At 39.5% G+C, this 288,358-nt stretch overlaps 4 protein-coding genes across 9 annotated transcripts in view; all 4 read left to right on the forward strand.

Moving 5' to 3' along the window:
• Nucleotides 1–277: 277 nt before the first annotated feature.
• SHROOM2 (shroom family member 2) lies at nt 278–159,444 on the forward strand. 5 transcript variants are annotated; one of them, XM_089511592.1, is made up of 11 exons: nt 278–724; nt 73,441–73,592; nt 110,753–110,884; nt 112,519–115,165; nt 115,981–116,081; nt 140,560–140,637; nt 143,433–144,194; nt 147,217–147,765; nt 150,465–150,636; nt 154,208–154,480; nt 155,781–159,444. In XM_089511592.1, exons 1-11 carry the CDS (start codon nt 497–499, stop codon nt 156,045–156,047), a joined length of 5,361 nt encoding a protein of 1,786 aa, XP_089367718.1. In that variant the 5' UTR covers nt 278–496; the 3' UTR covers nt 156,048–159,444. The 5 variants fall into 5 exon arrangements, with proteins under 5 accessions (XP_089367718.1, XP_089367719.1, XP_089367716.1 ...); XM_089511593.1 differs by lacking the exon at nt 140,560–140,637; XM_089511590.1 differs by lacking the exons at nt 278–724; nt 73,441–73,592; nt 110,753–110,884; nt 112,519–115,165; nt 115,981–116,081 and adding an exon at nt 123,739–123,752.
• Nucleotides 159,445–167,827: 8,383 nt separating this feature from the next.
• CLDN34 (claudin 34) lies at nt 167,828–169,435 on the forward strand. Its single transcript, XM_089508418.1, has 2 exons — nt 167,828–167,977; nt 168,607–169,435. Exon 2 carries the CDS (start codon nt 168,620–168,622, stop codon nt 169,433–169,435), a length of 816 nt encoding a protein of 271 aa, XP_089364544.1. The 5' UTR covers nt 167,828–167,977; nt 168,607–168,619.
• Nucleotides 169,436–195,129: 25,694 nt separating this feature from the next.
• Nucleotides 195,130–277,088, forward strand: WWC3 (WWC family member 3). The gene is made up of 24 exons (XM_089511594.1): nt 195,130–195,642; nt 222,656–222,765; nt 227,839–228,042; nt 231,723–231,799; nt 232,922–233,001; nt 233,595–233,724; nt 238,256–238,405; nt 240,653–240,676; nt 241,409–241,482; nt 245,152–245,394; nt 245,685–245,774; nt 247,879–248,456; nt 254,435–254,555; nt 256,244–256,318; nt 257,371–257,457; nt 257,835–258,027; nt 261,360–261,527; nt 262,072–262,223; nt 263,149–263,305; nt 263,787–263,951; nt 267,207–267,299; nt 267,929–268,159; nt 270,171–270,298; nt 273,107–277,088. Exons 1-24 carry the CDS (start codon nt 195,326–195,328, stop codon nt 273,171–273,173), a joined length of 3,714 nt encoding a protein of 1,237 aa, XP_089367720.1. The 5' UTR covers nt 195,130–195,325; the 3' UTR covers nt 273,174–277,088.
• Nucleotides 277,089–283,616: 6,528 nt separating this feature from the next.
• The window catches only part of CLCN4 (Cl-/H+ antiporter 4), a 55,922-nt gene continuing 51,180 nt past the window's right edge, over nt 283,617–288,358 (forward strand). The window contains exon 1 of one of the 2 annotated variants that reach the window (XM_089511595.1): nt 283,617–283,683. The gene's annotated coding sequence lies outside the window, so the exon portion shown is untranslated. The remainder of the gene's footprint in view (nt 283,684–288,358) is intronic. The other variant, XM_089511596.1, reaches the window with a different exon arrangement.

The following is a 288,358-nucleotide window of genomic DNA, read 5'->3' on the forward strand; positions in this document are numbered from 1 at the left end:
GGGGGAAGGGGGCTCCTCTTTGTTTGGCACAGCATTCCCACTCATTGCCTCTTTGGACCCAGCCCCTTTCCTCGGTGGGGAAACTCCCTCTGCTCCACCCACAGCATAGATCCGAAACCAAACTCCCAGCCCTTTGGGGGGGGGGGGGAGGAAAGGATTGCAACACACTCCCCCTCTGCCTACATTTTGTGCCTCCCCCTTTCCTAGGGTCCTTTTGCCTAGTCCACAGTCCCTTTTGCAAGGAGCCACAACAACTCTTGCAAAGACTGTCTCCAAAGCCACCTCTCTCCAATTCCCCTCCTCCTGGGTGCAAAAAATAACAAAAACTAGGAGGAGGAGGAGCCCTGCTGAGGAAGGGGCTTGACCCCTTTCCCTGCCCTCCCCTCCCCAGATGGGAAGAGCAGCCTGGAAAGTGGGGCTGGACTGGTTTGGCTTTTAGAACCCTGGCTCCAACTTAAGAAGAACAGGAGGAAGAGGTGAGCAGTTTCTCTCCACCATGGAGAAGCTGGAGGTGAGGTTTCCCGACCCAGGATCCGGGATGAACCCGGGTTTTTTGGAGCCTGGGCAGCAGCAGCAGCAGCAGCAGCCCCTCTTGGTGCTTCTGGGGGAGCCTGGCCAAGGGGAGCCCCCCAACCTGGTGGAGGTGCAGCTGAGCGGAGGGGCGCCCTGGGGCTTCACCTTGAAAGGAGGACGCGAGCATGGGGAGCCCCTCATCATCACCAAGGTGAGCCTGTCCACACGGGCACTTAACGCGCATTTAAGTTGGGGGTATCACTGGGGAACTGGGTGGGTAGGGGCTTCAGCTGCTTTTGCTGATATTATATTGCTCATATTTTGTTATGTGACCAGGTAATAAATATTGAGATAACCATGGATTTCAGAAGGTGCTTGTTTTCTTTTCTCTTCTCTTTTTCCTATCCCGCGTTGAAACTGGGCTAAACTCTTATTTTTTTTCTCCTTCAGTCTTGTCTTTTGCTTCAAGTCTCCTTAAGAGGAACCAATGGCAAAGTTGATATTATATTGCTTACATTTTGTTATGTGACCAGGTAATAAAGATTGAGAGAACCAAGGATTTCAGAGAGTGCTTTTTTTCTCTTCTCTTCTCTTATTTCCTATCCATTGCTTGAAAATGTCCCTTCCTCTGCCTCGGTTTTTTTTTTCCTGAATGTGGTGGTTTAGGTTTAGGAGTGGACTGTGCAGTCAGAAAGAGAGCCCTTGGTTGGACACCTGGACTGCAGCATTAGAGCATAACTTGGGCTGGTTCAGATGTTCAGTTTACATTTTATTTTTGTGCCATTGCATTTGATCAGGTTTTCTGTTTTTTTTTTAATTGAGCGCCTTATCTTGGTATGCTGTGTTTTCCTTCTTGGTGGGTGTGCTTTGCTGGTTCACGCACATACAATCCTTCCCGAATCCTTGTGAGGTCGGTGAAGCTGAGAAATAGTGACAGGCCAGGCCCTACCTTTAGGCTGGGTGAGGTAGCCACCCCAGGCAGCAAATTTTGAGCACCATGTTAACCACTTTGTTGATGTTATTGTGTGCCTTCGAGTTGTTTCCAATTTATAGCAACCCTGCAGCAAACCTGTGAATTTTCTGGGGCTGAGAGTATGTGACTCACCCAAGGTGGGCTTCCATGGCCGAGTAGGGAATCAAACCGTGGTCTCCAGAATCATAGTCTGATGCTCAAACCACTACACCTCGCTGGCTCTGTTAACCACTTACATTGTTATATTTTTATTGTCTGGGATGGGAAGTGGTGCCTCTCTGATTCCCACTCCCCTCATGCTCTAAATAATTTGGCTGGTTTTGGGTACTATGTGCTTTGGTCAGTTGACAGGGGTGCAGACTACTGTTCTGCCTCAGGTGGTAAAATGTCTTGGGCTACTAGTCGAGAAAGGATTGGCCCAAGGGCAACCAGTGAGCATTGTAGATGGGCTGGAATTTGAACCTGGGTTTCCTAAAATAATGCAGTTTGGCACCATGTTAACTGTCATGGCTCCATCCTACAGAATCCTGGGACTTGTAGTTTTGTGCAGCACCAGTACTCATGGGCAGAGAAGGCTAAAGACCTTGTAAAAATACAAATCCCAGGATTCTATGGGACGGAGCTTCATCTCTTAAAATGGTGTCAAACTGCATTATTTCTACAGTGTAGATGCACCCTTAGTCTTAATCTGACACTCTTGACATTATGCTTGCTAGCTGTCATATATACCCATTTGTACACCTGCTACTGTACTACTGATTTCTAGGTAAATCGACTACGCGTGGATGGCAGCTTCAGATTGCAGTCCTGGAAATGCTTACTTGGGAGTAAGCCTCATTCAGTACTAGGGTTAAACAGGTGTATTGTTACATTTGCATGCACAAAATTAATTCAGATCAACACACCAAGTTAATCCATCCATGATCCTACAGTGACCAAGATGGAAACAGCCATTACACTAACTGGGAGAGTCCACCATTTGCTACTTGTTAACTCCTAGATTAATTATGAATGCAAAATATGATCCGAGTGTGCTGGAGAACAGCAGTTAACAGATCGTACTTGCCTTTTTAGATTTCCTAAATAGTCACAGAGTGGTGCTCTATTTTTTAAATGACCCTTTGTGCCTTGTAGAAGAGGTACAGTGTGCCTCTTCACTGTTTCTTCTGTCTTCCTCTTGCACCTGTGTTGAATGAACAACATTTCATAGTGGGTTGGACTCTAGGGAAGACCTACCACTACTAGAGATAAATACATATTTTTAGTATTGCTGTGGCTGCTTTCCTAACTGAAAGTAAAGCCAGAAAAGCAGGAGCTTTATACAACTCTCTGTTGACCCCTTTTGTTGTTTATTTCATTCTTGTAGTTGCATTATTGCTTAGATTATACTGTACAGTTGTATTTAGTCAGAAAGATCTTTCTCCTTACCCCAGATTCCAAAAGCTATGCACAAGGGCTTGTGTGATAGTAGTCTGTAGCTGCTTGTGTAAGTTACATTTATCTGAATGGTAATGAAATATTGAACTGTCAGAAGAAAACTTACCTTGCTTAATTCTTATTATTCCTAGTGTGTTCCACAAGTTTGTATGTTTTATACAATGCTTGGAAATGTTATTTGTTTGGGCTGCATTTATTAGAACCCTCCATCCAGTCTGTCCTTAAGGTAGAGAAGGGTAGAAGGTGTATCTGGATCTGTTGATGGATGCCTATTTTCTGAATTTTCTGTAATACTACTACTAATTATTATTATTATTATTATTATTATTATTATTTCTTACCCACCTCTTCCCATGGATCAAGCCAGGGAACAAAAACAGACCAACAAATGCACAACATGCATTTCTGGCTCATGATATTTGCTGCCTTAACCAAAGAACACTTATTCTTATCTCCTAGTGTATGTTCAGAAGCTGTTTGGACTAGCAGCTGAACAGTTTGTTATGACTGATGATGGGATGGGATCCTCCACTACCATGGAGGGCAACAGGCTAATTCAGGGGGATGGAGATCAAGGAAATGTCAGTGGGACCTGCCTCCTCCACAGCATCTGCTGCCTGAGGAAGTTGCTCCACTCTTATGGTAGGTTTGTCCTTGATTTCTGAATGGCTTGAGTAACAAAAATAGTGTCTGCCCTGACTGATGGCCCTCTCTCAACCATTGTTGTTGTTATGTGTGTTCAACTCATTTCCAACTCATTTCCTACTAATGGATGGTAAAAATACCTTTCCTTTGGGTGGTTATTTGTCTTCGCCCCTATGGGTTTTTCTAGGTCTGGCAGCCCTTTTGATGTCTAAGCTGGAGTAACCATTAGCCTGTAGAGCCCAGTCTAGGTGCTTCAATTCATCTTCCAGGAAATGGGGTTCACAGATCCTTTTGGCTTGGTCTACCAGTATTATTATTGTGCTTCCTTTTTTGTCCTGAGTGATGGTTGGAATTCTTGTGTAGATATCTGTCCATGTGTGGAGGTATTCGTATACTGTGTGGCCCAAACATTGGTTTGGTTTGCAGATGATCAGGACATCCAACAATGGCAATGTTTCTTCCTTTTCTTTTTTAATTGTGAACTGGATATTCAGGTGGATGTTGTTCAGATGGTTCAGAAACATGGTTTACCATATATCAAAGAAGTCAGAGACAGAATAGGGAAACCGGTGAGGAAACTCAACCTCCAAACCGACCAAGAAAATCCAGCAAATGCTGCATTCAGCAAAGGACAGGAGAGACTCTCTCATAGCCGCAGGAGAAGAGTCTACATAGGGACCACCAAACGCAGTGTTCAAACACGAATCAAGGAACATGAGAGACACTGTTGACTGGGTCAGCGAGAAAAATCAGTGGTAGCAGAACACATTATAAACCATCCCAGGCATAAAATGCTATTTGAAAACACTGAAATTCTGGACTATGCCAACAACTGTCAGGTCATAATGGACAGGGAAGCCATTGAAATCCACAAACACCTAGTCAACTTCAACAGGAAAGAAGAAATCCTTAAAGTAAACAAAGGTTGGCTACCAATCCTGAAAAATCCACCACCCAGGATTGGGGTTTTTCCCCAGTAGATAATGGATCTAATTAAATGGACACCCTGAGGCCTTGCCATTCAAAAACAGACCAACACAAAGGTTGACATGTAAATCACTTCCTCTCAGTCAAGGGTCACACAGGATATATACCCCACTTACCTCCATGCCAGCATTCTCTGATGATGCCAGCCACAGATCCTGGGGAAATGTCAGGAATAAACTGTTCCAGAACTTGGCCACATAACCCCAAAAACCCACAAAGACTATGCATGCCGGCCATGAAAGCCTTCAGCTTCACCTTGCAACATATTTATAAGATGAATAGGCACTCCTGGAGATTCCAAGAAAGAAAATTCACATCCCCCCTCTTTTTCCCCCTCTTTTTGGTGACAAAAAGGGTGTTCCTTGGACTCTGAAAGGGTTAAGGACCTCAAAAACAGCCTTGTTATTTTTCTGTTCCCCACCCCACTCCCTTGGTTGGCAGTCATACTCCCCTTCTTGTATTCTACGGCCAATATTCTACATCATGGTCAATGGTTTGCAACTTTACACATCTATAACTAAGTAGCAGAGGACCAGTGAAAACCTGTTCGCGAATTGAAAAAATGCATAATACATCATCATCCAGAGAGCCCTGACAAGCAAGAGTCATAGATATAGCTCACGGAGTGATGGCTGTCAGCCACCCTCCAAGGTACTGTTGCACAATGGACACCATTACGTAGTAACATTACAATGGTTCCTTAGTGAAGATGGACATTTTGCAACTGCTCAGTGCTCTTTCCTACTCACATAAGGCCACTTACCTTGATATTAGGACCCAACAGAATACCAGCCATCCGATATACCAGACAGTACTTTGTACATGTGATGAGGTGAGCTATACTCCATAAAGAGATGTGCAGTAATATGCTTGTTCGTCTTTAAAGTGTCACGGAATTCTTTTTTGAATTTTCACTTGCCATATGATTTAATAAATGGCTTAATGCTGTTGTTCCATGAAATCAAAAGCCTGGTAAGATTCCCCCCCCCCCCCCATCTGAATGCAGATAGTCTTTTACTAGTGGTAACTCAATACATTGTCAAGCAAAACATGTACTGAGTCACAGTTTTTCCAAATCTCACTAGGTGTGGAAGTGTACTAACATTTCTTCCTCATTCTTTCACAGGAGACAGCCAGTCAGTTACCACTTGATAAATGGCAGGGTTCAACCATGTGTCCTGATCACTATACTGTTGAGATAATCAAATTGGACAAAAGAGCAGTACCCCCTGCTTGGTGCTATGTCATGTTACTGGAATCAATAAGTTGTATTAAATATATGCCAGGAGAACTCAGAAGATGAACCCAGGTGTTGTGTAGCTCCATGTTTTTTCATCATCTGGGCTTTTGCCTGTGTTCAGTTAACAGTTATTGAGGACAGAAGCAGCGAACACATACACAAACACATTTCTTACAATAGGAAACCAAATATATGGTGTTATGATAAAAAGCTGTCAGGGAAAGATGTCTGGGAAAGATGTGTATGTTGCTTGAGGAATTAAAAATATTTTGTTTAGGCAATTGTCATGTGTGTGCTGAAAGTTGTAAGGATTAACCTTCCACAGCACACTATAGTTTAGATTTTATCACCTGCCTCTAATGCCCAGGAACATAACATTGCTGGCTCACTTATGACATAAGGTTGGATTCAAACTAACTTAGGGACTGAACAGATAGTCCAAAAAAAAGCTGCTTCGGGTCACTTTGGAGGTATGCTGTTTAAATGACACACGGATCTTAAGAGGCCAGAAGCTGCACTCCAGTCCTTAGGACTGGAGCATGGCTTTGGTGCAGCTTCTGGCCTTTTAGGCGGTGTATAGTATGCTCCTTTGGGGCGGCCTGCACCTGCCCCTTTCCCCGACGGATTGGGGCCTCAGCTGCCACAATGGCAGCCCTGAGGCCCCAATCTGCCACTTTTCCAGGTTGCGGAGAAGTGGCAAAAGGCTGCTTCCCTGCGGTCTAGAAAGGGGTGTCCTTGGGGCTTCAAGCCCCAAGGACACCCTGACAGCAGTGGGGAAAGGGAGAAAGGGGCCACTTGGCCCCTTTCTCTTTTGTGTCGCTGGCGCAGCCGTGTAAAGGCTACGCCAGCGACACAAAACAAAGGAAGGAGCTCCGTTTTGGAGCTCCTTCCGGTGCCGCTGAAAGAGCGCCACAGGCACCCTTCTGCGGCACCAAGACATCACGTCCATGCTGCCCCATTTGGAGGCAGCACAGCCGTGACGTCGTAATGACGTCGCCCATGTAGAATGGGCACCGCCATTACAATGTACTAGGGTTGCGGGGCACCTGGAAAGGACACCCCGAGGCAACCCTAGTACGCATGTAGGCCAGCGCAAAGTGCCGGTCTGTACAGCACCTTAGGACACATGCATCATTTAAACAGCATACCTCCAAAGTGACCCAAAGCAGTTTTACTTTAGCCTATCTGTTCAGGCCCTTAGTTACACTTAATTCTAATGGATATCAGTGGGAGTTACGTCGTGACTAAACTTTTTTCAGTGATTTTGGTGGAACTTTAGGGCAAAGAACTTGAACTGGAATCCTATATTCACTTACCTGAAATTAAGCTTCATTGAATTCAGTGGGACCTGTGTCTTATTGGGACATATGTCTCACCTAGGCCTGCAAAAGATTGGACTGCTGGCTGACATCCATTTCAACTACTGTTGCCTGTTCCATCTGGAAAAATGTTGCATCTGTTCTTCTCACACTATTTCCACATGAATATGGATGTAATATGGTCTGTGTGCATATTTGTGAGAGTTTGAAGGCAGCTTTTAGTGCTAGTTTTTTTTTAATGGCTGTCTTTAACAAAACTACCCTCTCCTTTGCAACAACCTTGCTCTTGCAAATGTTTGCATAGACAATCAGTGTTGTTGTTTTTTTTACCATCAGAAGCCAGCGGTGAACAGAAACAGAAATGGACAGATCTAAAATATTGGCAAAGGATGTCATCTATTTTCCTCACTGACCTGCAGGACAGCAGCTTGCATTGATCTTAGAAATCAGGCTGGGAGGAACCTTGTTCTTTTCTTCCTATGGAAAGAATTTTGTTGTGAAGTTTATTTTTTCCTAGTATAGCTCATGAGGGAAAAGTTCATACCTGTAGTTCTGTCTTGAAGACATTGTCTAATGTTGCTGTAAGAATAATATATTGCATTGTACTTTTATCCTTTGTGAATTCTCTTCTTGTCCAGCCAGTTTGGGATAAAGTCTTGCAGGTTTTGATATATTTTGGTAGTGAGCGGAGTTGGGAGAGTGGGACACTTATTCTTTTTCAAACTCCTGAAGTCTTTTTCTGGTATGCTGAGAGAGTGATGTGAAATATTTTTATCTGCTACTCTGGAGAACTGCTGTGAATAAAAGTAGATAATATTAAACAAAATGGACAGATAATCTGACCTGATATAAGGGAGCTAAATATGTTCCTTTACCACTGAGGAATCCATTTTGGAGGCATACTGTCCTCAAACCTGATCATTTTTAGCTATATAGAGGTTGGGTATTCGATAGTAAGAAGGGGACACTTAGTGACTTGTACATGGTATTTTACACATTGTATACCTGTGAAGACACCACTGCCTTTAAAAAACCTTACCATGTTTTGCTTCCAAATGAATGGGCATATTTTGAACTAGTGATGATGGAAAGGAGAAAGATTTTGTTTGCTTTGTGTATTTAATTACACCGCATACTGCACTTTTGCTTGATCAAGGAGAAGATAGTAGGGGATATAATGTTAACATCACAGAAAAAGTCTGGAATGTGGCAAGCAGGCTGTGTGATAACCATACTTAAGCTTCATGTTTTTTGAGTCCTAGAAGGAAAAAAGTCATGTGTTTTGGCTAGAATGATGGTTGCAGAAAATGTTACAGTGGTTTGGTGGAAGGTCAAACCAGAGTCATACTGTCCAAACCCAGTAATAATAGGGTAGTGTAGTCACATATAACTGGCTGACTAAGCTGGCTCATTTCTGTTGTTTCTTGTAGACGCTAAGAGCCTTTTCACATACTCTTTCTAATTATAAAGAACATTGGTAACTATTTGATGTATGCAAGCAACACTTAACTACAGTTCACACTTTTATCTTTCCAGTATCACACTTTCACAGTACTATATATGCTACACTTTGTTCTTTGGAATAATGTTGCTTCCATCCCTGAAAATATATCTCCTACTGTTGTGACTACTGCAGTGTTGAATGTAGCTGTCAAGGCCACCAGGTTAATATTGTGTGGTGATAAGTGATGCAAATACACCTGAAGCTGCCAGCACAGTCTTGTTATTCATAAAAGGTTAGATTTTTAGAACAGTCCTGTTGCAATCATGTGTGGAGTTACTTGTGAAGAAACCATGGTAGATCATCGAGACTGGCTTCTACGTAAATGTTCTTAGGAATTGGTTTAAGTTTTCAGATACTAGAGTAACAGAGGAGATGAGTGTTTTCTTTAAAAAGCCACAGACATGAACAAGGTTTTATCTTTTCCTGGCAGCAGTGTTCTGCGATTTTGTTTTCTAAAAAAAGGTTTTGGTGCCATGTTTTACACATTGTATTATTTAGTTCTCAAGAACTGTCTGTTCCTCCTATTTAGTGCTGGAGTGCATGCCACAAATTACTTCTTTTAAAGAGCTTTGCAGCAATAGAGTAATATCTTATTTCTTCTTCTAATGCAACAGTGTGGACCTGGAATGTACCTATACTGTTGCCTAAGAATGAAAACTTGGAGGAACTATAGATTTACTAATCATATGAATATACAGTGTGGCCACATCATATGCGGGTGCATTATATGCTGCTTTCAGCATATGCTGAAAACAACACCGCTGCCATGCACCAGAAGAAACAATGGTGTGCGCGCCCATGTCACACATGCGCTGCCACCGCTGGGTGCCACTGTGAGCACGAGCCCCATTACTTGTAATTGGGCTTCGAGCACATGGATTTTTTTTTCCGGGGGGGGGGGGGACGAATCCCCCACGTAAAACAAGGTCAGAAGAACTTCCTGTTCTCATTGAGTTTTTGTGCCCAGTGTTAGGGAATACAAAGAAAAATACATGTACGCTCCTCCCTCCATATTTGCGGCTTTGACATTTGTGGCTTTGATTATTATGTTCTCTCTGGGAATCTCTAGGTCATCTGTGGTCATCTTTAACCAAACGTCGCACTGAAAGACTTTGAGATTCCTAGAGAGGACACTCCACTAGGCATTTGTAGCTCCTCAAGCTCAATTCTATGGTCAATGTCTGGCAGATGTTGACCACAGAGTTGCACTGGAGGACCTAGAGATTTCTAGAGAGGTGTTCTCTCAGGTAAAAACATAGTGTTTTTGTTATTTGTGGTTTTTCCACGCTCACAGACATCCTGTGCCCCTAAGTCTAGCAAATGTTGAGGGATGAGTACATTTCAATTATTTTAGACTTCTCCAGCCTCAAAGTTACATGATTATACAGTATTTCTTTACAAAAGATAATCAGGTTGTTGTGTAAATAGTCAAACAATAAACAATTGATTTTACATTGGAAACTCAAGTTGTTCAAGCAAAGTAGGTGGTCTGAGAAAAAAAGAAGCTGCTGCTTCCCATGTAGATAGTGAAAATATGAGAAGTTGCTACTTTTAAATTTAGCTTTGCAGGTATACTTTCAGCAATTAGAATAATGATGTTAATCTAATCAATGTACTTTGTTTGATGAAGCTGCAATACAGCACACTTACTTGAACAAGCAACAAAGGGGAGGATGCTGAACAGTGCAATCTTACGCATGTCTATTCACAAGTAAGCCCCACAGAGTTTAGTGACACTTGCAAGTAAGTGTATGTGGAGTTTCAGTCTAATTGTACTACAGAAGTGACAGGTTTGTGTGCCTTCACGTTCCCTGTTGACTTAGGGCAACCCCATGAATTTCATAGGGTTTTCTTAGGCAAGAAATACTCAGAGGTGATTTTACCTGTTCCTTCCTCTGAAAGATAGCTTACAGCATCTGATATTAATTGGCTATCTCCCATCTAAGTACTATCCAGCACTGAATCTGCTTAGCTTCCAAGATCAAATGGGATCTTGTGCCTTTACAGTATTTAGGACTTATATAACTTTACATAGAACATAATGTAACAACAAAATTTCCTGCCTCAAGCTGTGTTGATGGTCACCAACTTCGGCTGCATCTGCGCTGTAGTAATAATGCAGTTTGACATCACCTTAACTGCTAAGGAATGCTAAGATCTGTAATTTTGTGAGACAGTTAGCCTTCTCTGTCAGAGAGCTCTGATGCCACAACAAACTGCAGACCACAAGATTCCGTAGCATTGAGCCACAGCAGTTAACGTGGTATCAAACTGGATTATTTCTGCAGTGCAGATGCAGCCTTTGGTGGCTTTAGGGGGAAATGAGAACAGGTAATGATGATCATTTATCATTGGCTACTGGTCACGATGGCTGTGTTTTACTTCCAGTATGAAAGAGCCATCTGAATATCAGTCTCTGGAAAGCAACTGCTGAAGGGAGCTATTGTGCGCATGCCTTTATTATGGGCTTACCAGAAAGCATGTGGCTGGCCATTGTGGAAAAGTGGATGCTGGATCTAATGAGCCTTTGTTCCAGTTCAGGGAGGCTCTTGCTAAAGTGTTTGTCTAAAGTCAGACAATGCCTTCCCCTTTTTGTTTCTTTCCTCTTGTTTCCTTTTCTATGCTCCTGTATAGGTCTTAAAAGTTATGTATGAGACAAATGTAAGATTTATAATATAAGGCTTCATATGTACTAACTGGCTTGGCATGAGGAACAGATCTAGAGATCGTATGACTCAACAATAATACTATCAGACCTTCTGTCTTGATACTGTGCATTTAATAACTTGGCAATTTTCTGAAGAAGATGGTGGTACTTTCTGTTACTAAGTACTTGGAAGTTAGCTCTTAGAATGCCAAGGTCCCAGACTTACCCGCAGGACCATTTCTGGATTGTGGAGTGATGCAAATCAGGAGAGTTGCCATCTCGTTGCATTATCTTATTCCCAGGAGGCTGTGTCCCATTTTATGCACCCAGGAAGATGTTGGCCATCTTCCCAGCATCAGGGTCTTGATCACTGGACACCCATTATTTAACTTACCTTACCTTTGCTGTAGCAAAATTTGGATAGGTGACATGAGGCAGAATCCAGTTTCTGGGTAGAAATGGAGATGATTTCCACTCCTTTGAGTCTTTTAGAAGTCTCCTTAAAGGACTTTGGGGTGCAGGTAGGCTTGCTCAGTCCAACTCCCGGACCCAGAGAAGTACCTCACCCCCAGTGGCAGGGAAATCACACAGAAGCAGTACACCCACATGGGTTCCTTGATCACCTATCCTCAGTTGCCCCTGACAGTCAATTGTCACTGCAGATAGCTTGATTGTATGATAGTAAGGACAACCAGTCTGTGCCTCATGCCCAGCCAACTGTATACAGCTGTAACAATAAAAATGATGGCATTTTTATCTGCAGGCAGACAGGTTCAAATCCCTGCTTGGCCATGGAAACTCATTGAGTGACTCTGGGCAAATCACACTCCCTCAGCCTCAGAGGATAGCAGTGGCAAACCTCCTCTGAAGAAACTTGTCAAGAAAACTCTGTGATAGGATCACCTTAGGGTCATCATAAGTTGGAAACGACTTGAAGGCATATAACAACAACATGTGATGTGTATTACTTATGTGTGCTCCCACTGTTGTTGCCACAAGTCTTCTTTAGTGTTTAGCAAGCCCTCTGCATTTAGGACTACATAGTAAGATTGTTGAGCTTGTCAGTCACTGATTGTTTGGGTGTATGAGCTGGTTACTTGCAACAGGTTCTTTGTTTACAGTAGCTTAGTCCCTGTTGCATGCAGAGCCAGGCTGGGAGAAGAGTCAATACATCCATCTCGAGGCAGAGAACATGGGTGACTCAGTTGCCACAGGGGTAGACACTTATGATTTCAGCAGCTAAGTAGCACAGGGCAACATGAGCTCCTAAAGAATCTTTTATTTATACTTCACCAGTTTCCTGAAATGTTCCACACCCATTTAGTCAAAGTTGCTGACTGATGATGAAAAAAACGAGTCTTTTGGAGTTGCAGAAGAAGTTAATGATTGCCCTTTCTGAACTCCAGTTTTTATCAAGAAATTTTAATTCATTCATGCAGGTCTGTGCATTAAAATGAAATAGTATTACTGCTTGTTCTTTTTTACTTCTAGATATAAAGGTGTGATTATCTACAGTGGATTTTTTTTTTAAAAAAATCTGTTTCCTACAGCCAACCTGTTCTTGTCTAATCTGACAGCTCTGATCTCTGCCCTTCCCTAGGGTTGAAAGTGAAGCCTGTTTAAGTATGTATTTCTCCTATATTTTCACACTCTTTATCAATTAGACTTAACTGTTATACGTACAAGATAGATCACAGAAGTTCAATATATAATTGGCAGAGGATGATAAACTTGGAAGTTTAAATGTTAATTTATTATTAGGTGATTAATTAAAGGAGAAAAAAGTTGCCACATCCTCACTTTACCTTTCCCAGACATTATTCAGTTTCACAACTATAAATGACACTGAAAGTTTTGGAGATAATTAACCTCTTCCCTCCCATTTATGTTTGAGGACATAAAGAAAATCTTAATCAAAATTCAGATCATCACATTATGTGCAAACATCTTGAAGCAGCAGGCAAGATAGACTTGATTAAGATAACAATGTGATAACATAATGTTGAAACATTCACAGTACATATTTGGAGCATTCTGACACATGGTCCATAGATTCCCTTCAGTGGAACCGCATGGTGAAAGTGCCTGAAGCATGAATTGCAAATGAGTCATGTTGAGTCTGGGTGAGGAACTTCCCAGTGAAACCTGATTTTGTTGCAATAAATTAGGTTTGCTAATTCAATAGGAAGCCCTTTGGGTCCCATGCTTATGTGTACCTGTCCATTTATTTATTTATTTATTTATTTATTTCTATGTCACCCAGTATCTGAAGCGCTCTGTTTGGTTCATAAAATAAAGCTTGAAACTGTACAATATATAAACAATAAACAATGTAAAAGCTTGGAAACACTTAACAGGAAAAGTAAAAGCATTAGCTGTGTAAGATCTATTAAGCACAAACATGGCTAAAAAAACCTAAACATCTGAAAAAGGGAGAATGAACAGGTTTTTACCTGGTACTAAAGGGCATGTTGTATATGTTACACATATTTTTGTGTTGTGGAGGACAGCCCACATCCTAGGTGCCAGCACTGAAGAGACCCTCTGCTTAATAGCCACACGTCTTCTGTTGTTTGACAAGGGAACTTGGAGCAGAACCCCTTAACATTATATTAGAGCCTGGGCAGCCCTGAAGCGAACCTATTAAGGGGGTTCTTGGCAAGATTTGTTCAGAGCTGGTTTGCCTTTGCCTTCCTCTGAGGCTTAGAGAGTCTGACCTGTCCAAGGTTACCCAGTAGGTTTCCATGACTGAGTGGGGATTTGAACCCTAAATCTAAACTAGAAAGAACATATTTTGGTTGCATATAGGGCAGCAGAGGCAGCAGCTAGTACAGTAACAGGTGATACACCAAATATATGGGTGTTTAACCAGCAAATGTGGAGGGACAACTGTACAGTACTTTGTGAATATTCAGAAAAGAGCTGTAAATGATGTCCATGCGGGATGGGGGTGGGTGGGGGGAGGTGCGAATGAGATAAGCTAGAGTTTCCAAGTCCCATCTAAGCCAAATAAAATCAGTTAGGAAATGTCTACACTTTGCTGGTGGGGCTGTGGTGAGGTTGTATCATTAGAAAACCTTTGATAAAAATACCCACATGGCAACAAATGTTGAGATTAATTTTAGGCTTGGTTATCAAATGTGAGTAAACAGACTCTTCAGCATAAAGACACTATTGTTGTCATTGTTTAATGGAAAAAATACATATAAAACCCACATCAGAATATTGCTGGGTGCACCTAGAACAGTAGTTGCAGAGGTAGGCGAAACCTTCAAAGCATCTCACTCCACAGCTAGCTTGACAAAGTGTGGGCATTTGCACTGACTGAGAAGTTATAAAATTAGACTAGATGGGGGTGGGAGATAAAAGATAAAGATATTTGTTTTTTATTTCATTTACCTTAATTCCTCACTGGATCTTCTAGAACAACAAGTAAAATTCTGACAAAACAGATTCTGATGCGATTTATTGTGTTGTATCCTATGGTAGCGAAATAACAAAGAACATCTGTTCAATTAAGATAAAAGGCTGAACAATACCTTACCATTTGATAGATGACAACTAAAATGTCAGGCGAGGAAGGGATGGGACAGGAATTTTTGTTGTTGATTGTAGGTTATATATGCTTACTACTGAAAAACAACATTTTTAAAAAGTAGGGGACCGCTAAATAAATTGTACACAAATTATTTAATGCACTTCAAGTCTGAGAAAAACTAATGCAATCCCTAGGGTAAAAGGGATGAGCCACCACTAGCAGCTGCTACATGCCACTATTGTGACCATTTCTGTTTTTGCATTCCAAGCAGGCAAAAGCATGAATGCATACTAATGTTTGACTAGCATATAATTTTCTGTCATTTTTTTAAAAACTGTACCATAGCTACATTTACAAATATATAAGCTTGAGTCAGTGGCAGCTGGTGGCTTCCATGTTGGTGGGATGGTGAATTTGCTCCAGATTTTAGACTAAATTCCAAAGGAGCTGTCCCAACAATGGATCTAATTTTGGGTACTGGGTTCAGCAACTTAGGTAGTTTGAATTAAAACCCCAAAGTAGATCCACTAACTTTCTGGTATGGGAGCCACCAGCTTTTGATCAGTATTTGATGGAGCAGAACTGGCAATTTGATGCCTGATTCATATGGTGTTGATATTTCTGGGCATCTACTCAGAAAATGTCTAGGAAAGGGGCATTTGGCCTTTCAGCCATCTTGGACAGTCAATTGCAAAAGAGTTGAAAGGCCAAATGCCCTTTTGCAAAATGTCTAGGAAAGGGGCATTTGGCCTTTCAGCCCTTTTACAATTGCCTGTCCAAGTCACTTCTTGTTGTTATTGTTGTTGTGTGCCTTCAAGTAATTTCTAGTTTATGGTGACCCTTAAGGCGAACCCTATCATGGGACTTTCATGGCAAATTTCTTCACAGGGAGTTTGCTTTGCCATGTTCCAGGGCTGAGAGAGTGTGACTTGTCCAAGGTCACCCAGTGGGTTTACATGGCCAAATGAGGATTCAGACTCAGAGTTATAGTTCAGTGTTCAAGCCACTACCCCATGCTGGCTCTAGACATTTTAAAAACTCACCTTTAAAAACTCACCTTGAAACTTTCTCCATAAAATGATGGTGTTGTTACTTTTTCATTAGTTATAAGTAGGATATAATTGTACTGTAATGTGGTTTGTTAAGAGAAATGTACTTACTTATGACAGGTGTTAAGGAAGCAGAACACAGGCTTCATTTGCAGTGGCATAAGGGAACAGCATTTGAAGCTTCTGTAGGGGTTATTCAGAAGGATATGTTTTACTTTCATGGTTTTAAAGTAACTTTAAGCATAGACATCTCTAACACCATGCCCCACAGGTATTACCTGCCATTAATACTAACAGGAAGTGAGAATGTGTGTACAAGTTGATGCATTTTTTAGTCAAGGCAGTTTAGTGCAGCCAGTGCTTTGTGTTCTGTGTTTCCTAAACAAAGAGAGTTGGATAATTGTGTGTCACGGCCTACAATACTAGTAAAACTTCCAGCACAAACCTGTAGTTATTTAGTACTGTAGTTAGTAGATATTTTCTTTCTTATTTGCATACCTGCGTTCATCTATTTTTACCTGAAGAATGCTTGCTCTGTTATAAGTAAGAGAAAATGAGTGTGTGGCACTTTACGGCTTTTTCTCCTTTTGAATTGTGAAAGATAGCTGAGAGCTATTTGGTTTACAACTGGAAACAAACACGCTGGTGTTTGGCATCACAGATCTGATGAAAATATGTTGATAGCAAATGGAGGAATATATAATAATATGCACTATAAATCTTTGGCCTGTGCAAAAAGTCTAACAGGGTGGTCAGTGTTATAAGCAAATGCTGTTATGAAAGTCACTTCCATGGAAAATTTCTCCCTTCCCAGGTTACGGAGTAGTTGTGTCCCTGAACAAGGTGACATATCATTTTGTAATTGTTGTGTGAGTAATATGAAGACATTACACACAGGATATTTTGTTATTTTGGGGTGGAGTAGAAAATAAAGATTATTACTAACCTCTTAATATGAAGTTGAGAACTTTCAGTCTTATTCTTTCAAAAGTACACACAAGATTAATTGAAAATCACATTTAAAACCACCTGGATATTTCAGAGTGGGCTAGAAAACGTGAGTCTCATTTTGATAAGGATGGTGTGAATAGGATGCCTGTTGGCTGGAACAGGTATTAGAGAAATTGTGGTAATTTTACTCATTTATACTGACTATGTGTAAACAAAGTTGTTATTTATTTGCCACTGCTGTGAAATTGAGTTTGGGGCAGGAGTGCTGACCAGTAACCAAGGCTGACAATTTCCAAGTTTGAAGGAAACAGCATCCTTGTTATTTCTGCTCTCTGCTTGTGCCTCCTTGTCTTTTTGTTTTCCAATTGAAATTGCTAAGTATGTTTCATGGGGAGCATGCTACATGTAAACACAACATCTTAGATGCAGTACTATAATCATATATATATATATTTAAATATGAACTGTGTATTGAAATTACACTTATGAGAAATTCTTGCTTGAATTTGGTTCTATGATGTGCAGAGCCTCCGTTTCAGTTCTGTGTGCAACGTAGGTGGGGTTGACATGATAGGAGGATAAAAGAAAAGATAAATGGAATAAATTGTATAGATTTTCTTTACCCTTTCTCTCAAACACTCAGGATGAAATATGTGAAAGTTTCCAGGTATGGCCATAGGCAAACCTGTTTAAGCTTAAAGACTGGATCAAAAACAAAAACAAACAGGCAACAACAAAACCCACAATACAATCATTTTCCTAAGGTATTCATTTTATTGCATGGCTTGCATAATATGTTAAGGGAAAAACATTATTGTAAATCCATTTCTTGGCAATTACTTGACAGCTGTACATCTTTGACACACAAATCTGTATATTGGAAAATGTGTCTTATATCTGTGAGTGTTTACTGAATTATGATACACCCAAAAATTCTAATGTATCCCTAGTAGGATGTGTGATGGTGAAAACAATACAGTTAGGGATTTGCAGCTTGTGCAGTTCCGTAAGTTACTGGGCTGTGGCTCCTGTAATCTCCCGGGTCATTGGCTGTGCTAGAGACTGTTTATATATTAAGAAGTTGTAGTCCAGGAGTGACATATTCCGCACCACAGCCCTGCTAGAGATGCTTTAATAATGAAGTTTTATTTGTTCTTTACATTAGGTGTGATACTCCTTGTTTCTTAGGGATCACAGTTTGTGAAACTGACACTCTATTTCTAACTGCAAGATTAGATCTTTATCTGCAGGCAAATAATTAATTCACTGGTAGAGATGGTACCAAAAGTAGGGAGCACACATGGCTCTGAGAGGAAAGCCAAACAGCTTGTAACTGGGTGGATAGCTGGTAGGCAGATAGAGAATGAGTTGTCTTACAAAAGCTGAAAGAAGCCTTTACAAACATTTATAACTATAGCAGATCTTAGCAGGAAATTCTGGAATTCAGCATTCTGGTATTCTGGCTTTATATATTTTGTAGTGAGAACTACTATGTTGTTACCTGTTCAGAAATAATGCTGCTATCCCTTAACTATAATGAGTCATGCGTGAGGTTTAGAACCCTCTCTGTAGCCCTTTTTTCCCCAAGCAGTGCACTAATATCTTAATATGAGAGAAACATGGTTATGGGACATGGTTAAACCAGAAGCTTGGTCAACCGCAGTTACATCTGTACCCAACAAGTGGCTTGAGTTGACTGTGAGTGAGGAAGAACTGGGTCAAGGGAAGGAAGTATTTATTTTTGAGACTAGCTCTCGATTTGTTTAATCTGCACCCAGTCCTTTCAGACCAAGAAGGAAAGAGGGTCCTGAGAATACAAGAGATAAGACTGCTCTAGGTAAAACAAGAAATGACACCCACAGCACAGTATGAAAAATTTGAAAAAGCCAAGCATCCAATGCCAGCCATGTTATTTTGGTGTACCAAATCCTGCAACCATTTCTACCCATTTCTGGCAGTAAAATAAAATAAAATAAAATAATAAATTAAAAGACAATTTGCTGCCCTTTGATGACACTTCACTCTGCCTAATGATAGGACTGGCCTTGCTGAATTATTATCATAATTTCTGCTTTGGGAGGTTCAAGAACATATTGACCATACTGGTAGAGATAGTATATAAAATTGAAGGTATGACTCATTCCAAAACCTAATTCTTACATTTTATTGTCTCCAACATTTGGGATTGCTTGTGTCATGGAATCATACTGTATTTTATTTAACTAGGTTTAGGGCAACTATTCTATGAATGGGAAGTGGAAACAACAAAACAATTTGTTCTTAGATACATCTATAGATGGAAGACCTGGAAAATTGAGGGGAATTATTTGCCAAGGGCTTGTTTGAAATTTTTCCAGTGGGGAAAAAGGAAAGGTAGACTGACATACCAAAGTAAAATAAATAAAATAAAAAAACTTTAACAATTATCAGACAAAACATTTTATTTTACACATGAGACAAAAATGCTTTTTAAGACAAGGCTTGAGATTTAAGACAAAATGTGGGGAACTGCACATTATAAAAATTTATGTAAGAAAGACTACAGAATTAGAGAACAGTATGTTCTGTGTATATTTTGGACATCTCCAACTCTGAAATCCAAGATACATTTCCATGTCTAGTGGGTGCTACTATCTTCATGAAAGAAGCTTACAGGGAGCTTTCTTTGCTTTTATAAAACATTGTTGAAGCATTCAGTATTTTCATTGTGAAGTTAAAGTTTATATCCAAATGTTCCACTAGACTAGTCCTTATGAGATGGTTTCTTTCCAAATGGTATACTTTTTTTCTTGTGGCATATGTGGTTTTCAGGGGGAAGAAAAGGAAATGTTTCTTTCCAAGGCTTCACAAAATTTCCATAATTTCTGGGTCTGTTTTTACCCTTCATATTTCCTGCTCCTTTTGTCTGTCTCTTTGTTGAAATCTAAATATTTATTAAAACACAATTTTCTGTTATGGAGTAAATATAAATATTCTTATATTGTTTTAAATTCACAAATGCTTTTGTATACTCGTCTATGTGTGACAATCTGCCCATCATAGCAAACATTTTGGTAAGTGTACACTATCTCCCAACTCTCCCATTCCGTCAAGGCAGCAGAATATTAGGAATTTATTCTGCAGAACACATATACCCAGAAATAAGTCTGGCTGAATGCAGTGAAGTGTACTTCTGAGATAACAAGTAGGTTCACTTTACTGCCTTTACTGTTACTGTTCCTTTAATTTTCTTGTAGAATTGGCTGAGTGAACACGTATGCTTGTATCTTGTCTGTGAAAAACACTTTGGATAGCTACTTCTAACATTGGTTATTAAAATGCTGAAAACATTTCTAAAGCTACATTTTCAAGCTCACACATGGATTTTTAAGGAGTACTAATGAAAAGAGCATCTGCCTTAGGTATGGCCTGCACTAAACTCTAAATGTTAGGGCATGTTATCTGTATCATGCCTATACCTAATTTGTTTCTGTTTATAGCGGATATGATGTCAACTGTAGAGAAATAATTCACATGGAAAACTGAAGGCTAGGATCAGCTCCTTAAATTAAGAAATGTTTCTAGTCACTTTACAGTATTTCTCTCTCTCTGAAGATGCCAGCCACAGATGCTGGTGAAATGTCAGGAATAAACTCTTCTAGCCTGAAAAACTCACAAAAAACTATGGATGCCAGCCATGAAAGCCTTCGACTTCACGTTACAGCAACTTGATATGTTTTCAAGGTAGTAGATGAACACTCAGATACTAATTTGTAGAGAAGGCAGTAGGCCAAGTGGAGTGGCCTTCTTCTGAATTTTCATTTGATCTGTGCCTGTGGTCTAAAATGGGAGCACGTGTGACTAAATGCATGCTGCCCATCTCTCTGAAGTAACCAACAAATTTCACACAAATGTGATGACAATCTCTTGCTATGAATGATAGAGATATGTATTTTAAGCATGGGAGCCAGTATGGTGTAGTGGTTTGAACACTGGATTATAACTCTGGAAACCAGGGTATGAATTCCTGCTCAGCCTTGGAAACCCACTGGTTAACTTGGGAAGTCATACTTTTTCAGCCTGAGAGGAGGGCAAAGGCAAATACCTCTGAACAAATCTTGCCAAGAGGACCCTATGATATGTTTGCCTTAGGGTTGCCATTAGTCAGAAAAGACTCCAAGGCACACAACGACAATTTTATTTACAGGAAATAAATAGAAATAATTGATGAACTCTATTGTCATGTCACAACTTAATTCTCTTTCATCTGTTGCTTCATCTCCTCTTGGGTGGCATAGAAAAAGGTGTGGGTGGATGTGTTTTAGTTGCTTCAGACTTGTTGATATAGCATGAAAATCATTGCAAAAATGAATCTGACAGAGCTTCTCAAGGAAGAGGGCAGAGTGAAGTTGGGACAGAGGTGATGATATTTGAGGTTGCTGGCAGATGTTCAGCTGAGTATATAGGCTGAATTATAAAGGGAGTTTAGTAGGCTTCTCTTGTTTTTATATATTGTGTACTGTGTGCTCTCAACTTTCTGTTAATCGTGGTGTTTGTTTACTGCTTATTGCACTATGTTTGAAGTTTTTCATCTTGGAAAAAGAGAAAAGTGCAAAGTGCCTTCGAGATAGAGAGACTTTGGGTATATACACACTATGCACTTACAGCAGTCATGGTTCCATCTTCAGGAATCTTGGGATTTGTAGTTTGAGGAGGCACTTACAAGTTTTCTGTTAACTCTAATGTGCTATGGTTCCTAAACTACAAATCCTAGGAAACCCTAAAATGAAAGCACATGGTTTAAAGTGGGATCAAACTGCTATGCTATATAGTATAGATGTACCTTTTGTTGCTGTTCTGAAGAAGAGGCTGCACAAGAGATGGAGCCCCTAGACCAGGGTGGGCAACTTGGCACCTTCTGATCTTCTTTCTCTACACCTCCATCATCCCCATTAGCTATCCCATACAGGACTGACAGAAGGTGTAGTCTAACAACATCTAGAGGGCCACAAATTGTCCAACTTTGCCTACCTCTTAAATGCAGTCCATGATCACGTTATTATTTATACCAGGAAAATATACAAATGGGCAGAACAGAACTTTTATGTAGAGAGACTAACAGAAAGAAGGAAAGAAATGGGCAGTGTGAGCTTTCGTAGACTTCACTCTGTACTTCCTCAGATGCTAACACGACTATATCTTTGAATTCTACCAGAACAGAACTTGTAATAGACAGTACTGCTGGTGAAAATTCTGCCCTGTTTTGCTTGGCTTTTTAAATTACTTCTTTGTGCTGTATTAAAAGTTAGCTTTCAACCACTGATTGGGCCATAAAAATCTCTTCCCACAGGGCATAAGGCACTGCTTTAATGTGTACTCATGCTCAGTCATCTTTGTAAAAGGAATTTTTAGGGGGAGGATCAGGGTGTAGGATGCTGACAGAGGTTACTAAGTATGTGACATAAGATGATGTAACATGTTGACCTTCAGCCGGATAAGCAGTATATGTTTGAATCTTGAGGATTCAGTACAGTAAGCAACATTTCTATACAAACTTGGCTGAGAATGTCTCCTTTAAATCATATACCGTGCAGTAAACATGTATGATTGCCGTGTTTGACTGGAAATCTGATGGTGCTCCAGAGCAGAGGTTGCACATTTTCCAGAGTCATTCAGTGATAACAAAGAAAGGCTGACTTATTTCTCTAATGCCTCGCTTTCTTCATGAACTTTTCACCTGGTGCCTTTTTCTTCCTGTTGATGCTGCCTATGTTAGTGGAGTTATGCTGGCAAAGTGCCACCAACAAGATTCTGGCCATTATGTCCTTGTCTTTCCTATATTCTCAGCTGGATCTCAATATTTTGCACCTTTGTTGTAGTGACAAGACCCTTTCAGCCTTTCAGCAAACTACTGTAAACATGATTTGATTATTTTCATGGTCACTTACTATAGAAGCTACAATCTATAGCCTTGCTTTTCATATTTAAAAGATTCATAAAGAAATGGAGTTCAATACATAGTGCTGAAGGCATCAAATGTTTGGAAAACATTTGGTGCAACTTAATATTTTGTTATTTTAGCCTATACGAGGAGTGCATGTAGGATAATTTAAGCAGGATCTTATCCAAAGTAAACTAGTTCCTTGAAAGAATGAAGCATTGTTCTACAAATATGAGACACAAAATGCAAACACTAGCTTTATGCTCTGTGCAGAAGCCAACAAGAATTTAACAAGCATGTGGGATAGCGGGAGATGAGCTAGTCTCATTCTGGTTACTTGAAGCAAGTTAAAGCAGATAGAAATGGAGGCCTTCCTAAGATATTGTTGCATGTAAACTCCACACAAATGTCATTGAAATATACCTGTGCATCCCTCATATTTGATTATGTAATATGGAATGCCTGCTCTATTCTGTCTGGAAAATTATATTTCAAGCAGCTGTCCTTCAATTTTACTTTAATATAGTCTCACTTTCTCTTTGCTTCATGAAACGCCTGACTTCAGATGTCTGTTTTGATAGTCATAACCGAGGCGGTATGTTGGTTACATTTTGAGAGTTCTTTAATGTTCTTTTTTCTGGCTGTTTTCAAACATTGTTCCAGCTCTTTTGTATGTTTCACTCATCTTGTGTCCTTTGGAGTTTTTGGAAAGATTTGAGTCATGGACCTATCATAATCCGAACCACATAATCAGTGCTCTTCATTTGTGACTGTTCTTTTTATATCTGAGGATCTCAAATGTCTTGACTACTTACTTTCACTGTTGAATTGTCCTGAAACTCTAGCTGCCTTGAGTTCTTTGGATAAACATGATGATTTGTTTGGTTTCTTTGTGCACATATCTTTTGAAACTGATAAAAATCTGGAAATTTGAAGTTCTTCCATCTGAAAAGGAGGGCAGGACTGTTGTCCACATGTTAATGCAGTCTTTATAGTTCACATATACCTATACTGGTCAGATAGTCTAAAAGGTTTAACCTCTAGAAACCTTCATTAAGCACTAAATAAAGTGCACAACAAATGTCAGGAAATTTAATTGCTTTCCCAAATAAGGATTTATTACATATCTGTAATGACTGAAAGGGCATGATTTGGGGAAGCAGGAGGATATTCCAGTAATCAAACAAAAACAACAGTGTTTGTTTATAATACCCTTTCTACCACAAAGTAGAACATTAAACACATATAATAAGACAGAGACAATATAACACTATAAATATACATAAAATCCCCAACATTGCATTAATCTCTACCCATCTCAACAACCTCAGGCACAACTCAACAGCTTAATCTAGTGAATTAAAAAGGAAGACCTTCAACTCCTTTTGAAAATGGATGAAATCCTCCTTCAGCCAGAGGTCCAAAGACATTGATCCAAATATTGAAAGGAGTACAACTTTGACAGAGCTTTGTGTGTCTGTAGATCTTAAATAAGACCAAAATACATCTTGTATCACCTTGAGACTAACGGAAAGAAAGAAACTGGTAGCATGAGCTTTCATAGACTCGAGTTTATTTCCTCAGATACATTGGGTGGAAATATATAAGATGGAATGGTAGTCCAGAAACAGATGTATGTAGGCCAGTTGTGTGTGAGAAGGTCAAATGAAATTCAAAACCTCTCGGGTACGGCCTGCCTTTATTCCCCAATGACCATATGTGATGTCCTGCCAGGACTGATTGAATTTCCCCCTGCATTTTCTTTCACATTGGTTCAGGCCATAGTATGTTTAGTGTAGAAAAGTTCTTTGTATTAGTTGTGGGAGGAGCTGTAGGATTCCCCTGCATTATTTCCAGGTTTGGTTTGCCCTTTCCCAGCATGCTCTGTTGTAGCTGGAAGCCTTTAGTTGGGAGCTGTCTTTTGGTGGCAAACAGGCCCAGACAGCCGGAAAGGGCATTTCTTACAAGTTAGCCAAATTAGTTACCAATTTAGCCATTTTAGTTACCAACTCAGCCAAATTAGTTACCAACAACAAGTGAATAATGAATTCAGGAGCTGAAAGACCCTGCACCAGCTCCATTGAGTGAGGAGAGCAAACCATCAGACCCAGAAAGATGACATCCAGAAGATTGCTGAAACTGTAAAGTACCTTTTGTTTAGAGCTGGGGAGGAGAAAACTCTTTATTTTGTCCTTTAAATTAAATTTCCCCCCTTTTGAACTTTACATTCAGCTTCAGAGCCTTTTTTGGGTAGAAGAGTTTGATCTCACCAGGGTACCGGCGTTGCACACCCAAACCTGCCACCACCTTTAGTTGGGTGTGTCTTCACACCATAGTTAAAACTGAACCTGTCACCCCATCTCCATACCCACAAGGTTTTGAATTTCAGTTGACATGCTTACACGCAGTTGGCTTATATAACTGTGTTTCTGGACTCTGCACTTCATTCCACCTCATGCATCTGAGGAAGTAGGCTCAAGTCTACAAAAGCTCATTCTACCAGCTTCTTTCTTTCAGCCAGTCTCAAAGGTGCTACAAGATGCATATCAAACTAACATGGGTGTTTTTATAGACAACTTTGGGTTATCTGTCTTAATGTACTGCCTTTAACTGCACATTTTTATTGAGTTCACATAAATAAAAACACACCATAGAAGATAACAACACCTCTCACTCATACAATTCTAAATAAACTGATATATCTATCAAACCACACTAGACAAATATTTCTAAAACATTAATTAAAGATGATATTTTAATTAATTTCTTCTAAATATTTAAGGATGCTTTTTGACAGTGTGTAGTCTAGCATGTGAGCCAGCATTTAGATGTTACACATTTAACACGCAGGTTTACTTTCTAATCTAATGTATGTAATAAGAGAGACTCAAAGGCCTTTCCTTGCCCTGAACCAGTTAGCTCTGCTGTCCACTGAGTTGTTCAATGGTTGTGCCTCCCACAGTCTTTATATTCAGTAATTGTTGGAAGAGACCCAGGGACACCCTTCTTTGCACAGAGTGCATCATGTATTTTTGATATACACATAGGCCAGAATGCTATTGTTACTCCTGACTAAAGTAAACTTGTTGAATCAACTGGATTTAGCTATGTGTTGGTTCACTCACCAATTGGTTCAATAAGTCTGTTGTACTTAGGTCTAGCCAACAGGATTCTAGTCATAGATGGCTATTTTCTATGGATTCCTAAGTGTTCAGATTAGGAAATGAACACAGGTACAACCTTGTTATGAGTGAATCATAACAAATGACAGATGTTTTGGGGAATACCCCATTAGTCTGTGTTTATGTGGACAAAAATAATTTTGTACATGATTTTTTTTTACATTGCATTCTCCTTCTATGCATAGGAATTAAATCAATAGTTTATTCAAGGTATGTCTTAGTGATGTTAGACTCCTAATCTTTATGGAAAGGAGTTACTTTCTTAATTATCAACATGCAATGCTTTTAGAGGGATTGAGTCTGAGAGGCTCAACAGACAGCCTCGAAGGGCTGGCCTCCAGCTGCCCCAATCTGGCCTTTCGAGGGTGCAAAAAGGATCGGCAAAAAGCAGCTCCTTTTTGCACCCTCAAAAGGGCACCATAACCACAGCAGCGCAGCTATATGGTGCTTCTTCAGTGTTGCATCATCTGGACTCAATGCCGGAGGCATGCCGTGACATCACGCACCATCTGGAGCAGCGTGCAGCATCAGGGCGCCCGGGGGGCAGAGTCGGGCGTGGGTCGAGAGACACTACGCCCCAACTCTGCCCCCATGCCGGCCTTTCAGGCTGATCTGTAAAGGCCCCAAGTCACCCTTTTTCCTCCAGTTTGAATAAGAGGTGTATTTATGTGTATAGCAAGTGGATTCTCAGGTTCCACAGAGTTTTTTTTTTAATGGAACAGATTATCTAGAATCACTCCTATTGCTTTTGGACCCGATTTGGAGTTAAGTCAACTTTGTGTAGAGAAATCTTTCTTGGAGACTGAACAATGGACAGTTTTTCCTGCAGGGAATAATACATAGTTTTTGGTTCTGTTAGAATATTTTAGTAGCATCCGCTACCACTGACAGTATCCTTTTGGTCCTTTGGTTGTAGTTTTAGGAGGAAAAAAACACGCTCTGCAAGGGTGGTGCTGTGGGATTCATCTTCAATTAGTATTATTATTACTGCATTTATATACTGCCTTTCTCCCAAAGTGGCTTCCAAAAATAGCAAATTAAAAAGGCTTACATTAAGAAAAAAATAAAATCAAAATCTCAACATTAAACACTATAAAATAAATTAAAAACCATGCAGAAGTTTAACACTTTGACCATTGGTTTATAGTGTCCCATACACATGTATCATGTCCCTCATGTTATTGAGTACAGTGGACCCTTGGTATTGCATCCTTGGATGCTAAAGTCCCATTAAATATAATGATGTAGTGAAATGGTGTCCCTTATATAAAATGGCAAAATCAAGGATTGATTTTGGAATTTATATATTTATTATTATTATTATTATTATTATTATTATTTATAGAATGCTGTAAAGTTTGCACAGCACTTTACATAGTAGGGATCAAATAAATTAAGAAAAAGAATAAAAACCTGCCAAGCAGTGTACAATCTAAAACAGCATTACATGATTAAAACATCTCTAAAATAATACTAACTAGTATACAATGAAGACAGATATTTGGAAGCTTTTCAATCCTTGGATCGTGGAATCAGTGGATAAAGAAACGGGATATGGAGGACTAAGTGTATTTACAGAAGCTTCTGGGGGATAACTTCCTGGGATCTGAGATCATTATCTTCAATATGTTGTTGATCATGGAAATGTGTTTTTCACTGAATACCAAGGGAAGAGCTGACATTCTGAATCAGTGCCTGGAGGCAGCAGTGGTATAGATCATAGCTAACAAGTTAAGGCTTAATCCAGAAATACAGAGATGCACCTGGTCAGGAAGGAAATAGACTCTGACTGTAACAGAGCTGAAACCTATTTGAAATGGGTTGGTACTACTGTTGAAGAACTAGTTCATAGTCAGGGAGTGCTCCTGCATTCAGCTTACATGTAGGCATTCAGGTGACAGAAGGGGCCAGGAGTCACCTCAGCTACCAGAGAGTGATTTGCTATCTGCACATTTTGCTAAGGCAGTCAGACCTGTCCATGGAAACACACCTAGACTGACCTTGCTTGGTGAGTTGGAAACTGTTTTTCATCAGATAACAAGGACCATATTATTCTAGCAGGTACTTGTATGCAGAAGATAATCTTTTTAAATGTTTTGGTTTTAACTGCTGATCCTGACTCCTTGGTTGATTAGTTTATATTGCTACATTTACACAAAGCAGTCAGTTCTAAATGTTTAAGCCATTCTGAATAGGGTTTTTACACCGAAAGGGCAGAATATAAATATGTTAACGTGGCATATGTTATGTGCCACTTTAATGTGTTATATGTTATATCGGGCTGGGCAAACAGTGGCTTGTGGGCTTTGTACAACCCCCAGTGTGCCCCAAGGATCAAAAATCAATTTTTCCCCAAATGCCCCTCCCAGTCTCTCTGTGGAGTGTAGAAGGCAGTTCAAACATATTTTGGGTGGGGGGAGGAGTTTGGGTCATTGGTGTTATGTGCCTTCAAATCACTTCTGACCTATGGTGACTCTAAGGCAAACCTATCATCGGATTTTCTTGGCAAGATTTGTTCAGATTTATTTGTCATTGCCTTCCCCGGAGGCTGAGAGCATGTGACTTGCCCAAGGTGACCCAATGGGTTTCATTCTAGGAGTTTAAAATGTTGTATACATTTTTAAAAAAAAAATGCCCTGGTGGGCATTTTTACTTTGTTGTGATGCTGCCCTGGGCAAAAACAGAGGTCTTTAAATAAAACAAAAAACCAACAATCAGTAACTGACCTTTGCTCACATCCTGTTTAAAAAGGCCTTGCTTGGGCATAAAATGGCCCAGAAAAACCTAAAAATGTAAGAATGCTCCCAGAGGGTGCTTGGAGCCCTTAGAGGAGCTGTTTGGGGGAAGATAGGTTGGGCATATTTGGCCTTCCAAGATTTTGTGGAGATTAATGTGGCGCTAGCTTTCCACAGATGTGCACCCTTTTATGTGGACAGAGGCTGGGTTTGAACAAAAGTTTAAGGTTTGGCCCTGATTTATTTAATGTTACCAAAGTGCTTCTGGCTCTTCTGGTCCACTTTTTCTGTGCATTTGTATGACTCTTTAAGCATGATGATTACTGCTTGTAAACAGTTAGAATCAATGGATACTTTTGGGCTCCAATCCTACATGTTTTACATATGTATTTTCCTATCAAGCTAAATGGTGCTTACTTATGAATAGATGCATAAATGATTGCGCTGTTGATGTTCCCTATAACACAGCAGAAAATTGCTAAATAAGGCAATTTATGTTTTATTGAATTTGTGTTTATTTAGAAAACAGTATGCCTTTTAAAACCCTGCTAAAGCGTTAATTTGGTTTGAGAAACAAATGTCTTTGTACAGTAAATCTAATTTAGATAAATATAATTCCATTTTATCATTTTGCCAACAGAAAAAAAAATAGCTGATGGCATGTGAGAAGTATGAATGGAGGCACTGTAATTTGAAGGCCATCAGTAGATTTGTTTATTTGCTAGAAATTCGCTTACGAGCTAATTCAGTTATCAACATTTTAAAAAAGGTCACAGCCCCATTCCCCTTCTCTTTTCCTACCTTCATGACCAACCTGACCTGAATTTTTGTGAAGCCTCAGTCCTGCCTGCTTTGACCTCTGACTGCCATTCTGAACATCTTCCCCAGGGTAGTCTTTTCTTTTCTATCTTAATGTTTCTGTTTACTTTCAGCCTTTCACCCCTATCTCTTAAGAGGCATAGTGGTGTGGCAGCTTCAGCTTTTGGCCACAAAAAAAGATCAGATAGACAGTTGAGATAGTCTGGAGCTCCTCTTCTTAACCAAGGCAGAAGAACTACATCAGCAGCATCATAGCTGTTGTGCTGCTGTCATCTTCCTCTCAGCTCTGCTTCTCAGTGCTTTCCTTCTCTTCTTCATTCTCACTCTTCTTCCCACTGTTAACTCTGCTATTTCTAACTGCTATAAGGACATGAGGAAGGCATAGTAAAACAGCTAGACAGTGTCATCTGACAGATGCACTTATACCTGCATTGCTCAGTTACTGCTCACTTTATACCAGAAAACAAATGACAGATTGGCAGTGTTGCCAACCAGCCTCAAAGATATTCCCTGGAATGTTTAACCAAAATCCAAAACCCCCAGAATTCCCCAATATTTACCAGGATATTCAGTTAAAATCCCTGGAAATATAATAATTATACAGATTAGACCTTTGGCAAAGCTAAAATCCATTTTTGACCATGCTGGCTGGAGAGACTGGGAGCTGTAGTACCTCTTTTCCAAATTTGGATCTTTTATAGGGATCAACTTTGTTTTGAATTTAATAAAACTATCATCTGGAAATCCTGTTTGCTCTTGGGAAGGGGAACTTGGTCTATAATGAATATTTATTTATCTAGGTTTAATGATAACACCGTCCTCTTCATTTCCTGTTGTCTTTTACTCATGATAGTTGACTTCCTTTGTCCCTGACAAACTTTCTGGAAGTGGCTTTAAAGAGGAAAAGTGTCAATGTAGGCAAAGTGTGTGAGCGAGCAGCAATTCCATCCAATAGTATTTGAAAGAAAGCTTAACAGTACACAGAGGCAGTTAATCATTACTGTGTGAAATTCCGCTTGGTGAATTCAGCTTAGTCAAAACAGGCATTTCTAATCTGGAGATCTGCAGAGCTTTCTCTCAGACCTGAATTTTTGAGATATCCTAGCCAGGGGTACATAGAATTTAAACAAAATGTAGACAAGGGGTCTAAGGTGATTGAAACTGTTTTCAAGGAAAATAATGCCTGAAGATAAGTGATTCAACTATTGATTTATGCTGGATAAAGATCACACGCTGGGTGACTTTGGGTGAGTCACACACTCTCAGCCTCAGGGCAAGGCAGTGGCAAACCTCTGAAGAAATCTTGCCAAGAAAACCCCATGATACTCCCTTTAGGATATCTTAGGGCTGCCTTAGGGTCTTCAGGCTGCCATAAGTTGGAAATGACTTGAAGACAAACAACAGCAACATCTAATAGATGCGCTGGTCAGGGTTTTGTTTTTTTTTTAGAAATAAATTCTACACAATACATGAAATTCAGTACTGCAACAATACAAAAATACAAAATAAAGAACTGACAAAGACAGACAAAGAATACAAGAGTTAGGATCCCTAACTAATTATTTAACATAAAAAGACAAAGTTTTTTTGTTGTTGTTGTTAGAGAATGCATGCCATATTAATACTTCCAGGGTAATCCTGCTCAACCTGTTCAAAAAAGAAATATTACATTATCTTATAAAATACTTAAAGTTTATAAAACATTTAGACTGTGATTTTCATAAATTTAATATAGTCCAAGCTAAATTCAGCTTATTGGTCAGTTTGTTTGTTGTTCTGTGTTTTCAAGTCATTTCAGACTTAGTGCAACCTTTAAGTGAATCTGTCATGGGGTTTTCTTGACTGAATTTGTTTGGAGTGTGTTTATCCTTGCCTTTCTCTGCAGCTGAGAGAGTGTGACTTGCCCAAGGTTCACCCAGTGGGTTTCTCTGGCTTAAAGGAGATTCAAACCCTGCTCTGAGTCCTAGTCCAGTTCTCAGACTATTATACTATGCTGGCAATGTTGATGTGTTAATCAGTTTAGGATGGAAAAGGATGATTTTGTAATAAACTGTGAATTAGAAACACTGGCCTAAATCCATTTAGGCCAGTGAAGGTGAATTAGAAATATTGATCTAAATATTGCCTCCAGTAAAGAAGGAGTTTCTTCCAATCCTCTTTACCCTCCACACTCCACGGAAACCTGCTCCTCAGGGTTCCCCCCTACAAGGTTTTAAGATTCCACAGAGGAAAGCAATTGTCAGGAGAATGACCCGTCGGGATCCCATTCATTGTTCTGTTTTGCATAAAAAATGTGTTTAAATCCTATTTCATATTTTAGCCCTTCAGAATCCTGGGAGGGGGGACAACAACCTCATGACATCCCCTCCCCCCCCACACACACACACACTTCAGACCCCCACACACTCTGTCTCCCACAGAGGTTATGGAATTCAAAGAAATAGCCATGTTAGTCTGGAAAATCAGTATGCGGGCGGCTATTATCACACCTTTGAAAACAACTGCAAGAAAGAAGCTGGGAGCTTGAGCATCTGAGGAAGTAGACTCAAGTTTAGAAAAAGTCATGCTATCAGCTTCTTTCTGTTAGTCTCAAAGGTGCTACAAGATCGCTTTGCATACAGGTTATAGACTGTGAATGAGAATCCCAGAGGAACAGGACATATGGGTTTCTAAGGTAGTAGAAGTTGATGCAATTTTGATATCAAAGAAGTCAGCTATGGATTTCTTCTGTATCTGTTGGAACCCTAAGGAACCCCAGTCAGTTTTCAGTGATATAAGAATATGTATAGTGTGGAAATTTGAACCAATTTGTGAGCTCTACAATAAGATTTGGAGTTATGTTACAATTTGGATATGAGTTGCAAGGAAGTTTTTCTCTGTCACAAGATAACAGGAAAATGGCTGCTTTTGGAGCAGGTGGCAGATGCTGTGGGTTCCCAGGTGAATATATCCAAGAGTGGTAGAAAAAGAGAGATCTCTTAGGATTAAGTAAATCAACTAAGATCTCTTAAGACTAAGGTAAATTGGTACCAGATGTGTTCGGGATGCCAATGGCTTATACTGTAAAATAACATAAGATAGTTATGTTAAATAACACATCAGTCAATATACTATGTGCTTGTTAACCAGTTTAATTTCTAAAGGGTTTGCATTGACCTTTGAGGTTGTTTCTGAGTTTGGTTCTGTTTTGAATATGCTTGACTATTGCTATTGCTGTTCTTGAGCAATAGAAATTTTCCAGTGGATTATTTATTGTAAATATTGAAATGTCAAAATCATAAACATTGATTTTTTTTTTAAAAAACTGAAAAACTATAATAGATTTCCTGAATTGTATCATGTATACTGTGGAATAAGATCATTTCTCTCTTCTATTGAATTACATATTACAGTATCAGAATTATATTACAAGGGTTTAATAACATGACTCGCTTATAAAATTACTAAAAGTATCTGAGGCTTGAATGGAACTATTTTGAGTAGCTGTGTATGTTGTAGGAAGGGACTTACCATGACTCATTTTCTGTTTCATATAGTGAGGTAAAACACTTTGTTATGTTTTAAAATAATGTATGTCTAAGAAGAAGAGGAAATTGAAATAGTCAGGCCTCTGTATCCATGGAGTCTTTATCCATGGATTCAGCCATGCACAGCTTGAAAATTTTCATTAAATCCTATTAGCTTCCGGGCTCAGTACAAGGTGTTGGTTATTACCTATAAAGCCCTACATGGCTTGGGTTCAGCATACTTGAGGGAACGCCTCCTCCCATACAATCCTTCCCGCACACTCAGGTCCTCTGGGAGGAACCTACTCCAGCCAAAGGAAAGCAGGCTGGTGGTTACTTTCCAGAGGGTCTTTTCAGCTGCCGCTCCTAAAATATAGAATTTTAATTTTGCCATTTTATATCAAGGCCACAGTTTTACAATGCCACTGTATTTAATGGGACTTGAACATCCATGGATTTGGGTATCCACGGGGTGTTGGTGGTCCTGGAACCAAATCCCAGTGGATACCAAGGACCCACTGTAATTAAAAAAATTCCCATCATTGATCAGAATGGAGATTGCAGTAAAAACATGAGAACAAGACTAGGACTGGGAAGGACAGCTACGAAAGAGCTAGGCAGGGCCATAAAATGCAAAGATATAACACTGAACATTAAAGTAAGGTTTGTCCAGAACATTGTATTTCCCATCACTATGTAGGTATTTGAGAGCTGGACCGTGAAAAACCTGATAAAATGAAAATCAACTCATTTGAGATTTGATACTCAAGAAGAGTGCTGAGAATATTGTAGATGGCCAAAAAGACAAATGGGTCATAGAACAGATCAAGGATGAACTCTCCCTAGAAGCCAAGATGATTAAATTGAGGCTGTTGTACTTTGGCCGCATCATGAGAAGGCAAGACTCATTAGAAGACCATAAAGTTGGGAAAGGTGGAGGGCAGTAGAAGAAGAAAGGCCACATCAATCTTCAATTGATCCAAAACGCTGCAGCCAGATTGGTCACAGGAACATCAAGATCTGACCATATTTCTCCAATATTAAGATCTCTTCATTGCCTGCCGATCAGCTTCCAGGCGTAATACAAAGTGTTGGTTATTACCTTTAAAGCCCTACATGGCTTGGGCCCAAGTTACATAAGGGAATGCCTCTCCCTACACAATCCGCCCGCACTCTTAGAACATCAGGGAAGAAACTATTGGAACATATGAAAACTAGACTAACTACAACTTCCCATAAAGCATTTACAGCCGCAGCCCCTAAATTATGGAACTTAGTGGAAGAGAGCCATTTCATTTCCACCATAGAAGCCTTTAAAAAGGCATGGATCTCTTCCGGCGGGCCTAGCCACCTGACCTTTTATAGCTGATTTTATGGAACATTCCCACTCTAATTTGATAGCACAGAAAATTGATGACGATTTGGCCTTTTTAGTGATTGACAGTAATATTGTTGTTTTACTGACTGTATTTTTAGATAATATTGTATTTTGTATTGTATTGCGGTTTTTATTCTTTGCTGCAATCCCGCCTCAATCCGCAGGGAGAGGTGGGAAATACAAATAAAATTATTATTATTATTATTATTATTCTGGATAGACACAATCAAGGAAGCCACAGACCTGAGCCTGCAGGACCTGAGCAGTTGAGGATAAGGGAGTTTGGTGGTGTCTTATTCATGGGGCCACCATGGGCCAAAATCTATTCAAAGGCAGTTAACAATAACAACAATTTATATGGCTGCAATGATTAGACTGAAGACTCAATACTGTCTGTGTTTTGCTTGTTTGACTGGGAGAGCAAATAAACAATAATTTTACAAATACAATTAAACCAAATGCTTTAGGTTAACATGGGGCAAACAGCAAGAAAAGGAACTTTGCATGTAAAAATAACCATTTTGCACCAAAGAACTTACCTCCAGAAAACCTTTAAGAATTGCAACACGTTCTTTCCCTAGAACCCTAATAGGCAATTCACAATCACAATCTGGAGTCAGGCTTCTACATGCCAACTCCCTAAATACATAAGTTTTTGAAAGCAGAGAGGACATAGCATACTATTTAATTTGTGTAATAAAATATGTAAGAAAACTTGCACAAAGAAGTCTGAAATAAGAACATTTTTTATGAATGAAGGAAATTTTCTTATATATGCTTATTCATATTTTTAAAATATGAAATTATGGTGGACTAAATTACTTGAAGAGCATTTGCCTTAATTTGAATAAGGATGCAGGTATTAGAATATTACTTCATTGCGTTTTGTTCTTAGTTAGATACTTCAAGCTATTCGTTTACAATGCCACTTTTCTTACCACAAACAGCCCTGGATGAAGATTAACCTTCCATTTTGAAGCCAAGCCCTCCCTCCAGTCCATCTGCCTTGGTCCAGGCCTCGGAGGTAGAGAGGAACTGCTGGACCTCTTACCCTTTCCCTCCACCACTCCCTTCTCCTTCTGTGTCATGTCTTTTTAGATTGTAAGCCCGAGGGCAGGGAACCGTCTAACTAAAAGTTTGCATGTACAGCGCTGTGTAAATTTACAGCGCTTCATAAATAAAGGTTAATAATAATAATAATAATAATAACAAGAGAGTAAGCGTGAAATATTTTATTGCACAAATTAAATAGTATGCTATGTCCTCTCTGCTTTCAAAAACTTATAATAAAAAAATGAGAATTGCATGAGACCCAAATAATTAACTCCTAGAAGGGTAACTTAATTTTGTAGTATATTATGACAGGGTGAAGAGTGTTGCTTTTGAGTAATAGTGATTCTTTTTTCTAAGAAAGCTTTCTGGTTTCCAATTTCATTGGTGTTTTTGAGCTACAGCTCACACAATTTTGTAAATTGTTACATGTAGCTAAAAATGCATGCCTGGTCTTCATCTTTTCTCCAAATAGAACAAACTGTTAAGTATGTATGTGCGAAGGGGGGAATTTAGTAAAAAGCAGATCTGAGAACAAAAGATAGAATTACTGGAGGAGGGAGTAAATTGGCAGAAACTGTCTCCTTTCACTTGTGCCCTCTGAAATCTGTTTGCATTTAGTTCTTCATTTTCTTGCTCTGTGGGGTTCTGTATAAAATGATACCTCTGTTAGCAAATAATGTGTGTATAGTTTGGATATCCTCTGTTGCAGCCAAATACTATAAACAGAACACTTTCTGTGAATTTGAATTAGTAATGTTCTGAGAGCATGAAACAGGAGTACAAACCGGCCCTGTTGCCATGGTCGTGTTACTGGGGGAAGGATTTGTCTTTTCTCCTGGCTATTTTGTAGTGCAAAATACTGCAGCTCTTGGAAATGATTGGCCAGTATGATATGCACCCCAACCCCCATTCTGAGACTGGAACAGCAGAAGGTCAAGAATCTGGCTGTTAAGAGAACCTGTTTTGTTTTGCAGGACTGCATTAAGATTAATGGAGCTTAAAGTAACCAGGATGTTTGCTGAGGTTGTTAAGTGTGTGTGAAACCATTTACACCTTTCAGTAATTGTGGAGATTCAGAAACCCATCAGTTAGGGTGTATCTTAGAATATTCTGTATTGGGGAAAATTTGTATTCGGTTTCCACAGAGAAAAGGAGACATTACTTGAAGCCAGAACATTATATCCATACATGTTCAGCTTTTGGTATGATGAGTGTTTTACATGTTTTGGGGAACCTCTTAGATTTGGTGAGTTCATATAAATTCTTCCTTGGATTGAACTGCATGATATCTCAAAGTAAAGAAGCTCCACTATGCAGTGATAAACTTTGATTCATATTTTAACAGTACTCTATTTTATGACTAGTGGGCTAAGTATGTGCACACTTAATTCAGTTCTTTTAAAAAGTGTTATTTACAGTTCACTGTAATTTGCCTTGTTACAAGTTGTAGAGAAGGTAGCAAGCAAGGCATGGTCCCCGATTTATTCTGCTTTACAGTGCAAATTTACTTATGCTGCTCAATAAAATGAAGATGGTACATTTTAACTAGTATATCTGCCCCTTAATTTTTTAATAGATTAGGTATGGCACAAATCACTTTCTGTGGTCATTTCCTGACAGTGATAATACTGTACTTTGTATTTGAAGTGTGTTCAATTCTCTGGTACTGGCTCAGGTTAGGTCAACTATAGGTAGCAGTAAATGTGTGGCTTAATGCAGATTAGATGCAGGTGGTGGGTAAAATGACAGTAGCTTTTCTGTGTTTCCGTTGTTCATGATATCTTTATCCATTCTCTCATGTGTGTGTGTGTGAACATAATAATAATAATAATAATAATAATTTTTATATACCGCTATTCCATATATTGTTTGTACAACATACAACATGTGTAAATTGGAAGGATGCTAACATGGTGGGAAAAGGGGTGGGCTCTGTTGGGGTATTTTTAGATCTTATTGGTACATACAATGAAAGAGCTCAGTCAAGTGAAGGGTGGTAGGAAAAGAAGGAGGGGAACACTACAGGTAGATCCAAGCAGAGCAGTTGATGACCAGCTGTTGAAGGTCTCTCATTCATGGGCTCCCCATAAGTCAACATTCTTGATGGCAAATAACAACAGTGTGAAAGATAGGAAATGGGAACCCTGAGTATATTGCTCAGATTGATCTTGAACTACTTCTCTTCAGCTGGGGGGGGATAAATATTGAAGTAAATATTAGTTTTCTTAGGTTGCTGCTGCAGAGTTACAGTTGGAATGTTTGTGCTAACTTGTTTTAGAAGATGCTAGTTCTACAAATGTAAAGACGTGAATATTCAAATGATATTCCTGGCCCCTAAAAATCCAGGTCATTGAAATTCAAAAAAGGCTTCTAAGGTTATAGCTGTTGTTGTTTAAATTGCCCTTGAGTTGACTCTGAGTCATGGTGACACTGTGGATAAGACATCTCCAATATTCCCTATATTCCACTGCTTTACTTAGGTCCTGCAAACTCAGACCCATGACTTCCCTGATTGAGTCTATCCATCTGGCACACAGTGTTCCTCTCTTTCTCCTACCCTCAATTGCTCCTAGCATTAGTGACTTTTTTGGTGATCTCTGATTTCTTATTACGTGGCCAAAGTGTCACAACCTCAATTTGATCATCTTAGCTTCCAAGGAAATTTCAGGCTTGATCTGTTCAAGGACCCATTTGTTTGCCTTTTTGGCTGTCCATGGTATTCTCAGATCCATGCTATTTTCTCCAGCACCACATCCAAAATAAATTGATTGCACTTTATTTTTTAAAATATACCTTTTTTCCCTTTCCTGCTTGCATACAGGCAAATTACGCAGTTGGAGACAGAAATCAACATGGATGTTATATTCCTGTGAGGTTAGCATGTGAAATCCTGCACACAGACGCCCAAGCCATATGTTGATTAGCCTTAGCAAAAGTTTTAAAGCAGCTGAATGTTTCAAACATTCAACTTTTCAAATGTAGACCATCAGCAAACAGGATGTCCATGTATGAATAGCCATGAGCCTGGAGACAGGACAAGAATGCTTATGCATGTCATCTTCTACTGCACTTAACCTATAAGGTTGTCCCAGACATCTCAAAAGGTAGATATCAAATTTTAAAGTGATAGAAAGTTCATTTTTGTGCGAAAACATGTTATTTATACTTGTTAATGTTGGCGGTGAAATTGAAAAAATTAAATGAACTGCAAATAAATAACCCTGCTTGTTTAGAAAACTTAGTTTCATGCTAATGAATAGGGGACTTTCAGAAGCAAGCAAGATGTATTTTCAGCATTTGGTCACTTTCCCCACAGCTCTGTGATGAATCCTGGTTTTGTGCCTTCCCTTAACGAAGCTGCTATTTCTCCCCTTACAGCAGACAATGATAAGGAATGGGGAACAGTGTGCATGGCGGGTCTGAGGCAAAACCAATGCTGCATTCAAGGTCTCTTCCCGCTTCCCCCAACCCTAAACAAGCTGTAGGCACCAAAATAAATGAAGCCTTTGAATTTATACAGGAATGTTCTCCTGCATTCCACATGCTGAGTCACTTTTATCACAGGGGGTCAGGAATGTGCTTTCTTTAACATTTTTTAATGTCTTGGGAGAGGGAAAGGGGGTATAATTCTGTGATTTTTGTTGTTGTTGAAGCAATGGTGTTAGGAATTGCTGGATGATACTGAAGCAGAACATCTTGTGACACAATGGAATCTGTTTAGCAGCCTCTTCTCTGTGGCTTTGTTTTGAACTTAATTGGAATGAATGTCCCTATTTTTAAAAGGAGTCTCAATTTGTTTCTGGTTGGTTGTGAACCCCTGGGATCTGAGTTTTGGATAGGAAACTCTGTCCACCTTGCTTTATGTGATCTTCAACTGTTTTGTTAAAACATCAGAAATAAAAGAAGTGGCCAAGAATCTATTTCTTATTTGCAAAAATCTGGTATTTTAAAAATGTTAAACAGCACACAGGAGCTGGGCAACCTGTTTAAAGGTTGAATTGTTACACATGGAAGCTTCCACAATACTCTATGTATCCCTGCTCTTTTTGCCAGGAAGAGAAAAGTCTGGGGTTCTGGAAGGGCCACAGGTCACCCCCCCCCCAAAAAAAGCGTTAGGAGCCCCATGTAGCCATAGCCCCAGGACCTTATTTCTTCTTTTAATTTTTGTTGTTGTTTCTGACTTACATATCAGTTCAGAAAACTGGTTCATCTAGTTTTCATGGGGTTTTCCTGGCACAGTTTGCTCAGAGGGGATTTGCTATAGCCTTCCTCTGAGGCTGAGGGAATTTGACTTGCACAAGGTCATCCAAGGGTTTTCATAACCAAGTGAGGATTTGGACCTTGTCTCTAGAGTCATTGTCCACTGCTCAAACCATTACACACACCACCTCTGTACTTACCTATCCCATCTTCTGTTAGTCTACTTTGAAGTAAGCCCCACAGAGTTAATTAGAGTTTACTATAAAGCTGCCTATGGTGTGGGCATGCTGTAGAAACCACCAACAGCATTGGACTGTTACTCTAGAGACCAAGGTCCAAATCCCCACTTGGCTATCTGCATGCTTATTTAGGGACACTGTCAGTTTATTTCTCCCACAGTTACCTTTGTAACAATTTATACACAGGATATAGCTATAAAATTTTAAATAGGATGTCTGTGTAATTCTAAATTATGATGGCCCACTGCCAAAGTATTTTTTACATTAAACTACATTAAATATATTTACACAGTCCAATAGCTTAGTTACATGAACTGATAAGGACCTCACCCTGTTTGGTCAGAAAATAGGCAAATTTCTATCCTCTTTTAGCTGCTTTGTGTATTATTGAACAAGGCACTAAGCTTTACCATCAAATGGATAGTCAAGAGGGATCTACCATAAATCCTCATTTCTGATTTGTATGATGCGTATACAGTAGTCCCACTACATTCGTAAGACCTCCGCGAATGTGGAAAAAGTGCAAATAACTCCCTTCCACCCACCTCCCAGAAGCCAGTTAAAGGGACAGGTGGCTGAAGCAAGAGCAGCAGGAACATACACACTGTCCCCTTCTTCCCCTGCCCCCCCCCCCTGTCTCTTCACTGGTCCCCTGCCCCTTTCCAGGACAGATAGCTGCTATCTGTCCTGGAAAAGGGCGTGGGAAGGGTCGATCGTCTTCCCCCTTTCCAGCGTGGATAGCTGCCTGGGCAAAGACATCTATCTGTCCTTGGAAAGGGTGGGGTTAGCATGTTTCCCTTCCTGGCTTCTCGTTCCTGGGCTTTTTCCTTCCCCAGGGGAAATGTCCAGGAGGAAGGAGGAGGGGTGCATGAGCAGCGACTTTAACCTCACGAATGTCAAAGCCATGAATGTCAAGCGATGACTGTATTTTTAAATACCTGTTCATTGCATTTGGACTTTTACATCTGTAGGTGTCCACGTAAAAATACTGTGATAGGCAGGGCTAGCATCCATCCAGTTAGCTGATGTCATCAGGAAGAGGTGTATTGTTAGTTGAAATAAGGAAAACATTCAACCTGTTTCAGAGCTTTCACTTCAAATGTAATGTGGGAAATAAACTTCTAAATTAGTTTGCCATACCATTCTTTTTTGTAATTGTCTTGACAGATTTTGTGCTACTTGGTGTACTTAAAAATATGAGTGGATTTGTTAGAGGCAAATTTATAACACTACCTTCTGTTATATATACATTCTAGAGCTAAATATATTTTATATTGTATATTTCTAAATGGGAGTGCATGCTGTTTAATTCTGATGGACTTCATGAATCTGTTTGCCCACTGAACCATAATATACTAGCTAGACCTTCCTATTTCATAGTGCCAAATAGATAATATCAGTAATAGCTTGAATAGTAATATATAGGTCCAGAGGTCCAGAATTTTCTTGGTAGTTCCTTATTTACCCAAGCACAAGATCCAGCACTACAGACAAACTGATACTACATAAATTCATTTTCTGCTACAGCTAGGGCAGATAATTGTTGGACTGAAACAATAATTGCCTATGCTGGGTAGGGCTGATGGAAGTTACAATCCAACAACTTCAGGGGACACAAATTGCCCATCCTAGTCCTATTGTACAGTCAGCCCTTAGTATCCGTGGGGTTTCTGTTCCAGCCCCTCCCACTGATGTCAAAAATATCAGGACCTCAAATCCTGTGATTTTTAATAAATGTAGATATGTATACACTATCATTAGGACCAATGGGGTGTGCCATCCATGGATGTTCAAATCCACACCGGGGGGGGGGGGGGGGGGAAGGTAGGGCTGGAACCAAACTCCAGCAGATACTAAGGTCCCATTGTATATTATTCATGTAAATAATCAGGAAATGGTAAATACACATGATAACATCATAATTACCATGATGTAGCATGAAAATAACTTATTGAATTTTGTAAAGCCAACAGTTTCTTCATTGCAAACACATACTTCAGGCAACCAAGAGGCAACTGTGTACATAGACATCATCAGATGGCCAATGTAGAAATCAGATACATAATTGGAAGCTGAAAACAGAGAAGCCCCATTCTTTCTGCCAAAACAAGACCAGAAGTAGATTGTGGCACAGAGCATGAACTACTAATATCAAAATTAGAGTAAAGCTAAAAAAGAATATTACACCAACCATTGTCCCACAATACAACCTGAAGGACATCATCGTAGAATTTAAAGATAATATAAAAATAGTTTTCCACTATTAAGCCTAAAGGATCAGGAGCCAGAAGAACATGAGACTGAAGCCAGGGACATTGTCAGGGTGGAATGCAAAACAAAACTACTTGCAGCCAAAAAGAAAGAGAAGGCTCCCTGACAGATGAAACTTCAAGCAGTTAAGGATAGATGAGAAGCAAATATAAAGGTGAAAGGAAATGCAAAAGAACCCTGAATACGAACAGCCGATGTGTAGTGCTCCCACAAGAGGGAAATTTAAACCAAGGCTAGCAGGGGAACACTGCATGGTCAATAAGAAATCAAAAGCCAATGTCAATAATACACAGAATAAATATGAAAAAGAGATGTAAGGATGGAAGATTTATTCAGGGAAGAACCATTTGAAGATGAACTAACAATTTGAGAAAGTGATGTGGACGCTGCACTCATAATACTTGGAAGAAGAAAAAAATCACCAGGAACAGATGACATACCAGTTGAGAAGCTTCAAGCAACAGAGACAGAATGCTGAAGTAAGTAAAATGAGACCTTTTATTTTTTGCTTTTATTTTTATTTTTTGCTTAAAATCAGAACATTAAAGTTTACCTCTCATAAGACCATTCAGTAGCCATAAATCTTCCATCCTTCCATCTTTTTTTATATTTCTTCTGTGTATTATTAGCATTGGCTTTTTATTTCTTCTTGATCATGCAGTGTTTCCTACACTTTTCAGAACTGAGAGTATTTCTTTTCATGAATTTAATATTGGAAGTGTACTTGACGTTTACACCCTGGGGTACTAATTATCAGAACTGAGTGATCCATTTGGACCCAGCTGAAAGAGATTACAGAATTCCTTACCCAGCAGCATAGACTAATGTCATGGAAGCAAAACCAAAGTAGGGATTCGCAGATGCAGTGCCTCCTTTTTCTTTGGCTTTTCCAGAGCCCTTTAGTTACACATTGAAATCATTTCTCACAGTGTGAGTTTGTGTCTTTACACACTGTTTAGGAAATGACTGTTCAGTTTGTTCTTTCAAAGTGATGATTAGGACTCATATGTTTAGGGTGGCCACTTGCACATGGTAAAAAAAGAAAAGGAAAAGGAAATGCATCACCAAAAAGATTATGTAGAGATCATTATAAAGTATACTTATGCTAATATCTATGTATGAATGAACAGAAATTTATAAATAATGACTCCAGTTTAAATGGAAATGGAACACATCTCATCACAGTGACACGGAAGGCTGTAACCAGATGCCTGTTCACTTCCGAGCACAATACAAGGTGTTGGTTATAACCTATAAAGCCCTAAATGGCTTGGGCCTAGGGTACTTGGAGGACCGCCTCTCCCCATATAATCCGCTCTGCACACTCAGGTCATCTGGGAAGAGTTTGTTGAGGATCCCAACAACGAGATATGTGTCAACCTCACAAAGGGCCTTTTCCATCTCGGCCCCTGGGATCTGGAACACCCTTCCCGAGGAACTCCGCACCGCCACCTCCCTGGACCTCTTCAAAAAGAGACTTAAGGCCTTCCTGTTTCAGCAAGCCTTCCCTGATGTCCCTTGATATTGGGACTCCCCCCCTATATGTACAACATTATCGAGCGTATCAGCTGGCCTGGTTTTGATGTATGGGTTTAATGTGTATTTTTGGAATGTTGTTATAAGTTTTATTTATGTATTGCAATTTTTATCCTGTATTTTGTATTTGTCATTGCAATTTTTACTGTACACCGCTATGATCAACACGGAATAGTGGTCTATAAATAAAACTTATTATTATAGGCTGCTGATCTAGTGCTAAGAGTTGGTAAGCAACTTCAAACACCCTGAGCTCCCTTCTTACTGCTTTTTATATGGAAACTGCTGAACATATCTTCAAATGATGCAGAGAAGAGGCTATATAAGATTGGGAACCAATTCCAACCCCAAGCAGGCCATGCTGGGACATATTTGGCTGAAGATAATGTATCCTGGAACCAACAAAAAGATATTTCTGGTTTTCACTTTCTTCACTTTCAGCCAAGTTTTAGCTCTTAAAAAATAAAAGTGGGATATTAACCTGTGATGTAACATTTTAGGAGATTTTTGGCTCATCTCATACCCTCCAGATTTTGGAATTATGGGGACTTGGAGCTTTTGGGGGACTTGGTGAGATACAGGGACCTAGAGAAAAGTTCTTGGGGGGTTGCATGTAATCCACATGCTGCACTACCCACCACCAATAAAGAATGCCTTCAACTAAGTGCAGTCCTCATTAAAGTAGGTCACACTATTATTGTTATTTACCTTCTTACTCTAAAGATCTTGGGTTGGCTGCTAAAGACCTTGGGTCTTGCACAGACTCATGCTAAATGTAGGTAGGCTTCTGATCATTCTGCTTTGAATAGTCAACTATTACAGATTTAGCTGCAATACCAGTTTTGCTGTTTACACTTTTGAAGTGTTCTTCATTTGGGACAAAATGATCCTTCTTGTGATAACTAACCCTTTTCAGAGGATAGCATGAAACCATCACACTTTCAGGATTACATCTAGATACAAATACTATCAAGTCAATTAACCTAAAAATAATATGTCTGTGTATTTTCTTATCAATACATCCATAGGTCTACCAGTATGCAATATCTATTATTAATTATTCTATTTCTATAAAATATCAATAACAGCTGCGAAAAAAGATGAGAATACTTGAAATCCATTTTATAGGCATGAACATTTTAAACAGCTTTAGTGTTTGCAGGATCACCGTACTGATGTATCAGAGAATTGTGTCCTATGATAATGTTTCTTTAAAATAAAATAGTTTTAAGGTGTGAAGATGGCATTTTGTTAGGTCCTCTCTCTTTGTTGTTACTCCAGCAAAAAACAGCATCCTCACTGCATGGAGACCCTCCAATTGTGAACCCTGGGTTTTGATAATCTCTGCATTCCGTGGAGAACCTCTAAATGTAAGATAAAGTCCTCCTCTTCAGACTTTAAAGGGAAAATGGTGCTAAGTAAATAAATGTACTACTTAGAATTTAACTTCAATATTGGCCGAGACATTAATGATAGATTATGCTATCCAGAATTAAAATCTGAGAACATTGGCAAAGCTGCATGTTTTCATAACAGGGGAGGACATCCCGGTTGGCTTGAGAACAGAAGAAACAGAACTAGAGTAGAGGAAGTTGGTTGGAGCCTTTTTAAATAGACAGTGCCCCCCCCCCCCCCCGCCCAAATCATTATACCATGGTGTGATTTGAGTGTTATATGTTTTTGAGACCGCATTGTTTGACTCTTTTATTCTAAAGAAATGAGGACTTAATTTCTGCATTGGGAAGTACTGTGAAGATATAAGCACTTAAGAAAAAACCCTCCAGGATTAAACCATAGCTCTTTTTTTTTCTTTTTTTCTTTTGCATTGCAGTTCACACAGTGGGCAACTATGGGAGTCCTGTAACAAATCATGAAATGCAGTAGCATTCTTATGCTTCTGTTTTCTACAAGTACTATTTAGACTAGAGCAAGGTGGGCCCCTGTCAAGAAACTACCAAAACACGTTCTCCACCAGCAGCCTAGGAAGGCCACATCATGCCACACTCCTCACCTGCAACCTCACCACACATGCCTTTTTGCCCCGAAATGGGGAACATTTCCTAAGAGGTGTGGGGAACATTTCCTCCCGTGTTTTATATTTCCTATTATTATTATTATTATTATTATTATTATTATTTAAATGGCTTCTCACCTAAGAAGCCCCCTTCCAAATGCCCACATCTCGGAGGATATTTGGGGCAAATTAGGGCAAAAAAGGAAAAAAATGAGACTGGGAGGGTATGAAAAGACTTTGTAAAATGGAATTTCATTAAGTACTCGTGGACTCAGCTTTGAACCTGAAGACCCAGGTCTCTGCAGTGACCAGGAGTGCTTTTGTACAGTTAAAACTTGCACACCAGCTCCACCCATTCCTTGAGATGTTAGATTTGGCCTCAATGGTACATGCCATGGTTACATCCCATTTGGACTACTGTAACAGGCTCTGCATGGGGTTACCTTTGTCGAGTGTTTGGAAACTTCAGCTCATCCAAAGAGCTGCAGCCAAGCTGTTAACTGGAGCAGGTTACAGAGACCACACAATGCCCCTGTTGAAACAGCTCCATTGGCTTCCAGTTTATTTCTGGGCACAATTAAAAGTGCTGGTTATAAGCTATAAAGCCCTATATGGCTCAGGTCCACACTATTTGGCAGACCGTATCTCCCAGTATGAACCGGCTTGGAGTCTGAGATCCTCTGGAGAGGTCCTTCTCTCCATCCCACCAACATCATGGTTGGTGGGGATGCGAGAGAGGGCCTTCTCGTTGGCTGCCCCTAGACTCTGGAACTCCTTTCCAAGGGAGGCCAGAATGGCTATCTCCTTGTTGGCCTTCTGCCAGCAGGTTAAGACCTACCTGTTCAGGTAACCTTTTAAAATGGAATGTTTGTAAAGGACCAGTTTGGCATATTGTTTCATTTTAAAATGTGTTACACAGTTTTAACTTTTAATATATATTTTATTCTTTTAATATCTATCTATTTTAACATTGTAATAATTTTATTCCTTTTAATGCACCTCTTGTCTATGTTTTTAATTGTATTGTTCTTTTAATATTGTGAAGCTGCTCTTAGTCCCAATTCTGGGAAAAGAGCAGGATACTACTACTACTACCAATAATAATAATGGCTTTGTTAACTACCTCATTCACAAAAACATTTTGCCCTTGATACCATAGGCCCTTTTATTTAACCAAGAAAAATGCAACAGCTGGATGTGAACACTATGAATGAACCATAGGAATCTCCTGTTGTTTCCCTGCCAAGATGGTAGGAGTGCAACTGATGTCATGACTTGCTTCAAAACGTAGTCCTTAGAAATGAATTGTTCAAGGCATACACAGAATGTGGTACCTCATAAACAGGATGCTAAGAGAGGGACCTGTGGGTTCACTAAAGACAGAGACAGGCTGGATCCTGAGAGAAGTTAAATGCTGCTAATGGCATTTAAATTTTTAAAATCCTTTGTCTCAATCCTCACATGACCAAGAAGGGCAGTGCCCCCTCCTTTCTTTGGGGTCCTTCCAGAACAGTTAAACTACAACATTAACCACTTATACAAAATATAGGCCTGGACCTCTAACATCATTACTTTCCTTCTCCTGCATGATTTTTTTAATTATTATTTTGCCTGATGAAGAAGCCAATGGAACTTGATAGCTTGCATTATGTGTTTTGTGCCTTTTAGTTGGCCCATTAAAGTAATCGCTCTTTTTGTGAATTTCCGATTTTGTTGTACAGTTGCCCCTCCTTTTTTGCGGGGGATCTGTTCCAGACCCCTTCGCGAAAAAGGAGTTTTTCTTATATTCAAACCCCATTGGCTTGAATATATGTGTGGGCACGTGGGGGCCTGTGTTGCGCGCCACATTCTTTCCTCCTCCTTTTGTCCCTTGTGCATAAGTGAGGGACATGAGTCCAAAGACTGCAAGAATGGAGGGAGGATTGTATTTTGCTAAATAGCCAACACATTTATCCTTGAATAAATTTCCAGAATGTATTACAGTTGCATATTAAAGTTGGCAATACCACGGGTTTCAATATTATTCTAAATAAAAGTAGGAATTTTTGTAGTTGGAAAAAAAGATAGAATATCAGACATTTTGTAAGCCATTTTATGAACATCTTTCTTGTTTTCTGGGAAATAGTTTTATCATAGATACCAGTTAGCAACAAGAGAAAAGTGTGTCCTAGATTATCTTAAAATAGATGAGGTAAATGAAACTTTTCTAAAAGTGTATTTTAATTTTTGTATATAATGTGATATGCTCTGTGTATCCATATGCCTTTATAAGAATAGCTGACTATAACTTTGTTTTTCTTGATTCCCTTAATCAATCTGTAATGTCTGTAATCATATTATGCACACCTTTTTGGAGTTTTTGATGTGAAGTAATTATGAAATATACAAAAAAGTATTCTTCTTGGAGCATGAAACTGGATAGCTTATGAGTCATTCCTTCTGTGTATATGAATGACTCCACATGGGGCCCTTACACACAGTAACCTTGACTTTAAGGTAGACTCGCACATAAATTACAGGTAGTTTTCTTGATTCACATATTTGGACATGTACAACCCAGTCAAGAAAAGCCCATCCACATTGCTCAAGCTGTCTGTTATAGTCTTGTCACTTTGTTGTGAAACCCAGGATGTCTGTAAATTATCATGAATTCTTCTGCAGTCTGCATAGAGATATGTAATATACTTCTGTTTTCTGTCTCTTTGTTGGGGGGGGGGGGGAGAGAATAGATGTAGTTTTAGATAGTTTCCTCAGTTAAAAAAGAGAGAGAGAATGAGAGAGGCACTTTCTATACTTTTTAAAAGGTAGCTTGAGTATTATCCCTAAGGACTAAATGGTTTTAAGACTGAGTTAGGCTGCTTTTGCAAATGGCATATTTATCATTGTAGGGCTTAGTGTTGTAAAATTTTCATGAAAAACACTGAACAACGTTTTTAAGTGAGTTTTTAATTTCCCCCTGCTTAACAATTGTTAAATCATGTATACTCATTTTAATGTGTTCATTCAATACAACTTAAACATCCCTCTCCCTCCCTCTCTCCTTCCATCTATTCCTTTATTTATCTCCTGCCTTTCTCCCAGGCTGGGACCCAAGGTGGCTTACAAAAAGACTTAAAATACAATACAATAAAACACCTATAGTTAAAAACATACAAATTAAGATTAAAACAGTATTAAGTAACAACAGAATTAAAACCATATAAAATCTTTCTTTGATTAAAAACAATATAGCACCGTAAAAATTCCTTTTGTTAAAAATTGATTTGCAAAAAGTTGCTTGAAAAAGAAAGGTCTGAACCTGTTGTTGAAACATTGGCCTGTTACAGACAGGCCAAAATAAAGCTGCTTCGAGTCACTTTGGAGGTATGGTATTTCAATGATGCATGCGACCTAAGAGTCCAAAAGCTGCACAAAAGCCACACTCCAGTTCTAAGGACTGGAGTGCAGCTTTGGTGCGGCTTTTGGACTCTTAGGACGCATGCATCATTGAAATACCATATCTCCAAAGTGACTCGAAGCAGCTTTATTTTGGCCTGTCTGTAACAGGCCATTGAGAACGAAGGAGCCATCCTAGCTTCCCTAGGGAGAGAGTTGCAAAGTGTGGGAGCAACCACAGAGAAGGCCTTCTTCCACATTCCCAATAACCATGCCTGTGACTGCAGATCTTAAAGCTTGGGCAGGCTCATATGGAAAGCTATGGTCCTTCAAGTAACCTTGGCTGAAGCCATATAGGACTGAAGGTCAAAACTACTTTGCATTGTGTTTGGAAATTTAAAAAATGTTGCTGTTGAAACAAGGGAGTTGTGTGCTCCCGGTAACCAGCATCCATTAGCAATCTGGCTGCAGCTCTTTGGACCAGATGAAATTTCTGAATATTCTTCAAAGGCAGTCCCATGTAGTGTGTATTACAGAGGTCTAGTCAGGATGTAACTAAGGCATGTGTCATCATGGCCAAGTCAGACATCCCAAGGGATGGCACACTAACTTTAACTGTATAAATGCACCCCTGGCTACTGCAGAATCTGAACATCCAGGAACAGGGCTGAAATCAGGAGTACATGTGGACACATGTGGACATGAGTCAGGTGGTGTGTAACTCCATCCAGCACAAGCTGAACTCCTGTTTGCCTGACCAGAAGCTCTTCTGTTTTGTCTGGATTGAGTTGCAACTTGTTTGCCTTCCAGCATTCCATCTCTGGTGATGCAAATAAAGTTTCCTTGGATTGTGGTGGAAAGGAGAGCTAGAGCTAGATGTTATCTGCATATTGGTGACATCTGACCTCCAAACCCTAGATAGCATTTCCTAGCAGCCTCATGTATATATTAAACAGGATGAGGGGTAAGCTCTGTAGGGATCACAGGCCATTGGCCAAGGAGTCAAACAGAATCCCCTCCCCTGTCACCACTTTCTGGGTTTGCCCCTCTCAGAAGGAATGGAGTCACTGCAAAACAGTGCTTCCAAGTCCCATCCCAGTCAAGTGGCCCAGAAGGATACCATGGTTGAAGGTATCAAATGCTGGTGAGAGGTCCAGCAGAACTAACAGGGACACACTCTCCTGACTAGTTTCCATTGACGGTCGCCCACCAAGGCAACCAAAGTTGTCGTCATCCCGTAGCCAGGTCTGAAGCCAGATTGAAGTGAATGCAGATAATCAGTCTCATCCATGTGGGAGGCCACCACACATTTTAGAAGGTGGCCAAAAGTGGGATATTGGAGTCTGATAATTATCCCATAGAGTGGGATCCAAGGAGGCCCTTTTTTAAAAAACAAAACAAAACAAGGGCCTTAAAACTGCTTCCTTTAGGCAGGCTGGGAGAGAGACATTAGACACCCCATTAGTCATCCAGCCAGTTCTCCTTTGGCCTCTTGATAAGTCAGGAAGAACATGGATCTGGCATACTTGAAAATTTCCAGTTGTTAAAATTAAAAGATGGAGGAACGCTAGGTGATTTCCCAAGTCACCCCATACTGGACCTGAAGCAGGAAGTAGCATGTGTTGTAGAGAGTATTGTGTGATGGTGGCAACAAGAAGTCTTTTTTTTGTTGTTATTTTCCTTCCTTTGTCTTCTGAGGGGAAAGGGGGGAGAGATGGAAAAGGGCAGCTGAAGCATGAAGGAGTATGGTAAATGAGTGTGAGAGGAGGAAGATGTATTATAAAGTGGAAGCAAAAGTTCAATAATATTTTGTAATAGTTTATAAAGTCCCCTAAGTATCTGGAATGCCCAAGAAAACTGTTAAGATTCAAGTGGAAGAGGTTTGCCTCTAAGGCTCAGAGAGTGCAACTTGCCCAAAGTCACCCAGACAGTTTTCATCTCTGAGTGGGAATTTGAATTCTTGTCCCACAGAGACCTAATCCAACATTCAAACCACAACACCATACTGACTTTTCTGTATTTGCTTGCAAGTTATTCAGCCAAGGTAGGAAAACACCAGAGCTGCAAAATCATAAGTGGAACATTATTTGATGTTCAAGCTTTTAAGTATGTAGAACAGGGGAAGGAATTATGCAGCCCTCCAGATGTTGTTGAACTGCAATCTCCAGCATTCCTCACCATTACCTGAACTGGTTAGGACTCTTGGAAATTGCAGTTCCTCAAAAACTGTTAGGTTGCATAATTTTCATCCCTTACCTAGGGTTTGTTTTCTGCTTACTTTGGGAAGTGCCCAGCTGAATATATTAGCTTGTTAGATTTTAACCTCTAAAGCCTTTGACCAAGCATAAACAGTCTAGATGTGTGTTTTTTAATCAGATTGACATTTTTACTGTCTACAATTGCCTTGCTAAATTTTGCTGCAATGAGGTGTAGCAGTAGCCTCTGATTTTGATGGTTTTTGGAAAGCTTTGATTACTCTAAAAAGTCAACTTCTATTGACAACATAAGCTAAATGGAATATCCAGACTGAGAAGCAATATGACTTGGAATGTCAGTTGTTGGAAAAAGAAACAATAAGGTAGGATTACTTTCATACCTTGTTTGTGGGCTATCCAGAAACATCTGGTTGGACTTCATTGGCCACAATTTGGCTAAAATACTAATCTGACTCAGCAGGGGTCTCCTTGTGTTCTTACCAGATGTAACATAAGACCCAATAGTTACATGACCTCCAGATGATTTTTAACCAATGTTAACAAGAACAAGAACAACTTTATTGGGCTGATAGTCCCATCACAGCTTGAAAGTTCACCAATGTAATGACGCATGGTAGTGACTTTCTCCACTCAATCTGCTTCCCAGACTTTCCTTAACCATTTTCCAATTGTATGGCTGTTGCAAAAGGTCATTTCTGTCAAGAGAGCTAATTTGACATGGCTGCTCCTACGGTTTGACAAGTTGTTTTTATAAGGAGATGCCATAAGTGTAATTAACTTTCAGCTGTTTTTAGTAGGGGAAAATAAAACAGCTTGTGTTTTTATATTTTGTGAAGCTATTTGTTTTCAAGCTGGTACAGAAAACATAGTGCTCTGGTATGCAATGTTGTACATATTTTCCTGAGAGTAAATCCCGGTTGCATTCAGTGGGGCTTGCTTTTGAGTAGTCGTAGATGGGGCTTTACTGTTTAGGCATTAAATAAGACATTGTTTTGTAAGGCTGGTGCCAAACCAAATATTTACATTGTGTTAGTCTTTGGTATAAAGTTCTGCACTACAGCACTTCTCTGTTAGAGTGTTAGTCCTGTTCTTTTATAGACATCTAACTAATAATATTTTCTTGCTCCAAGCACTTCTTTAGATCAGTGCTATAAATATTTTTCTCCATGTTTAGATTGTTACGGAAATAATGTTCTAAAGTGGCATCAAATGGCCAGGGTTCATATTTCTAAAGCAAATAGAAGCATTTGCATGGTTGCTGATAAGGTCCCCCCCATTAATAGTGTTAATTGTATTACACCTGATCTTGAGTATCTTACTTTGGACTGCAGCATGTCCATTTGCCATTCTGGCTAGAAATTCTGGGAGTTGTATACAGAGTAACTTTTCCTCGTTCTGAAAAACATCAGTTTATCGGTATGCTTAATCTTCTGAACTTGGCAGAGTGGGGGGAGACTTCATATCTCAGTACCTACAGTTGTTTTGAGCAAAACAAACTTCAAAAGATAACCCTCACAGAATTTTGTTGAAATTTTTACAGATTGAGTCAGACCCAGACTCAGTTCAGATATAAAAAAGAGACCATTGTTTGTCATTGTGAGAGCAAGACTGAACAAGCCTATGTGCACCTTCCCCAGCTTTCATAAGTGAGAGGATGAGATCAAAGGTTTTATGTTTTCTTTGGGAACTACCGTGTATACTCAACTACAAGTCAACAACAAGGCATGTATTTTGGGGCCAGAATTATGAATGTTTCCATGACCCGAGAGTAAAACTTGGAGAATCCTTCAGTGTGTGTGTGTGCATATGGCAAGAGAGACTCTCAGTGAGGCTTTTCTCCATCGTTTCAGCCAGATGCGCGGGTGGGAGGGGGACTGTTAAACAAACAAACAACAATATCAATCAATCACCCAGGACTATTTCTGCTTGACTCTTTCTTGCCAAACCCCTCTCCGCACTTTATGGGGAAATCTGAAAGAGCTGCTATCACGTTTCTGTAGTGACTCATAAATAAGTCGAGCTGGGATTTTGAGGTCAAATTTTGGTTATAAATTTTTAGACTTATAGATGAGTATATATGGTAACCATAATTTCCCTACTTCCGATAAGATGCCAATAAAAAGCAATTCTGATAACACATATTAATACATAGAAAGGACAACCATACATTGCATACAGTGACATTCTAAGTTTACGACCAAAATCTGGTACACTTTTAATTTGAATCCCTGCTCGGTCAGTGAAACCCACTGAATGACCTTGGACAAATCACACTCATTCAGCTTCACAGGAAGGCAATGGCAAACCCCCTCTGAACAAATCTTGCCAAGAAAACTGTGATAAGAATGCCCTTAGCAAGAAGCGACATGAAGGCATACAACAGCAACAAAAGATTATGGGTGCTGTATCAATGGTTATTACTTGGGTGGGAGACTGCCAATGAATACCAAGTGCTATAAGCTATGTTTCAGAGGAAGCAACTGGAAAAAAATCCACCTCTGGGTATTCCTTGCGTAAGAAAATCCTATGAAAATTATGGGGTTGAGATGAGTTGAAGAACATACACACACAAATATACACCAGCATAGTTAAATTAGATCCCTCAGTTGTGCATTTGATTTTTCAATGGATGCCACAGCCTTGAGCTCGCACTTGGTAAAAAAAATCAACTACCAGTAGATCTCTATTTAATTAAAAAAACAGGAAGGGAGCTGTGTCTATGCTTGCAAAATTATCAGCTGTGCTAGGAACAGCACTTACAAAAACTTGATAAAACACAACTGCATGCACTGGATTTTTTATCCTAGTGTAATGCCTCAACAAAATTCCAGGCTTTGATTTTAATTAATTATTATCCTCAAAAAGTTTGTCTTTATTAATCAACTGTAGTACATAATCAGAAAGAAGAAACAAGTGCTATCCATATTTGAAATGTACTAGCAGAAACATGTTCTTTTTAGGAGAGAGAATAGAATAATAAATAATAATAAATACAAGTCTCAATGTACTGTTCTTGGTTACAAGAGGTTGCACATGTCTGAGTGGCTCTTCTAATGAAATATGCTCAGGGTTTGTTTTCTACAAGTAAGGTGAAGCTATTTTCTTCTACTATTTCGCTGGGAGATACATTTGGTTAGTTAAATCACTTGGTGTCAGATAAATCCCTCAGCAAACCAAATAATGTACTCTTAACCACATATATAATTGAAGAGCTTCATCTATTAGTTTCTGATCTAATTAATTATCCTGAAGACAAAGAAAAGGAAAGGGTCCTATTTCCTGTCAGAAAAGAATATAAGGCTGAAATGCAACACTATGTTAGCAATAGAGGATTAGAGTTACCAAGTAATGAGTGTTGGAAAGAAGGTTGTATTAATACAAAGGAGTGTAACCGAGTGTCTGGATCATACACATATTCTACTAGGCAAAATTGCCATCTCCAGGGGACGGGTTGCTATCTCTCGAAAAACGTTGGCATGGAGCAAGAGCCAGATAGACAAAATGCTCTGTTCTGGCAGTATGAACAAGAAAGATGCTTACTATCAAATAGATTATCCATACAGGGTATTAAGGCTCCCTCGTCCAAAGGACAAAGTATAAATTTCATGGATAAATATAAATATAATAGAACTATAAATTAATTCATAGGAAAGAGAAAGAAAATGAGCTTTGCCATCTTTCATCCAGCAAGTTGTGCTTGGATAAATACTTCCTCCCAAAATAACAGAACTTTTGTTGTTGTTGTTGTTGTTCTTTTGTGAGCCGGATTCAAGAGATTCTGTAGTTTCTGATATAGTAAGAGGGCAGAGCAATCATGGTTATTCCTGTATATTGGAAAGAATTAGAAGTTCATGTTTTAAATGGCACCTTGGTTGCACAGGCTAAGAATATTAAAGGGCAAAGTCTGCTTAGTAAGTAGCAAATGTAAAATATGGATGAATAAAACTGGATGACCAAAATGAAGAAGTTTATGAATTAAGAAGGCAAGACAAAAGTGTTAAGTGATTTCCTCCATGGTTTGAACTGAAATGAAAGTGTGCAGTTGCTATACGAATAAAATGTCATGCAAAATGGTAATCTTTTCCAATATTTTAAAACTATAGTTCTACATACAGATGTGAAATTTCTGGATATTTTGAAGTGGATGGGGTGGGGAGAATGTTTTGCTACAATAAATTATTTTTTTGGGATTGTGGTTGGAAAAAATGCAGTATTAGCACCTTTACAGCTTCAAGGTCACTTTGTTATATAGGATCATAAAGTACGTTATTTATAACTTGCTTTGGCATAAAATTACAGTGTTTGATATATTAAATACTGCTTATTCAGAAAATATAGTTGGCCCTTGGTATCTGCGGAGGATCCGTTTCAGATTCCAAAACATACCAAAATCTGTGCATGCTCAAATTCCATTGTCCTCAATGGCAGCATGTGCATTCAGCCGCACCGCCATTTGGGAAAACGAGACTTAATGGCAGCGCATGCACGTTGCCATGCTGCCATTAGGGATAGCCCCCGTTGTCCCCAGTGACTGCATACACATGCCACCAACGGGGACAACAGGAGCTTTCCCTAATGGTGGCGCAGCCGGGTGCACGCCCTGCCAATGGAGACAACATGGGCTTGCCGTCCACAGATGCTTGAAGGCAAGTCGGAGGATACCAAGGACTGACTGTAATTAAATATTGAATTTACCTTTTAAAATGTTATTTGTCATTAAAATGGGGCTACAAAGTCTGTAAGGAATACCTGAAGTGTAAAGAATGTAGAAGAAACCTTCAGTATTAGTAAATAAAACAAAGAAAATTATTTGTCTTCTTTAGTCTTTTATAATGCTAGACAGACATAAAGCCTTCATCCTTACAAAAAGAACTTAAGAAAAAGAAACAAAGACTAAGAATTGCAGTGACTACATAGTCTTACCTAAAAGTTTAACAAATGAATGAGTCATTTTTAAAATATAGCATCGGTTTGCTTTCCTGGCACATTCCCATATTATATATTGTCAGTGTGATGAAATCATTGGAATTGCTTGGAAGTTGATTTGTTTGCTGGATAGTGTCTGTTTCTATGTATTACATCGGTTGCCCAATAGCTACCATTCTTGGGGCAACATACAAAGCAGCTGAAGATAAAATGCACGTAAATAGAATTCTATGTTACTGGAGTCACCAGAACAATGATCTTGGCTGAATTCTTACATCATACTTTCAGTCTACAGTCATATAGTCACACAGTGTTACACTACTCTTCTTCGGAATATTGACATTGTGTAACCAGTTGTGTATCTGCCGGTGTTCCAGTTTTTTGTCCCATTATGCAATGGGGAGTGCAGAATGGCTGTTGCTGCAATCACAGTGAATAAAACGGAATATTTGAAGGCACTGTCAGATAGTTATGCACCATACAAGAATTTGCAACTCCATTTAGTCCAACTACATTAGACTCATTGAATCAGAATCATTATGTAGGAAAAGCCAGTGGTTCTGATTTAGTTGGGACTAACAATTGGATTTAGGCCTTATGAAGCCATTACATTTATGGAACACTGTTTATCTTAAGCACAAACTGAATTTGTCTGTTGCACAATAGCCAAAAAATACAGTATATGTGTAAGGGAATTTGCCCCTCCGTATGACATAGTTGGTTCCTGACCCTTAAATCAGAGCATCTTGAAATCATAACAAGCACCAACAATCTAACTTCCATAGAGTTAAACAGCAACATCAACATACTTCCTATTCCACCTGTATCGAAAGAAAAAGACATAAGAGAAGTATGGGGAGTTGTTTCATATATTGCTTGCTGCTACAGCAATTCCAAAGAACAGGATCAGAATCCTTTAGTTACTGATGAACCACTTTGACAACTAAAATTTATAGTGATTTTGCAAACATTATAAATTTTCCTGGCAGAATGACTACTGATGCAATTCTATGGACACTGCCGCAAGTAATTCCAGTTGAATTCCACATACTGAATTCAAAGCTTCTATTCCCTTGCCAGAAGAATTCCTTAAGAGCTCCCAACTCCATAAAAGATGGAGATACACATCAAGTTAAAAGTTAATTCAACATTTAAATATTTGTGAAAAGTACCAATATTTGACCAGTATTCCTGGGTTACTTTATATTGAAAAATAATAGTTTTACAGTGCCAGTTTTACATCACAGCCAGTGCCAATTTACTCCACAAACATGGTCACTAGATTAAGTAAAAAAGATAGCAATGAAAAGATATATTGTTGAAGAAACATGTCATGTTTCTGGAGTTTGATTTGCTAGGATGTCTGTGCAGTTTCATTCTTCTCCAGTTCCCATTTATACTCCTGATTAAAACCATGTTATTTGTTGAACACATAGTCACTGAGACATACACCATTCAAAATGCTGTACTTCTAGAGTGAGAGAATGAAAATGCTTGTTCTCAAAAGATGTCCTCCCCTATTTATGTTCCACCGTGTCATTTCTTCTCTTTTAGACTCTTGGTTTGCAGTCCTTTAGTGATTCATGCAGAGATGCTGTAGATACTGTCCTCTGTTGATGTGTGTCTGAAGCTCACTCAGAACTCTTTAATTACTTAATATTACTTAATATTTCCTCATAGTGTGGGAATAGTGAATTAAAGGATTAATGTTTCCTTGTAGCTTAATTGTCAATGAAAGCAATTTACCTCCCTTGTTAAGCCTGGATTTCAGCAGTAACAGGTTTTATCTACCTTAAACCTCACCTTAAAATTATTAACACTGTTAACTCTTGTTAGAGGTCCACCCTTAACAATAAGCAGAAAAGACTATTCTTAAAAACTAGTTATCCACCACTTTACATTTTTTTTAGTTTAGAAATTGGTTTCTATGGGGGTTTTTAGGGGGGGAAATCCCACAATATCTCTCATTAAAGCTACAGACATAAGCATATAATTTGGCATCAGTCGTTCATGTTGAGTGATGTTAATGTATTATTGTTAGAACTGAGGAGATCCCATAAAAATGCATTGTTTTCACAGAGGCTTTGGGAGAAATTGGGTGGATGGGTACTGCAAGGGGGGAGGGCAATGGTTAAAGCCCCTCTGCCTCCCATGTTAGGTTCTTGATTCTGATTGTGTCCCTGTGCTCACTTTTGAGTTAAAAAAATAGAGATGGATTTGCTATATTGTATTCTATATTGTAGTTACAAATCTGTAACTGCTCTGTATTCAGTAAGATTGCACAATCTTACTGTTAGATTAGATCAGTGCTCCCCAGCTCACCTTAAGAGCCAAATCAAAGTGAGGGAGGTCCATTCAGCTTCTGAATCAGTCAGTCAAAACCCTGTTGCAAGTCCTCACTCTCAAGAGGAGAGTGGAAACATCATCTTCCTTTCACCCTGAATGGAAGCTGAATAGACTTCCATCACCCAATCTGACCTTTGGCTTGTAAGGTGAGCTGTGGAGATCAGGCCAGGAGACATTTCTTAGTTATACATGTGAAACTAAGGAGCCAATGTATCCGCAAATGTCTCTATGCATTACTAGCTTGACCTCCACCCTGTGGGGTGGAGAGGGCCAAGTTCAAATTCCCATTTTTGCCAAGTTCTGTACATGGCCTTGGCCCAAACACAGCTTCACAGGACCTACCGCACAGCTGGTATTGTTACGATAAAAGTGGATGGTGGGGAGAGAGGCCACCATTTGTAGAATCATTAAGCTCAAAGAGATTCCAAGGGATTTTTTGAATGTTCCCAGATTTGCTTGAACAACAGGCAGGATAAAAATGAAATAACGTTATTAGATAAAACAGAATCAAATAGTTGGAAGGTGCCTTGAAGTGTATGAAATCTAACCCACTGCCTAACGCAGTATAAGATGTGACTACATCACTGATAGATGTCTGTCCATCCCCTCTTTGCTTAAATAATAGCATTTCTTGTGGTAGGTTCATCTACTGTCTTCTCTACAATTTCTACCCATTATTTCTAGTCCTGTCACATTTCAGATGTTTGAAGGCTGCTATCATGTCTCCGCCCTTAATATTTCCTTCTCCAGGTTACGCATACCCAACTCTTTCAGCCGTTACTCCAGGGACTTGGTTTACAGACTGTTCACCATCTTGGTCTGTTTGTTTGTCTGTCTGTTGTATTGATGTCCTCCATTTCTCCTGACATGGGATCTTAAGAATGCTTAGAATGAAATTAAAACAAGAGAGAGTTAAAAAAAGTTATCATATCAACACACCATGCATTTTTAAAAGGAGAAAGCCATTAGAAAATAACAACGACGATAAAAATACAGCACCCACCCCTTCCTCTTTAGAATGGAGAAAATAATACAATTGAAATGTTGGGTCTCTGTAACTGAAATTGGAAGAACAACCCACTTGCCTTTATAAAAGTGGCTTTCTTTCTTTTCTCTCCCCCCCCCCCCCCCCCGGTTTACAAGTAATGCACCCTAAGTCACTTCATCTATTTGTAATATTTTTCTCAATAACATGTTTCTGCTTCATTTAACTGTCATAGTATGGTAACAGTGGTTTTCCTGAGGTGACTCGAAAGGAACACCAATCTGTATGATTTATGAACTAGCTAGCACAAGTGAAAATGCTGTGGTTAAAATAACTACTTGTTCAAATCACAGACATTGACCACAATAATAAACCATGTTTGGTCCAGTTTTTTCAAGATTAAAGACTAACAGAAAGCATTGGAAAAGAAATTAAACATTGGGTTTCATGCATGATTTTCAGAAAGTATAAATTTTCACAACCTGGGTGGCAAACTTGAACTTTATTTGAAATATTTTATTGTTTGTTGGAAAGGCAGTTAGTGAGCGTTCTTTAAAACCTTGGAGGATCAGAAAACTAGGCAGTTCAGAAGGGGCAGGGATAGCTTCCCAGAAGTGCTATCAAACAATAAATACCTTCAGAATGAACATGTACATTTTGTTATAGTAAAGGTCAAACAGGTAACATTCCAGATGGAGAAATGTAACTAATATAAAATAGTATTTTTATCATGCTTGTTTTCTGAGTTGCACCTTCAGTATCCAGATTCATCAAGGAACCCTCATTCATGAATTAAAATAAACTGAAAACCAGAAAGTCCTGCACTATTCCTCTGATATGTAACATTTTCCAAGCATTTTTATTATTAATATAATTTTTGGTTAGTACAAACACATAACAAAAATATAGAAGCTACATTTCGGAATTTGAGCCTCTTAATATTGATTGAGAATAAAGTGTTAGTGTATTTGCTTGCTTCACATTAACATAGTTCCCACCCTTTAAAACATGTGTAAAAAGTTTGAGAAATTCTGGAGGGAGAGGGAAGTTTTCATCTGGGAGGTCGGTTTTTATAAAAATTATTAACAAGCATGGGAATCAAAGTTGTGATAGAAAGAAAGATGATGATCTGTGTGTGAAACCATACTCCCCCAAGCACTCTAATTATTCAAGATATATATATATATATATATATGTAAATCCTGTTATATAAAAATATAAGGCTTCCTTCCCTTCTTAGACCTTCCATTGATACTGACTATATCGGTCCTATGGACCCCATGAAAAACATGGGTTACAAGGGAAGAACATATCATGGGATATTATTAAGTATCGTACCCTAAGTAAAACAAAAAACACACTTTGTCCAGGAAAACAATGCATTGTTGATTCTTTTGAAGAAAGTCAGTGACATTGTGTCTAGGAAGTAGTAAGGGTAACCCTCAACAACTATTTTAATAAATAAAGATGTTTTCATTAACAGGGAAAATTAGCTGCTTTAAGGATGTTAGTGTTATCTATGCTGAGAAGAAGGTGAAAGTTGCTTTGAAAATTATTCACTAGTGCCTTTGGGTCTTAGTGACCATCTCAAAGTAAGAATGCTTCCTCCCCAAAAATATTAGTTAGTAATAGCTATGAAGAAAAGTTGTTCGATCACAAGGAATTTGTTAGATCACAAGGAACCATAAACATAAAAATGTTTTTTAAATTAGGTTTGTAAAGGGTTTTTGTAACTGATAGTATTGCTACCTCATGCTAGTTGTAAATATTAAGGGAAACAAATAATCTGTCTATTATGAGACCATCCTCCATAGTCCTTTGCTATAAAAAAAACAAAAACAAATGGGTTCTAGGTTAGGCATCTCTAGACCTCACATGTTGTTAACTGGCATCAAGTCGACTTTGACTTACTCTGACCCTATGAATGGGAGACCTTCAAGTCATTCTATCAGCAGCAGCCATGCTCAGGTTGTGAGACTCAAGGCAATGGCTTCCTCCATGGAGTCTATCCATCAGAAATGTGGTCTTTCTCTTTTTCTAGTGCCTTCTTCCTTCCCAAGTATTATGGTCTTTTCTAGTCAGTCATGCTTTCACATGACAATCTCAGTGAGTTCAGACTTGATTGAGTTCAGACTTGATTTGCTTTAGAAACCATTTATTTCACTTTATAGCATTCCATGGTATCCGTAGAACTCTTCTCCAGCAGCACATTTCTATGAGTTGATTTTCTTCCCAGTAGCTTTCTTCTTAGTTTTCCTGGCATACATGCGAGTTGGATATACAGTGACACGGACGATCCTAACTTTAGTATTCAGTGATATATCTTTGCACTTAAGGAACTTGTCTATATCTCACATGGCAGGTGACTAATTAAATTGGAACGATATCCTCTATGTTATTTTGAAATATAATACATAGATAGATTCTCAGTTGTTCTGGTCAAGCCAGTACAGTAATTTTAAAACTGATCTTTTCCAAAGGCAGTGGGGAAAAGAGTTGAAACACCCTATGGCAATTTACACAACTACCTGGAAAAGAGAGTTGCAGAAAACTGACACAAATGTTTTCAAATTCCCCCCAAATACACACGCTATCAGGAAGCATCTGTCAGTAGAGTTTAGGGTACATTTGTATACAGGAGTCTGTAGTCTATATAGGGAAGGTCATGGAAAGTCTCACAGAGAAGAAGGTTGTTAACTGATGGCTAGATATGGATAAAGGTGCTTTTGATGTGTACTTTTGATAAGTAAAGTGGTTGCAAACTAAGGGTAATGTAACAGTAATGAATAAGGGCCAATTTGAAAGGCTGAATGAAGGAATATATTGAAGATGTTTCTATTGAGAGCATGACAATGTCCTATAATGTGGCTTTTTTATTAGTATATGTCACCTGGCAATGGTTTTTTTATAGTGGTGATTTGTCTCTGTCATTGCTGCTGGAAATGTCGTACAGCAGGTGTTCAATGACCAACAATCCACTGAGTATAGAGTTAGAAGAACAGAGGCTTGAAATGAAGATAAGAAAGGAAATGCAGAATATATCAATATGAGGAATGTATCAATCTGTTGTTCATAGGCTTAGCTTATTTTTTGAAATATGGAGATCTCCAAAAGAGAACCAGTGTAGTGTAGTGGTGTGAGCATTGGAATATGACTCTGGAGAGCAGGATTCAACTCCCTGCTCAGCCATGGAAATCCATTGGCTGACCTTTCAGCAAGCCACACACTCTCAGTGCTTGAAAACCTAAAGTTCACCTTATGATGCCATAAGTCAGAAATTACTTGAAGGCATACAACAACAGCAAGAGAAGCCTGATGCAGGAAAGCATAATCCTTGGTTCTGACAGTGATTGTGTTTCTCTTAACTGGGGAGTTTAAAAGCATAGGCTGGGTTGAAAAGTAAGCTACTGCTGAACAGTATAAACAAGCTATTTCAGCTCTTGCTATCAGTGCCACCAAGCATTTTCCAGCAAACATCAGCCATGACACTGGAAGATGCTCCCAATTTCAGAGCAATGTACAATTCTTGTTTACTACTTATCTGACTTTCAAATACTAAGAAAAAAGACTAATGTGATTCCAGATAATACAGTTTGTTTAAGATAAATATGAAATGTTACTTAAAGAGATATTAAAGGACACTAAGTCATACATTTAGACAAATCCTGTGTAATATCTCCCCCCCCTTTTCCTCCCCCCCCCCCATGAAAAACAAAAGTTCAGACCAGATGTCCCCAAATCTATTTTTAGCTGGTGGGAGATTTTATTTTTTTGTGAGGTCATGGCTGATAACAAAGAACTTCTGATAACTGAAAGTATTTTTTCCTCTGTGTTAGAGATTATAAAAAAGAAACAAAAAAGGTAAAATCTCCAAGGACAATAACCTGATACAAAGTCATCATTCCACATGAAACCAGATAGTGTATGACGCTGGGTTTCCGCACCCAGCCTCATGCTTGTTTATACAGGTGTCTATAGAGGAATGTGGGCATTTTAGCTTAACCAATGAAAGCTGATAAGCTAATAGGCCTTGCTAGGACTCTTGAGACAGCAGCATCTCTAGCAGACTTCATCTATTTAAGTCTGCAGACACAATCCCTCAATGCTTCAACTGCTGTTAGCTCTAGAAAATAGGGTTGCAACTATTCTTGGAATGTTGCCTCTGAATTAAACTGTTCACCCTTTTATGGGGAGCTGTTTTTCTCCTTTTGCCAAACATATGCACACACCATTGTATGACATGCAGCTGTTGACAGAGCTTATCTAATGCTCATTTCCCAAAAGAAACTTCAGAGGTAGGTAGCATGCTATATTTAACTAACAGTTGAAAGTGTTATGTTAGGGCAAATCTTTATAATAATGCAACTTGGATTCTCTTTGCATCTCTTCTAGTGACAACATTATAGACTCAATAGAAAACATATTGGAAAGCTTTGTTCTAGACAAATCATTTTTGACTGGAGATCTCTTTATGCAATGGTTCCAAATCTTTAGTCCTCCAGATGATTTGGGTTCCCATATGTTGGCCAGGTTGGCTGAGGCTTCTCGGAGCTGAAATCCAAAACAAATGGAGGACCAAAGCTTGAGAACCACTGATGTAGAGGTTAGTACTTGGAAAGGAGACTGCCAGGGAGTACCAGGTGGTAGAGACTGTATGCACATAATGGCAATGACAAGCTTCCTTTGAATAAAGCTTTCTAAGAAGCCCTATGATAGGGTTGACATTAAGTCAGATTTACATGGCACACAACAACTTTGAGTCAATGGTGAGTTAAGAAATTATGGTTGTCTGAGAGTCTGTAGATATTAACCCTACCCACATGTAAGTAGCATAATGGACAGTACGACAGCAGGTGTTGGGAAGTGTGTGTGTACTAAACCCATTTTGTTTAAATAAGGTGGCATAAATTTATCATAGTTGACAGTTATTGATCATTCTCTTAGACAGCTTACAGGCTGCGTGTCCTAATGCCTGTTGGTAAAGCCCAAACTGAACAGGCCTTTCCCTGTCCAAAAACATTGTTTCTTCCTCCACTAAAGCTCTCTGTTGCAATTTGCCAAATAATTTTGTGTGTATGTAAAAAAAATAATGTAAACATAAGCATTTCTTTTATTCTGTTTGCTTACTTAGTCTGTGGCCATCTAGAAATGTTGTTGATATTTTTATTATTCATTTTATTTGTTTATATAATAAATCAATCAGTGTTGTCAACGTATCGTTGGCTTTTGTATTGACACCGCTAATACTGACATTTGACATTCCCCTACATTCAGAAGCAGCCTATGAAAAGTTAGTATTCACTTGCAGTACAGTTCTTTTATAGTAAATACCAGTAGAGAAGGGATGTTTACTTTTTACTTTAAAGCAGAGTGGGCAACTGTGTCAGATTCAGGGACCTTTTTTTTAAACCCAGGTCTCTCAAGGGCTGCTCTGACTGCCAAAAATGTCAAGAAAAAAACAGAAGTGCCCTAAAGACTACTGTATGTATTCATCTGCTTCCCCTGTTGTTCAGGAAGTGGCTGACATTCTCACTCCCCTTGTATAAGTTGACCTCATGCGTAGGTCAAGGGCAGGTTTTGGGGCCAAAACTATGGATTTAGATATAATTCGTGGATAAGTCGAGAGTAACACTTACAGTGTGTAACAAAGGATGCAAGGGATGAAGCAAAGGAAAAAAGTGCCAGAAAACTTAGAAAATTCCAGCAGTCATAACTGTTTGTGCTCATACTAAAGGCTTCATGGGTGAGAGAATATAAAGGGGGTGTGAGATTGAACTGTTGCCATTAACCAGGGGATGGGTCCTTTTTTGAATAAGAATTACGGTAAAGTATAGCGCAGTACTTACACTTGACCCATGAGTAAGTCAACTCAGGTTTTTGGAGTCAATTGTTTGACTAAAATTTCTAGACTTAATATATGAGTATATACAATACTTCTGGTTTTGAAAACAAGTATTTTAAAAATGTTAAATGGTGTAGGGGCCTCTGCAACTTATTTAGACAGTGAATTGTGACTTCTGCGGCTTCCCCCAATTTCCAGGAGAAGCAATTCAGTCACCCTCCGTTTTGGCAATCTAGGATGTCTGGAGGGGTTCAAAGACACACACATATCCCTGGGGAGCTGCATGCAGCATCAGGATCACATATTACCCCCCCCCCTTTTTTTTCGTTAAATGGTCACGTATTCAGTATCACAAATGGACATTAGTTGCCATATGTGAGGGGTCCTTTTCATCTCTAACCAAATTGTTTGGCTGGAGTTATGCATTTGTGATTGGTTCGTATCCCTACATAGTCCCTAATTTAGGGGATACATAGAGAACATGAAGGTCCCTTAGTCCCCACTTATTGTGTAGTAGCTGCTTCAATAAGTACAGGGCAGGGGAATATGCTTCCCCTATTGTTCAGGAAGTGGCTGACATTCTCACTCCCCTTGTATGAGTGATCTCCATTACAAGGAGTAATTACAACAGGGATCCAGCTTTTACCCATCACAAAAGACTCACTGGATAGGCTGGGTGGGTGTTACATCAGTCAGCTGTTTTCTGACTAACAGGTGGACCTGTTGTGGGTTTCCCACAGATTATGCCTGGTAAGTGGGAAATGGCAGGATCAGACCAGAAGACACTACCTAGTGATATAACTATAGTGGGTATGCATTTGGAACTGCCTTAGTGAATTCCGGCCTTCATTGTTTGAGAACAACAATGCAAGATAGGATATAGGCAGGATTTGGGAAAGAGTTATGAAACATATAAAAAAGTCAGAAGGCAATTATATCCTGATACATCAAAGGCACTAGGGATACAAACTCCTGAAAAATGATTAAGAGACATAAGATGACAGATTGTGTGTGTGTGCGCACACCTTCAAGTTGTCTGTTGATTAATGGAAACCCATTAATTTTGTAGGGTTTTTAAAGGCAAAGAATACTCAGTCGTTTTGCCATTGTCTTCCTCTGAAATGTGCTTTAACCTGTTATTTGTTGGGGGGGGGGGGGGTCTCCATCCAAGCACTAACCAGGGCAGTACCAACTTAACTTCCAAGATCAGACGTGATCTGGTGTCTTTAAGGTACTTTGACAGATGGGAAATAATGGTTGACCCTGACGTTGGGCAACTCGCATGTTATCGGCCTCAGGGAAAGGCAGTGGCGGACTTCTTCTGAACAAATCTGGCCAAGAAAACCCCCATTATAGTTCGCCTTAGGATTGCCATAAGTTAGAAACAACTTGAAGGTACACAACAACAATAACAACTACTTCTACTACTACAACAAACCACTGGTGCCAGGAAGATGATGCTTTCTGCTGTTAACCTAAATCTAACTTTTTGTAATATGTGTGAGTGCACTCATGTGTATGATTATATTAAATAAAATTAGTTTGTTAAACATTAGGAGGAATTAATGATCTGGAGCAGTTGGGCACTGAAACAAAAGTTGAGTAAAATTGTCTCTTGGTAGGCAAGTAGGTATTTATGAGATTATGAGAGTCACGGTGCACAGTATGAGAGTCTGGGACTTGAACCAGCCCTCTAGAGTTCCCTGTGTCACCATCATGATCCCACCAAATTATCCCTGCAGCTCATCAAATGGATAACTTTAATGGTTTCAGTGATTGCCGTTCTTTTTATGGAAAACTCTTGGAGATGCAAGAGGCTGTCACTTGCAGTCATAGTGATTCCTAGATCTCAGTGGATGGGAATGAGAGCTTTAAATTTTTCCATTCCTTCATGCTTATGAGGCTGGGTGTGTATGTGTGTGCATATATATTCATCCTTCAATTGACCTGGACCATTGAACTGAAATGTTTGTAAGGTTGCATATCCCTTTTCTAGATATATGGGCTTAAATTTGATTGTTACTTCAAATCAAAGATGACCCAGTGAATAAATACGAACTTGGTAAGGCACACTTATGTAATCCATTGATTCAGTGGCTCTGCTGCAGTTAGGCCTAACCATTAGAACTCATCCGAAGCAATTTGCTCATGAAGAACTGTCTGGAATAAACCAGGAGTGTCAGAATGGATGAGTAAAGTTGTTGTGCTTCCAAACAGATTTTCAAGGACCACTCTGAATTATTAGTTCCACTGTCATTAAAACAAAAACAAACAAACAACAATAAAAAACCCGCAAAAAACAGACACTGATATTTTTTTTTAAAAAGGGGGGGGATGCTTTTTCTAAGTTGGAGGGCAAAGGAACAAAACTGACTGCCCCAATTACTAAGCTTTTCAGTCCTGGAAGTAGTGTAGTAATTTATATAATGCATATTTTTTTGTAATAAAATTTATTTGGTCTTTGACCAGTATATGCATATTATACAGTGGCCCATTGGTATCTACTGAGGTTTGGTTCTAGGACCCCTATGTGAATACCACAGTGTGTGGATGCTCAAATCCCATTATATACAGCAGCACAGTAAAACGGTATTCCTTATTTAAAATGGCAAAATCAGGGTTTGCTTTTTGGAATGTATACATTTTAAAAATACTTTCAAGCTGTGGATTTGTGGATATAGAGGTCTGACTGTACGTGTTAGAGGTATTATTGGACCCATGGAAGTCCTAATCATGCCTCTTGCAACAGATGATAGAGTTGTTTATTTAGTGTTATTGATAGATGAAAAGCCAGGCTTAAAATAAACTAATAAAATAACTAATAAAATTAAAAGTATTGTCTCAACATAACATTAACTCATTATCTTATCCTAAGACATATCAGTAAATTGTTGAAGGAGAATTGAGTTTTCTTTCAAATGTCTTATAATATTGATACAGACAAACTTTTTGCAATTTCACTTTGGTGCATTCAAAAAAACAACAACCTTCATCTACAGAATTGGTCACCTCATAAACTATAAACCAGGCGATGCATTGGTATGTGTGCCCATGGGTGCAAATTTATAGCAGATGGTGAAATGAAAAGTAAAAAGTGAAAGGTTTTGTTAAACATTTAACAAATGATTTATTTTGTTATATTCACAACCAATTCCTCCTTTATGAATCAACCATCCCTGCTTTGTATTTTTATTAAGACTGTTATAGGAGAAGTGAACTTTCTTCTCCCACTTAATTCACATAATAGCCAGAAATGTGATACAGGTATTTTATCATAACCTCCTCCTGAAAATTTCCACTGGGTTTGATTTACATTGTATTTCATTTATATCCTTCTGTAGTCCTTTGGGAAAGTTGGGGAAGCTTGGAGCTGGCTCCACATCAGTTTCAACTGTGTAATGCTGAGGGTACAACTTGTTTAGCATTGACAATGTGACTGGCATTTATGATGCCTCTCTGGTCTCCTGTGAGCTCTTTTGGATGCTGCATGCATACTCTAGCTGTGGGAACAGTGCTATAAACATTGATATGGACCTTAATGTACTGAGTTGACAGATAATAAAAAAAACATCCTGGAAACAAACAAATCAGAGAAACAAGAACTGATTTATGTGTGATGAATTTCTCAAATCATGATGTAATTACAGTATTTTGTGTTTTCAATTAAATTGACTTACACCATTCTAGGTAAATATAACATTCTGTTCTCCTTGTTTTTCTGTTTTGCCTTCAGATGTGATCTCTCTGTGTTTTGTAAATATTAATATGGAGGAAAAGATTTTCCTTCTGATATAATTGCATGTTCTGCTAAACTCCTCCAAAGGAACTGAGTAAATAGCTCAAGGCATTTGACAATAGTATGATCTCCTCTGCTTCTTTTGAATAAAATGTATATTATACATAGTAATTTGATATGGCAAGGGATGCATATGCATGGATTAAAAAAATAACCAGAACCACTGTAATGTCAAATACAGTAGTACAAAACTAATAGGCACTTGTTCCTTCTAATGAAGATTTCCTTTGAGATCTGATAACCTAAATGTTCTTCTAGTATAATTGAAAGAATTTGTATTTCTCTCCACAAAATACATTGGCATGCAGGCTTTTCCAACAGCTTTAACAGGGAACCATATTTTAAGAATTATGTCAAACTGGTATTCCTCAAGAAATCACCAGCCCACCTTAAAAAAAAGATTTATCCCCTTAAATGTTCCTTTCTCATTATAATTAAGTGGGAAGGGAGAGAAATGTGTTTGGTTGCAAGCAAAATGTGTTTGATTTCTAACCAGGCTTACTTGTGACCTGCAGTTGCTCTGAGCACTTCTGCAGATGGATGCCTGTGGGCCGCCAATGTGTCCGTGTTCCCACCCCCTGCTGAAGTATGATGCTTAGAGGGGGGTAACAAAATGCTCCCTGCTCTAAACTCAATGTATTGCCAACCTTAAAAACAAAAATAAACAGCCTCCCAGGGAACAATAAACATTCCTTGCAGTCCTAGGAGATGAATTCTCTTTAAATCAGCATAGCACAAAGTCTCTTAAGTTTTGATTCCTGGCATAGCTATGGTCCAGTTAGGCTGGTAAATTTTAAACTCTTGACTCCTGCAACTGATTTGTTTGTTAACTATGTATGTTCAGTGCTGGACCTCTGATCCTCATAATGCTTTGGAAGAAATGGGTTATGAACATGAGTCAACAGTGCGATGCGGCAGCTAACAAGGCCAATGCGATTTTAGGCTGTATCAGTAGAAGTATAGTGTCTAGATCAAGGGAAGTAATAGTGCCACTATATTCTGCTCTGGTCAGGCCCCACCTAGAATATTGTGTCCAGTTCTGGGCGCCACAGTTCAAAAAGGACATTGAGAAACTGGAGCGTGTCCAAAGGAGGGTGACTAAAATGGTGAAAGGTCTGGAAACCATGCCCTATGAGGAACGCCTTAGGGAGCTGGGGATGTTTAGCCTGGAGAAAAGAAGGTTAAGAGGTGATATGATAGCCCTATTTAAATATTTGAAGGGATGTCATATTGAGGAGGGAGCAAGCTTGTTTTCTGCTTCTCCAGAGACTAGGACCCGGAGCAATGGATGCAAGCTGCAGGAAAAGAGATTCCACCTCAACATTAGGAGGAACTTCCTGACAGTAAGGGCTGTTCGACAGTGGAACACACTTCCTAGGAGTGTAGTGGAGTCTCCCTCCTTGGAGGTCTTCAAACGGAGGCTGGATGGCCATCTTTCGGGGATGCTTTGATTGAGAGTTCCTGCATGGCAGGGGGTTGGACTGGATGGCCCTTGTGGTCTCTTCCAACTCTATGATTCTATGATTCTATGATTCTAGGTACATGCTCTCTTTCAGTTTCTCCCATCTCTAAAAGTTATTCCTGATTTACACTTTCTCGGTACTTCAAGGGTCCTTCTTAATGTTGTTTGCATTAGGTCCCAGATCACAGCTTCTTTGCTTTAGAAACCAGCTCTGTCATTAGGCAGAATGAGGGTTGAGATGCCATGACAGAACAGTAAATTTCTTCATTTATGAATATACTGTGGTAGGGTAATTCTTGTTTTTACTGCCAGAGATGGGGGGCTGCTGTTTGTTGGTTTTTCTGTATCGCCTGCCCAAATAACTTTGTTTTGGATAGTGTGGTTCTTTAGTTCAGCACCGACTCCCAGCCATTCTTTATTCCTTATCCTCAGGCAATAATTGGATTAGTTAGCCATGTCAGCACTCTTTGGAGCTCATATAGAAATGCATTAAAATAAAAAATGAAAATGTTACCCTTGGGAGGGTCAGGATCCAGGATTCTCCAGGTACCTTTCCAACTTCAGGTTACCAGAGTTTTCAGCCTTTTACATTCATGCTGGATCTGTAAAAAAGTGTATCCCTGTCTTGCATGCTCCAAAACGGAAATGAGAAGATTTAAAAAGCAACTCAAGTAGGCCTCGGATCATGCTGAAAGATTTGCTGTACAGCCAGATGTTAACTTCAGCTTGGGGGTTATGCAGGGGTATTAAGAAAGATGTTCCACGTAATTTTGCAAAAGCAAAAAAGCTTTTCTCCTTACAAGATACTTGTCATATTTCATTAGGTAAAGGAATCCAGAACAGTGTTCCAGAGGTTGAACAAAAGCCTCAGAGAAGAAAATATGCCATATTTTTCAAAGATTTGTTCTGAATAAGTTTAGTTTTCTGAAGACAAAGGGATATATCAAATTTAACACTGGCAAAATGAAAATTTCCACTGGCACAATTGCGCTGGATTAGATTTTTACAGATGTGGTTGCGCAAAGCAACTAGTTACACCAGAGGTTGTGTAATGAGTTGCACAAAAAGTTGTTCAACCACTCGCAAACTAATTGTGCAATAAAAACTAAAAACAATTCTACTTTGCACTAACTCTGAAAATGTGTTATCATCAGCACTTTGGCCCTTTTGCTAGTGCAATGACACAATCCCAGATACAGATCTGGGACAAGATCAGAATAGAACCAGGCTACACATGTACAATAAGAGGGGAAGCCCATTCAATGTACACTTCAAATCAGATGCCCTTAATATCCTACTTACATATTGACATTGATATTGACACACTTATGCAATATAATTATAATGACATTATGCTAGCTCACTCTGCAATGGACAGACTAAAAGGTAATATGTTGTGGAAACTGAATTCCAGAAGGTGGAGCTGGGAAAACTCAAATTATTTCCTTCAACCAACACCACCAGTAGTTTGCCTGGATTAAACTTCTGTTTGTACACTGACACCTAGTCCATCACTTATCTCCCTAATCAAGCTGGGTTTTGTTGAAAAGACAGATATCTTATCTGCATGCTAAGTATACCACATCCTAAGGTTCAGTCACAGTGGCACTGGCAACAAGTAAAATGACAGGTGGAACAGGAAAGTATCTCAGTAAAAGTTGGTCCCCAACACTATATAATGCAATAATCCCCTTCCAATTTCAAATTAAAGAAAATAAATGTCAGTATAAACTCTTATAGCAAACCAGCTATTTTAATAACTGTAGAACATATCTGAACTGGGTTGGTGGATGTAACATTAGATCTGAGCTTTGTGGTACTCTTGGATCTGGTGCTGCTAGTAATCAGGAGTGCCTTTTCTTCATTTTAGACTGATTTACTAGCTGGGCCATTCCCTGGATAAGACAAATCCAGCAGCCATCCCATATGCCTTGCTCATATCTGAACTAGATTATTGTTATGTAATCTATGTAAGACTGGTTTTGATATAGAATACCTTACAGGTTACCAACTTGAGAAACTATACAGATTATATAATTCTATGTATACATAACTTTTAAAAAATAAATTTTATTGTATCTCTTAAAAAGTACAAAATCACATAAACTAACATCTTATCCTAAATAAAAATATATATACAATACTTTACTTTACACAATAAGACAATGACACCACATTGCCTACACAAAATCTAACTGTTCATATTCAAATGAAATATATTTCCTGGCAATAATACATCTTATTACATTTCTTTTTAATTCTCTCTCTATATGTTTTCTTCTTATTTTTTCCATACTTTTCCTATCTTGCATTCTTACATACTATTGAAAATATCACTCCGATCAAATAATAGTTACAAAATAAAAATTATTCACGTATTTAATTAGATTGACTAAACTAGGAAATATATTATTTATTTATACATAACTTTTGGTGACTTCCATGAAACCAAAATGTTGCTGTGATCTTTAAAGCCTAAATGGTCTGCGATCAGGATTTCCTATGGATGACTTGTTCCCATATAAACTTATCTTCTTGTTTAGCTTATCACATGAAGTCCAGCTTGATGTACAGCTGTCACCTAATATTCAGTAGATCTTTCCCTTCTTTTGAGGAAGACCTACTTGATTTCCTTATTATTAGCATTTAAGGTAGCATTTCCCAACTCTGTGGTTTCCAGGATTTGAGAGTCAAATTTGAAATTATTGGTACATAGGATGCTTTGGCTCCCTCTTGTCTTTCTTTCTTTGAAATGTCAATGTTTTGTTACTGTTAACTTGCAGAGTAAGCTACTTTGGCCTCTCTTCACAATTTCCTACTTATTTTTATTTTTCAGATTGAAGAAGGCAGTAAAGCTGCAGCTGCTGACAAGCTGCTGGCTGGAGATGAAATTATCAGTATCAATGATGTAGGCCTTTCTGGGTTCCGGCAAGAGGCTATCTGCTTAGTGAAAGGCTCACACAAGACTCTAAAGCTTGTGGTGAAAAGGTAAGATCATAATTCACAATAACAAGAACAAAGTTCTAGTTTTGCTTGAGGCTGTTGAATGATTCTCTTACTCTTAGCTTCATATATTTCTAACTATGGTCTTGAAACTGCCCAAAATCTAAACTGTCTCAGCTAGATAAACTGGGTTCATGGTGATTTATAAATTTTATTGATTTATTTATTTTAAACTCTTTTTGAAAAAAGAATCTGCATTCCTTTATGAATAAGTTATCACATGGCTGATTCCTGTGGACAAAGAACTATTTTCTGATTTGTTTGTTAAAACATTTCCACTAATTTTGTTTCATTTTCCAGGAAGTTGCAAAAGCCAAAGATTTTGCAGCATTGTTCTGTAGCAATTTTCAGTTGAAAAAGCTTGTAGGATAAAAAGCTGGAGCATACACACATCATTTCATTTCAAGGGAGCCTTGAGAACTCCTTAGGTTTAGGTGTACTGTTCATCCTAACCCCTTGTGCCAGTATCTAAATAGCCATACCTACTTAAGTGCTGTGTAGCTTTATCATAGCTATAGTAGGGCCTCACTATCTATGAGCTTGCCACCCAATGGCAAGCCCCATTGTCCCCAATGTCACTCTGCATGCATATGACTCTACTATTGGCCGCATGCATGTAACACTGCCATTAGGTACAAAAGGACTTGATGTCTCTTTTTTTTCCCCATATCTGCCGGGCTGTGTGTGTCCAGAACAGATCCCTGATGGATACGAAGGCCCAACTGTACAGTGTCATAGATTACGGGTGAGATAATTTTGACCATCTCAATGTTCTTCAGCTGCAACTGTAGTTGAGTTGGCTAAGGCTGATCGGAGTTACAGCCTAGCATCTAGAGCAGGGGTAGGCAACCTTTTTGAGCCAGGGGCTGGGTTGCTGTCCCTCAGACAACTGGGGGGCCGAACTCAAAATGGCGCCTGGAGCGGTGCGGAAGCTGCGGCGGGGGTAGAGTTGCCATAAGTCAGGACATCCAAACCGGGACAATTGTAGGACAACATTTTCAAATGTAGGACACCTTTTTTTTACATTGAGGAACCCCCCCCCCTGCTCCTTCCCAGCCTCTGTGGAGGCTGAGGCCCCCTCGGCCGGGAAGGAGCCCGCGGGACCACCTGCGTGGGCACACTCCTCCTCCTTCCCGGCCTCTGTGGAGGCTGAGGCCCTCTCAGAAGTCGGGAAGGAGCTGGTGGGGCTGCCCGCGCAGGCGCCCTCCTCCTCCTCCTTCCTGGCCTCTGAGGAGACCAAGGCCCCCTCAGAGGCCGGGAAGGAGCCCGCGGGGCACGTGTGATCACGGGCGGGCTCCTCACTCCTTCCCGGCCTCTGTGGAGGCCGAGAAGGAGGGAGGAGGCCGCAGGGAGGGTGGCGCGGCCATGCGCAGGAGGCACCGCCTCCACCTCGCCTCCTCCACCCCAGGCCTCGCTGCCCTCCTCTTCCTCCGCACGGCCATGCGGGGGTGGCAATCGGCGGCAGGAGTGGGCTGGGGTTGGTCCCAAGGCTTCACTGGGCCAGATCCGGCCCACGGTCCGTAGATTGCCGACCCCTGATCTAGAGGAGCCAAATTGCCCACTCCTGCCACAGGTTGAAATGGCTGTAAAAGTGTGGAAAAGTTACTTTTTGAACCACATAATCCCCCAGCCAGCGTTGATAGGGGATCCTGAGATTTTGAGATCTGGTATAAAAAGACCCTGTATAGAATGGGAAAATGGTTGCTACTTGCTAAGGAAACCTAAGGAGGTCTACAGCATATACTTAGCAATCTCAAACCAACATGTTTTCAACCCCGCTTGTATAATTTGGCTGTATCCCATCCATACTTCTCCTCTTCCTTGTGTATGTTCTATAATTATTTTTTTTTCAACTAAGAGCAATCTCTCAAGATATATCTTTGGGGTTTAAGTTAAGAGTCATAAAGTGCCCATGACAGGTGATCGCTAGGCCCTAGGTCTTCCACATTCAAAGTTAATGAATTCCATGCCTTTTCTTCTAACACCCATGAAACAACATTTTTTGTCAGCATTGTTGGATAACAAAGATTGGGAAAGGTAGCTGTCTGTAACCTGATGCCACTAAATAAGAAATAACAAATTTTTAGTGCCTGTATTAATACATACATAGATTATGCATTAATAAGTTCCATAACTTAAGGGAAAAATCATAACAGAAATAAAACTGTCATTGAACTTAATGGCCAGAATCCTATTGTTAATTCCATGTAAAATAGACTCACTGAATCAGTGTCAATTTACATGAATTTCTTTCATTCAACAGGTCTATTTTAGTTAGGAATCTTTTCTAAATAAAGCTTGCCAAAAACCCCTATGATAGGGCTGCCATTAAGATGGAGTCAACTTGAAGGCGCATAACAACAACAACAACAACAACAACAACATGTGAGTCAGGACTAATAGGTTTAGATCAGTCAAATTTACTTTTTAGTAAGGTATGCATGGGCTTTTATTTTTAGGCTCCTGAAAAGTCTGTTTTGTTCTCATGTTTTTATCAAGAGAAAATAATATATATATGTATGAATGTATGTGTGTATGTATTTATAGTATTTCTGTATCACCGCCCAGCTCACAAGGGCTTCCAAGGTGATGAACAAATAACAACCAATTAAAACAATGCAAAAATAAAAACATTTTTTAAATGTTTTTTAAAAACTCCTGAAATGAGTCTAAAACAACCTTAGAATGCAGTTTTAAAACAGCTAAAGCAGCAATTTTAAATAGCTGAATGCCCTGAGGAACAGTACTCTTTTGGCTTCCCATTGGAAATTTAAAAGAGATGGGGTAAGCCTAACTTTTTTGGGTAGGGAGTTATATGGTGGAGGCACTGCTACAGAGTAAGCCCTGTTATGTGTACCCACCAACTTAAGTTCATGAGTTGTTGGGTGTATGTCATTGAACAGTGAGTTAAATTTGTCTTGTTGTGAAAGGGAGCAACAAATGAAGAACACTAATCATAACAACAGATGACACTGTACGACATAGTGTGAATAGTTTCAGGGCATTCTACTAAAATAATATCTCCCAGGAACCAATAAATTATAACAAATTCCCATCTGGACTGTATTATAATTCACAACTATTTGGTCCTGCACTGGCTTACAGTTTGGAAAAACACACATTTAATGCATCATCTACGCTCTAAGTAATGGAGTAAACTTCAGAATCTGTTTACTTGCTGCCCTTTAAGGCTGCAGACATTCCAAAGTATAATTAATTGTTTTGTGACCTCTCAGCTTCAAAAGAGCTTCCTTTTAGGTATCCAGAGAGTTTCTGCTATGAATGTTCATCATCTTTTTTTATATTTACATAAATGTGTATCTGGATAGTGGTAGGAGATTCTTATTAGCAAGATAGCCCTGGCTTGATTTCCATGGACAGTTTTTGTCATCAGCTGAATGTGTGCTGATGGTGAAGGTGTTAGTTTTCATGCAGGAATTATTACGAAAGGTACTGGAAAAATAGCATGTATAGTGACGGCCTTATATGAATCTGTGGCATTCAGCTATCTCTACAGTACACTCTCCAGTGCTGATCACCCTGTGGGCTAGACTCTAAATCAGAATTCATTGAGGGAAGTTTAAGCTGCTTGAACTTTATATACTATTTAAAGGGCCTTTGTGACCTATAATACACAAGGTGTGTATAACACACAAGGTTAAATGCCTGTACTTCAGCCACTCACTCACAAACCATAAGGTTGCGAGTTCAGTCCCAGCCAGGGGGCTCAACCTCAACTCAGGCTTGCATTTTTCTGAGGTCGCTAAAATGAGTACCCAGATTGTTGGGGGCAATTAGTATAAATTTTGTAAACCGCCTAGGGAGTGCTTAAATACATAAGCAGTATAGAAATGAACTTGCTATTGCTATGTGGGGTTATGGCCTATTAAGTCCTGTATAGCTATTTGGCAGACCATATATCTCTGTATGAATCAGCCTGAGCTCTGAGACCATCAGGAGAGGTCCTTCTTTCAGTCCCACCACCAATCCCAGTATAATTGGTGGAGTTTTGAGAAAAGGCCTTCTTGGTGGCTGCCCCTAGACTCTAGAACTTCCTTCCCTGGCTGAAATCTTTTTATTCAGAGAGATTTTAAAACAGAAAGGTTTTTTTTAAAGAACAGGCTAGTGGATGATACATTGTATTAACTGAACTGTTTTAATAGCTTTTCATTTTTTTAATTGCATTTTATTCTTTTGACTTGAGATTGAATTGTTTAATATTGTAAATAGATTAATTCTGTTTTAATGCTCACTTTTTTATGTTTTTAATTGTATTGTTCTTTTAAATTGTGAGCTCCTTTAAGTCTCAGTTTTTTGGGGGAAGTGGGATAACAACAATAACAACAACAGTTGCTGCTGCTACTAATATTGCTAATACTGCGAATACTACTACTAACAACAATAATACCAGCAGAAGCAGCAGCCCTACATAACCTGGGTCAGACTATATCTCATATGGCTTGTTTGGGCCACAAAATCCTGAGGAGAAGCTATCTCTTCGGTCTATTAGTTTCACAGCCATGGCTAGTGAGGATATGAGATAGCTGTCCCAGTCTCTGAAACATCCTTTCAGGGGAGATTAGAATAGCTTCCTCTTTGCTGAGTATCTTCACATTTAAATACAAAGGAAGAGGAAAGCAGGAAAAGACATTTTTATTCTAACAGGACTTTTAGAACTGTGTGTGTTATCTGCCTTCAAGTTGTTTCCAACTTACGGTGACCCTAAGGTGAACTGATCAAGTTTCTTCAGAGGAGGTTTGCCATTGCCATCCTCTGAGGCTAAGTGTGACTTGCCAAGGGTCACATAGTGGATTTACATGGATTCATAGCCTGCTCTCCAGAGTCATAGTCCAACACTCAAACCACTATGCCATGCTAGCTTTCATTTCAGAACTAAAGGTATTTTTAAAAAGAAAATTTAAGAGAGTGCTGTACTTTTAAAATTATATTGTCTTTTAACACTGATTTTTATTATTTTTAATTGTTTTTTAGAAGTCCCAGTTTAGGGATTATGGGATTGGTGATTGTTGTTTTGCATAGCATGGGCTAGGAGAATCTTTGGACTGCCAGATATTTTGGATTACAGCTCCTGTGATCCTTTATCATTGACCATGCTCTTTGGAGTTGCTGGGTGTTGAAGTCCAAAGCATATGTATCTGTCCATAGTACAGTGAGAATGGACAGAAAAATGCCTTCCTCTTCCTTTGTATTTAAATGAGACCCAGTGAAATTAATGAGGAGCAGATTCAGAAGGAATAGAATTTTTATATTGCCTAGTTTATGTATGTGTATATATGTGCATTCAAGTCATTTGCTGACTTATAGCATCCTCATGTATCCGTATGGTTTTTTAAGGCAAGGAATACTCAGACGTGGTTTTGCCATTTGCTTATATGCTATTAAAATGCAGTTATTTTGAGCAGATATTTTACTGAAGGGAGGGAGCATCCAGCCCCCTTTCCCAGTGGGATAGCTGTCTTCTCAAGGCACCTACCCCGGGGGGGGGGGGGAAGGGGGGGATAGATGCTCCTCACCCTTTCCCCGGTGGGATAGCTGCCTTGGGAAGGCAGCTTTTCCCTCCGGGAAAGGGGCAGGGAGCCAATTAAAGGAATGAGAGGACAGGGGAGGAAGAGAAGTGCATGCCTGCTCCTTTTGCCCCGCCTACCCATCCCTTTAACTGGCTTCCTTATGGGTTTTTTTAGTGGTTTTTCCACATTTGCAGGGGTCTTGCACCCCTAACCCCCACAAACGTGGAAGGCCAACTGTAGTTTACTACTTGTTTTCTGAGTCATGAAGAGGGAATTGTGTGACTACCTGAGAGAGAAAATTTTGATTTACCCATACATGCAATAGTTACTACTCGAAAGAGCTTGCAGGTATTTCAGTATAATATGGAAGAGATTTGAAACAATGTTCTCATTTAGATACCTTAGAATATGTTATCCATTAATAGTAACATCATTTCATTTTTTCCATTTTTGGAAAGCAATTGGATTGTACCAACATATTGTACCAACAGACTCGACTCTTATCCGACAGAACGTGCAGCGAAGAGAGCCTTCTTCTCTGCACGTATTGCGTCTGCAGAGTCCCGTCCAGCAGAGCTGTTTAAGGTGGTGAGGGAAATGACGCAGGTGCCCCCTGTGCCAAATCCCTTACTTAACCCGACGACGGCATGCTGTGATGCGTTTAACAACTTCTTTGCAGACAAAATCTCTCAGATAAGAGCCGACCTAGATGCCACCGTTGAAACAGAGTCGACGAGGCGTCCAGTGACTCCGCCGATGTAGTCATACTGGATCAGTTCCAATCTATGAGTACTGATGACGTGGACAAGCTGCTTGGTAAGGTGAGGAAGACAACTTGCCCTCTCGACCCTTGCCCATCATGGCTGGCCATCCAGTGGGGGGATGCATTGATGAGATTCCTTACGGATATCATCGGTGCATCCTTCAGGGAAGGACATATTCCATCTTGTTTAAAGGAAGCGGCGGTTAGGCCACCCCTGAAAAAACCTTCCCTAGACCCCCTGGATATGAGGAATTATAGGCCGGTGTCATTGCTGCCATTTTTGAGCAAGGTGATCGAGAGGGCGGTTGCCCTTCAGCTCCAAGCTGTCTTGGATGAAACCGATTATCTAGACCCATTTCAAACCGGCTTTAGGACAGGCTTTGGGGTTGAGACTGCCATGGTTGCCTTGACCGACAATCTGCGTCTGAGCATTGACAGAGGAGTGTGACCCTTTTGGTGCTCTTAGACCTCTCAGCGGCTTTCGATACTATAGATCACAGCATCCTCTTAGACCGCCTGAGGGGGTTAGGTATCGGGGGCACTGCTTTGCAGTGGTTCCGGTCCTTCCTCTCGGGCAGGTCTCAGAGGGTGCTACTCGGGGACTGTAGCTCCAGTAAGAGGTACCTCACTTGTGGGGTTCCTCAGGGGGCTATTTTGTCCCCGATGTTATTTAACATCTATATGAAGCCGCTGGGTGAGATAATACGGAGTCATGGTGCTGGGTGTTATCAGTACGCTGATGACACCCAAATCTTTTTCTCCGTATCTCGTTCGTCAGCCTCGAATTCTGATGGCATCTCTTCTCTCAATGAATGTCTTCAGGCGGTAATGGGCTGGATGAGGAAAAACAGATTGAAACTGAATCCAGACAAGACGGAGGTGCTCATGGTAGCGGCCCCGAAACCAAGAATTGGGTTGCAACCTCCAGCCCTGGATGGGGTCACACTCTCCTCCAGCGACTGTGTTCGCAGTCTGGGGGTGCTCCTTGACTCGTCGCTCCTGATGACAAATCAGGTAAATGCGACGGTCAGGAGTGCCTGTTATCAGCTTTGGCTGATACGCCAGCTGCGCCCTTTTCTGGAAGTAAGGGATCTCGAGACGGTTGTGCACGCGCTGGTAACCTTACGCCTTGACTTCTGTAATGCACTCTACATGGGGCTACCCCTGTGCTTGACTCGGAAATTACAGCTGGTTCAAAACATGGCAGCCAGGCTTGTCTCAGGAACATCTAGGAGGGACCACATTACTCCAGTTTTGAGGTCCCTCCACTGGCTGCCTATCAGCTTCCGGGCCCAGTACAAGGTGTTGGTTATCACCTTTAAAGCCCTAAATGGCTTGGGTCCAAGCTATCTCAGGGACCACCTCCTCCTGTACAATCCTCCCTGCGCTCTCCGGTCCTCTGGGAAGAACTTACTGCAGCCTCTAAAATCTAGGCTTGCGGCGACCTCCCAGAAGGCGTTCTCTGCTGTCGCCCCCAAACTCTGGAACGACCTGCCGGATGAGATCCGTCAGATAACATCATTAGACAGCTTTAAAAATGCGGTCAAGACGGATCTCTTCCGGGAGGCCTTTCCAGATTAACCATCCCGGTCCAGGTTCCCTGATTCCCTCATTCCTCCCGTGGCCCCATCTTAGTGATGGTTGAGGATCAACAGAGGGATATCAGGGGTTTTAGTTTTTAATTGTTGTTTTTATGCTTTGATATTGTGTTTTTAATATGTTATACTGTTTAATACTGTCTTAAGGGGGGGAGGGATAAAGTGTTTTTAATTGTTGTATTTTATATTTTACTGTTGTCAACTGCCCGGATTGGTTTCCCATAGGGCGGTATACAAATAAATATTATTATTATTATTATTATTATTATTTATTTGCAGTTGAGACAATATGATTAACAATTGATCCATCCTCATAGAACACCTTTTCCTTTCTTGTGTTCTTCCTTTCTTCCTTTTGGTAACTTCAAGGCATTTTCCTAAAAAAACACTTTCACTCAAACCTAACTGCAATAAGAAAATGCACCGGACTACTTCTCTTCATGTAAATTTTTATTTTGTCAAAAGTTGTACCAAACGTCTTGGATAAGGAGTACAAATTTTACATATTCATACCATTATTAAAAATTAGCCATTAGTTAGAAATTAGTAATTATTATATACCAATCCATTCTCTTTCCCCTAAACATCATATTATTTTCTCATCCTTCAAAAATCACGAGACACTGGTTGAGAGCCTGCATCAGAATTTATGAGTACCTTTATGATGATGTAGCTACATCTCTTACACAATACAGAAACCTTCCATTGAATTGTGACAACATTCATTAGGGCACTATGCATAGTGCCCTGTGGTACAACAGGACCATAGTGCAGTGGGGCCCAGAAGACTGTTAACCCTGTTTTGCACTCTCTGTGTTTGAAGTTCCCATTTGAAAATAACCCTGCCTTTTTAACCATCTCCTCAGTTGTTCTGCTTTTCTGTTTGAAACTAGATAATGAAAAACAGATCTGGGACTGTGTTCAATCATTTATTTCTACAGGGAACAGCCTAACACAGTCCAGACTCCTATTGAATTGCAAGTGCAAAGGAAGAACTAAAAGTGCATAATTTAGACAGGTGTGTGAAAATGCAAGCATTGTGTATAATACACAAACATGTAGTGTATTGTTAAAGAACTTTTAGAAGATATTCTATAAACCCTTTTCCCATTGTATAGGTGGGATATAGATTCTGGTAGTCTGTATCCTGAAAATCCCAAAGCTAGGTAAGGCAAGCAAAGTAAGCCAAATCCTATTTTGAAAAAGCAAGTTGATGGCAGCCAACTCCAAAAAATTGGCCAACTTAGTCATAGGTTAAGTCAATTTTTTGAAATCCTCTAAGCTGTTATTGAATAATTTTGTGTACAAAGTATGTTCTGTACTACCGTATGGTCAAAAAACTTAAGAAATAACTTTCTTTTTCTCATTTCAAAAAGTGGAAAACACACACTCCCCCCCTTTTCTTGCAAACATTGTCAGTCTTCCTCCCCCTAAATTACTTGGCTTCTACTACTGTCCATCATACCCCCCTTTCTTGCAAACATTGTCAGTCTTCCTCCCCCTAAATTACTTGGCTTCTACTACTGTCCATCATACAGCACTTACCATGTGGCAGCAGGTGAAGATGGGTGATTAGCCTTCTGCCATTGTCACCATGATAACAACACGTTGTATAGCTAGGTCACCAATCCTCCTCGTCCTGCTGCTCCCTTTATGTATGTGGTGTACTTTCAAGTTGTTTCTGACTTATGGCAACCCTACCATGGGGTTTTCTTGGCAAGATTTGTTCAGAAGAGGTTTGCCATTGCTTTTCTCTAAGGCTCCTTTTATATCCTGGTCCAAATCAATGCAGTTGGCCCAAGAGTAAATGCAGTTAACCAGTTAGGAACTTGCCATTGACCTCAGCAGCAGACCCAATTTTCTGCCTTTTGAAGACACCAAAACGTTGTTGCCAGAGGTGTCAGCCTTACTCTGATTAATGGTAGAACAAGTCCTAAGAATAGACAGTATCTGACCAATAGTCTGACTCCGTACAAAGCAGTTCCCTATGAAACTGTGTTCCTCTTTGCCCTGCTGCCAAGGATCAGAGCCATTGTAAACATCAAGTGCAGGGTGAGGCACATATTTTTTGCATTGTGGTAGAAGATATATGAGATACAGGTAAAACCCTTGTTGACTATAATCTGCTTAGAATCATAGAGTTGAAAGAGATCACAAGGGTCATCCAGTCCAACCCTTGCCATGCAGGAACTCTCAATCAAAGCATACCCAACAGATGGCCATTCAGCCTCTGTTTATAGACATCCAAGGAGGGAGACTCCACCACACTCCACTTTACTTCATTTAAACATATGTATTAACACCCTCCCCCCCCCCCCCCCAAATACTGTGTAAAGCTCTCTGAAAAACTTTTGGTGAATATATAAATATTCTAAAGAAATAAAATACATTCATTTCTGAGAGCATGCACTCTGGAAGGTTCTTCATCTCCATAGTATGAATGCATACCCAGTACACACATGTGCAAACACAGGCTGCGTCTCCACTGCAGAAGATGCTGTGACACTGCTTTAACTGCCATGGTTCAGTGCTGTGGAATCCTGGGACTTGTAATTTGTTGTGGTACCAGAGCTCTCTGACAGAGAAGGTTAAATATCTCACAAGAGTACAAATCCCAGAATTCCATAGCATTGAGCCATTGCTATTGCTATTGAGCCATGGCAGTTAAAGCAGATTCTGGATGGTGTGGGATGGGAGGAGGTCAAAGGGGGCAACACCATGAGTTACTACACTGGGTGATGCCAAACCTAGTGATGTCACTGGCCTACAGCACCTGATATCCATTGGTGGTCTCCCATCAAGTACTAACTAAGGCTGACCCTGCTTAACTCCCAAGATCAGACAGGATCTGGTGCCTTTAGGGCTTTTAGGCCCTTACCTCTGAAATATTTATGGGCTGCAAGAAGCAATCGTTGTACGTAGAACTGCTTATTCTTAGACAGTAGATGAGAAAAGACACACTTTTGTAACACATCATGTGAGTTGTGTTCATTATAGAGGATCATAATTTTATTAAACCGGGAAGTGAATCATGCTGGAAAGGACACTACTTTTATTAAGCGTGTATTAAAATTGCTTAAGTCATGTTTACCCAGAGATGATTATGAAGGAGGGTCAAGGTTAGCAAGCATGAAATCAACCTTGTTCTTGATTATTTTCTTCATCTATACAGGTTATACCAAGCTCGACTCAGGCTCCAAGCTCGACTCAGGCTTGCATCCTTCCGAGGTCGCTAAAATGAGTACCCAGACTGTTGGGGACAAATTAGCTTACTTGCTAATTAGCTTACTTGCTGTTCACCGCTATGATCTTTGGAATAGCGGTATATAAATAAAACATATTATTATTATTATTATTATTATCACGATGCAGGTGTGTGTCTGTGTAAGTACGCATAGCCATGTCAAGAAAGCAGAGACAGGAATTTTGTAATGGAAAGCAACCAGCAAAATTGGCAGATTGCCCAGACCATTTCTTCTTTTACTTATTTAAAAATCCTCTTTTATAAGATAATGTGTTTCAGTTCTCTAAGAATAAGGGTTTTTAAAAGCAAAAAATATAGCCATTCCACAGACACAACTGAAAAACTGAAGGCTGCTTCAGTGTTTAGAAAATTCATCAGCAGAAGGTATTCCATAACTATAAATTGTGTCATTCTGTTCCATTCCCCCCAACACTGGAATTAGCACCAGATGAAAGAAACAGTCCGAAATTTTAAAAACTGTTTTGAGTAAGAGGAAACATGAGAAGAAGGATGAAGACATATTAAGGAGTAATCCAGCATCTTTGGGCTAGATCTCACCAAGGAAAGGAAGCAGGCCAAATCTAGAAGACAGCCACCACAAAAATGAGGGAAACTTAACACAGTACTCAGCTTTCTCCTTCTTCCATAGGTTCATTATACAGTGATCTCTTCTCATTGAGTGCTAAGAATGATTTTGGCACAATGCAGTGTGCACTTTGTTAATGTCTGTTTCAGTGTTTGTATCTGTTACTTTTTGCGGTCTCAACATTATAATTTCAGAATACATTGTATTTATTGTCAGCACTCTGCATAGTTTCTGATGTTCTTAGAACTTTGAATCACTGAGTAATTTTATTTTTCTGAATATTTGGCATTCAATATTATTTTTCAAGTAATCGTTCTTTTGAAGAGAAATGACTTGTGGGTATGGCTTTTTATTGAAACTTTGGTTTATTGATCCAATAAAGAGCTTGTTTATTTATTTGTTTATTTATGGTATTTATACCCCGCCCATCAGCCCTAATGGCTATCAGAGCGGTTTACAATTATTATTGTTAATTAGACGGTTCCCTGCCCTCAGGCTTATAATCTAAAAGATTATGTCAATATATCACTGTTATACAATACAATGCAAATTGCACAGCACTCCAGATGCTGGACTGCAACACCCAACATTCCTCATCCTTGGCTGTACTGGCAAGGGCTCCTGGAAGTTTCAGTCCAGTAACATCTGAACTATTGTTGTTGTTAACTGCCCTCGAGTCTATCTCGACCCATGGCGACCCTGGGGGTGAGACATCTCCAAGACTCCCTGTCCTCCACTTAGGTCCTGTAAACTCATACCCATGTTCTCCTTAATAGAGTCCATCCATCTAGAATATGGCCTTCTTCTCTTTCTACTTCCCTCCACCTTTCCAATCATTATTGTTTTTTCCAGTGAGTGACTGGACAGCCGCAGTTTTGTCATCTTGGCTTCCAGGGAGATCTCTAGCTTGATCTGCTCCAGGACCCATTTGCATGTCTTTTTGGCTGTCCATGGGATCCTCAGCACTATTCTCCAGCACCACATTTCATTTTCTTCCTATTCACTTTCTTCACTGTCCAGCTGTCACATCCATACATGGTAATAGGGAATACAGTGGCTTGTGCGATTCTGACTTTTGTGTTTAGTTGTATATCTTTGCATTTTAGAATTTTTTAGTTCTTTTATCGCCACTGTTTCCATTCTTACTCTTCTTCTAATTTCCTGACTGCAGTCCCCATTTCTATCAAGTTTTGATCCTAGGTATGAGAACACTTTTACCACTTCTGTTTCTTCGTTGTCTGAATTTGTCAAGATTCTCCATTATCATTATTTTTATTTTCTTTGTGTTCAGCAATAGGCCTGCCATAGCACTTTCTTCCTTGATTTTTCTTAGTAGTTTCAGGTTTGGGAGGTATGCTGCTAGTATTATGGTGTCATCTGCATATCTTAAAAAGTTAAAGGTATTCCCTATTGACACGGTTGTCAAGTTGTGTCCAACCATAGGGGGTGGTGCTCATTTCCATTACTATGCTGTAGAGCCAGCATTGTCAAAGACTACTCTGTGATCATGTGGCCAGCATGATTGCACAGAACTCTGTTTACTTTCCCACCTAAGTGGTACCTATTTATCTACTTGCATTTGCATGCTTTCAAACTGGCAGAAGCTGGGACTAGTGAACAGAGTCGGCATCTTAACCACTAGCCACTGCATCCCAGTCTGTATATCTTAGCTTGTTGATATGCCTTCCTCCTATTTTCACTCATCCTTCTTCTGTGTCCAAGCCTGCTTTTCTTACAGTATGTTCTGCATATACGTTGAACAGGTAGGGTGATAAAATGCAGCCAGGTCAAGAATACCAGTAATTGGTGGGTTTGCAGAACTGCTCATTGGGAAGCATTGATGACATTACTGCAGGCCTGGTGTGGTGCTTAAAGCCTCAGGCTAGAACCTAGGATAGCTAAAACCAAAACCTTCTTGGCTGCAAACCTTATTGGATATTCTTGCGCCAATGCGTCCTTTTGTCAAACATCTACCACACTTAAGGATTATTGTTACAATAAAATGGATTAAATCTCCCTGTGATATATCCCTCCTTGAACTTCTCTGTGAAGAGATGGGGTATAACTGGAGTGAATAAAATACAGAGCAATACTCTGGCGGGTTACAAACCGCCAAAAAATACGTATGGAATACGTATTAGGGTTAGGAAGGGGCGGTGCTTCCACACACCCCTAACCCTAGTACGTATTCCATACGTATAGGGCTGCCATAATTGTCCACTTTTACCAGGGACAAAATGTAGGACAAATTCAAGACCAAACTGTAGGGCAACTGCAGGACAAAACGCAGCTCAAAATGTAGGACATTTAAGGTCCACCATTTTTCTTCAATGTCCTACATTTTGGGCTGAGTTTTGTCCTGCAGTTGTCCTACAGTTTGGTCTTGAATTTGTTCCACATTTTGTCCCTGGTAAAAGTGGACAATTATGGCAACCCTACATACGTACAACATGGCGGCGCCCCTTCCACATGGGGGCCGCCATGTTTACATATCGGACGCTGTGCATCGGCACGTGTCGCGGCTTCTATGACGTTGTGAGTCTGCCCCTGGCGCCTCGCGATGTCATAGAGGCGCCGCTTAAAGAAGCTCCATTTTGGAGCTTCTTTTTCGGTCCGTGCGGGAGCCGCGCGGTGTGGCTGCTGCGGCTCCCGCACAGAGCAAACGGCGGCGGCGGCAGACTGCCTCAAAGCGGCGGTTTATAACCCGCCTCAGTCTGCTAGCAGAAAGCTTCATTCCCCAAAAGGGCCATTGAAGGATGACAGCAAATTTTTGTGCAATTCTACCCATTTTTGTTTTTTGCTCCCATTCCCTATTTAGTGAGTAAATCAAGTCACTAGGTAGTCAAATTAACCAGGAGGCTATCACTATGCTAGTGTCACTTAGCTCTCTGTCTCTCACTTCCATTTGACACAAACCCTGTGTTTGTCCAGCATTTGCCAGGATCAAGGATCTGCTGTGCATAAGCCAACTGGAGTTGAGTCCAAGCAGTACTTTAGGGGTGGTGAATGGTAAGCTTTGGGATACCAGAATAACTAGGAGGAGTGATGCTAGAGTTATTGTTCTGTTTCCTTGGCATTGGACAATTTTAAAATGCGATTTCAGTAAATTTTCTCCTCCTCTTAAGAGACTTGAAGCCACAGCCACAGGCATAAACAATTTGTTTGGAGACTTCTTGTACTCAGTAGGGATGGAAACATGGACCTCCCATTTCTGGGACCCAAAGCAGACAAGTGCTTGGAGAATCCTTAGCCAATTCCTTTTAACAAGCTTTTTTCCTGGAAATTCAGAGTACCACTTGTTTTAAGTGTTTTAAAAGAAGACATGACAGTTGCATAAATAGATAACATCTGTGTGCTAATAAATTTCTGGACTTCTCTCTCTTTTCACTTGCCCAGAATTTATGGTAAGGAATTGTTTGGTGGGAACTGCCTTTAAAAACATTCCCCTCATTTCAGGTATTTTAAAAACATATCACACTTTTCAAAACAGAAACCTATCATATGTTGTGCAATGAGAAATAGAATGCTCCCAGATCTCTAAACTTGGCTTGGAAAATCCAAGTCAGACATTCTTGAACTGTAAGTCTTCTCATCCTTGGCCATGCTAACTAGGATTTACGGGAGTTAGAGTCTAAAAACATCTGGAAGACCACAGGTTTTCCTTGGAATGCGTCACTACAGTTTAGCAGCATTTTAATGGTCATGGTTGCATCATGCAGAATCCTGGGATTTGTAATTTGGTGAGAGATCTAGGTTCTCTATTGGTTGTTGTTGTTGTTGTTGTTGTTAACTGTCCTTGAGTCGACTAACTCATGGCACCTCTGTAGATGAGACATCTTCAAGCCCCTCTGTCTTCAACTTCTCTGCTCAGGTCCTGCAGGTCGGTGTCTTCCCTGATTGAATCTAACCACCGAGCATGTGGTTTTTCTCTTTCTACTGCCTTCACCTTTCCTAGTATCTTTGTCTTTTCTAATGATTACTTTTTCCTCATGATGTGACCACAGTATGACAGCTTCAATTTAGTCACCTTGGCTTCCAAAGAGAGTTCAGGCTTGGTCTGTTCTAGAACCAACTTGTTTGTCTTCTTGGCCATCCATGGTAGCCTCAGCACTCTTCTCCGACACCACATCTTGAAAGAGTTCATTTTCTTCCAATCAGCTTTTTTCCCACTGTTCAGATCTCACATCCATACATAGTGATACAATGGCTTGGACTATCCTCACTTTTGTGTTTAGTGTTTTCTGTTTGGAGAGCCATAATAAGTGTATTAAACTTCTAAGCAAATAATTCTACTAGTTATCTGTTGGGAAACAATTATAAATAGGATGAAGCCATGCCAGTTAAAGTAGTATGAAATGACTATAACGAAACAAATCCCGTTATTAAATTTTGCACGTGGAATAGTCTGCTTACTCCATGTTGACCTTTGATGGATCCTGTACACCCCTGGTACCCCTACAGATCCCCCCATTTGTTTGTTTTATAAATAACAATGCTAGAGGGCATGGATTTGACTCTAATCTCTGTTTTACCCATTCTGAACCAGGAGTAAGTGGAACATCTCATAGATTCCCTCCCCCCAGAAATAGTGACAGGGCAAATAAAATGGCATCATGCAACAGGAAGAGCCAAAAATGTCCCTCCTGCCCTGTGTATGCCCACCTTGCCATAGTGTAGAGTGCTCATTTTGTGTTATAGTTTTACTGGAGCAATCCCTCAAATAACTATTTTTGTCAAAATAATCCTAATGTTTGAGATCTATATTTTCTTTGATCGATACATGAGTATGCTAAAAATCTAGAGTTTGCTTGTTTCCGCACATGTGATGGAATGCTTGCCTGTTGTATTTTGTTTTGTTTTTCCTTTTGGAAGGGGTACTTTGTCCCTCCTTTGTTTGCCATATTACCAATATCACCAAAGTAATGTATTGCAGATTTAGAGTAAAAAGTATTCTTAGCCTACTCACTTACTAAAATGCCTTTCAATTGTTATAATCTGTTTCTATTGCAAACCCTGCTTCTGAACCATTCAGTTCTTTGCTTAGAGGTGACCCCTGGTGGATATTGTTTTCCTTGACTCAAATGATTTGAATTCCATGAATGTAATAAATTGAATGTTGTCCTAGATAAGGGAATAAAACTAGTTCCAACCCATGTGTGCACTGTTGCCTACATGTAGTAATGTAGGTAACAAAAATATTTCATTGCACTTGTCCTTGCTGGAATAGGGAGAGACCAAGGAATAGGAAGAATGTCTGAATAATGAGTCTGTTTCATTGTCCTTTAGCTTCAGAACTGTATAAAGAAGATGAAGAGAGCAGGAGAAAAAAGAAATGTGGCAGCATCTTTAAGATTTTTATTTTACATGAGCTTTCATGGGTATTAACTTACTTCTTTGCATGCAGTACCGAGTGGTGTTAAGGCCTTAGGTACAGCATAACTATACAGTTGTGGGAATGGGGTAGAATAGGATGCGGAGAAATGCAAATCATGTCCTTTGCCCTAAATTTTCAGAAGGCTAGACCTTCTGTTAGACCTTTGTCTGGGGGCAAATATATTGATACTTTCTACCTCAAAGAGTAAAGGGGAAATGCATGGACTAATTTGAGATAGCAAAAAAGAAAAAGGTGTTCTTGGTTCTTCTCCCCTTGTGCTGGATGTGCAAAATTGCAGTTGCTTCTTATATATTATGGATTCAGACAGGGAATAGGTTTGAGGGTTCTCATTAGACACATCTCTGCACAAATGGTATTTCCCATTAGAAAGGACACATGGGTCTAAGTGGATGCAACTACCTGTGTTGGTATAAGATAGCCACAGTCAGATTTCCTGGCCTTCAGTATGTCCCTGATGTGCCATGGCTGCTTTCCCCAAGTAGTTCTGTACAGCATACGGACTTTGCATTACCCATAGGTTGCTAAATGTGTGGGAAGAGGAAAGGTGGGACATATTACAGAAAATCAGGCAGGGCATTGGTGCTGCATTCAGAAATGTTCAGCTAATGGAACAAAAATATATTTTACATCTTGGATCTTTTTTACTGTTGCACTAATCTGCAGGTATAAAATGCACTGTGACCACCAGACAAGGTGATGCCCTTTTCTATTTGCTGGCACATGGCAAAGTTTGCCATTCCATTTCTGCATTGGTAGCAATTTGTGTGACATGATGCCTGGGGAATGGGGGCAGGATGCAAGCTTATCACTACTGAAAGAAGTAAACCTCCTTTTAGGTTTGATAGGTGATCTTTCAATGGTTTCCCCTTCATTGAAGAGGCTAGATGTGAGAGCAGAGCCAAGTTACCCGAGGAGTGTACCGTTACAGTATAGTAGTTGCACTGATGTGCTCTAAGTTGGCGTTGTTGTGTAAGGATTGTACTTTGTAACAAAATAAATGTAAGAATTTTGTAGTAGAGTTGAAGACATAAAGGCAGAAATATATAGGCACAAAGTGACTGAAAGAGGACAAACTGTTATTTTTTTAAAAAAGGCTTTGAACCTAAAAAAAAGGCCTGCCTGACCTTAATGGGCCCTCTAGAACATGTCAAAATTGTTTTTGATCATCCAGAGATGCTGCATTGCCATTTGAAGCAAACAACTGAGCTTGCAGCTGTTCCTGAACAATCAACCCTTATGAAATACGGATTTCCCATCTGGCGTGGTAGACTATTTTGTCTAGGTCAGTGGTCCAGAAAGACAGAGGAATCAAGCAGGAAAGGCCTATAGTATTTCTAACAATAGCCACATCAGTTGTTGTTGTTTTTCCGAACAGATGCACTCAGTTGTGCTTTAGGCTAGTATCCTTTAAAATAAGAGGAGAAAAAATGGAATTTCCTGAAAACAGGCTTTGCAGGTGTCATTTTAGGTTAAAAAGATAGCCTTCTCAGTTTAGGATGTACACATTTTTTTTAAAAGAAAGAAGCCTGGAAGTGCCTTTTCAAGCCATCTCTTCTGCTGCTGAATTGAGAAGCTATTATTTATGCTGAGATTGCTCAGCAGAATTGTTTTTCTGACTAATCAAAAAACCATTCCTTCCCCTTATGTCATGCACTAATAAGACTTCTTTGTGACACTAATTATATCCGCTAAGCCCACTCACAGGCGGCACACAGATTAAACAGGAGAGGGACAGGCTTTGTTTAGAAGGTGCTGGGGATTTCATGCTTTTACCCTGGAATGCAAGCCCCCCACCCTTTTTAGCATTGGTTTCCCCTTTCTCAATATTCTTTTGGCCATTATAGTTGAGAATGTGGGTTTGTAACAACCATTTTAAACATGTCTCTTGGTTCTAAGTGGGTCCTTTTGTGTAACCAAAGGACAGCTGTGTCTGCATTCGCTCCCCTCTAAGGCTTGCTCTTTTGGAATATTCCATTGACAAGGTATTCCCAAAGGCAGCAGCACCCGATTAGCGCAGCTGTTCCTGGGAGCTCTGTGTTAAATCTTTAGTCAAAGGATTTGGTCCTTGAGAGAAAGGCTTTCTAGTGTGGCATGCATTTTCTCCTAGGCAATTTTAGATGGGCTGACCCAGGTTGTGGCAGAGGGGTATGTACTTGCACTTGCAAATCCTATAGCAGATCTCATGGTGGAGGAGATTTTAGACTGAAGAGTGCCTCCCATGCTTGTGAAATGTATGTAAAATGTGTAGGGAGCAAGTGATGGTTTTGTTGCATGTTTTGCACAACGTTCCTTTATAAAAACTAGTTTTTGGAGTTACCTTTTTTGTCAGCGACTCATGTTTGATGTGTGGAAATGTCTGGGCTGATTCAAGTTTATTCTCCCCTCCCCCAAAATGCCTTGCATCAACAGGTTAAGGACAAAAGGAAGGAGGAAGTCCCCGAAGTTGGTCAACCCCCTTGCTTGCTTGATATAAGGTTGTCTGGGGAAGAAGCTGCTTTTATGGCAAACTATCAGTGCAAAAATGTCTTTCATCTCACTGACACATGAGCTGATGTAACTCTTGGTAGCAAGGGGGAATGAATGGCATGTTGCCTTGTTTGAAGCCTGTTGAGTTCAGAAGAAACACCCTGTAGTTAGTTTGCTAGGATCCCTGCTATTCTGTTCACGTAGTGTGTTAGTATGTAATGTTCCAGCTGCTTCCTATGAAGAACAGAACAAAGATGATGTTATGAAATCAGAATACTAAATTCCCAAAGCATGGCATTCTCCCTGTTATCTTGATACAAGGGTACTCAGGAACTAGGCTGGTTTTATGCTGCTCTGTTCCTTGGTCTTCTGAGTCTCATATACAGTGACTCAAGGGATTAAACTAGCAAAACAATACACTGGGAAGCTAGCAGGAGGCTGCTTTTAATTGCTGTACTGCCAGTGATTTGATCAAGGAAATAAACAATTTGTTGCTTCAAAATATTTTTACCTAAAACCTAGGGAAAGCTCTTTCAACATTTGTGTGGAATAGCGTATTGCAAATTGTTTAAGAAAGCTGAAATTTCAACTATAATTGCCTTCTTTTCTTGTTTGAGGGCTAACAAAGGTTATATATGAACTCCTCTCAAATCAGTGTATGCTGTGTCTCATTACTGTTTGAGTATATTTTGGGCAAAATAAATGTATGTGGTGGGCCACTTCAAATGTTCTTGTGTTAGGAGATGTCAAAGAGTAAGAAAGAATTTGCGGGGCACATTCTGCAAAGTCTTGGGGGCCATTTACAGCACACAATTGTAGCACAGGATGCATCTGCACTGCAAAAATAATCCCGTTTGACACCACTTTAGCTGCCATGACTCAGTGCTATGGAATTCTGGGAACTGTAATTTGTTGCACCAGAGCACTCTGACAGAGAAGACTAAATGTCTCCAAAAAACCTACAATTCCCAGAACTCTATACTATTTAGTCATGCCAGTTAGAGTGGTGTCAAACTGGATTATTTCTGCAGTGCAGTTTCAATCTTAGAATCCTCAACCAGAGAGCTTTTCTAGTACCTCTGAGTGCCAAACTATAAAACCAAGGATTCCCTAGGACAGAGCCATGGCAGTTAGTGGTATCAAGTGATACGATTCCATAGTGTGAATAGGCCCACAGTCTCCTGGTAACAGGACACAAAGTAACACAAAACCATATAAATAATCACATTTAACAATGCGGTACATGACCTCATTTTCAAGTAGACAATCTGCTTATTGCTAGCACTGCACCCAGAAATGGTATAGTTTTTGTCCTGGCTATCTGCTGACAAAAGTAGACCCCCTTTGCACCCTCCCCTCTCTTACTTTGCTCTTTCCTTTGCTAGTCACATATTGCTGTTCCGTTCTTCTTAATTTTTAACTATGAGTCAAGCTTTTGAATATTCCCCATCTCCATCTATCCCTATCTCAGGTGGTTGTTTTGCTTTGTTTTTCCCTAGGTTGCATCACAGCTTAATGTTTTTGTGTTGAAATCAGTCTCCTCGCCTTTTTCAGCTTAACATCACTAACCACATCCACCTAATTAAAAGAGGGAGGAATGCTATGCTCTTTTTCTGGACTGGAAACGGCTGTGGGAAAGTGCAGTTTGATTCTTTCCTTTGCTGTAGTAGTGTGATGCCACTTTAGCATACTGTAGGGTGTACACCTTTTTTATTTCTTCAACTTATTTAACTAGTTAAATAGCATTAGGAGATACAGCTGTCCAGCCTTCTGTAATGTCATGAAAAATTAATACTTCATTAAAGAGTGATAAGCTTTATGGGTCCAATGATTTGCACACACACACACTCACAGACATCATCATCAAGTCACCTGTCAACTTATGGCAACCCTCTGAATTTCACAGGGTTTTCTTAGGCAAGGTTTATTCAGAGCTGGCTTGACAGTTCCTTCCTCTGAAATATATCATACTGCATTTGGTATTCATTGGCCATCTCCTATCTATGTACTAACCAGGATCTGGTGCCTTTAGGACATTTAGGCTAGAAATAATTCCCATTGAACTCAGTTGGTCCATACAGAGAGATTGAACTGTTAGAGAAAAGAAGCAGTTTGGACAGGAGAGCAACCCAGCCATGTTGCTTGAGTTCTCCCCTGTTGTGGCAAGAACTGCAATACTGTAAATGAAAAGTTAAGCTTATAGCTGTATATTCCAAGAGAGGTTTCAAGAAATGTAGTACATTTAAATTGCTTAATGCTTGGGTTTAAGGCACTGAAAGATAGAGCACTGCCGTTCTTCCTTCCTTCTTAGTGGCACTCATTTAAGGGGTACACCTGATGCTTTGAAGGTAGCCTTGAATCTCCTTTCATATGAAAATAAACCTGAAAGAGCCATTAGGAGGCTGCCCATCTGTCAAGGTGTTTTATTACCATTGAAATACATTGTGCAGTAAGGCTATAGCTCTGTCACTGTTTGAAAAATATCAACACAACGCTTTTGAGGCCAATAACATTTAGCCCTTCCACTCACTTAAGCAGAGAAGGAAAGAAATTGTGATCACCTTCAGATCAAGTATCTAGTGATAGATTAATTCAAACTAACAATTGTGCTTTCGGCTGAGCTATAGGAAATTAAGTGTATGAACCTACCAAATTATGTCACTTAAAGAAAAGATGTTTTGCATTGCCCTTTTAAGGAGCAGAGCATGCATACAGCCTTCTAACAGCATCCAGATCTCTCAAAAAATAGGCATGTTATTTATGTTGCCATAGATATGTGATGACGAGTTAATTATTTATTTAATTTGTACTCCGTCTTTCTCCTGGGATGAGAACCAAGGCAGTTTACTGTAATTTAAACAAGATTAAATTAAAATCTTAATTTTAAAAGCCTTTAAAATGATTAAATAACAGTATTCTTTTTAAATAATACCGAGAGCAAGAGTTTTGAGCATTGGACTAGGTCTCTGAAGACAAGGCTTTGAATACCAGTTTAGCCATGGGCATCCAAGTTCATTTCTGAATCCAGGAGTATGCCCAAGATGTGAGCTTGAGATTTCAAGGGGACGTAACCCCATTCAGCACAGGCTGAGTACTTGTCCCTTGATATACCTGGCAACTGACTGAAAATGATGCATTTTCTCTAGCACTGGAGGTGTGGTGTGGAGATACAGAACAAGTCAGAGTAAATACTTAGGGGACTGACTGGATGTCCTTTCTTCCAGGATTAGAAATCAAATTACAGTTGCCCCTTCATTTTTGCAGACTTGGAGTTAGCATCCCTCACCCAGAGAGGGACAAAATGATGCACCTGCCTCTGGCCGTGCCCGTGGGTGCCCCCGGATGCATGCCAGCATTCAAACCTGTGGAGCTTGAATATTGGCGATTTTTCATTTTCGCAGGGATTTTTCATTTCCCCTGTAGAAACATAGGAGCAACTATAGGACTATTTGTGTACAATACACAAAATATCTTTAATTTTCAGTGGGCAGAGAAGTTTTCTATACAGAAAAACATAACAGTAGGTCTAAAAGTGTATGGCCTAATTTCTAGGAAATAACATGTTTGGGGCAAAATAATTAAACCTGCTCAAATTCCAAATGACTGAGGATGGTAGATTTGGTTAAATCAGAAAGAGGTTTTTCTGCCCTTGCTGGTTTAGTAAGTCTTGAAGACAGGAAGGGGAAACTATGGATTTCTAGATATTGTTGAGCTGCAACTGTCATCATCACTCATCACCTGCTGAGCTGGCTGGAGCTGGTCATAGTTGTAGTTGGTTAGCATATGTATGTTCTCCATCCCTGGATTATAAGCATGACATTTGAGCTGGACATCTCTGGTTTAATTCAGCACACCTATGAACCTAGTGGGTGAGCATGAGCAACATGCCATGTGTCAGTTGAGAGTCCTGCCCATCTGAATGAGAAGATAAACTATTGGCCTTTGATTTATTAATCATTGAGAGAATGCTCATAAAGCATCTTGAACAGTTGAGAGAAGTTGTACAGATAGTTGGTGGTCTTTGGTGTGAGTATGATTACAAATGCAAATACTACCCCTCTTGGAATAGAAGAAACGTTTCTCGAAGGTATTATAGGGTTGCATGTAAGCTCTTGTTGGACCAAACTGTTTACCATAACATGATAAAATTTCATAAATCTAGGTGACAGAGAAAATTCCCATATCAAATGGCTTAGGAATTTCAAGTATGAGCAAGGTGCATTTTAAACATACCCCAGTAATTGGTTTCAAGTGTCTCTATGGCTTCTTTAATAGCCAAAACAAAGTAACCAATCTAGAGAGAGATCCAGCTTCTCAAAGGTTTAAAATAACAATAATACAATAATGGCATTCTTCTAATGCAACTCTGAGGTCCATAAAAGCAACTCTTTCCCAGGGCCCAGGTTTGGAGCTGTCTTGTTTATTTTAGGTGCAAGCCAGCTAGTCTAGTTTGCATATTATTTACATATGTTACATACATACAAAACTGCAGCTGCTGGAGAAGCTGTCCTTATCCAGTGATGTTTTTCTTTTGATTTTATAAACCCAGTGTGATGACTCCCAACACACTGACCACAACGTTCTTCCTTTCTAACAATGCTTTAAGGTTTTCTTTTAACCCAGAAGCATCCTTTTATCCCTTGGTCCTAAAACTGGCCCCACCTCCTTCCCTATTACACCCTTTTACTTAAGTGATTTAGGAATGGGCTCCCAGTATCCTGATATTATATGTATTTTATTATTTTGGTAGCGTGCTTATTATGTTTTTGGTTATACATTAATCCAAGCCATTCTTCAGTGAACAAAAGGAATAACAGCTTTGTTTATATTCAGATCTTAAGTTTGTATCTTTTGACAGTTGAAAAGCAAACCGTGTGGTTGCTTTATATACAGTTTATATAATCTGTTTTCCCTGTCAGTTCCCTCACTTACTTTATTTCAATTCAGCTTGTTTCCCACTTCTTATTCAAACAAGTTATTATAATCCCCGTTTCATCAAGACTTTGAATCCTGTGCAGGTCTTTCTCAAAACCCAATGAACATTCACCCAGAACAAGACAGGTATGAGCCACCCTGGCTCTTTAAAACTCTCAACTGAGTCAGACTCTCTCAAATGACACTCCCCTTTTGCATACGCTCCTACCCTCTTTTACAGTCACTGCTCAGGCAGCCCCCATCTTTTCATTTCAGAGATGAACCCAAATTGTTATGTACAAGTATGAATTAGAACTATGTTAGAATTTTAACTTAAAAAGAAAATTTATTTTGATGCATAAAAACTGTAATGAAACATGTCAAGGCAATACTACAATGAAGAAGCTCACAGAACAAGAACTGTAATACACAATACACAAGTAGTAATACAAAACAATAATACATATTGGTATGATGTTGCAATAAAATAGCAGCAACAAATAATGGAATTTCATAAATACCTGCCTAACATTTTATATTAATTAAAAATAGATAATGACAACCATTACTCATATTGGCTGATATTATTTACCATTAATGCATAAATCAGAGCCAGGAATACTAAGCCTTTCCAACAAACATAACTAGCAACAAGTGCTGAGTGGAGCGAATAGTACCCAGAATAGTTAGCCTACAGGAGAGATTATATAGAAATTATTTTTTCACTTACATTATATACACACACAGAGAATTTCATGAGTTTTTAAAATTGATGGTGCGGCGGATTTTTATTTTCATCAAGAGAACAATATATACGTTCTATTTCAGTTACTTATTTTTAAAATATTTAATATATTTTCCCCATTCATTACCTAAATTATTTGCTAATTACCATTTCTTCTTTTTTAATGAAAAACATCCAATCTCCCCCCCCCCCCCCCAATTCATCCATTCTTCCCTGTCTGCCTTATATACTGATAGTTTCATGGAAATTATAGTAAAAAAGTTTATGCTGGCCAGTAGAGGGAGAAAATTCACTTTAAATGTGGAAAGCAAATACTGGCAATGTAGTGGGTAGGGAAGTGTAGTAAGACTGTTTTCTTTTGGAAAGGAAGGATAATGTTGGCATTTCCTTTTGTCCTTCTGTTTGTCTTCATGTGCCGCATTACTGCACTACACTCTACTCTTCCACTTTTACTGCTCAGGCTGCCTCCTGTTGCATTTTGGGGTTTGTAGTTCAGTAATGCCTATGAGCTCTTTGGCTGAGAGTTGTAAATGCCCCTCCTTAAACTGCAAATCACAGAATGCAACAGGAGGCAGCAAGAGCATTAAGAATGGAATAGCAGCACTATAAGAGTGTAGCACAGTAAGCTAGGTGGTTTTTCCCCCTAAGTTTACCATCTTCTTTTTGCACTGATAATTGCATGTATTAGTATCTGACTATTCTGTCAGATTAAAATTAATTTGATCAGTCGTGTTACCAAATTCATTCGAAATCTGTACATGTGTTGGGGAAATGCTTGCAGGTGCCTATGAACTTGCTTGTGCTTGTGATGCTCAAGATCACATGTTAGGGTTACTTCTTCAGTACTAGGTTTTAGTGAGGTTTTTGTTGGAAGCATAGACTGGACTTTGTTCATAAATGTTGCTTATAAAATAGGAATCATTATGACAAATTGCATCACACCTCAGAAAAATGTTTACAGCTCTGATTTTGATTTGGAGCTGCTCTGTCTTAGGGTCTTTCCAGATGACTGTATGCAAAGGGATCTAATAGCACCTTTTAAGATTTATTGTGAAAAATAAAATGTAGCATAAGCTTTCGTAGACTTGGTCTACTTCCATACATGCATGGACCTTCCTGGGGAACACACATCAGAGAAAGTAGATCAAGTCTACAAAAGTTTACAGTACAACTTTTTTTGCACGGTTAGTTTCAAAGGTGCTACAAGATCCCTTTGCTTGCTGATAATCTAGACTAACAGGGCTATGTCTCTGAATTCTTTCCAGCTGACCATTATTGTCACACCAAATGCTTAGTTTTTGCTCATATGTAATGCAGCGAACGTTGCTTAAAAATCTGGATCTCCAGCTACAGCATCCTCAGTAGGAAACTCTCCAGCCTCTTTCTGAGGACATGTAGAGAAGGAGACCCATAACTGAACCACTCTCACTGTCAAGAGGTTCCTTCTAATATTCAACTGAAATTTATTTTAAATTATTTAAAAATTTATTTACATTTATTTAAAAATAATAGATGCAGCTAATTCTCATCAAAAACATCGTAGATAAACTAGACTTGAAATCTTATCAGAACTGATGGTTCCTTCACATTCATATCCACTGAATTACCTACTATAAACGTTAAAAAGGAAGAAAACACTTTTGTTTTCTTTCAGTTCTGTGAATAAAAATGAAAGCAGGAGTGCATAAAGGAAGAGCTAGTTATAGAACTTTTAAGGACAGCGTGCACTTATTTATTGTTGAAATTAAAACACTAAAATGATACTTTGCTTTTAAAAAACCAAAATGAAGAATTAGTTTTAATTAACTACATCATAAATTGAATAGTGTGAGTAGTAACAAAGGGCCCAAACAGACAGGCCAAAATAAAACTACTTTGGGTCACTTTGGAGTTATGCTGTTTAAATGACACACACTTCTTAAGAGGCCAGAAGCTGTGCCCCAGTCCTCTTAGGACGCATGCATCATTTAAACAGCACACTTCCAAAGTGGCCCGAAGCAGCTTTATTTTGGCCTGTCTGTTCGGGCCCAAAGTTCCCATTGACTCAGTGAGTGCCTGACTTTAGACCAGTGGTTTCCAAACTTTGGTCCTCCAGATGTTTTGGACTTCCGCTCCCAGGATTCCTGGTTGTTCGCTAAACTAGCTGGGGCTTCTGTGAGTTGAAGTCCAAAACACCCAGAGGGCAAAAGTTTGAGAATCACTGCTTTAGACTAACAATTGGATTTAGGCCTAGGTGCTGTTATGTTTCTCTGAGTGATTTACTTCTCAACATTTCTAACCTGCTGATGCTGCATTCCCAGCTTGAGTCAGAAAATGACCATGTTAAATATGCTACCATTTCCTAATTAATGATGAGGAAGTTATTGTAGAATTTTAACAGGTGTTGTAATCTGCTTTACTGAGTTGAAAATGAACATGATAGCGATCAGGTTTTTACCTTTATGCAAACAATATTTGATGAGGTTTTGAGAAAATGTCACTTAAATCAGTTATTTGAATCAAAGTTTCCTTATGGTGATTTAAATTTAAATAGGTGATTTAAATTGGGGGATTGGGACCTCCCAAAAATAATTTCAGTTCTAAAAATTAGATTTGGGATGAAAAAAAACCCAACATTTGTGTACCCATCCCCCATGGTGTCTTGTTTTGGGGATGTTTCTCCAGCTAGTGAGGACACTGTGATTTCCTTTTTAACATTTTAAAAGTAAATTTTTAAGTTTTAAGTTTTTAAATTTTAATACTGTCTTCCATCTCTGTTAAATAATATCTATGTGCTTCTGTTTACATTGGTTGTCGTGATGAGGTGACTAGCAATTCTGAAGATAATGTTGCCCCAAAGGAATAGAGGGTTTTTAGTGTGTTGCTAACCACTGGTGAATTAAACTTTTCCACTTATTAGTTTGATACTGCTGATGACACTCTTACAACTAAATTAGAGCAAACTCAGTAAATCAGTGGGGTTTATATAAATGTTGTTACCCTGTCATTCTGTATTTGGTTGAATGGATGTGTTCTAGTTTGGACTAGCAATTGAATTTAGCCTTTTGGCAGGAGTGGGCAAGTGCAACCCTCCAGATATTTTTGGACTATCACCCCCATCACCCTAGAAAAGAAAAGCCATTATTAAGAATGTTGGAATTTTCAGTTCAGCAATATCTGCAAAACTGCCCTAGCTGTCCTGCTCACAGTCTTCAAATGTGACAAGTTTGGGCAAACAGTTCTCATTTTTAGTTTTCCAAGTAGGTAAATGGTGAGCAGTATTCCAGGTAACTCTGGAATGTCTAGGCTGAATCTGCACTGCAGAAATAATGCAGTTTGACACTGCTTTGACTGTCATGGCTCAATGCTCTGGAATTCTGAGATTTGTCATTTTGTAAGCATTATCTGTCAGAGAGCTCTGGAGTCACAAGAAACTACAAATCCAAGGATTCCATAACATTGAGCCATGGCAGTTAAAGTGGTGTTAAACTGCATTATTCCTGCAATGCAGATTAAATCCAGAATGGATTTAATATTTGGTAATATGCCATTTTGTAAATACTTTGGAGATTTGCAAATTACAATGAGGCTTTTATGTTTGGGATGAGGGATCATGTCAGATGATGGTCTTACATAAACATTAAATACCTGTATGGAATTGCTAGTACACTTTGGCCAATTGCCACTGGTTGGGGATCTACAGTATAATGACTCCAGTGGGATCTTGGAGAGCTTTTTAGGAACCCCCCCCCCAACTCCTATAAGTGACCTGGGCAACCTCCCCCCCCCCTCCCCACACGATTATATTAGGTCCTCTTCCTGGTTCATTTACTTGTTTGTCTAAAAAGCCTGTCCTTTGCCCAGGAGACAAAAAAATGTTAGATAGGGGACTCTTTTGCAATGGGATTTTGGTGGTGGTGGTCTGAAAAACAACCGTATGGGCTACCTGCAGTGTTTAGACTGCACATTTCCCCAGATGTAGTTTAAATAATAATAACATAGACCCGTCACTTAACGTTTACTCCATCAGTTGTGAGGTTTCTTTGTTAAGAGCACACTGCTATGCTTTAGTTATACTAAGAAAATAACTTTCACCCTGGAAAGGTTAGCAACAGTAACTTTCTGCAGCGAAATTCTGATGTCTCAGTATGAGGTGTGAGCCATCCAGAGTAAAAAGTACAAAGAAGTATCTCCTTTAGTTGCCCTGTCTTTTCAGATCTTAACATACATTTTCCTGTTCCTAACAGCTTTAAAAGATACAGGCCAGTTTGCCTTATTAGGAACACTAAAAAGAAGACTTTGTATGATAGAGATGTCTTCTGGCTTGTTGGTTAAAGTGTTCTCATTCTGTCACTTACAGTTAATATAACAGAACAGTATGAGATACTATCAGCTCTGGTTGCCTGCAAAATATTTCTGATGTGCTAATATCTTGCTCTTTCTATTTTCAGACTTCTTTCTATTAGCTCCAAGGGAGTTGGGATTAATTTCTGTATCGGAAAGTTTATTTATACAAGCCTCCAAAGTGAGAAGTAAGGAATAATGACCAAAAAGAAATCTCATTTATTTTTTTACAAAAACAAATGTACTCAATATTTGGGCTATTTATAGTGAACAACAAATTGTGTTCATTACTGGTATGACACAATAAACATAAACCAGTCCAATACCCCACTTGGATGCATTTACAAATTACATTAGAAATATACATTTTTTTTTAAAAAAAAGGTATACATCTACAGAAAGAAGCAAAAACAACAACAACAAACATATCTCTTTCTTCTGCTTTATTTTGTTTCTGATCTTTACTTTTCAAATAGGTTCAGGCAAATTCTTCTCCTTAGTGGGCTTTAAGCTATACTAGTTTTTTACATGGCAGCTTTCCAATTTCCATGCTTGCAAAGCATACTGCCAACTGTAGTCCACCTCATCTGGATAATACTTGCTTAAGAAAGGCTAGGGTGTGGGGAAATGACCATTTTCTCTGTCCCTTTTGGAACTTTCCCCTACAATTGCAGGATAAAAGCAAGTAGTGTCAGTGAACTCATATATACCAGTATTATTAATTTTTTTCCTAACATGGGGTGGAACTCACTGTGGAAAGGTTTGAGAACCTCTGGTCTGCTGTGTCTCTCTGCTTGCCTGGCTGCTTAGGAAGATGAATGTGGTGGTGGATATTGTAACCCAGAAAATGCCGTCTGAAACCGATGTTCATGCGGCTAAGAGCTATCTTATGAAGATCTTGAAAAGCTCCATGAGGTATGCTGTTGGTTTCACAAAAGAGTTTTTCCTTTTCCTTTTCCTGATGGAAAACTCCAAATTCTCTTCTGAAATTCTCCCTTTCCATCCTCATTTTTCCATAATGTGTATCTTGTTGTGTAGTTGTTCTGTAGCTTTGTATTTCACTAGCCATTGCATATAGTCTGTTTTTACCGTATATACTCAGTGTTTCAGGTAATTATCACACTCTACTCTAAAATGTATACAGATCTTAGTGAAATTGGACTAAGGCTGCAATCCATCAGTTCTCAATGATCAAGAAGTCATGAGCTTAGTGGCATTTGCTTCTACACAGATGTGTTGAGTACTAGTATTTAGATGGTATACCTTTTATGCTAAACACTCACATATGCATCAGTTGGTTGTGGAAGATGGCACATTTGTTCCTGGCTTTATGGGATCAGGTTTGCATGTGCAGTGGGTCAGCATCAACTTTGTGACTACAATCAAGGGAAGTCTGTGGCCCACAAGATTTGGGAATATTTTGGAGGAAGGCATGCTCTTATAAAGGTTTAATGACTACCCATGCTGTTCAGCCTCATCCAACTTTTAGGGATGTGCTGGTTTAAATTGTTTTTTTCCACAGGGGTAGAGTTGCCATTTGTCCCTGGAAAATTCTGGATTGAGGAGACTAAAAAAATGTCCCAGCTGGCTAAGACAGTTGAAGCGGTAAATCCTGAATCTCTCCTTCATCCAGGCGTGCCATTGCCATCTTACCTTTACACTCCTACCCGATTTCCCCCATAGGCCCAGAAGGTGGGAAAGGAAATGAGGCAAGCAGAGATGGCCTTGTGTTGTGTAGTGATTGTGCTGGAGGCTTGAGCCTAGGGAGTTTATCACACTAGGGAAATCCTGTGGGAAAATGGGAGTTAAACGAGATTCAAATTTAAATAAAACTTGCAAATTCGGGTAGTTTATCACACTAGGGGACTGCCCAAGTGAAATAATGTGAAGTTAGTCTGAACGCAAAGCAGAGAAACATGGCAGCTTTTTACTTGCAGGTTGTTCCAAAAGTAAAAAGCTACCGGTGTTGGGGAATGCTGCCAACACACACTCATACGGCTCATAAGATCCTGCTCGGCAAAAGGAAACCATGCCGAGCTGCCAAGAACAACGTCCGAATAGAATAAGCCACTAGCCAGTCCAAAATTCAGGATTATAGAGCAGCAATACTACCAGTCCAATCTGAGGTCAAGAGTGCCAGAGGGTTGGTCAACGTGTCCGGTCTGAGGTCAAGGCTTCAAAGGCACTCAAAGGTCTAGGAAGCAAGGAGTCAGATCCAGCCGCATCCACTAATGAGAACCAATAGACTGATAAGAGAGCTCAGCATCTGTCAGGTGTCTTATATCTAACTCCCTTATCACAGCTGCTGAGTGGCTAATGAGTGTTTATCAGCAAGCCTCTTGGAACGCCAAAGGCACGCCCTTTCTGATCTCCTCTTGCTGAAGGTAGGAACCTCAATGCTCTGCTGCTCTATATCTCCCAAGTCTGGAACTTCTACTGGGGCAAGGCTGAGCTAGGGTCTGGCTGAGCCAAATCCACTGGGGCTGGGAGAGCAGAACTGGGACCTGGCAGGGCAGAACTGGGGCCTGGCACAGCCTCAGGTTCCTCCTGTACCTGAGGAGCCGAGTCCTCTTCCTCATCCTCTGAGTCCTCCTCATGGCTGGCCATGACAGCCGGTTTTCTCTGCTTTGCGTTAGGATTAACTTTGCATTATTTCATGTTAACAGCAACGTTGTGTGATAAATTTTAGGCATTTCCAGGTTTTCTTTAATTTAAATCTCGTTTAACTCCTGTTTTCCCACGGGATTTCCCTAGTGAGATAAACTAGGTCTAGGCAGCATGGTGGAACTTTGCTTTCAATCAGCCTTGAGAAAGTAAAGGGAGTCCTCCTTCTCTTCATACTAAAGGTAAAGGAAGTCCCTTGACATGAATGTCTAGTCGTAACCAACTGTACGGGGCAGTGCTCATCTCCATTACTAAGTCAAAGAGCCAGCATTGTCCGAAGACTACTCTGGTGGTCATGTGGCCAGCATGACCACACCAAACGCTGTTACCTTCCCACCAAAGTGGTACCTACTTGCATTTGCATGTTTTGAAACTGCTAGGCTGGCAGAAGCTCACCCCATCATGCAGCATTCAGGCCTCTAACTGCCAAGCTTTCAAACTTCTGATCGTCAGAACTGGAGTCTTAACCACTACACCACCACATCCCTTCTCATCATAGCTAGTAGAGGAAAAGAAAGGGGGAAAAGCTCTTAGTACTTACTGGCGTTGAAATACTGGTACTGAATTACTTAGTACTTACTGGTACTGAGATTGAAACACAATAGTAGAAAAAGAGCAGTGATTCATGTATTGGGTTTGCATAATCAGAATGCAAATTAATAATATGCATCATAATAATAATTTGCTTAATATGCAAATTATATGCCTGGATATGAGGAACTGGAGTATGGCAACCCTACAAAGGGAAGAATGAATAATTTAAATCAGTTTTCTCCCTGCTGTTTGAATGCCTTTGCAATCTATACAGTTTTTAAAGACATCTTGCATGGAAAGGAAAAGAAAATTTCACTGATGGATGATCCTCCATGTTTAGCTCACTTGCTCCCTCCCACCCACAAAGCCACATGGCCACATGGAGGGATAGGGTGCGCATGAAAACAAGTAATCTTGTCTTTCACAAGCCTCAACAGACTGTTCTCCCCCATCCTTTCCTCACTTGCACAGCTATCTAGTAACTGTGTGTACAGTATGGGATGAGGGGCCGGATTGCATTTTGCTGCCAGCAGGGCTGGCTCACCCATATAGGCCACCTAGGCAGCTGCCTAGGTCGGCAAAAGTTTAGAGGTGGCACTGGGAAGGGAGGCTGAGAGAGAATGCGCACACAGCCAGGCAATCCCTGGGGCGCCACTTGCTCTCCTGCTTTTTTCTCTCTGGAGAGAGCAAAAAGCAGGAGAGCCAACAGAAGAGTGAAGGGCGCCTGGCTGTGCACGCGCACGCGCCAGGCACCCTTCACTCTCCCCTGGGTCTCCTGCCTTTTGCTCTCCACAGAGAGCAAAAAGGAGAGCCAGCAAGGGAGCAAAGGGCACCCTTCACTCTCCCCTGGGTCTCCTGACTTTTGCTCTCCACGGAGAGCAAAAAGTAGGAGAACCAGCAAGGGAGCGAAGGGCGCCCTTTGCTGTCCCCTGGGTCTCCTACCTTTTGCTCTCCACGGAGAGCAAAAAGCAGGAGAGCCAGCAAGGGAGCAAAGGGTGCCCTTTGCTCTCTGAGGAGAGCAAGAAACAGGAGAGTGAAGGGTGCCTGGCTGTGTGCGCACGTGCCAAGCATGCTTTGCTCTCCTGCTTCTTCTCTCAGGAGGCGCCAAAATATTTCTTGCCTAGGGTGGCAAAATATCTAGAGCTGGCCCTGGCTGCCAGTGCAGCCTGATGCAAGCACTCTTTCGGACTTCTAGATGTCTTGCACAATGATGTAATTGTAGACTACATTGGCATTGATCTTCTTTGTTTGTCCATTCCTGCTGTCGTGCCAGTCACTATAATAATATATTATAGGGTGGGAGGTGTCATGAAAAAGAAAAGAGTGAGCCTGGAATAGGCTGTGTGGAAATGTAGTCCTGGCATCTGCTGTAGGACTGGAGGTATGTGAGTGATGGAACAAGAAAGGGCCTTGAGAAGTATTTTTCTTGTCATGGGTTCTGGACAGTTGAGAAGTTCACCTTTCTTAAGTCTTCAAATATCCCTTCTGTTCTTAGCTGCTAGTGTATTGTATTTATCCATATATAGTCAGAGCTAACTAAAACCTTGAAGGAGTCAGCCCATTTCACTCATTTCAAACAGTTTTAAATTATTATATAGTTTTACAAAGGTTTAAGTTCCTTTGTTGTCTGTACCATGCCCTGAGATTCATATGATGGTCTGTGTGTACACGTGTGTGTATATTCTAATAAGTAAATAAATGCTATTTTTAACATATCTAGTTGTGATACTATCTACCTAACAAACAGTTAGATATCCTGTTAGTGAGACATGCATGTGTCAGTTAAGCTATGAATATGGGGTGAATTGTGCACCATAGCACAAGAACTGTTGCTGATAGTGACAGAAGCAGAGTTGTGTATTCAGCAATGTGATTTTACATTTGCACAATGGCACTCAGTCGTTGATTTGTGTTGCACTGTGTTGTTACTTTGCATGGCGTTGTGTAGCACTGGTATAGTGTATTTCTGTGTATTTATGCTGTGTTGTCAGGATACTGGATAGTCACAGGTGAGTTTGCCTAAAGACAGACTTTTAGGAACAGAACAAAATTGTCAGATGACAGGAGCTGCCTTTCATACCTGCATACTTATATTTTATTGCCACTATCTCTGCTGCTGCTTCCAGCTAGAGAAGACTGATGATGATGATGATGATGATGATGATGATGATGATGATGATGATACAGCCAGGTACCCAAAACAAGTGCAAAAATGTCAGCTCCAGCAGAGCCAGCCTTACCGTTCAGCAAAGTGAGGCAGGCTCAGAGTTTTGTGGCAGTGGCAAGATGTTGAAAGTAAAACATATGCTATCCAACCTGGTTCTACCTATGCCAAAGGAAGGGACACCATTTTGTACTTCATCTCAGATAGCCAAATGGCCCTGAAACCAGGATTTTGGGATGCTTTAGCCAGATCATATCTTTGTCATTGTCAGCAAAACCTATTCATTTGACGATTCTGACTGAACTAAATTTGTCCTGTTGCTTCCCAGAAAGAAAAAGCAAAGTGAGTGGTGGCTCTTATTCATGCTCTTGGCAGTTTTTATATTTTTGTAAATGTGCTGGCCAAATGGCCGTAATAAAGTTATTATTATTATATTTTTGTAAAGGAGGTAAATAGGCAACAGCAGAAAGGAAGCGAAAGGGGCAGGGGACTCAAAGGCAGGGTGCAGCTGTGCACATGGTCTATCGGCTTCTTTTGGGAATTACACCCCTTTGATTTCAAGCAGCCAGGCATATGGCATTTTGTTAACTTTCTGGGGGAGCAGATGGCAGTTGCATATTAAAGAGTGGACATGAAATGCTAATACCAGTAGTGTACTGGTCAGTTATGGAGTGTCACATATCAGCATAGCAACCTCAATAACTATGCCCCAGTGAGAATCCAAAAGAAAAAAGCAGGTGTTAGATTTGGATTCTTATGCTTCAAGTGAAAATCCCAAAAGGATGGCATTGAAAAGTTGATCCCATTGGTATATTATGTTTGGGCCAGTAAGAAGACTTAATTTTTCTGCACAAGAAACTTTATCAGAAAAATGAAGTTTTCCAAGGAGAGTTCTGGCACCTTCTAGACTAATCTTTTATTTGTGACATGACTGCGCTACTATGCACAGTTACCTGGGACCCCTTCTGACTTGCATAGGTCCAATATGTACAAATACAAAATTCTAAGCTACTTTTATTGCACCCTTTAGCTTGTAATTAGAAGTGCAGGCAGACTTGCAAAGAATTTTTATTGCATGTTCTAGAAATGGAGTAGGAGACCCATCAAAGAAAAGAAGTATCCAACAACATTTCTTCATTATCCAGTTACCTTTTAGATTTGAACTAATCTGCCAAAAGCAGTCGGAAAACTTGAAGACCTCATTATCAACTTATCCATTTACCAGTGCATGGAGGATTGCTCAGTCATCCTGAATTATATTACTGTTCTGGAAAAGCAACCCATAATCTGGAGCTATTTTTTCTCATTTTTCTCTTCTACTCCACTGTCAACTAGGCTTGGTTAAGGATTTGATAGGCTGGTAAACTTGTACAGTATGTCAGTTCATTATCAGAACTGGAACTGTAGCACAACAGAGGAGTGTGGGCTGAGTAATAAATCCAGTTGCTAGTCCCATCTAAGGTAGAAACACATGCATCAGTAGTTGAACTGTATATTACTAGTTATTTAAATCCCATTGATTCAGTAGGCCCACTTAAATTGGCATTAGCAATGGTATTTGATTCTGGGAGAGCCAGCATGATTTTAAGGTTTTAAGCTTTGGACTAGGATACTGCGAGACCAGGGTTTGAATTCCTGTTCAGACATGGAAACCTACTGGGTGACATTAGGCAAGTCACACTCTCTCAGCATCAGAGGATGGCAAAGGAAGCCCCACTCTGAACAAATCTTGCTAGGAAACCCCATGATAGGTCTTCATTAGGGTTACCATAAGTCAGAAATGACATGAAGGCCCACCACTTGAATCTGGATCAAAAATCTATACTGCAGCTACAGAACCAATCATGCTTATTGCTGTTTGGGTTTTATAATAGTAAATGGCTAATGCCTAATAGAACACAATATTCCCCCTTTCTGTATTGCCATGTGTGTTTTCAAGTTTAAATTGTTTGAAGCACTTCAGATATTTTCAATAGGTAGATAAATATTTGGCCTATCTGACTTTAAAAAATGCACTTCAGGCTTTTTCTACCATAGTTGACCCATTGTCTGCATTTTGAGTGCATTTTTAAAACCAAGCAAAACAACAAGGCAGACCCTTTTCTGTAGTTAGAGCTTTTTGCTGCATTTATTAATCAGGTCTGAGGTTGTTTTTCTCTCCGTATAGTGTGATTTAAAATATTGTGTAATAAAGGCACACATTCTGCCTTTCTTGTTCCAGAAAAAATGATCTAGCCTGCAGGCCTCACTCCTGGCATGCAACCAAATTCACAGAGAATCAGCCTGAGACAGACACGTCACGGCTCCCCTCAACCAACGTCTGTGCTTCATGGCACTCCCGGTACCATGCAAGGTGAGTTCCTGTAAATGTTACTCTCCAACGGTAAGAATATAAAATGCATGACTTGCTTTGTTCTTATCTTTAACCTTCCAGCAATGTGTGACTTTATTTTCAAGCTGATCTTAAGAGTGCAAATTGATTGGCTTCATGAGAAAAGTCAGAATATTATGTGCCTAACATGTATTGCATTTTTTTCAATTTTGCTGGTATGTAAATAGAACAAAAAGTGATAGCTACCATTTCTGCTGAACTGCTTGCCCCTTCTCTAGGTATTTCTTCAGACATCAGTATTGAAGAAGTTTAGGTCCTTTTAATAATTAGGTTTATATTTGTATCAAACTCAAATCCTTTAATATCAAGACAGAAAAACTGAATCTGCTGTTCCAAGACAGGTCCTTAAAAGTAACATACTCTTCCTGTATATATTTAAAAGAATGTTACACAATGATCTTTTCTAATTGCATCTGTTCTTATTGTGTAGCAATTCGCAGAAATGGGTAGGGCATATTATTGCCTCTTCCATCATTGAAAATTCCTCAGTAATTATTACTTGAGTGAGAACTTCTTGGAGGGTAAAGAAGACGTTCCATCTTAGTTCAAGAGGTTAAGGTTTTCTCTGTCACAAAGGCATACCATGATCTTATTACAAGTTCTCACAAAAACTTCTTTAATAGCTGTTCTTTTGGGACTCTCTCTGTTTCTTGGTTTATGTTGCATGTAAAAATATGTCTCAAGTACTGCATGTAAACTTCCATCTTACAAAATACTAGGAAAAATATTTACTACTCAGCAATTGCAATGAGATTAAATTCAGGTATGTGCGTATGTTTGATTTGTTGTTGTTTTTATGTGCCTTCAAGTTGATTCTAACTTATGGTGAACCTAAGGTCAACCTACCACAGGATTTTCTTTGCAATATTTGTTCAGAAAGGGTTTGCCTTCCTCTGACACAGAGAGAGTATGACTTAACAAAGGCCATCCAGTGAGTTTTCATGGCTGAGTGGGATTTCAACTCTGGCCTCCCAGAGTCCTAGTCTGGCAATGAAACCACTTCACCACACTGATTCAGTATCATTGATGTTTTGTACTATTGTTGTAAACACATATACACAGAGAGATAAATGTATCTCAGACATGTGCTACTGAACTTGAAAAATTGAGCTTTATTTTTTCAAATCCTTTATCCTTTCTTACCTTTGTTTTTGTTGGCAGAATATCAACATTATTCTCTTTTCCTCAGGAACCTTTCTGCTTATTTTCATACTTTTGCAAAATTCTATTTTATCTTAGCATCACTGAATTGCATTAGGAAGTAGGATGGAAACCTCACATAAAATTTTGCAGCTTAGAGGCCTTATCTTTATGGGAACTCCTTTACTCTTTTAACATTGAAAAGAACAGTTGTTTTTCAAAATGAGAAGTAGACTTCTGGCCACTTCTGTTTTGGGGACTTGGGCAATATTTTAGTCAATTACCTGAGAGTCCCAGGAGTACAAAAAAAAATCACCCTTGGTTGCACAACAAATTTTAAAATGTAGTTTGATTTTTTTTAGTATTGAAAGTTTTATAATGTTAAGATTTCAGCTTAAACCAGTTGCTTACGTGAAACAGCTCCATTGACAAATGTCCCCTTTATTTTCCAATAGCTCCTCTTCCCATGATCTCTCAAGCTCATGGGATCAGTCAAATCTACACCGTACCTCAGACCAGTTCAGTTCTGCCGGAAGCATGGACAGCTGGGACCACACACCCCAAACGTACCAGTATGGACAGATCTCCTCTGCAAAGTCCAACAGCAGCATTGACCACCTGGGGAATCCCAGCAAAAGGGATTCGGCCTATAGCTCTTTTTCTGCCAGTTCTAGTACTCCAGACCACATGCTGTCCAATGTTGATGCTGCCTCGACAGAGAACATGGTGTATAAAGTGGGTCAGTGGGAACCCCCAAAACAGGGGAATATCAAGGCTGCCTCATTCCTAAGTGATAGTGGGAGATTAGAGGACAAACCTAGCTGTTTGCCACCCCCATTACAATATGAAAACAACAGGAGTCCCCGACTAGAAGATCATGCTGATTCAACAAGTTCTGGGTCTGGAAGATCAAACTTTGTGCCTGTCTGGTATGTGCCAGAGAAGAAAAAGTCCCCCTCTCCTCCCCCTCCCCCTCCCCCTCTCCGTAGTGATAGCTTTGCTGCCACCAAAGGTCATGAGAGAGCCCATCCACCTCTGTTTGCAGAGGGTATTCAGAACACCCAGCACTTTGAAGTCCTGCACAGACCTCAGGCCAGAAATGACTGGAGTGCTGAAACTGCAGAGCAACAAAAGCGAGGTGCTAAGGCAGTTGAGGCTTCCGATGGAAGGCAAGGTGGCAATCCAGCCTATAGATCTGATTTTAGTTTGGATTACAGTTTGTCCTCTTCAGGCGACAGGCTCAATAATAACGTGGGAAATATCAACAGGCTACATTCATCTCTGTCCAGTACTGATGTTCGATTTGCCCAGTCTGCTTACGGACAACATCGCCATCACCATCAGCGCCAATACAGTGATGAAAGCACTTTCTTTCACAGTGCAAAAGTCTCTGCATCACCCAAAGAGCAGCGACACCTCTCCACTTATACTGGCATCCAGGAAAGGCCAACTGACAAATACAATTGTCAGCCAAACCAGGTCAGGATATTTGATGGTACTGCTCCTGCTCCTTCTGACACGAGTTCTGAGGAGAAAATGGATCGTGCTGGGCTAAGTCGCTATTACTGTGTGACAGTGAAACAGCCACCTCAGGAAAAAATCTCAAGACCACTACAGCTCAAGGATGAATCCTGGAATCCTGGAATAGGTAACACCTCCTCTGGACAACTTGAACATCCTGCTGTAGCTAGAATGAGCCAAAGTTCCCAATACTATCTACCTCAGCGAGCTGTTGAGTCTTCTCTGGATGTATGTGAAAAGAAAGGTCATTATGTAGTGAATAAAGGAGAGGATCTTAGAGCTGTTGTAATGGAAGATTCCAGAAGGATAGGTTACCCTGAAAAACCAGTGCAGAGTAAAAACTTTGAGGAGAATCACAGGAGTTACCATGAGCAAGAATATGGACGGGAGTGTCTCCCAGTGACTGATAATAAATCTGTCCAAAAAGATTTCAAATGGAGCGAAGAAGAGAGCTACAAAATTTCTCCTCAGAAAACCCCAATGTTACACTCTTTAGCTCAGGAAGGGAAAACCCAGCCGGACATTGCCACTGAAGCTGGGATGAATAAACAGCCTGGATTTGATGCTCACTTAAGCAAAAATGCACGAAGGAGTGATCGTTTTGCAACCACATTGAGAAATGAGATCCAAATGAAAAGAGCAAAGCTGCAGAAAAGCAAAAGCACTGCTGCCTTAGCAGGGTCAACTGAAACAGAAGAGTATGCTGATAACTGGAAACCGAATAATGCAGAAAAGGTAAACTGCTCATCAGAAAGTTCTTTCACTAACATGTACAAGGATAATCTGAAAGAAGCCCAGGCCAGGGTTTTGAAGGCCACCTCTTTCCAACGACGAGACTTGGAACCCAGTTCTGCAGATTGTCTTCCAGACCAGAAGACAAATAACTGTAACTCTTCCCCATTGACTTATGTTTCTGAGGATGAGTCAGGCTTTCTTGGGGCTAGGAAGTCCTCTAAACAGAATCCATCTAACAGCCATGCTCACCATATTCCTCGCATTGGAGCTAGAAAGAGATTCACAGCAGAACAAAAACTGAAATCTTATTCTGAGCCTGAGAAGATAAATGAATTGGGTGTGTCAGAAGATGACTACCATCCACGCCGTCGGCCAACTACTTCTGAGGAAGCCTTGGGTTCTTTTGCAGATAGGTGGAAGTTCTTTGAAGAAACTAGCAAGCCTGCCTTCCAAAAATCTTCCCACAGACACACACCATACAGTCAGCCAGAAGCACAGCCTCCAAATCCACACAAAAATTCTCAAGAAGGTGAGGGTTCCTGGTATGAAAGGAGGATGCGATCTGCTTCTTTTGGAGTTGAGAATATGCTTTGTATGTATGATAGACCCAAAGAAAACATCCATTATAGTAGCCACAAAGGAAAATCTGGACAACCTCAGAGATTAGAAACTTTTGCAGAGTATCAGGCATCTTGGAAAGAGCAGAAGAAACCTTTAGAGACACGGAGTTCTGGAAGATACCATTCAGCTGACAATATACTTGATGCTGGTCATGAACAGCTTGAGAAATCTCAATATACACATGAACGCTCCAGGTCATCTCCTTCTACTGATTTTTACAAAAAGGTAAGCACTTCTAGTCCCTGTCTTCAGCATCTCTGAAAAGAAAGAGTATTGAATAGGGATGCGTAGGAGAGGTTATCATGTTTTTGATAACCTCTAAAGTCTAAACCATAGTTTCATGCTGTAGTCTCTGTTTGAAATTTATCAGTAGGGGAACATTGCCATTTCTGATGGCAAATGTGTGTCCATTCATTCTTTTGAATAGAGACTGACCTGCCTGCCTGATGATAGAAACCAGGAGGGTATAGTAAGCATATGGTAGTATTTATCATGTTGGGAAATGGGCAGAAGAATGAGCCCTTGATGCTGTGCCTGATGCTATCAGGATCTGTAATAGTCTTGTCAAGGTGGATACAGAGATAAAATTGGCTTCTACATTTGCTTTGCAGTAAGAGCTGATTCGTCTTTGTGACTCTGTTATATGACCTGCTATTGCTGTTTAGTAGCTGTTTTTAATTTATTTTTTCCCCATGGGCTGAGTGAGATTGCCTACTATATGATCATACGCACACACAGAGTTCTCGGATATCCTGAAATGTTTCCAAGTAACTTTTGCCATACAAAATTGCAAATATGTACAGTTGTTTCCTTCTGGGTTGGTCAGATGAATTGGTAACTTGAGTACAAGGATTGCAAAACTAACTAAGAGGTTCCATGGATTATTATTATGCTTTAAGCCAAATCAGCATAAGGCCAGATCTATTATATACTTGAAGCAAATCCACAAATGAAGGGGTGTGTAATTATATATTTTTTCTGGGGACTGAAACTTGATGATTTGGTGCTTTACCATGTTATAAAACCATTTTTCCCCTCAGGAAGAATCAGCTGAAGCAAGGAGACAAACAGAAAATTCAAGAAAGGATGAAGAGTGTATTTCCTCAGCAGCAAGATCTGATGAAAGCAGTTGCAATTTGAGGTAAATAATTTTTGTGTGTATTTGTCAAAGGCTTAGAAGCATACATTGCAGAAAATGACTAGTGAAACATTTTGCCTAGCAAACATAGAAGCTATTTTAAACAGTTTGCTTCTAATATTCTTCAGTATGTAGAATATCTTTTTTCCTCAAAATACAGTCGCCCCTCTTTTTTTGTGGGGGATCCATTCCAGACCCCCTTGTGAAAATGGAGCTTCACCTATATTCAAGCCCCACAGGCTTGAATATAGGCGCGCGGGCGCACCATGGGCACACACCCCATTAATTCTCCCTCCGTTTGTACCTCGCACATAAGCAAGGGATGCAGGTCCAAAGACCGCGAGAACAGAGGGAGGACTGTAATGTATTCATGATAACATTTGTAATTTTTGTTTTCAGTAGAGGTGCTGCAGAAATCAGGTTCTCTGTGATAAAGGAAAATATTTTATAATGTTTGAAATTGTGTGTGTGTGTGTGTAATGCATATGCATATGCAAAAGGATCTTATAGCACCTTTGAGACTAACTGTGTAGAAGAAGCTGTAACATAAGCTTTTGTAGACTTGGTCTTCCTCAAATGTATCTGAGGAAGTAGAACAAGTCTGTGAAAGCTTATGGTATAACTAGGGTTGCCATAATGGAGGACCTCCAAACAAGAACAAATGTAGGACAAGGTTTGAAAATGTAGGACTTTTTTTTTTTTTTAATTTCCTGGCTAGGAAATTAAAAAAAAAGTCCTAGATTTTTAAACCTTGTCCTCCTCCTCCTCCTCCCGGCCTGGGAGGGAGCCTAGGCCGGCTCCCAGGCCGGGAAGGGCGCGGGGAAGCTTGGCATCGCGGTGATCACCGCGGTGCCAGGCTTCCTCCTCCTCCTCCCGGTCTGGGAGGAAGCCTCAGCAGGCTCCCAGGCCGGGAAAGAGGCAGGGGCCGCTCCTCATCGCGGCGATCGCCGCGGTGGGAAGCGGCCTCCTCCTCCTCTCTGGCCTCGCGCAGGCCTTGGAGGACCCCGCGGCCGGAGCTCCGACCACGGAGCCGCCTCGAAGGCCTCGCTGGGGCTCGGGAGGGAGCGTCTCCGTGGCTGGAGCTCCAACCGCGGAGAGCCTTCCCAGGCCTCAGCAAGGCCTTGGAGCCGCCGCGGGGGCTGAGGTGGCCGTGGTGGGCGGGGCCGTCCTGGTTTGGGCGCCAAACCGGACCGGGACCGGGTTGGCACCGCCCAAACCGGGATTGTCCCGCCCCCCGGCGGGATATGGCAACCCTAGGTATAACTTTAGTTTGTCTGAAAGGTGCCACAAGATCCCTTAGCATACTGATAGTCTAGACTAACATGGCTATGTTTCTGAATTCTGTATAATAGATAGTATATTATGTCTAATATAAAGGTTTGTTTTAGCTTTTGAACATTTGTCTAGGTTTGTGGCAAAGATTTTTGTTCTTATTTCTTATTTAATTCACTATTACAGTTAAGCATGTGGTTGAGATTCATAGCATTTACTGTATAATGCTTTAATCCTGTGGAGGGACACATGCTATCCTTAGTTATAATATGCTACAAAGTGGTTACCATTACTGTGGAGAAGAAGCCAGAGAATTATGTCTAAGTTTGGACAACACTAAATTGCTGTTAGCTAAAAAAGAAAGCAAAAGCTTTTGATCTATCCTTGTGGCCGTTCAAAAGGAGTAAGGGCATGGTGGAGAACCTAGAAATACTTGACAGGGTGAGAATGAGGGCTGTTGATATAAAATGTGGGTGCCCTGAGATTCATTCATATAATCATAATTCAGTGTGAGCTGATATGGTATAGAAAAAGAAGAGGGACATTTTAAGTGTACGTTTTTAAAGCTCACTAGGCTTAGCATGAAGTGAAACTATTTCTGAACTAGATGTTCTGATTATATGTGTCAAATTATGTAGTCAGATCCTTCTCTGCATTTAGAATGGATGTATGAATTCCCTGCCTGTGTGAAACTAAATGTGAAGGAGAAATTATCTACGTAGCCTTCTCCCTAACTGTACTAATCTGAAACTGTCTAAAGTGGCACACTCTTAAGAACAGTTTACTCCATGATGAACCATTTCTCTGCAGAAAACCTGATTTTCTATGCCTGGCTGCTAAGTGTATAATTGTATTCACTTTCCTCTTTTCCTTTTTACATCTTGAACTGCTTTGCACATGTTAACACCAAGGGCTATGGTGCAGCCTTCCAGATGTTTAACAACAGTGTCTCAATTGGGTATGCTGGCTAGGGCTGCTTGGTGTTGCAGCCCAATAATGACTGGAGGGCTGCACAGTACCCATCCCTGCTTTAGTCATTCCTAGTGTAACTATTCAGCATTTGCACACTTAAGAATATAAACAGTTACCCCACACACCATTGCAGCAATAGTGTTTAGAAGGCTGAACATTTGCTAAATGTTGTCAAACCTCTTGATTGTTGTGTATTAGAGTGATTACATCTACTTGTTTGAATTTGATACTAAAGCAGGCCTCCCTGGTGTAATGCACTCCATTATTTTTGGACAATGACTCTTAAGAACCAGGCTGCAATGAAATTAGGCATGGGTGGATGATGGAAGCTGTTGTTAAAAGATATAAGGTGTTCTGCTAGACTCTGGTCTAGCATTACAGTAGAAAGCTTTGGGCTCCTTTTTTCCTCTAGTGTACCAGTGAGGAGGGGAGCAGAATCCTTTACTTTCATTTTTAAACAAAAGTTTAGTGCAACATCCAGATATTCAGCTGAAGTTAATTTTAACTATAGTTTCTTGAAATAAGCACTTTCATAAAACATGGTTTACAGTTGCTTTATTTCAGTTCATCACAACTAAGGCTAAGCACAGTTTTCTGAGTTCTGGCTTAATGTTAAATTATAGCTGGCTCAGAATGAAAGCAGAAGCATTCTGTTCCCTCCTTGTTGCTATGCTGAAGAAATGGAGAGAAGAGTGTATAAGGCCAAGGTGTATTTACATAATGATAAGCTATAATGGAGTGTTACATCCACCCAAACCCTAAATGTATTTGAACCTTTCATATACTATTTGTGAATATATGTAAATGTTATTAACTAAGGATGGGAAAAGAGGAGAGCCATTTTAGAACAAAGTGTTCATTACAGCTAGCATAGAGCTACCATTCAAAGTCATGTGAGCAGTACCAGTGTCAACCTCCCAAAATCCACTGCACACACCCTGATTCTGCTTGTGAGGGTCTCCCAACTCCTTGGAACACATTTGCGAGGTTGCAAGGGAGGGAGGGTGTGTGTTGCCTGATGTCCATTCCACTGCAGATGGCAGGTTTGTTGATGAAGTACAAAAATGTCATCATGAAAGCACAAGTGATTTTGAATGAAATGCTGTTAACCATGGAATTGTTGACAGGTGATAGAAGAAATGTATATTTACACTGCCTGAAAAATGAAAAAAGCCCCCGCTTCTAATGCCAAACACAGATTCTCTCTCCCCATAATACACTTCAGATCTTTATGGCATATTGCTAATTACAATGCAAGTAAATTGAGAAAATAGTACAGGTAGGAAGAAAGGTGGGAAATAGTGGAAGCCAAGTTATTTTTCAATTATATCTAAATAATCACTAAACAATAATATTCTAGCAGTTTTATCAATTGAGAAACAATGCTGTTCTCAGCTGTTTATTACAGTACAGTACTGCTTTTACTACATCTTATATTATTCCTCATCTCCCATGTACCTGGAAGGAAGATAACACCTCTTATAAAATCAAGTTCTGGTTAGATGCCTGTTATCCAATGCCCCCCCCCCCCCCCCCCCAATATCCCATAGTTGGGTTTTGCTATTGATCAGACTGGCCTGAACTAGCAACTTCACACAACTCCCTCCTTTCAATTTTTAGTAAATGCCTATAACTATTTAATGTCCACGCTAATGGAAAAAGTATTCTAGGTTTTGTTGCAATTCCACCCATCCCCACCTGGAGTTGACAATGTACAAGACTGAAGCCATCATAACCTCATGTAGTCTCTACAATTACAGCAAATATAAGTGTGTGCAATTCATTTCATAGGACAACACTTGTTTCTTTATTAGTTTGATTTCAATTTGCATTTATCATTACAGAGGTGGTATTGATATGTAAGATAGTAACTTGTGCAGTATATAAAAGTAATTCCTTTTTACTTCAATATCAAAATGGCCCTGATGGCTGGTGGATTTTTGGAGCTATAGTCTAAAAAAGTAACTTTTCTAAGCTCTGTTTTCTGGAAAAGTGCCAAGCAGCCGAAAACAGTCCAGTGCTTCCCTCTCTCCATTAGCAACCTCTGAAGTGGAATTGAAATGTGAGCACTGAAAATTTATGTTAGTATTTCTTTATCAGTAAGATATAAATTGTTACCTGCTATTGTGCAGTTGGCTTCAGGATATTGCTCATTTTATTATATATACACTATGACTGATATCAGAGTGTAGTCATCTCTTTGGTTCTGAAGACAAAATAGTTTGCTGTGCAGTCAGGTTAATGCAGCTAGTTAAGCTACAAGCAGGGAGGTGTCATTATGGGTGTGCTTTTGGTGTATATGTGAGGTGCAGTGAAAGCCAGGAGAAAAAAGCAGCTTGTTGTCTGTACCATGAATGTCCTTCCTGTTGTGAAAACCCTCTCTATGCTATATGTTAGAGGTATTCACAGTTGAGGGCATGCTTGTGGCCATAGTCATATGGTAGATGTATGTCCTACTTGATCCACAGCTACAACTATAGTGATCTGGTGTTGATTTCTGCACTCACACTCACATTTTGATAAACCCATTGTGGTCGTGCTAATTGCTACTAAGCATGAAGAAGTAGCCTAGGTCAGTGCTACTTAAAGTGGTTGTCCAAGGAATCGGTTGCTGGTCCCTGGGAAGTTCCCATGAAGGAAAGAAGCAATAGTTTGATACAGGTTGATGATCCCTTGTCCAGAATTCTGAAATCTGAAATACTCCAAAATCCAACATTCTCCACATAAGTGGCTAAGATAGTGACACTTTTGCTTTCTGATTGTTCAGCGTACACAAACTGTTTTGCACACAAAATTATTAAAAATATTATGTATAAAATTACATCCAGGCTATGTTTATAAAATGTATAGGAAACATAAATGAAATTTCTGTTTAGACTTGGGTCTCATTTCCAAGATACCTCCTTATGTATATGCAACTGTTTCAATATCTGAAAAAATCCAAAATCCTAAACACTTCCAGTCACAAGCATAAGGGAGACTCAACCTGTACTGGGTCTTGGCACATTGAAAAACCATTGCTGATCCCTCACATCAAAAAGCTTATAAATCACTAGTCTAGGTCACAGTTTGCTTCTTCAGGTTTACAGAATCTAACTTGTGAAGTACTTTTTATTGTTATTTTGAGAATATGCTTGTACCATGATCTTTGCCCAGATCAGCCTCCATGTACAGTATCAGAAATGAAACCATCCCTAGCAGCAGATATCAGAAAGACATGGCACAGAAGAAAAAGTAATAAGAGGGGAACCAAGTATTTATTTGTAATACAGGATTAGAGCATTGGTTAATCCAACCTAATTTTTGTTGCTTTTGTGTACTAATTACCTGATTACAGTTGGTCTGCTCTATGTATGACTTTGCCCTCATTTGCACTGCAGAATTAATGTAGTTTGACACCACTTTAAACTGCCATATTCTATAGCATCTTAATGCTATAGAATACAGGGATTTGTAATTTGTTGTGGCACCAGTGCTCTCTGATAGGAAAGGCTAAATATATCACAACTACAAATCCCAGAATTCCATAGCATTGAGCCATGGCAGTTGAAGCTGCTTTATTTCTGCAGTGCACCTGAAGCCAAAGTCTGAATACAATATTTTGCCTTATTAATAAAACTTAATTATTATGTAGACATTTATTAACTGCTTATTGACGCTTTAATTCAACTTAACACTACTTTAAATGAGACATCTTTATTGCACATTTGATGGCTAAGGTTCAGCTCTAAAAATCAATCCTGAATTGTAATTGAAAGCATTTACATTCCTATACTGCTTAATAGTGAACTCAGCACTCTCTAAGCAGTTTTTAGTCTGTAAACCAATTGCTCACAACCAGCTGGGTACTCATTTTACTGACCTAGGGAAGGATGAAAGGCTGAGTCAGCCTTGGAGCCCTGTGATAGAACTCACCACATTGTGGCTGCAGTACCAGCATTGAACCACTTCATCACCAGGGCACCTGAATAAATCATTTAATGGCCTAATCCAGAAGTCTTTAGGGGATGGGTAGGCAATTGCGATATTGCCCCCTCCCAGGATCGTAGAAGGATGTACCCCCATTGTCACTCCCTGGCCCCTTACCACCTCCCTCTAAATTTGGGAGACACTTATTTCACCCCAGATCAGTCAATAGTGCCTTCCAATCTAGGATGAAGGGATGTTCAATTGACCATTTTGCCTAGTTTTGGGTCCCCCTCACCTTTCTTTGCCCCACTCCTACCTTTCATCATCATAAAAGGGAATGACCGGAGCAGAAACTCCAATTATTTCCTGGTTTAATGAACAGCTAAAGGAGGGGTGAGGGGAACCTAACATTGTGGCAAAATGGCTAATGAGACCTCCAATAAACTTCATATTATTGGGCATTTAGGGGCAAAGACCCCCCCCCCCATTTTGAAAATAGGGGATGTGGTACTCTTGGAGGTTGCATGCAGCCAGTTGCCTGCCTTTTGTTCCCCCTCTGATCCAGTATTACATGGTATCTTTTTGACAAACTAAACAATTCTTTTTTCTCCAGTGTATATGAATGAAAGTGTTTTTGAAGAGCAAAAAAGCAGCAGAAGTTGTTAAACGTAGGATAGAATTTCTTGGCTTGTTTTCAAAGATACAGCCATGTTATATATACCACGATCATGAGCAAATTTGTAAAGATGGTGGTGCCATGAAATCTTGAAAGTGGGGTACTGACAGTTAATATCTAGTGTATAAAGACATTCCCCCTCCCCCAAGAGACATGAAGAAAATTCTATATAACCATCGTTTCCCACATTACATGTTTGTTTTTCTGTCATGCTGTCATCTCTGGTCAAACAGGTTTTATTTGTGTACAAGGTAGCCTTCATCGTTCTGTTGGAACAAAGCTCAAGAAGTGTGTGGGTGGAGTTTGTGTGGCAGTGTGTTAGTGCTTTAAGGTAACTATCAAAGATACTTTCTGTTTCCATTAATGTGTGACTCTGTACAGATGTAGGCACATAGCAATATATTTTCTTCAGGTTTATAAAATCTGTGAAATATAATTGTTTCTGACAGTGAACAAAAGATGCTTCTTTTGAAGCACAGAACAGTGCATTTACAGAATTCTTTTTTTTTTGGGGGGGGGGGAACCTAAGAAAAGACGATGAAGCTTTGAAGTCTACAACCTTTTCTTCCCAAGGTCAAGAATTTCTGATGATGTAACATATAATACAAGTGGAGCCTTTTGTCATTGAGGTTAAAGTTAACGGTGCTTGTATGAGCTTGTCAGTCACATGCGAAGGCAAAGACAAGCCAGCTGTTGTGAGGCATGGCTTTGAAAACCATCTGTATGACAGGCAGTGAGGCAGAGGCTGCAGCAGATTCAGTTCTCTCTGGCTCTCTGTAGGATGCATTTGCAAGGATGCAGCCATCATGAATCCAGAAGAATAGCAGCTAATGTTTGTCATTCTGGTAAGTTAATACAATTTAGTTTTGTGGTAGAAGAGGTATACATGATACAATGTCAGTAAGCTCGTTGCTGATTTGGTTTTGTGTTTTTGTCTTTGCTGAGGTACGCAGGGAATATTCCTTTTGTTCACCCGAAAGGCAATTCTGATCACAGTTTTGTGCCCTTCAGTCCCACTGAAATCCAGGAAGGTTTTCATTGTATAACAGTGAGCAGGATTGCAGCTCGTGTCTTTATGTGCAAGATCTTTGCCTATCCCTGCTTGTCAAAATAGCTAGAAAATATAACAAGAGGATGAGGCTTTATATGACAAAGTACCCCCATTTTATTAATCTTCTTCTGCCTTGGAGGGTCTTTCTTTGTTAACAAGTGCAGTGGCTGGCAAACTCTTTCATTCCAACAAAATGTGTCCATCTGTGTATGCTGCTCTTATCTGCTTTTGTTGCACAGCTAGCACTGGAATTAAAAGGCACTCCTTTCCAAACCATTTGTTTCCCGGGTTGAGGTTGGTAGTGTGTTTATCCCTCATTGCTGTAGCTTCAAGCCTTTCTTTCAGCTGTTCAGTGATGTGCGATTTCTATGCTTACAGTTTTCCAAGCAGAATTGTCCTTGTGATACATGTTCAGATGGAGATTGGTATTTGTTTGTTTGTTTGTTTGCTTACCTGGAGGTCTGTCGTTTAATATACAGGGTCTTGGATTTCGGAATGCAGTTGGTAAGTAAAAGACCAAAGTCTTAATGAAAAACCAACATTGAAAGGTGTGGTTGTTCTGTTAGCTGATGAAAATAGGTCAAGTGGTGGGAGAGATGTTAATGGATATATTTTTGGTTGCTGTTCGTTAGTCTTAGGGGGAACTGTCAATAAATGTACTTATCCCCTCACTGGTATTGTTTACATGTGTGTTTTTATTGTAGGATGTCTTAAATTGTTGTAGACATTTTTAATGTCAAATTAACCATTGCCTGCCTTTGGATAAAAAAGGAATAAACTGAGTGTGTGTTTGTGTTCTCTATTTGCCTGTTTTTAAATGTATGGGTAGAAGGAATGTGATTTTTCTGATGAGACTTTTCCTGTGATATTTCATTGTCAAAAACACGAAGTATTCTTTTCTTTTACCCCTATTGCAGCTGCCATTTATAGACAATGATTTGAGCCCTGTAAGTGAGTTGCCTTTTCACAACTGTTTTGGAATCAGCTGCAAGAATATGGCCTGTATTCTCATAGGTAGTTCTTGCTGACTGTAACTGTAAACACAAAGACATTACTATGGACTAGCCAAGCATTTGCCATTAATATAAGCTTTATGTTACTGAATAAAACACAGCAAATAAGGTGATCGTGTAGTCTAACAATATTTGATAGTGAAGTCGAAGGCTTTCATGGCCGGCATCCATAGTTTTTTGTGGGTTTTTCAGGCTATGTGGCCATGTTCTAGAAGAATTTATTCCTGACGTTTCGCCAGCATCTGTGGCTGGCATCTTCAGAAAATGCTGGCCTAAAAGAGAGGTGGACACACACACACACACACACACACACACACACAATATCTGTGTGACCCTGGGTTTGAGGGGATTCCATGTTAATCTGTTTATTGTTCTGTTGTTGATGGCAGGGCCTCAGGGTGGGAGGATATGCAAAGAAGATTGGTGTCTGCTAATTGGTGATCATTATCTGCTGGGAAAGCCTCTGACCCTGAGTGGTTTCTCATTTGCATTTGCTGAGTCCTCATTTTGCTATTCTTCAGGACTAGTAGCCAAACTTTGTTCACTTTAAGGGTTTCTTTTCCGGTTGAAATTATTCAGATGTTTATGGATTTCAATAGCTTCCCTGTGCATCCTGACATGGTAGTGGTTGGCATGGTCCAGAATTTCAGTGTTTTAAACAGTATTTTATGCCCAGGAAGGTTTATAGCATGTTCTGCTACTGCTGATTTTTCCAGCTGACTCGGTCTGTAGTGTCTCTTGTGTTCCTTGATTCATGTTTGTACACTATGTTTGGTGGTCCCTATGTAGACTTGTCCACAACTGCATGGTATCCAGTAAACTCATTCTGTTGTGAGAAGGTCTCTCTTGTCATTCACTGAGAACAGCATTTGCTGGATTTTCTTGGTTGGTTTGTAAACTATTTGGATGTTGTGTTTCTTCACCAGTTTCCCTATTCTGTCTGTGACTCCTTTGATGTATGGTAAAAATACCTTCCTTTTGGGTGGTTGCTTGTCTTATATTTAATAGTATTTGGGTTTTAATTAAAAAATTGAAAGCCCAGTTCCTTTTAATCATGCTTACATTCATGTTGTTAATCTAATAACAATGAAAGCAGGCATGCACACTGATAAGAGATTGTAATGAAATAGATATCGCCTCCCAGCCTACAAGGGCTCCTGCATTGATGGACAAATAAAAAGAATTAAAACAGTAGAAAGAGAAAAATATTTTTAAAATGCATTAAAATGCTCTCTAAAAACATGCTGTCTAACAGATAGATAGATAGATAGATAGATAGATAGATAGATAGATAGATACATTTACAGAGCAATTTCAAGTACTGAAGACCTTGCAGAGCAGCACAGTTTCGGCTGCCTGCCAGAAGCTCAAAAGAAATTGTGTCATCCTGACTTCCTGGGGTGGGGAGTTCTAGAGTCAGGGCTACCACAAAGAAAGTCCTGCTGCATGTAACTTTATGCAGTGTTGAGACAGAACAGGATCTCCTCTAAGGACCTCAAATTCCAAGCAGGCTCATATGGGGGAAAACAGTCTTTCAAATATCCTAGCCCTAAGCCATTTAGAGCTTTGTAGGTCAAAACCAACACCACAAATTGAGCCTGGAAGTAAATTGGAAGCCAGTGCAGGTCTTATAAGATCAATGTTATATGGTCTCTAAAATGCACACCAGGCACCAGTCTGGCTGGTGCATTTTTCTTTAGCTGGAGTTTCCAAATGATTTTCAAGGGGTAGGCCCATGTAAGGTGCACTGCTTTAATCTAATACTGTGAATGAAGACAGAAGAGAAGCTGAATGGTGAATGGTATGGTTTTGTCTAACAGAGGGTCAGGAGAAAGGGGCCAGCAGAAGAGCAGATAGTAGAGGAGGATGTAGTGCTGCAACAGAAGCAAAAGGATCTTTGGACCTGGGACAACAGGGGGAAGGAGGTGTAGTGGTGAAAATCATCCCTACTGTGAGATAGAGCTGAGCTGTTGGCTCCAGATCTGCCTGGAAGTCTACAGGGAAGTTCCATCTCCAGACAGATAATCCTCTATGATTTCATGGTACAGTTTTGTTACCAAAAAGATGGGGGAGGAGACTAGCATTGTCAGCATCTCTACTGGATGTTGGGGAATTAATTAGCTCAAAAGAAGGCATGGGAGAAGTGGGTAACGTACTAGGATTTTAATGATTTTCAGCACCAAGGTGTCAGTGCATTGATGTGTTCTGAAACAAACCTTTGATGACCAGACAGGCAGGGGAAACATAATGAATTCAAAGGTAACTAATGCATGAACCACTGTGGCCAAATCTACCTTCCTCAGGAAAGGGTGCAGCTGGTGCACCAGGTAGGGTTTCCTTCTAACAGCAGTTCCACTGTCTTGGTTGAGTCTGGTTATTCACCCACATCTAGCCCTTCTTGTTTCCAGACAAGACTTTCCCCGTCCATTTTCCATTATAAGTCATCCACCAAGGCAACGAAGCCTGTTCAATGGCTGTCTGTTCAGAAGTAGCTTCACTTCCACCAACTAAATTCCCTTTGAACTTGGTCAGACTTCCAAATAAAAATCCTTGAGGTTTTGGAAAATTAGTTAAAACCTACTCTTGTCATGTATTCTTTCCTTATGTGCAGGACAGGGTCTGACATGATTTCACCACTGAATTTGATAAATTCAAAATTTGATATATTTGGAGCTTGTGCTGAAGGACACTCACTGAATTTGAGTGATGCTTCTGACACTGGCTATTTAAACTATGCTTTTAAATGAAAGCATCTTTTGCTTGGAATTTTTTGTGAGGCATTTTCCATACTGCTGGAAAGCAAGAAATGGAATATATAGCATGTTTTGGAATACATAACATGTTTTCACATAATGTGGCTGCATTGGCCTTTATTTTATATACGTGTCCAAGAGAGTGCTCTGAAATTTCTTCACACACCAGTGATATAGCCAAAGATGCTTGTTTGCGAACACATGCTGTACTTTCTGCATTATACAATGTTTGCAACACCAACTTCAAGGTGGTTTCTTACAGAAGGAAGAAAACACCTGCTACTTCTGTTGAGCTGACTTTCGCCAGCTCAAATAAACTATCATGAGGTCACCAGCAAGACTTAGAAATTGATTTCTATGCCTAGACATAATTCTCTTTCTCAGATTTGTACGTATGTAGAGATCCACTGTATTCTCTCAAGCAGGTTTGTAATCACACCTGCTTTAGAGATTACAGTGTACACAGTGCACTCATGAATATAGCTAAGTATTAACTAGGTCCATGAGGATTTTCTTTGTTCAAACTTGTTATGAGTTTCCTTTTCCAACCCCAAGTATTATGTGGGTGTGGTACAGCATAGTGTGGTGTGGCTGAAAAGAACCCATTTCCTGATTTTGCAACCAAAAATATTCCCTGGCTTTGCAACAACAGAGTTTTTTGGGTAGGTGAGAAGAAAAGATTTGGCACCATTCATGAAATTCATTGGGTGACAGCAATGCAAACCATTATTGAAGGAGCCTATTGTAGCATGTGTGTGTGTTTATTCATAGATACCATAGGTGACAGAGCTAGCATGCCACAGTTATTTCAGTGTTGAACTATGATTCTGGAAACCAAGGTTTGATTTCGAGCTCGGCCATGAAACCCACTAGGTGACGTTGGGAAAGTCACATGCTCTCAGTCGCAGTGGAAGGCAATGGCAAACCTCCTCTGAACAACACTTACCAAGAAAGCCCCATGATACATTCACCTTAAGGTCTCCATAAGTCAAAAATGACTTGAAGACACACAACAACAGAACATTCATAGATATACAAACACATGCATTCCCCTTAGGAAGAAACACAAACAGAGCAATGTCTGGGCACTTAAGCTTAATACATTACATTATATTATATGTATGGCATGTTTGCATCATATTATATCATAGAATCGTAGAGTTGGAAGAGACCACAAGGGCCATCCAGTCCAACCCCCTGCCATGCTGGAAATCCAAATCAAAGCATCCCCAACACATGGCCATCCAGCCTCTGCTTAAAGACCTCCAAAGAAGGAGACTTCACTACACTCCGAGGGAGTGTGTTCCACTGTTGAACAGCCCTTACTGTCAGGAAGTTCCTCCTAATGTTGAGGTGGAATCTCTTTTCCTGAAGCTTGGATCCATTGTTCCTGGTCCTGTTCTCTGGAGCAGCAGAAAACAAGTTTGTTCCCTCCTCAATGTGACACCCCTTCAAATATTTAAACAGGGCTATCACATCACCTCTTAATCTTTTTTTTTTCAGGCTAAACATCCCCAGCTCCCTAAGTTGTTCTTCATAGGGCATCAATATGGTATACTTTCATCAGGACATTTAATCGGGACCTTGTTTCTCTATTCATCTCTTTAATAGGCTTGGTACTAACCACCACATAGGTTAACAATATCATCAAAATGATATGTTTTAGTCTCATTCATATATATATATATATATATATATATCACAAAACAAAAAGTTCTAACAAAAATGTGATTAGCCAGGATAAATTGTATCCCACTTCCAATTACAAAAGTGGCCTATTTTTGAATTGAATGCAGTCACATTGTGTGAGCTGAGGAGTTGAGATTATATATATATATATATATATATATATATATATATATATATATATAATGTTGGCAGGCCACGCGTCTGGCCTTGAGTTTTTATTATTACTATATCATTTTATTTTCTGCATTTGCATAATTTTTAGTGGGGTATTTTTACCCGTTTAGATATTTTACTGGCTTTTTTCTTCCAGGGTTCAGTTACTCTGGCCTTGAATTTTGAAATTTTTATTATCATTATATATTTACTCTTTGCATTTGCATACTTTTCAGTGGGGTAGTTATACCCTTTTAGAAATGATACTGGCTTTTCTGCTCCAGGGTTTAGTTATTCTCTTATTTCTTTATACAATTGCCTTTTTGTAATTGGAAGTGGGAAACAATTTATCCTGGCTAATCACATTTTTTGTTAGAACCCTTCGGTTTGTTTTGTTTTAGCTATATATCTTGGGGGTTATTTTGGTTGTAGGGACTTTGGTTAGTCTTTCCTCATCATCAGATTTTGCATGGTGTCTGTGCAGTTGTTGCATATTCATGACAGTAGCTTCCTTGATTGAACCAATCTACCTAGAGCAATCTCCCTGTTTTCCTACTGCCTTCTACTTTACCAAGCATTAATGTCTTTTCCAGTGCACCATGTTGTCTCATGATATGTCCTAAGTACAACAGCATCAGTTTAATTATCTTTGCTTCTGTGAAAGTTAGCTGGATTTGTTCTAAGACCCTCTCATTTGTTTTGTTTTGTTTTATTTTTGCAATCCATGGTATCTACAGAACTCTCATTCAGCACCATATTTCAAATGAATTTATTTTCTTCCAGTCAACTTTCTTCACTGTCTGGCTTGTGCATAAAATCATGCATAAAAATTATAAGTAATATAGCCTGGGAAATTCTGACTTTGAAATTTAATTACAGTCGGCCCTCCATATTCACTGTCCTTAGACTCACGGTTTTGATTATTTGAGGTGAAAGCCACTAATGTGGGCATTTCTTCTCTCTTTCCCTGCCCAATCTCTCCTTGGGCATTCCAAAGAGAGATTGGGGAGGCGAAGGCAGGAGGTGCTTTGCCCCACCCCAAGACCTTTCCCCTCCCTGATCCTTTCCCTGGGCAGCCCAAAGAAAGGGGAGGAGAAGAGTCTTGGAGGGGTCAAGGCATCTCTTGCATTCTCCTCCTCGATCCTCTCCTTGGGCTGCCTGGGGAGAGGATGGGGGGGAGAAGGGTCTCAGAGGCCAAGGCACTTCTTGCTTTCTCCTCCCCGATCCTCTGCTTGGGCTGCCCAGGAAACGGATGAGGGGAGAAGGGTCTTGGAGGGGCCGAGGCACCTCTTACCTTCTCCTCCCCATCCTCTCCCTGCGATGCCCAAGAGAAGATCGGGGAGGAGAAGGGGAAGGGAGCCAATTAAAGGGACAGGAGGGTGGGGCAAAAAGGAGCGCACAGCCCTGCTCCTCTTCCCCCCAACTCACCCTTCTCTTTAACTGACTTGTGAGTGGGGGGGGGGTGAAGTTATTCACAATTTTTCCCATATTCACAGGGGTGTCATTCTTCTAACCCCCATGAATATAGAGGGAAGACTGTATATACTTTAACACCTGAGGGTCATATTTAGTTCTTTTGTGACTGCCTGTCCAAGTCCTTAGTTTTCTGAGTTCGTGATTGCAGTCTCCGTTTTGATTAACAACTGAGCCAAAGTTTAGGAAACCTTTAACTATTTCAAAGACTTTTATTACCCATAATAATGTTACATAAATAAACTGTAGCGCCAACATGGTGTAGTGGGTTTGAGCATTAGACTAGGATTCTGGGATACTGGAATTCAAACACGTAGCGATTCACATGTTCTCAGCCTCAGAAGCAATCCACTTCTGAACAAATATTTTTTTAAAGCCCTATCATAGGGTCATGATAAATTGGAAATAGGTTATAGGCATTACAACAAAAAGCAGAAAATATTTTTGTCTTCTTTATATTCAGCTATAAACCTCCTTTTGCACTTTCTCCCTTAGCTTTCATCAATAATGGTTCCAAGCCTTTGATATTTTCTGCAAGTAATATGATGTCATCAGCATATCTTAAATTGTTGACCTGGACCTGATATAAACTCACGAAATAACAAATAATCAGTTTCTATTAGTTAATTTTGACAGTAACAAAGATGTAAATATTATGTTGTCGTTGCAGTTTATCCCGAGATCAGTTGGTGGTTTCTTTTTAGTATAACCATAACTTTTAAGTTATTTTTTGTAACTATGGGATGGTGGCCAATAGTGCAGGAGGAATATGACATGGTTTAAGGGCTGTCCTGTGCTGTACCTTATGTTCTGTTACAGGTGTTGAAACAATGACGTTGTAGATAGGAGGAGACAATGTTATGTACCATAGGCCACTGACCTAATAGCATGTAAGTGTTTTGCCCCCTCTTTCAGCATAATATGGCAACTACTTCTGGAGCACTGGAATTATGACTGTAACTACTTTCAAACAGTAACTTACAAGCTCTGTCCCTCCTCTTATTAGAAGAAACTAAGAACTGATTGGAGTTGTTTGTTTACAATTGTTTTGGCTCCTTGATACTCTATAGAGGAAGCATACCTTGAATAAACAACAATCTAGGTTTTTTTTTTAACATGCAATGAGGCTTTGACATGATAGAAAGGGTTCTATTTGGCACAAGGTATTGGTTTCCATTAGAAGGCAAATGATGACACAGACATGTTCCAAACAAACTGTGCCTCCAACACTACACGTATACATAAACCTATACCACGGGGTTCTCTACATGTATTAATTGTACCTTGTTTTCAGTGCTTCATATTCTGTAGACCTCAATCCATAAAAACCTGAACGTGTGTTGATGGTTCTGTCATGATTTTTTCTCCAATATATGTTGCCCTGTGTCATACAAAGTGATTCATAGGACTTGGGAGACATCTTGAGCTGGTAAGATTTTTCTGGCTCAAATCAGTAAGATATTTTCACTCTAAATGAAGGCATCAGCTTTTAAAAAATGATTATTTGAATATGATTACATTTGTGTGATTTGTCTGATAACCTGCTCTTAGTGTTTTCCACTAGGTATGTTGTAGTGTAAAGAAGTATATGCCTTTTATTACAGATATATCAGTAGGCAGTTTGTTGCTGCTGCTGTGTGCCTTCAGGTCATTTCTGACTTGTGGTGACCCTAGCCTAGGTTTTCTTGGCAAGGTTTGTTCAATGAAGAAGTTTGCTTTTGCATTCCTCTGTGGCTGAGAGAATGTGACTTGCCCAAAGTCACCCAGTGGGTTTACACAACCAGTCATGGATTCGAATCATGGTCTGCATTATTCTACCTAAAATTTAATAGGCGAGGATGGAATATCTTGTCTCTTGTCATTTAGAATTTCAGTAAAGCACATGTTAATTTTTTGGCCAGCTTCCAAAAGTCATAGTGTATGGTTCAAAAAAGTGCCATGTTCAGTGAACTTGTTATGGGAATGAAGCATGCATTAAAGGAAGCTCACAACATGCCCTGGCTCCATTTCCTATTTAGATGCATCTGGTACAAAGGATTGACAGGGATTTGCATATTCCAAATTGCAGGGAAGATTGTAAGCACTTGCAGCTAAATGTACTTAGATCCACCTTGCAATGTGGAATGGATGGATTTGGCATGGAGGTCTGGGGCCATCACAGGGAAATTGAGAACAGAGCTGGCATGCCCTCTAACTTCAGCCCAGTTTGTGTCTGCATTCAACTGAACATACATATCAAGCCATAGGTGTTGTGTGTTTAGTAACAATAACAAAGGAGCGTCTCATTTGCTGTGGCCCACTGCTATCTGTATGAGAGGCATAAAGAAAGGGAATTTTACACACATCTGGGTTTTTGATATTGTCTGTAGAGCAAAATATTTGCTTATCCCATGTTATATTGAGTCAGACCATTGGTTTGTCTAGCCTGGTGTGGTTAGTCTGGTCTGCAGCAGATCTCCAATGCCTTAGGCATGAGTCTTTTTCCAGTCTGCCTATCAGAGGTCCATCCATTGTAATCACTACAGATTGCATCTATGGGTGTTATGTATTTACTGTGCCACTGATAATGTCAACATGGGTGGGGAAGAGAGGGTAGTAGTATCTGAACCTTCAGTTATAGAGACCTAAGATGAGAGTATCAACCATGGTCTATGCCCTGTGCAAATTAAGGCATGAGATTGCCTCCATGTCAAATCCTGACATTTCCTATGTCCTAAATTTAGTTGTAAATGGGCTGTGGCATTTACTGCTGATTTGTCAGTGGCATAAGAAATATGAAGTGATCATATACAGTAGTGTAGTGCTTCTCAGGCATCTGATGTAAACAACCAGCGGTTTTTGTTCGTGTGCTCTGTATTTGGGCCCATTAGCTACAACTGGTTATTTCCAAGACTTTAGGCCCAAAGTAAAGAATCTGCTCTTGTCCCTCTCTCTCCCTTCCTCTCTCTCTTTGCTTTTTCTCCGAGCTAATCTCTTAGGTACTGCATGCCAAAAGTAGGTGCGGCCAGAGCCAAAGCTAGGTAGGGCTAACACATTTCTCTATCTGCCACCCTCATTTTATTTTATCTCCCATTTCTTCTTCCTCCCCATCCAGCAGGCTGCTAGGAAAAGGAAAGATTCTTCTGCCAGAGATCTGAACTGATCTTTTTCAAAGGACTTTTTGAATAAGGCTGTGAGGTTGTCTATCCCTGTCATATTACCTGAGATTCTTTAAGTGGAAACATTGAGCATCAGAGACCTTTTTTTAAAAAAACTGTGCATATTGCATAGACAAAAGGTTTCCCAACTGATTAGTTTTTCTTATGTTCATTCTGGGTTTTTATTAGAGGTGGAAACTCTAGTTATCCTGTTTTTTTGGGGGGGGGGGATCAAGGAGTTGAGGTTAAAAAAAGGTAATCTTTCCAAGCTCCTTTTTTTTAAAACAATACAAGAATGAGAGGATAGCTAGCAGTTCTGCTGTCTGAGGTCTCATTTGGATCACATTATTGAAAAGAAAAGTTTAAGTACTTTGGCACTGGGGTAGAAAAAATGATGTAAACCACAAACATCACTCTTGGTGATTTCTTTCCACCATTGCAATTTGGATGACAGAACACCATGCCAGTAAATTGGTCTTTGCTTACTTTCTTGCTTGCTGCTGCATTCTAAACCTGGGAAATGCTAACATACACTTGCCTACCTCCTGGTGTCTAAAATGAAAAAAAGAAATCTCTCAGGCAAAGGAAAGGTTCATAAATTTCTTCAGTTAGAGAAAGAGGACATTAATATGGCATGAAGCGATGCAACAGGCAGGGAGGGAAAAGAGCAATTTCAGTCCTGTTTGATTCATTGGTATGGATGGGTAGCTCTTTATTTTATATCCTCAGTGTTACTGGTTTCACAACTGTTTCAAAGAACTGCACAAGGAAGCTGTCATGAGAATCATTATGACCAAAAAGTAGTATACAAATATATATATTTTTTAAAAAAATTTTGGAGCTTTGTAAGATACTCAGGTTTGTGGGTGTTCCTAAAAGTGAAATAATACTGTCCCATAAGTTTTCACATGTCATGATCATCACTTTCTGGCAGCTCTGTGTCAGGAAATATAATGCAAGGGTGGGGGATTTTTTGTTTGTTTTAATCATACTGCAAGACGATTCAAAAGGCTAGTGACTATTATACATGAAAATTTGCTGCACTTCAAGAATTTGCTCTTTTTTTTATCAGATAGGTGAACTAGAAGAAGTGGGAGTGGAAAACTTTTTTTTGGAGGAGCACCCAATGGGCCTTGTTATTCCCTGGCAAAATCATGTTAACATGTTAATATCTTCCCTGAACATGCAAACAGCATGGGAGGGGTGGAAAAATCCAGTGTGATAACAGTGTCTTGCAACATGATTTGTATTGCTTATTATTGTGTGCATGTATGTTGTGTGTGCGCACACCTTCAGCTTGTAGACTGATGGCAACCCCATAAATTTCATAGGGACTTCTTAGGCAAGGAAGACTCAGGTGGTTTTGCCTTCCTATGAAATATAGCCTACAGCACCTGGTATTCATTGTACTAACCAGGGATGACTCTGCTTAACTTCCAAGTTCAGGCAGGATCTAGGGTACTTGTAATTTGCCATACTTGTAATCCACCTTGATTCTACAAGGAAAAGGCGGAATATAAATAAATCATATTATTATTATTATTATTATTATTATTTAGGTCCCCTTTGCTAATCATTACTCAAGGGAAAAGCAAGATTGGGAGCCCTGATTTAGGCATCAGTCATTACATTCAGCACGGTCTTTCATCACACATGCAGAAGAGATATTACTTTTATGTCTCTCAGACCTGAAATTCTTTGGCATGGGAAGCAAACTATCAGTAACCAAAGGAATGTTTTGAATGTTCCAATGTGTGAGCTCATTATTAGAGATAATCAAATTTATTATGAAAATAGAGAAGCTCCTGATGACTTTCTTCTTAAGCAAGTGTATGCTTAAATTATCACTAAAATGTTTCATGATTTGTGCTTGAATATGTTGAAATTTGAATTGTCATAGTAGCAACATGAAAACATCTGAGCTTATTTGACTTGTTTTATATAATGAGATTGCTTTTAGTTTTTATAGAAGGTATTTTTATAGGGGAATTCTGCATTGCCTTCTTTTGCCAGGGATGTGGAAGGTGACCTCAAACAAAGTTTCTAAACTACTTTTCCTAGGCGTGTTTGTTCTTCAAAGTCTTTAAATATTTAACAATAGTACTTCCCAGGACAGACTTCTTGGAACTCAATATTGCTGTAACACTTTACAGGTTTTCCCTCTGGGTTCTTCTGATACTTGAAGCTTGCTTTCTTTTCTCCTTTCTGAACAGTAAGCTCCAGTCTCTGCAGCGGTAATATGTCTGGCATGTGTTGCATGAACTCCATGCCTAATGTACACACCCTCTATGTTGAATGCAGCCAAATTTGCTCATAATCATCTTGTATGTTTCTCAGTCAGTAACTTTTCCACTTTTCCAGAAGATCCTTGATACTATGAAATTTCCTGAACAGTATCCTTTTGATATCAAGCAGACGATTTCAAATATAATTTGTATTGTAACTAATGGTATTATAGTAAATTTTGAAGTGCAGACACTCATTACAACAGGAAACATATCCAGGGGTAGCAGTGTTGGCCGTATAGCCAACCCACAACACCCCCCCCCCCCAACAAAGCAGTGATACCTTTATGGGGCCAACCAAAATGCACAAAATAGATGTCACAAGCTTTCAAAGTTGCACCACCTTCCACATCAGGCAAAGGTGTTAAAAATCATACAGGGGAGGGGGGGTTAATGATGTTAGTCACAATGGTTTTTGCTGCGTTTTGTCAAGATATTGTTGGTGTTATTCCCTCTGTACTCAGAAGAACTAACAACATCTTGACAGAATGCAGACCTGGGACTAACATTGTCATTTTTTCCTCCTGTATTATTTTTAACATTTTTGCCTGATGAAGAAGCCAGTGGGGCTTCGAAAGCTTGCGACATGTATTTTGTTGCATTTTGTTTGGTCCTATAAAGGTATCACGATTTTGTGGATTTTGGATGTTGATATACTTATTACAGCAGTTCCCATAATCAGACCCTCAAGGAGAATTGAGTAATGCACCCAGCTGTATTGATTTGTAATAACAAATCAGTTGAAATAATTTTCATCTTCACCAAGGGCAGGTCTTTTATATAATTACTGTTGAAAAACAAAAAGTTCCAAACACTTTTGCATAACTGCAAGGTTAGTTCAGAAGGTTAGTATACTGTAGCTGGGAGAATTCATCTTCCTCCCCTCCTGACGTCTTACCAGGGATATTGCAGTTAAGCTCCCAGAGAACAGGGAATCCTGCGAGGAATGTCATATAATGTCATCATCCAGGCTAATCAAAAAGTGCTGTTTTTTACATCCTGCAAGTCCTGGCTCTATTATGCCAGTTATTTTAACATGGTTACATGAATCTTTCTGCTTTTTCAATAAATGATAGAAAGGAAATGATATTTAAAGAGATATTTTGGAGAGTCGCTGAATTTCTTGATCAAGCATGCCACGTTGAAAGTACACATTGTCCTTCTGACTTTCTTGCAGAACCTTCTCAGATTTGCATGCCAAGATGCAAAAGGTCTTTCCGCATGGAAATGTCTCTCCAATTTGCTATTTTTATCTTCCTTGCATGAGTATACATTCCAAATGCATCAGAATTTGTCTGTTTAAGGCCTTTTAAAGAAACACAATAACAAGAGATGCAAAATTATATATAAACTAACTGTGTGTGTGTGCGTGCATGTGTGCATGCCCTCACACACCACTCTGTATCATTATAATAATAATTAATAATAATTTGTTTTATTTATATACCGCTATTCCAAAGATCATAGCGGTGAACAGCAAGTAAGCTAATTAGCAAGTAAGCTAATTTGCCCCCAACAGTCTGGGTACTCATTTTAGCGACCTTGGAAGGATGCAAGCCTGAGTCGAGCTTGGGCCCTTTTGCTGGTCTTGAACTCGCAAACCTTGTGGTCTTGAGTGAATGGCTGCAGTGACAGTCATTTTCTCATATATAATAACTGTGCATCAACTGTTTAATGTAAGCCAGATTTCTCAGCTCATCTCCTTTCCAGCAGATTAATTTTTCTCCTATAAAATGTACTACAGCTACATAATTTATGGCTGATTTAAGTGAAATCCAGGCATTTTCTAAATCAATGGCCACATAAGCTTTTGGCTTCTGTGGACCTAGTAAGGTCTAGATTTATTTTGTCAGATATATTAAACAGTAGCTTTGGATCATAACATCCCATGTATGAATAGAATAATGTTCCATTTATGGACTGGGGATTTTCCTTCTCTCCTTTGCCGTTCAAAGCCCATCTGTCCCAAGGACCCTGCCACCTCTATGATTTGGCCTTTCAGCTCTCCAGTTCTGTGCCCGTTCCCTAACATAATGGTATGCTGCACAAAGTACCAGGAACAGCCAAATAGATGAAAACTGCTTTTACAAGAGCACCTTAGAACCTGAATCAGTGTGTCTACCATACTTGACCAAATGAGGAATCTCCTCCTCCTTGCTTGGACTTTCCTGCTGTTCTACACTAACGTCACTCTGAAAAACTAATGTAATCAAATTTTCATTGATTCATGAATGTAATTAATTTTATAGAAGTGCTAAAACACAGAACCAGAAGGAAGGGAGTATATAAAATTTTATTACTAGTGACAGTGATTTTGAGAGAGACTATGAGGAGAAAGAATTGAGTTTTAAAAGTAAAACACTATATGATAACCAAGTATTTAGAAATTAAACCATAAAATCCTGTCATCCCAGGGAGTATCCTGCAAACGTAGGAAAGATTGGATCTTGCGCTTTCCATATTGAAGAGAATGCTCCAAATTCAGATCTGCCTTTCCTCTGTAAGAAGGATCTCTGGCTCTTTCCTTTACAGTCTCAGTGCTGTGGCTTCAGAGGATGGGGAAGATGGCATGGAGAGAGTTATCATGGAGGATTTGTATTCCCCAGTATCCAAACCCTCCCAGTCTTGGATAACAGTTCTAGCACAAGAGAAAGGTTAAACTAACCCTGACAATGCGAGGAAAATAGTTTTAAGAAAAATTTACACTTGAGAGAGGAGAGAGAAGAAAAGGAAGGATAATACAGTGGTATGGTTATGTCTGGCTTTCAGGCCTTGGAGCACTAATATAGGATTGTGTTACTCATGCCATACCCTCCAACATTTCACAGATGAAAACCAGGATGCATGTGGACAAGCAGCATATCAGAGTACGAACAAGATGGCAAACATTGTTAATGACAAAGAACACACAGGCCCTGTACAAATGGGCCATTAAGCACATACTGAGTATGTGCTAGGGTTGCCCGGGAGCGTCCCTTTCAGATGCTCCCTAATCCTAGGATGTACTCAGTACGTCAAAATGGTGGCGTCCTGTCTACATGGCTGTTACGTCCTGGCACCGCTGCAGGGCGCCTGTGATGCCCTTTCAGCAGCGCCAAAAGGAGCTCCAAAACGGAGCTCCTTTTCACGCCGTGTATCACTGGCATGGCCTTTACACAGCCACGCCACTGTTGGGGTGTCCTTGGAGCATGAAGCCACTGTTGGGGTGTCCTTGAAGCATGTCTCCCCACTGCTGTTGGGGTGTTCTTGGAGCATGAAGCCCCAAGGACACCCCTTTCCAGGTGGTGGGGAAGCGGCATTTTGCTGCTTCCCTGAGGCCTGGAAAAGCAGCGGATCGGGGCCTTCAGGGCTGCCGCTGTGGCAGCTCAGGCCCTGATCCGTCAGGGAAAGGGGTGGGTGCAGGCCGCCCCAAAGGGGCGGTCTGTATCCCGCCATAAATTAAGGTGAAGTAGTTTGCTTTTGTTTGAGTCTACTAGGAAGGGCAAGGTTCCACTCTCCTCCTCTCTTGTCCCCCCCTGCTGAGTTAATTGAGTGCAAACTATTTTTGTACTTTAGCTCAGGTCCAAAACACACTGCAGAAATAATTTAGTTTGAGACTGCTTTAACTGCCCTGACTCAATGCTAAGGAATTCTGGGAACTGAAGTTTTGTGAGACATTTATCCTTTTCCATCAGAAAGCTCTGGTGGCACAATAAACTGCAAGTCCCAGGATTTCATAGCACTAAGCCAAGGCAGTTAAATTGGTCTCAAACTGGATTATTTCTGCAGTGTGTTTTGAACCTCAGTTTGTAGTAACGGAAGTAAACTGAGGACAAAGAGAGAAAGGAGGAGGAGGAGGAAAGAGAGCAAGGGAAACATTTTAAAAGCAGCCGAAAAAGTGGGGAGAGGATTAATTGGGACTGTCCCTGCCAAATCAAGATTGCTGGAGGATTGAGTATCCTAGGAAGACAGTGATTAAGTTCTACAGTCTGAAATTTTAACATCTGTGTTAATGTTTTAAGTGGACCTAACTTTAAAAAATGTCTAACCATTTGCAGTTGTTCTATTGTTAAATCTGAAACAAACCAAATATGTAAGATTTCTGCTTTTATGTTTCAGCTACTTTTCTAAGCTCACAGTGTCTTTCCAGCCTCCTTTAAGCAGAGAGCAAACATGCCTACTTTCTGGGTGTCAGAGGTACTTTTACTCACTCTTCATTCTTCCAAAACTACTGTTTGACTATATAATGGACATGTTTGGATTATGAAAACTTGGCTTGATAAACTAAGAACTGAATAAGTTTCATATGCTTTTTCCGTCCCTTTGTGTGAGCAAGCAAGCAAAGAAACTACATTTATAGTTATGTGCAAGATGGAAATCATGGTTAGTGGCTGCCAAAGAAGCAGAATAGGAAGCCACTGTTAAACTGCAGCTTAAACCATAGGTTTCAGTTTAAACATATTGTGGGGCTTCTCTACTTGAGCAAAGAGAGAGGTGAAGGAGGAGTGAATAGACTATATGCAGGTTTTAAGAATCTTGCATCCAGTTTATTAAGCTGAGATTTAATTGTCCAACCACAGCTGAAGTGTTTTGTGCTTTTTTCTTTTGAATTATCCATTCAGTCCTTTAAATTTAAGACTTGTATTTCTGAATCCTTGAATTAGATTTAAAAAGAGAGAAAGGAATACTCTCAAATGCTCAACAAATCATTTTAAGGAAAATGTGTGTGTGTGTGTGTGTGCGTGCATATATACATAGATACATATAGACACATACACACCTATTTTGAAGTTCCCAAAGATTTAAAAATTTAAATCACTGAATGTTTTTCTTCACTTTGTAAGTCTATGATTATTCTTAAATATCTGTTCGCTCCTTTACGTATTGCTTTCTTCTTCAGTTTTGTTTGTTCTATGTTTGAAAAATTAGCTTTATCAGCTTGTTTTTCTTTTAAACTTCCAATTCTTCTTACAGATTTTTTGTTCATCTAGTATAAGCACTGAAGTTTAACCAAAGGAATCAAAGCACTTACCGTGCTCCTTAAGTAAAACTATTATAAAGCTGTCCTTGCGGGGGTTTCCTGCCTACTTGTTTCTGAAAGCCTACACAGAAGGACATTGTTCCACTAATAGACTGAACTGATAAGCAGTAGTGATACAAGATGTTTCACTGCTTGAGACAGGATGACATTTACCATTAGTGTCCTACTCACTGCTGCTTGTCACCTACACACTCTCTCTCTCTCTGAGGATGCCCCACAAGGCTCTATATTGGGACTCCCCAAGCCATTTTTGCAGCCTGCTCAGTTCTTCAGTTCTGTCCTACTTTTGGGAGGAGGAATCCTCAGACCAGGATATCAAGTGAGTGTCTGCTTTGGGAAGCCCGCCTTATCTCTTGGTCTTCCTTATCTCTTAGAGATTCTGAGCAAGTGACTGCTGTAGCATTTGCAGGAACACAGCATTCAGAATTCAGTTTCCTGGGAATTTTTTAGTTGTTATTTTAATAAAGCTAGCCCCTTACACCTCTTTGACATGTCACCATTGATACCATTTAATCTGCCATGTTTGTTGCGTGTTATGGAATCCTGAGATTTGTTGTATGGAAAGGTATTACAGCTCTTTAGTAGCAGAGAGTTCTTAATACTTCATAAAACTACAAAACCCAAGATTCCATAGGACAGAACCATGGCAGTTAAAGTGCAATCTAAGTTGTATAATTGCAGAATATGAAAGAGACATAAGACTACACATTGTATATTCTTTCAAGTGCAATGGCAATGCACTTTCTCAAAGGCTACAGGGATGACTGACTGAGATTCTGGCATTTGTTTCATTGCTCTTTACATATGGCTTGTTACTAGCAAAAAGCAAGTACAGTTGTGTAAATACCTTTTTGCATAGTAATTTGTTTTATTTAAACCAAAGCTCACTTAGGTTTACATATAGTTTGAAATAGATGGCATTGTATAATCTACTTTCTGGTGTACTTTAAAAAATATAGGTAGATGGGGATAATTAAGGGAATATTTGGGGAAAGTGCCATCTTTAAAGGTGGTCTACTTTTTTAAAAAAATTAATAAAATAGAAAGTGTAAAATGAGAACGAATACCACTGTCCAAAGATCCTTACATAATCCTTAATAATTATCCTAAAATAATCAGAATTAGGAAATATTCTGTGAATAGTTAAGGCCCTCTTTCTAAAAACCTCAATTTCTAACCTCTTTTCTAAAAATCCCAAGGGACCTAATTTCTTTTGAAACCATAGGAAGATTCAGTTTAAGTCAATGGGATTCATTACCAAATGTTGTTATTTCTTATCTTCTGCTACCCTGTCTGGGCATCAGCAAGTCTGGATTTTTTTTATTTATAATGTAGTAGTTACATTATGTCACAATCTGTAATCTAACCTTTCTGTCTGAATTCTTTCTAGATGGTCTAACATAATTTTGGGGTGTGTGTGTGTGTAAATGGCAGTGGGATGACAAGATTTGTTTGGATTATAGTTGTATTATTGGATTCAAAATCTGTTATTTAATGATAGGCAGAAAGCTTGTGCAGAATTTTATCCAATGTAACAAATTCCTTCAATCTACATGCAGAAGAGCCAGTAATTCTTTTTTGTTGCATGCATAGTGCTTCAGGTTAATTCACAGATAAACATTGCAAAGCACTATATAACCTTAATCAGCCCTGACTGTGGTTGAGTCATCCTGTTCTGTTAGAAATACAGCATAGATTTTTTGTGGCTATTGCATAAGTCTGCTTTCTCCAACTTGATGCTGGCCGGATAGTTTGGACTGCACTTCCCATCATTGCTAGACAACTGCACCACTGGAAAGTAAAAGTTTGGATAAGAATGGTATACATAGTTACATTTTATTTCTAGGTAGTTGAATGAATATTTTGTTTGTTAGTATGCCTGTAGTGACACTGTGATAACAAAACAACATTGTTTCTGGACACCCCCCCCCCCACTGTCCCCCTTTTCTAGGCCAGGTGATACAGTGTACCCAGAAGGACATACTGGAGAACCAAGAACTCTGCAGGATTACAGTATAGGAAACAAATGGAAGGTATCTGGTAGGCCTTCACATACAGGGCAGATCCCAGTTGCATCTCAGGGGACCCGTGGTAGATCGGGGACATTGCCTAGTGATTACAGATATTTGCAGAACAATGTGAATGAAAAAAGCAAAGACTGCAGTGTGCTGCCACTTGCCATTTCTGAGTTACATATATCAGATAGGAACTACTTATCCCCCACACAAGGCAAAAGAGAGGAAAGTCTTCAGAGAGATCCAGCAGTGCTGAATATAAAACATGAGCTTGTGCATCAGAGGCCTTCTCCTCCCAAACAAGTTAGTAACTCCAAGCGACAGGACAATTTTTCAGCATCACTTGCCACTTCCTCAGAGTCTTCACTGACAGTCCCCAACAGGTCTCTTCAGTCCCTCTCTCCTCCTGCTGCCAATGTGGTTGCAGTTAACTCACCATCTGCTCAGACTTCTGGGAAGATTTCTGGAAAATTAACCAGCACCAAACTGCCAGATCTTCCACAACCAGCATCCGTAGAGAATGTTTGCCAGCACTTAGAAGAAAAAGCACATCTCAGATCTGAACCTGCGCTCGCTTCAACATATCGCTACCATCTAAAACCTGGAATGGAGACATCAAGATCCCCTTCGCCACAGTTTGCTCCCCAGAAGCTGACAGACAAACCTCCCGTGGCTGTTCAGGATGAGAATCCCACTAGGTAATCTGGCATTTTATAAACTATTAACAATTTGTCTTAATGTTTAAGTTAAATACATCTTGAGACAAGTATGCCTAGTATTTAGCATTCCAGAGTTGATTAAACTATGCTACTATTTATTTATTTAACATATATTTAACATATGTGCCTGCTTTCTGGTGATTATACATAACTGTAATTTAAACCACTGATAAACATAATTTGAGAGCAGTAATGGTAATATAATGGAAAGAGGCAGCTGTTATTCAGAAAGCCAAAATACTGGATAAAACCTTATATATTATTACTTTTAGTTTACTCCTCTGCAACATTACTCTTTACTTTTTAAAACTATGTAGACAGTTGTTTAATGAAGTCAGTGGTGTGGTTGTTTAGAAAACTCTTAACTGTCCAACTTGCCCATGTCAAAAAGTATATAACATTGCTTGGGAAATGTGCAGAAATTACCAAGCAAACCCATCATGGGGATTCAAGTGCCTTTCCTATAAGAAAAGATAACAGTGTTATCTTTTTAAAAAAGGAAAGGGGGGGGGTAATGCAGAAAGCTTTACATATTCATGAATGATATGAGGAGATTTGATTACAGGAAATATCCAGCACCTTTAATAATGATACACTTGATCTTAGCCAAAAGGCCGAGAAGCGATCACCTTTAATAATGATAGAGTTTGGAGGTTTTCAGGGAGCATCTTATTTGAGATTGACTTTAGGCAAAAAAAAATTAGTTCAGAAATATGAAATACGTTGGGTGCTTGCACGCTGCATTTATATGCATATTGAAACATAATTCAAATATCTGAGCCTTCTATAGTTTGGAACTATAAAGGATCACAGCTATAAAGAATCACAGTTATGGCAGCTATGTCAGGGATGATGGGAGTTGTAGCTCTTCACCTCCGGCTCTAACTCACCACCTTGTTATGCAGCAGAGCTGACCAGCTTTGGTCAGTGGTTAATGCTTTTCTTCAAAGCAGCAGAGTTTCAGAGAATAGGCTGAAGACCCTGACAAACTCTCCAAGCCTTCTCACTCTTCTTCCTCAGATGTCTCCAAACTTCTCCAGGATTCTGCTGGCTCTTGTATCTTCACTCAAGACACCAGACAACTCAGTAGTCTTATATAAAAGATCTACTTTATTCTACTATATACAAATACTATATGCCCTATAAATCACAATCTCTACAATCTCCAATACTCCACAATATCTCCAAACTACTCCAACTACCCAACAAAAAACATTGGCAAACATTGCAGTTATTATAGCCATTGTTAATCACCACCCACTAGTCAGTTTCCACCCAGTGGGTGTGTACATTCATTTTGATTGGTTCACATAGTTCAACCCACACTTAAGACCAACCCAAGTATTTCATCATTTTACCTTGTACACTTAATGAATCTCAGGTGTTTCCAATTGTACATTCCATAATTCTGTCCTTGACTTTCAAGACTTCTAAATTACATTAGCTTTTTCACCTGTGTAGCTTCTTAATTGCTCTTGCTTAGTCATTGTGACTTTCACATACATATTTTATTTCTATTACTGTATGTCCCATGTTGCATTTTCCTTAACAGTCTTCTCCTCCTTCTTCCCTTAGTAGCTATCCTCTTACACCTAAATGCAGCCTTGTGTATGTGCATAGCTAGCTTATCATCTAATTCAAAATGCACACACATATCAAGTTTTCCCCCCACTGCATCCAGTATATTATAGTTTTCATGATGAAGAGGTGGTGTGTATGTTGCTTTTTAAGTGAAGTTGAACCATCTTCTTTGGTCCAAGGGCCATATCCAGGTTATGCTGGGTAGCGATTCATAAACATAAATACAATTTTCAATGTTTTCATCCTAAATGTACAAAGCAAAGCTCAGCCTTTATATATACTTGAAAGCAAGCTCCAGCACAGCAGCCTTCAGGTATACCATCTCCATTCAATGCATGTTTACATAGAAGCAAGCCCAAAAATATGATACAAGGGAACAAAATAAAATAAACCTTTTAAAATACAAGCTTCTGATTTCTATACCTTCTCCTTGTGTAACTACTCTAATAACATGCACTTTAAATACTGTACATAATTGTATTAGTCTGGAATATCAGTATGCAAAGGGATCTTGCAGCACTTTTTACACTAACTGTGCAAGAGAAGTTGTAGCATGATCTTTCATATATTTGGTATACCAAGTCTATGGAAGCTTATGCTACAACTTCTTTCATGTAGTCATAAAGGTGTTATAAGATCCCTGTACATGTTATACATTACAGTGCACCCTTTCTTTACACGGGGGATCCGTTATGGACCCCACGTAAAAGAAAAAACGCATAAGCTCAAGCCCCATTAGAAGTAATGGGGCTCGTACCATGGTCGCGCACCCCCATTACTTCTTCCAGAGCATGTGAGGCTTTTTTCTGGCATAGCTTACAGCATATGCTGGAAGCCGCGTATGACACGCCCGCATATGCCGCGGGTGCACTGTATTACTGGCCAAGGATAACAGCTAAAAGTCAAGGGATAAAAGTAACACAGCTTGATCACAAGTCCATCCCATGAATCACTACCATGCTGAGCCATCAATGGACAAGCCTTCATGAGCTTTCTGGTCCTAAATATTTACACTGATAACATGGTACAATATATAGGCTGCACCAATGCAGCTAACAATGTTCTACATATGCCAAATGTAATATGTCCATGTGTAATCTTGTTTGCATTTGAAAATCCATCTGTAAATAGTTGCTATATTGTATCAGTTGTGTCATAATCCATGGTAATAAACCTGGTTTAAATTGCCAGAAGCACTGAGTGCTTATAAAATATTAAAATCTTACTATGCACATTAACTTGGTAGATATGTTTAATGGATTAAAGTGGACAATAGAATTGTACTTTCTGTTTCTTTCCTTATTAGATATAAAATTGTAGAAATAGATTTTCATTAATTAACATGCAGGTTTTTTTATTTTAAAAACACTGTTTTTATCCAATATAGTGTTTCATTTTAACAATTGTCTCTTTTCTCAAGAATTGAACGAGTGATGGATAACAACACAACAGTAAAAATGGTTCCTATCAAGATTGTACATTCTGAGAGCCATGCCGAGAAGGAAAGCAGACAGAATCTTGTGAGTGCCATAGAGCCTCCTGCTTTACCAAGTGGCTTGGAGAAAGACCAGATCAAAACACTTAGCACTTCTGAACAGTCCTACTCACGCTTCTGCGCTTACACAAGGCAAGGTGTAGAGGCAGAGCCTGAGAACAAAACCAGACTGCCTTACTTGCAACCTGCTGAAGCACTTGGGGTCACCACAAAGGACACTGATGTTTCTGGCCACACAGTTAGCTATGTCAGAGCCAAAGAAAAGACAATTGAAGATTGGAAGTCAGAAGAATTAGCCAGAGAAATAGTGGGCAAGGATAAATCACTTGCCGATATCTTAGATCCAAATATGAAAATAAAAACCACAATGGACCTGATGGTGGGAATCTTTCCAAAAGATGAACATCTCTTGGAAGAAGCTCAGCAACGCAAGAAGCTTCTTTTAAAGGCTTCACCCAAAATGTCAGAGGACAAGTGAGTGGTTTGTATTCTTGTTCTTTTTTAGCTGAAATAATGTTTTCCATTGTTTTGTCCAAAGTGCACCTAAAAGGGGTGGAAAGGAGAGGAAGATGGGCAAATGAAAGTTCCACTGCTTGCATAATCCTAGTTTAACAAGGTGGGACAGCCATGGAAGGAAACATTCCTTGAAGGGAAGAAGCCAGATGGCAGCTGGTTCCAACAAAGACAATGGAATGTCATTGTAATGTACAGATTACACGACTGATGGCTAATTTTCTAATGGAGGCAACAAAAATCTGGCACAAATTAATTAATGGTTAGAGTTTAGTGTTAGATGATTTTAAGGATGATAAAATTTTTATAAATTTTTAAATTTTTAAAGTATTCATGTAAACTATTTTAGTTTAATTTGTATTGTATTGTTTGTTGTATATTGTCTATTGAGATGCCTAATAACGGTTGATGGGATGGGACAATGGAATGTTACTTCCTGCCTGATATCTTTGTCACCTGCTGGCAGGCATAATGAATGCAGTTTAACCAGATGTTGTCTGGTATAAAATAGATGCAGAAAAGTAAACAAAACCAGTAGTAGATCAAATAATGTCATTAGCAAAAATGTGATCTGCCAAAGTTTAGTCATACTATACCACAGCCAAGATATAGAGCTCTTTTCATCCTTGCTGAAAGATCTACATGAGTATTCATTTCTCATATGGACATTTTTTTTCATGTGTACACATATCCTGTGAGAATCAATCCAAACACCCATCCATTCAGGTAGATATATTGTGGGTAGGAATTGGGTTCTCAGCCTTTGTTGAAATGTTAATATGGCCACTCAGGGTCTTAATCCTGAAGCAATTCAGTTAGGCTATCCTGGACCCTGCTTCAAGAACTTCAGTTCTTGGACAAAACTACAACTGGCTTTAATGCTTAGAACAAACTTTGTCTACAGAATCAATACCATATACTCAACATTAGCAGTAGTAATCTTTTAATCTAAACAACCTTAAGGTTAAAAAAAACCTTAATAAGTACAGATTGATTTATTTGGGTTCAGTTTTCTAATCAGAATGCACCAGCAAGTTTGTAAACAAGCTCAGAGGTAGTCAGACTAAAGGGAAATTAACATAACCAGTGTTTGTGTATGTGTGTCCAGTTGAAGGTAAATATTTGTATGGTTGAAGACAGTGTTTCTGTGACAGTGAGCCAATTATTGAAAAGCTTGGTGGCATAACTACCTGATAAACTAGAGAGCTCCAAGTAGGGTTATGGAAGAATCCTACTGAAACCAAGGAGAGCCACTAATACTAGTTAGATGTCAAAATACAGGGCTGGATGGGACCAGTGGTCTGACTCAGTACAAGGCAGCTTCCAAGTTTCTTCTACAGCGCGCCTGCGCCATACGCGGGCGCGCCATACGCTGCTTGAGCATATGCTCTCAAGCCGCAGGGCGGAAGGGGCGGCACGTCCCATTCAATTGAATGGGCGTGCGCGCCCGTTGCGCCCCGCACGCTGCCGCGGCCGCCGTACACAAGCCCCATTGGAAACAATGGGGCTTGAGCATAGGTGGAATTCACCTTACGCGGCGGGATCCGGAACGGATCCCCGCGTAAGGCAAGGACGCACTGTACCAAGCAAACAAGCATATGATCAGATTGTAAATGAGCCAATGGTGCAATCTCTTTAATGTTAAATAAGCAGTACTATTTATGTTTTTATTATATATCCTCTCATTCCATTTTTTTTAAATGTCAGCAAAGTAACTGTTATAGAATTTAAGAGAAGATTGTATTTAGTAGCAGGATCTTTCCACTGTGGATAATGAAACACAAACAGCTGCGTTTTTCACTAAAAGGTGTGCTTATGGGATTATAGAGTCAAGGATAATGAAACCCTCAAAGAGCTTTAAATGTTGTCTGCCTTCCACTATTCATATAATCAAGGATGGGGCATGGAAATGTAAGTACTGACAGAGAACATCAATTAGGAGGCAAAATAGAAATCAGCACTTTCAGGCAATAATTTTGGCAAATTCCTGTCTCTAAATTACTTGTCTCAAAGTTAGGTTCTAAGGGTGCTAAAATGGTACCCTTACGTTAGGGAGACCATTAGACCTGCAGTGCTGCCATGTGTGAGGATCTTTCTCTTAATGCAACAGTTTACTTGTGGCATTCAGTACTGCAGTGCAAGTGCTATACAATTGGCTTTCTGTATCCATAATTTTTTTTATCCACTGATTCAACCATCTATGGCTTGAATTTTTTTTTAAAAAAATTATATATTGCAAATAGCAATACTTGATTTTATTTTAAGGAACCCTGGTGGCACAGTGGTTAAATTCCAGTACTGCAGCCACAAGGTTGTGAGTTCGATCCCAGAGCTCCAAGGTTGACGCAGTCTGTCGTAGGTCAGTAAAATGAGTTCCCAGCTTATTGGGGGAAATTGGCTTACAGATTGGAAACCTCTTAGTGAGTGGTGAGTTCACTGATAAGTGGTATAGAAATGTAAATGCTATTGCTATTTATCATTTTAGATATCATTTTACCATGCCATTGTATTTAATAGAACTTGAGCATCCACAGATTTTGGTATCCCCGGGAGGTCCTGGCACCAAATCCCACTGGATACCACGGACCCACTGTATTCTCTTCAGTATGCAGAAAGCTAGAAAATGGATTAAAAGTTGGTGGTGTTTTTTCTTTGCATAGGAAAGAAGAACCGACTCTGCCTTTGGCCATCCCCTTAACAACCAACTCCACCTACTATAGCACATCTGCCCCAAAAGCAGAACTCTTGAATAAAATGAAGGACATGCAGCAGCAACAGCAAAAAGAGGAGGATTCTGAGGATGAGCTAGACCATGATTTGTCTGAGAAGAAGGTGAGCTAGCTTTTCTTTGTGTATATTACCTGCTGTTGGGACCAATGAGCCCTGTTGAAGTGTTTTCAAACTAAACATAGTAAAAGCACAAGGTTGCAAAGCAGACTACTGTCATTCTCTGTGTCACCATTTCTGTTGCTCTCTTCACATGGTATCTGTCTGATTTTTCAAGGATCCAAATCTGGATTTCAGACTGTGGACAGAGGAAACCCTTCTCTTAAGAAATTTACCCTCTCCCACATAAAGGTCAGCAGAAGTAGTAACAGTAGTAGGAGGTAAAACTTCCCTTCCTTGCCTTTTGGTCTCATTGGCATAACACCACAGGCTCAGCATACACAAAACAGAAGAGGAAAGCTTATTTTCGGCTATACAAGGAGGCAAGCCACAGAAATGCTGGCTGTAAAGAAGAGGGAATGTCCTTTCTTCTTACCAGAAGAAGCAACTGTTTTAATGGATGACACTCCTATCATAACCTAGAACAAGGTTAGGCAGACTTCAGACTTGCATGATCCTTTTTTTACTAGAGCCTTGGAATCCCCCAATCAGAACCTGGTGCAAAAGACACACATTTAGATCTGAAGAGTTCAAATCCCAGGAATTTATTTGGAATACTAGGACAAAGTGTGGCGAACCAGTGTGGTGTTGTGGTTTGAGTGTTGGACTAGGACTCTGGAAAACCAGGGTTTGAGTCCCTGCTAAGCCATGGAAACCAATTGAGTGGCCTTGGGCAAGTCACACACTCTCAGCCTCAGAGAAAGACAATAGCAAACAGCTTCTAAAGAAATCTTGCCAAGAAACCCCCATGATAGATTCACCTTGCGTAACCAGAACAAAATAGTCTTCCATACAAGAATAATTTCTTGATTACTCAAATCCTTCTTCATTTCATCGGTATAACTTGGAGGGTGAGGGAGAATTGTTGCTTTTATTCTTACATAATAGGGAACTAAAAAGTCGTGCCAGTCCACTGCAAATCATCCAGAGATCACCTTGGCCTAGGATAAGAAATCATGCAAATAGTAGCTATCATGTAAATAGGCTATCAAGATTCCTGTATGTACTGGGAAACAAGCAGAACTCAGTAAGGAGCTATATAGCGAATCAAACATAGCAAATGCCTTCCATTTAGAAGGCCTGTTTTCTCTAGCTGAAAGGATTAGGTTGAGTAGGACCATGTGAAAGACCCTTGCCCAAGACCCAGGAAAAGTCACTGCCAGAGTAGAAAATAGTATGGCTGAATGATAAACGTATGATTTTGTAACTTATTTGGGCATATGAACTAAATGAGAAATTGAAGTGAGTTCAAAAATTGTTATTGTTCTGGAATGAATGACTTGTATAAATTAAATAATTTTGTAGACTGATGCAACTAAATAACCACATGTTTGTGTGTATGGCCTCATCTGTCAACTTATGGCACAACCCATGAACCTCAAAGGGTTTTCTTATGCAACATGTATTCAGAGGTGGTTTTGCCAGTTCCTTCCTCTTTGCAGAACATAAATCATTTATAATGATGGTCAGGGGGTTGCATTGGATGCTAGAGAAACAAGACTGTGATTTGTGCCAGTTACCCCAAATCAAACATTACCCATATTTAACTTTTTTAAAAAAAGGAACCACATTTTCCAGATTGATCAGTCAGTGAAAATGCTTACCACATTAATCTTTTGGACACCTACTGTATATACTCATTTATAAGTCGAACTTGTGTATATAAGTCAAGGGCAGTTTTGGGGGCCAGAATCATGGATTTTGATATGACCAATGGATAAGTCGAGGATCAAACACTGGAGCATGCTACAAAAGATCTTAAGGGGGAAACAAAGCACCACTTCCCTTCCTATAGCTCCCTCTCTGGACCTCTCTCAAGAGTCACAGTCTTGGCATGGGAAAGGGGAAACAAACCTCGGTTCACACACACACACACTCTTTCCCTTACCAAAAGCATCTCCAAGACTCAACGGCTTGGAAAAGGGAGGACAGACCCCACCCTCTTGCTGCTCTTCACCCCCCAGGACTCCCAAGGCTCATGGCTTGCAAAAGGGAGGACAGACCCCCCCCCTCTCTGCCTTTCATCCCAGGACTCCCAAGGCTCATGGCTTGCAAAAGGGAGGACAGACCCCCCTCTCTCTCTGCCTTTCATCCCAGGACTCCCAAGGCTCATGGCTTGCAAAAGGGAGGACAAACACGACTCTCTCTCTGCCTTTCATCCCAGGACTCCCAAGGCTCATGGCTTGCAAAAGGGAGGACAGATCCCCCTCTCTCTCTTTCTGCCTTTCTTCCCAGGACTCCCATGGCTCATGACTTGCAAAAGGGAGGACATACTCCACTCTCTCTCTCTGTTCTTCGCCCTCAGGACTCCCAAGGCTCATGGCTTGCAAAAGGGAGGACAGATCCCACTCTCTCTCTGCTCTTCTCTCCAAGGACTCCCAAGGCTCATAGCTTGCAAAACGGGGTACAAGCCTGGGCATACTCTGTCTGTGTTTGTGTGCCTTGCCTCAGCAGCTGCCTGTTAGCTCTGGCTGCGCAGGAAGGCTGAGGGATAACAGACACACACACAGGGAGAGAGAGAGAGAGGAGAATGCGCCAGGGAGTCAAACGGGGAGTTGTTACAAGGCTACAGAGGAAGGTGGGCACGTCTTCTTTGAGGAAATTTATAAGCATTAACTTATTGCCCCGTATATAAATCTACCTATGATTTTGGAGTCCATTTTGGGGCATACATTTCTCGATTTATAGTCGAGTATATACGGTAATAACTCCCAATCCCAATGAATCTGAGTGGAATAAATTAAAAGAGAAACCTCCAAGCATAATTATGCAGTCTGAATTTCTTATTGAGTGTATTAGCAAATTGTGTAACATACAGTCACTGATGTTGCATCAGATAGATGGTCATATTGCCAAAGGAGAGTCTTAAGTTTTCTTTTATATTATTATTTTTGTTTTGTCACAACATACTTATTGTTTTGAACTTGTTACTGTAATAAATAGATTGGTTGTAGGATCTGCCTTCCATGGATAAAAAGGTTCTGCACACAAAAGGTGCTGCCACTCATTTTTCAGGGATTCCTCCCATGCCACCCCCATACCGCTCAACTCATTGCATTTAGTAAGGATGTGCTGACTCTGTGCAGCACTTCTCAGAGGTTGGAAAAGCTACATTTTTAGGATTACATTTCCCATTTCCCAGGGTTTCCCTGCTAGCATGGCCTGTGGATGCTGGCTGAATGATTCTGGAAAATGTAGAACAAAAGTACATTTCCCAGGTCTAGTATTTTCAGGGAGCTGAAGAGCTTTGAGGAAAGAAGTAGAGAAGTCTACTTCTACTAGCCCATGATTAAATCTGTACATAGCTAAATCTGTACCCAATACAATATTTCCAAGTATTATAAATAATTCTACAACTAAGAGTAAATGTCCTTTTGTGGACCAGTCAGAAGACCTCATTCCCACTTTCTCTTCTTTCCCTGAATTGACTGCTGCCATGTCAAGAACTGGTTGTGCCTAAAAATTGAATTTGCTTTGTCTCTCCCCCCCCCCTTTTTTTTTTTTTCTCCTTTCTCAGCAAGAACTTATAGATAGCATAAGTCGAAAGCTGCAGGTGCTGCGAGAAGCTCGGGAGACACTCCTGGAAGACATTCAGGCTAACAATCTACTTGGAGATGAAGTGGAGGCCCTTGTAAAAGAGGTCTGCAAACCCAATGAGTTTGACAAGTTCCGGATGTTTATTGGGGATCTAGACAAAGTGGTCAACCTTTTGCTGTCCCTCTCTGGTCGGCTAGCCCGGGTAGAAAATGCATTAAACAACCTGGATGAAAATGCCTCTCAAGAAGAGCGGGTAAGATGGTGTACTATGTTACTGCTCTGTTTCAAGAAAGAGGGTGTCTGATTTTTGCTCACTTGATTGTAAATAAATTTCCTCAATGATATAGCTCATTCTGAGGCTTTAGAAATATGAGAGTCTCTCAAATATAAAATTACACTGAGACAATAACAATAAGAGGTTGAACTTGACAGGAAAGATGTGGAGAGTCTAAGATCTTGAATGGCATGCAGAACAGCAAATGTCAGAATATTTTCATTCACCATCATAACTTTTAAAATGTTCCATCAGCATAGGGAATATCTTGCAGTTCTGGAAGCTACTGTGCAGTCTATGTAATACGCACTTAATACTTCTGTAGCACTGCTTCCTTTTTTTAAACAACAAAATCAGAATTTTATCTTATGACTTATGGAACTGAAATGTATGTCTCATTTCTAGACTAGATTCGTTTTTGGTCTCCACTTTACTTTCTGTTATTTCTGTTTTGATCTTGTGGTCTTCCTTTTTCAGTTGTTTTTCCTTATAATTATTCTCTATTATTTTTCTATTCCTGTCTTTCCTTGTTTTTTTCTTGCAATTGATAAATGCCATCTTAATTAACTGATGTTTTAAACCCATAAGTGCTGCTAGTGGTTGCACTCAGATCCATGATCTTTGCAGGAGTGAATGTCCATGTGCAGCAGAGATTTTTAAAAATGGTACTTGCAGCAAAAGCCTAATTTCTCTAAACTGGGGAGATGATAAGTTCTGCTCCCCCTCCCAGACATTGGGCATGAGCAAGTGAAAGATAAAAAATTGGAAGTGTTGTTTAATTGGGCGATAGATTTAAGCTAATGCAAGTTGAAATCAACAGAAGTTACAAATTCGATACACAGTTGGCCCTTATGCACGGATTTAATACACGGATTCAAGCATCCACTGTTTGAAAATGTTCAAAAAAAGTATAAATTTCAAATATCAAACCTTGATATTCCATTTTTTATAAGGGACATCATTTTGCTATGTCATTATATTTAATGGGACTTGAGCATACACAGATTTTGTTATACACAGGGGTTCCTGGAACCAAACCCCAGCATATATATAACAAGGGTCCATCGTAAGTCTTTTCATGTGATAGTATCTATAATATTGCAAATACTCATATCTGAAGTTTCAGAAGAAAACCTTTTCTCCATTTGTAAATGTCTTTGTTCTCAGTGGTTTTCATTTGAATTAAACATATTTTATCATAACTGGGATCTGGGTACAGGTTAATTGCTAGTGTACTATGAGCGATTGAATGTTTTTACTTTCCTCTCTCCTCAACAAGCGTGTCCTGGTAGAGAAGCAGAAGCTGCTCACGCAACAGCATGAAGATGCAAAGGAGCTGAAGGAAAACCTGGATCGAAGGGAGCGCATCGTCTTTGACATTTTGGCCAACTATCTGAATGATGAGAGCCTTGCAGATTATGAACACTTTGTCAAGATGAAGTCAGCCCTCATAATTGAGCAGCGGGAATTGGAGGACAAAATCAAACTTGGGGAGGAGCAACTGAAGTGTCTGACCGACAGTCTCCAGCCAGAAAGGCCCAAATGACACTCCCACAAGGAGATGGATGCCTTGGACAGCACTGACATGTACACCACTCCTTTGACCACTAAGAGGAGCCACTCTGAAGAAATAACATCATAAATAAAAGCAATAAAGTTAGGGTTTGTTCCTATTTGAGTTTGTTTGCATTTCTAGAAACAATTCAGCATCCTCTTTGGATGTCCTTTTATCATACAGACAATAGATTCTGTGTTTCAGTTTAGCACATTAAGGAAAATGTGGCAATTTTGCATGAGTACAGTGTTGTTTTTAACAGAAATAAAATATGTGCAAATTCTGTTCAGATCTATACAACCAGCAATGGAAGCTCTTGAAAACAGCATTGCGGACTATTGATTTTAGGGACTTTATGGTCTTGTATTCAGGTTGGTGAGATACAGTGGCATTTTCAAATGTGCACAGTTGGATCCCTTTTTGGTGAAATGTTGCATAATAACGTTTTCAGAAATTATGTCAAATCTGTTTGGATAAGTAGACCTTTTAACAAACTACAATAAAACTACTTCCAAACACACTAGGAAATTGTGTGTTTGCATGGCAGCTAGATGGGTTTCTTTAAATACCTTGTTGTGACCTCAGAGCGTACCCTCCAGATATTCTGGATTGCATTTCCCATTGCTGCCTGCCAGCATGGTCATTCTAACACATCTGGAGGACATCAAGTGAATGAAGGCTGATATTGAGAGATGTGGAGCAGAAAGGGAGAGTGATACCAGCTTGGTCTTCATTTGAAGCTAGGGTTGTCATGTTTTCAAAAATGCAGTCAGGATCAAAAGTGATGGCATGCAGGGTTAACTATCAAGAAACATCTTTTAACAAATTTGTGTTCTACCAAATGAACCAAATATCAGATGAAAGTATTGGTTTCAATTCAGCTAGCCATGTGTTTTATTGCAAAATTTTAACATGTTGTCCACATTCATGAATTACATGATGTCACATTTTGGTCTTTATGAAGGGCCTAGATTGGCATCTTGTTCAGTCTGTAAAAAAGGAAAAATTCCATCTCTCAAATGAGGGACATCCCTTATAATAAGGGACGTCTGCCAGTCTTGTTAGGGTTTGGTTTTTGTGACTTTCAAATAGGGAATATCCCCTATAATAAGAGACGATTGCCAGCCCCCAAAGGGACAAATCTTAGACCCTCAAATAAGGGAGACCTGGCAACCTGATCTGAAGTTTAGAAATTTCTTTTGACAAGACCTGTTCCACTCCATTTATTACATTATTAATGGGTCACCAGATCGAGGGGGAGGACCAAGGACCAAAGTATCATTCAGCTCATGTTTCTGATATATGAAGTAATGAAAGACTTGATTCTGATATGCCCAAATCTGTAATACAGGGTAGAATTCATACTATATTATGATAGGTCAGTGATGGCGAACCTATGGCATGAGTGCCAGAGGTGGCACTCAGAGCCCTCTCTGTGGGCACACATGCTATTACCCTAGCACAGAGTTTGCCAGAGTTTCTTACTAGAAAGCCAGACAGACGTGGCACTTTGCAATAAATAAGTGGGGTCTGGGTTGCAGTTTGGGCACTCGGTCTGTAAAAGGTTCCCTCACTGTGATAGGTACTCTGGGTAAATGTTCATTCTGTCTATTATTTCCTTTGCACAAAGCAAATTGTTTTTATAGTGCATGTGGTGACAACAACTACTGTTGTGAGGGATCTGTCCCCTTTTCTTGCCTCTGCAAGAGACAACGTTCTTGCTTTATGGTTAGATGTACTCACAGTTGCATGCAACTGACACTGAAGTTGATGGGTGGGTGTGTCTGCATGGCTTTCCACTTTCCTACTGACAGGTATCCTTGTGATAGAAGGACTTTGATTTTCTGTTCCAAGCCACAGATGATTAAATCTGTTAAAACAAACACAGAGACTCCTACTATGTCTTATTAAACTGCCCTTTATTGCAAGTCCAACCAAACCTGTTTTTTAAAACTTTTTTTTAGAAATCACAAGAAGGATATTATAACAACTGCTAGCGAACTGGCCTGTGGCATAGGCTAAGTTCCCTTTTGTTAATATATATTTCTGATAGATAAAGGATAATCTTATATTCTTTGTAGAGACTATTTTTAAAAGTTTTACTGAGAAATGATTTAAGCAATACTTAAATCATGAACCATCTGCCATATTACCCTGTTTAAGAAGTAGAACTAACTTAAAGGATTAAAAAAAGAACTTTTTTCTTGATACCGCCATTGAATTTGAATTTAAATGTAAGCCTTTACTTCAGTTATTCTCATTATTCAGTTAATAGGGTAATGAAGGTTTTAAAGTGTTAACTGTACAATTTTTTAAAAAAAAATGATAGCTGTACAAGTTTGGGGCATAATTCTTTCTGTATAATCAAGTATTTCACAAGCAGACACAGTGCAATCCTAAGCAAATCTAATTGGAAACAAGTCCTGCTTGAATTCCATGGAACCCCCAGGGTTAAAACTGCAGCCTTAAGGGAGACCACCCTACAGGTTAATTGACTTAATAAAGGAAGTCACAGCCCTCAGTTTGCAAGTCATGAGCAGGCTCTTGGATTGCTGTCATTCATAAGTTCTCCATAAGTCAAAATTGACTTGATGGCAGATAACAAGAAATCAAGCAAATTCCTACACACTTCTCTTCTGCCATAAAATTCCAGTAAAGGTCCCAGTCAAACTAACTGCTCCTAATACCATTCAAAAAAGGCTCCCTACATTTCCCCCCACATTGTCAGTACCTGATGTGTCCAATCACTGTTACATAAAAGCTTCCACTTTGCCTTGGAATCCCCCCCCCCCAATACATAGCCAAGCTAAAATAAACAACTATATTTACTTTGGTCAGGTGCAAACATTCATCTTTCTCTCATTACTTGTTTGTAGTGGTTACATTTGTGTATTTCAGCTCTAAATATAACCAGCATATATGCAGTCCTTTGAATTAAATCACATAATTTTTATGAAGATAGCAATATGGAAATTGATGTGTAATTGTATTTAATCCTTTTTGGAATGTGATGTTTAATTGCCACCTTCAGCTTGCCTTCCATATTTCTTTTATGTTTCGTTTTGTTTTTTAATTTGCATTGGCAAGTTCCCTGGAAGGGGCTAGAAGAGAGTTTCTTCCTACTGCTGTATATAATTCTATAAATAGCTCTATTGTCACTTTGTAAAGCAGAAAATATGGTGCTAATGGCTCTTGGCACCTCTAGGTGAAGGATTACCTTTTCACCTTATGGGTCATTGCAATTTTTAGACCTTTTTTGTACAGTGAAAAAAATTATCAGATTTTTCCCATTGTCCTTTTGAGTTTGGTACCCTAAGTCAAAAATACATAGAGAGATTTCAAATTTGTTTCTTAAATACTTACATACTGATAAACCATTTTGCTTGACTAAGGGAAATAAACTGAATATTGTGTTTCAGCATTCGGAGTGCTTTGTTAATTTCCACACATGCCACATATCAACACCGGTATAATGTTCATGATGCATAATCTGTGTGTGTGTGTGTGTGTGTGTGTGTGTGTGTGTGTATTATAAAGGAGACTGTCTGTTCTACTAAATGTTTCCATACTACTTTGACTATGTTTTGATTCTCATTAGACTTTTACCAGTTCATACAGAATCCTTACCAAATTTATTTTCCACACTAAAGAAAAAGGGATATGGAGGTACTTTGGGTAGATTTCCCACACATACACACATACCGATAGGAGAGCTGGTGTAAAAAATTATAAACCTCTTTTGGCAATGCATTAGGAAAACTTCTGGAACCTGTAACAAAATATTGAAAAATATTTCTTCCATCGGCCCTACATAACCAGGCACAACTGGTTGCGGTTCCCCTGGTGCACATGTAACACAGATAAGTGTGATGAAGTAACCATTTCTAATGTGAAAATACTGGCCATGTTATGCATTTTTTAATTTTTTATGGAACATGCTTTTAAAAAACAACAACACTATATTGGTCTTTATTTGATGGAACATGAAAACCTCATGAGGTTTTGGAGGTTCTACATAAATGAAAATTAATGCATGTGCAGTGCACATTATAGTCTCACATGAAAAAGGCTTCTTTTTATTGTTTGGTAAAAGTAGGTGGGGGACTTACTCCTTATGAATGTATCTGTTGCCTGAATATTTCAAGCAGAATTAGAAGATTGTTATAGATTGGAGAAACTGAACATAGAGTGGAAATGTTTGCAAGAATGGGAGCCATCCATTTCCCCATTAGAATAGTGCAGCATTAAATTAATAGCTGCAAAACCCTGGAAACTCTTAAAATGAACTCTTATTTGATTAGCACACTACAATTTTGTTCTTGTGCCAGTGGGAGCTGTGGAATGATTGAAACTATCATATACATACCATAAATAAGTGTAGAGAAAATTAACCAAATAAATCAAAATTATTTGAATATTAATTCTAGACTTACAGCAAATACTGAGCATAGTAAAATGTCTTTCAAAATGAAATGAATTTTAGTGCTGCTGAAACTGCATGAAATTCAGATGTTCAGTAGTGATAGGTTATTGAACTGCTGCCCCACAGTTTAAGTATTAGTATAAAATGGTGATTACCAAAGAACAAAGCTGTTTGCAAACCAAGCTACTCTGGTAGTTTTAAATATCAGTGCTGCATAATTTAGTTGAAAGTCACAATGGTGTTATACAAGTGTAACATTTCATATCAGTCTGAAAACCTTTGTGAGCCCGTTACTGCAATTCTTGCCATATTTGTTGGCTAGTAGTTTAACAAGCATTCGTTCAAGTGATGGCTAATAGCAATCTTAACATCTTGATTTCCTTAGTTGTCCTGCAGAAAGCTCTAAGGTGATTTTGAGTCCATGCAAGGTATATTACGAAAATCCATAGTTAATGGACCACATCATGAAATGGTAAGACTGCATTTCTTTAATTTCCAAGGGGGCATAACCCTAAAAATGTTGCTGTGTGCAGCATAATGCACAAAACCCACACATTACACAGTATTTGAGGAGGGGGGCATTCCAGCCAATTGTTCCCTTTCATGTAAGTCTCTATGGAGAATCTTGGGGTGCATCTGCACTGCAGAAATAATCCAATTTGACACCATTTTATTTGCCATGGCTCAAGGTTACAGGATTCTGGGATTTGTAGTCTTATGAAATATTTAGCCTTCTCTATCAAAGAGCTCTGGTGCCACAACAAACTACAGTCCCAGAATCCCTTAGCATTGGGCCATAGCAATTTAAGTGGTATCAAACTGGATTATTTCTGCAGTGCAGATGCAACCTTGATTTAAAAAAAATAAGGTTAATTCCTATGTTTTGGAACTCCCTCCCACCCTTTCTGCTTTCACTCCACTGGCAGGCAAATAACTTTCCATTTGGAGTCTTAATTGTTTTTTGCAGAAGGGTTTTTTTTAATGGGGAAGGGTTGATGCTGTATTTTCCCCTCATCTATTATATTTTATATGCTTTCAAACTTTATTTCAGTGCTGTTTTTAAATGTTTACTATTAAGTTTGATTTTAGCTGTATTCTTTTTTAATCAGTGCTGTAATCTACCTGGGGTCTTATCGCTGGCGAAAGGCAGTATATAAATAACATTTGAAATAGAATAGAATATTTATGGCCAGATTTGTATGACTCCTTTGAGGTTTATTTAAATCTGCATAATTTGTTTTCCCTGTTCAGATTAAATGTTCATGTGACAGAATATCCATATAAAAAACTCTCGTGAAACATGCAGGAAAACTCCACACGGTTTATACAGTGGTAATTTGTGCATATGACAGTTTCACTAGTTATCTGGAAGCATCTTCCTTCCGAGATAAGAAGAAACAGATGATTACTGTCTACGTTCTTCCAGGTAACATCTGCAAGCCGAGCACTCACCATGTTATTCAGAAGCTTGGAAAGATGATATGTGAGTAATTCACACCACCTCCTGATGGTGCCTCTGGATAATTCCAGAAAGGGCCTTAAGAACTAATTATCTACCTTCCTTTTCATCGAGGGAGGGGAGGATTGCATACATCTGAAAAAGAAACCTGCAGGTATGATGATGTGACCCTAGTTCAGCTTTTAATGCAGTTGTTGGAACTAGCAGCCACATGGGACAGCTAAGTTTGCTTTTTTAAAAAGGATTTAGATTTTGTCCACCATTGGAGCTACAGTTGACGTTGTGTTGGGAAATTTGAACGACACAGTTTAGCTGTGTAAATGTACCATGTGATACTTGCTTGTGCAATAGTGCTTGCTTTCCTCCTTATACACCACACACACATACTTCAAGTTTCAGCTGAAAAAGCTAAAGTGGCTGATGCCACCAAGACACAGCCAGGACGAAACTGGCAACTAGGTTGTCAAGATATAACCAGAGCTAGCTTGGCAACTAGTTGGCAACCAGAGGACTTTTTCTTCAGCCTCCCCTAGGCTGTGGAATAGCCTGCCGAAAAAGATACAACAGCAGAATATGCTGTTCAAATTTAAAAGAACAAGATTTGAGCCAAACAATGGGTATTAAAGCACAAAAAGCTATAAAATATTTAGGAATTAATATTTCAAAAAACACTGTAGAATTATTTGATAAAATTATAACAAAATTTGGAAAGAGATCAAAAATGAATTAATTAATTGAAGTAAACTGAAAGTATGCTTGTTAGGGAAAATATCAATAATTAAAATGTCCATCCTATCAAGATTAATGTTCCTATTTCAAATGTTACCAATTATTTCATCAGATAAACCTTTTCAAGAGTGGAACAAAGAAATTACCAAATTTATTTGGAATGGGGAAAAAACGAGGGTTAAAATGAAAACTTTACAAGATCCATAGAGAAAGAGGAGGATTGGGCTCTCCAAATTTTAAATTATATTTTGAAGCTTGCGCTCTTACTTGGCTCCAAGATTGGGTAAATTTGGAAAATAGAAGGCTATTATTAGAATTGGAGGGGGATGACCTAAAATTTGGATGGTACGCTTATTTACAATATGGTAAAATTGAAGCAGGCAAAAATTTAATAATCATTGTGTTAGAAAGCCATTATTAAGACTCCGGCAAAAATATAAGTGTAAATTATACAGGAAAATTCTGAAGTGGATTTCGCCACAAGAAGCATTCTACAGGTGAGAAATAACGGGAGGAGAAAATTGACTGACATAAAACATTAATCAAAAAGAAAGAAGGCAACTGGAATATAAAAACATTGGAGGAACTGCAAAAAGATGGGAAAGGGATTAATTGGTTTAATTACAGACAAATTAGAGAATGTTTTAGACAAGATCTTAAAAAGCAAGGATTTGAGGAAGAAGAGAATGAATTGGACAAAATTATAGTTGGTGACAAAGAAAAAATGATCAGCAATATTTACAAAGCTATACTTAATCTGGACCAAGATTCTGAAACAGTTAAAAATGTAATGATACAGTGGATGCAGAATATAGGGCACCCAATCGAAATTAGTAAATGGGGAAATATGTGGAATAAAATAACAAAGTACACAAAGTCTCAACATTTTTATAAAATGTACCTACACTGGTATATCACCCCAGATAAACTCGCAAAAATATACAAAAATAATACAAAGTTATGTTGGAAATGTGATAGGGAACCGGGGATGTTTTACCACTGTTGGCAGTCATGTAAAAAAGCTAAAACAGTATTGGAGGTGTATAAATAAGATAGTGAGAAGCATCTTGAAGAAAGAAATTCAGCTCAAACCTGAATTTTATCTATTAAGCATGTGCAGACTGGAAATAGAAAATAATTGGAAAAAAATTGTTTTTACATGACCACGATGGCACATATTACGTTTGCACAGTATAGGTAATTAAAAACACTACCAGAAGAAAGAGAGAGAGAGAGTTTAGTATATGGCTTAATTAATTATTTACATATATTTTTAGTCTCTATATGTTCATGTTTAGAAACAACTGTATAGGAAACAGAAGATTATATACCCACAAATTTTTTATTGAGGAATCTAATAGATATTTGGTAGTAATAGTAGCAAAGATGCAAACAGAGAATCAAATGGGTTAATCTTATGGGATAAAAGCAAGTTACATAAAATAGAATATTTTGGAAAACCAAGAGATCGTGAGGTGAAGAAACTGTTAAGGGTTGAGGAGGAAGTTAGTATGTAAGGAGATGTGAATGAAGGTATAGGCAGGTTATGTAGAAGATAAGAGAGGGGAGAGAGAAAAATGTTAGTATGTATGAAGAATGGAAAATGATGAAGGGAGATTTGATAGATGGGGGAGGAGAAGGATTTTGGAAAGTTGAGATATGTAAGGAGAAGACAAAAGATGAATGGAAGAAAGATTTCTTAGACTGTAAGCCTGAGGGCAGGGAACTGTCTAACTAAAAGATTGTATGTACAGCGCTGTGTAAATTTACAGCGCTATATAAATAAAGGTTAAGAAGAAGAAGAAGAAGAAGAAGAAGAAGAAGAAGAAGAAGAAGAAGAAAGGACAGGAGAATTTGCAAGACATTACTGGATGAAATCTCTACGACCCCAAGTATCATAGCTTATGTAACTGGAAGGTGTATGTGATGTGTTTTAAATGTAAGTGATTGATGATCTGATTGTTTTATATTTTTAACTAATAAAATAATTAAAAAAAAAACAAATTTAAAAGAGCATTAAAGACAAGCTTCTCCTAGCAGGCTTATCTAGATTATATTTGAATTGTGAATTTTAAATGATGAATTTTAAATGTTGGTTGTTTAAATATGTGTACATCTTCTTTGTCCTTTTAAACTGATATATTTTCTAACTGACGTTGCTTGTCTGTTAATTGTTGTTCCCTGCCTCGATCCATGGGGAGAAGCAGGTAAAAAGAAACAACAGCACAGGAAAAGATTTTGCATTGTTGCCTTAGCTTTGATGCCTTTTCCATTGGAGCATACACTTTCCTGGAATGGTCATGAAACAATACATCAAACTAAGGTACTTTAAGCTACAATTCCCATTAGTACCATCTAGTGTGCCAAATGGAAAGGGATTACAGTTGGCCCTCTGTATCCACAGATTCAACCATCCACAGTTTGCAAATATATAAAAATATATATAAATTCCAAAAACCAAAGCCTAATTTTGCCATTTTATGTAAGGGACACCATTTTACTACCACATTTGAATATAATGTGGGTTCTTCAAGAACTGATCATATAACTCCCGTCTTGAAATCCCTCCACTGGCTGCCTATTAGTTTCTGGGCACGGTACAAGATGTTGGTTATTACCTTTAAAGCCCTACATGGCTTGGTTCCTGACTACTTACAGGAGTGCCTTCTCCCATACTGTCCGCCCCACCCCTAACGGTTGTCTGGGGAAAATTTACTTCAGTCTAAAAATTCCAAACTGTCCACCGTTTCCCAGAGGGCCTTCTCCACTGCTGCTCCAAGGCTTTGGAATGACCTGCTGGAGATCTGCCACATTACCACCCTGACAGCCTTTAAAAAGGCTGTTAAGACAGATCTCTTCTGGTAGACCTTTCCAAACTAGCCTCCCCTCCCCAAGCATGATGCAGCTTATTATAGAGTCCTTCTTAGATTTCCCCCCAACTTTGTTGATCTTATCATCACAATGTTTTTATATGTAAATAATTTAATTTAGTTTTATAATCAGGGATGTGTAGTTGGGCGAGGGATTAATTTTAACTAGATTTGATATGTAATACAGTGTTTTTAGATGCTGTAACCCGCCTTGATTCCCTATGAAACGATGGGCTATAAATCATCATCATCATTAATAGGACTTGAGCATCCACACATTTTGGTATCCACGGAGGGTCCTGAAACCAAATGCCAGCATATACTACTCCCAAACATCTGGAAGACTAGAGGTTTCCACTTCTTCCTTCTCCTCCATCTTTGTTTACAGCATTCTAAATGGCTTCAGAACTGTGTAAGTGGTTACCGTAGCATCCTGTTCAGCATTGCTGGTCTACAAATCACAAGTCAGATTCAGATCTATATTCAGGTCGTGTGTGTCAGAGATCACAAACCAGATCCAAGTCTTGTGTCTTCAGAGATCACAAGCCACATTCAGATCTTGTGTCTCAGATCAGGAACTCATTTTAAAGAGCTGGGAAAGCCCTTCCTTGTGTGGTGATATCACTTGGTTGAAGAGTTCGCTTCATGTAAGCATATGCTATTAAGCAATCTGGACTTCTTCAAATAGAGCAAGATGTCTAGAGGTGGTGCTTTAGAATTTCTCCTTTCTTAGGGTGAAAGTGCAGGGGATACCTATGTGCCTTTGTCCATTTTTGTATGGGAAACTATTGATAACTATGGGAAGAAGCAAAAGCTTAGACAGCTCCCAGCTCCCAAAGCTGCTGTAATAAACTTAAATCTGCAAGTCTTTGCTGCTATAGCTCTCCAGGTACATAACTCCCAGATTTGATGACCAAATGCTTTCTAGGTGTCCTAAGGTACAAAAAAGTCTCTCCACCAGGACTGGACAATTTGTGTCCATCAAAATGAGGTTGGTGAACAAACCTCACTATCCCTCACCTAGGCTTGCTTAAGAGTGGCAGGCCACAATACCTGGAGAGCTATTCACTGTCAATATCAGTGTAACTTTGTGTTCTAATCGCAAAAGAGGTCAAGGCACCACAAAATGTAAGACATTCAAGAAAAATGTAGGACATTACAAATGAAAAGCTGGGCACACCCATATAAATATAAATTCATGCTAAAAATGGAGGACATTTTGAAATTCCCCCTGGACAGAAGGTTGAAATTTAGGACATGTCCTGGAAAAGGAGGGCATCTGGTCACCCTGCCCATATATGGTATTTAAACTTGTTGGGCAGGGGTAACTCTCCTTGACCTAATGGACTCTACTTCTGAGAAGGCTTAGCAAGAGCTGGTCTGTTTTAACTGTCCACCCCCAGCATTCTGATGCATTTCAGCCTCAGCAGATCAATTGCTAGGTCTCAGGTAAAACTGAGGTCCTCTAGTTAGGTCTGTGAGGACTTGTTCGTTCACAAAGCAAATGCCATAGAGACCAGTCGATCTGCAGGAAGCAAGGCAGCGAACTTAGAACAATTATTCTAAACATGTTACCATCAGAAGACAGAATGAGAAAAGAAGGGAGTTAAAACAAAACAGATGCAAAGGATGAGGAGGAGAAATCAAGTAACAATCAGATTAAAGGAGCAGTAGAAAATGTGGCTTACACACACACACACACACACACACACACACACACACCACCCTCCAATGTGAACATTTTTATTACAAGTGTCTTCAGCAGGAAAGACTGTATGTAGGGTCTTTCTGGTCCTAGGGAATCCTTTGCAAATAGAGGTCTAAGCAGGCAGGCTTTTCCCAGCCCTGATGTCCATGCTCAGTACAGAGGTATAGAAAGATGTACTGGGATGGAGGATCAAAAGAGGTAAATTCAAATCTTTCTTGAAATTATTCAGTGGGTTTTTATTTTTAAAATTTTGAGGCTATCCTTTGTTTTATATGCAGAATCTCTTTAGGGTATATAAGACTGCTAGGTAGCTGAAGATCAGAGAAACAAAGGTTAAGAGATGGAATTTAGCCATCTCCCTACATGCTCAGATTTCCAAATCTGAGAAAACTCCATTCTCCTAGATGCATTATGCATCTCTGTGTTTCTGTTGTCAAGCAAAGACTTTTCTATTCCAGCAGGCATTTTGGACCTGATTGTTCTTATATAATGGTATTTTTTTTTTGTTTTAGTACTGTGTTGTTTTTAATATGTTTTTAAATTAATGTTTTATATGTTTTTATAGAGTCACCATAAGTCAATATTGGCTTATATATGTAGATATGTTATGCAGCTAGAAGAAACAATCCAAACCCTTCTTCAGTGACTGACACCAAAAATGGCTTCTGTTTGGGACCAGCTGAAGTTTCTGAACACTGTTCAAAGCAGCCCAACCTAGTGTGTGTTACTAAGGTATCTATCACCAAGGAACAAGTCCAGCTGGTGCACTAGCTTTAACTGTGCAAAGGCAATCCCAGCCACCACCAAAACCTGAGCATCCAGGTTCAAGGCTGAGTCCAGAAGTACCCATAAACTGCAAGCCTGTATTTTCAGAGGGAAGTGTAATCACATCCAGAACAGTTTCAACCCCCTTTCACTGATCTGCCTTGTGACTAACCAGGAGCACTTCTGTGTTGTCTGGATTAAACTTCGGTTTATTTGCCCTTGTCCAGTCCATTATTGTCCACAGGCAATATATCAATAGGAAGAATGAGCCTTGGCATCTATTACTTGAAGATACAGCCAACCACTCTGGCTCAAGTGGGACATGGGGCCATTTGCCCTAGAAGAAAGTTCTTCTTTCATACTAGGACATAGGTTTAGCTATGCATCACTATTTTTGCTAAAAAGAGGGGAGGTTCCTATATTAATGTAATTGTTTTTAAACATTATTTTAACGTATTTTATATTGTGAACTGCCTTGGGTCCCTTTTTGGAAGAAAGGTGGGATAGAAACAAAATGAAATGAAATGAAAAATAAATATTAGAGTATATGCGCGTGCATAACTCCATAAATACAGGTTGTGTTGTTTCATTTTCAGCAAACCTTCCAACATGGATAAATGGCTTCCAAATTCATTGCTGCTACGTGATAAAAACTCTTTGGTTCCAACTTGGCTAAACCAAGTGTCTTGCATCCACTTAGGTGGCCTTTTCTTTGCTGTAGTAGGTTGGATCTTGTGTGTTATATCAACAGCAGTGGATGAATGGAGACTATGGATTATAGAAGATGTACCGGGCATCAGCTCTGGCAAGATCTGGATTGGTATCTGGAGAACCTGTTTCATGGTTGATGCTCAGAATGATGAGCCAATGAAGAAGGAATGCTTGGAATTCCTGGAACAATACTCGAGCCTCCCAAAGGAAATTTTCATTGCACAGGACCTTATGTCTTTAGCTTCTGTTGTACAGTCCCTGGCTATAAGTTTCATGTCCTTTGCCTTGTGGAATGTTTTCAAGAATGCAAAACAGAAAAAAGTTTTGTTTACCTTTTTCACTATTGGAGGCATTCTAAATTTAATCTCTGGTATCATCATTTTTGTTCCGCTTTCATGGAACCTGCATTCTGTCCTCACAGAGAAGGGAATAGATTTCCCTGTACCCTTTCTTTTGCCATATCTTCCAAAAAAGCAGGATGTTGGCATTGCTATATATGTGGGGTTTGTTGCTTCAGGTTTCCAACATTTGAGTGGACTCCTTATTCTTGGTGGGAAATGGAGGAGGTCCAATAGAGTACATCCTTTAATTACAGTTGCTGTCGATCCACCACCAAGTGCAAGTGCAAGTGCAAGTGCAAGTGAGACGCAAAGTTGTCCCCACTGTGGCTCATCTGTGGATCTTGCCAAACTCATGGCTGAACAAAAAATTTAAGTATTTAAAAGGTACATATGCAGTGGTAAAAATATTAAATGTATGTCTACGTTTTAAATATTTAAAGGTTAATTATGCAGCAGTGTAAATATTTGAAAGGGTGGCTGTTTGTATTTTGTTCTGATAGCAATCATTACTTTGAGATGTTTCTGTTTTTACTTTGTGTTAAAAATAATTTTCCATTAAAAAATAAATGATTTTAATGAAATAAATTTAAAGTTAAACCTAGCTATGTTTCAGGGAGTTTCCAAGTGAGTGTAAGCAAGAGTCTTAAACTGTGCCATACTTATGTTTGATACTACATTCTAACATGGGGGTTTCTGGGGCTGAGAGTATGTGATTCCCCCAAGGTCACGTAGTGGGTCTCCATTGCCAAGCAAGGAATACAGTTATTAATGTTTAACTGCCAAATTCTCAGTAGACATCCAAGGAACCCAAGGGCTCACAGAGCATATTTGGGTCAGTGGGGGATACAGTATACAATAACCTCTATTTTACAAGACATAAAGGAATCCAGTAGAAGTAACTGGATTATTCTGTCATGACCTTTCTTGAATATTAACTCACTTTTTCTGATGCAATGACTAATACTGTGACCAAACGACACAGTACATTAAATGTATGGATTGCACTTGTGGGGCAGGGGGGAGATCAGCCATTAGTGATGAGAAATCATCCAGGGGGTATTGGCAACTAGAATGGTCATTGAAAACTCATCACCCACATGCTATGACTGCAATAAAAACAAAGGACTTTCTCCTTCTCCCTAGACATGCAATTGGGCAGCAAAATCATTATCAGTCAAGGATTTTTGGAGTTTCTAGAAATGTAGAGATGGCTGATATGCAGCCTCTGGGCCATGAGTTCCTCACCCCAATCTAGAAGGAGGAGAAGCCATCAGCAAGGGATATCTAATACTTCCTTCCACACTTAAGGCTGCCATCATATACACTGCACTTTCTAAAGACTTTTAGATTGAATTGACTGCAGGCTTCTCTGTGATTTTTCTGCCCTTAGCAGTCTGTGACCATGTATAGAATTTATCCTGTCAATACAGTATCCCATTGAATTCTGACCAAAGCAGAATAGAGTGGGATTATTACTTCCCTCAATCTGTTGATGCAGCCTAAAATTTCACTGGCTTTTTTTGGCTTCTGCATCACACTGTTGACTCATGGTTAGCTTGCGGTCTATTAAGACCTCAGATCTTTTTGTTGTCCACCCTGTATTTGTCCATTTCATTTTTCGTGCTTACATAAAGTTTCCATACATTTATCCCTGTCGAAATTTACTTTGTTCATTTCATTTGGTTCAGCTCTTCAGTCTGTTAAAAGTAATTTTGAATCCTGATCCTCTCCTCATGTCAACTGCAGATTTGATGAACATCCCTCTATTTGGTCATCAAAGTCATTTATAAAGATGCTGAACAACACCTTACACAGGACAGGACCGTGTGGCATCTAACAGAAAAACAACACATAAATAGTTTCTAATAGGAAAAACAATACAAAGCGAAAAAGAAAAGAAAAAAGTAATGGCAATTAGATCTTAATTCCTGACTAATTAGCTAACCTTAAAATAAATACCAACAATTCTTGAGATGGAGACTCCCCATGGTTTCACTCTAGCAAAATCACAACATAAATAGTAGTACACCATCCACATCATGAGATGAATCATTAGAAAAGACAATGATGCTGGGGGAGGTGGAGGGCAGTAGAAAGAGAAGAAGACCACACGCCAGATGGTGAGACTCAATCAGGGAAGCCATGGCCCTGAAATGACAAGTTCTGAGCAGAAGAGTAGAGGTCTTGAAGATGTCTCGTCCACAGAGTCCCCATGAATGGAGGGTGACTCAAGGCCAGCTAATAACACCACCATTGTTGTTGACACTTTATTTATTTTGCAGATTTGCAGATGTAAGCAATTGGGATTTTGGAAAAGCTAGCCAAACACACTAGAAAGGATCATAAGTTGCTAAAGTTAAACAAAGACAGATTGTTTTTAAGTGGTTTTTTTAAATTACTGTATGAGGAGTTGTCGAAGAGATGATACACATATTGTTCTTGTTGTGCTGTAGAAGAGACACTAGGGGGAGAGAGACTCAAATGCACATTAGGGCCCGATGATAGAAGTAAACACTGCGTTTATCATTTTACATCATTTAACCACTTTTTAAATGCATTAATATATTTTAAATATTATTAATCTCACTTGAGCATCTTATCTTTATTGTGCTTGGCAACGTCTGCCCTTACAAAGTTCTGTTTATTCTGGGCATCTAGTTTACTACATGAGCCTAAATATCCCGAAGTCACCATACCCTATCTGATCTCAGAAGCTAAGTAAGCCTGGTTAGCACTTGGGGACAACTAGTGGATACAAGGTTTTCTAAGCTATATTCAGAAGAAGACAATGGCAAACTACCTTCAAGTACTCCCTGCCTAAGAAAACCCTACGAAATTCATGGGGTCATCATATGTTGATAGGTGACTTGTACATAAGGTTATATGACTATGATTACAGTCATCTTCTGGATCCCATCTCGGGAGTGGTTTTGGGGAGACTTTGCTGTATTAAAGTGGAGATTCTCTCTCTCTCTCTCTCTCTCTCTCTCTCTCTCTCTTTCTAATCTATTGCTTCTGTACATCACAGAAAGAACCTAGGTTATTGGGCAACTAATATAAAACATACATACCTAAATATATACATATGAACTTTCATGATCAGATTCATAAAGTACAAGGCAGCCCTGTCCCAGTTCTAATTCCAGGTGGCATGAAAGGCATCGAAGGTCATAATAAGCAGTTTAAATTCAGTCCAGATGTGAATTGGGAAACTCTGAAGCTGCTTCAACAAGGGAATGATACAGGTAACCCAGTCATGATGTAACAAAGGCCTGCATCATCATGGCCAGATCTGGAATTTCCAGGAATGAGTACAGTTGACACATAAATCTGCATTAGGCAAGAGTATTCCTGGCTATGCATGTCAAGTTCAAGGCTGAATCTGATACCATCCCCAGGCAACAAACTTGAAATAGAGAGACTTCCTTGTCAAGGCTCTTGGAATGCAGAAGGTTGAGACCCTGAAAAAAAATAATCTGACTAACCTGTACTTTGTGACTAAGTAAGAGTTTTGGGTTAACCTCTCCAAAGAACAGATATCCTTTCCCTAGGATTTGCTGCTGCCTTTCCCCAAATAGAAGACTGCCCTTTCAGACCTCAGAGTGATGCATTGGGTGCCTTCCTCCCTAGTAGACAGAGGTTGGGGAAAGTGCTTTTTGTGAAACCCCAGATGTTTTCCCAAGCCCCCAAACTCTCCACCTCCAAGCAGACAAAATATGCCCCAGAGATATCACTGCTCTTGAAGCCTACTGGCTTGACTTCCAAAAGCACTTCCCTCCCAAAATAAACTGAAAAGTGCTAGCTGTATTTTAAGCTGATTTCACAGCACTGCAGTTTGTAATGTATCCACACTGAAGTGTGTGAAAATTGGCCCATACACCCCTAAAGTTAACCAGCCCTGGCCATAAGGCAATGATTCCTTAACTTGGGTCCTCAGGTGTTGACATCAACTCCCAGAAATCTCACTTAGCATGACTAATAATCAGGGATTCTAGGAGTTGTAATCTAGCAACATCTGGAAACCTTTACTGTGGGAATGACTGCTCTGGAAAATATCCCAAATCTTTTATGCATTTCCCCCAAAGAAAGAGAGTGGATATCCCTAGCTATTGATTTTAATAATATATCCAGAACTTGTGTTGGCTTGGTAGTTAACTTTGACTGGCCAGTTAATTACAATGTCTTCCCGAAAGTATTGTTCGTCACTTCTTGTTTCTCTATTATATCATTACTATGTAAACACATCATGCCAGTGTATTGATGGCTATAGGATAAAGTATACTTTGGACCTAGGATTGAGAAGCAGTGAGTTATTTGCTCCTGTCTCTGCCTCAGATTTATGTTTATTTTCATTTATTAAAATATTTATATCCACTCTATATTGAAGGATCTCAGGGCAGCAATAAAATCAATTTGAACACTTTAAAATAATTTAAATCAATAAGACTAAAAGTGTATTTAACCATTTAACATTCAGTTGAAATCATTTAAAACCTTGGGGTCTCTTCCAACTCTATTATTCTATGATTTAACTCTGATATACCAAGCAATTTTGGATTTTGAATGTCTTCACTGGCACTTTTGATTCAGGGTGGAAGTGTATTGGCAGCCAGTGCAGTCCTTTTAAATCTGAAGTTTTATGTTTTCTTTAGAATGTTTCAGTGAGCAGTGCAGTTGTGGCATTTTGTTTTAACTGTTGGCCGGCTGTTTCTGTGTTGTCTTCAAGGGCAGCCTACATAGAGTATGCTGCAGTAGTCAAAACTGCAAAGTTACCAATGCATGGACTACAGTGGCTAGGTTATTCCTGCCCAGGATAGGCCATAGTTAATAGATCAGCTGAAGCTGGTAACAAGCATTTCCATTTGGGACTCTAATGGGAAAAGATGGATCTGAGAGTACTTCCAAGCTACACAGCTGTTCCCTCAAGGGAGTGTAGCCCAGTCCAGGACAGATCACTTACCCGACTCCTGAACCAAAAAACACTGGTCCATAGATTTAGTTTCAGCTTCAGTTTACTGGCCTTCATCTAGCTCATTACAGCATTCAGGCCCCTGTTCCAGCACTGGCACACCCCAGTCAACTCTGGCAATAAAAAAGCATAGTGATAGCACCCAGTGGATTCATATCAAGATCAAACAGCATTGCAAACAAGACGGAATACTGTGCGGTGGCCATGAAGCTGAACAGGAGTCCCCCAATATCAATCTCTGGAACTAGCCTTGCAGATAGGAATGGAACAACTACAACACAGGGCCTCATACTTCTGTCAAACAGAGCTGGTCCAGTTGGATACTATGATCAATGATATCAAAAGTCACCGAGAGATCCAGGAAGTGAGATCCAGGAAGCCCTCCTCTTGTCGTTTACCCAGTGTAGATAATCGGGGCAACCAAGGAGCTGAATTACATAGAGATATTCTCTTAAAGCTTATTTTGCTACTCATGGTGGGACAAGGGTATAACAGAAATCAATTAGAACTTAATAGGAGGATGGAAATCTGAGTCAAATAATAAGGTGAGACAAGAACAAAAGAGCCAGGTTTCCAGTTGCCTATTCCTAACTGTGGGTGGGGTGTTTGCTCCCTGAGACATTTTGATGGCTCACGTGTCTCCAATTAAGTTTCGGTTTCCCAAAGGCCATGCAAGACGCTGAAGGATGCTCCAAACTTTACTGTAACTCAAATTATTAACTTTTACAACAGCAACAACTGACGCTTGGGTTGTGTCACCGCGAGCTTTAGTCACCCACCAGCCCCTCCTTCTTTAGGGCTTTTCAGTCTCAGTCTTGGGGCGCCTTTCTTCTGGGCCCTTCTCCAAACGCTCCCAGGCTGCTTTCTCCTTTAGCCCTGGTCCTGGCCTCTGCTCCCACTGCTCCCCTTTAGGGTCCCACCATTCCCCTTCTAACGTGTCCTTGGCCTGACACCTCCACTCTCCCTCACGAGGGTAGCGAAAGCCTCCTTCCTGCTTAGGGTCAGGCAGTATAACCTTAGCAAATTGTAGCGTCACTGGGCAGCCTGCCCATCCAGGGCTCCTGATGACGCCAACCCTCCCTCTCGCGACTGCCTCCACACGTCCTCATCTTCCGCGTGCTCCACCCCTCCTAGCATCCACCTGTCCCTCACCTTTTATACCTTCCCCTTGGGGCAGTGCCTCTTCCCCACTCCCTTCCTCTTGGTCCTCTCGCCCCTCTTCCCCCTGACTCACCCGACCAACCCTCACCTCCTCCCCATCAACCTGGCTACACTAACCTTATAGCAATCCTGTTCTTCATTAAAACAAGAGTGACTTCAAACAATCAAATTAAGGTGGTTCCAGCCAAAAAGTACAAAAAGTTATGATGGAGAATGATAGAGAAAGTAGAGGAAATTAAAAGCATACCAGGCAGCAAAGCTTACATTTAAATAAAACTCTGACAATGAGCAGCTGGAATGCAAATGTTTTTAAAAAGATGTCAATAGTCAGAACAGCTGGTGGGATCCATTGCCACAGGGGTGCCAAATCCATTTTTAATTTTATGTCTGTGCCACCCGCAGCTGTGATGGTTGTAATGGGAGCCATTGGAGTGCTGAACCCGAATTCAGATAAGGGTTCAGCACTGGGAGAGTTCTCATACAACCGAGAGTCACTGTGGAAGGTGCAGCCATAAAAGTGAGCAAGGATTTTTCACCTTCGTGACAACTGATCTACTAGTCACCCCTGTTCTTAGCAGGAAAGATGAAGTGGCCCTGCTACCTCTCTCTCCCTATGCTGCTGATGGAGTTGCTGATGCTACATAACAGGTTTTTTGCCAAGTGACAGAATGCACCTAATCTCGCTCTTACCCTTATAAACAGCAGTATATATCCTGGCCAGAAAAACAGTTGTAGCTGTGAAGTGGGAAAATATTTACTTTATAAATCATAGGGCAAACACAGCTGAAATAATGTGTGCATGTCCTGTTCTGCTCCTTTACTCTTTCTATTTACTGTTTCCTTTACATGGAAACACAGGAACCATGCACCATATATAACAGGTCTATAGACAAATAAATAGGTTGGAAAGGAAATCATGCCTGAATGCTCTCTAAAGCCAAAATGGCTAAACTGTGGCTATCTTACCTCAGACACATCATGAGAAGACATGACTCATTGGAGCAGATGATAATGTTGGGGAAAGTGGAAGACAGTAGGAAAAGAGGACAACCACATTGTAAGTGGATTATAAGTGGATTCAATCAAGGAAGCCATGGTCCTGGGTTTGTAAAACTTGAGCAAGATTGTTGACAGTGGTTCTTGAAGGTCTCTCATTCATAGGATCACCATAAGTTGAAACCAACGTAATAGCAAATAATGACAATCCTTCCCCAAGCACCTGGCACCCGTGGCTCCAGCATCTTTAGTGAGCTTGTAGAATTCAAAAGATTGTTTCTTTGCTCTGAACTGGAGTTAGACGGAGGTTGTTCTGAGATATCTGCTCAATTTTCTTTTCACCACCACTGAGCAACCACAACTGAATAACCGAGTTGACCAAGTGAAGTCAGTTGCAACAGCCCAAGAGCCAGCAACCACTGTGGATTTGAGAGTCCCTGAAATAGGTACACCATCAATGTGATCTCTCTTCAGCCTCCTCATTGCTCTCTTGTCCAGTCTGTCTTTTCACTCCCAGCTGCACAATGCTATCGCATGCATGCTTACTCAGAAACATGTTCTGGTCAACATACTGGGGGCAGCAAAACACAAAGATTTTGTGGCTATTGTTAGACTAGAGATTGGAAACTCTTGCTCCATTGTTGGAGATTTTCAGATAGGGGGGAGAAAGCTGGGAGTAAAAAGCATACTCCTGACATAATCAAGTGGTTGCACTGAAGATTTCCAGACACATCACACCCATCCAGGACTTATCCAATGAAGATCCAGGAATGTGCCAGCAACAAAGCACTCATGGGGAAGTCCTGTGAATGGTTTGTTGCTGGAGCATTCCTGGATCTTCACCAGATAAGTCCAGGATGAGCCTAACGTTGTCTGAGAATCTTCAGCATGATCACACAATCATCCTGGGAGTATGCCTTTTACTCCTGGCTTTTCCCCCAGTCAGAAAATCTCCACTGATTTACTACATATTATCCAAAGATCTTTTAGGATATTCTGAATTATAATCTGCCCATCCGTGTGGCATGATGAGAGAAAATCCTATTAGTTTCTACTTGTCCCAGGCATGAAAGTATTTATATGGCAATATAGATGTAACTGCTCATTACTCATGAGTTGATGTTAAAGCTGAGGGCATGCTTCATATCTTAAGTCCCTTTTCTGGTCTTCCAGCACTGCCATGCTATATGTAACTGCCAAAGAGACACTGGGATATATGAGTGTGACATGACTGGTCCATCTTAGATAATTGTCTTGTTTTCTAACAAAAGTGGAGAGACACATGGCATTGCTTTATTTAATCTAATATTTTTGCCATGAATGCTTAAACTTTCTGCATGTTGAAACTTACTTATTCTTGCTTCTAGAGGTTTTTAGATCAGGCAACTGGCTTCTCATCTTTGGCTCTTCTCCTTAAAAAGTGTCCCAGAGGAAGAGGCAGCCTGAGCCACAGTAGCAACTACATTAGAGACAGGTAATTGGTTTTGTTGAGTAACATTGCTAACACAAATGGGAAAGAAAATAACAGAGACAGAAAAAGAGGGATGGGATGAAATTGCCATCTTTTCATCTCTTTTCATCAGCCTGAATAATGAGGTGTCTTTTGCACATTTGGCCACAACACTCTTCACAGCCACTGTATCACTAATAGTATCACTGCCAGTACTTTTCCTCCAGTGAAAACACAACCTGCCCGTTATTCCTACCACTCATTTCTTGTTGACCCATAAGAAGACCTGGGAGGGAGAGTTGGAAGGGGAAAAACGCCATGGGATGCTACAAGATAAGAAGTATCTCCAGTGTTCTTGAGGGGGGAAATGTGTATTAAGCTGTGTTGTTGTAAGAAAGTCTGTTTAACAAGAAGGTGTAAGCTCTTCTTCACGAGCTGTAAAATTGTAAAGGAATAAATGTATATTCCTTCACAATTGTACAGTTTGTGAAGAAGGGTTTACACCCAAAATTCATCAGCTGAACAAATAAAAAATCCTTTCTTATAACAACATGGCTCCCATACATATTTTTCCCACAAGAACACAGCTGTATACTTCTTATCTTCTACCATAAGAAAACCTGTGTTCTTATCATGTGACTAAGTTTATTGAGAAACATTGGGTGAGGAAGTTTGTTAAAAGATTTTTGAAAAGCTATACAGCGTCAATAAATTATATTTGGACATATTTAACAATAGTTTTCAAGAACTGTAAAAGGCTGTTCATAAAAATTAATAACTTACAGCTGGCAATTCATAGAGAAGTTGTAGCTCATTAGTCAAGTATCTTCACTAACAACTTATACAATATATCAGAGACCAGAATATCTTCTCTCTATTAGGAACCACTTATACAGTGGTTACTTGAAACAGATATGATTAAATATTATTTCTTCTTTTAAAAATGCAATATATATATATATATTTGCAGATAAATGTACTGCAAGACTTCATCTGATAATTCTATGTAAGAATCGTGGTAGTACAAAGCATTTTGTGAATGAAGACAGAAGAGAAGCTGAATGGCAAATGGTATGGTTTTGTCTAACAGAGGGTCAAGAGAAAGGGGCAGCAGAAGAGCAGATAGTGGAGGAGGGTGCAGTGCTGCAACAGAAGCAAAAGGACCTTTGGACCTGGGACAACAGGGGGAGGGAGGTGTACTGGTGAAAGTCATCCCTGCTGTGAGACGGAACTGAGCTGCTGGCTCCAGATCTGCCTGGGAGCCTACAGGGAAGGTCCATCTCCAGACAGATCATTCAAAGAAGAAAACAGGGTATGGTCTCTGTCAATTTGATAAATGTCTTCCTTTTGTCCCATGGGAAATGAAAAATAGGCAAGTAGGAGCAAAGTGTCATATTCAGCATAATCCATGGTGCTAGTTTCTTGCTCTTCTTACGTAGGCATGCCCTTGGCCAAGTGAGGTCAGGTGACCCTGACACTGATGCATTTTAGCTTCCTTGGTCAACTCTAAATAATAATTATGAAAACCCCATAACCAGCTGGAGAGGTGATAGCGTATGCTAACATTTTCCAGTTGTCCTTCTTCGACATTTTCATCTAGACACAGAACTCAGAAGCATTATGTGATTTAAACTGAATCACAAACCACATTTTACAACTGCTTCCTAGAAGGAAGCAAAACTAACTCCATGGGTTAGTTTTGATATTTAGACTTCCTAATCCTGTATTGTAACATGAATCCTTATATGGCTCAAAACAGGGCCATAGATACATTGTTGTGTATTTTCAAATTATTTTCAACTTATGGCGACCCTAATGAAAGCCTATCATGGGGTTTTCTTGGCAAGATTTGATCAGGGGGATTTGCCTTTTCCTTCCTCTGAAACTGAGAAAATGTCACTTTCCTAATGTCATTTTCCTAAACTTTCAGTTACAGCAATTTGTTGACCCTCTTGTCTACCATATGGGGAAACTCTTGCCTGTGAACTCCTCAGGCATTGATACAAATGGTAATTTCTATCACCATTTGTTCCATCCATTTCACTTGTTGTTCCAGTTCAGATCCTGAGTCCTATTACTAGCATTACTGATGTCAGGAAGGCAGCAAACAGTTTGGGATCCCTGACAACATACTAAAAGGAGAGTGAAGAAATATCAACCATATAGGCACTCCTGGCTGCCCTGGGGGCCACAAAAGTGGCCCTCTGAGCTCACACATGTCCCACAGCCTGCACTTTGTCCACCCCCGGCTAGAGAATTGTCCCTCATTCAAAACAAGACATACTCACACATATACCACTAACAGGATTCTAGCCACTGTATGCTGTGCCCAGATAAAATTGGCACAGTAGGTCAGCTGAATACAGATTATGCTCACTACTAAACGTGGCAGGTTCATCCCTTTAGAAAAAGCCCATGGCTCCATGAGAAGAGGTCTCAAATTCAGTCTCTGACCTCTTCAGCTAAAGCTGAGCAGACCTTCTGTTTGACTTTCTTGGGAAACATTGCTAATCAACTGGACCAACCAATGTTCTGACTCTGGATAAAACATGTTGCTATGTTCCATTAATACGTATCTATGATTTTTAGCATAACTTATCATGTTCTTATCATGTCACAATAATGTGTATTGTCCTGCCTGTACTACATGTCATTGGCAATAGTGGTGGGGAAAACTAGTGCTGGGTCATGTCAGGTCAAAACCAGGAAGATTAACATAAGAGCCTTCTTGAGGCATTCACTTCTAAATGTGTGAAGGAGCCTGGAAGAATCTGTGGGGATAGTTGTGCCCCCTCAAAGAAACCATGCACTTTGAACATTCCTCTGCTATGGAACAAGTGACTAAGGACAATTTCACACTACACTGTTAATAGCACTGTTATTTCACCTTGATTGCTATGGTAGAAGGGTATTTACATTTTTCAGCCAAAGAGCTCTTAAGCCTCACTAAATTTGTTGTTGTTGTTGCTGCTGTTGCTGTTGACTGTTCTCTGACACATGGTGACCTTGTGGATGAGACATCTCCAAGCCCCTTTATTCTCTTACCTCTTTGCTGAGGTTCTTCAGGCCCAGGCCCATGGCCTCTCTGACTGAGTCCAACCATGCAGCCTTCTTCTCTTTCTGCTTCCCTTCACCTTCCCCAGCATCATTTTCTTTTCTAATGAGTCTTGCCTTCTCATGATGTGGCCAAAGTATGACGGCCTCAATTTAATCATTCTGGCTTCCAGAGAGTTCAGGCTTGATCTATTCCAGAACCCATTTGTTTGTCTTCTTTGAAAACCACATCTCAAAGGAGTTTTCTTTTTGTTGGCTTTTTTTCACTGTCCAGCTTTCACATCCGCACATGATAAAGGGGAATAGACTGACTTGCACAATTCTAACTTCTACCTTTACACTTTAGGATATTGCCTACTTATTTCATAGCTGCTCTTCCCAACCCTAGTTTTCTTCTGATTTCTTGACAAATTCCAGAATTCCACAGAGGGCAGCTGTAGCAATTAAAATAAAATAATAGTGCTATAACCGTTTAGTGTGATGTGTCCCAAGTCAGTGAAAGAAGTACCTTCATTATATGCAGCGTTTTGAAACAGAGACAGGAGTTTTGATCAGTTAGAGTTTCTGACTACATGTTGGGAACACTCTTGGATTAACCCTCCCCCATCAGACTATCCCATCCACACTTTGGAGTGTGACCTGCATGTGGAGCATAACTGAGGGGGTGCATTCCTGTGTGTTTACACATTGGGAAGCAAATTCCTGAAGAAAGCCAATACCCAGCTCAAACAGGAAGCCTTTAATCTTTCCTGTCCAGGAAGGCTCAAAGGGCAGGCTGGATGCCCAGCTTCAATCCAGAGTGCAAAATCACTGCCAGAAAGGTGATGATTCTGACAGATTACTGTCATAAGTAGTTGGACACAACACTTAAGATTTCTGGTTCTAACTCCAGCAGTTCCTGACAGAAGTAGGCAAAGTTACGAGTCATTTAGGACATAGTTACGTAGTATGAAAACTTATGGAAAAGTGACAGAAATTAGAAATGTTGCTGCTGTCTGCAGCAGCAAGTTTTCTGTCTAAAACAGTCCTAAAATAAACTGCTAAAAAGAAGCAGTTGTCAGTCTAAAACTGTGCTAAAAGAAGGAGCTAAAAATGTGAAAATCATTAGCATCAAGACTTTCATAATTCTGCAGTATTTATTTATGTTGTGTTCCATTTATCTAATCACCCAACAAGACTAATTCTTCAGGCAAGAGAAATGTAAATTATAAAATCCAATAAAACAAACAAACAAAACAAAATCCCACAATGTAGCAGCGATTAAACCAGCAGAGCATAGATTTATAGAACAAACTTTTTTTGCAATAATCTGTTAGTACTAAGTTCTACTAATACATTTAATATATACAAATTAATACAAGAAGCAAATTATTTCTCTTCTGTTGATAAGGAAGCTGTTAGCTAGGAATAATATAATAAAGTATTATATCAGTTATTATTATCGATTAATTGTTTTTCAGCATTCTTCGTCTTTTGGGTGAAGTTGTTTGAGCCACAGTCACGAATGTCACCTGAGACTATTTATACTTTGCAGCTGGTGGGATTTTCAACAGGATGTGCAGGCTGCCTCCTAACGCTGGTTACAATGAAGCACACAGACTGGAAGTTGTGGCTGGTTGAAAAAACCAGCACATATACTGCTGGTATTGTTCATGTGGGGATATGGAAGATCTGCTTTCCTCCTAATTTAAAAGGGTTTGATGAGTATCGCATACGCTGTTGTCATGCATTTTACTTTTATGAACAATTTTTCCCTGTTGAAATGAAGGCTTGCCAGATTCTGATGATTATTGCCTCCTTTCTCGCATTTTTCGGGTTAAGCTTTTCATACCTAACTCCATGGAACATTTTTTGTCATAGACATAGCTCCATGAAAATTAGATGCTTGTTCATACTTGGAGGACTCTTTTGCATGCTCGCTGGCATCTGTGTCCTTGTACCTATGAGCTGGAATGTGTATTCAGTCTCAACAAACCAAAGTATCCCTTTTCCTGATTCTTTCAACCTGCCCTCAAGGCCAATTGAACAAAGAAATGGAGGTGCTATTTATTTAGGATTTCTGTCAGGTATCCTATTGATCATAAGTGGACTTTGTATAATCATTCAGAGAAGTCTAATGAGACCAATTAGAATTATACCCATGTAGAAGAGAAGCTACCTCCCAGCCAAAGGAAGCATGTAACAAATGAAAAACACATCTGAAAAAGTAGCCCACAGCATCATCTTTCTCATAAAATACCACCTGAGTTAGATGAATAAGATGGTTAGTGCTTTAAAAAAAATCAACAGTTATGAATATTCATTTTCTTATGTAATATACTTTATTTGTATGTTGACTGCAGCGAATAAAGTTATTTGTAAAAGAATTATTCATTTGCATATTATATTTAATGGGTTCGTTCTAATTTTGCCATCCTTTGATCTTGGCCCTATATTTATTGTTGCTGTTGTTGTTGTTGTGTGCCTTAATGTAATTTCTGAATTATGGTGACCCTAAGGGTTTTCTTGGCAGAGTTTGTTCAGGGTGTGTGTGTCTTTGCTCTCCTCTAAGGCTGAGAGAGTGTGACTTGCACAAGGTCACCCAGGGGGTTTCCACAGCCATGTGGGGATTGGTTTCCAAGGGTCCTAGTCCCATGCTTAGATCACCATACCACACTGGTTCTCTGGCTCTATACATATACCTCCATTCACCTGTGCTCTATGACAACAGAAGTGATGGCAGCATTACCCATTATGTTAAATCCATCTTTTGATTTGCATCTGCGATTTATCTTTTAAGTAGCTGCTAGAGGAGCCCGGACAAGATTGCAGTGTGGGTAGATGGGGGAGTTAGACACTCCAGTTGTTTAGGGTATTCTCATTAGTTACATGTCAGGCAAAAATCTAGTATGGTATTAAGATGGGCCCTGGGGTTTGGTTCCAGGACCTCCTGTAGATACCAAAACATGTGAACACGCAAGTCCTATTATATTCAATTGCATAGTAAAATAGTGTCCCTTATATAAAATGGAAAAATCAAGGTTTGCTTTTTGGATTTTTTTTTTTAAATTTCAAGCTATGGATGCAGAATTCATGGATACAGAGGGCCAAGTGTACTATGCGGCCTTTGTGATATTCACATCATGCAACAGTGCTTCTTGAATGTGATAGGGAAAACATTAGAGAAATCCTTTAAAAATGCTAAGCTGTGTCAGCTTTTAATTAAATACACATTGTACAAACACAATTGTAATGAAAAACCCACGTAACAGACTCCTGAAGATGTCCTATTTTTAACATTTGTAGGGAAGGCCTTTATGAACATTTAGAATTATATATGGCTGTTTTAGATTTCATGAATTTTGTGACAGCACCATAAATGAGCTGTGACATTTAAATGCCTGTTGCTTCTTTTAAAAAAAACAAAACAGAACCACTTGCGATTAGCTAGGAAATACTTCGAAATCTTGCATAATGAATTTATTATGATTTCTAGGGTGGAAAAATGTGGAGAGAAGTAGCATGTAATGGGCCTTCATGGCCACTGGGTGGTATTTGTAGAGCATGTAAGAAGAAACAAAGACTCTCCTGTTTTGACTGGACTAAAAGGCATTCTGTAGACATAGTGAATAATTTCTTAATTTACCAGTCTGAAATCTGTCCATGATTCTTACAACCTTTATAAACATTTAACGTTATATGATTTCAAAAACAGCTAGAATTAGATATCAACACATTTCTAAAACTAAAGAAATATGGTGCCTGGAGATAAGATTGAGTATAGTCAAGTTTACATTAAATGAATCAAAACCAATTTATGTATCTTCAATAATTTTTAAACTGAAGAGATGTCCATACAGGGCTCTAATGGGCAGGCTTTATGCACTTAAATTATTGTCAAATTTATGTTTACCTCTTTAATACACCTTTGGCATTAATTCCAGAAAGTCCTCCTCCCATTTTTTTCAATCTCTCATTTACTTCATGCATACAGATTGTGAACTCAGCCCACCAAGAGCCATACCCTCCAAAATTTTATAGATGAAAACTAGGACATGTGTGACTAGGCTACATCAAAGTGTTGTCAAGAAGCCAAACATTAAGGCATTGAAATGCCGCCCCTCGTTGCCACAGCAACCAAATGGCGAGGCACCACTGCGCAGCAAAAAAAGAGCTGCCTAGAATGGCTCCTTTTTGCTATGTCGTGAGAGCTGCGTCACAGCCCTTACAATGCCACTTCATGGAAGAGACGTGTGGGCGCTTAGATGCCCACACGTCATCAACACGCCCCCCCATGTGGGTGGTGTTACTCAATAGTCCTGGGCCCTACTATCACTGCCAGGACACCGCTTCCTGGTGGTGTATACTGGGCCATTGTTAATGAAAAAGAACAGAAAAGATAGGAGAGGCAGCAGCAGTTTGCTTTTGCCTGAGCCAACTAGGAATGGCAAGATACTGCCCCATCCTGTCTTCTTCTCAGCCGAGTTAACTGAATGCAAATGACAGTATTTTGGCATTTTGAACTCAGTTGGCAGCAACTGAAATAAGCAAAGGATGAAGAGGGAAAGTGGGAAGAGGAGAGAGAAACTGGGACATTTTAAAAACAGCTGGAAAAGGTAGGACAACAGAGGATTAATCAGTACTGTTCCTGCCTAATTGGGACAGTTGGAGGGTATGAAGAGCTATGTAACCAACTAATCACCATGGATGTACAAGAGGGAGGTATTACTAGGTTTGAAGAAACCCAAATACTTGTCAAAATACAGGAATCGTGGCCATGAATGGGCTGCAGTCTGGAACAGAAGCATTTGACATTGCAGCATTTTGTGCAAGGTCATATATGTTAGCTGTCAAAGAGAAAATTTGGGTAGACACATGTTGCTCAGTGAAACAGTTCCCTTCTCAAGACCTATTTGTTGCATTCAAGTAAGAAATATGAAAGGGAAGCCTACACTTGGAAAAACAGAGGATTTTCTTTGTAATGGTGTGAGATGGAGGAGGGGAAACAAGAAACAGAAATGTACAAATGCCATACACCTACACTCCCTCGTTCCTGAAGAACTGAGGCAGAAGTTTACTGACTAGACTGGTTCATCCACATGCAAGATTTGTTTTGTTATGTTTTAGGAATCTGAATAAACAGATTTTGCAATGTTGTGACTTGACATGTTATGACAAGATTTAGCCTTCAATAATATGTGATTTAAAACATACATTCTTTATACCATAGGAATGAAACAGGGCCTGAAAATCTATTGTCTGAATAGCAGCATATCATAAGCAATTCTTACAAGAATGGATAGTATGTGGAAACTTAAATTGTCTTGATTCATTCATTAGAGATGCAGATGTTTCTGTTACTGTAATTAATGTTAAGAATTATTGGGGTGGAGGAAATGTTTAAGAGAGATTCTTATAAATTCAAGTTATTTTCATAGCAAATATTATCTATTAGTGAAGTAATGTTTCTTTACATTTCAGTTACACTGATAAAGCAAGAAAGCCACGAAAATATACTGTTTTCCCCCCAGTTCTATTTTCTGTTAGGAAACCTTCCTTTTCAAATAATGCAAATCAAGATAATTTTGTGAACACATGTTGAGAAAATAAAATCATAATAAGCCTGAGGGCAGGGAACTGCCTAATTAAAAGATTGTATGTACAGCACTGTGTAAATTTACAGTGCTTTATAAATAAAGGTTAATAATAATAATAATAATAATAATAATGCACACAATAAGCTCAAGGTCAGTTGTACAGTGATGATAGTGTCAGGAATTACCCAACAGCAAGATATATATGTTCAGATTAAACACACATATGATCTCTTCTGCTTTTAAGTAGATGAGCAAAGAGTTGATTTGGACAATGATCTATTAACTTGCAAAAAGGTGATTATGATATCTCCTTGATATCATAAAGCTTTGCTTTTCATTCCTGGCTACTCCCAAGTATCTCCCAAGACATTCCTCAAATTGCATTTCAAATCTCAGCCTGAAAAATGCGCCCACCTCTATGCAATCTCTTTCCAATTTGTTGACAGCCCTTACCAGCAATTTGCCTTTTCCCTGCAATGGTTTCCTTTCTGAAAATGTAGGTTCAAATTGCCTTGCTGTGAAATCTCTTACTCTTCCCACACATTGCTTGAAGCCATGATCTCTGAATTAAATTTGCCTCAGCCTCCTCTTCTGGTAGTATGATTTGCTGCTTGTTGTGAATTTTTTTAAAAAAAGAAAAAAGTATTTTCTGTGTTGCTCTGAGGCTATTATTGTCCCCCACTTTTTATATTCTGCTTTGAAGGCATTATTTTAGAGTACATGTGCTTTGATTTTCCCTTTTCTCTGAGTTGATGCCTGATGACTCCAAACATTGCTTTTTTGTGTTGCTCTGAGACAGTGATGTAGAACCTGAATCGACTGATTCAGACTCAAGTCAGACTCAAGTTGCTTCAATGACTGAACTCTAACTTGACTCAGCAATAAATGATGCACTGCCTAGACTCAAGACTTGCATATTTTTAGCAACCAACTTGCTGGTATAACTTTATCCAGAATAGAAACAGCAAATGTGTTAGGCAATGGGCTTGAGGTGGGGGTGGAGGTCTACCCAGCAGCCGTTACACAGAGCACACCAGAGAAGACTTCTAAAGACTTTCAATAGCTTTAGAAGGATCCTTTAACATCAAGCCATTGCCTAACATGATTGCTGCTCAATTCTGAAATTTTTCAAACTTAACTTTGTGTGTGTCTTATTGATTTTCTAGTTTGTTAAATTCAGCCCCTCACTATCACCTGCTTTTTTTTCTGTGAAGGTTGGTTCCCAGACTTGAGACTCAGCGTAGAATCATAAAATCATAGAGTTGGTCGTAGTGGGGGACTCCTTGCTGAGGGATACAGAAGCTGTGATTTGTAAGCCTGACAAGATGTCTTGAGAGCTGTGCTGCCTCCCTGGGGGCAAAGATCCGTGATGTGCCAGAGAGGCTGACAAGACTGGTCAAGCCTACTAACCAATAACCCTTCCTTTTGGTCCATGTGGGAACCAATGATACTGCAAGACACAGCCCTCAGAACATCAGAAGGGATTATGAGGCTTTTGGTAGGAAGCTGAAAGAAATGGATGCACAAGTTGTCATCTTGTCTTTTCTGCCAGTCGAAGGGCACGGTCCAGGAAGGGAGAGGAAAATAGCGGATGTGAACAACTGGCTCCGCAGATGGTGCCACCAAGAACAATTTGGATTCTTCGATCATGGACTGTGGTTCCATGAAGGGGGGGGGGGGGCTTCTGGCAACGGATAGGTTGCACCTCACGCCAGTTGGAAGAAATGTTTTTGCCAACAGTCTCAAGAATTTGATCAGGAGGGCTTTAAACAGAGTTCCTTATTAAACAGCTCAAAGAACAACACAGATGATGGAAGAATTTTCGTTAGTTTCTACAGCCAAAGTAAGATAGCAGCCAGTCCTATGTAAACTTACCAGGAGGGCATAAAGTGTTCTACTTACTTGAGTGTTCTGCACATACCTTTGTGAAAGAGCAGGAATTAACTTTATAATTTTAAGTTGCAGTTCACTTGTCCGTAAGTCAAGTACACTTCCTGGTTAGTCTGCATTGTAATTTCTTATTTATTCTTCTCCACATCCCAGAAGCTAAGGTTTTTAAAGTATCATAAAGATTAGAAAAAATCACGAGGATAAGAAAAATCAAAGGCTGTTAGGGAGATGGATAATATAGCTCACTGTTATTCACAGATAGCCAATAGGATGGATGTACAATGGAAATCAATATGATTCCTTTCTGGTATATTGAACTGGATTATCCTCAAAAGGCAATACAGTTGTCCCTCCATATTCGCTAGGGTTAGGGGAACAAGACCCCCATGAATATGGAAAAACCGCAAATAACAAAAAACACTGTTTTTACCTGAGAGGACACCTCTCTAGGAATCTCTAGGTCCTCCAGTGCAACTCTGTGGTCAATGTCCAACATACACTGACCATAGAATGGCACTGGAGTAGCTACAAATGGCCTTTCAGTGCAACTTTTAGTTAAAGTTGACCACAGAGTTGCACTGGAGGACCTAGACAGTCCTAGAGAGAACATGTTAATGAAATTCGTGAATAATCAAATCCGCAAATATCAAATCTGCAAATATGGAGGGATGACTGTAATTACAGCGTGCCTGCGTCATACGCGGGCGCGCTTTACGCGGACTTGAGCTTACCCGCTCAAGCCGCGGGGCATGTGTGGGGCGGCGCGTCCCATTCAATTGAATGGGCGCGCCCACCCGTTGCGCCCCGCCGCACTGCCGCGCACGAGCCCCATTGTTTCCAATGGGTCTTGAGCATAGGCGGAATTCGCCTTACGCGGAGGGATCCGGAACGGATCCCCGCGTAAGGTGAGGGCTGACTGTAGTTTAATCTCATTAGTGGGTTGGTGTTTCAACCATGGCCTTTTAATTAAGCAATTTTCATAGTAGCGTTTTGCTTAACAGCTAGAAAATGGCATCCCTTGTGTACACAAATTTAATAATAGGTAAAAGTATTGTCTAAAGTGATACTGTGCTCTGAAGAAATAGCCCACTTGATTCCATTTCTGTCAGGTTTACATGGGCCCATTACAGATGGGCAAAATGTGGCATGGCAGCAGCGGTACTAGTTAGGGAGCACACACTATGCAGACGTTCCCTAACTCTAGTATGTACTGGCGGTATCAAAATGGCGGCGCCCTGACCACACAGGCGACTCCATTATGACATGACGGACACATACCATCTTCATGTCGCGTCATGCTTGTGATGTCATGAGTGCGCCATTTGCGCAGCGTCACAAGCACGATGCAAAAAGAACCTGCTTTTTGCGGGTTCTTTTTCTGCCGGCGGGAAGCCTCGCCGTTTGGCAGCTGAGGTTTCTCTCTGGCGGAAATCCAGGTACCGGCAGGCCACCCTTTTTGGGCGGTCTGTTCCGCGCCATTGACTTTCATAGGTGGAAGTAAAGCAAAGTATGGATACATCTTCATATTCTTGTTTACTATTAGAAAATTAATTGTATATAGTATAAATATAATTCCCCTTCCTGTGGCTGATGTAGTTGGAGAAAATTGGTTAAGGGGAAGTCTGAAGAGGGATAAGACCCTACTATCCTATCAATAACAAACTTGTATCATTAAGCAGGAATAGCAGCAATGCAACAATATCAGTAGGACTGGATTTTCCAAAAAAAAAAAAAAGAAGAAGAAAAGCTATTGTAAGTAATCCATCAGTAATCTGCACTGTAGAAACAATGCAGTTTGATACCACTTGTCATGGCTCCATCCTATGGAATCTTGGGATTTGTAGTTTGCTTTGGCAACAGAGCTCTCTGACAGAGAAGGCTAAACATCTCACAAATCCCAGAATTTGATAGCACTGAGCTATGGCAGTTAAAGCGGTGTCAAACTGCATTAATTCTACAGTGGAGATGCAGCTAAGTCTCCTGAGTAAACATAGTTGGAGAGTTGCTAGCTTAAAAAAAAGGATACAGCTCCTGTATCTTTGCTTGTTGTGTAAAAAAGAGAATTTCATCATCTTGTGTGACATTACCTAGAAGTCATGGAATAAGAAATTAATTTATAAATAAAAAGAAATAAAGTAAAGTAAAATATCCCCCCTAGCAATCTGACAAAACCCAAACATTATTATTTTCCAGAAACCACAGAATATTCAGAATTATTTGAGGAGGTACCCTGTCTTGTATTTCACCTGGCAAACCTAGCCCACACTTTTCTCATCTCTGCTATAAGCATTCAATGTTTCTGATGCCTTTGTTAGCTTTGGAAATCGCACTCCAAGAACATCTGAAGCTATTAATTGAGCAAGGCCATTACACAGGTCTAATACAGATCTTTCCTGGCATTAACAGCCTGGTGGCTATGCCTTCTTGCTATGTGACTTCAAGTCAATTTCAGCTTATGGTGATCAGAGAGCTTCCTTGGCACGATTTGTTCAGAAGATGTTTGCCATTGGCTTCTTCTAAGGCTGAGAGTGAGTGACTTGCTAAAGGTCACCCAGTGGGTTTCCATGGCTGAGAGGAGATTCAAACCCTGGTCTCTGGGATTCCTAGCTCAAAAGTCAGATCACTAAACCGTTCTGGCTCTGACAGCCATTGTGGGGTTTAATTCTTTCCTTGTCACACTCATGACAAAAATTGTCTCTCCAAAGCTGCTACTGCATTTCACTAGACCTTGCCACTGGTTTTACTGATTGCTCTAAGTCCATACTTTTGAAACTCATTAGGAGGATCAGAACCAACACCAGAAGTTAACAAAATGAAAAAGCATTTTCTTCAGAACAATTTGTCAGGACTATGCCAGGGCAAGAAAGAGTCACATTTCCCCTTTGTTTTCTTCCCTTAGTCCTGAAGATGTTTTGGGTTTTCAAGGCACTGCTATTTATACATTTTTTTAAAAAGGAAGTGTGACTGTGTTTCATTTGCACAATTAACATCAAGCCTTTTGGACCTCTAAAAGTATCCTAGGTGTTTAGATAGTGGTCACATGTACTCTTCACCATGCTATCCTTTTACTGAGGACACTGTGGAAAGAAAAGAGGGCAAAAAATCTGGAACCCAGTGCTCTGATGATGGGAGAAAAGGTATTGGGAGTGGGGCCTTAAATAATTCCCAGCTTTGCTACTTTTAGAGTCATGCCTACCCATCATCTTCTAAAATCAATTGCTTAAGGGGTTTTCAGGAAAGGTAAAGAAGGCAGCTGTTTTGGCAAGTCTGTAAGTTTCCAATCTCCTTTCTACAATCCTTGATACATTTACTTGGGAGTAACTTTTACTCAATTCTGAGTAAATATGCTTAGGATCAAGTGTTGCAAAGACAGAGGCAGCTGCAATGTAAGGATTTGTGGAGGGACAGGTATCTCATGAGCCTTTATTATGTACTAAGCAAGGTTGTTCTTGAAGATCTCTTTTAAGCTTTGGCCCCAGGACCTTTAAGGCTCCAGACCATGCCTGAAACCAGTTGTGAAACTATTTACATATGACTTGGAGACCTGCCACACTGCAGAACTAAAGCAGCTTGATACCACTTTAACAGTTACGGCTTTATCCACTGGAATACTGGGATTTGTAGTCTGGTGAAGTATTCAGCCAGATCTGTCAGAGACCTCCGATGTCTCACTAAAATACAAAATCCCAGGGTTCTGTAGGATAGACTCATAGCAGTTATAGTGGTGCTTTATTTCCCATGCAGAAACCAAATTCAAACTAGAAAAAACCCCAAAAAGTGGGTAGATTTTCAAACGATGCCGGGGGTTAACCTCAACAAAAAGTGGACAAAACCTGCAAAAGCGGGTAAATTTTCAGACGTTTATGTGATAGAGAAATGACGCAGGTCTCAGAGGGTGCTACTCGGGGACTGTAGCTCCAGTAAGAGGTACCTCACTTGTGGGGTTCCTCAGGGGGCTATTTTGTCCCCGATGTTATTTAACATCTATATGAAGCCGCTGGGTGAGATAATACGGAGTTATGGAGCTGGGTGCTATCAGTATGCTGATGACACCCAAATCTATTTCTCCGTATCTCGTTCGTCAGCCTCGAATTCTGATGGCATCTCTTCTCTCAATGAATGCCTTCAGGCGGTAATGGGCTGGATGAGGAAAAACAGATTGAAACTGAATCCAGACAAGACGGAGGTGCTCATGGTAGCGGCCCCGAAACCAAGAATTGGGTTGCAACCTCCAGCCCTGGATGGGGTCACACTCTCCTCCAGCGACTGTGTTCGCAGTCTGGGGGTGCTCCTTGACTCGTTGCTCCTGATGACAAATCAGGTAAATGCGACGGTCAGGAGTGCCTGTTATCAGCTTTGGCTGATACGCCAGCTGCGCCCTTTTCTGGAAGTAAGGGATCTCGAGACGGTTGTGCACGCGCTGGTAACCTCACGCCTTGACTTCTGTAATGCACTCTACATGGGGCTACCCCTGTGCTTGATTCGGAAATTACAGCTGGTTCAAAACATGGCAGCCAGGCTTGTCTCAGGAACATCTAGGAGGGACCACATTACTCCAGTTTTGAGGTCCCTCCACTGGCTGCCTATCAGCTTCCGGGCCCAGTACAAGGTGTTGGTTATCACCTTTAAAGCCCTAAATGGCTTGGGTCCAAGCTATCTCAGGGACCACCTCCTCCTGTACAATCCTCCCTGCGCTCTCCGGTCCTCTGGGAAGAACTTACTGCAGCCTCTAAAATCTAGGCTTGTGGCGACCTCCCAGAAGGCGTTCTCTGCTGTCGCCCCCAAACTCTGGAACGACCTGCCGGATGAGATCCGTCAGATAACATCATTAGACAGCTTTAAAAATGCGGTCAAGACGGATCTCTTCCGGCAGGCCTTTCCAGATTAACCATCCCGGTCCAGGTTCCGATTCCCTCATTCCTCCCGTGGCCCCATCTTAGTGATGGTTGAGGATCAACAGAGGGATATCAGGGGTTTTAGTTTTTAATTGTTGTTTTTATGCTTTGATATTGTGTTTTTAATATGTTATACTGTTTAATACTGTCTTAAGGGGGGGAGGGATAAAGTGTTTTTAATTGTTGTATTTTATATTTTACTGTTGTCAACCACCCGGATTGGTTTCCCATAGGGCGGTATACAAATAATAATAATTATTATTATTATTATAATGCGACATTAACCTGATGGAAAGTAGCCAAACCCCACTCCTTTTTCAATTCAGGAACTTCCGAAAGTAAAAAGGAGTGGGCTTTTGCGACTTTCTGTTCAGGTTAATGTCACGTTATTTCTCCTTTATACAAACATGTCTGAAAAACAACCTGCTTTTGTGGTTTTTTTTCACTTTTAAATCTTGGTTTCTGCACGGGAGTTAAGTAATTTGCCTCTGTGTGATAAACTCCTTAGTCCACATTCACTACAATAGTGTATGCTACCACTTCTTTTGCACGATATAACATCCAAAACCTGTAAACAGTGATATTTTCATTGGCTCAATACAGCTATCACTAGGTTGTGGAGTTTGGATGTTATTGTACTTTGCTATATGTCCATCCAATCTGGAGACTAGGGGTCAGATCTCACCCCAGCCATGAAATCTACTGGGTGACTTCAGTGTTTTTAGGGCAGATCGCTCTCTAAGCCTCAGGGTTAGGCAACAGCAAACCTCCTCTGAAGAAATCTCACCCCCCCAAAATCCCATGATAGATTTGCCTTAAGGTCGCCACAAGGCAGAAAGAACGAAGGCACACACCAAGAACAACAGATGGCCATCACTGCTTTCCCTGGATATGGCTCTTCTGTATAGTTAGCCTCAAAGAGGGGGAAACAATGATTCATTGTTCACAATGATTCAGGCCTTCCCCTATTCCTTTAGGCGACTCCTCAAAGCTGTTTTATTAAAGCAAAACCACTCTGGGAGACGCTCCATCATAGGCAGGGTGACCAAGCGCCCTCCTTTTCCAGGACATGTCCTACATTTCAGCCTTCTCCCTTTTGAGCATCACTAAGAAGCATGAATTTTCAGCTTTTATTTGATAAACTACTTCCACTTTCCTGGAAGCCCCTTCATATGATGGTGCCTCGTCCTCCTCTGCATTGGGTCACATATCTGTTCACCCTGAATTAGTGTCCTTAACTTTTATTTGATGAATGTCCTCCATTTCCCCTGAAGGCCCTCCTTTGCGGCTGGGACACCTCTCCTCCCCCTGAATGAGTGTTTTTATTGATAAATGTCGTCCATTTCCCTGAAAGGCCTTAGTTTGTGGTTAGGAGACCTCTCCTCTCCCCCGCTTTCCTCGAAGGCTCTCCTTGGAGACGTCTCCTCCTCAGCCAGCCTCTATTAACGTTTTAACTCCTGTTTGGCCATGCCTGCCTTTCTCCTGGCAGGCCCTCCGTCTCCCTTTGCGGTTGGGACACATCTGCTCAGCCTGTGTCCGTGTTTCTGAGTTTTGGCCCATGTCCTCCATTCTCCTTGAGGGATATAGGAGTGTTTTAGGCCTTTCCTTTGCAGTTGGGAGCCCTCTCCTCACTCTCTCATTAAGAAGCCTGCTCCATTTCCCTCGAAGCCCCTCTTTGGCGCCGAGGAGGACAAGCATCAGTCAGTCCCCCACCGCGACCCCTTCTCGGCCCTCTGCTTTCGGCGATCCCCGGCCTTTCCCACTTCCACAAACGACGTCTTTCTATCTCCTCGGAAGCCTCCCTCCTCCTTTCCCGGGCTGTTGGAGTCTCTCTCTTTCTCCCTCTCCGCCTCCCAATAACCCGGCCTTCAAAAGGAGGCGGGCGGAGAGGGAGGCCCGAGAGAGAGAGAGAAGATGGCGCGGGGGAGAGGCTCCGAGGCTGAAGGGGGAGACAGAGGAGGGAGGAAGGAAGGGCGGGAATAGTGTGTAGGCCTGGCTGAGGCAAGGCTCGGAGGGAGGGAGGGAGGGAAGGAAGGAGGAGCGAGGAGGAGGCGGCGGCGGCTGGGGAGCGGGAGGAAGATGAGGGAAAGCCCGCAGCGGCAGCGCTGGCGTCGGCGTCGGCGTCGGGGCTGCTTGGGCCGAGGCCGCGGGGCTTCCCCTGCTGCTCCTGCTCTCTAGTCCCGAGGGCGAGGTGGAGCCGGAGCCGGAGCCGGAGCGGCGCTTCCCGCCGAGGCTGAGGCCTGCTGCCCGTGGGAGCGGAGGGGAGGCCGCCATGCCTTGGCTCAGCGGCGGACGGAGGCGCAGGAGGCAGCAGCAGCAGCAGCAGCCCCAGCAGCAGCCCCAGGCCCAGGCGGCGTCGGCGGGGGCAGGGGAGCCCGGGGCAGCCCCCTCCGCCCCCGCCGCCTCCTCCTCCTCCTGCTCGGCCGCCGCCGCCGCCTCCACTGCCTCCTCCGGGGCCGGGCCTCGGGGCAGGGAGAGCTCGGAGCTGCCCTTGCCCTCCGGCTGGGAGGAGGCCCGCGACTTCGACGGAAGGGTCTTCTACATCGACCACAACACCCGCCAGACCTCCTGGATCGACCCCAGGGACAGGTGAGGCAAGCAGGCAGGATTGGAGCAAGGCTGCCTCCCCAGGACTAGCTTTGGGCGGCGCTTCCGAGGGCCCTGGGCCCGCAATGAGGGCTTCTAGGGACGGACGTCTGCTCTCCCTTTCAGAGGTTTGGCACTCCAGCTCCCAGAAGCCTCTGCCATGTCGGACAATAGCCTGGGATTCTGGGAGATGAAGTCCAAAAGCCCTTAAAGGGCAGAGTTTGGGGGCCACTGGTTTAGCCCATGGGTTGCCTATGAAAACATGATGGGGAGCCTTCTCAAAAGCCTAGGTCAGTGGTCCCAAACTGTGCCCTTTAAGAGACTTTTGGGACTTCATCTCCCAGAAGCCCCAGCCATCTGGGCCAACAGTAAGGAATTATGGGAGGCGAGGTCTAAAACATCTGGCCGACCAGAGTTAGGGAATCGCTGATCTAGATGGGTCTTTGGGCCAAAAACACACTTCGGAAATAACCCCCTTTGAGAGCAACTGTCCAGGCTCAGTGCCAGGGGATTCTGGGAAGTGTCGTTTTGTGAGACATTGAGCCTCTCTGCCAGAGAGCTTTTCTTGTCACAAAGCCAAGGCACCTTTGCCTCTTCCAAAAGGCACCTCTTATAATCACTTAAGCTTTCTCTTGTTGTTGTTGTTGTTGTTGGCATTCAAGTCATTCTGGACTTACGGCAACCCTATGATGGGGGTTTCTTGCCAGGTTTCTTCAGAGGGGTTTTCCCATGGCCATCCTCTGAGGCTGAGAGAGTGTGACTTGGCAGAGTCACCTAGTGGGTTTCCGTGGCTGAGCCAGGATTCGAACCCTGCTCTCCAGAGTTATATAGTCCAACGTACAAACCATTGCACCAGGCTGGCTCACAGGCTTCCCCTTACAGGATGAATGTCCACCAGTTCCAGACGCCACAACTCCATTTTGTTCCATGCAATTTGGAGTTGTGGTCAAAACAATAGTATTTTGTGTGTGTGTGTGTGTGTGTGTGTGTGTGTATATATATATATATATATATATAGTGTGTGTGTGTGTGTGGCTTGTTCTGAATAGCAACCCGGTTCATCGAGATTTTTTAGCATTCCTTGCATGTTTAACATACTCTAAATGTATTTGTAGTAGCAATAGATTTTGACTCATTTTCACCACTGTTTTCCCCCTTCCATATTTAATATTTGGGATGGGGAAAAACCTGATTGTTCTGGCAGGAGGTGCCCTTGTTTCCTGGCATCTCTCAACAACTTAGCATTGTGTTGTGTGTGACCCGGATTTTCCTGTATAGAGACAGACTTGGTCAGATTTAGAGAAATATAAAACTACTGTCCAGTTAAATGTCCTTCCTATTTTACTTACATAGTAGCATTTTCCTTCCTTCTATAAAAAAGTATTGGGATATACATTAAATTATAGTATCAGACATGTAATTTTTTAGCCCTGTGTTAAGGAGTAACTGTGACTTAACTTTTGTTATTTGTGCATGTTTTTACAGCGCTTTATTATTAGAGAATTCCTCTGATGGTGAAAAAGAAGATGATTATCTTTGGTGGTGTATACAGTGATGTGTGTACACCAAGTTCTACGTATAAATTATATGATAAATAATATATATGTATATCTTTTGTGTATATAAAGTATATACTTGCTGAGTAAGAAAGCTTGTCGTTTTCAAATTCTGAATGGTTCCCATTTTGGAAAGGAAACTTCTTTCTCGGGCTGCTCTCTATGTGTTTATTGTTTGAAAGCAGTTCCTTTAGAAACTAGGAATGTCCTGTATGGTGAGCATGCATGCATGCAATTGTGCTGTTGATTGTTTAAGTGTGGCATTGAAACCTACCTAGTAGTTGTAATAATGAAACAACAACAACGACAGCGAACGCCTTCTCTACATATCAAGCTGTCAACCTCATGGATTGACTTCAGTTGTCGAAAAGTGATGTGCCTTTCCCCCTGAAGAGCCTTCGTGGCTGAGCAAACGTAGCATTGAACTTGAAACTGGGAGACAGGTTAAACTGCATTTTGGCTGTGGACTTGGGAAGAGTGGTAATTGTTCAGTTTCCCATGTCTAAACACTGGAAATAGAAATATGCCGCTGGAATGTTGTGAGGAGGAATGAGAACATTGCATTAAGGTGCTTTACACGTGCAAAGCTCTATAGAAATGATTACTTGTAAAAACACCACGATTAGAAAACTGTCGTGGGTGAAATAATGCAGTGTTTATTTTTACAGTCTTTGACACTAATCCCATAAAAACACAAGTTCAGATTTTCATTCATGGTCATGGTTGGGAAGTTTGCTTTAACACATGTGTGAATTATTATAGGAAGAAGGACTTTTTTAAAAATAGGTTCTGTATTAAAGAACTTGCATCCTGTTTGTGTCTATTGTGCTTGAGCATTAAAAGCACAATAAAGAAAACAAGCAGTGTGAATGAGGCTGTGGTTCCTCTGAGCTGTGCAGACCGTTTCCATGTGCTTTCGTGGACCTTAGGACAAGGACAAGAGATGTAGGCCAATACCAGAGTAAGACTGGTTTAAAGTGAGCTGTGAAGATTAGTGCATTTTTGCAATCAGTGTGAGAAATATGACAAATTACACTGCCCTCCTTTTGATGCGCACGCTGGGTGGTGATACTGTTGAAACTTGCCTGAGTGTGTTTTGGTGGTGAACTTTCAGGGTTATTAAAAGACAGTCCAGTATTTCAAAACAACAACAATACTTATTTCTTACCTGCCTCTTGAGGCGGGGAACAGCAACCAGTAACAACTAACAAACAACATCAGTTAAAAAACATCAGTTAAGGATTCCACTTCCCAAACCCTTTCAGGTTTTGATCAAAGTGGAGAAGTGTTTGTGATTTCTGTTGCCCGTATCCTGCCGCCCTCCTCCATCCCACCTTTTATTTACCTTGAAACAAGAAAAGAAGTGAAGAAGAGGGTTTTTACTTCTTTCCTCTTTTGCCATCCTGCCATTTCACACGTCCCTTAGGTCTTATAGTCTTCCCAAGGCCATCTACGATTAGTAGCCTTTGGGAAAATGCCTACTAGTTCTGTACACCATTACCTTTTCAGTCCTAATTCTTGATATGTAGAAGAGCACACCAGGGCCGAGAAGCCACAGTGCTACTCACCTATAACTAACTTCAAGCAACAATGAAAATTTAAGACGGCCTTTGGTGGTATCTTTCAACCATATGCTACTCTTAGCCAGTGGCATTTTTGTCCGATGTTGCCTTGTTTTTACAGTCTCTCTCCCTCTCTGACCCTGCCTCTTTCAGTCTTCTTACCTGCCTGAACATTCCTAAATAGTTCTATACAGGGAAGGTTTTTGTCTGCTTTTCGCTCTGTGTTGAACTCCCTCAGAAATTTCTTCTTGGCCTGCACAACACCAGGGGTGAGAAATCTCTGCCCCACAGGTCAAATGTTGTTCTCCACACCCTTTAGAATGGACATTTTGGCTGTTGTTTTTTTAACTAAGATCCATTGTCCTACTAGCCTGGCTTTCTATTACTGATATTATTAACACCTTTGTACTCATTCACCCATATAAAGTTAATGGAGGAAACATAACACAACTTGGATGCAGATGAATGCCAAAATTCACATGTTGTGTTTTATGTGCCAGTAATCACACTTGCAACTCCATCCAGTTCTGACTTTCATCCTACCCACTCTTGGTTCTAGCCATTCTCACTGCTGATTACATCAGGATTTGATCAAGGTAATGTAGACCTCTTCAAGGAAAAGATTTTCCCTTCCCCATTGTGTATACAACATGTGCGATAACCAGCACATTTTATGCTTTTTAGTCATCTGCTTGCTAATGACCTGCATCTGTACTCCAGAGATTCTTTCTCTACTCAATTTCTAATTCCCAACTGCTTTTTTAAAATGTTTTTACTTGGATAAATTTCTGTCTTGTCTCTACTTCTCAGTGTTTAAGATAGTTTTGTTCTCATCATTGTTCCCAAGCCCTCCCCTTTTGTTTGCCTTACTTAATCTATTGAAGCATCACCATTTACTTTGCTGAAAGATAAAGCCTTGGCACTCTCTTTGATTTCTCCTCTTCCCTGCTCTTCCAGATCATGTTGCTTCTCCCTGGAGTGTTAAAGAAAGGTGTGTGTCTTCTTGGCAAAAATCTTGTCCATGCCCTGTCTGTTGACACACCTTGATCAGTTTAAGTGTCAAATGTTGCTAAAATACTTCCTCTTCTTTGTTGTCCTTTCCATCTGTTGCTTCTCCTTGGAGAAGAAGGTACTTCCTGTCCACTCCAAGATCTCCATAAGAACTATGGAAATATCTCCCATGATACTTTCATAATGCAAGCTCACTTACTTCTCCCTCATACCTTTGCTTTAGAAGTTTCTGTTCAAGTGAAGCCTTTGGCACAGCCACTGGTGTTATTTAGGATCTGTAACTGCAATAATATATTTAACTTTCCAAGGTTCAACGTCTCTCATCTTTCTCTTTTGTGTTTCTGGCTTTTTTACACAGGTGGGTAATTGTACCAGAGAATGGTGGGTAGGATCTGGTGACAGTAGTAGTCAGCAGGTCGGGCTGGCATTATCATCTCCTTGGCCTCTTGACAGTGGAAATACACTTGTTCATTCACATATTCTCACTCTAATGTATGTAGAGAGATATTGTAGCACCTTTGAGACTAACTGAAAGAAAGAAGTTGGCAGCATGAGCTTTTGTAGACTTAAGTCTACTTTCTCAGGAATCTATGAAAGCTCATGCTGCCAACTTTTTTCTTTCACATAGTCTCAAAGGTGCTACTAGATTTCTCTACATACTGATTCTACAGATTAACACGGCTATATCTTTGAATTCTAACATAATGGTACATGAAGGGAGGATTAATTCTACCATCTCATATGCTGCATTATTCTCCTAATCACAGCTCTATCAAACGGGTATTTGGCAGGATTTAGATGAGAATGAGAGTAATCCCAGCATGCCATCCTTCCTGCATGTCTTCTTCACCAGCTCAGTTGCATCCCAGTGCAGTTGTCCTCACTGCTATCTTCAGCAGCTAAATTGCACTCGTGTAGCCCTTCAAAACTGTCATATGTATGAATGGTACAGTATAAATAAGCAATGAGGAAGTGTATATATTACATATCAACAGAAGCATTGTCAAGATTACAATTTCAGTTTGCTTGATTCTTATGAAAGTGAATAATGTTGTAGCGGTGTATCAGGTCATACACCCTTTACCTGCATTTCCAAGGAAGCAAGCAAGAACATTTTAAAGTATTTTACGGTCCTCTGAAGGAAGGAATATGTGTTTTTTAATACTGAACTGTGCTTTCATAAGTGGAAAGCTTGACTATCAGCCAGAACTACCTTGCCAGAAGTATGTGTGGAATGTCGAGTAAGCCCCAGAAATGTTTAAATTGTGCCTTTGTTTAATGAAAACAGTAAAAATGTGTGCAATTCCTGTTTTAAAAAAACAACAGTAGAGCAAGTGTACTAGCCAAACTTCTCATACTTTTAATTTTTGAAAACAGTTCTTGTGTGAGCCATTCTTCCATGTACATGGTTCAGTTCAATGCATATAGCACTAGGATTCAACATGTTACTTTAGAATCATAGAATAATAGAGTTGGAAGAGACTGCAAGGGCCATCCAGTCCAACCCCTGCCATGTAGGAACTCTCAATCAAAGCATACCTGACAGATGGCCATCCAGCCTCTGCTTAAAGACCTCTAAGGAGGGAGATTCCACTACACTCCGAAGGAGTGTGTTCCACTGTCGGACAGCTCTTACTGTCTGGAAGTTCTTCCTAATGTTGAGGTGGTATCTCTTTTCCTGTAGCTTGCATCCATTGTTCTGGGTCCTAGTCTCTGGAGAAGCAGAAAACAAGCTTGCTCCCTCCTCAATATGACATCTTTTCAAATATTTAAACAGGGCTATCATATCACCTCTTAACCTTCTCTTCTCCAGGCTGAACATCCCCAGTTCCTTAAGTCGTTCCTCATAGGGCATGGTTTCCAGACCCTTCACCATTTTAGTCACTCTTCTTTAGGTGTGCCCAAAGGCTATAGTATACCAGCGGAAGCTTTTATGCCAAGCAAAAGACTGCCGTGTCACAAATTATTTTTGAAAATCCCTAAAACCTCCCAGAGCAGTATGCTATATGACATCAGCCACTGGTATTTGAGAAAGATAATCTGGAGATTCCTTAGACATAGATTAAGAATTTACATATTTCTGTGGTTTCTATGAAGGATGACATGTTGCTTGTTGTGTATTGTATCCATGAAAATTTCAGAAAATAGTTATAGATTCTGTATGTTGTACACTTTAAGAATTAGTGTGAATGTGACATCCATTGTTCAGTAAGAAAAGCTGAAATGTACACATTTATATACTCATTTTGCATGTTCTGCTGTACTGATTTTCCTTACATATGGGATAATGGAGCAATGTGATGTACTGACTCTTCAGCACCTACTTTATTTATTTATTTATTCCATTTATTCACCACCTTTCTCCCATAGTGGGACCCAAGGCAGCTTCCAAAGAGGATGAGCTTTAGTGTTTCTTTTTTAAAAAAACACACAATTAAAAACGTCCACCTTATACTGTGTGAATCATTTAAAAACCAAATGAAAGTTAATAAATAAAACACCCATCTCCAAGAATGTTCCCTGTTTATCCCTTAAAAGCCGTTACTATGTTATGAAATAACTTCATTTCAGGTCTGCATAATTTACTAGCCTACATACATGCCCGTAAACATCTATGGTCTTTGCATTACAGTGGCACGTAATGTTTTCAGATTTGATCATCTTGAGGCACTTGGCAGGTGAAATATTTGTGGATGGTAACATGCAGTGAGTGTTTGAGTAACCCTTATTTGAAAATGTTAAGACATATGGGGGATGGCTAAACTATTCTGTAGATGAACTAACCTGATATATCTTTATCTGTGGGACAATACCTATTTTCGTAGAGTGTAGTGCAAATGTCTCAGGCTCCTCTTACTTGCATGATTTTTAGAAGGTCTTGTGTATAGTTCTATGGAATGCATTGTCAGCATATATAGAACAGGCAGGAAAGGATTAAATGGGTGCAGTGGGAATTCATCATAATTCTGAAGTCAGCAGTTAATTCAAATCAGTGTGCTTAACCATTGTCTTCAGCTGCCGTAATAGTATTAAAATTCTCCCCTTTAAATAGATTAGTGAAAATGTTCTTTTGAAAAATATTCAGTCAACTTGTATAACTAGCTAGGACTATACTAATATTGATCAGTTCTTCATAACATACATTGAATAACTGAGTGTTGTGAAAAGATCAGATGAGACGTTTCAGTAATAACATGCCCTTGGTTCAAGAAAATAAGAACATTTTTTCCTTGCATACAACTTAGGTCTTACAACTGCCATCTCTATGTTTTGGATGAAAGCTCCTGACCTTCCCGAGCATTAGGTATGCTGGCTTGAGATAATGGGATTTACAGTGCCAGATTGTGTTAAAGGTGTATTAGGTGATCATTTAGTTAAATATATCAGTTATAAATTTAGGGACTTGCTCAGGACCTGGCTTGTGAAGTTGTGTGTAGAAATACATTTCCTGCAACACTGGCTGTGGAAAGTCTCAAATGCTTTGGAGCTGTGAAACTAAATGAGTATTTAACCTTAAAAAAAGGAGGGAACAAGTAGGAACATATTTTCCCTAGTAGGAAAAGTTTGCAAAGTCTGTGAGTGTTTAAGAAAAAGACAGATCATGATCTGTGTTACATAAAAGCTTGCTTCATCATAACTAATAGGGAAAATGAAGATATCTAGTTGACATTGGGTTTTATCTGGGGATTACACAAAAGAAAGGTAGGATATTGTGACTGACCCTTTCTCTTCCCTTGCACCTGTCAAAAGGTCTCTGTAGAGGTCTGAAAACTGTAGGCTATGTTTCAGATTTGATCACTTCCCCTGAATAATCCTAACCTGGAATAGACCTTTTTCACAGCAATTTCAAACTGGGTTCATATTTCTGTTGAGATGTTCACAAGACCAAGATGGAAGTCACCTTCAGGTGAGACCACACTAACATACATGGAGATAGCAGCCCCCCCCCCCCCCATATGTTTTTTGTTATTTTCTTACCATGCCTTCAGATTGACTTACTATCTCTGTCCTAGGGTTTTCTTGGGAAGATTTATTCTGAGGCAGTTTAACATTGCCTCCCCTAAGGCTAAGAGAGTATGACCTATCCAAAGTCACCCAATGGGTTTCCATGACTGAACATGGCTGAGATTTCAAGCCCTAGTCTCCCAGAGTACTAGTCCAACATTCAAACCACTGTATGGTGTTGCCTCTTCTCTACCAAGTTCTATGTCATGTTCAGGCCTCTAGTGAGAATCCATAGGGCTTAAGGCAGGATGTATGTTGTGGCTCCTGAGAAAGCTTCAAGTGAACATCTTTTTCTAACAAGGTCTAAAACTAAATGGAAGTGTTTTATCCATCCACAAAGTGAGAAGTTTAAAAGGGACAGGCATTTGGTCTTTTCCTCTGTGTCCAAGAAATCATGCCAGCCTCATTGGTGACATCAATACATTGTCTCCTGAGATTGTGGAGCAGTTGAAAAAGACAGTGCTATCCTACTCCTGGTGCTAGGTCTACCACTGTTGGTCTGGACTCATGGATCTTGATCTTTTTGGGTTGGTAGTGTCTGATATCTCAGGCTTGGGGGTCTCTGGCTTTCCAGTGGTGTTCATTTAATGGTTTCTTTGTTGGCACTACTGGTACTTCAGCCTCTGAATTTGTGTCTTGGTTACTCCTGGGGCCAAGACATTGTGGCTGGTGAATCTCAAGTTTCTAATTAGAGACAAAGTAGACCTCACAGTCTTGTAATCTGCTTACCTCTGGTTTAGAGAATGAATAAGAGATGGTGATATCTGCCAGTCTGCCACATTAATATAGCTGGATCTACCTATGGGTGATGAAGTGGAAAAGACCTTGCATATCTTCTCCATCCCTTAGATATCATTGCTGTAGCCTCATAGTTTTGGTATTGATGTTATTCTTAGGTCTTTCTTTTTGTTTTGCTTGTTTTGCCAGTTTTGCCAGGGTGCTTCACAAGTTTGCACCCACCATCTAGGCATGAAACTGATTAGGGAACTTAAGAAAGCGGTGATTGATTTGACATGAATGAATCTGTCAGTCTGAAATTATCTTGGATATTCTGCCTACAGCAAGGGGAAACATACACTAACTGGGTTGCACTGCTGCATATGTGATTTTGGCTGAGATTTAGATAGATTTAACAAAGATTTGAGGCTATAATTAGAGCAACTTTTACACATGTTTAAAAATATATAAACTTGAGCTGCTTTAATAGGGATTTTTGTAACTGTCATAGTGTTGTATTGTTATTTCATAAAGCAGCTCACCACTAGTTGTGTGTGTGTATCCCCCCCCCTTTTTTTAGGCTGCACATGAAATATTTTTGCTGGAAGCTTGTTTAAAGATTCAGATTTCCGTTGCAGGACAGTAATGTTATGCCGCTGTTTTAGCTGATTGTAACATTAATAGTATTGAGTCCCTCATTCTATCCTGCAGCACTGGAGATAGGATTGGCTGCATTTAAAGCTCACTTGTTATGCATAGATTAAGTACAATGCCTGAAAAAGGATTTTTAAAAGAAAATTAATGACATCCACCCCTTTTAGATTTTTGCATGAAAGTGATACAAGGAATGGAAATGTGTAGGGAAGACTGCAAAATTAGTAATTTTTTTTTAATTTATCTCAAATCCACATAACTACCAAATAGGCCTTTTACATGGTGTGACAGTATAAATTCAAACTATTTTTATTTTATTGGTCTTTAAAAAGGTATGTGTGTGTGTGTGTGGGTGGGGAGGAGCAGTGGCTTCTCGCAATCTTACACTTTTTGTCTTCATCCTTGAAAATAGCAGAGAAGGGCTTCTGTCAGACTAGTTGAAATCTGAGCTCCCTCCCATGGGAGATGTCTTGAAAAGAAAGCACAAGCATTACACTGGAATGGTGTAAATCTTGTTGTTGTTATTGTTGTTGTTAACTGCCTTAAGTTGGACCCTGACTCATGGCAACCCTGTGGATGAGACATTTCCAAGACCCCCTATCCTCCACTGTTCTGCTTAGGTCCTGTTAACTCATACCCATTACCTCCCTAATACAGTCTATCCATCTAGTGTGCCGTCTTCCTCTCATTCTACTTGCCTCTACCTTTTTGTCACTTCTGATGAGTCTTGCCTTCTCATGGTTTGTCCAAAGTACAACATCCTCAGTTTTGCCATCTTGGCTTCTCGTAAGATTTAAGGCTTGATCTGTTCAAAGAACCCATTTGTTTGTCATTTTAGCTGGTATCCTCAGCACTCTTCTCCATCACCACATCCTAGACGAATTGATTTTCTTCTTATCCACTTCCTTCACTGCATGTATGGATGGTCTTGCATCCGTACATGGTAATGTGGAATACAATGGCTGGTATGATTCTGACTTTAGTTCTCAGTTGTACAGTGGGTCCTTGTTATCCACTGGGGGTTGTTTCCAGGATCCCCTGTGGATAACAAAATCTGTGGATGCTCAAGTCCCATTAAATATAATGGCATAGCAAAATAGTGTCCTTTATATAAAATGGGGAAATCAATGTTTGCTATTTGGAATTGATACTTTGTTTGAATATTTTCAAGCCGATGTTGTTTGATTTCGTGGATAAAAAAATCTGTGGATAAGGAGGGCCGACTGTATATCTTTAGGGTCTTTTCTAGTTCTTTCATTGTTGCCCTTCCCATTCCTAGTCTTTTTCTGATTTTCTGACTGCATTCTCTTTCCTGATGGATCCAAGGTGAAACGCTTACTATTTCAATTTTCTTATTGTCTAAGTTGAATGTATGTAAGTTCTCCTTGGTCATTATTTTTGTTTTCTTTATGCTCAGCATTAAGCCTGCCTTTACCTTTCCTTCTTTGACCATCCTTAATAATCATTCCAAGTCTGTTCTGCTTTCCGTTAGTAGTATGGTGTCATCCACACATCTTGGATTGTTGACATTCCTTCCTCCTAACTTTATTCCTCCTTTCTCTGAGTCTAAGCCTGCTCTTCGTGTGATATTGATAGAAGACTGCCAGTTGGGAATCATTCTGTTTCTTCATATTCTGTTCTAACAGTAGCCTTTTGTCCTAAATACAGATTTCCCATCAGGACTATTAGATCCTGAGTTAAATCATACGTGTGAAGTAAATTAGACCTGTTCCAGCCATTGGCCTTGCCTGTTGACTTATGGCAACCCCATGAATTTTATAGGGTTTTGTTAGGCAAGGAATACCCAGAGGTGGTTTTGCCAGTTCCTTCCTTACTTTACCTAGCAAATAAAAATAGAAACAATACTTGCAGGGGCTCTGTTTGGCAGGCAGAGGTGCAGGATGTCGGGCTTCCCCCTATACTGGGAAATCGGGACTATAACTGTTGGAATTCTAGCTGCCTGGGGCTGACATGCAGACAGAATATCAATTAGTATTGCTTCCATCAACTTTACACATTAAACTGGTTAGGTTACATGCTCCAGGATTTGGTAACTTATTTTTCTTAAGATCCCTGGCAAACTTCATTCATTGTTTCATGTAAGTTACTTAAGCAGAAAGCCAAGCTTGGATTCAACCATACACGGCTGGAAAATATATATTTTTAAATTTAAATTCCAAAAAGCGAACCTTGATTTTGCTATTTTATATAAGAAACACAATTTCACTATGCCATTGTATTTAATGGGGCTTGGGCATCCACAGATTTTGGTATGTATGGGGTGGGGTGACTGGTTCCTGGAACCAAACCCCAGTGGATAACAAGGGCCCACGCTGTACCGAAATTATCTGAAATGGTTTTTTTTCTGTATGTTCAAGTCTGAATCAGCATATACATTTTTCCGAGGATTTATAGACAAATGGACAAAGTTCATATAAAGATGAGGTGTTACACAGTATAAAAGTATGTTTTTTCGTGGGTTTCTCGGGCTGTGTATGCTTTTAAATTTGAAAATAAATTTATGCCTACATGGCGGCATGGTCCCATGGAAAATGTGTCCTGACTGTGAGAACACATATACTTTACTTTTACATAAATAGTCTCTTTTAAAATGCAGGCTTTGAAGTTCATACATTATACATTATTTTTAAGATAGGCTCAATGGTATATTTTAAAATATGCATTTTCTGCTCAAAAGAGCTCTGCACTGTCTGTTATGGTAAAGATAGAAAAGTTTCTCTTTATTTTTTGATTATCTGTGATGCTGGTATTTGTTGAGCTATTTACAGCAAACCAAATCCACCCAGCTAGCCAAGTAGAATATAAATTATGTGGTTCAAAATGTATTAGGTTATATATTTTTTTTGTGTTATTGTATTTACATACAACCCAGTTTTTTTCTTACACTAATACTGAATTTCGCAATCAATTATTAGATATATTCGGATGGATCAACATGAGCATTTTCTTTGTGGATGTTTTAGTATCAGGTTTTTTTATTTAATAAGGTGTGCAGTTTTATTGTTCCAGTGTTGTTGAACCCCTTCACCCTTCTTAGCAGGCATGACAGACTTGTACTTTCTTCTATTAAAGCAATGTGCAAGAAACTTCAAGGTGGCATTTATGAGTTGTGGAATGAAAGGTATGTTTGTGCTATTAACTTCAGGAGGAATAGCAGAATATTTCCCATGTACCACATAGTTATATACATACTGCTGCCCTTTCGAAATCAAAATATTTATCCTCCAGTGATTTCAGTCATGGAAAACCCGTGCATACTTGAGAAGGTACTTTTGCAGAAGTAATTAAATACTGGTTTGGTTGTCACAGGCATTTTGATTTTAACCTATACTTTTTAAGGCACATTTGTAGACTTGTGCTGAAGTTATATTTTGCTCAGATAAGTAGAGAAAAACTGTTAGTTCTGCCAAATGTATTTTTTAAAAAGTTGCTGCTCTCTCCTATTTGAAAGGTGCAACTTTGGTGGGGAAGAGACTCTTCTTTTGCACCGATTATTCTTTTGTGGAAAGACACGTTCATCAAGAAACCACATTCATACAATCAGGGAATTCCGGTAATAGTTTTTTGTCCTGTATTTTTGAATTATTTTCTATACTTGGATATTTCCCCCCTGATAAGTCACCTGGGAAAAATAACCCAGCCTGTTTGAACTATAAAGAGTGTGAGGATCTGAAAGAACTACAGTGTGCCTGCGCCAAGGGCGGGCTTGCCATCTGCAAATTTCAGCTTCCACGGACGGCAAGCCTTGGCTTTTGCAATGGGCACGCATGCATGAGGCGGTGCATGCATGAGTGCTCACCAATTGAAAAGAATTAGACTTCAGGTCCTGTGTTTTTTTACTGTTCGTGGGAGGATCCAGAACAGAATCTCTTGCGGATAGCAAGGGCCCACGTAGTACCTTGTGTCTTAACTTCTGTTGTGTCATCCGAAACAGAATTTGGACAAATGGGAACTGGCACATAATTTTGCAGCATGCTTCTGCCTCTGCAATAGAAATGGTCCTCTTCAGGCTTCTGTCCAGTCAACTGTGTCTTTTTCTGCAATCCATTCAAACTTTCCATTTTCTTTTTCATCTGACAATCAGTATTTTGTGGCCTCATTAGGCTGTATTTGGAGGTTGTTACCACCTTTAGTGTTTAGAGATTTTTTTTTTTTTTTTGTATTTTGTGAAATTTCAAATATCTCACTCCAAGGATGCTAATTTCTCCTCCACAATTTTATCCTCTCCTTTTGGTTCCATTCCTTTTGACAGTTGCCACTTGCTGTTAGAGGTATGTCAGTTCATAGTGTGGTTATATGAGCAGCCCCTTTGTGTTTATATAGAAAAGAAATAGGCCTGAAAAGTATAGGAACAAAAAACCAAGTAAAGCTTTATTTTTGACTGTGTGTGTGTGTGTGTGTGTGTGTGTGTGTGTGTGTCATGCCATACATCCAAGGCTCTCAGGGCAGTGACAATAAAAATCAGGTTCAGTGGTTTATAACAACTTGTTTGGTTTTGTTTTATTTATGTCCCACCTTTCTCCCTGTATGGGACATACGGCCCGATTTAAAACAGTGTGAATAGTTTAAACAAACTAAAAGCTTATTAAAGAATCAAAGAATTTAACAAATCAGAACTATTTAAAACCATGTAAAAATAATTTAATGCAATTTAACATTGCAGCTTGTTGTCCAGCTACTATACTTCCATATTTTAAAGTGATTTTTGTTTGGAGCTGATTATCAAATAGAATCTGATTAACAGGCTGTACAGACCGGCATCTTTGGCAGGTCTGGGGCGGACTTGGGGAATGGCATCTACACGACGCGCGCCCTGATTCTGCCCTCAGGCCGGCGTGATGCCCAACGCTGCACCACACAATGTGCGGCATCACGGCGCTACTCTGCCACTGCATCTACATGACGCAGCACCAAAGGAGCCCCGAAAAGCTACATTGCTGATGGCTACGGTGCCCTTTCTGTGAGCTTTTTGCAGCTCCTTTTTGTGCTGTGGAAAAGCGAGATCAGGGCCGCAGCTTCCAGTTACCGCTGCCCCGATCTGGCTCTAAAAGGGTGGTCTGTAGAGCCCCAAAGATTGTTTGGGAATCATATTTACATCATAGTCATTTTGAACTGTTGGGATAGAAATGTAACAAATAAATCCCTTACATTGTTAAAAGTAATCTGGCATTCTATTCCACAGTATTATGGGAATTCAATAAAAATAAAAAAGAAAGGCTTGTTTATTCCTTGCTGTTATTTGTAATCTGTCATTTTGTGTCAATCCTGAATAAACATTAAAATTCCCAGAAATTTTGAAGATATGGAAAAATGCCACCCATGCCATTTGGGGTGGGGAGAACAGGGGCATGGCATGTAATGTAGGAGAAAAACTGAAATACATCCAAGAATTTATTTTCATATCAAGTCCAGGGCTGTGGAATTGGATCAAAATTGGAAGCAATTTTAGGAGGAATCAGTCAGTAGAAATGTACCAACTGACTGAATGTACCAACTGAAAATAAAAAACAACAACATTTGCCTAGTTGGTTGCATATTATTTCCATAGGCATCCGTTTTCTTGAGGGGGAATGTTATATTTCAATATATTCTGTATATTTTACAATCTGTCAATCTAAGTAGTCTGATGATTTACATGGTGGTGATGAAGATCCTTGTGCTAGCATTATACTACAGTAATTGTTATTTCTAATTAATATAAATTTGCCATTTATCGTATATACACAACTATAAGTTGACCTCATGTATAAGGTCAGGTTTTGGGGCCAAAATTATGGATTTTACCATGACTCATGGATAGGTTGAGGGTAAAACTTCTTAGTTTAGTATATGAAGGTACTGTTATGCATATTTTTAAAAAACACACATATAAAAACATTAGATTCATCGTTGCCAATTTCTGGGGAATTCCTCGGTAGCACTTTTATTTGTATGCATTCATGCTAAATTAACTCTATGAAGTAATTCTGATTTAAAATTTTGAGATGTATTTTTAATGGCAGAAATAAACTGGTAGGATTTACATCAGTTGACAGGGCCAAATCAGTCAATTGCAACACAGTAGTCTACTGATTACCTTGTAGCATGGCACTGTAGTAGGTAGGTAGCATCTGGGCATCTGCTCTGAATGCTTCACTTACCCCTGGTGTAAGTATAAATTACGTTCTCAGAGGAATTGAAAGTGTTTTGCGAATTTATAAATGTTTGCTGGAAAGCACTAAGTTTGATTTACATGAAGCTGAAATTGAGTACAATAAAAAGTCAGATTATTTTGTACAAGTAAAACAGTGAAAACTTTCCCTTGATTCATTGTTTCCACAGAATAGATTATGTAAATTATAAAAGTGGGACTCAAGTTGTAGTTTGCACTTCCAAGAAAATGTGAGGTGTCCAAAAAGGACAATATAAGAAGTACAGGAAAATAAGTCAAGAAAATATGTGGGAGGCTAGGTTTAGTGTTTTCAGTTAACCACTTCTGTTTGGGATATATTGTACAGATATAATATTTCTGATTAAATCAGAAGTGTTTATTATTCCTGTTGTGATACATACTTCAGAGGAAATACCAACAATGGGCTGATTTCCAAGAATAAATGTTTCGGCGGTAGTCAGGATTGAAGTGTTTTTTTGGTACTGGTCCTTTAAAAATACAAACATAGGAAGTTGATATACTGAATAAACACTTCTAGAGCTTGGGAACTACAAGGGAAATAATAAGAGGAAATGGAAATTTCTATTTTTAACTTAATGATACTTGGCTTTTGAGGGGAGAGTGGACCTGATAATTGGGGAATAAGTGCCATAACAGGAGATTCTCTGAATCTCTGGGTGGAAATTGCATGATTGGTTGTAAATATCTGATTTGATAATCTCTAGTTTTGTTGTTTATTGAAACTGATTTTCTGCAACGGTTTTGGGTAGTGATTAAAAAAACTACTGTGCCCCCAGTCTTGGGGAGGAGTTGTAGTTAAGCACATCTGCTTGGCACTGAGTTAGAAGATGGCTTGTGTAGTTGTTCACTGAATATTTGGAAATGCATTGACAGTATCATTTAATTTAACAGATTTTGAAGTGAAAACATGAAAAAATAATAATGAAGAATGAAGTATTTTTCTCAGTTTTTAATTTATTTTTTATTTAGGTATTTATATCCCGCCCTTCAGCCCTAATGGCTCTCAGGGCGGCTTACATTTATTATTTTTTAACCAGACAGTTCCCTGCCCGCAGGCTTACAATCTAAAAGACACGACACAAAAGGAGAAGGGAATGGTGAGGGGGGAGGGGATCAGGTCCAGCATTCTTCTCTCCCTCTGAGGCCTGGACCAAGGCAGATGGACCGGAGGGAGGGCTCTGCTTCTAACAGGCAAGCCTGGTGGAGCTAGCCTGCCTCTCTCTCTCCCAGATGGTGGCTGAAGGGAGGGCTGGTCCTCTTCGAGGAAGGCAGTTGGAGCTCACCTGCCTCTCTCTCCCAGATGGTGGCTGAAGGGAGGGCTGGTCCTCTTCAAGTTGTGAGAATGCCCTTAGAGAGAGACATATGCAGTACTGTAATATTCCAGGACTTAGTGCCATTGCAGAAAAGCTTTATAACTTGTTATAAAAGAACTAATGTTTATAGCTCTTACAGTTGTAAAGGTATGTTTGAAAGTGCATCACTAATGCCTGTTCTCTATCTCAGAAGCTTAAAGTGATTTGGATAATACTGCTGGTCAAAGAAAGTTGCCCCTCTTTGCATTCTTCAAATCTTACTCTGGAGTCTATTGGAAGCATATTTAGGCATGGGGGCAACAAAATGGGGGAAACCCTGTTGTGAAGTGGACTGATTACACAATGCTTGATGTGTGCTTTTGTCTAAACTAGGAAGAGTAGAAACTGTTGACTTGCCTCTGAATAGCAGAAAACTTTCTCTCAAAATTGTAGATATCCTTAATTCTGTACAGTGAGCTCTTGGTATCTACTGGAGTTTGATTCCAGGACCCCCATAGATACCAAAATCCGTGGGTGCTCGAGTCCCATTAAATATAATGGGATAGCAATATGGTGTCCTTTATATCTAAAATAGCAAAGTCCAAGTTCGCTTTTTGGAATTTATATATTATATATACTCATGTATTAGTCTAAAAATTTTAGTGGAAAAGTTAACCTAAAAAAACCTAAGTTGACTTATCCATGGGTCAATGTAAGTACTGTTCTTTGATTTGTATAAAAAAGGAACCAACCCCTGAAAGGCAAGAGTGTAATCTGTCGTGAAACCACTGACTCCCTTCTGCTCCATCGTCCATCCAGCCTTTAGTGTGAGCGCAAACAGTTATGCCTGCTGGAATTTTGTAAATTTTTTGGCATTGTTTTCCTTTGTTTCATCCTTTAGATAGATCCTTTGTAACATGCCCCTAGGTTTTACCTTTTATTTATACATGCGCCTTAGCAAAATCCATAAATTTGGCCCCAAAATCTGCCCTTGACTTATACATGCGGTCAATTTATAGTTGAGTATATACAATATTTATGCAATATTTTCAAGCCATGGATAGTTGAATCTGTGGATAAAGACTCCATAGATAAGGAGGGCTGACTGTACTTTACAGAAGGTGAGGACTTCAGTGTTCAGTGGTGAAGAACTTGAATTACGTACTTACTTTCTCTCTCTCTCTCTCACACACGCACACACATACACACACACACACAGACAAACAAGCAAGCTCAGAACAAAAAGAGTACATGGAATATACAAACTTCTTCCTCCAGGATCCAGGTTGGGCAGCTAAAAGTAATTTTGAAACATTGTTTAATTTCATCTTCCAAGTTTTATTTAGACATGTTCTTCTGGCAAGCAAAGACATTTTTATTTATACAGGCCTTTGGCAATAAAATAACTTGGAAATACATTGTCATTGGTTTAACTAGTTGTTTTTTATAGTATTTATATTTCACCTCCTTTGTATTTATGGCCCCATACAGACAGGCCAAAATAAAGTTGCTTTGGGTCACTTTGCAGGTATGCTGTTTAATTGATGCATGTGTACTAAGAGTCTGGAAGCCATGCCAAAGCCATGATCCAGTCCTAAGGACTGAAGCGCAGCTTTGGCGCAACTTCCGGACTCTTAGTATGCATGCATAATTTAAACAGCATACCTCCAAAGTGACTCAAAGCAGCTTTATTTTGGCCTGTCTATATGGGGCCTATGTTTCCTATCTTGTACTTTATTGCATTTTGCTGGTATTTTATTGTCTTTCATATGTTAGCATTAATGCTGTTAATTTGTCTTAAACATCGTTTAGTGAAAAAAGTGAGATATGATAGTACATTAGAATAAAATTACTTTATTCCCATTTACCCAATCCTTTAATTACCAGCCCCAAAGAGGGAGAAGTGTCCTAAATAGGTAGTGAGGAAAATGTTCAGTGTTTGAATGGAAAAGTCAAACCAGTAGTTTCAATATTAATGCAGTAATTAAGCTATCAGAGATCCTTTACGAATTGTTATTTAAAGATTGTTCAAGGTTGAGTTTAAAGATCATGATAGAGCATAAGGAAGGAGACAATTTATTGAGAAAATATGAGCCACCAAGTTTTTTAGGGCCATGCTGCTAAAAAAAAAAAAAAAGCACACTGAAGTTTTAATCCTCATATGCTTCATATGTTTCAAATGGTGTCTGGACTGTTTTGTCAGACTATAGGAGGGTCATGTGATTGATTATAGTTTCATACAGAAAGGGAGAGGAAGAACCAAATTCCAACCAAATAGAGAACAATGTGTCAGAAGGAAGCTTGAGCTATCACGCTCCTAGTCATAGTTGTATCATGTACAGATATAAACCTTGTTGAATTCATGCAACTCTTGATGACAGACTATTTGTTAATCCTGCAGTGAAAAGGAAGATAATGTACAGGAGCCCTGGTAGCACAGTGATTAAAAGTCGGTACTGAAGCCACAAGGTTGTGAGTTGGATCCCAGGCAGGGCTCCAAGGTTGACTCAGCCTTCCATTCTTTCATAGGTCAGTAAAATGAATACCCATCTTCTTGGGGGTATAGGCTTACAGATTGTAAACCGCTTGAGAGTGCTGAGTTCCCTATGAAGTGATATAGCAGTGTTAATATTATTGCTATAATCTAATCTCTTGGGGAAAGAAGTTTGATACAACGCAGAAACTCTGCTTACACCTTGGAGGGCAGTGCTACGCACAAGACGAATGCAACACTGATCTTAAAGGATGATCAGATTCACATGAAAGAAAATAGTCCTTGAATGTCAATAAGACTGCAACATTAGTAGTGTTTCTTTATAACACCTTTTCACCAAAAGGTGGAACATCCAACATATATAATAAAAAACAAATGAAAAAAAAACTATAAAATGCTAAAATACTAAACTAATATGCTAATGAACCTAGAAAGAATTAATCTAACATGAAGAGAAAAAAAAAACCCTGTTAACTAGTGTAGATCACTGGTCAACATAGTGAGCCCATAATGGGTTTTCTTGTGAGCAGGTTGTTCCCAGACTTCTAACTACCCAGAAAAGCTCTGCTAGATGCTCCTAAACTACTGTATATTAAATGAAATTCTAATAAGAAATTTTAATAATAAAACCAAAACAAACAGGATAACAGCTGTAAATATTTTTGTGGATGCAGATTGGTTAAAAATGAGAGTGACTTTCTCTCAAAGGTAATGTAAATGGTTTCATACAGTGCATCTAAATATTTGCTTTGGTCAGTGAGTTGAGTGCAGACGTGCCTGCTTGAGAACTACAAATGTTTACTAGTCCATTTCTCAAATGCTAACCTACATTCTATGCAAATCTACAGCGCTATATAAATAAAGCATAATAATAATAATAATAATAAGAAGAAGAAGAAGTTAGGCACATCTGCAAATTCTGGGCACCTTGTTTGGTTGGTACGGGAAGCTATTTGCTTTACATTTAGACCACTTCAATCATTTAACCAAGATGGAGAGAGTGAATGGTAGGTGCTTCTTATGACTTGTTTAGTACTCTTTGGTCCTCTGTTGTAGGGAATGTGGAATAATGCATGTATACACACAAAGAAATGTCTGACCTGATTCTTTGGAAACAGTGTGTTACGACAATAACAAAAGCATAAGCCCTGGACTATACGCTTGGCCAGGCTGTAGTTACAAAGAAGAAGGAAGTCATTATAATACTTTCAGCTCTGGAATGTGACTTCAGACTGTTCCCTTCCACTCCAGCCATAAGCAACATTTTCTGTAAATGGCTGTGAAACAACAAACCTTTTAGCTTATGTTTCCTCTTTATGACACAAACACACACACATAACAAGGTGTTGAAAACTTCAGAAATATCAAACTATTGCACAGGAGCCAAACACTTTGGTTATTTCTGTTCATGCACATGTCCACATCCTTTTTATAGAGGGTAAAATATTCTGCAGCCAGCAAGTTATATAAAAATACATGCTATTTGTTAGCTACTTGTTAGCTTAGCTCATAAACGTAACTTATACCAAATATGTACTCCATTGCTTAGAATGCCTGTTTTTTGTTTTTTAATCCCTGTAACTTCTGCTAATGAATTCTCAATATTAGCAGAAGTTACTGGGAGTAAAAATATAGGCATTCGAAGCAATGAGGTACACATCTGGTATACACTTATGCTTTGTTTATGAACTAATGCCCCATAGGTAATAAGTAGCATGTATTTTTATATAACTTGCTGGTTGTGTACTGATGCAGCTTCACTGCAGTTGTTTCTTAAAGACAGGAGTATTATCCAGCTCTGTGTGTTGCTCTTTGTAGGAGGAGCTACTTTTGCTGGCCTCCAATGGAGAGAGGCCAGGTGGCTGTTGGAGGATATTAAGTTACTCCCACCCACTTCACTTTTTAAAGTAAAAAATGAGACCAAATACGGCCACAGTTGTGGATGAAGATTATGACACCTACTTGGCCAAGTCAAGAGGAGAGGTTGCACAGCCAGCCATATTGTGCGGAAGGCAAGTAGTAAGCCGCAGGCAGTTGTTAGCTGGTAGCACAGGCATCTGTGTTGGGAACTTGGGGTTCAGGGTGCTTGCACATGGTGGCTTAGCAAATTCTGTCACAAGTGTTCTGTTTGCAGAATTTCTCATTTCTATTTGGAACTGCCTAATTTTGGGGGTGTCACCCCTGGTTCCCCCCCCCCAAAAAAAAAAACACATGGTGAATATAGACTTGTTGTGCGCCTTACCCCGGTGATGAGCTTGCCAGTAATGCCATTCTTGTAGCGCTTTGGATTGATGGTTACACCTCTTTTGATGAAGCCGTTTGGGAAGATTGGTGTGAGGGCTAAGTTGGTGAAGTGTGATATTAAGTCAACATTTCACCTTTTGCCAGTTCATCCCATGGATTTTGTGTTACTGGGTTTTTCTTTTGATTGCCCTTTTTACATGGATTTGGCACTTGCTATGGGCTATTTGATGTCATGTGCTGCATATGAAAAGTTTAGTACCAAGTTTAGTTACCAACTATGGTAAATTATGGAGGGAAATAAAAAGTGATTTGATCAAATGGAACAAACTTCAGCTTTCCATGATGGGAAGGATCACGACCATAAAGATGATGGTACTACCCAAAATGCTATATCTGTTCCAAACTATGCCCATTAAAATCCCCAGCAAATGCTTTAATGAATGGGAGAAAGATTTATCAAAATTTATTTGGAAAGGGGGAAAACCAAGAATCAAATTTAAACTACTACAAGATGTAAAAGAAAGGGGCGGTTTAAACCTACCAAACCTAAAAATATATTACGAAGCATGTTGCCTGTTATGGACCAAGGATTGGATTATGCTAGAAAACAACTCATTGCTAGATGTAGAAGCGGATGGAATACCCTTTGGGTGGCATGCATATTTGATTTATGGGAAAGGGCAACAGAATAGATCATTCGGATCACATTGTGTAAGAGGTTCACTAATTAAGGTCTGGAATAGATATAAAAAGAGAATAATCCCGAAAATACCTGGTTGGACTTCGCCACAAGAAGCATTCTATAGAAAAGAGATGTATAAAGAAGGAGATTGGATTAGGTATAATGACATCATCGACACTAGTAAATTGGATTTATTTCTAAAATCTAAAGACCAATTAAATAAAGAAGGGTGGAACATAAACTGGTTTGTCTACAAGCAATTACAAGAACAGTTTAAAGATGATAAAAAGGAATTTGGATTTGCTCCACCTCGAGATAAGTCAGAACTAATTCAATGTATGATAGATAACACCAAAATGTGATAGGGAAGCTATATAAATTGCTGTTAAGTTGGAAGAACTGGAAGAAGAATCTGGAAGAAGAAGTCGTGAAGCAACAAATGATCACATGGGCTAATAATATTGGGCACCCTATAAATTTAAACCAGTGGGGAAAAACATGGAGGAACAATTTCAAATTTACAGTCTCCCAGAATTTACGTGAAAACTTTTATAAAATGTTTTTTAGATGGTATCTAACCCCGGCCAAATTGGCGAAAATTTCCAAAAACTCAAATAATAAATGTTGGAAGTGTAAAACTGAAGTTGGGTCTTTCTACCATTGTTGGTGGACCTGCAAATTTGCCAGAGAATATTGGAACTTGATCAACAACCAAATTAATTTAATTATGGGTAGGGTAATAAAACACAACCCCGAATGTTTCTTGCTAGGGATTTTTGAAGAAGAAATTAAGGGGGGAGAGGAAAAACTGCTATTCTACTTGGTGGTAACAGCAAGAATCTGTTATGCGCAGTATTGGAAAAATCAGTCCAATCCTTCTATGGAAGAATGGATATTTAAGATATATGAAGGAATAGAAATGGATAAACTGACTCAAATCCTGAAGGATAACCCTAAAAGCAAGATTAACGATGATTGGGAAGGATTTTATAAATTTTTGGAATCCAAATGGGGTAACATTGCAATATGTTATATATAAGAGGAATATATAAATATTGTTTTTGTCTGTAACTAAAAGTGTATAATGCATTATGTTTGATAAACAACTTAAATATCTCAGTTGATGTAGGGTAGGTGGGTCTAGAGTGCTATATCTTTGTATTTTAAGAAAGGCATGTCAATCAAAAATAGAACAGATACTGGTGACAGGAAGTCATCTTTTATGTCATATGTTTGTAAATCTGTCTATGAGTGGTAGAATGAACTTGGGAAGAATAGTAGGAAGAGGAAACGAAGAAGAAGAAGATTAGGAACAGGTGAGGTGAGAAGAAAGTGTAGAGGGTTAGAGTAGGTTGCTTTAAATATCAAGGCTAGTTTAGGAGGTGGGGGTAGAGAAAGTTAGAAGTAAGAAAGTTTAAGGAAGGAAGATTAGTTGAAGGCTAAGGTAAGGGTGAGTACCTTTAGATAGGTTTCCTCTTATATATTCCGTGTGATTAAGTATGATTGTTTTGTTTGTTGTATATATTTCTTGGTATTGTTTGTCTTTGTAACTATATTTTTGTTTTATCAATAAAACTTTAAAAATTAAAAAAAAAAGTTTAGTACCTTTCTTGAATGGATCCTTAGGTGTAGGTTGGGGCAAATCAGCTGGATGATTTTTTTTGTTCTTAGGGTGATCAGGACAGTGTGCCTCCTTGATGGGTGAGGTCTATGCTATAACATCAGAATTGGGTGTATTCCTAGCTCAGAATAAGACAAAGGGACCCAGGCAGTGTTTAGTTTTTCTTGGTATGAAGTCTTATGCTGTGGAAGAGCACTGCAGGCTCCTGGGAAGAAAACATAGGGATCTGAGGGGAAGAGTTCCTGAATTTATGGGGTGTAAGAAAGCTACACTTAAGGATTCAAGAGCTCATTGTTCATTTAAATTTTCCATGTAGGGTTGTGGCAACTGGAGGTGTTTTCTGGTGGTGTTTATGTGACGCTATGTGTGGAATTTGTAAGCCCCATCATAGGATCAGGATTACACAGAGTGTTAAGGGAAATGATAGCGAGTGGTGGTCGTTCAAGAATGTATTACTTCCTTCAATAGGAATTCTTTTTGGAGTGATGTGCTGATAATTTGGGATGCCTTAAAGGTATATTTAAATGCAGTGGCTTCCATTCGTTTTGGGGTATGTTTTCATGGTCATTGGTGTCCTACATGTGGCCTGATGAGAGGCCTGAGGCAGGCTTGTTGTCATACTTGACATTTTTGGATTTTTTCCCAGTGGTCTGCCTTTTTGCCATACCAGCTTTGGCAGGGTGAGGGTGATCCGTGTTCCATTGACTAGACATGCAAGAGGGTTAACAAGAAAATCTGTACTCAGCCCCCTTATTCAGAGGCCTGGATCACTTTCTTCCATCTCCCAACATAGTATTTCAACACTTTAGGTCTACAGAGCAGATGGTGTGCATTTATCCGAGGAAGGTAATATGTTGTTAACAGTGGATTTGCAACAGGGAGTGAGGGCTCTATTGGCCAACCTGGTGACAGGGAGGGACTGCCTGTCCCTTGTCTATGGCAGGTAGTGGAGGGGAAAAAGTAGCAGGTATGGTGAACACTTTGGCACCCTTTCACTGAAGGGGAGGGCTCTGGAGAGGGCTCTGCCTCTTTAGGACCTGAGACCAGGGGGTGGGGAAGGTAGTCATGGCCCTCAATTTAAGTCCTGCAACCTGTGTGTATGCACTGCAGAAATAATCCATCTTGACATCGCTTTAACTGCCATGGCTCAGTGCTATGAAATTTTGGGAGCTGTAGCCTGAAGAGACATTTAGCCTTTTGTCAGAGAAATCTGCTGCCAAAACAAACTACAGTTCCCAGAATTCCATAGCATCGAGCCATGGCAGTTAAAATGGTGTCAAGCTGGATTATTTCTGCAGTGCGGATGCAGCTTTGATTGCTCAACAGGGTGGAGAGATGGAACTATAAGAGACAAAATATTGGAAATGGACAAGGGAAGTAGGAGCTGTGTGAATGAGGAAAATTGCTCCAAGACAGGAAGGACAGAGAGAAGACCAAAGAAGAACAAAAGCATCCTGGTGAAATGGAGGAGCACAGGAGGTAGATGGCAACATACAGAGAAAGGAGACAAACCTAGATCCAGAAAGAGTGAAAGCAGAGGGAGAGCTGTTTTGAAAAGGAAAAAAAATGTTTCTGTGCTCTTCTGAAAATTACTTCTTAGATACTTAAATTGACCAATGTGCAGAAAGCCCAGGTGGACCGTACATGACACAATTCTTTTTCCTTGACACCAGAAATCTTGTGGCCATAGGTGGCAATGGAACCTAGATGTTCCTGAGTTAGTGGGAAAAGATAGATTGTGTAGTCTCCAAAAACAAAACAAAACAAAAAAGACAAGAAACTAAACTATTATGAATCTATCCTTCTTCTCCTCATCTTGAAAGAGAGACCGGAAACATAATATAGAGACTAGTGCAACAGACTTTTAATAAAGAGATATGTGACACTCTGATGTGCAGTGTTGTTCTCCCCTGCTTTGAGATTATGAGGGCTAACGATAGAAGGGAGTGGGTTATGAGTTACTGGGCCTGCCAAACCTGTGACAGTATATATGGGTCAATCTATAAATATGAAAACATGCAATCACAGGATATCACACTATTTTACCATAAAAATAAGAAGTTTACAGAAGAACTATTATTTAACGTTCTCACTTCCTAAACATGAACTGTAAAAATATGTATGCTGTGAAGCATAATACTGGTGATCACTTTTGTCTTTGTGTCAGGCCCTGTAAAGACTGGCCTGGGAGCGGAATTGGGGCATCGCGTCCAGATGATGCACGCCCTGACTCCGTCCCAGGATGTCATGACACTGACACCTCTGGCGCTGCATGCATGCGATGCAACGCTGAAAGAGTGCTGTATAGCCCTGTCACTGTGGCTATGACATCCTTTTGAGGGCGCAAAACAGAGCCACTTTTTGCAGGTCCTTTTCATGCCCTCAAAAGACCGGATTGAGGCCATGGCATATGGTTGTCAATCTGGCTAAGAAAGGGGCTGTATGTATAGCCCCACACTTTTCTTAAATAAACCACTGTGTCTGAGAACTGATGATATTTGCTGTAGTCTTTGATAGTGTGAAATCCGGTTATTTTCATAATGACTGTTTTAATCATTACAACCTCTCATAGCAGGTAAACAAATAACTCATTTTTTTAGTTCTCTGTGGAGCAAAATATTCAGTTTGTTGTATGCTGATACTTCTTTTTAAAAAATGTACTTGGCTCAGTTTGTAATAGCAGTAAATTTCACCAGAGCCCTTTTGTTTAGAAAAAACTGGCAGGACTACATGCCATAATAATTCAACTGTTAAGCCTAGAATGTAAAATGAAATTCTTGCCTCTCTTGTTCTACAAGGTGTCTTCTAGTATACATCTCTTGACATTGTATGTACTTATCCATTCAGTAGTAGATTTGATGTTCAAATTTCAGACAAATTTTTTTTAATTACTCATAACCTATTAATGCATAGACAACAGTAGTAATCACTTAGATGAGTGCTGCACTTTTGATCCTATTTTTTATTTTTTTATGATATTTCTAGGATTACGAAGCCATTAACTTTTGCTGACTGTGTTGGTGATGAACTGCCTTTAGGATGGGAGACTGTTTACGATCAACATATTGGTGTTTATTACATGGATCATATAAATCGTGAGTAATTATTAACTATAATAAGCCTAGACTTTGATTTTAAGCATGCTTGTTCATGAAGGAATTTTGTTGAAATTGTAATGATCGCTTTAGAAAAAAGAGTAAACATTTGGAATTTGAAATTGCCTGGCTCCAACGTTTGAAATTGTCCCTTAGAGATGATTTCATGGGGATTTTTCAGTTGGTATGGTTGGGCCCCTTGTTGAAGCCCTTGTGAATTGATGGGATATGGAACTGAATGGTTTTGTTGATGTGATTACATCCAATAGTTCACTTCCCCTTTGGCAGAGCGAAATTAGCTCCTATGTGTATCTTGGACTGAAGGCATTGAGGCAAGCCAGGATAGTGACTGAAACATGAAAGGAGAAAGATTTGTGCTGATTTTGACAGCATGGGCTAGAGCTCGTCTAGCAGAACTGTTTCAAATAGTGTAGGGTGTATTACGATCTGACATTAAAAGGGACATTTGTTACGCTCAACAGCTGGCTGTTATAAATCTGAAAGATACTTTGAATGTAAGATCATGTCCAGCATGGCATGATAATACATTATTGTATACCGTTAATGGCAGTATCCACCGTCTGGCATCGTCTGGTCTGATATGTAATTGTGGAGGCCCCAGGATGCAAATAAGATGCTTGAATAAGTTTTACCAACCATTTGTGTGCTTTATCCTTGCCTTCTTAGCTTGCTACATCTGATAGTAAGTGGATGTCCAGTTGATTATTATTTCTCAATTGTTATTGAGAAAATACAAGCTGGCCCCTGTTTTAGGCCTCTCTTGAGGGAACCTAACATGGACTTAGAGGCAGAGGGCAAGTATAGGCCAGTTGTTATCAAGCCTATTTTGACCATAGTGCTTCTGTAAGTGGTTGCTGATTAATTTCTGCAATCTTAGCTGAAGATAATTTTCTATTGATTGAAGATGGTTTTCAGGCTTGATTTTGAGACAGAAACTGCCTTGTTCATCTTGATGACCTCTGTTGGGAGCGGGTTCTTTTTAGGGCTCCCGGAGGCCGTGCAGTTTGGTTGCTGCAGCCTCCATTGGGGGCAGAAAGGCATGGTGTCTTGCTGTCCCTTTGTCTAGCTGCTTAGAAACTCAACTCAAAAGAGTGTGTTGAAAACTTGGATTTATGATTCCAGTAGAATAAGAAAATTGTCTCTATACTGATTTCAAAGTGATGACAAAAGATTCAGTTGAAGCATGATTTTATTCCTCTGACCTATTTAAATTCAACTTCAGGCCTTATTTTAGTACTGACTCTGTTTTGATGGTCCTGAGGAATGATCTGTGTAAGAAGAAGGATTTGTGGGCACAAATTGTGGCTACTGTATATAGTCATGTATAAGTCTAGAAATTTTGGTCAAAAAATTAACCCAAAAAACATGGTTCTACTTATCCATGGGCCACTGTAAGTCCTGTACTTTAACTCATAACCTCCTTTCTCTGAGTAGAGAGGCAAAAGGCAAATGCTTTGTCCTTCCTGAGAGCACCTGAAAGAAGCACCAACCCTCTCTATTCTTTCATTCATCCAGCCTTTAGGGTGAGCACAAACAGTTACGCCTGCCAGAATTTTATAAGTTCTTTGGCATCATTTTCCTTTGCTTCATCTTTTACATCCTTTGTAACATGTCCCTAAGTTTTAAGTCCCTTGACTTATCTGAGGGTCATTTCAAAATCCATAATTTTGGCCCCAAACCTGCCCTCAACTTATATGTACATGAGGTCAACTTATAGTCGAGTATATAGGGTAATTTTCTTGGATTTCTCAGCAGGTTTTGTTGTTGGGTTAAAATTGTAAATGAACAGCACTTCATCTACGCAGAGTACTGTTTCCAGGAGGTGGTGTTTAGTATTCTGTGGTGATGGCTTGTTTCCCATGTTCTTTAGCATTGACATGAAACCACTGGGAGGGGGCACTGAGAGGTTTGAAGGGCAGGGCCATGAGTATGTGGACAGCAGCCAACCACAGCTCTCTTTTTAATTGGATTCAGATAAGGCAGTGGAATGGCAGAATCAGTGCATGAAATCAGTAATTGGATGGTTAAGGCCAGTAAGCTAAAACTCAATCCCAACAACATGAAAGTTCTCTGGATAAGTGGGCTCATCTACTAAAAGAGATTATGTTCAACCTATTGCATTCCCCGTAAAAGATCAAATCCATAGTCTGAGGATACTTTGTCGAAGGTGGATTCATTGTTGAAGGTGGTCATCCAAGCAGCTTTTCAGAGGAGTCCTTTCATCAGCTTTAGGCCTTTCATCAGTTTACGGTATGTCTCCTGTGTCCTGTCCTGATCAGAGTTAGATTGATCACATTTATCCATTCTTTATTAATGCTTAGGTATTGATTGGTGTATTTAACATAGTACTGCGTTCAAGAATGGTTTGGAGAATTCAGTCAGTTTAAATTTCAGCTTCCAGCGTGTTGACTTGCAGAGCACTTAACTGGTTGTCAAAGAAATGACAAGAGAGATTATTGCTTTCATAGCTAAATGGATTTGGATACAGTAACCTAAAGGAACACGAGCTCTGATTCCAGCCGATACCATATGCATTGTGATCCTGGAGCCCTTGCCATTGAGATAAGGCAGTGGTAAACAGAAAAAAACACTAATTTTGCATCTACATTATTAATGCAGTTGGATACCCCTTTAACTGTCATGGCTCAATACTAAGGTATTTTGGGATTTGCAGTTTTGCAAGCTATTTAGCTTTTACTGTCAGAGCATGCTGGTGCCACAACAAACTACAAATGTCAGAGTTGCATAGCATTCAGCTATCTTAGTTAAAGCAGTATCAAACTGCATTAATTCTGCAGTGTGGCAGTAGCCTACTTCTGGATGGATGTCTGAAAAGGCACTCTTGCATTGCTGCCTGCATTAACTCTCAAAGGGCTTGGCATCCAGGCGAGAATCTCTCCAGTGTGGGTTGACCCCTTCTCCCAGTGACTGACCAGCCTGGCTCCAACATTCTTTACATTCTCACTGGCAATATTTTAATTTCCTAGAGTTTTTTTAAAAATGTATCTTACAATCTTTTAACATGTTATGTTTTCTTTTAATTTATTATGGAAATTCTGCAGAAAGGCAGTTTGTACCCCTTTCAAATAAAAATTAGAAAACTGAATTGAAATATATATTTTAAAAATTACTAGTTGGAGTCAGTGTAAGGGTCAAATTAGCTTTGATGTGGGAGCCTTGGACTGGACATTCCATCATCCTTTATTTTTCCAAAACACACAAGCAGAGGGCCCTAGTTGGAATTAGGGAGGAAGGCAGTTGAGGTGTTTTACCCCCTCCTATGTGAAGGAGGAAAATAGATCTAAGAGGGGGATTTTAACTGGGGAAACGTTATAGGAAGTAGTGTAGACTCCTTCTGCAGTGCAATCATGATCCAAACTAGAAGGTGCCATGGCTGCTTTTTGTAAGAATCATATGTTTGAGCTACTCACACAAAATGTCTGTGTCATGTTTAGTTGATGTGTGGAACTCAGATGTAAAATGCCATTTTGAGGTAAATCAGACAAACTGGAGGTTGCTATGTTTGGTTTGTTCATGTGTGCTCACATTTTCTGTATGGAGAACAAAATGTGCATGGTAGTATGTGGAACTGTTTTCTTTACCTTACTGTATCTTTCACTTGGGGTACTTTTGCGGTTTACAGACTGCCCCTTTGGGGTGATCTGTTCCCACCCCATTCCCTGCCGGATCGAGGCCTCAGCTGCCACTGCGGCAGCCTCCGAGGCCCTGATCCGCCGCTTTCCAGGCCGCGGGGAAGCGGCAAAAGGCTGCTTCCCCGCGGCCTGGAAAGGGGTGTCCTTGGGGCTTCATGTCCCAAGGACACCCAACGGTGGTGGGGACAAAAAGAAAGGGGCCACTTGGCCCCTTTCTGATTTGTGTCGCTGGTGCAGACGTCTAAAGGCTGCACCCAGCGATGCAAAGCTGGAAGGAGCTCCGAAACAGAGCTCCTTCTGGCACCGCGGAAAGGGCGCCCCAGGCGCCCTCGCACGGCGCCAGGACGTCACTTCTGCGCCGGTCTGTTTGGAGGTAGCGCAGTCGTGACGTCACAATGGCGGCACCCATGTAGCATGGGCACCGCCATTTTGTACGTGCCGAGCACGTACTTTTGCTACGTGTGGAACGCGCCTTTGAGTCCAGTTTTAGTGCATTCTGGAATTGCAGCTGGGCTATAAAAAGTGCCCGCTGCAGAGATAGAGGTGTGTGTGTGAGAGAGAGACGGAGAGACAGACACACAGCCAGAGAGAAGGATCTTCTTCATTTCAGATCTTGGAACAAGGAATTAGCATGCACCAAAAGAGGTACTCTCTGTTTGCCACTTCTGTATTTGGAGAGATTTTTTTTCATCTTCATATACTTATTGAGGTATACATACACTGTAAAACACAAGTGTGGGCAGGCTGCCACGTAAACTTGAAGTAGCTTTCAGTGATGATGGCCTCTGGATTGTATTGACATGTCAATGGCTGAGTCAGCATGTAAAACTAAAGCATAACTTAGTGCTAAGTGAACAAGTCTTAGACTTGTGCACTTCTCCTTTCCCACGTTGTTTGGCCATGATGAGATCAGACCTGTCCACTTGAGTGGTCAGCTAAGTACACAGTCTCTTGCTGTGTTCGACCTTTGACAAATTATGGCTAGTTTTAGCTATGGCTTATCAGAACAAGGTAGTTTTAAAGTGTTATTTATGTTCCTGGCTTGTTCAGGTGCAAAGTTAAGAGTAACTGGGAAAAATGTCCATATGATTAAAAAAAATCTATATGATAAAAATTGTCATATGAAATCAGTTACACTAGCACATCTAAACTTACAATGCTAGGCTAGGGCATAGTTGTGTTCACACTGTCCCATTTGCTGAAAAGCAAACAGTTGTGCTGCTCTGAGTTTAGAATTCATATTTTACAGTCAATTGCATTTAGATTAAGTTAGTTTATTTCTTTTATATTTTTGACCGGAAATTGATATAGTTAATGTGGCATGTCTTTTTCTTTTTTTTAAAAAAAATATGGCTGCTTATTTCACCACTTATTGTATTTGAACACTTTTTCTCAACAGAACTCACACAAATTGAAGACCCAAGAGAGCAATGGAGAAGAGAACAGGAGCGCATGCTAAAAGAATATTTAATTGTTGCCCAGGAAGCACTTAATGCCAAAAAGGAAATTTACCAAATTAAGCAGCAACGTTTTGAGCTAGCACAAGAAGAATATCAGCAGCTGCATAAAATGTGTGAGGATGACAGTCGTTCTTATGCTAGCTGTAAGTTTTACTTTTCCTCTCCAAATAGTGCACGCTTCTACTTGTTTATTCATAGCACATGCACACGATCCCTGTAGCATCTTAGTTGTCCACCCTGATTTCTCCCCAGGGCTTTGCAACTGGGTTGCAGACTCCCCCCCCCCCCCCCACTCTTTAAAACAAAACAAAACCTCAAATTTCATTGATAGGAAGAGTGGAGGATCTTGATTTTTTTTTTCTTCCTTTCCCACAAACCAATATATTGTTGGGACTGTCATTTCTTTAAAGGATTGTATGCATATTGTACTGGGTTGGAATCTGAGACTTTGTTTCTGTTGTGTTTATTTAAAGCACTATCTCTCTTACAAGCGTTCTACATCATTTCCCATTCTATATATATTAACTTGAAGTGAAAGCTTGATTAAAACACAATCTCACATAAAAGAAAGCTTGCTTTTTAATTCTTTGGAATTCAGAACAATATGATATTTACATAATAGTAAGTTGGATATAGAGTACATGTTCTACAGCTGAGCTATAGTGATTCAGTGGGAACGTCAGCCCTCCTCATTTGCAGGGGTTAGGGAAACAGGACTCCTGCCCACCTTCTCATCCAATGCCTGGGACAGCTGTAGTCAGCTTTCCCAGGCATGGGAGGGACCAGAGGAGCCCGCGTGCGAGTCCTGCCCACCTTGTCTGATGCCTGGGACAGCTCTGGGAAGCTGTTCCAGACATCAGAGGAGGAGGTGGGAGGGGCTGATGTTGGGGCTTCCCTGTCCCCTCTGATCGCAAATAACCAAATTTGTGAATGCCAAGTCAGCGAATGTGAAGGGCCAACTGTACATGCAACTAACTCACTCGTTCTGCACATAGATTACAAGGATTGGTTTGTGTGTGGGAGTCACAGGGTTTCTGATAACGAAGTAAAACTGAAGGTTAAAATTGCGATTTAAAGGCCTAAATCCCTAAAAATAGTAGATCCCGTGATCTTGGCTGCTAAGCCGGGTCAACCCTAGTTAGTACAGTGGACCATTCTTATCTGTCCCTACCCCTCCCCCCCCCCCCCCCCCCGAATGGCAAAACCCACAAGTTCCTTGGTGTTGAATGGGTGCATGCCCACGCACAGCCATTCTGCCGGGACTGTGTGCACACATGGCCATTGAAGTCAATGGTTGGGGCGGGCATGCTGTACTTGGATGGGATACCAAGTGCTGTAGGCTATATTTCAGAGGAAGGAACTGGCAAAACCACCTCTGAGTATTCCTTGCCTAAAATACCTCCTATGAAATTCAGGTTGACAGGTGACTTGAAGGCATGCACACACTAACAAAATAATATTTTGTGCTAAATCTGAAAGGTCAAGAATGCAAGCCCCAGAGCACTAGAGAATCCCATCATATTTGTGTGTGCAATGCAGAGTATGATTGTTTTCCTGCTAGGTGAAGGCAAAAGGGGGAAATCTTGCACATGTGAAGCAGCTGAACTGTCTATATCGTTCAGAATATAGTTTGAATTAAAAAGGCTTAAAGCAGCTGCTGATTCTTTGCACTATTGAGAAATATACAAGTGTTAATATGTGGAATGTTGAAAACATGTATACGAACAGTCTTACAGCATTTCTGTTCCCTCTGGCTCCTTCATGCTTGTGTCCTGTGTTGCTGCTGCAATTTTTCTAAGAAAGTTGCATTCCTTCTCTTGTGAGATGTAAATGGCACCAAACATGTCAGAAATAGAATCAGGAAAAACAGTTTAGTTATAATTAATGCTTTACAATATGAGTCATTCTGTTTTTATAAAATGTTTTTCCATAGTTTTCAAAACTGCCAGTAGGTCTCTAAAACTAGCTATTGAAGGTTGTCTTGAACAAGGACACTTCTTTATTTATTTGGCAGAAATATGAAAGAACCAAGGTCTGTCTTTCCTTAATTTGATTGGGCTGTGTTGCAGTTCCTCTTGAGCTTAGAGACTTTCATTACAGACTGCAGAAGCCTTAAACGGAATAATCCTTCGGCTTTTGCTTAAAATATATCCATGTCAGAGATATAAATCCTGGTTTATTTTAACTCTTTTTCAAAATGCCACTACTGTATAGAGAGTGTTTTTTCTTCATGATAGAATTTCAGAATCCATTCTTAAATTGTGTTTGAGGTATGCATATTTTTCATATATAAGTACCTCTGAGATCAAAAGAGTTCATTAATTGTGCATAGGATCACAACTTTCATGAGACTTATTTGTAGACATGTTCTCATATTTAGATTTTTGTACTTTGGAAATCTTGCTAAAAAGTTACTATTCTTCATTTTCTTATATATTATTTTTGCCCATGGATCCTTTCTTCGGTAGATACAGTCTTTTCTTTTCTCATTGGTATATCACACCAAATACACTTATGAAACAACCTTATTGTTCCAGCTTCCTACCCAGAGTGTGCTATGAAAATAGATATGCATATCTTACTTACCGATAGTAGTTCCAAGAGTAGTAACTAGTAATAGTTCATCCAATAATAAAAATATTCAGCTATAGGAACAAGCATAATCTGTTCAATCCAGAATATAATTAAATGGACTTTGTACCTAATTTACTCCATTTATGTTACAGGAACATGTAATCCTTCTTTACTTGCCCTAAATTGAATGCCTTGCCAATGAAAATTTCTCAGGCTCTTAAAAAAATAATGCAGGAATGTCTCAGTGTATTTTATTAGATATAGTTTAGGTGAGGCTGTTTTCATATCAGTTCAGGATCCATTCACATGTCTGTTTATAAGACATATCACAAAAGAGTTATAGTACTTTGTCCCTTAATTTCCATGTGGTAAAACTGCTTTGTGAAAATGCACTCACATGATAAAAGTGCAGGTAAATTGCAAGAAATATCTTATGTTCCATCTTATACTACTAAGCCACTTATCCAAAAGGTTATTTCCTGTGCTTTGTGAAATACTTTGAGAGTACTTATAGGATATCAAGATTTCTGAATTTAGGGCTTCTCTGTTATGAACTGTTCTTTAATTCTACAATTCCCATTGTATTTCCTCCATCAGTATTGCTTAAATTTGTCTTCTACTTGCAGAGAATTTGTCTTTTAGCTGTGAATAGGACTGGTGCTAATATACTGGTTGGATCACTTACAGAGACAAATAAGTCTACATTTTTGTTTTTTGAAAAATGGTTAATATTTCTTTACTTTTGTAAAATATTTTTCTAAGGCTCTTTCTTACTCTAAATTGTTCGCTAATCTCCAAGTAAGTACATTTTAGGCATCTTGATGAAGAAATTGTCAAATATAACAGACTCAGGGTTATGAAGGCTACAAACTGTCACATTTGCTAAGCATGCATGCGTGTGTGTGTGTGTGTGTGTGTATCTCCTAAGAGGTATATCATAATCTCTCACTACTTATGAAATCTGTGATGATAGTGGTATTAAAACTAAAGTATACACATCTGAAATGTGTACAAGCTAGGGTCAAAACTAAATGAAAATTTGTCCTAAGCATGGAGATTTCCCCCCGTGTCTAGATTATAAAATATTTTAAAATCTTGATTATAAGAGGGATTATAAAACTGTTGTGATGCGTGAGCAATGTGATTCTATTATGCTACCTTAGCTTTGTCTGAATAAGAGATTCCTGTGGAAAAACTAAGCAAGATTCAGAATTTATTTTGAACATCATGACATTTTTCATTTGTTCAGCATTTTCGGGATTTTCAACTAATACCAAATATGATCCATGTCAGATTAAAGCAGAAATAGCAAGCCGACGTGACAGAGTGAGTAAACCTTTTTTATACTTAAAACTAAATGTCTACTTGTTGATACAACTAATTAAGAATATTGACTGAAAACTGGCACAGTAATATTGGCATCTCTGATACTTGCACAGATTTTGTATCTGATCATTTGATTTTATTCTTTTTTATATCTTGCAGAAAAATAATGCAATCCTAAAAATAAATAAAACAAACATTTAAAAAATAATTTGAGCGTGGACTTCTGACATTTCCTTCTAGGCAGAGATCCCCAGTTCTACCTGGATATGGTAGCAACTGAACCTGGGATCTTTGCTTTTAAAACATGTGCTCCCTATTGAGGTTAGCTCTTTCTCTGTGGCTTAACATCAAAACACACACACATACACACAACATAATGTGCAGCTGTGTTTGTGTGGGGCAAAACCCCCAAACCTAATACAGTCACTATGTCCTCTTGTTTAAACACTGTGAGAGGAATGTACTGTGAGAAATAGGTGCATTTCCTCTAGTAAATCTTAAAATGTGAACATATTACTAAATCTTGGTGTGAAAGGCAATGCTATTTTTATGTTTCTATGCAATCCAGTCTTTTACAAGAAATAAATATAGTAGTGGTTCTATAGGAAGGAATAGGTATTTAGAAGTGACTGACTACTGGAAGAGTCTGGCACAGGGGTCACAGGGAAAGTTAGAATCCCAGTAGTAATTTCTCTTCATAAAATGATTGGTAAATATTGGAATAGAAAGCACATGATGCCTGTCATTTTTAAGATACACTTGTGTTTTCACAACTAATTTTATTACAAAAAAAATCTACTATCTACTTTGGTAGGATAGAAGGGGGTCACTGGACAGAAAATCATGATATAGTTTTAATTACGCTCTTTCAATGTGTGTATGCAATCAGATGCATAATTTGTATTTCCACTTTCCTCTGGTCAGTTTCTAAATATAAAATTTTTCACATTGGAGAGCTAAACCCAACATGAAACTGGGAAGCCTCACATGAAAACTGGGAAGCTCTGTACCACAACCTAGGAACCAAATTGTAATTTAAAGAAAGTATGGATAATTAATTGCAGGAGTTAAGTGTGTTCATGCATTTTTTTTTTAAAAAAACACCTTTATTTCTGTCTCAAGCTTTCCAGATTAAAGCGAGAATTGACACAGATGAAGCAAGAACTACAGTACAAAGAGAAAGGAGTAGAGACACTACAAGAGTGAGTTGAAATGTTGCAGGACAATCAGAGTACTGCTTCATTCTTGGTAGTGTAGTGTAGATACAAACAGAGTTAGCGTATCAGCCACTAGTGTGCTAATTTTTGTGCCTTACCCCAAATGCTGCAAATAATAGTTACATTTCTTCTGAGAATTTTATCATGGGTGTGGTATTAACTCAAGTTATAGTTTTGTCTTGGTATGATTATAGCTTAATTTTCATAAATCAACTTTTGACCTCATTGGCCATCATTCAGCTTAGAAGGATAAACTGGCTTCTGTTTTTCCATCCATGGCTCCCTTCTTTATCTAGAGCAGGGTTGAAAAGTCTGTTGCTTGACAGATACCTACCGTTGTTGGCCAAAAATCATTCAAGGAGTCAAGGAGGGATAAACCAAGGGGAAGTGGGTTGTAGAATGCAAGAAGGATGGCTTTGCCCACTATTTCCCCAACTGCCACTCGCCAGAGCCACTTTGGGCCCCAGTTAATTGCATCAACAATAGATTCCATACATCTGAGCTTAAGGATCAAGATTTATTTGAGACTGAATATTTCTTAACCTGAAATAGCTTTTTGGTTTATGTTTATATAAAAGGATTGACCGTAAGATGTCAAATGCTCACATGAATTATAAACTGGATGAAGCCCAAGCGATAATGAATGAGCTTCGAAGCATCAGAAAGGCTATATGTATGGGTGAAAGAGAGAGGCAAGACCTAATGCAGGTAAGCAACTCTGACCTAATACTAGGGATGAGAAGAACATACAGTACATAATTATTTGTTCTCGGACCAAAAAACAAGTTTTCTAACAGTCAGAAAAGAATGATAGACCGGTGAAATGTTTGCATAATTTTCTTCTGATATTTGACATGCTGAAATGTTGCGGAGAAATTATTCTGCAGAGAAAAACAGGTTTTTTGCACAGGAAGACAACATGTTTTTCTCCACAGAATATTTTCTCTTCAGTACTTTGTTGCATTTGGATATTGGCAGAATACTGTGGAGGGATACTTATTTTCTCCTGCAGTTCAGAAGAGGACTGGTGCAGTGGTAAATAACATCATGAGCCAGGGCCTTGAGCCATGGAGTGCTGTCATCTCATTTCCTATCTCATGAAGATAATACAGTCAGCCTTCCTTATCCACAGATTTATTTTTTTTATCGACAAATTCAAGCATCCACTGCTTGAAAATATTCCCAAAAAGTATAAATTCCAAATAGCAAACCTTGATTTTCCATTTTATATAAGGGACACCATTTTACTGGGCCATTGTATTTAGTGGGACAGGAGAGAAAGCAGAAAAAGACCTGGGTTTTGTGGACTCAGTTTAAACTGGTTTAAATCTTACCTTTCAGACAGATCTTTTGCGGTGGTTACTGGAAACCAGGTTTCTGACCCTCTCTTGTTATCTGTTAATAACAACAACAACAGATTGACTTACTGTTATATAATCAACTATACGTCGAAAAATTTATGCCCCAAAATGGACTCCAAAATCATGGGTAGACTTATATATGGGGCAATGAGTTAATGTTTATACATTTCCTGAAAGAAGGAAGTGCCCACCTTCCTCTGTAGCCTTATAATGGCTCCCTGTTTGAAGCCCTGACACACACTCTCCTCTCTCCCTCTGTGTGTGTGTGTGTGTGTGTGTGTGTGTGTGTGTGTGTGTGTGTCTTTATTTTCCCTCAGCTTTCCCATGCAGCCAGAGCTAACAAGCTGCTGCTGAGGCAAGGGACACAAACACACAGAGAGTATGCCCTGGCTTGTACCCCGTTTTGCCTGGAAATCCTGGGGGTAAAAGGCAGAGAGAGAGAAAGGTCTGTCCTCTTTTTTGCAAGCTATGAGCCTTGGGAGTCCTGGGATGAAGGGTGGAGAGAGAGAAAGGTCTGTCCTCCTTTTTGCAAGCTATGAGCCTTGGGAGTCCTGGGGGTGAAAGGCAGAGAGAGAGAGAGAGAGAGAGGTCTGCCCTCTTTTTTTTGCAAGCTATGAGCCTTGGGAGTCCTGGAGGTGATGACGAGAGAGACAGTGGGGTATGTCCTTTTCGCAAGCCATGAGCTTTGGAGATGCTTCTGGATGCTTCTGAGACTGATGCTTGGGAGAGGTCCAGAGAGGGAGATATAAGGAGGGAAGTGGTGCTTTGTTTCCCCCTTTAGATCTTTTGTAACATCCTCCAGTGTTTGACCGTCGACTTATCCATGGGTCATATCAAAATCGATGATTTTGGATCCAAAAACTGCCCTCGATTTATACATGAGTATATACGGTATATTATAGTCTAATCATGTTGAAGAAAAGAGTAGTTTTAATTACATAACATTCACCTATTCATATGCTATTTTATAGTTCATGAGTTATCTGCGTTTTTCTGCATTGTACAGATTTGGGAAACCTATTCACACCTATTAGTTGATTGTTGAATGAACTTCAAAGCATTGGGGTTTAGGAGGAAAAAAAGAGTGAAAGTTATGTAAACTCAGAATGTTAAGTATAGTAAAGTGGACAATATTTCCCCAGAAAAGTGAAACAGCTACCCTGTAATTTAGATATTCCCACTGCAGTTAATTGTCTTAGAGTAGATGGCCATGACTCATTCCTGAGTAGGTTTTGGAAAACTTAACTGTTGTTAAATTTGATGTCCAATTGAGGGGGATATAGATGAGAGATGTTTCAGACAGGGCAGGAAGGGCTAGTCTGGTCTAAATAAAGTATGGTGGTTAAAGTGATGTCATAAATAGAACAATATTGTCATTTTTTCTGTGTGATTTTGAAGGAAGAATTTGAATTTTGCCACTTTGTGGCCTGCTTAAAAATTTAGAGTTATTCATGTAGTCAATATTATATTGTTTTAATGAAATTGTTAATACAGTATTGTTATAATGAAATGAAAAAAAAATGATTAAAAAAAAGAACTGTAAGAAATTAATAAGAATTATGTGAGCAATTTTGCTAAAGATTTAATCTTACATTGTGTGGGAATAATTTACCAACTATTTTGTACTAGTGTTGCAGTGATGTCACCTGTGGAATGAAAAATCATACATGAATTGCTTGTTCTGTTTGGTATGACAAGGTTTCATAACATAACTGAAAAAGAAACTGGAGTGCAACCTCTCATTTACTGTTCCTGATAGTTTGCTTAAAATGAGCATGAGAAATAATATAATCTTCTTGGTCATAAATAGTAAGCAACTTAGCTATTTAAAAGAAAATGATACACATCCAGTTGTTATAGCTGGAGTGAGAACTGACACTCAAATGCTCCTCTTTATGATGCTTTCCTGCAGTAGTCCTCCAACAAGGTTTGATCCATAGTGGCAGATTCTGAAGTGCAGACACATATTATTACAGTTGTCCATAGTCATGTGCCCCACATAAGAAGAATCTCAAAACAAGCATGTTAATCTATATCAACAAACTAGTTAGTTTGGGACTTTTGTAAAACTAATGGGACTTAGTTGCCCATTGGGGAAGTTCTCTGCTTTACAACACAGATACCTTACACAGATTACAGCCCCCCACCCCACCCCTATTCCACACCCAACCTACTTGGGACAATTTTCTGTGTCTCATGATTTTCAGGATAAGAAAATAAAAAAGAGGTCATTCCCTTCCCCCCCGCCTTTTCCCATCTACTTTGAAGGTCTTCTGAAGGTCTTCACTTGCTGTGCTGCCAAAGAATCAAGTAGTTGGTGATGTGAACAGTCTCTGCCTTGTAGCACTGTGTCCAGTCAGAACAGACAGTACATGGCAAGATGAACAAATAGTCTGACATAGTATACAGCAGCTTTCTGTGTCCTTTAAGCTCTATAAGGTTCAAATTCGTCAGGCCTAACCAAACCTGAGCACTTTATATACAGGATGAGGTATTCCAGGGAGGGAGGGAGGAAAGGAAAAACCTTGTTGCACACATTTCTCCAAACCCAATCCTCACTCTTCAGAATACCCCCCTCAGCCTTTTAGAGCAGTGATTCCCAAACATTGGTCCTCTAGGTGTTTTAGATTTCAGCTCCCAGAAGCGCTAACTAACTTGGCCAACAGTCAGGAATTCTGGAAACTGAAGTCTAAAACAACTGTAAAACCAACTGTTAGGTGTTACAAAGTTTGGATTTTAGGAAATTAAGCAGTTTCTGCCTCTTATTTATTGACACCACATTTTTCTATAAAATGTGGAAGTAGATTATCGCACTACACGCTTAAAATGCTGCTAATCCACTTTAACTGTGCTGACTGCATCCTATTGCATTTTGGATTTTGTAGTTTTGTGAGGCATAAGAGCTCTCTGGCTGAATATTCTAAATGCCCCTCCTTAAACTACAAGTCCCAGAATGTAACAGGAGGCAGCCATAGCAGTTAAAGTGGATTAGCAGTGTTTTAAGAGTGTAGTATGACAATCTCCAAAGTTTGTAGACTATTTTGAAGGTTTGCTGCTGCCTGCCACCGCTGTGTAATGCAGAATTCTGTAAATAAAAGATATCCAAAATGGCCTATGAGCTTTCACCCTGCATGGAACACTCAACTGGATGTAGTAATTGAGATAATGATACTTGGCAATAAAAACATAATTAAGTTCAGGCTGAGTATATAATATTTTTGCAACAACAGAAATTAGGAAGTTAGCTTTATGTCTTTTGTAAGTTAACCGTCACTTTTAGTTTAGCTTTGGTATGTATGTTCCTAGAGGTGGAGATCTGTGTTGATGAACCAACCAGTGAAACTGATGGAGTTTATGGGGCTCCAGGAAATATTGAAAGAGTTTGTTGGGTCTTCAACTCATCTGCTGAGGGGTTTGTAGAACATTGCTATCTACCATTCTAGCTGCCATTACTGGATGACAGTTGTCTCCCACTAAGGTCTGAGTTACGCATAGTAATGTGAGCTTTAAAGATATTTCCAGCATAGTCTTTGTGCTCCTTAGCTTTAATTTTGTCAGTCAGTATATCTTTATGTATATAGTCTTGGGAACTTTTTTTTTTTGTACCGGAGTTATTTTTTAAATCTGTCTAGACTAAATGCATTTTGTAATATTTTCCAGTTGCTGTGTGCATTACATATAAATTTATTTTTGCCTAAATAAACTCAAGCTTTCTGTGGAAACAGTGATTTCATTCTCTCTGATTATCTTGTCACAATGTAAGATGAATCTTTGGGCTATTAAGAGATTCCACTATTTAAATAAATAATTATGGGACAATAAATAGATTTTTTCATATGTTTTTTTCCCACTCACCCACCCCTCTCTCTTTTTTAAAGAGTCTGGTCAAACTGACAGATGGATTCCGAAATAGTTTCTGTATCACAGAATCTCAGCAGGATCTTCAGCGTAATTCTAGCTTGCTCAGTAACTCTAGTTTATCTCAACAACACTCTGATGCTTGTTCTCAGACTGACATCATTGGAGAGGTATGTGTATATTTTAGGACAATATGTTTGCTATTAAAAAGAGGCAGCTTTTGTTGTATTGCATGATGACACAGTTTAAATACATTCTTAAAATTCAGTTTGAAAGAGGACATAATACATAGGGATGGATAAGAGACCCTTCGATCATTTCTTCAAGCAGAATAATGGTGTTGAAAGTTTTGAATAAAGCTAATATAATTAGAGATGTTGATCATATGGTTCCATTCTAAACTGTACCATTCATGCCTGCTTTATTGTCCGGTAAAACTGTTTGACTTGATTTCCCGAAGCCATGAATTAAAAAAAGATAAAACCTGAAGTGGAACATAAGAAGTTAGGGCCCGAACAGACAGGCCAAAATAAAGTTGCTTCAGATCACTTTGGAGGTATGCTATTTAAATGGCACATGCATCTTAAGAGGCCAGAAGCTGCGCCAAAACTGTGCTCCAGTCCTTAGGACTGGAGTGTTACTTTGGTGTGGCTTCAGGCCTCTTAGGATGCATGCATGATTGAAACAGCATACCTCCAAAGTGACCCGAAGCAGCTTTATTTTGATCTATCTGTTTGGGTCCTTACTTATCCTGAGTCAGAACATTGGTTCATGAAGCCCATTATTATCATTGCTGAATAGTTGCAGATTTCTAGGGTTTTAGAGAGAATTATTTTCTACCCTACCTGGAGATTCCTGGTATTCCTTCATGATCTGTTCAGGTATTCACAAGGCCTGACCTTTTTAGAAGCTTAAAAAGTAGATGCCATCTGTATGACCAAGGTGATATAGGAGGATACAAAGAAACATGGAGAGTGGAGTGAGAATGGGCAATATTGGAATCACAACTTCATCATTTTCCCCTCCTTCTGTATGTCTTAAAAACATCTTTGCCTGAAGAAAAAAATTTGGTTTCAAAAGCTACCACCAAGTTTTTTGTACATTTTAATAAAGGTGTTACCATAATATGGACTTTGGAATTTATTTTAAGATCAACGCAGCTACCTCTGTGTTTCCAGTTCACAAAATGTTTGTTCAGTGTACTACCCAAAAATGTATTTTGTCTTGACCTTCATTTATGACAGAGAAACCGGCCTAGAAGGATGACTTTTGGAATGGAATAGAATGGAAACATATGATCTATGAAAAAATTCCCCCCTTCTAATATTTTTAAGGGAGTGTCTTAATTTAGTTTCTTAGTGGGCAGGTTTAGAATTCAAACAACAAGTGCATAAGTTAGCTTTGAATTTTCCTTGGTGAATAAGGAGTAAATTACTGCCTCACCAGGCAGGTAATTCCCGCCCCCGCCCCCCATGTTCCTTAAATGGCTTGAAAGTGGTTATAGCAATTATACAGATAATGCATGTGCATGAGAAGAGCTACATAGTGTAGTGGTTTGAGTATTGGACTACAACTCTGGATATTCCCTGCTTGAGCAGAAAAACCCACCTTGGGCAAGTCACACTCTCTCAGCTCAAGAAGCATGGCAATGGCAAATTCTCCCTGAAGAAACTTGCTGAGAAAATCCTATGATAAGGTCATAGAGTCACCTTAAGTCAAAAATGACTTGGAGGCACAGAACAACAACATAAGAAGAGAATAAGGAAGATAACATATGTATGTAAGATGAGAATATGGTGACTACTCAGTCTACTGTCATGGAAATATTGTGACCTATTTTAAATTATAGTCAGCTCAGACATCAAAATATATAAAAGGTTTTTTTTACCTTAGTACATTATTCACTCCATAGCCACTGTACTCTTGGTTTTTATACTTCTGAATGAATGGACTGTTAACCGTTTCTGTCTCTCTCTCTCTCTCTCTCTCTCTCTCTCTCTCTCTCTATATATATATATATATATATATATATAAAAAGACTGTACTTAGTTATTTCCTCAGTGGAATTTTATTTCCAAGCATGTACACCCAGTATCACAGCCTAAATTTGTTAGTTTTGATGAAAAAATAGTTTAGTTTTAAATCTGGACTGACATTTTAAAACGTTTATAATCTCAGTGCATGTTCAGAATGTTTTTCATCTTAAAATTCCCAATACATCTCCTCCGTGCCCTACTCAGTTTCTGAAATTCTCTTGGTTGGGTAGTAAATTGGAATTTACTTTGGTGATGGAAATTTGCACTAGCTGAAACATTTTTCATCTAGTTTTTTTCAGTCCTCAAAATATATGTAAACTACCATTTTTCTGTATTTGTTTCATAGTATATTTTCTGTTTATCTTTTTTTCTTTGTTGCAGGAGTGGACAGCTTTCTCCAATATGGTATGCATTAAGAACAAATTGTATAACTAAACAGTGGACCTTTATTTTAAAAACAGTTTTAGTCTGCCTTAAGCAAAGACTACCACTGCCTTTTCTTATTTTTTATTTGAGAAAGACTATCCTTTTTAAACTTTTTGTTCTGGTAGAAGTTTCATTCATGGTAATGTTCAAGAGATTAATTATTTGAAGGGACTAGTCATTACTACAGAAGCGCCCTAATATATTAAACAAAAATATTTAAAGATAAATACATTATTTATATGTCTTGTTATTTATTTCATTGAAATGAGAAAGAAATGTGAATTGGCTGTAAACTTGTAATTTTTAAAAAGAAAGTATCACTAGCAGCAAATAGCTTCATATTTCAAAAGTTCATATCCCTTTCCTTCCATTTTTAGCATAAATGCAAGATCTTTGGTTAAGCATAAGCATTAGCAAAAGCTGTATATGCTAAGGATATATTTTGTTTCACAAGCAACTGTACAGCTAGTTCTGCAACCAGCACAGTTGTTTGCCCAAGTATAATTTAGTGTAACTAGTGGGGATTTTCACTCCACTTACATTAAATTGGATTTGGCCAGAGTGTCTTGAATCAACTGATTAAATGTATCAATAGTTTTGGACTACATCAAAATGTTATTTCAAACATAAATTAGATCTCTTACCACTTCCACATTGTTACTGTTTTTCTAATGTAGTCTTAATTGTTTCATTTTTCTTGGTTTACAAAAGCTTGGATTTGATGATAAAACTCGACATGCTGACAAAATAAAATTGAGTTGGCAATATGAAGAGGCCAAAAAGAGGTAGGTACACTTAGGTCTAATGTTAACTACTGATAACCAGTCTGTGTCAGAACCAGTAATTATGTGATACAAGTTTTAATCAGTATATATATGTCAAGTGTGCCTTTCATTGTAAATATGTAATAAGCCACGTTTCTCAGATCTGATGCCCTTCAGATGTGATAGAGTTCATTGGCCATCCCAAATGGGGATAAGTGTTGCAGGCTAACACATCTGGAAGGAAATAGTTTAGAGAAGACTGTTATAATCTATATCAAGCAACTTTCTTTGGTTTTTAATATATTAAAATCAGCGCCAATCATTAAGCAAGCTAACCCAAATTTACACAGTAAACATCAAGTGGCTTTACCTCCATCTAAAGAGCTTTGTGAGAGAACACTATTTGATAACCTCTAAAAGATGGAGCCAAAACTGGCTAACTGCTTGTCTGGAAAGTAAAGAACTGCGTGCTTACTAAGGGGACAGGACTTGCAAACTGAGGCTGAGATCCTGTCGCCTGGTATAATGAAGCACTTGAGGCAGGATTAAAATAGTTGAGGGTGTACTGGTAATGAGGAGTGAAGGGGTGGGAGGCAAAGCTGTCAAGAGAGAGAGGGCAACTTTTTCTGCCAAATGTGATGGCTTTCTCTACTGCCCTCACACTGCTGCTGTATGTTCTTAGAAAAAGTTCACTATGGGCTGGAGCAGATGACCCAGAAGGAATGATTTCCAGCTATGATTGCTCTGGGACCACAGCAACCACACAGCCTGCTCCTGAAGCAGGCTGTTGCCATGGTCCCAAATGGGCCACCAGCAGGAGCAGATTAAATCCTGGCGGCCTTAGGTGGCCTCAGAGTGGCTTGTGGCCACTTCGGGGGCATGCATAGTTTAAACACCATGCCCCCAAAGTGCTTGAAAGCCACTGTATTTGGCTTGTCTGCTTTGAGCCTTAGCCAGCATTATGGACCATTATGTTGGCATAAAGCACCAACAGAATTTCAACTTCAAAAATAAAATATTAGTTATCAATTGTGTGCCATTGTCATTCACCCCTTCTGCCTGACGTATTGGATTCATCAGGTGATAGCCGAGAGGGCAATTGAGTCCTGATCTCAATTACTATTGATAATTTCAAACTCATTGAATGGAGTGGTAGGTTGCCAGAGGGGGGAAATGGGATAAATCATTTGCTAGTCCCATCTAGAATAGACCCATTGAATTATTAAGAGTTTCATAACTGTGGACATAACATTTGATTTAGTGGCTCTTAGGCTCATGTTACTGTGGTTCTTAAACCATAAAAAGTGCTGTGCTTTTTTCTTGTGTTATGACAAAGTAGAATATGATAAGACCCAGGGAATGGTCTGAGATTACCTTTTGCTGGAATGGGTATGGATTTGATCAGTAATCTGGAAGAGGAAGTTCATAAAAAGATGGAATATAAGTATAAAGGCTCAAGAAAATTTATCGTAGGCATGCTTTCAAAATTATCACTAGAATTCATATATTTTGTAAGCTAGACCATTCCTTAATGTACTACTATTATCTGTGATTTATAAATGTATTGTTTTCATTCTGAAGTAGTTTCCCTTAAATATGGTTTCATTATGTGCTCTTGCTCTGAAAACCTGTTAATTGTGCATTAAATATATAGTACAGTAATAGTAAAATTTGAAAAACTTAAAAGTGAAAAACACATTTGCTTCTTCCATTTATCTCTGTGGTTGCATTCTTCATTTGTCATGCATTCCTTCCCTTTAGCATGCTGGCATTTCTGTAGGGCTTTTGTCTCCACAAAATATTTCTGTGTTCAGCTTCACTTTGCTCATGAAATATCTAGTGCAGTTGATCAGTGTGGGTGTAGGAATGTGCTGTGTTTGGTTTAAATCTACAGTTGACAAAATTAAAGTAGTGTAGCACATTAAAAGATTTGAGCAATAATTCTTGTTTAGCCAGTGTAGCAAGACAGCAAAGTAAATATGTAACCATTGGAGCTTAGTAGATTCTTAATAAAATGTAAACTTGACTGTGCCTGCTTTAGGGAACTTGTTATGAATTCATGCATTATTGATTTATTGTACTTGACTGTAAACAACTCAAAGGAATCTGAAATATCAGGAGACTCTTTCTCAAAATGATAGGGATCAATTTTATTATCTGTATTACATTGTAAGCTATTCTATCAGTGTGTGTCTTCTGTATTGTGCTTACCTGGGAGATAAGTGCTAAACAAATAAATGAGTACTTATTACTACCACAGCTATTGCTTTTAAGAAAGCTCTACTGTGTTTAACTGAGATGACCTTCTTGAAACCAGACATCACTTTTGTTCATTCTCAAGTTGGATGAAAATCTAAATGTGGTTCACTTTCCATTTTGGGATGTAGCTGGAAATTTAAGTCAAATCTTTGGATCATGAGAGTTCTCTCTCCTGCATCATGTTAGCACAAGTTCATAGATAATATTCACACATTTTTGAATGGAACTCATGAGGATTGTTTTCTTAAATGGCAGATTCAAATTCATTACTGAACTTCTGTTTGTTTGCTTTCCCTGTTCAACATGTAGAAAATAAACTATCTGTAACATTTTTAGAAAATCAAGAAGTATTTTCATAAACATGGCAATATTAAAAGATAAAAGGGCCTGTTACAGATGCAACATTTGTTTTTGTAGCTCTTATAGGTAGGCCAGTTAGGAATGAAACCAACAAACGATCGCAATTGCTGTCTTTTCTGATTGGGACCAGTCATTATGTACAGTATAAGACTTTTTGTACATTACTTAGGTGTGTACTCTGGGAGTGCTTTTGGATCAAATCCTTGTTATTGAGAATCACGTTTTGGTACATCCGAAGTAGTAAAACACAGAAGGAGGGAGAGAGGAAGCATTTATATCTAATCTATCTGAGACCATATCATAGTAATGGCAATCTGCCTGCCATAATTTGTTTCATACAGTTGGTTTTATTCTAACTTTGTTACAGTAACATGTTCTACATAAGACTGTATTTAAATATTGCTGAAAAACTTTAGGTTTCAGGAATATTCATTTATTGAGATGGAATAGCTGCAGATTACATACATTGGCTGCACTCCAGTGTATCTTTAGTAAATGGCTTATTATGATTTTTTTTTGTTCTACTCATGATATACATAGATATAATTTTCTGTTTATTCACCATTTCTGTTAAATGAAATCTGCTAGTATGAGTAGCAGAGACTCTTTTGTACTCCCATTTAATGAAACAGCCTCTTCAGAAGTTTCTTTTGGGACATTTATTCTTATATGCCTTTTGCTGTACAGTTAAAAATTGTTTTTGTTCACTAAAGCATTTAATTGTATTCTTGATTTTATGTTTTGTCCTATGATTTTATGGCATTGTTTGTCATTTTGTAGATGTTTATAGCTTTATATTATTGTATATTTTTCTATATTGTATATATTATGTTTTGCAATCCTTTTCTATGACATTGGAAAAGCTAAGTATATTGAACTGCATTTTGCAGGTTCTTTCTGGTTTTTCCAGCTGTTTATAATAGATAATAGTGCATGAATTTTTTTATCTAGCTTATTACAAATACATTTCAAGTACTGTCACTACTAAATATTTACATCTTAGTAGAAATTTTCATTTCATTTTTCCTCTTTATTTCATTAATTCATTCTTTGTGATTCTTTCTAATTAAGGGTTTTCAGTATTCAGCAGCAGTTGGCTCTTCAGGAGCATGAATCTTGGCCAGGAATGGTGGAGGCGGACAGGGACCATCTTCAGCTCATCAAAGAGAAGGAAGCCCTCTTACAGGAACTGCAGTTGATAAGTCAACAGCAGAGACCGCCAGAAGACATTGAACGTTTAGAAGAAGAAAAACGACGCTTGGAGAATGAGATCCAGCAAGCCCGGGCCACTTCTTCTCATGGTGCTGCTGAAAGGTTTGAGAACTTTATTGATTGTACTGTTAAATGCTACAGGATTGGGATGATAAACTGTAAACTGAGGTAAACAGAGGTGATACGGTGAGATAAACTATGAAGCGTAGAAATCTTACCTTTTAAAATAATCTTTCATGTCCTTTAGAATTGTGTGTCCCTCTTCTGGTCATGCTGGCAAGTTCTCCTGGTAGGAAGAGCCCATATCACTACAAAGAGATTTACTCTAGCCTGCTGATTATTTCATATAGTGCTTGTTTCTGTAAAGCAAGAATATGATTTTATTCTTACAGATTACTGTTACAAGAGAAAAAGAATTGTTTATTCATGCAGTTGGAGGAAGCAACTCGTTTAACTTCCTATTTATACTCCCAGTTGAAAAGGTTAGTACTTGAGAAAACCTATACTGTGTACTTATGGCCAGTCTTCATTAGAACAATCCTACGGGAGAAGGAATGAGTGAAACAGTGAATAAACCATATTTCTTAAGTCTGACAAGGCAGGCATTCTTAAGTCTGACAAGGCAGGGAATGGGGAAGTTGTGTGTTATTGTTTTCTCTGAAAGTCCTGTCTCACACAGAAACCTAAGGTGAGGAGGGAAAATGCATCTACTCTAGGCTGATACTGGTGAGGGGCTCAATCTTTGGGCTTTTTAGAGAAAGGAGAAAAACTTGAATCCAGCAGAGCTATCAGTGGTAGATCTCTTCCCCTGGAGCGTGTGTATCAGGGGAGGTGCTAGGACAAACATGCCTATTCTCCCAGCAAACATTTCTGCTCCATCATAACCTCCTCCAGACATTGGGGTTGTCTGCATGGTCCAAAAAGCCCATGTTTCCCCAGGCTTCATGTCATCTAGTTCAGACAATACAGTCCAAAACTCCGTGGCCAGGATTGGACCCGATTTTGGTAGATTGGACATGGATCCTGTGGATCCAGCCTGATCCTGATGATATATAATCCCTGGTTTGCCACAGAGTTTCCAGGACACTCTGCAGCAAACCCTGGTTGTTTATATGGTCCTCCACGCTCCTTACATTTTGCTCTATTGCTCTAACTAAGAAGCCTCTGTCACTATGTCTGATATGGAAGGAAGGTGCCTGGCCCTGTGGGTGCAGCCACCATTTTTGAGTCAGACACAGCAACGGGATGTGTGTGTTCTCAGCTGGAGTGATGGTTTGGCAAGGTAAGGAGCATGTGCCACTCACAGGTCCTGGGTCATCATGGGGACAGGCGTGTAAAACACTTGCGTGTTCCCCATGCCGACACAGAGACCAACCTGGGTGAACCTGTGTTGTCTTGGTCTGTCTGCTCAGCCCCAGTGAATTGAAGAATCAAACTGTCCTGGTTATTCCATGCTCTTAAACTGTGTCTTCCCCCTGCCCAAATTCTATAATTCAAATGAAGCAGGACAGACATTAAAAAAAGTTGGCAGTTACAGCTGACGGCACTGCTTTGTGGCAAATCCAGTAGTTTAAGATTATAACGTCCAAAATATGCAAAATCCCAGAAGGATGCTGAGCATCAATTTAACATTGAAAGACATAAAGGTATAGAGTAGGATATGCTTCTGACCAATTTCCTAAACTCAGAGTTTAACTCTTTTATCTTAACTGGAAATAGTTAAAGTGAAAATCAGTATTTTGTAGTGTTTTTGATATATCCATTAATTAAATTAGAAGAAATAGTATTTGTTGTTATGAACAGTTACGACGTGCAGTGAATTGCAGGTGCTGAGTCTTAGGTTGGTGTTCACTTAGTTGGTGGGCAAAGAAACTCATCCTCTGAAGACTAATATTCTGAAGTACTGAGTTCCAAACTGAAGGTTGTATGAGACTCTTAATTCATACCAAAAATAGCCATTTGAGAGTAACAGAAAGTAGAGAAGTAGAAGATTTCACAACAGTTGAAAATAAAAGCTGTGAGAATGCACTGAATGTTTATTGGCCTGTAATACCAAATAGGTCTCAAAACTAATGTGCTCTTTATCCTACTTTTCCAATTTTGTTTTGCTCCATTTTTCATTTGAGCAAATTACTTTGCCATTACATCAAAGCTTGGAACATATGGTTTGCTCATGTCCTTCAACCCAGCATTGCAAACCATGGTTTGATCATGATTTTCAGTTATGTTTTGTAATGCAAACACGAACCATAGGTTACCATTCCAGAGGTTTGGTTGTTATAATAGCAGAAGATAGGAGTGCACGAAGGGACAAGGAAGCATGTGAGGCCATTACTGTTCCATATCTGAACCTTTTCATTTTGTGTAACACCGTTCAGCTATTGACATGTATTTAAAAAGGGCATTTACTCATCTTTCTTTCTTTTTTCTTGTCAGACATGCCATTTTGCTGCTCTCATTACAGTATTTGATAACATTTCTAAAGATAAATAATTTTTTTTACTTTGAAGACCTTTCTATTGCAGCAAAGGTTTATTTACTACTTTTTAAATCCATAATTAATATATGCATATCTTTGTATTTTAGCTTGTCTGCCAGTACTTTGACAATATCCTCTGGAAGCAGTCGAGGATCACTGGCATCCAGCCGTGGATCACTGGCATCCAGTAGGGGTTCTCTTAGCTCTGTTAGTTTCACAGACATCTATGGTCTTCCTCAATATGAAAAATCAGACAATGTGACAGAATATGGGCAGTATATGCGCTATGATCCAGTTCCAATTGATACGCATAGTAAAGATCTTCATTATCATGAATCTGTTGGACCTTCAAGTAGCAGTAAGCAAAGAAGATCTTTGGATACACCTCTGTCCTTGGCATCTCTATCATCACGATCGTCTCTGTCATCATTATCTCCTCCAAGTTCACCCCTGGACACTCCATATCTACCTGCTTCTCGGGATTCTCCTTTGGCTCAAAGGTCAGAAGGATATGAAGAAATAATGGGCACAGGTGCCTTAGAAGTTCTCCAGGCTCAGGTCTCTACTTTGGGTGAAGACAAAGCACAAGAAACAGCATCAGCTAAAGCTCTTGAATATTCTTCTACAGGCAGTGAAGGACTGCGAGAAGCAGGGATCCAGCTGACAAGTGTTCCAACCTCAGGAGGCAAGTTAAATTTACCTAAATATTTTTTCTTGTTGAATCTTGAAAACACAACAAAAATGCCTGATGTGTTTACTCTATGTGTAGATTTCAAGATGTAACTAACTCTAGAGACATCAGTAAAAGTAATTACATTTTAGAGATGGATTGTGAAGGTTATCTTAGGTGTTTACTTCTCACAGTACAGTCAGCTATCTGTATCCATGGATTCTTTATCCATGGATTCAAGCATCTATGGCTTGAAAAAAATTAACTCCAAAAAGCAAATATTTATTTTGCCATTTTCTGGAAGGGACACCATTTTTCTATGCCATTGTATATAATGGGACTTGAGCATCCACAGATTATGGATTTTGGATGCTGAGGACTCCCTGTAGTAAAAACATGGATGAGACAAAAGATTTAGCTCATTTTTAAGTGTGATTAATATGTGCTTTTTTCATTGGAGGAAAAATATCTTAATGACGGTTTTATCATTTATTCTTCCTAATACCTAATAAAAATAAAACTAGTGCCATTGAAATCAATAGTATAAGTTAATTGGAGGTAATTTCTCCCTCATTCTGAGTACTTGCAGTAAGTTTTTCATGTGATAAACTTTGGAGCCAATTTCCCCACATCTTACATCTGACATGTCAGTGTGTTGTTCTTATGTCTTGTGATGGCCAGTTTTATCTCTTAATCTCTTTTGTGCAACTGGATTATTTCTTATCATCACCATTTTTCCTTCTATACCTTACCCCTTACATTGGGCAACTATATCTGTAACTGCTGTACTGTTGTTCTTCTCATCCTGATTTTCCTGTCCGCTATAAAATCTGAAACCTATATTTTTCTAGCCTTTCCCCACTAATTACCATTCCACCCCCCATATGCCACATTTCATATACAGTGGTACCTCGGGATACGAAATACCCAGGTTACGAAATTTTCAGGATACGAAAAAAACCCATAGGAAATTATTGTTCCGGGTTAAGAAAGTTTTTTCGGGTTACGAAAAAACTTTTGGTGCTTTTCTGCGCGATTTCACACGGAATCGCGGCTTTTCCCCATTAGCGCCTATGGGAATTCGGCTTGCGAAAGCCTTTCGGGTTACGAAATTGACAGCGGAACGAATTAATTTCGTAACCCGAGGCACCACTGTACGTATGAATTGGATACAGCACTTCCATGATTATTAATGAATTCCACATCTTCAAAATCAAGAATGTGTTTATGGATACATTTGTAGTCATTATTAGATCTCACAGTTTATTTTCCCTTGGTTAAATGAAAATACCCTTAACTTTATTATATTTCTCTTTTTGGCACAATTATGTTTTCCATTTTCCTCTTCTACCCTACTTCCCGTTTAATTGCGGCTTAATTGATATCATGTATAGGTCTTTTTTAATATCATATTTCACAACTTTACCAGAACTTGGCAAACCAACCGCCCTTGATCTGTTTTCTAATTGATTATAAAACATTTTATTAAATTAAAAATATATATTTTTTACATTTGAACTTTGAAAATTAAATTAAGTGATATCCCTTCTGCATCTTTTAAAAAAAGTGATCTTGGGTCATTTAAATGAATGTAAGTAGAACATTGGTCAGAACTCTGGATGACCTGCAATGGGTTATTAAGGATTTCTGACATCCACTTGTATAACAGCTTTAGAAACAGTATCCCTCCATCCTGTTCGCCTTCTCCCATATAATCCACCCTGCACTCTTCGTTCATCTGGGAAGAATCTGCTGCAACCTAAGAGGACTAGACTTTCAGCAGTAACCCAGAGATCTTTTTCATCAGCCGCTCCTAGACACTGGAACGACCTGCCGGAGTAGATCTGACATATTACCACCTTGGAAACCTTTAAGAAGGCCATTAAGACGGATCTCTTCTGGCAGGCCTTTCCAGACTAGAACTCCCCCGCTGACCTGCCTCCCCCTCTCTCACTTTCACCCTTATCCTCCATCCTTATTTTTACCCTAACCCAGACTCCGCTTGGAATTTTTGATCTCATTGTAGTATATGTATATTAATGCTTTTAACTTTCTTTGGTTTAATCCTTTTTTAGAGTTTGATCATGTTTTTATGTTTGGGGGGAGGATTGAGGATCTTGAAATTTTAATGCATCTCTTTTTAACTGTATGTTTTTTACTGTTGTAATCCACTTGGGATTCCCTGAGATTCAGCGGAATATAAATTATTATTATTATTATTATTATTATTATTATTATTATTCTAAAATCGGCTGCCATAATGGAAAGACAGCATAGAATAAAAACCCAGGAGTGTGTGTGTGTGTGTGTGTGTGTGTGTTTGTGTATGTGTTTGTGTATTTGGATGCAAAATTATGAGCTGAAATGTGATAGGAAGCACATATTTTTCTGCTGAGCATGTCCTCAGATTCACTGTTTCTATGAATATGCATTTCACTATTTCTGAGTCATTCTTTCTGCCTCTTGTTCTGTTTCAAAGACATTGATCTAAACTTTCCACCCAGTATCACATATGTTTTCTTCAGTTGCAAAGCTTTCAGGTCATTCTGAAGTATTTGTTTCTTTTTAACAAAAATAGGAATTTGGCAATTGATTTCATTGTTTACTTAAAATATTCTTGTATTTTGTTTCTCATGTGGCACAACAGAAAAAATTGCTGTAAGTGAACCTAGAATTTCTTGTTGTGGTGGGTTTTTTCTTCCTGCTTGTAAGCCCTGTGTGTGTGTAGTTTTTTGTCTGTTTGTTCTGTTACTGCGTGCATGTTGAAAGGACAGAATGTGTGCTTCATTTGTTTCATTCAATTTTCCATATGTTTAACTGTTACAGCCCATTCTTGTTGCTGCAATGTTAACCAGTGTCGTAGTGGTCAATTCTGAAATGAAGGAGCATATCATAACTTCCATCATTGACACCTCCCAAGGATAGTCCAGATACTGTATATAGGCAACTGTGTTGGTTAAAGAGCAGGACTGTATAGTATAGTTCACAGTTTATTAGGATTTGTTGAAAAAATATGAGTGTTTTGTTCCTCCCACATTTCTTCTTCACTATACTGCTGGTGTTAACTGAATACTGTTTGCTCAGTATTTGGTGTTGACTATCTTAAGGTTATGTTGGAAGCTTCATTTGCTCTCCTAATGTGTCTGTTAAGATGTGGATGATGATTTATTAGTTTCTGGCAGCATTTTTTAAAATAAAAAAAAAATCACTGGAAGGTTTAAAAATGTCACTAAAATGTTTAAAGCTAAAAACAGCACAACTGAAAAACACTCATAGACGTCAACACCTTCTCATACTTTTCAGTGAATTCACCTCTGAGTAACCAGAATGATTCGTCTTGATACCACTTTTTCTTCTGCTAACTAGTTTGTTAGAATTTAATGACAGTTCAGATAAATCATAGTATGCAATATGGCAAAACTGGCTGTGATGTACTTAATAAGTACAGTACTTCACTCCACTACTAACATCAGTTAGTAAGGTCCTTTTATTAATTAATTTATTATGTATTTGTTGATCAATTCTCAAAAATAAGGAAATACAACATTCAATTTTTGCTTTTATTGCAAAAAATTACTTTGGGGGAAATATTCTGACTTTTTTTGTTTGCCTGCTGCATGAAGGGTTTTTTTTTTAATTCTCAAGTTATGTTCCTGGTGATATTTTGTAAAAGGCATGCTCCACTAGAACCTACTTTAATATTTGCAACAGTCACTGCTTACTTGCCTTGCAAGCATTCAGCAATATAATAAGTTGAAATGTGTGTAACATGTTTGTGTTTTGTAATGCTTCCATGTTGCATCTTGATTCCCCCCCCCCCCAAAACAATTCTTTAACATCCCCAAGATGCAGTGGCTTGTAGTATGGAGCCTATTAACCTTCCCTGCTCTGATGGATATACAGTCATGTTTTTCTTCCCTAGCTGTCATGTTACAGTATGAAAAAAAAAAGAATTTAGAGGTATAGGTTTCTTCATTTTATTAATCTCCACAATTCTGTGTATAGTTGCTTGATAGCAGAGCCTACTGAATGAAGTAGGGTTAAATAAGTATAGAGTGCATATTAATATTGTTGTTGTCATTGTTATTTTTTACTACTAAATTTATATTCCACCTTTCACCCAAAATTATGTTCAGGGAATTTAACAATAACATTAATAACAAACTTAAAAATAAAAATCAATGAAGTGAGAGTGAGGACCCAGCACAATCAGTGTAGGATTAGCACAAGACAGCTAACAAAGGGCCGAAACAGACAGCTCGGTAAAGCCGGCTTCTCGCTGGCTTGGGGGCATGGCATTTAGACACGCCACGCACCCGAGTCACCCAGAAGCCATGCCAGCAATTACACACTGGCTTGGCGAGTAATTGCTGAGCAACTTGGGGATTGTGGCATTTAGATGCCACTTGCCCTGGAGCCGGCAAAAAGCTGGCTCTAGAGACAAAGGGATGGCTTCCCCCCCCTCCTATTTGGGGTAGAAGTTGGTTGGATTGGGGCTGTGCAACTGTGGCCCTGATCCAGCCTAAATGGGGTGGCTCCAAGCCACCCCAGTCAGAGCCGTTTGATTCGGCCCTAACTCTTCTGCAGGCTTATCAAGTGGGCCTCTGCAGATGAGAAGATTGTCAAGAGGTCTCTCTGCAAGATCTTAACAGCTCAACAAGTTCATGGCACATTAGATGGACCTTTAGATAACCAAGACCTTAACGGTCCACTGCTTGGCTGGAGTTCATTTGAAGTACATCTCAGCAACCTTGAGATTGTGATGTCTTATGTGTACCATATGTTTCTGCTGTTTTTTGGATTAATGTTAAATGCTTTTATTAGAATGTATTCCAAACCAAAATAAATAGATGACTCAATTTAAATCCTTTTGATTTTAGTGGTAAATAAATTCCAACCCAATCCTGATGTATTTATTAAATATGCATGACAGTATATTGCAGGCTTTTTGCAGTATAATGATTTGTGTCCACAGAACTTCCAGCTAAATAAAGTTTATACCCTTCAGGTATCTAAAATACTAATTAATACAGGATTAGCTGGATAAAGAGAGCCAGCGTGGTGTAATGTTTGAGGTGTTGGACGATGATCTTGGAGACTCTGGAGACCAGAGTCCCCATTCAGCCATGGAAACCCACTGGGTGACCTTGAGCAAGTCACATTCTCTCTGCCTCAAAGGAAGGCAAAGGCAAATCTTCTCTGAACCAACGTTGATAAGAAAAATAGGATTGCCTTAGGGTCACTATGAGTCAGAAGTGACCTGAAGGCATACAACAACAGCAACAGGCTGGATAAAGCAACGTAATATAGTTAAAATGCTTTAGTTGAAGAACCTTGCTGTATTGAAGCACATTGACTTGCAAAAGACACATACTCATTGGTACAATCCACTGATATTTACAACAACAACTGATATGGTTTTACTGCCATATTGAAAATATCAGTGGATTGTACCAATTTAAATAGTAAGTGTATAGTCTTCTAAACATTGGCCTGTGTCTAATTGCTAGCCTCAACTAGACTAAACCCATTGAACCAAAGGGATTTACATAAATTATTAACTTAACATTCAGCTAATTGGTTCAAATGTCTCCTCTGGTTAGGTCTAGCTACTGGATTTAAGTCATATTGACTTCCAGCAATATCGTTTATTTGCTCTTTCTTCAGCTTGTAACAAATTGCACAAATAGAAGTGTGTTTGTTGGGTTGTGAAAGAAGCAAGTTGCACTCTGTAGGGAAAAATAAGAATGTAGTCAACTCTGATGAAGTCATTTGGGCTTTAAAGTGTTGTATTTGATTTGATTCAGGCTAAGCAATGTCTATTTTGTTTTTTTTCCCCCTGTGGAAGGGGCAGTATCTTAAAATTTGGATATAACCACTGTGTGCTTGAGCTTACATTTGTCTTGACTAGTTCTATGAGAGTTCACTTTTTTTGTGAATGGATGGAAAAACCTTTGGTATGACCACGTCTTTTTTATTTTCCTATGTTATAGCTGTGACCCTACGAGAAGACAGTGCTAGAAGGTCAGAGAGGAGAGCCAGGCGAGTCTCAGCATGTCTGTCCAATTATTCACTGGCTAGTGACAGTGGCGTGTTTGAAGCTTTAACCAAAAGGTCAGGTTGTATAAATGTGTTGTAAGTTGGAACTGTATTTAATATCCTTACCTTAAAAGCAGCAAAAACACTTGGTAAAGGTCTTATTTATATCTGCTGCACAATATGACTAATACATGCTTTACCAGACGGGAGTTTTATCTGGTTCTGTATTTGGTTGCTAGTTGACTACAGCACTACAGCTTCCCCTCCCCAATTCCAACCCCCTCCTCCCAATAACTTGATTAATAACAGCTGTAAGTCTTTGACTTCTCTATGCTATTTCACATTCCTCTCTAACTTTGTAATTTTATTTTTTTAATTTGAATTTTAAAAAGCAGAAAATAATGAGTGAGAATGAGAAAAATAATGAAAGAAAATATAATAATAATAATAATAATATTTATTTATTTATTTATTTATACCCCACTCTTCAACCAAAAGGCTATCAGAGTGGCTTACAAATTGTTATTTAGACATTTCCCTGCCCTCAGGCTTACAATCTAGAGAGACAAGACACAAAAGGAGAAGAGAATGGCAAGTGGGGAAGGGGAAAAGTCCAGCAGATCTTCCCTCCCTCTGATGCCTGGACACAGCAGATGGACTGGAGGGAGGGCCCTTCTTTTTCCTCTGGTTAGGTGGTGGGGAAGGTTCTTCACTCCCCCTGGGGCCTGGACTGTGGCAGATGGACTGAAGGGAGACATGTACATTCCAGCTGCCTTAGGAGCAGGCAGTGCAGTTTGTGGGGTTTCAGTGCGGCTTCAGAAAAGGCAGTTTCAAGCCATTTTTTCCTACCCATCTATTTCGCCCCTTAAATCTCTTGCAAGTGATTTTTGTGAGTGCTTTGCAGTGGAGAACAGCATGTGACACAGTGTTTTGAGCCTTGCTTTGCATACAAATCAGAGTTTAACAAATAGTTAAAAGATATAGAATCTAGAGGGAAAATAGTGTACCTTCTTGGGGGAAATGGTTGTGCAAGTATTTTACAAACTGAAGAAAATAGCTAGATTTTAGATCAGTTTTCATGCACAACGTTCTTTTACTAGGCTATAAACAACTTTTCCATGAACAGGAAAGGCTTTACTTGAGCAAGGACATGCTTGGATCCATGCCCATATCACACCTGCAAATTCAGTTATCAAAGGGAAATGTGCTACAGGATGCTATAGCTGAGATTGATGGCAATATATCATACCCACCCATTTACTAGCCTCAAAAGGCTCTACCAAGAATAGGAATAGTCTAGCTTGGTAACACAGGAAGCTGCCTTATATCAGGTTAAATATTTACTACTTTCATCTCAGTCTTGTCTACACTGGCTGGTCATAGCTCTTCATTTAGTGATAGCAGCGCTTCAGAGTGTCAGAGGCACATAGAAATTTTTCAGTGTGCATACACTGAACACATTTATGGAGAATAGCAACATGATGTAATGTTTACCTGTTTGGAGCTATGTGCTAGCATGTTTTTTTAACAAATCTGTGGATAATATTTACTGACATGCTATAGAGTTCAACAGCTTCTTGAAATTCAAATATAATTTTTAAGCAAAATTTAACATCTACTGTAAGTAGCAGTCCACCAAGAGACAACTGAAGTGGGTATTCTTCACACTGGATAGTTCATAGTATTTATTACAGTAAAACTTCCTATTACTAAGAGGTTTAATATTATTGTTGTTGTTATAACTTACTGTCCTTACCATATAGAAGTGAGGATGTGGAAGAATCACTTTACACTGATACTGTCAGCAGTGAAGAGCCAAAAATGCAAGTTGGATTCCTGTGAGTATTCTTCTCTTTCACGATTAACATTAATTGCTCGTTGCTGCTTGAGAAATTTTTAACTATTGGGAATACTGATAACTACTGGACTTAGATTAGCATGTTATGGAACAGAAATCATAATGGTGTAGAGAAATTTAAAGACTCCTGGTAGAATACTACATTAAAGTGGTTGTCTGTAAAGCCTCCACAGTGATTAATTGTAGGTATGACACATAAATAGCCTGTCACATTCAGGTAAAAGGGGCACATTCTATTAATGCATCTTTTTAAGAGGCATAATTTCGAAAGGACCTAAAAACCTTTCTATTTCAGTCTGCATTCCCCGAGTAAAGTCCTAACAGACCCTCCCTTCCTCTTTAAGAGCAAGAGGATCGGCTAACGGGGCTTTTAGTTTATTAGTTTATTTTTATCTCACTGTATGTATTTTTATATTAATGTATGTTGTTTACCTGTATTGTTTTTATCCTACTGTAAACCGCCCTGATCTTTGGAAGGTGCGGTATAAAAATAAAAATTTTATTATTTTATTATTATTTATTATAATTCATTGACCCCAGAGTTTGAGAAGGTATCAGAAAAGCATAATACCCATTCCTAAGTTTCTCCCAATAAGGTTGAGTTCTCCCTTTTCAGCCCACTTGTTTCAATGGGAAGAACAACATGTGTGTGTGTGTGTAAAGAAACGCTCAAAAAGAACCAGTAATTCTATCTATCTATCTATCTATCTATCTATCTATCTATCATGAATTACTGGTTCTTTTTTATTTTTAAGATCCACGTAGTTGTGATAGCTTGATTTCAACAATATGATAGCTTATAACTTTATTATTAGCCATTTAAAGATATTAAAAATTAGCTATAAAATAGATAGTATTCATGAAATCATCACTTTCTTCAGCCTATCCATCTTAAAAAATGCTTTTGGGGGCTCTGAAAGAATTTTTTATAAATCAGTTCAAAGATTCTGATCCAGGGTTCTAAGTGTTCCATCACTGTAGCTCCTATTCCCTGATTCAGGTTTTCAGTTAATTGAACTACTTTTCTTTCAGACATGACAGTGGAAGTGATTGTCTTCTGGTCCATGTGTTGCAGCTAAAGAATTTTTCTGGATTTCCTGTGAAAGAGGGCTGTAAAATGTAAGCTGAAATACATTCATTAGTCTCATGATTGCTTTTCATTGCTTCAGATGACAATATCAGACACATCTATCCTATTTTGCTTTGCAGTTTTTCATAGTTCATCACTTTTTGTAAAAATATTAGAAAAAGTTATATAAATAAAAAGACCTTAAATAATGGTGTGTGTGTGTGTTTAAAGCATTTACACTATGTTTCATATTTCTTGATTCAGTGTCAGCCATTTAAAGCAGTCCATAGTGGTCATTTTTGTCTTTGACATGACAGTTGTCTAATGGGTATTCTGGGAAGCAGCAATGAAAATTATAGATTTGGCCTTTTTCAAAGTGAAGTTTGCCATGATGGCTTTTTGTTTGTTTTGTTTTTCATTTTTTCAGACATGTGAGAATATACTTACCATCTCTTGATTTGGGTACCTCAACCACATACTGTTCTAGAGCTTTGGAATTCCAGACTCCCTTAATATTTAATGAAGTCTTCCAGATTCCTGTGCATTCAAGTATCTTGAAATTAAAATCTTTGCATCTTTATATCTGTTCAGTTGGCCAACACCAGCAAGAAGAATTGTTGGTAAGGGATTTTGTTTTGTAGAGTTATTATATTAGAAGTTCCTTTATATTGAAAATAAAAGAAGCGATTACCAGTTTTCTCATATGTTGAAAGGTAATTGAAATTTAATTCAACTGTCAGTATTATTTTAAAACACAGAGGGCCATGTATTGTCCATCTGTTTAAACAGAGCCCCAGGGAATATTATTTCCTGAAATACATTAAAGCAAATGTTTTGAGTATTTTCTAGCCTTTATTTAAAACTTGCACAAATAAAATACATATTTTTAGGGTCTTGTTCTGCCAAGTATATTAATACTATCTTCAGTAAAAAAAAAAAAAAAAAATCACAGTTGTTGCATACCACTCAAATAAGAAACAATTATTCCCATACCATTCCAGTGAAAGAGCCCTGGCTGGTGTATTGGCAAGAAACACATAACTTATAAAAATGAAATTACTAAGTGTCTCTGCTGAAAGATAATAGAAAGTATCGAAAACATTTTTAGAATTTTCCAATAGAGTTCAGTGTGCAAAACAAAACAAAAAATCTTATAAATTTAACTAGAAATTATCTAGATGGAAGATGATCTGCTGAACTGTTATTGTGTAACTACTAAGACCTGCAGCTATTATGTAAAGCACAAGCCTTTAACAGGACATTTAAAAATTAAAAAGCCCTGATTTGAGGGATCTGCAGATCTCTCATATCAGAATCTATGTCGTCGTTGTCGTCGTCATCATCATCATTATCATCATTTGTATACCTCACAGGTTGATTTTCTTTGAAATTCTGTGGTGTGCTCCATTGTCCAAACCATGTTTGCAAGTATGATCTCTAGTGCCTCTTTCTCTCCTGAACCCAGCTTGAACATCTGGCATTTCTTGTTCATACGTGGTAAAAGTCTTTGTTGTAGAATACTGATCATCACTTTGTTTGCATTGGAGATTAATGCAGTGAACTTGTGGTTAATGCAATTCCTGGTGTCCCCTTTCTTGGGGATTGGAATGTATAGTGAGCATTTCCAATCTGCGGAGCATTGTCTTGTTCTTCACATTTGTTGACAGATTTTAGTTATAACTAGAGTAGATCCTATCTCTGTATTTTGAAGCAGCTTTATCGGTATGCCATCTGTTCCTGGTAATTTATTACTCTCAAGTGCTTTGAGTGCAGCATCCACTTTACTTTCTAAATTTGGAAGGTCATCTTTATGTGGTTCTTTTTCAAATGAATCTGTCACCTTTTCATCTCTTATATAGTTCTTCTCTATATTCTTTCCGTTGTCTTTTTATTTCTACTTGGTCATGTAATATGTTGTGTTGCTGGTCATAGAACATCCCTACTCTTGGTTTAAAATTCCCTTATTTCTTTGAATTTGTGGAAGAAGTCTCTTGTTCCTTTTTGTTCTGTGTGTTGATTATTATAGTTGTCCCTGCATACAACTTGTTGAACAGTTGCATTCAGGGTTTCTATCACCTTTAACTTTTGCTTCTTGTCTGTCCTTAACTGCTTGCAGAGTTTCAGTTGTCATCCACTGAGGCCTCTCTTTCTCACCAAATTCTCATGAAAGAATTTCAAAAGAAAATCAGCCTATGTTTTATAGAATATACCAAACTTTTTTTATTGTATATATCATGAAAAAAATCTGGCTTGCTTTTAAAGAAATGGGTATTCCATAATATTTGATCATCCCAATGCATAACCTGTATTTGGGACAAGCGACTACTGTTAAGACAGAATATGGAAAAATAGAATGGCTTCCAGTTGGCAAGGGGGTCAGGCAAGTCTTCATTTGATCACTTTATCTGTTTAACTTGTATGCTCAAGATATATGTAAAGCAGAATTAGACTTGGAGGAAGGAAGCATGAAAATTGGAGGAAGGACACCAACATAAGATATACAGATGACACCATACAAATAGCAGAAAATAGTAAACAGTTGGAACAGTTACTAAAGAAAATCAAGGAAGAAAGTGCAAAGGCAGGTTTACATTAAAAAATACAATGACCATGGATGACTTACATTACTTTATAAAGTATATGATGAAGACATCAAAATAAAGATTTTCCATACTTTGGCTCAATTATTAATCAGAATGGAAACTGCAGTCAAGAAATCAGAAAACGACTAGGACTTGAAAAGGCAGCTATGAAAAAATTAGATAAGATCCTGAAGTGTCAAGGTGCATCATTGAATATTAAAGTTAGGATTGTCCATTCTGTCATATTTCCCATTTTTATGTATGATTGTGAAAGCAGAACAGTGAAGAAAGCTGGTAGGGGGAAAAAAACTACAGTGGTACCCCGGGATACGAATGCGCCGCCTTACGAAATTTCCGGGTTACGAAAAAAATCCATGTAATTAAATGTTTCCGGGTTACGAAGGTTATTCCGGGTTACGAAGAAAATTTTTGGTGCTTTTCGGCGCGATTTCACACGAAATCGCGGCTTTCGCTATTAGCGCCTATGGGCATTTCGGCTAGCGAAAGTTTCCGGGTTACGAAAGCGGCAGCGGAACGAATTAATTTCGTAACCCGGGGTACCACTGTAATTCGAAATGTAGTGCTGGAGAAGAGTTCTACAGATACTGTCGACTGCTAAAAAGACAAATAAATGGGGCCTAGACCAAATCAAGCTGAACTCTCCCTAGAAGCGAAGATTACTGAGATTGTCATACTTCAACTATATCTTGAGAAAACATAACTTTCTAGAAAAGACAATAGTGCTTGATAAGATAGAAGGCCGAAGGAAAAGAGAAAGACCACATTCTAGATGGATAGATTTAATCAAGGAAGCCATAGCCCTGTGTCTGCAAGAAATGAATAGTGTGGTTGATAATAGGGTGACGTGCAGGTCTCTCATTCAGGGAGTCATTATAACTTGAAATCAACTTGACATAATTTTCAGACATATTGATAGAATGCTACCATCTCCAGTTTAGGAACTGCAGTTTTACCTCTATGACCTTTAAAGTGGGGAAATATTCCAGGGGATAAAATACATGTATTAGTGGGTTTTCTCATTTGAATGAAGAATGCAATTTGAAGAAAATAGTTCTGAGGAAACACAAGTTTTCAGCAGAACATGATGCACTCCCCTTTGGGGATTTAAGTGATTCTCTTTAATTGAAAGGAGCAACTTCCAAAAAAATACTATAGAACAAAAATTCCACATAAATCTTAAAATTGTAAAAAAAAAAACAAAAACAAAAACAAAAACAAAACACCCTACCACATAAATAACTATAATATTCACACATTTTGCTTCAGCTTATTGCTAGACTAAAAGTTTTGCTTCAAATTTTGCTTTTCTAGTGTTCCTTTATTTTCATTTTTCTCCAATATCTTCACAGGGCATTGCTCAAATTAGTCTAGCTGATTATGACAGTTGTGGTGAGCTGCAGCTTCACTGGTACCCCATCCAGATCTTCACTGGTTCAGATCATGATCAGAAAAAAGAGAAACCAAAGTGTGAAGAAAGTATTTCTCAGTTTTTGGAAAACAAAAGTACAGTGAAAATGGTACAGTCATACATGCTTCTCAAACACATTTCTTGAGTATGTTAACTTGTTTGTCTTGTAGATTTTTTTTCATAGGATATATGGTATTAAAGGTGGGGGGAATCAGTGAGTATGTTGGAGGAAACTCTGTGTCTGATATATATGCACAGGTACAACTATGATAGTACCTATAGATCAATTACAATTATAAATGTTCCACCAGTCACGTTTATTCCAAAATTTCCAAATCACTTCAATATTTAATCCCCAGTTTAAATGAACCAGGCCATTCAGTTAAACTAGTGGGAAAAGTTTAAAAGAAAAAAAAATGGGTTTGAATGGAAGAAGTGTGGGGGGGTGGGGAGGGGGGGGGGTTACACATTGGTTCAGAGACATTCTCAGTCAAAATGCAAAAACACATATTCTCCTGCATCATTCTAAAAGCTTTTTAATGGTTCACATGCTTTTATCGGAACATAATTCCTATTGTTCCTTTGAAAATTTAACTTCACTTCTTTTCAAAAAACTGAGCAGCACTTGATTTGAACTTCATTTTCCATTTTAGGATGCTGTGACTGCCCTTTTAGCTAGGACCACAGCTCAGCTGGAGGCTGTGGAGAGAGAGCTGGCAGAAGAGAGAGTGAAACTTGAGTACACAGAGGAGGAAATTCTAGAGATGGAACGAAAGGAAGATCAGCTGGAAGCTGTATCAGAAAGGTAAATTTTAAAAGGGAATATACCAAAACATGTAAGTTTTAAGATGATAAATGTATTACTTTGTTAAGATACTTGCCTCATTGATTCAGATAAATACAAACAGGTGTAAAGTTTCTTGATTTCTTCCTTTCCTTTCCTTTCCTTTCCTTTCCTTTTTTTGCTGTATTTCATTACTTAAATCTGGAACAGCATGCTGAGAGAATACAAGGCCTTGTACTCCAATGTGTATTGGACATGATGCCTGAATGAATGAATGATGATACAATGATAGACAAAGGCAACCCCCACCCCACCTCCAATGGGCCAGTTCTGATGAACCACCAAATAGTTTGGCAGAGATATTAGTGTCCAACAGATCTTACCACTGTGAAGTCAAAGGCTTTCATGGCTGGATGCTGACGAAATGTCAAGAACAAATTCTTCTAGAATATGGCCCCATAGCCTGAAAAACCCACAGAAAACTATAGATTTTACCACCATCATCTATCCAGGGGATCAGCAAGTGTTGGCCAGTTTCAGACATACTGTTTTGGTATGAGCAAATGGTACATCAAAGCTTCAGGGATTTCTGAGTGAAACTGGTTATACCTTCTGTTTTGGATTACAACATGGTTTTGGGATAGAAAGCCCTTGTTACAAAACTCCACCTGTCACCTACATTAGGGGCTCTTTGGCCCCAGGTGAAGATCTTTTTTATGTTTCCATGTATTTAAAGAACTGTTTTAGTGTGTTAGCCTTCTGTACTATTTTAATTATTTTGTGGATTTAACTTTTATAATGTTAACAATCATGTTATCATTGTTTTCTGTGTAATTTTACCAGTGTACCTGTACACTGCCTATCACCCAGACAACTCCAGTTATTGGGTCGTCTAAAAGATTAAAAGTAATAAGTCAAAAACTAATTGAAATTATTTCGTTTGCAGGAGCTGGCAAGCAGAATCAGTGGACAGTGGATGTAGTAACTGCATGCAGACAAGTCCTCACCCAGAATCCTATTGTGGTGAATCATTACATAGTCATATGTTTGTATCTCAGACTGATCAGTATCCCTCTGGAAAAGTTCCGTCTCCACCATTAAAGGCAAGTAGAGATAATGGTACTCTGTATTCCAGTTTTTGCTAATCCTTAATTGAACTATGTCTGGGATAGCTTCCCAAGTCATATACCTTTGATTACTTCTCCCTAGACCTTTGCCTTCAATACTCGTGTTTGTCTTGCAACTTGGTTTTGGGATAGAAAGCTTTATCAGCCTGCAGACCTTCTCGTTCGTTCAGCTCTTAAATAGTCTGCGTTCTTGTGCGGGATATCTGTCCACATAACTGTTCTTGATATTCTGGTAAAACTTTTCACGGGGCCCTGTTTGTAGCAATTTTTGCTGCCTTGCTGAAGGTTTGCAACATGTTGTAATAGAGTAGTACATTTGAATCACTTGCGTTTATAATTATGATATTGCTAGATAGCTAATGTGCTCTTAAAATGTTTATTTGTTTAGTTGAGTGAACAGTTCTTGTGCTTTTTGGCAAGAAGGTGTAAGACTTGCAACTTTTCATTCTTGATATAGGTGGATAAGGAGACTAACACAGAAGATATCTTCCCAGAAGAAGCTACTTTGCTTCATAAAACCAGAACTGGCCGTCGATCCAGAGGGTCTGCATTTGTTCGTAGTAGCACTCTTGTTCGCTCACAGACATTCTCGCCTGGTGCCCGAAGTCAATATGTCTGTCGCGTGAGTAGAAATTACTTTTGGGCATGTAGTCAAGAATAGTGGCTTAAAATTTTAAAATGCTATATCCTTTTCATTAATATTTGGGCCTGACCAATAGAGCAGCTGCTTTTTGCATATTTTCATGTTCCAGTTACAGCATTACATTCTTACATTAAGAACTTACAAACTCCAGGAGGCATGAGGGGCATTTTTGCAGTATCTCTGGGCCCCTCCAGCAATTTTAAGTCCAGGGGATGATTTAACAAGAAGTCTCTTTCTGTCCACTCCCTGGGGAGGCAGTTATATGGGAAAAAATGTCCCCCCATGCTCTCAAGTGTGTATTCTGAGGCAAAGGTATTCTTGGGGCACTCTAAGAGTCACAAAACTGGCCCTGGGAAGCCATATGTGGCTGATATATTGCAAATTGCCCACCCTGATTTAGTGAGTGATCTATGTTTGTTTTATCCATTATTGAAGTACCAAGCCAACAGCTGCCTGAAGAATTTTGGAAACCATCATTCCAGACTTGTGACCATTACCATTTTCTTGGCCTTGTGACTTTCCATGTAGTAGTGATGGGTGACTTCAACTATCCTGATATTTGCTGGAATTCAAACTCAGCAAAATCCTCCAGGTCTAGCAAATTCCTCATTTGCCTCGAAGACAGTTTCATTGTCCAAAAGGTGGAAGAGGCAACAAGGGGATCAGCTATTTTAGATCTGATCCTAACCAACAAGGATGACTTGGTTAATGGGGTGCAAGTGGTGGGAACATTAGGTGGAAGTGACCATGTTCTCCTGGAGTTTGTTATATAATGGAAAGGAGAAGCCAGGCATAGTCAAACACGCATTCTAGACTTTAGGAAAGCTGATTTCAGTAAACTTAGAGAGGTATTGAGGGTGATCCCGTGGTCAGAAATACTAAAAGATAAGGGAGTTCAGGATGGATGGGAGTTTCTCAAAAGGGAGATACGGAAGGCACAATTTCAAACAGTTCCAATGAGAAAGAAAAATGGGAGGTGTCTCAAGAAACCAGGATGGATGACTAAGGAACTTTCAACTGAGCTAGGTTTGAAATGGAACATGTATAAGAAATGGAAAAAGGGAGAAATCACACCAAAAAAAATTCAAAGAAATAGCAGGCATGTGTAGGGGTAAAGTCAGAAAAGCTAAAGTGCAGAAGAATTCAGGCTTGCTAGAGGTTAAAAACAATAAAAAGGGCTTTTTTGGATATGTCCGCAGCAAAAGGAATAAGAAGGAAATGGTAGGGCCACTGCGTGGAGAAGACAGCAAAATGCTAACAGGGGACAGAGAAAAGGCAGAATTACTCAACACCTTCTTTGCCTCAGAAAACGAAAAGAGTGATCAGCCTGAGGATAATGGAGCAGAGGACAGAATAGGGGAATTTCAGCACAGAATAAGTAAAGCGATAGTACAGGAATACCTTGTTAATCTAAATGAATATAAGTCTCCAGGACCAGATGGACTACATCCAAGAGTATTAAAAGAACTGGCAAATGTAATATTGGGGCCATTGGCAATAATCTTTGAAAACACCTGGAGAACAGGAGAAGTCCCAGCAGACTGGAGGAGGGCAAACGTTGTTCCCATCTTCAAAAAGGGGAAAAAAGAGGATCCCAACTATTATTGTCCAGTTAGTCTGACATCAGTACCAGAAAAGATTCTGGAGCAGATCATTAAACAGAGAGTCTGTGAACATCTAGAAAGCAATGCCATAATCACAAAAAGTCAACATGGATTTCAGAGAAAGAAGTCATGCCAGACAAATCTAATTTCTTTTTTTGATAAAATTACCAGCTTGGTAGATGAAGGGAATGCTGTGGATATAGTATATCTTGATTTCAGTAAGGCCTTTGACAAGGTTTCCCATGACATTCTTGCAAATAAGCTTGTAAAATGTGGGTTAGACAAGGTAACTGTTACATGGATTTGTAATTGGTTGACTGGCCGAACCCAAAGGGTGCTCCTTTTCATCCTGGAGAGAAGTGACCAGTGGGGTCCCACAGGGGTCTGTCCTGGGGCCAGTTTTATTCAACATCTTTATCAATGACTTGGATAACAGAATTGGGGGCATACTCATCAAATTTGCAGATGACACCAAATTAGGAGGAATAGCTAATACCCTAGAGGACAGGATCAAAATTCAAAACGACCTGAATAGAAAGCTGGACCAAAGCTAACAAAATGAAATTCAACACGGAGAAATGTAAGGTACAGAGGCAGAAGGGCAGAAAAATGAAATGCACAGATATAGGATGGGGGACACCTGGCTGAACGAAACTACATGTGAAAGGGATCTGGGAGTTCAAGTGGATCACAAATTGAACATGAGTCAACAGTGTGATGTGGCAGCTAAAAAGGCCAATGCAATTTTAGGCTGCATCAATAAAATTATAGTGTCTAGATCAAGAGAAGTAATAGTGCCACTATATTCTGCTTTGGTCAGGCCCCACCTGGAATATTGTGTCCAGTTCTGGGCACCACAGTTTAAAAAGGATGTTGAGAAACTGGAGCATGTCCAAAGGAGGGTGACTAAAATGGTGAAGGGTCTGGAAACCATGTCCTATGAGGAACGACTTAGAGAGCTGGGGATGTTTAGCCTGGAGAAGAGAAGGTTAAGAGGTGATATGATAACCCTGTTTAAATATGTGAAGGGATGTCATATTGAGGAGGGAGCAAGCTTGTTTTCTGCTGCTCCAGAGAACAGGACCTGGAACAATTGATGCAAGCTACAGGAAAAGAGATTCCACCTCAACATTAGGAGGAACTTCCTGACAGTAAGGGCTGTTCAATTGTGGACAAACTCCCTCGAAGTGTGGCGGAGTCTCCTCCTTTGGAGGTCTTTAAGCTGAGGCTGGATGGCCATCTGTTAGGGATGCTTTGATTGAGAGTTCCTGCATGGCAGGGGGTTGGACTGGATGGTCCTTGTGGTTTCTTCCAACTCTACGATTCTATGAAAAATCTGCCTTTATATGGTCTATCAGTCTACCAGAAATCCTACCTGGCAAGCGACATATTTCTGGCAACTGATCTTGATTACAAGGAAAGTGGAGCTTCTGGAGATGAAAATAGAAATATGGACATAGTCATTCTGGGTCAACTATTTTGATTGTTTGTTTTTCTAATGCACTTTTCAGATAATGTTACTATAGTTTTAGGAGTGGTCGTGGTATTGATACAATCAAGATAATAATCAAATTGTGTTAAATTAATTCTAAATATAAAGTATCAATTTCCGTTTCATGTTTTTTTCCAGCTGTATCGTAGTGATAGTGACAGTTCCACTCTGCCAAGAAAGTCACCTTTCATCCGAAATACTTTGGAAAGGCGTACATTGCGTTATAAGCAGGTATATGTGTGAGAGTAAATCTGCAAAGATTGGGATTTTTTCGTGGCAGAAGTATTTCTATAGAAAGGAGTTGAATTTTTTTGAATTTTGACTCCATTGACATGCCATTAAGTCTATTGTGATAAGGAGCCAAAAATAAATAAAATAGTGATCTGACCAAAAACATAAAAAATTGAAACAATATATAAATAATAAATTGTTTGGGGAAATGACACACACACACCACCGCTTTGTTTCTCAAAATGATTGTGCTATTTTTCCCCTTCATTTTTGCTTGGAGGTGAGACCCATTGAATTAAATGGATCTTAGTGATTGCCCCCTACCCCAGAGCAAAAGAAATAGGGTGGATTTTTCTCATACATTTGGATCTCCTTTTTAAAAAAGAGGAAAAAAATGAAACCATGCTTTGAAATTCTTCATGTTTCAAATTCATTGAGCTGATGCATTTTTCAGATTCACAAAATCAAACATCATTTCATGCTATTTTACCTTATGTCATGTATCTTCTAGGCATATATTAGTAGCATACCATATTTGGGGGCAGGGATAGTTTAGCCTATCCTTTTTTTGTTTATCCTGCTTTAGAATATTTTAGTCTTGTTGCCACATTTTTATATCTATCTCTCAGCAATCATGTAGATCATCTTTGGCTGATCTTATGGAAAGGACATCACTAGACCTGGAGCTGGATCTTCAGGCTTCCAGAACAAGGCAGAGGCACTTGAATGAAGAATTGTCTGTTCTGCGAGAGTTGCGGCAACGCCTGGAGGATGCCCAGCTTACTGGTCAAACTGACCTGCCTCATTGGGTACTTCGGGATGAACGATTCCGAAACTTGCTGAAGGAAGCAGAAAAACAGGTATGACATACTGGGGTCTGCAGCCCATTGTAATAGGTATATTACATTGTGCATAAAGTACTGAGATAAAGAACTGGGCTTTTCTCAATTTTGAACATATTGAAAATTCAGTTTACTATAAGTCATTGCAGAAAAAAGTGCTAAAGAGTTCAGTGAATTGAAAACCCCATGGGTTTTCCCCATGGTTTCTTAGAAGATTTTGAGGGAATTTATTTAGGAAGTAATTCAACTCCCAGAAAACCTAGACTCATCATGAAGCTCAGAGAGTTTGTGTTTTTGTAAGGAGTTCAAATCCTATTTCAAGACAGCCTTAAATTAATTCATACAGATGATCTAGGTAATTTGATATGACAGTAAGTTACAGAAAGGAATTAATTGTGACTACTGCTTCAGTACCTGAGAACTACCTGTGCCTGCCTGTTTTTGTTGAAACAATTCTTTCTCTGGTATTAGGACCCTGAAATATCTGTTGAATTGATTCTGTGCTTCTGGCAGAGTAGGAAACAAATACAGTGTGCCCACACTATGAGCGGGTGCCCTATACGTGGCTTCCTGCTTATGTAGAAGCCGTGTGACGGGAGAGTGAATGGCATGTGCGCCCGCAGCACCTACGCTATCCCACGCCACGAGCACGAGCTCCATTCAATCAAATGGGACTCAAGCTTACACATTTTTTGGCTTATGAGGGAGGGGGGAGCGGAATGGATCCCCTGCGTAAGCCAAGGGACCACTGTACAAATGCATTGAGCAGCACCGATGTTCATCAAATGCTTCTCACTTTGAAAATTATGCATACCAGGTCTTACCATGTTGACAGCAACTAATTTATAAGCTAAAGTCAAAGGCTTTCATGTCTGGCATCCATAGTTTTTTGTGAGTTTTTCAGGCTATAAGGCCATGTTCTAGAAGAGTTTTTCCCCCACAAACCAAACCAACAGTTGGGCCACACAATATACAGAAAACCTACACACACAGACAGATACCTACATAAGAACTCCAACCATCACCTAGGACAAAAAAGAAGCACAATAAAAACACTGGTAGACTGGGCCTAAATGATCTGTGAACCCCACTTCCTGGAAGGTTAATTGAAGCACTGAGACTGGGCTCCAGCTCAGACATCAAAAGGGCTGCCAGACCCAGAAAAAAACCATAGAAATGAAGACAAACAACCACCCAAAGGGAAGGTATTTTTTGACCATACATCAAAGGAGTCGCAGACAGAATAGGGAAAGTGGTAAGGAAACACAACCTCCAAATGGGTCTACAAATCAACCAAGAAAAATCCAACAAATGTGCTTAGCAAAGGACAGGAGAGACCCTCTCATGGCCGCATGAGTTTATCACATACCGTGTAGCTGCGGACAAGTCTATATAGGGACCACCAAATGCAGCGTTCAAACACGAATCAAGGAACACGAGGGACACAGCTTTTGTGTGGATCTTGGTAGCTTTGTTAGCTATGTGGATCTTGAGTGGGGTGCTGTTAAGAAAAAAAATCATATGTTGTTTCTTTATATGCTTCATTTACAACTTGCTTCTCTAGTTAGAAACTGAGAAATATAGGAAGCTGTCTTTTACAGTCAGATCTAAATCTGACTCAATATTGTCACCTGATTTGCAGAGGCACAGTTTTAGGAGGGATGTTTTCAGTTTTCTATCCAAGTAGTAACCAGGCCCTGATCTTGTTGTTCAGCTTCCAAAACCAGATGTGGTGGATTGGCTGTGATGTGGGTGTTATGGTGATAAGTGTTACACACTAAGAATGGTGGATGGCTGTATATGCTTTTTTTGTGAAGCAAGTAATTTTTCCTCAGCTATAGTCATTGTGGAACTGATGGTATCTCCTTCTACTTAAAGGTGCAAAAGTGTATTTGGCCCAGTGTCTGAAGCAAGTAGGAGCACACACTTTAGGATGGCCTATACCCACTTAAGAGATTTGGCAACAGCTTTTAGTATAAACAGTTATATAATTAAAAGTCATTTTTGTTTCTATATATTTTCCCTTTAGACAAGACAGACCAAATTTGAGCATCATCAACAGCAAGCAGCTGAAAAATTGCTTAAAAAAGCATCCAAAGAAGTATACCAGCTGCGTGGACAAAATCAGAAGGAGCCTATTCAAGTGCAGACTTTCCGGTATGGTGTTCCAAGATAAATTGAATATCCTTTGTTCTGATGCCTTTCAGATACATGTTAGTGCACTAATGTTTATGGATATCACTGTTATTGAAAATCCTAGTCAAGTTGTTGCCTTCCTCTATGCTTCCATTAGTTTATCTTCCTTCTCCACATAATTGCTTATTCCTGTACATTTCCTGAGTTTAAGTTTGAGGAAGTTTGATAAAATTAGCATGTGCTGTGTCCATACTGCATATCACTAGTAAAATGTAAAGCTAGTTTGCTAGTTCCAGACTAAGTGAATAATCATTTTCCACCAGTAAGTTGTCAAGTATGCATAAACTGCAGGGATGTCAGTAGGCTCACCACATGAAGGCTTAGCGCTCAGTAAATTGGTAAACCTGGGCCAGAGTTGTACCACTTCAAGGTTCACATGAGGGCTCACAGGGCTGAATGCTTGTGCTTATTGGAGCTCTTGGGGCCTCCCCAGCTTGATTTCTCCATGATATGCCAATGTTTAAGCATGGTATAGTGGTTTGAATGTTGCATATGTATGACTCTGGAGACCAGGGTTCAAATCCCTATTTGGCCAAGGAATCCCACTCAGTAACCCTGGGCAAGTCACACTCTTTCAGCCTCAGAGGATGGCAATGGCAAACCACCTATGAACAGATCTTGCCAAGAAACCCCCATGTTATGATCACATAAGTTGGAAACAACTTGAAGGCACAGCACCACCACCTCAACAACAACAAATAAAAAAAATAATAATAAAGGGATTCATTATGTGATCTCCTCCTTCTTGTCAGAAGTAGTACAGCCCCAACACAGGTTTGCCACCTCAGTGAGAACTAATCACAGGCCTCTGGAATACAGAGATTCTAGAACCAATTACTTAGGGGGTTGGGGAATGCACTTGGAATACAGCTCTTGTTAAATATACAGTTGGCTGTCCATATCCACAGATTCTGCATCCACAGATTCATCCATCCAAACCTTCATTTTGCCATTTATTTAATGCTGTGGTCCCCAAACTGTGCCCTTTAAGAGATTTTGGATTTCAGCTCCCAGAAGTCTCAGCCATGTTGGACAGTAGTCTAGGATTCTGGGAGCTGAAGTCCAAAATTCCTTAAAGAGCACAGTTTGGGGACCACTGATTTAATGGATACTACTTTATGCACCTATACGGCTTGGGTTCAGGCTATTTGAAGGACTGTATCTACCTGTATGAGGTCCCGAGAATATTGAGGTCATGGAGAAAGGCCCTTCTCTCTGTCCCACCAGCCTCTCAGGCGTATTTGATGGGAACAAGAGAAAGGGCCTTTTCATTGGCTGCTCCCAAGCTCTGGAATGCCCTCCCTAGAGAAGCCAGGATGGCTCCATCCCTGCTGTCCTCCTGGCGGCAGGTAAAGACATTTCTGTGCTGCCAGGCTTTCGCATGACAGGGATGCTTTTTGTTTGTTTGTTTTACAGAGTTTTAAACTTTAAATTTTAATAATGTAATGTTTTTAATTGTTTTAATTGTTTAATTGTTTTTTAAACTTGTATTTTGCATATTTATAGTGTTTTAACTTGAACTGTTTTAGATTTGTAAGCTGCCTTGAGTCCCTGTACTGAGAGGAAGGCAGGATATAAATAAACATAACAATAATAATTGTATATAATGGGGCTTAAGCATCCATGGATTTTTGTATCCCTGGGTGGTGGTGGGGCCTTTGAACTTAGTGAATACCAAGGGTTCTCTGTACTCACATTCTCAGATGTAGCTGTATTTTGTTTTTTCTAGTGTTTAGGGGGCATCTACATAATGCAATTTGACACCACTCTAACTACCATGGCTCCATCCTACAGAATCCTGGGATTTGTAGTTTTGTGAGGCACCAGCATTCTTTGGCAGAGAAGGCTTAAGACCTTGTAAAGCTACAAATCCTGGGATTCCATAGGATGGAGCTGCAACATTGAAAGTGGTGTCAAACTGCATTATTTCTACAGTGCAAATGCACCCTAAGTACATATGTTTGGAATTTGCAAATTGAAATTTACTCTTAGGTGATTACATTTTTTAGGTTCACTTTTATTTTGAGTATGAGTTATATTGTCTAGTAAATAGAGAAAACAGATTTTTTTAAAAAAATATTACCTCTTTGAAGAGCCTGTGCATAAAATTATAGAATCATAGAGTTGGAAGAGACCACAAGGGCCATCCAGTCCAACCCCCTGCCATGCAGGAAATCTCAATCAAAGCATACCTGACAGATGGTCATCCAGCCTCTCCTTAAAGATCTCCAGAGGAGACCCCACTACACTCCGAGGGAGTGTGTTCCACTGTCAAACAGCCCTTACTGTCAGGACGTTCCTCCTAATGTCGAGGTGGAATCTATTTACCTGTAGCTTGCATCCATTGTTCTGGGTCCTGTTCTCTGGAGCAGCAGAAAACAAGCTTGCTCCCTCCTCAATATGGCATCCCTTCAAATATTTAAACAGGGCTATCACATCACCTCTTAACCTTCTCTTCTCCAGGCTAAACATCCCCAGCTCCCTAAGTCGTTCCTCATAGGGCATAGTTTCCAGACCCTTCACCATGTTAGTCACCCTCCTTTGGACACACTCCATGATTGAACAAGTTCAGAAATAAATTACTGTATTGTTCTTTCAACAGAATAAAATGCAAACTTCTAAAAAGATTGGAAGTTCACAAATTTTAGTTACACGGTTTTAATTAAGGTGCAATTTCCTTGATAAGTTATTTTGCTCTGATCACAAGTGTGAAAAGTGTTCATATAAACTGTAATGTTTATACAATTTCTTTCCTATAAATTGTGACAGGGAGAAGATGGCATTCTTTACAAGGCCAAGGATCAATATACCTCCTCTTCCAGCTGATGATGTATAACATGTTACATTATAAACATGAAGTATTTATCTGCCTGTTCCTATTTTATAGTGAAGTTACTAAACCAGTTAAGTTTATTTTTTAAAACATTTGTGTAAAAACTATTAATATACACATTTTGTAAAAAAAAAGTAAAAATAAACAAAAACATATAAATATATACATATATATTTTATAATAGTGACTGCAGCAAGGCTTGGTTTTTCCTTGTTGTGAAACTAATGTCGCTGAAGACGACTTATTTTATATTAAAGAAAAAAAATCAACTATCCTATTAGAGTGTGTACAGTTTTTATGCGGTTTTATTTGACTTAAAAGGCTGGAAGACAGAAACAAAGTGAGTTCAGGCAAATTCACTGTATTGTAATTTATTTATAGTAACTCATTTTCCTTGAAGGAAAATATTTACTTTTAAGTTGTATTTTAAAAGACAGACATTTTGTTACTCAGTATTTGTCATACAGTAGAATGGAACCATTGAGCTGGTTTTGTTTCTGATAGCTGAAGTGAAAATAGTATCTTCTAAATTTGTTGTTTTTTAAAATCAGCTTTACTGTCTGCCTCTTATAATGTAACAAGTATTTTGGCACTGCCTTTATATAAAAATAGCACACCTACAATGTTTTCTTTTTCTAAAGTACCATTAAAATGCCATGGAATGTTGCAGGGCACAACTGCTTGTTCTTTAGTCTGCACAAATAGATTGTTCTCATTTCAGTTTTGTCAAGTATGTCTTTTATAATTTTAACTAGCTTTTCTGTTTAACGAGGGAAGGAAGAAGGTGACAGGTTTTGCTTTAACTGTTGTTATAGAAAAAGCGCCTATGAGTTAATTGTACTAATTAGTAATATAATATTTAACAGTTTGGCTAGTGATATGCTCCAGAAATTGGGTAGGAAATCACCCAGTCATCATATGATAATGACTTTTCTTCAGTATCTTCATAGATATCTTGCATTCCAAACTTTATTACTTTTAATGAATTATATATATATGGTTTTTAAAAGCCCCTAAAATCATACCACATATGGTGCTTGATCCTAATGTTCAGCATGTGAGGCCATGCCTTGCATATAGAATAGACAGCAATAGAATTTACATTTCTATACCACTTATCAGTGAACTCAGCACTCTCTAAGTGCTATACAATCTGTAAACCAGTTCCCCCCAACAGGCTGGGTTGTTGAGGGCAACTGGTTTACCAGCCTATGAAAGATGGAAGGTTGAGTCAACCTTGGAGCCCTGTGATCGAATTCACAGCCTTGTGGCTACAGTACTGGCATTTAACCACTGCGCCACCAGGGCTCCTGTCATCACAGGGGAGAGGCTGACAGGTGGCTTGGAGTGGCCCCTGGCCGCTCTAGCCTCAAATGTCCAGCAATCATCTCAGGACCACAGTGACCAGACGGCCTGCTCTGAAAGCTGGCTGCTGCTGCAGTCCCATACAGACTGCCAGCAATGAGCAGATTTTCCCCATTCCTTTTGCTCGCATCCTCAGGCCGCCTTAAGCAGACTCAGAGCTGCTTCTGGCTGTGTCAAGGGCATGCTTCATCTGTACACCACACCCCTGAAGCGGTTGGAAGTCAGACCTTTTGCCCTCTCTTTCGTGCCATAGTTTTAATGACTGAAACTTAAGAAGTAGGTTATTATTTGGGAGGAAGTATCATAATGAATTTCAGTGGTTGTTCAATCAAGGCTTTATTCTGTCAAAGTACAGAAATCCAAGCTGAGTATATTCCTAAAACCTCTCCAGTTACTGAGCCATTAGCAGAAATCACTTCTGTAGATATTTATATTTTTCCCCATTGCTTTGCATAAACGCTATAAGTGCTATGAACTTTTCAAAGAAATAAAACCAGAGTTTTCCACATGCAAAATTCAGCTATATGGATTACTACAGAAATATTTCAAATATCACTCAAATGCTACATTCAGTGCTAATTGTTTATTATTTGTGTTTCCACCATCTCCCTTTTTTTTCTAGTAAACATTGTTTGGTTTTAAAATCTGTAACCCTAACCTCCCAAGTTCTGGCAGCCTCATCTGGCCTTATATGTTATGCACACTTCTAAATTCGTATCATTCTTTCCACTGCTAATAATTTCAGCTATTGAATGGCTTTTACTCTGATATGGAACAGAGACTGTTATACTTAAAGTACTTTTAATTAAGACAGAAGTAAGACAGAACCATGTGCTAAAGCAGTTCAAAGAGTTAGAGTCTTCCATTGGAGCCCCTAGCTTGGGAAGGAATCTATTTGGATTTAGAAAAACCTGTAGCTTGTGTTAAATTTTAACTGTCACCTTGAATTCCTGAGAGTGCCACTTTTTGTGTCTTGCAAATGTATGAAAATATTGTATGTTATGTTATTATATTCAGCTTCAGTTACCCAAAGATTTGTGTTCTTTTTAGGGGCCATCAGTAAAACTTAACTTTTTTTTTTAAACTATAGGACACTGTCAAGTCAAACTTTGATTTTATTTAAAAATGAAATACAGGTTGAGTATCCCATATCCAGAATCTGAAATCCAAAATATTCCGAAATCATCCACATGGATGGCTGAGATAGTGACACCTTTATTTTCTGGTGGTTCATTGTATATGGACTTTCTTTCATGCACAAAATAATTAAAAATATTGTGTACAAAATAACCTTCAGGCTATGTGTATAAGGTGTATATGAAACAAATGATTTTTTTGTTTAGAATTAGGTCCCATCTCCAAGATATCTCATTATGTATATGCAAGTATTTTTAAAAAAAATCCAAAATCTAAAATACTTCAAGCATTTTGGATAAGGGAGATTCAACCTGTAGTGCCTTAGGGAGGCCTAATACCAAAGAAAGTGGTTGTTAAGCTGGAAACCAGTCAGCACCAGTGTTTGGAGCTTGAGCATTGTGTTAAGGTCATGATAACCGAATCATTAAATTGCTTTCCATGGTCTGTGAAGTAGTGATTATAAACCATCAGTAGTGTGAACTGTCAAATGTAGATTAAAGAGTAATAGAGCAGTCCTAGACATGTGTACTCAGAGTTAAGACAAATGAGTTCAGTGGTATTTAATTCTATATGAGAGCATAGGACCACAGCCTAAATTGATCAAATTAACATGAATTGTATAGGATCACACTAGATGTATATAGTAAACTTTTCCACATGTTGAAATAACTGAAATGGGAATCTTTGCTATTATCATCATGGACTGCTCTGTAGAATCTCGATGTATAAGAAGACTGAGAAAGTGTTTCTTGCCAAGAAAAGGTGATCCTGGAACTGCAGTAAGAAGAAAGAGCTGGAAGCACTGGAAGCTGGGGCTGGGGGGAGGTCATTGTTCTAATAACTGTTAAGAAGATTTCAACTGATTTGCCTGTATGGTGGTTATTTTAAAATATCAGTATTTGCCAAAAGATATCAGGTCTTGCATTTGCTGCATCCTATCATAGTCCAGTATGTAATCTGTTTGGGCAACAAGTCAGCAGGTTTAATGCACTTGGAAAAGGTAGTAAATGAAGCCTTTCCAGTATTTTTTCCCCCAGTCTAAGAGGAGCAATCATGTTTTATGCAGAGCACTTTCAGTCACCTGGGGCATATGCTAATTGTGATAAAGGGCAGTCAGTATAAATACTGCTATCTGTTATCACAAATTGGGATCAGTTTTGGTTTGTGTATGTTAAGTCCACCTACTTAGGGCTCCCTGAGAAGATGATGTTACTGGATTGTACTCGTAGCCACTCTGTGTTGTGGTCACAGTATTTAAGCATGGTAAGATTCTGATTGTCAAAATGAATACTATTTCAGTGTGTTAAAAAGTAATATACTCTTCAGTATTCATTACTTATGTTTGTCAAAGTTTCTAAACTTTGTCATTTGTATTTGAAAAGTATTTGCAAAATAAATAAAGAAAATCTTGCCATATATGCATTGCTGTGTGTATCAATTTAAAATTCATGCTAGATAGAATTGATTCTGGGTCATGGTTAAGCCATTCTTTAGAAGTTTTAAAAATTGAATATGTTACCCATATTAAAAAAAAAACTTCATTAATTATTTGCAAGGTTCAGTTTTCTGTTTCCACATTTATAGTATTGTGATGTCTTCTCTTCTGAAATATTCATAGGCACAATACTGCACATGATTGTCACATCAAATAAGATAGTGATGAAGTGACACCTGTGCAGTGCTGCAGTTTCAATGACAGTGTCAGATAATACAGTTAGTAGAGGTATTTTCTGGCCTAATTTGTTGGGCTGATATGTATAATTAGGACTGAACAGGGACCAAGATGCCTGCAACTGTTTTCATTGTTGGTTGCACTGCTATCTACTACTTCATCAAATGCATAACTGAATAATTCTGTTATAATTAGTCAGGCAAGGTGAAGGACTGTCTGTGATGGCAAATATAACATTTTGCAATATTTTTACACATAAAATACCCAAGATTAATTCTTAAAGTTCATAACCAAAAGTGATCTGATCTGTCATTTTTGTTATAGTTGTTTGAACTCCTCTACATGGCTCTTGTTGCAGAATGTTCATCTCTGCTGTAGTTAAAGATTGTTATGGTAGGCCATCTTTCCCCTACCCCATACTGCTTGATAAGGAATATGGCAATAATAATAGCTGCCTTAATATATAGTTATTGAATGAATTACATCGACATAATACAGGCAAAGCCTCTGTAGAAAGCTTCTTTTTGTGCCCCATAGCCTCTCTTTTCTTCCCTTGTCCTCTGTCTAGCTGATATTCTGCAGCATTGGAATTGGGAGGGTGGAGAATTGGGAGCCTGGATAAACAGACTTCTGGTGGCAGGTTCCAATAATACATCTGTAGTAAACTGTGCAATGAAACTTGAGCAGGGAAAGAATGATATTGGCAAGGCAAACAGCAGGTGCTTACTGAAGATGCATCAACATTTTGAGGAATGTGTCAAATAGAAGGACCAGGGCTCATTCTATGAGTTTGGAGCTACATAATTGATTTGAAGCTCTTTCCCCTTATCAGTGATGATGAGGAACAAGAGTAACAATGTCAGTCCTCAGAGAAGGTGATCTTAGAAGATTCAGCACATGGAATGGCTGCTGCCAGTGCTCAGAGGAGATGTGTGGTGGTGGTAGGGGACTGACTGCTGAAGGCCTTTGTGAGCTGACAGGATGCCTCGAGGTGTGCTGTTTCTCTGGGACAAAAATCCATACTGCAACAGGCTGACAAGGCTTGTCAAGCTCACTGACCGTTACCCCTTCCTTTTGGCCCATGTGGGAATCGATAACACAGCAAGGCCTTCATGCTATCAGAAGGGATTATAAGGTTCTAAGTTGAAGGACCTTGATGCATAGGTTGTCATTTTGTCTCTCCTCCCAATTCAAGGACAGGGCCTAAGAAGGGAAAGAAGAATGGTGGAAGTGAACAACTGGCTCCACAGATGGTGTCAGTGGAAACAATTTTGCTTCTTAGGCCATGGTCTGTGGTTTCATGAAGATGGGCTTCTGGCCAGTGATGGGTTGCTCCTCACAGCAGTTGTCAGGAACGTTTTTGCTAAAAGGCTCACAAACCTGATCAGGAGGGGTTTAAACTGAAGTATGTGGGGGAGGGAGACAGTATGCTTGAGGGAAGGAGTTCATCAAGTGCTGAAGATAATAGCCCAAATGTTGTAGAAAGAACTGGGTGAATAGTACAAGAACCCAACAGTGGGAGGGTAGCAGCTAGGGGGGAATGACCTATGGTCTACACTAATGCAGATAGCATGGGAAATAAACTAGATGAACTTCAATTCTTAATGTAGCAAAGTAAATATAATACAGTGGGCCCTCCCCTTATGTCAGGATCCGTCTGGATCACTCCACATATGGAGAAATCTGCACATGCTGGAGCCTCATTTGAAGTAATGGGGCTCGCGCCCCATTACTTCTTCCGGGCCGCATGAGGGGCTTTTCCAGTGCGGCTTTCAGCGTATGCAACAAAAAGGGGGAAACTAAGTGTAGTCAGACACACATTCTAGATATTAAGAAAGTCGATTTCAGTAAACTTAGGGAAATACTGGATATTATCTTGTGGTCAGAAATACTAAAAAAAGAAGGGAGTTCATGATGGATGGGAGTTTCTTAAAAGTGAGATACTGAAGGAACAAAGAGGAGGAAAAGGGGAAAGTGTCTAAATCAACCAAGATGGATGTCTACTGAATATTCAACTGAGCAAAGATTTAAAAGGGGCATATACAAGAAATGGGGAAAGGGGGAAATCACCAAAGAGGAAATCAAATAACCAGCACATGTAGCTGCAGCACCGATGCGCTGTCAAAACGAAGCCGCCTAGAGCAGAAGCTGTTTTGCAGTGCCGCAAACAGGAAAGGGCACCGCCATGATGCCACTTCCTGCCAGCGGCATCAGGGTGCTGCACAGCTCTTGCATCTTCATGGCAGCCCCCGTGTGGATGGGAGGCCGCCATGATGGTGCCACCCCTGTGCACTAGGGTTTGGGAATGTGTGGTAGCTGCACGCTCCCGAACCTTAATTTTGGCCCAACAACAACTCTTTCTGCCAGTCTGTATCGGGTCTTAGAAAAGCTAAAATGTAAAATGAGCTCAGGCTTGCTAGAAAGGTTAAAAACAATTAAAATGACCTTTTTTTGTTATCTCCATAGCAAAAGGAAGAACAACGAAATGGGAGGGCAGCTTTGTGTTGTGAAATGCTAACGGGACAGAAAAAGGGCAGAACTACTCAACACCTCAGTCTTCTCCCAAAAGGAAAATTGCTCATCCAGGGGAAAAAGGAGCAGATGACACAGTACAGGAAATGCAGCACAGAATAGGTAGATGTAGAACAGGAATACCTAGCTATTCTAAATAAATGCAAGTGTCCAGGGCCAGATGAACTACATCTAAGGGTATTAAAAGAACTGGCAGACATAATCTCAGAACCACTGACAATAATCTTTGAAAATTCCTGGAGAAGAGGAGAAGTCCCAGCAGACTGGAAAAGGATAAATGCTGTCATTTTCAAAAAGGGAAAAATAGAGGACCTAAACAATTACCACCCAGTCAGCTTGACATCAATAAGAAAGATTCTAGAGCAGATCATTAAACAGATAGTAAGCAATTGGAAACGAATGCCGTGGTAACTAAAAATCAACATGAGTTTCACAAAACCAAGTAATTTCTCTCTCTCTTCATAGAAACTTGGTAGACGAAGGGAGTGCTGTGTATGTAGCATATCTTAAGGCCTTTGGCAAGGTCCACCATTATATTTTTGCAAACAAGCTAGTAAAATGTGGGCTAGACAATTGAACTGTTAGGTGAATTAGTAATTGTTGATCAGCCAAACTCAAAGTGTACTCAACAATGGCTCCTTTCCTGGAGAGAAGTGACAAGATGCCACAGAGCCTTTTCTTGGACCCAGTGCTATTCAACATCTTTATCAGTGACTTGGATGATGGAATAGAGAGCATGAGTGACAACACACATCCTCTCAAGCTTAGAGGAAGGCAAAGACAAACCTGAACAAATCTTGCCAAGAAAATCCTGTGATGGGTTCACCTTAGGGTCACCATAAGTTGGAAATGACTTAAAGACACGCGCGTGCACACACACAAACTATGTTCCTAAAAACAAGAAAAAGAAAAAGGCACCACTTACATATAGGACAAAACTTGATTTTAAACTATACTAATGCATTTTAGAGCATCACCTGTTTAGATGTTTGCCACATACATCCAGATATATTAAAACAGTAGAATATTATGAAGAAAGGTTATAGCCCAGCCAGCCAGAATGCTCACTTATATTTCATAGTCAAGCCAAACTGCATGGAAATTATTCTGTAGTTGGTGTTGCATTAAAGACTATTTTCTCATTTGTAGGAAACCCATATTTAGGTTTGGGTATTCATTGGTTCAGCTGGTGATGTATCCCATTTTCCTAAAAGAGTTATTTTCACCCTAGATTGGAGTCCCTTGGAAGATACTAGCAACTAGTTCAAGTTGAGACATTGCATACATTTGTGCTCTCCTATACTGGGATAATGAGAAACATTGACTTACAAGGAAACTGCTATGAAGATGTGCAATCCAGTCCTCTTCTTTCATATGGTGATAATGGTTCAGTTCCTTGTAGCAAAGAGCCACCAAGGCATCTTTCCCAATGTACTGTGAACATCATTGGTGAGTACTTGAACAGAAAATATCTCCTTAAATAGGCTAGCTCCAAAAACTAAGCCAGTAAAAAGATGTTAGTAATGGGCTCATTTCCAGTATTTGAAAACTACAAGATTCTTCATTTTTATTCCGAAATTCCTGGTGAGTGATAGAAGGGGTCAGATGTCTTCATAGGTCCTAGCTAAAGGGGGGGGCTCACCTTATAATTATGCCTTCATGACCAAGGATGTACTTTTCTCCACTTAGCTTCCTAGAGGATAACAGTTAACATCTCTTTGGTGTTAACTTTTACCACAGGTCACTGGGAGTGGAATAGAAAAGACTGTGTTATTATATGAAATCCAAGACATCCAGTTTGCCTGAGCAGTGAGAAACAAGACATATGCATCTACCTGTAAAATGGGATCTGTAATCCCATACTCCCTGACCAGTAGCACAAAAATAGTTAAGTCTCATACAGAATGCTAAAATGTCAAGAGTGCAAACCCACATGCCTAGCAAAAAGTTTTGGTTATTGTCAAGCCTTCACTAAGCATTTGAGTTTACAACTATTGGATAGAATAAGTTATTGGATGCAATAATTTGCTGTACGAATTCCAACGGGCCATTCACATAGCACACAATCCTTCCCCGTGTGAGGAAGAAATATCTGCACACTGAGGCCTCAATAGCTGTGCTTCTTCTCTTTTCTTGAACTCAGCACCTGCCTGGGAGTGGCAGGTGCTCAGCCTCATCCAGCCTTTTCCTCTTCATGTGACAAGGAGACTTGGGAATGGAATACATTGCTGCATGCAAAGAAGATAGACCTCATCTGCACTGCAGAATTAATGCAGTTTGACTGCTTTAACTACCATGGCTCAATGCTATGGGATTCTCAGATCTGTAGTATTGTAGATTATTTAGCCACCTCTGTCAGAGAGCTCTGGTGCTACAATGAACTACAAATCCCAGGAATCCATATCTTTGAGCTGTATTATTTCTGTAGTGCAGATAAGGCCAGAGAGCGACTATTTTGACTGAATGAGGATGCAATCAGCTTATACTCCCCTGACATACAGAAATCTCATTTCACAGTGATTGCTGCTGCTGCTGCTGCTATTGCTATTGTTGTAGTGCTCCTTCACATCATTTCTGACTTATGGCAACCCTAACCCAACCCTATCATGGGGTTGTCTTGGCAAGATCCTTGCAGAGGGCCGTTGCCTTTGCCTTCCTCTGAGCCTGAGAGTGTGTAAATTGCCCCAGGTCACCCAGTGGGTTTCCATGGCCAAGTGGGCATTTGAAACCTGGTCTCCAGAGTCATAGGCCTGTTACAGACAGCCAAAATAAAGCTGCTTCGAGTCACAGTGGAGGTATGGTGTTTCAATGATGCATGCGTCCTAAGAGTCCAGAAGTCGCACCAAAGCCACGCTCCAGCCCTAAGGACTGGAGCGTGGCTTTGGTGTGGTTTCTGGACTCTTAGGACGTATGCATCATTGAAACACCATACCTCCACTGTGACTCGAAGCAGCTTTATTTTGGCTGTCTGTAACAGGCCATAGTTTAGTGTCAAACCACTACACCATGCTGGCTCTCACAGGTGAGCTCAATACAATTCCCTGGGAGAGGAACAACATGGACTCTTGAGCACTGCAGGGATTTCCATAATATGTTGTGCAGAATCCTGTCTTTACTGACCTCACAAATGCCTACACCTCTCTTGCACACATCCATCCTTTTGATTGATAGCATATGTATGTTTTGCCCTTCCTTTTGCCCTTCCTTCCTATACCACAAGAGATGTGTCTGACTTTCATAGGCTGTCCACAGCTCATTCCTTAATATATTTACTAGATCTTAAGTACTAAGATATGAGAAGCCTCTCCTTTGTGACTGTCATCTGAGCCTAACTTTAAACATAGAGCCCCCCCTGCAGAATACAGCCGTGCATGGTTTTATCTGCCTTCTTTTCAGTTTTTAATCAAGGTAGTCCTGAATGACAACAGAATGCAAGTACAGTATGTATCTTTTCATACAATACACTTTCTTTTACTTTTGTTAAAAAGAGGAAAGCAGAAACATACCCTCTCCTGGGTATGATAGGCTCAACTGATTCATAGCGTACATGTAAAACACCATTGCCACCACAGTGCAGTGTGAGCTGCAAGAGGAATAAGGATGTTTTAAGCCCCCGATTTAATCCTGAAGGATCAAAAGCAATTTGCTGCCTGTCTCTCTAGCAAGCAGGTCTCCAATAGAGAGCATAGAGGATCATGTGACTGTCACTGCTTCCTCCACATGACATCATTGCCTTTGCAGCCATACCAGTGAAGAAAGGATGCTGTCGGGAGTTTGGGGGCTGAACCAAATGATGTTGCATTGCAGGTAAGGGGGAACCATGCTTCATAGCCTGATTTTGCAAGGCTTGTGCCTGTGCACTTATTCTGCAATGATCCTTTGTCCATCAGGAGCTTAATTATTAATAATAATCATCATTGTAAGGCCCCTGTGAATCTTGCAGGTGGAGGCTCTCTTATCTTGCTCTTCAGATCCTGACATATTCAGAAGCAATGGTGCTTGAGGGAGGTTTAAAACAGAAGAGGAAGGCAGTCTTAAAATGCATCCTGTCACATCTTTTTTCAGTAAACGACAAGCTATATTTCCATTAGTATTTGCAAAGGGGGAAATAAGAGTGACACCATGCAAGAATGACATTTAAAAAAAATCTGTATGGCCTCTGCAGTATCCAGCTATATAGGAGAAACCCTGGTTTTCCCTTTAAAAATCTTTCTAAGAGGGGCACCTTCATATCTCCTGCATAATTCCTTCATGTGTAAATTCTTATGTTTGCCTGTAAGGCACTGAATGTATGACATATGCAGGGCAAAATATTTTATGCGATGCTGCGCGTAAACCTAACAGAGTGAAATGGCTTGCTCCTCATAGTTAGCTGGAGATAAAAATTCCTTTGCTTTTCAGTTTCTCTCCGCTAGTAAATAGCACATGAATTGCTTTGTATGATCAGTTTAAGTATCCTAGTATCCTTTCAATTAGTCAGGAATCGGGGGACATTTTAGTATTGCACTGATAATATTTAGATACTCTGTGGTGGTTTTTGTTAGAGAGGGCTAAATATGTAAGAAGCATTTTAAAAAATGCCAGGACAGAATAGTCTTCAGTTTCCACCCCCCTTTTTAAGGCCACAGTGAAACCTACCTGTATCTGAACGGAAAGGATGACTCAGCTTATGGAGCAGCATTAAATCAAGGAGCACAGGCAATTCTTGGGTAAATTTGCATGTATTTATTTGTTAATTTTGTTAATAAGGACCCCCCCCCCCACCGCCACCAACTGTTTGTGCGCCTGTTGATTCTCTTATTGTTGTTTTTTCCATTGTAAAATGTTGCTAGCACACACAAAAATTGCTGTAGGCGTTTTCACAATTCTGGGGTCTAAGAAATGAGGAAGAGTGGATTCTCATCTTTATTTCTATCCATTACTGAGATAAGACCTAATGACGATCTGTCCCTACCATTCAGCACAGTAAGGCATCATAAAAGTGTCATAAAAGAATAACAAATATTTATTTATTTAGTAATTATTGTGTATTTTTACTGCCATTGAGATGGACGGTGGGATTTTCTGCTTCATGTAAATAAAATAATTCAGTAAGCTTTAGGTAATATATACAGTGACTTAAGGGAGGAGGACTATTTGCATGGCCTCAGGCAGCAGAATGTCTTGGGCCTTGTCAGCTTCCCACATTCCTTTCTACTACGTATTGCCCAATTTATAGTGAGTGCCCGCAACTGGACTTTTAGCTACTTTGGATAGTGCTAAACATGAAACTTCAACCACCTGATATTATGTAGTTTAGATTTAATTGTCATTGGCTGGGATTGTAACTTCCAACTGCCATTTTTTTCTCTATTCCTTTAATGGCATACAAAGGATCTTACACTACTGGTTCATACAAAAAGCAGTGCTAATTTTTTTGCCAGCATCTGAAGTGCATTTTAATTCAGGAGTAGCAAGAAAGGACACACCAGCAGCTGTGTCTAGGGAGGAGTCTTGAGCTACATCCCCACTGCAGAAATAATCCACTTTAACAACACTTTAACCACTGCCATGGCTGAATGCTACGGAATTCTGAGAATTGTAGTTTGGTGAGGGACAGTACAGACTGATTCCCTGTTCCTTAATTGGTCCTTCAACTAACCAGGAGAACTTCTGTCTTCTCTGGATTAAGTTTCACTTTGCTCACCTTCATCCAGACTGTTACTAATGACAGGCATTGGTTTAGAACTAAGACAGCTTTTTTGGATTGAGCCATCCAGCCTCTGTTTAAAAACCTCCAAAGAAGGAGACTCCACCACACTCAAAGGGAGTTTGTTCCACTGTCAAACAGCTCTTACTGTCAGGAAGTTCCTTCTAATGTTGAGGTGGAATCTCCTCTCCTTTAGTTTGAATCCACTGCTCTGAGTCCTATTCTCTGAAGCAGCAGAAAACAAGTTTGCTCCATCCTCAATGTGACACCCCTTCAAATATTTAAACAGGGCTATCATATCACCTCTTAACCATCTCTTCTCCAGGTTGAACATGCCCAGCTCCCTAAACTTTTCCTCATAGGGCATGGTTTCCAGGCCTTTCACCATTTTAGTCCTTAAAGTTTTGGCTGAGTTTGACTTCTAGCAAATATCCAGATAGTTGAAGTCAGCCATCATTACTACATCTCTCCTTTCTGAGTGTGTGGTCATCTGTTCTAGAAAGACATCATCCAATTCCTCATTTTCACTTGAGGGTCTGTAGTAGACTCCCACAATAACATCCCTGTTGTTTCCCTCCCCTTTAATTTTTACCCAGATGCTCACTACCTGCCTTCCAGAATTTAAGTCCTGGATCTCCTTACAGGTGTAAACATCCCTGACATATAATGCTATTCTTCTTCCTTTCCTGTTTGGCCTATTTCTCTTTAAAAGGTTATTCCCCTCTATTCCTACATTGCAATCATGAGAGCCATCCCACCAAGTTTCAGTGATGTCTATTCTATTATATTTGCTTTGTTATGCTAGGATTTCAAGTTTATCTTGTTTATTTTCAATGCTCTGTGCATTAGTGTAGAGATAAATAAGACCATGGGTCCTCCCCTCTAGCTGCCTGTGTAAAGTTTTTGCCTCCCACTGTTGGGACCTTGCACTATTTGCCTTGTTTTCTCTAAAACAGTTTGACCAGTATATCCAGTTCTTGTACTCCATGGGTATTTAGATCCATCTTCATGCAATACTATATATATATATATATATATATATATATAGAGAGAGAGAGAGAGAGAGAGTCATTTGGGTTTATAATCGCTTACTTTTATTTAATACCAAAAGTGTATATTCGGTTTGTCCTATTATTTTGTTATTCTATTTACTATTCTGATCCTGGCTTTTTGTATCCTTAAGTAAACCAACTAAAACATTGAACATGGTTTATTGTTATTTTTGTTTTTCCTTTTTAATGTACTAGACCACCCATGCTAAGTGGAAAGGAGTAGTAGAGCTAGGTGTTAACAACATGCTGATGGCACCAGACAACCTCTCCCAGAGATTTCATGTATATATTAAACAGCATGGGAAAGAAAACAAACTCTGGAGGAACACCATAGACCAATAGCCAAAGAACTGATCAGGATTTTTCCAGCACCATCTTCTTGGTTTGTCCCTTTAGGAAGGAATGTAGCCACTTTAAAACAATGCCGAGTCACATTGGGCTGCCACTAGCCAGGCAGCCCAAAAATACTATGTTTGATGGTACTGAACTCTGTCAAGAAGCCCAGCAAAATTATTAGGACAAACCTTCCCTTTCAGTTCTGGCACAGTTCATCTACCAAGGCAACAAAAGTTGTCTCTACCCCATAGCTGGACCAGAAACCAGACTGAAAATGGATCTAGATAATTTCCCCCTAGCTTTGAAAGCAGTGGAAATATCTGGTGCTTCACAGAAGCAGACAGTACACCAAACCTAGAAGATTATCGCACCGGCGTTAAAACGTTCCCCGTTCTAACGTGCATGCACGGGGGCAGTAAATTAGCATTCTGGGCCCCATCGGGTTCTCATCATGCTCCATGCACGCCCCCACGCGTGCACGTTAGAACGCACCAGGGAACATTTTAACCCCGGTGCAATAATCTTTGCCTATGTAACCTATGGAGCCTATCAAAATTATTGTGTGTTTTGGACCTAACTGTGTTAAAATTGTAGCATAATCTTTTATAGATTTGATTTACTTCCTCAGATGCATCTCATATTCTCACAGCTATTGGCACTGAGTGGCAGGAAGCACAGTCCAGTCAGAGGTGCTGGTTGCATGGCATCATCTCTTGGGTGGACTATATAGGCTCTCCAAGGAGGAAGAGGCAGCGCTGGTGTTATTATTATTATTATTATTATTATTATTATTATTATTAAGCTTTATTTCTAAAGCGCTGTAATTATACACAGCGCTGTACAAAGTTGGTAAACTTAAAGAGTATATAAAAGCCTGCCCAAGGCGTACACTCTAAGATAGTAACAATTAAAAAGAGGAATAGATAAAATTACCATATAGAAAAGAAAAAATAAATTAAAAACATCAAATATAAAAACAAATCACATCATATCAAATATTATCAGACAGCCAGATGACAATCACAAATTCTCTGAGAACGCTTCCCTAAACAATATGGTTTTCAGCTCAGCCTTAAAGCTGGTTAGGGAAGTGATGAGCCGTGCATGCAGAGGAAGAAGGTTCCAGGAATGAGGGGCAGCAAGAGAGAAGGGACGGATCCGGGATGGGGCAGAGAAGATCCTGGGTTGAGAGAGGAGACTTTGGCAACCAGAGCGGAGAGTGCGAATAGGGATATAGGGAGAGAGAAGATCGGTTAAATAAAGAGGGGCCAGCCCATGCAGGGCTTTAAAGGTGAGTAGCAAAAGTTTGTACCTGATGCGGAAAGGAAAAGGGAGCCAGTGAAGGGAGGACAACAGAGGGGAGACATGATCATAACGGCGAGCGAGTGAAATAATGCGTGCAGCT

This window comes from Sceloporus occidentalis, unplaced genomic scaffold (assembly GCF_023333645.1).
Source record: "Sceloporus occidentalis isolate IW3139 unplaced genomic scaffold, rSceOcc1.0.p SCAF_2, whole genome shotgun sequence".
NCBI lineage: Eukaryota > Metazoa > Chordata > Lepidosauria > Squamata > Phrynosomatidae > Sceloporus > Sceloporus occidentalis.

Coding starts and splice junctions, on each gene's coding strand:
- SHROOM2 (XM_089511592.1), top strand. CDS start 497: ATGGAGAAGCTGGAGGTGAGGTTTCCCGACCCAGGATCCGGGATGAAC. Junction 110,885..112,518: donor CACTCCCGGTACCATGCAAG/GTGAGTTCCTGT, acceptor ATTTTCCAATAG/CTCCTCTTCCCATGATCTCT. Junction 115,166..115,980: donor CTACTGATTTTTACAAAAAG/GTAAGCACTTCT, acceptor TTTTCCCCTCAG/GAAGAATCAGCTGAAGCAAG.
- CLDN34 (XM_089508418.1), top strand. CDS start 168,620: ATGGATAAATGGCTTCCAAATTCATTGCTGCTACGTGATAAAAACTCT.
- WWC3 (XM_089511594.1), top strand. CDS start 195,326: ATGCCTTGGCTCAGCGGCGGACGGAGGCGCAGGAGGCAGCAGCAGCAG. Junction 233,725..238,255: donor AGAGGCAAGACCTAATGCAG/GTAAGCAACTCT, acceptor TCTTTTTTAAAG/AGTCTGGTCAAACTGACAGA. Junction 254,556..256,243: donor TTTGAAGCTTTAACCAAAAG/GTCAGGTTGTAT, acceptor CTTACCATATAG/AAGTGAGGATGTGGAAGAAT.